The 288,358-nt window shown below is 33.1% G+C and overlaps 1 protein-coding gene and 1 long non-coding RNA gene across 3 annotated transcripts; both read left to right on the forward strand.

Annotated features, from left to right (window-relative positions):
* The first annotated feature begins 39,418 nt into the window (after positions 1-39,418).
* LOC126888808 (uncharacterized) lies at positions 39,419-40,674 on the forward strand. Its single transcript, XR_007699655.1, has 2 exons — positions 39,419-39,813; positions 40,481-40,674. It is a non-coding gene; the product is annotated as an uncharacterized LOC126888808 (long non-coding RNA).
* Positions 40,675-111,744: 71,070 nt separating this feature from the next.
* LOC114348679 (inactive hydroxysteroid dehydrogenase-like protein 1) lies at positions 111,745-239,136 on the forward strand. Of its 2 annotated transcripts, none has more exons than XM_028299196.2 (7): positions 111,745-111,945; positions 140,110-140,284; positions 184,409-184,531; positions 190,637-190,747; positions 213,633-213,853; positions 228,606-228,833; positions 230,492-239,136. In XM_028299196.2, the coding sequence occupies exons 2-7, from the start codon at positions 140,116-140,118 to the stop codon at positions 230,594-230,596; spliced, it is 957 nt and encodes a 318-aa protein (XP_028154997.1). In that variant the 5' UTR covers positions 111,745-111,945; positions 140,110-140,115; the 3' UTR covers positions 230,597-239,136. The 2 variants fall into 2 exon arrangements, with proteins under 2 accessions (XP_028154997.1, XP_050513148.1); XM_050657191.1 differs by lacking the exon at positions 111,745-111,945 and adding an exon at positions 128,930-129,029.
* The last annotated feature ends 49,222 nt before the right edge of the window (positions 239,137-288,358 follow it).

A 288,358-nucleotide genomic window follows, 5' to 3' on the forward strand; every position in this document is an offset into this window, starting at 1 on the left:
TACATAGGTTCACAAACGTACATCTAACTTATTTACATAGTCTATCGACTCTGGAGTCGCCATCAGGAAATCCTCTGACCTGCCATGATATGATTTTGTGGGACACTGTTCTGTGATGTGATAGATGGTTTGTGGTTATCCACAGTCACAGAGTGGGGTTGGTCGTTTATCCCATTTGTGCATCATGTAACCACATCTGCCGTGTTGGGTTCTGATTCGGTTCAGCATAGACCATGTGTTGCGTGGTAAGTCAAAGCCTGGTGGTTTTCCTAACATAAAAAAGACAACACATGCAACGCAAAACTGAAAAAGTAGCAGAGGCAGGGAAGAAGGTCGGACTTAACATAAACGTCAGAAAAATTAAGATAAAGAAGATAAATACACCAAGAGAAATGGGAACATTACTGGGAGGCACGGAATTAGAAACGGTAGAGAAATTTAACTACTTGGGCAGTATTTTGAGCAACAAAGGAGGGACGGAGGAGGACGTAAAACGGAGAAGAGGAATAGCACAAAACGCATTTAATATGCTAAGGAAAATATGGTCTTCACGTCAAATGACAAGTAAAACCAACATAAGATTATTCAACAGCAACGTGAAGACTGTGTTATTATACGGAGCAGAAACTTGGAAAGTGTCAAGAAAATGTATTGGACAGATGCAAGTGTTTATAAATAAATGCCTAAGGAAGATTCTTAACATTTACTGGACAAACCGCATATCAAACTAAGAGTTATGGACAAGAACTAACCAGGAACCTATATCTAAGAAAATATGCAAAAGGAAATGGAGTTGGATGGGGCACACACTAAGGAGACCTGATACAGAAATAGCGAGGCAAGTCCTAGAATACACAACACATGGCAAGAGAAGACCAGGTAGACCCGTAGAAACGTGGAAAAGAAGCGTGGAGAAAGAATCCATTGGGATTTTTTAGGATTTTTATAATGTACTGTTATATTTCTATTTGATATAAAAATTAAAATTTGATAATTATAAACAAAATTCACTTTAATATAAAATATTTTTAATTTTCTCAACCTCGGGCATATAAATTTAGAACAACCTGTATACAACAAATTGTTATATTTAATTTTAAGAAGTGATTAGAATAAGCGTACGAAACTCGGAACAATGTGCTTAGATAAACAAAGTGAATGACGCGTACCATTATCGTTCTTCTCGGAAGGTCGATCATTAGCCTATGCTAAATAAAACTCAGTGAAATAGATGATAGTTCATTATCGTTTTTCGCGGAAGGTTTCGATCATTAGCCTATGCTAAATAAGACTCATTTGAAAGAGAGAATAGGTCATTAAAATTTGTAAATAGTTAGAAAGTATTTTAGAATGGGAATTAAATATTTTCTTTTGAAATCCATTAAGCATATTTAGAAAGATTAAAAATTGGTTTTGAGGAATATTACGAATGAGAGTTGGTGGTGGAAGATTGATTTGTGAATCTGGAAGGGATATTTAGAAAGTAGGGGAATGGATGACAAAGTGAGATCAGAATGTTTTGAGCTGTCGAGAAGTGAAGTCGAGTAGTAGACGGTAGTGTACGGAGAGTGAGAAAGCCGGTAGTTCCGTGAGTGTGGAGTATCTATCGTGGAACGAGAAGTAGGCCAGGTCGAGAGTAAAAGAACCTCCTTGAGCCAAGAGTGTCCCGGTAGCTGATAGCAGTTTCGAAAAAGGTAGAACACAGCATCACGACAAAAGCAGGAACGAGAGCTATTCGAGCTAGTTTTTCAAAGGAGAACATTACTGGAAGCCAGGACGAGGTTTGATCGCAGCCAAGGATAGCAGGAAACGGGTCTTGTGTGAGGACATTTTCAGTTCACCAGGAAAAGGTCAGTCTCATTTGTTTGGACATGAATGTATGGGTTTTTCGTATTAAATTCCACATAAAAAATTGAATAACATAATCAATAATATCAGAAAAGCTTCATCAAAGTTAAATAGAGTTGTTCCTAATAACTCCTAATAGTTAAATGAATAAAAACTTTCAATTGAAAACCAAAAGGAAATAAGATTCCCATTTGTAAATGTTATGTTTAAGAATAATAAGGAATAGCAAATATTAAGCATTGATTGCCTTTTAAATAAAATAAAAAATATTTTGATTATAATTGTAACCCATATGTGTATTTTTTTTACTCTTTTCTTTTCTATCCCGATTAGGAACCATTAAGAAATATTTGAAGCCACGAAAGTAAGTAATTAATTTATAATTCGCCCTGAGATTGAAAACATATTGATATGTGATCTGGTTAATTAATTAGATTAGTATTAATACATTGATTAAATTAAGTGACATATAAGAATATTATCTCATATCAATAATCAAGATCACATCAACTGTCGTCCAACGTGGAAAGCATTGTAAAGTATTTCTGGTGGCAAATTTGAAGGATAGAAAGAGTAAAGCCGGTATTTGAAAATTTATATGCCTGTGGTAAAAAGTGAGATACTTACATTTGATAACATAAAATTTTAGATCTCTTTAGGTACAAATTTTACATAACTGATTTAATATTTTATTTTTACGATATTTACATTTGATATTTATTGACAATTTATAATATTTGGGTGAGAAAAAGTCGTCTTGGTAACATACTAGTAAAATTTCATATTTGGCGGGGACAGTACTTCTTGAAAACAAATGTCTGTGACAAGAAGCCAAAGCAAGGACAACAAAAAACAAAAAGAATATTCAGACCAAGAAGATATTTTAGACACGACAATCATGGCATCAGAACAGCAAGAATTATCAGGAATAGATAAACTATTACAACTGATGCAACTCCAGTCACAAAAAATGGATGAAGCAAAAAGGACAATGGATAAAAATCAAGAAGAAACATCAAAGAAAATGGATAAAGTGGATCAAAAAATGTATGAAACACAACAAAAACTGGATGACAATCAAAGAGAAACAAAACAAGCAATAGATGAAACAAAAAGAATAATGCAAGAAAATCAGAAGGAAACAAAACAAGCAATAGAAGAGAACAACAAGAAAATGGAGGAACGCATAGGAAAGTATGAAAAGGAAATAAAAGGATGTTTGACAACAATGAAAAACGAGATGAAAGAACAAGAAATGAAAATTCAAAATAAAATAAAGGAGATAACGAACTGCCAGAAAAAGGAAATAGAAAATTTGGAAAACAAGTTTGAAAACGCTATTCAAGCAATCAGAGAAGAAATGGAAAGAAAGATTGCGGAAATCAATATTCAACAAAATGGAGGAGAAAGAAGAGAAATGGTTATACATAGCACAGATGACGTGAAGATAAGGTTTGGCGGGGATGTAAGAAGATTACACCCAGTGCCGTTCATAAATAGCCTGAAAAAGAAAATACAGCACATCGGAAATTTCGAAACAGCAAAAGAAACTATCAGAAACCATCTCAAAAATGAAGCAAGCCTATGGTTCGATTGCAAAGAAGAAGAATTTGACAGTTGGCAAGAATTTGAACAAAAATTTTTGAATTATTTCTGGGGAAAAGTCCAACAATTGGAAATTAACAAGGAATTGCAAAATGGGAAATACAATGATAGGATGGGTATATCAGAAAGGACATATGCATTACAAATTTACTATAACGCAAAACATTTACAATATAATTACTCATCGGAACAATTAGTCGAACTGATTGCAAGACATTTCGAAGAAACGCTGGAAGACCATATCACATTGCAAAACTACAAAGACATAGATAGTTTATGCCAATTCCTACAAATAAGAGAATTGCGTTTAAGAGAAAGAAAATCAAGAAGGTCGCGAGAAGATTACAGGCCCCGAGAAACACAGGAGTACAGAGATAGAAATGAAAATAGGAGGGACGATACAAGACGAGATTTTAATCCCAGAAGGGAAAACGAAAATAGAGACAACGGAAGAGGAAATTATGAACAAAGAAATAGGCAATGGAATGAGGACAGAAATCGAGAATACCAGAATAGAAACACCACACGCTCAAATCAAGAAAACAGAAATAATTGTAGACAAAATGAACAGGGATATCGAGAAAACCGAAACAGATCCGACAGACCAAGAGAAAATAGAAGAGAAGTAAATAATACCCAGACAGATGAATATGACGGAGAGAGACATTATGACGAAAATATAAACAACGATGAGCAACCGGCGTTTTTTCACGACGGCGCTCACTAAAAACCAAAAATCAAACAGGAATTTTTTGTAACCCCAAGGAGTTTATTAAATTGGCAAGAAACAACGAAAAGAAAAATGGAGTTAATTTAAAATTTGTGGATGGATTTATCAACGAGAAACCAATTAAAATTATGATAGACACTGGATCTGAAATAACATTGGTCAACAGAAAACTAATAGAAGAAGTTAACTTAACAAATTTAATTTACAAAATACCTAGGGTAAATTTAGTGGGCGCAAACAAACGGACATTGGCAACTATAAATGAAGGCATACGAGTAATGGTACGACTGGGTAAGAAGATGTATGCACTACAATGTGTAATAATGCCAAACATGTCACATGACATGATAGTAGGAGTTGACGAATTGGCAGAAAAACATGTAGTGATAGATTTTAAAAATAATACGATGAATCTAACAGAAGAAAAAGAAGAAGAACAGGACAAGGAACAGGAGAAACAAAATACGGACGAATCAGGTAAAGAACAAACAGTGGAAATGAATTTGGCAACGAAGCAAGGACAAAGAAGAAAAGGGAGAAAAAGTCAGAAAAAGACAAAAGAAAATGAAACCTGTGGCTCCTCAAAAGAAGAGTTGAGCCCAGAAGAAGAAAATTTGAGAGTATCAGAAACAAAGGAAACCTGGGATTCCTCAAAAGAAGAGACGAGCTCAGGACAAGAAGAAATAAAGCAAAAAAATGAAAGCAAAAAAGATATGATCGAAACAGTGGCATTTGAAGGGGAGGCATATGAAAACGAGGATGCAGAATACACGATAAAAGTATGTGAAAAATCTGAGGAAAAAGACAGAAGATTAATATGGGAAAAAGGGAAAGACAACATAATAGCCGACACTCTAACACAGGATGAGGACACTGAAAATAAGGAAACAATTACTCTACAGGTGGGACTAATTAGAGTAATACAAGAAGAAGGGGTATAAGACGTAGATTAAAGTAAGGAAATATACAGGGAGTTGGTTTTGCCTCGAGAAAATTTATTTAAAAATGCAGATAAATTTGATCGAATACAAGGCGGGGATTTGTTATATTTCTATTTGATATAAAAATTAAAATTTGATAATTATAAACAAAATTCACTTTAATATAAAATATTTTTAATTTTCTCAACCTAGGGCATATAAATTTAGAACAACCTGTATACAACAAATTGTTATATTTAATTTTAAGAAGTGATTAGAATAAGCGTACGAAACTCGGAACAATGTGCTTAGATAAACAAAGTGAATGACGCGTACCATTATCGTTCTTCTTGGAAGGTCGATCATTAGCCTATGCTAAATAAAACTCAGTGAAATAGATGATAGTTCATTATCGTTTTTCGCGGAAGGTTTCGATCATTAGCCTATGCTAAATAAGACTCATTTGAAAGAGAGAATAGGTCATTAAAATTTGTAAATAGTTAGAAAGTATTTTAGAATGGGAATTAAATATTTTCTTTTGAAATCCATTAAGCATATTTAGAAAGATTAAAAATTGGTTTTGAGGAATATTACGAATGAGAGTTGGTGGTGGAAGATTGATTTGTGAATCTGGAAGGGATATTTAGAAAGTAGGGGAATGGATGACAAAGTGAGATCAGAATGTTTTGAGCTGTCGAGAAGTGAAGTCGAGTAGTAGACGGTAGTGTACGGAGAGTGAGAAAGCCGGTAGTTCCGTGAGTGTGGAGTATCTATCGTGGAACGAGAAGTAGGCCAGGTCGAGAGTAAAAGAACCTCCTTGAGCCAAGAGTGTCCCGGTAGCTGATAGCAGTTTCGAAAAAGGTAGAACACAGCATCACGACAAAAGCAGGAACGAGAGCTATTCGAGCTAGTTTTTCAAAGGAGAACATTACTGGAAGCCAGGACGAGGTTTGATCGCAGCCAAGGATAGCAGGAAACGGGTCTTGTGTGAGGACATTTTCAGTTCACCAGGAAAAGGTCAGTCTCATTTGTTTGGACATGAATGTATGGGTTTTTCGTATTAAATTCCACATAAAAAATTGAATAACATAATCAATAATATCAGAAAAGCTTCATCAAAGTTAAATAGAGTTGTTCCTAATAACTCCTAATAGTTAAATGAATAAAAACTTTCAATTGAAAACCAAAAGGAAATAAGATTCCCATTTGTAAATGTTATGTTTAAGAATAATAAGAAATAGCAAATATTAAGCATTGATTGCCTTTTAAATAAAATAAAAAATATTTTGATTATAATTGTAACCCATATGTGTATTTTTTTTACTCTTTTCTTTTCTATCCCGATTAGGAACCATTAAGAAATATTTGAAGCCACGAAAGTAAGTAATTAATTTATAATTCGCCCTGAGATTGAAAACATATTGATATGTGATCTGGTTAATTAATTAGATTAGTATTAATACATTGATTAAATTAAGTGACATATAAGAATATTATCTCATATCAATAATCAAGATCACATCAATACCTATTACATAGAAGTTGTTTTACTTCGGCGTTAGTTTTTTAACCATATGGTATACAGCCAACCCAGGGAACTATCCCTTTTTAGTTAAAAATTTCATTTAAACTAAATAAGTTACTTAAACGATATGGCCATAGTCATCACCATAATCCAACCTCGAAAATCCACTGCTAAACATAGGCATCTTCCTTGAATTTACGACCTCATGTGTCTTGCGCCGCTCTCATCCAGTTTTTATTTAGCCTTCTTGACTCGTGAGTCCATCGTGTTGGAGGTCGAAAGATGCTTCACTTGACTTTTCCCTTTGTCCAATCACCTCTTTGTCCATCGCCCATCTGTCATTCTAGCTACGTGTCCTGCCCATCTCCATTTTAGTCTGGCCATCTTTCGATGACGTCAGTCACCTTAGTTCTGCTCCAGATCTATTTAATTTTTATTTTGTTTGAAGGAGAAGGAGGCTCTGATTACATGAGGATTTAATTAAATATCTATCAGAGAAAAATATGTTGGTAACTTTTTGCGCAATTGTTCTAGTATTGTACAGGCAATGAATTTATTTTCTAAAAGTTGAATAATTTCCTTTTAGTTCCTGCAACGACCGTATCCTACACAGATATAGCTTTAAGTCAAATTTCAGCATTCGGTGCAAAGACTTTCAAGGTATTGCAAAATCATTTTAACACTGGCATGTGGACATCGTTCGGACATCTGGTACAGACATGTTTACTTGTGCCACAGCCTCTTTGGTCAGTGGCCTAGATGTTTGTTTTTGATTGATATTCGTCACTGTTGTCACTGTAATGGACACTGTCTAATATTGCATAACTGGTAGGTAATGAAATATATAAATAGATAGTAAATAGCAACATAAGAATCATTGTTGTAACTATTTTACAAAAACCGCGCGTGCCTTTTCAGTGAAGTGACTTATTTTACTCCCTGCTTGGTGTCCTATACCAACATTTAAAGTGCATAACTGTATGGTTCATACCATATTTATATTATTTTGTTAAACTTGGAAATCAGTTTTCCGTATCTTATTTAGAAACTGAAAGTTTATAAATAATCTTGTTCCTAAGGTGCCTTCTCCATTACTGAAGGTTGGCTACACCGAGAGAAAAAAAATTTTTACATAAAAAAACTTTATTTATATTTAAGAAATATCGACTTGGCATATTGCCTAAGAAATATATCTTTGTATGTAAGATATAATTTTCTAAAATATTTTAAATAAATTTTAATACACCCAAAGAAATATGTTTTAAACATGATTAAACTATTACTTTCTTGCAAATTTCTAACCCATTTATCAGAAAAAAATTACACTTGATATTAAGTTAATTTTATTAGTCATAAGAATATATTTTCTTGACATTATAAAACTATTTTTCTTAGCAATAATATTCCTTAGTAAGGAATATTGTTATCTTACTATTATTAATTAATATCTTTAATGTTAAGAAATATATTTCGCAGATATAATCATATATTTAGAAATAAGTTACATTTTTTGAAAATAAAGTGATATTACATACGGCCAAATAAATCGTTGTGTTAAGGTAAAATCGTTCTTTATTAATAAAAACAGGATATAAAACGTTATTATTACATACAAATATTTTCTTCACTCTTAAACAAGTGGCTTCTATACAACAATAACCGGATGGAGAAGCAAATTCAACTTTCTCAATTTTTCCTCCTTTTTGTTAATAGCACTTTATATATCAGCAATTAGCTAAAAAAAACCGTTACGTAGAGGAGTAAACTTAGTTTTATAAAAAAATTTTATAAAGATCTACTTATTTTAACAAATTTAGGAAATACAAAAAAAAACAGATACACGGGCCCACATAAAAACTACTAATTTTTTGATATAAGAACGGTAGGTATCAGTAAAACAGTCTACAATCCAAAAACATTTCTTGGCTTTCAACAAATAATAAATAATCAATCATATTTAGTTCAAACATGGCTTTATTTTTCATCCTACCATCTTTGATAATTTTTTTCTTTTTGTATAATATGAAATATTTTTTATTTATATGTATAATATTTAGTCACACTATAGACATTGTTTAGCTAAAACAAAAGGAAAAATACAACCAATGTAAAACATCGAAGCAGACATATAATATTGTAATTTTAATTATTTTTATAATCTAAAAGATATAGTCATGTCGCCAGTGGCGGTACAACGGCCTCCTTAATTCAGATGGACTTACCCAAGTTTTTTTTATGTATTTTGACCCGTAGAACACGAATTTTTTGGGTAACAGTCGATCCGGATGTCGATAAGATTGTTGTAAACAAAGAACTTGAGGAATCACATACCAGCGATTTTTTGCAAAACAAAACATTTTTTTGTGTTTTTTGGGCCATTCTAAGCAAAAAATGTTTTTACAAGTTTGTTCGTAGGATGCATAGTTTTCGACATAAACGCGGTTGAACTTTCAAAAAATCGAAAAATTGCAATTTTTGAACCCGAATAACTTTTGATTGAAAAATAAAATAGCAATACTGCTTACCGTATTTGAAAGTTCAAGTCAAATTCTATCGGTTTTGATTACTTTCATTGTTAAAAATTAATTTTTTTATTGTTAAACAAAGCTATAAACACAGACTGATTGAATGATATTTTCAATGCATTTCCCATTTGAAATCGAACGAGTAGGCGCGCATACAGACATTTTCTACGTAGATTACGTACATTAAAACGCATGAATTGGGAACGGGAAACACTGTGTGTTTATGGCTTTGTTTAACAAATAAAAACCTAATTTTTAGCAATGCAAATAATTAAAACCGATAGAATTTGACTTGAACTTTCAAATGCAGTAAGCAGAATTGCTATTTTATTTTTTAATCAAAAGTTATTCGGGTTCAAAAATTGCACTTTTTCGATTTTTTGAAAGTTCAACCGCGCTTATCTCGAAAACTATGCATCCTACGAAAAAACTTGTAAGACCATATTTTGCTGAGAATCACCCAAAAAATACAAAAAAATGTTTTGTTTTGCGAAAAATCGCTATTATGTAATTCCTCAAGTTCTTAGTTTATAACAATCTTATCGACATCCGGATCAACTGTTACCCAAAAAATTCGTGTTCTACGGGTCAAATACATAAAAGAAATTTGGGTAAGTCCATCTGAATTAAGGAGGCCGTTGGACCCCCCCCTGGCGACAGGACTAATATAGCAAACCTAATAATTAAGAAATTTTATTACATGAAAGTATTATTAGTTTACATCTTAAGTTATTTTATACCTTAAAGTATTCACAGTTTTCGGCAATAATATTTCTTAACCATTAACATGTTTCTTTTTGACTTACTAATTTCTTTATGACAAATAAATAAACAGAAAACATCCTCAGCATAGCACACGCCATGTTTGATATAACGTTGAATTGTAGTATTGTATATAGAAGACGATACATTCAAGAAACCTATTATAGTTTATACATAAGTATACACATTTTTATAAAGGTACTTACCTGTAAAAAGTTTTACCATTTATGGAAGCCCCCCGTTGGTTAATAGCTCCTTTCAATATTGTTCCGAAGCTTTTATATTATATTATTCTCTCCAAGGTGGAAGTCGACTGTTCCCAGTTAGAATAAGATCCTTTCTTTCAGAGTTTTCCATCATTATAGATACCTAAAATGCATATAAAGATACTATTATGTTTCTTTTAAAACTACATATTCGGATACGCAACAATATTATTGTTACATCTTAAATTACTCAATTTACTTTTATTTAATACCTATGTACGTACCTTCAAACTATCGCTTAGATTTTAAAGAAAACCAACAAATCCAAAATCCACCTATGAAAATGAACTAGTGCCACGCCCTCTTGCCAAACACTGATGATTAAATCACAAATAGTGAATAATGGTTACTGCGCAGTTCTTTTGTGGCAGAAAATCTCTTTGCAAGTAACATTTCGGCATTAATGATAAAGTTTTTATTTAATAACCACAGTTACTACAGAGGGTATTTCTGAAGGATTATTTCTTGTGGTTTAAAATATTTATTTAATTGCAAGAAAATTTCTTGTTCACAAATATAAATATGGATTAACTTAACATATATTTCTTATACTGCAAAATATTTTTAGTTTTCAATTTAAAAAACAAAAACTTTAGGATAAGAAAATTAAATGTAACCATTAATGCATTTCTTAGTAGTATTGAAGAAAAATTATGTAAGAAATTATTGAGCTGTGTTTAAAAACTCATTTCTTTATGTGTGAACCGGTATGTTTAAGTTAATATGATATGTTAACTTTTAATCTTTAACTACACGCGCTGGCGTACTTTGTACGCCAGATATAAGAATTCTACTGGAAATATATTTAAAAATTTAATTTTTGACCTTGCTTATTTTTCTAACCTATCACTGGAATGTGCTTTACAATTTGGTTTTAGTTTCGTTATAATCGGCGTTCTGGAAAGATCGTAATTTACATTTTATTATTTGTTGTTTCCGGTGGTGGACAATATACCCCAGGATTATATTACTATAAGTCGTAATATAAGTACATATTTTAATTGTTTTTTAGTCATTATGGCAAAAAAAATATTTTTCTTTGTAAACAATACTTTTTCTCCTGTAAAAAATCACATTTAAAATATTTTTTATTAGTAATTTTATTTATCATGGAATCCAGTTATTCCATGATTCCAGTTATAAATCCCAATTGGCTTACTGAAAAGGAACTCCAAGTATTCACTGATGCCGAATAAGGTTTATAACAAACAACTAAGTGTATTTTTTCAAAAAAAATTAAACAAATCCGCTGTTTTTAAGTGTATTTTCTAGTGGCGTACAAAGTACGCTACGCGTGTAGTTATGTTATAACTTGATGCGCGGGTAGTTAAAGGTTAAGAAAGATAGCTCAAAGAAATCAGTGCTTTAGGAGAAAAGAAATTGTTCTCTCGGTGTATAACTAAAGCAAATTGCTCTCTATCCTGAGCTGTTCTTAGTATCGAATGTGTGTCCATGCCTGTCCATGCATGTCCATGCCGGTCCATGCATGTCCATGCCTGTCCATGCCTCTTACGTTCTTCAGCCAGGAGCATTTTATTCTTACGGGACCTCTTCTTTCTTCCACTTTGCCTTCCATTATTAGTCCTAATTCTTCTCAGCACCTCATTGTTGGTCACGCGCTCTGTCCAAGAGATCTTCAGTATCCTTCGAAAAACCCACATCTCAAAGGCTTCTATACGCCTCATACTTGTAATTCCCACAGTACATGTTTCCAATCTGAATAGAAATATGGAATAAATTAATGTTTTTACAAATTGGTATCGAATGTCCAACGATAAGCTAGAGTTTATTAGGCATTGTTCAGTCTTTGAAAAGCAGACCTATAGATTACACTATACGAGCACGTATTTAGACCTCGTGGTCAAGATCGTTTGTTATCCAGCAATAAATATACTGGAAGCTTTGTACGTGTTCTATTTTTTTGTTATAGCAGCCATTACTTTTATTTTATTTTTCTTTATATTCATCCCCAAGATATCTCCTTGTCTGGTTATAACGTTCAAATGTCGTTGTAAACCCTCAGCACTGTCTGCAAGAATAACGGTGTCCTCTGCGTATATTAAGCTGTTTACGTATTTTCTGTTGATTTTATTGCTTCTTCAATATTTTCGAGGGCATTTTAAAATATCTTTTCGGAATATTTATCAAATAAGAGTGAAGAAACTACATAGCCCTGCCGAACTCCTTTTCATTGACATTTATGTTGTTATATGATTGTGTATTTTCACAACGATGTTCACAACGTATTTGTAGACTTTAAACAGGCATACAACTCAGTCAAAAGGAACAAACTATACTATATATTGGATGAATTGGTAATACTACACAAGCTAATAAGGTTCATTAAAGCCACAATGGATGAAACTCAGGCATATGTACGAATTCAAAACCACCGGACAGACTTTTTCAAAATTTCGCAGGGACTAAAGCAAGGAGATGGGCTGGCCCCAACATTGTTTAACCTGGCACTGGATTATGCGATTAGGCAAATGCAAACTGGACGAGAAAACCTAATGACCCACCGAACGGTTCAACTGACTGCTTATGGCGATGATATTAATATTATGAGTAGAACATCAACAGGAGCACAGGAAAAATACGCAGAGTTATAAATACAAACAAAAATGCTAGGTCTAGAAATTAACATAGAAAAAAACAAAAATAATGACTAAGACGAGAAGAAATATAGTCACACAAAACATTATACATGAAGATGACATTGAAACGGTTGGAAAGTTTACATACCTGGGAGTAAAAATAATAGGCCGACTGATTAGAAGATGGAGAAATATGGAAGAGAATAACGCAGGCACACAGAGCTTATTTTGTCCTCTCCCATATATTTCGGTCTAAAAGTGTCCACCGAAATACAAAGATGTGAATCTATAAAACTTTAATTCGATCAATAACATGCTATGGTAGTGAACCCTGGGTCCTAAAAGAAACATCCAAAAACAAACTCGACACATTCGAAAGGAAATTACTGAGGAGAATACTAGGACCTATGAGGGAAAACGGAATCTTCAGAAGTCGATACAACAACAAACTTTATCAACTTTATAAGGAAGCACTCCTGTCAGACTTCATTAGAATACAAAGATTGCAATGGGCCGGACATTTGATAAGAATGGGAGAGGATAGGCTACCAAAAAGAGCACCGAATGCTAGAATGCAGGGAAAGAAACCGGTTGGAGAGCCAAAAAAGGGCTGGGAAGACACAGTAAACAGCGACGCAGGACACAAGCCCTTTTAGGAGTCGGTGTATGGAGAAAAGCAGCCACAGACAAGCAAGGGTGGAGGCAAAAAATAAAGGAGGCCAAGGCTCAATTTGGGCTGTAGTGCCGTAGAAGAAGAAGAAGTATTTTCTGTTGATTTTTATTCCTTCTTCAATATTTTCGAGGGCATTTTGAAATATCTTTTCGGAATATTTATTGAGTACAGAAAGTACATAGCCCTGTCGAACTCCTCTTTTTATTGACATTTCTGCTGTTAGACGATTGTGTATTTTTACAATATTTTTTGAATGACGCCAATAAAGGTTTTTAATAAGGGCCACGTTGTTATGGTCTATTCGATGTTGTGTTAGGATTTTTATAAGTTCTCTATGTTTTACTCGATCAAACGTTTTTTCGAAGTCGATAAAACAGAGAAACCCGTCTTTCCGCTGTTTTCGGCATTTTTGAAGTAATATCTGGATACCAAATTTGATAAGTGATAGCTGAATAAACTACGTATTTAAATCATGAATAATTTTGAATAAACTCATATTTTTATAGTACATACTTATTTTTCAACTGGATTATTAAAATTATTGCATGTATTAACATATCCGTCCGATTATTTTATTGGTCCTTTATGGTTCTATATTTTCATTTTCATCACATTACCATATTTTTTTAATTAAGTACAACCCACAACTGTCTTGTCCAACAACACACTTTTCTTACGTGCTTATACAAAACCTATTTTGTTTTTATTTTTATGTGTTATTTTTTACATCAGCCTTATCTCTTATTATATAAACCCCATTTTCTGTTTGTTTTTCCTGTCAACAGAAGCTATTTAATGTTATAAATTAGGACCTGAAATTAGTCTGAGATTCCCGGTCCCCAGGATGATGCCATCATTTTATCTACGCAAAATCGCTACGCAGCAAAATGTCCGAACCTGAAAGATTATTTATAGAACCCTATTTCGAAACAAGATTTTTGTAAACAGCCCGTACCGTCTGTTAATACGGAGACATTAACTTTTTAATTTGTATTTTAAAATGTGTTGTATCTCCCAGTATAATAATAATAATAATATAATAATATATTGGGAGATATAATGGTGATTTTACCAGTCGCGTCGCTATGCGACGGGGATCCAGTCAATGGCCATCTACAGACACTCCACTCAATTTTTTTTTAAATTTCAAGATTACAGGATTAACAAACTTTAAAAAGCTTTATTTTGATTTATATGTAAAGGGTAATTCATTTAGAGGTCTTCTTCTTAACGTGCCCTATCAAGTCCCCTTGACGTTGGCGATTAACATGGCGAAACTGTCTCTGCCTCGAGCTATTCTAAATAGGTGTTCTGCTTTCTTTATTCCTGTCCACTCCCGGATATTCTTCAACCAAGAGGCCTGCTTTCTACCAATTCCTCTGCGTCCTTCAATTTTACCCATCATAATAAGTTAAAGAATATTATACCGGTCTCCCCTTACTACGTGTCCAAAATAGGCCATCTTTCTATATTTGATGTTATCAAGCAGCTCGCGGGTAGCATTTGCTCTCTTAAAGACTCACATTTGTCAGCATAGCCGTCCATGGTATTTTCAGTATACATCTGTGCAGACATTTCAAAGGCGTCCAAACGGTTAATGGTGGATATTTTTCATGTCCATGCTTCGACATCATACAAGAGGACAGACCAATTGTAGCATTTAATCATGCGCATTCGAAGGTGAAGTTGCAAGGTATCATTACAGAAGAATGACCTCATTTTTAAAAATGTCGTGCGGGCTATCTCGATTCTACATTTTATCTCTTTATCTGGATCTAGTTGTTCAGTAATATGGCAACCAAGATATTTAAAACTGGGTACTCTTTGAATTTTATGACCATCAACATATAACCGTGAATCTTGATGGGTCAAACGGCTAAATACCATGTATTTTGTTTTTGAACAATTTATATTTAGGCCAAACTCCCTTTCCACTGTGCCAATGGCATTTAAAAGGTGTTGTAATCTATTCATATCATCACTTAAAATAACTGTATCGTCTGCATCTTTGATTGCATTTATCAGAATTCCATTAAATTTCACACCCCATTCCAAATTGTGCAGCGCTTCCATAAATATTCTATCTGAATATAAATTGAATAACAGTGGGGACAGTATACAACCCTGTATGACACTTTTTTGTATTTTGCATATTTCTGTTGATTTTCCATTTATGCAAGCGGTCGCTGTTTGACGCCAGTATAATTTTTCTATGATTCGTACACCTTGACTATCAACTCTTTTATCCTTTAATATTTTAATTAATTTGTGATGTTGTACTCGATCAAAGACCTTCGCAAAGTTAACAAATACAGCAAAGACGTCTTTCCTTTGATCTCGGCATTTCTGCAATAACACATTTAGTGCAAAGAGTGCGTCCCGGGTTCCCAGTCCATTTCTGAAGCCAAATTGTGTTTCATTCTGGTCTTCTTCACATTTATGTCTGATTCTACTGTGGATGATACGTAGAAAGATTTTCAAAGTGTGGCTCATAAGGCTTATAATTCTATAGTCGCTACAGTTTTTAGGATGTTGTTTTTTTTTGTAGGGTTATGAATTCGGACTTTAACCAATCTTCAGGGATATCACCAGTCGAATAAACATCATTGAAAAGTTTGACTAGTATTCCAATGCTTTCCTCATTTATGAGCTTTAACATTTCTGTAGGTATGTTGTCGGGACCAACGGCTTTCTTGTCTTTTGCCAATTTTATAGCATGAAGTTTTTATCTGATTTTAGTATTTCTGGTCCTTCACCTTCATCTAAAGTCTCCAGTTCTTCGAGTCTATCATCATTATACAGTTCATTTACATAATTATACCAGGTAGTTCGAATTTCGTGTTCGTCTATTATCATTTTTCCCGACGAATCGGTTATAGTATGTGGAGTTTTCTTATGATAAAGACCAGCTACTTCTCTAACTTTTTTAAACATATTGAACGTATCATGTTTTTCATTCAACTTTTTTAATTCCTTGCATTTATCTTCCATCCATTGTTCTTTAGCTACCTTTATTTTTTGTTTAAGTAGTTTCTGTTTTTCTTTGTATTCTGTTTTGTTATCTTTCAGTTTTCTTTTCTGTTCCATCAATTCCAGGATTTCATCAGTCATCCATTGTTGTTTTTTGTGCCTCTGCATCGTTGTTGTATATTTTTCCATTACTTTCTATGTAAGATCTTTAAACTTGTTCCATATTTCTGTATTGTTTTGATTTGTTGAATTCTTTAGCTGATTATTCAGATCATTTTCTATTAGCGTTTTGTTGGATGCTGATATATATGTAATTTTGGTATTTTGGGGCTTTCTTCGACTTTTTTGAGCTTCACTTGGATGTCAGCTATTAGAGGGTTATGGTCTGAACCGATATCTGCACCAGGATATGTCGTTGATCTCTTGACACCATTCTTAAATCTCCTGTTTACTAGAATATAATCTATCTGATTTCTAATTATATGAAGTGAGTTATCTCCTGGTCCCTTCCATGTAAATAATCTTCTTTTGTGTAATTTGAACCACGTAGAGGTACTTTTTTAAAAAGAAAAAACAATGAAAAAAATTAATTTTACTTGAAAATCTTTACCTTTATAAAAAAGAACCATTCTTTACAATCACCAGTAATCACAGAGGACAATCACATAGAAAAAGAGGTCTCAGCAAGAATAGCTGCGGGAAATAGAGCATTATACTCAATATCATCATTATTAAGATCTAAGCTGCTGAAAAGACAATCTAAATTAAGACTGTACATGTCAATTATTCGCCCAGTTGTTACATATGGGAGTGAAACATGGACTCTACATCAGCGAGAAATAAATAAATTGCTGATGTTTGAAAGGAAAGTCCTCAGAATGATATTTGGTCCTCAAAGAGATGAATTGACAGGAGAGTGGAGAAGGCGCCGCAATGCTGAATTGATGACTCTATATGGTACTGAAAACATCGTCAGACATATAAAAGCTAATCGGATAAGATGGGCAGGTCATGTAGTAAGACCAGAGGAAGATAGAGTGCTAAAGACAGTGTTCTTCGAGAGACCGACGGTAGAAGATCAGTGGGCCGTCCCAGAAAAAGATGGAAGGATGATGTTGAAACCGATCTATCTAGGATTGGGGTACAACAATGGCAAATCGAAGCGCCAGATCGCAGACGATGGAGGGTCATAGTGGATGCGGCGAAGACTCACCCCGAGTTGTAAAGCCAGTCAAGAAGAAGATTCTTTACAATTATTTCTTTAAGATAATTTCTTTCAAATGTTGACCATGACTGCAGTTAAGACGGTCCATTATGAAGGTCTAATTCTCGATGACGCGTTCGAGCTTTTCGATTGGTACTTGACCAATGACTCGAGTAATACTGGACTCCAATGCCTCAATCGTAGCCGGTTTATTCATGTAGACTTTGGACTTGAGGTAGGCCCAGAAGAAAACGACTAGACGTGTGATGTCACAGAATATACACCGAGAGAAAAAAATTCTTGACATAAAGAAACTTTATTAATATTTAAGAAAGATCGACTTGGCATATTGCCTAAGAAATATATCTTTGTAGGTAAGATATAATTTTCTAAAATATTTCAAATAAATTCTACTATAGCCAAAGAAATATATCTCAAACATGATTGCACTATCACTTTCTGGCAAACTTCAAACCCATTTATCAGAAAGAAATTACACTTGATCTTAATTAATTTTATTAGTCATAAATATATATTTTCTACACATTAGAAAACTATTCTTTCTGAGCAATAATATTTCTTAGTAAGGAATATTATTATTTTACTATTAATAATTAATTTATTTAATGTTAAGAAATATATTTCGCAGAGATAAACGTATATTTATAGTTACGTTAATATTTCTTGAAAATAAAATGATATTACATACGGCGAAATATCATTGTGTTAAGGTAAAATCATTATTTATTAGTAAAACAAGATATAAAACGTTATTATTACATACAAATATTTCCTCCACTCTTAAACCACTGGCTTCTACACAACAATAAAAGGATGGAGAGGCAAATCCAACTTCCTCAAATTTTCCTTCTTTTGTTAATAGCACTTTGTATATCAGCAATTCACTAAAACAAAATCGTTATGTAGAAAGAGTAAACTTACTTTAATAATTTTTTTTTTATAAAGATATAGATATTTATTTTGACAAATTTAGGAAATACAAAAAAAAAACAAATACACGGCCCCACATAAGAACTATTAATACTAATAATAATCAATCATATTTATGTAGTTCAAACATGGCATTATTTAACCTACACATCTTTGTCTATTTTTTTTTGTTAATGAAATATTAATTATTTATCTGTATAATATTAAGTCACACAATAAACATTGTGTAGCTAAAACAAGAGGAAAAATACAACCAGACGTAATAATATGTAATTTTCTTAATTTTTTTAATCGAAAAGAGACAGCATACCTAATCATTAAGAAATTTTATTATGGGAAAGTATTATTAGTTTACATCTAAATCATTTAATACATATTAACTAATTCACGGTTTTCGGCAATACCATTTCTTAACCATAAACATATATTTCTTTTAGACTAAATGATTTCTTTATCTCAAATAAATTAACAGAAAAAATCCTCAGCATTGCACCCGCCATGTTTGATATAGCGTTGTATTGTATATTTTTATAGAAGACGATACATTCAAGAAACCTATTATAGTTGATACATAAGTATATAATACACATTTTTAAAAAGGTACTTACATGTATGAAGTTCTACCATTTTTGGAAGACCCCGCAGTTGGTTAATAACTCCTTTCTTAATATTGTTCTGAAGCTATGTATTATATCATTCTGTCCCAGCTTTAAATTGTGGCATATTTCCCAGTTAGAATAATAAGTTCCTTTATTTCAGAGTCGTCCATCATTATACCTAAAAAGCATATAAAGATACTATTATGTTTCTTTTTTAACCAATCGGATACGCAACAATATTATTATTACATCTTAAATTACTCAATTTACTTTTATTTAATACCTATATATGTACGTACCTTCAAAATATCCGTTAATTTTTAAAGTACACCAATAAATCCAACATCCATCTATATGAACATGAACATATCACGCCATCTTGAAAAACACTGACGACTAAATCATAAATAGTTAATCTGCGCAATTCTTTTGTGGAAGAAAATATCTTTGTAAGTAACATTTCGGCATTAATGACAAAGTTTTTATTTTATAACCACAGTTACTACAGAGGGTATTTCTGAAGAATTATTTCTTGTTGTTTAAAATATTTATTTGATTGTAAGAAAATTTCTTGTTCACAAATATAAATATGGATTAACTTAACATTATATTTCTTATACTGCAAAATATTTGTAGTTTTCAATTTAAGAAATAAAAACTTTAGGATAAGAAAATTAAATGTAACTATTAATGCGTTTCTTAGTATTGAAGAAATTATCTGTAAGAAATTATTGAGTTCTGTTTAAAAAACTCGTTTCTTTATGTGTGAACCGGTATGTTTAAGTTAATAGGATATGTTTACTTTTAAGAAATATTGCTCAAAGAAATCGGTGTTTTAGGAGAAAAGAAATTGTTCTCTCGGTGTAGGCGGCCAAGTCACTGGTAAAAGCGTGAAATAAATTTCTCACAGAACGGTTTTCTCAGTAAAGCCATGCTTTCACGCGATATATGGCAGTTAGCGCCATATTTTTGGAACCAAATATCACTTAAACTACGAACTTCAATTCCTGGTACCAAATAGTCCGTTATCATGGCGCGATAACGGTCTTCATTCACAATAATATTCTGGCCGGTCCAAGACATGGACCGACGATGACACCGTCCCATAAACCACACCAAACAGTAGTTTTTTTAATATATTGGCAACTCTTGAACCTCTTTGGGTTGCTCATCAACCCAAATACGGGCATTTTGTTAATTTACGTCCTCATTAAGCCAAAAACGGGCCTCATCGGAAAACATTTTTCTTGCTCTAAGCGCACGAAACACATTCCTCATTGAACGCCTATTTTCGCAATACAGTTAAATAATTTCTAGACGTTGTACCGAGTTAAGTCTTTCTAGGATGAAATATCAAACAATACTGAATTAGAAACCAACTTTAGGTGATCCCATTCATGCATGATCTCCCAACAAATCCTCACTAAAAAACGTACCTCCAAATGAAGTATTCTATATCCTGTATATCGGAATATCGACAACTCGAACAGTCTAGAATTTTAATACTGCTTCTTTTTCGCCAAGATATGAAATATTTTTTTCTCTATGGAATAAATCCTAGGGAACTATCCTAATGCCACTTCTGTCTTTATAGTTATTTGCCGCAAATAACTGGTATATTTACTAAGTGCCAAACAAATTACAATCATTTATGTATTTATAATTTATATTAATTACTTAAACTTAAATTTTTTGTTGTAAGCATTTATTAAGGCCATGGGTACATAATTCGCAAATATTTTACGGCTATCCCTACCTTTTCTGTCTTTACATGGCAAATTACGTGTAGTAAAATTCACACTGGTATGGATATGTACATATTACTAGAATGTCATTCTACTTGACAATGTCATAACTAGCTTAAAGAGATGGCTTTTGAATGTTCTTGGATAACTGTTATTTTTTGTATAATTGCAAATTATCAATTCAGTTAATAAATGTGATTATTTTATTCATAGGAGATTCTGACCAATAGGAAGCTACAGAAATCTGAATTAAATCGATAATTTTTTCACTAGCAATGTATTCAGTGATTGTAATAATTTATATGTACCTACAACAAAATCTAATACTCAATCGAAAAAAGAGGAAAAGTGTTAAAGTGATTTTTTAATAAACGGAATAACTTTTAACTTTTAACGGAAACTTTTTTAATAAATGGAATGCTTACAATTTTGAACATCTTTAACAACAAAATACTTGGATCACAGAACATATCATGATGTATTCTCTGCTTCTATCTTCCATAAATAATACACAATAAATAACTTTTTATAAAGTTCACCTTTTAAATCAATTATTTATCAAATACACTAAACATCAATATTATTTAATCAACAATTCAAAATATTCCCGATTAATGTCAAATAATTATTTAGAATTGTCACTGATTGTCAGTGTCTGACTGACAATATTCTATTCGACTAAGTGCGTTGTATGACAAAGATAGATTTGGAAAATTACCACGGAAATTGTGTTCATTTTTTTCGAATCTTGAAAAAACCAATAAATATTTTTGAAAAATATAAACGCAGAATTAAAGACTTAATTATTGCCGAGGGCCGAAAGTCCCTTAGAATAAATAAAAAGTTTATTTTGAATGAGATATTTGAAATTAAAAATAACACTAAATTTTCTCTTAGCTTTTCACCCCTGTAACTTATTAAAATAAACATTATAGAAGTTCTCAGGGACTTTCGGCCCTCGCTAATAATGCAATCTTTCATTCTGCGTTTAAATTTTTTAAAAATACTTATTAGTTTTCTCAGGATTTGAAAAAAAATGAATCCCTATTTGAATAGCATTGCAGCCGAAAAAACGTACCGATCCTCTTAACAATTAGAATTACATATTCTATGAGTTAATTTGATAACAAGTACAATAACATATCAACTATAGTATTGTACACTAATATGGCGTTATGAGGTACATCACCCAGCGGTTTCACCACAGTTTCAGCGAAGATCTATGGGCCATAATCTTCGCAGTTTTCTGTTGTTTAGTGGGCTGCAGTAGTGGTAATCCCCGAGTAACCGATCAGTTGTTCAAAAAGACAAGTGTTTGATCAATGTGTTCTACCGGTAATGACATATGGAGCAGAGACACTGACTCTAACCAAGTCAATAGTGTCGAAAATGAGGGTTGCTCGAAGGCGTATGGAAAGATCAATGCTGGGCGTAACCCTACGGGATAAAATAAGAAATGAAGATCTCAGACAAAGAACTGGTATCGCAGATGTTATATAACGTGTCACCAAGCTCAGATGGAACTGGCCAGGATACGTCGCCAGGCTGAAGAATTCAAGTGGATACGAAAGCTAATGGAATCGAATGAAGAGAAGATAAACCCAGCAGAGGAAGGCCGTCTACACGATGGGCAGATGATATCTGGAGGATTAGTAAACTGGCAACAATCAGCACAAAACCGTGAAGTTTAAAAGCAGTTGGGGGAGACCTATGTCTAACAATGGACGTAAATTTGTTGAATGATGTTGATGATGATGAATTTATATTTATCTAACAAAAACTGCTTTCTCATACGGATAGCGCGAATTCCATCTGAACTTAAAAATAGAAGTCATATGACATATGTTTTAAAGCAGCTTCAAAGACATTAAAAAATAATAATTTCCGTACCTGCCGCTATATATCTAACCCACCGATGATGTAGTGTGGCTCTATGTGTCATTTTAATTGGAAAACTATCCACGGTGAGCTAGGATTTAATTAGAACATAAATAGGACATTTGCCCTTGAGACTAAAATAAATCTGCGCCGCGCGAAAATATCAAATTTAACGATGTTATATTTGTAAAACAAATGCTTGTTTGTATATTGTATATTGTAGTAAACAAAAAAATCTCTATAAAAGTGTTTGCCAATATCTAGATGCAAAATTTGAAATTTTGTAAATCAATTGATATTTTCATCCAGGGCCCCCGTAAGGGTTACTGGCGCCTGTGTGCAAAAAAGATTTTGGCGCCCCTTAAGGCATTTTGGATCGTGTTTTTTATTTTTTTAAGGTAGGTAGGTGCTTGAAACAAACCAAAAAACTGAACTTCAGAAGTCATATTTATATTCCTCAAGGTAAAATATTGTAAAACCTCTGAATTTTAAAGAACCGGTTGGATTGACATAACGTTTGGCATACACATAGCTAACATGTCAAAGAATAAAGTGATATTGTGCCGATGTGTGATTTTGCCCTGAATGTAAGTTTCACCCCTTCTCAGGGGTGAAAAAACATACGTTCAAAAAAGTGCGGAATTGGATAAAATGACTAAACAGCTTTTGTTCTATAAAGTCAATACTTTTGAAGTTATCTGCGAGTAAATATGTTTATTTTCAACAAAAACACGTTTTTAGACGGATTTTCGCAAATAAATCAAAAAGTAAGTATTTTATCAAAAAAAATCTAGCTTATAAAGAAGTGAAAAATTGGTGTAAGTACCTGTATATGAAGACCGCAGACCTAGTAGAAGCAGAGTTGTAGCTAACGAAAAGGATGTTCTTATTCGTCAAATTCCAAATCGAATATTTCAACGTGAAATAACCAAAAAATTAAGCAATTATGAGGGAAAACTCATTATAACTTTTTTTAAAGTGTTTCACGTTCCGTGTGGATGGCATACATGTGAGCCGCATGATGAGTTCTCCACTGGGCACGGCGCGCATGTATGCCATTGATTATACACATTCTTAATATGTGTTTTTTTGTTCGTTTAGAGTATAAGTCTTAGGATCAGACATCCGTAAGCAATGTGTTAAAAGAACCTATATTTCTGTTTTTTTTTTTTAGTTTTTTTAAGATCAAAAATAAGTAAGTTACGGTCAGAATAAGGTTGGTACTCATTTTGGTAACAAAAAAAAATCGTGAATATCACCCCCTAATTAGCATCCCAAATGAAATTAGTCGTTACCGCTTCACCACAAGATACTTTACTTACAACTTGCAATATGTATTATTTATATGATCTGAAGTTTCATCGACTCAAAGTGCTTATTTTTGAAATTGCTGTAGTTAGAAGGGTTTGAACGGGTCACTAATCACGAGTGAATGCAAATTCACATATCTTCACCAATTTTTGTCTTACAGGAAAACGAAAAAATCCAAAATATTGAGACAAACCAAACCTAAATTTTTTTACTTCTTGAGATTTTTGGTATTAATTTCTAAGTTATTTGAAAAAAGGAATTTTTTCAAGATTAAAAAAAATTAGTTTAAAACCAAATTTTTTCAAAAATGAGCACTTTAAACCGCTGAAACTTACAGATCATAATAATATAAACAATACATATAAAGTAAATGGTAAAGCGGAAACGATTAATTTCATTTAGAATGCTAATTAGAGTGTGATTTTTACGATTTTTTTCCAAAAAAAAAGATGCTTGCTGCTTGTTCTTGTTGCTACAAATTTTTTTAAACACTTTAAAGAAGTTTTAATGAGTTTTCCCAGAAAAGTGCTTAATTCTTTGGTTATTTCACGTTGGAATATTCGATTTGGAATTTGACTAATAAGAACCTACTTTTCATTAGCTACAACTCTGCTTCCTCTGGGTTTGCAGACTTCATATATAAATTATTTTTTTCACTTTTTTGTAAGCTATGTTTTTCTAAGAGTATTTTTTCGATAAAATAATAAATTTTTTGAGTTATTTGCGAAAAACCTTCTAAAAACGGGGTTTTTTGTTGAAAAATGAACATATTCACTGGCAAATATTTCAAAAAGTATTGACTAAATCTCTATAGAAAAAAAGCTGCTTAGAATTAGTCAGTTTACCCAATTCCGGACTTATTTTGAACGTATATTTTTTCACCGCCAAGAATACCCCCAGGTATTCTCGAGCGTATTCTCCTGAGAATAACCGTTTTACCTTTTACCAGGGCAAAAGCACACATCGGCACAATATCACTTGTTTTCTTGTTAGCTATGTGTATGACAAATTTCATGTCAATATAAGCGGTTCTTTAAAATTAACAGCAAAAACCGTGAGTAAATGGACTATTATTTGTAGACTAAAATATCAGTATGAAACAAACAGAATAAAATCATAACAAAATAAATTAAAATGCCTGACTTCTGACATGTTCTCGCAAATGGGAATCGACAGTAACTGGATAATTTTGTTTTTTTTTGTTTGTTTTTTTTGAAATTTTCCCGGGTTTTGGCGCCCCTAAAGGATGGCGCCCGTGTGCATTGCACACTTTGCACATATGGTAGTGGGGGCCCTGTTTTCATCAATATTTTCCATGCTCAACTGTCTCTGGATAGCGTAAGCATTATCTATTATAGACCAGGGCATACATATTAGTGTACAAACATGTAAAAATAAGTATATTAGAGGCAGGTTTTGTTACTTTAGTCATATTGAGCCAGATTAGAGGTTTTTTGGGACCGCTGAATATGAATAAGTCATCAAAACCCACCCCTGGAGCAACTGGTGACTAGGGTTACTACTGAGACACGGCATCTGGAAATTCGAGGATTTTCAGCACTAAATTGATGCAAACAGATTACTCGAGGGTTTTTGGGATCGCTGAAAAGGAAGACGTCTCTAGAACTGACCCTCGGAGCATTTGGTCCCTAGTCGTCTTCTGGAGTTTCGAGTATTTTAGGCAACAAATTTATGCAAGCTGATTATTCGAGGGTTTTTGGGATCGCTGAACACGAATACGTCACTAGAACTGACCCTCGGAGCATCTGGTGTCCAGGGTCACTTCTGAGGCACGTCGTCTTCGGAAGTTTCGAGGATTTTTGGCAATAAATTAATGCAAGCAGATTACTCGAGGGTTTTTGGGATTGCTGAACACAAATACGTCACTAGAAGTGACCACCGGAGCATCTGGTGCTAAGGGTCACTGCTGAGGCACGTCATCTTCTGGAGTTTTGTGGGGTTCTAAACTAAATTGATATAAACACAGTACTCGGCTGTTTCTGAGAGCTACTGAACACTAATGTGCTATTAAAACCTACCCTCGCAGCACATAGCGCCAAAGATGACTGCTATGCATGTCATGTTCTGTAATATCGAGGCTTTCTGATATTCCGACTAAATTGATGCAAAGAGAGTACTCGGGGATTTTCGGGGTTACTGAGTACAATTTTGAAGTAGCTGAAGGCCTCTGGAGTATCTGATGTCCAGCGCGGATACAAATAAAAAAGAACATAAGAATTAATACCGTTCGTTCTTAAAAATCAGCTCTTTGGGTTTTTCAACCAAGAATTTGAATATAAAAATTACTGTTATGTTATTTTTTTTATCCAGAAAATATAAACTCAATTTATAACGACAATTCTTTTCCTCTATTTTAAGATCGATTTATTATATTGTAATGTGATTGACGTTAGTATTCGTTATCCTGAGATCAGATACTCTAGAGGCCCTGACCTTAGTCACATCCATGTTTAGCAACGCCATAAACCCCGGAGTACTCTGTTTCTTCTTCTTCTTCTTCTTCAGGTGCCATCTCCGCTACGGAGGTTGGCAATCATCATAGCTATTTTAATTTTTGAGGCAGTAGCTCTAAATAGTTGCATCTCTGTTTGCATTAACTCTGTTTGCATCAACTTAATGTCGAAAAGCCTCAAAATTCCAGAAGATGACGTGTATAGCCGTCAATCTGGGTACCATATTGTCTGGGGGTGCGTTTTGATGACGTATTCATGTTTAGAGACCCCAAAACCCTCGAATAATCAATTTAGTGCCGAAAACCGTCCAAATTTGAGAAAATGACGTATCTTAGAAGTAATCCTGGGCATCAGGTGCTTCCGGGATCAATTCTGATTGCATATTCATATTTAGACCACAAAACCCCCAAGTAACAAAATCTTGCCTTTATTATGCCGAATTTGACATGTTGATAAACTTTTGGATGCATTTTAGGCACTATAAATGCAGTTAAGCATTTCTACCCACTTTTATACTGTAAACTTTTTCCGACATCATCCCGAACACAGTGCAAAAAGTTACAAGTCGATAGATGCGGTATTAAAAAATTGATTCATTCAGGTGATTTATGTTCTAAATGCCTTGCTATAATAAGAATTTAAATACTAAAGTTAATATGGGTTCTAGAAGGAGTCTAACTAAGGTGGAGTGCGGTAAGTTCGGACTGGTTTTCGTTAAGTTTGACTTTATAATTTTTTTGTAAATTATATTTCAAATATTTAATATTTTCTTGGTATCAACGTGAAGTAACATTTATACGCTATAATTTTCATTTCCAAAAACACCAATTTACATTGGAAATTAGAACTTTTGTAAAAAATTATAAAAAAGAGTAACTATTCCGAACTTGCCCCATACATGGGGCAATCGTAAACAGCTATTTAAAGCTCAATGACATTTATCTTTATATGTTATGGGACCAAATCGGAATTACTAATCCGTCATTTACGAAATGCTTTTTTCCAGATTAAAATAAGTTACTTAGTTTAAAAGTTATACATTTAAATATAAAGAATGTTTTTTGCATGGCATCTATGGCCTGTCCGAATTTCTATAAATGTCCCTTTAATTGTTTCTGCTGATTACGCTCTTCGGTTCGTTTTTCTAACATAATATCTAACCATTTTGGATCTAAAAAAGGTTATAAATAAATAAGTTTAGCAAGAAACCATAAAAAGTACAAAAAAACCTTTAAAATTGACTGGAAAAGCATAAGTCCGGTCTTACCCCGCTACATGCTCCGAACTTGCCCCGTGCACTAATATTTACGTAGCAAGACCAGAGTAGTGCTTTTTCCAGTAAATTTAAAATAATCGAAAGGAATTATTTCTTTAACGTAAACTTTAAGCAATGTTCTTATTACTTATCAAAAATAAATGCACAAGACACCAAATTTGCTGTAAAATACCGGCACTTTCTCCAACAGCTCAAGGATAGATAGTTACTACTCATGTACTCACATTTTATAAATGGCAAAATAGTGGCAGAATTACTTCTGAGTGAGAGACATCTACGTCAATCAGTTCATACTAATCTAGTAGAGATTTCTACTTCTTAACTTGTACAATTAAATTTTATCTTGTGATAGATGTAGAGCTAATACGAACTTGCCCCGTTTACGATCTTACCCCACTTCACCTTATACCAGGCTATAAAATAATTTTAAAATGTTTACAAATAACAGCCTAACATATACATTTTTGTTTTTAGTTCACCATGGCTTGAATGTTCAACCTAATCCAGCTACCCCACCGGGATATCGGCATCTAATGACCTGGAGAAGCTTTTATCCCCCGTGCTAGCAAGCCTCTGATCAAGGCAGCCGCTGGACTAGCCTGACATCTACCATGGGCAACTGTTTCACGTTCGTCTTGTGTGTCGAGAAGAACCTGGACGTACACGACACCAATTCTCAGCTCCAAGGCCCAGTGGCGTACTCTTCTCCATTTTGTACAATTTGTATATATGGAAAGTTATAGTAGTTTTTAAGTTCTAGGATTAAGAAAGGAAAACGAAGAGTCCGTCACTGATGATGGTGATATTTTGGGCTTATGTATTGCTTTACTAACACTTATTGTTTTTGTTTTTGAACCCTCTGGTTGTAGATTTTTAAGCGTTGAAGAGCAATATTTAATGATTATAGGAAAGTTAGGTTTAGAGAAGTTATTTTCAATACTAGATATTTACAATTTTGGGTACCTTCCTGTAATTACGGTTACTTGGGGTGCTTATGATATACCAAAAATTACTTTAGTGATCTGAAAGGTATTAAGCATGACTTTGTCTATATTTCTACGAAGTATAAGTGGTTTTTTGTACAAAATAAACACGCTCTTAACAAGATTTTGAACAGAGTTTATTTACTTTTTAATTGGTCATTAAGTTTAAGGCATACAATGTCCACAATAGTAAAAATACATTCCTTGACAAAAGTAAGAACAACTTAAGTAAATTTTTATTCATTTTTAACTATACACTCTGTAAAATAAGTACACTCTATAAAAAAACATAAAGTGTTTGGTTAACGATCTTACTATATAGTTCATGAACGTATTATCTGGATAATTTGGAAACACCTCTACCAAATTTATTATGCACATCTACAGAACATTTATTAGGCCCGATATCGATTACAAGGCATGTCTCTATGCATCACTAAACAAACGCCAAAATCTTTTCATCTTGGCCACTGAAAGAAAAATCCTAAGGAAATTCATGAGAAAACGGTATTAGTAAATCAACTCACACATCTCCCAACTATAGATAGTCCATGTGGTGAGACCGCTGCGGATTCATATTCAAAAATGTCCCCTTTAAACAAATCTGAAGGGTGCCGGGCGGAATTTTTGGACAGAAATTGTTTAAACAATTTTTTTAAACAAATACATAAGATCACCTTTTATTGCTCCAAAAAATATATTTTTATGTTTTTTGGGTCATTGTAAACAAGAAAGGTATCTTGTGATTTTTCTCAAAAATTGACAGTTTTCGAGGTATAGGCGATAATCTAAAAAATGCGAAAATACGCATTTTCGAGGCTGAAAAACTCATATTTAAATTAGTATTTTTAAGGGTGCCAATAACTTGATTTATAGCTTAAACATTCCTTTTCAAGATTACGAAGAGTGATCGGGTCTAACTTCAATTTAGACTGTAGTTTTTTAATTGTTAATTATGCGTGTCCATCCGGTTTATTTGCCGGTTCGGCGCGCACTATTTTCAAAAATCTCATATTTTCCTCCGAAAAATATTTTTTCTAGATTCTTTGGGACATTCTATATAAAATAAGTTTCTTGACATTTTTCTCAAAAGTTAATAGTTTTATAGTTATAAGCGATTTAAAATCCGAAAAATGACAAAAACACATTTTTGCATTTTAAATCGCTGATAACTCTAAAACTAGTAACTAAAATGTCAAGAAACTTATTTTATTTATAATGCCCCAAAGAATCCACAAAAAAATATTTTTCGCAGGAAAATAGGAGATTTTTGAAATAGAGCTCGCCGCACCGGCCAAAAAATCTCTCGATCACTCTTCGGAATCTTGAAAAGGAAAGTTTAAACTTTAATCCAATTTATTGGCACCCTTAAAAATACTTATTTAAATATGAGTTTTTAAGCCTCGAAAATGCGTATTATCGCATTTTTTAGATTTTAAATCGCCTATAACTCGAAAACTGTCAATTTTTGAGAAAAATCACAAGATATCTTTCTTGTTTAGAATGACACAAAAAACCTAAAAATATATTTTTTGGAGCAGTAAAAGGTGATTTTATGTATTTGTTTAAGAAAATTTTTTAAACAATTTCTGTCCAAAAATTCAGTCCGGCAACCTTCAGAATTGTTTAAAGGGGACATTTTTGAATACGAATCCGCAGAGAAACCGAATTAGAAGAGGACATAATTCGTCCTATCAGCAAAGGGTACAGCTTACGCACGATAGACAGTATCAGAGCTAAAAAGGCCCTGAAAAATCCTTGCCATTCTCTAGAGGACATATACGGGCCACGTGTCCCAAGAAAAGAGCTCCAGTCCATCCAGCCAAACTTCTATAGTTGGCCCGTAACGAACTTCCTGATAAGTACGTACTACCACGTACTAGACGAGAGTCCCCTAAGATGTCGCAGATAATATAAGCTGCAAGCCAAAATATTATTAAAATATCATTCCAATGTATGCCTGGTACTGGTAATGTCTGAGGTTTTTTCTTTTTTTTTTTCGTTTGGTTGGCTACTTCTACATCCACTAAAATAACTTCCCCGCCCTACTAGCCGTTATGCCACTCCACGATTAACAAATAACGTTGCTTATCCCCATCCTAGGCTCCTGTAACCAAAAAAAAAGGAGAAGACCTACCTTAAAGAGGCCAAACTCTAAACATGGTTCATAATATTCAGGATTTTTCTGCAAGTTCCATCTTCTATCGAAGATTGGAAGCCATCATATAGCCATGCGGATCCTGTTGACCACCACTATAAATAGTTCTGCAATACTGCATTCAAACCATTTCCTTAACTTATAAAACCAGTATATTCGCCGTCCTACAACATTTCGCTGTCCTCCTTGCATGGCAGTTGTGATATTGAGTATTTTGCCCTATATCACATGTCCAAATTATTCAAGCTTCGTCTTGTGAGAGTTTGTCTTTGTCTTTTGAACTGGCAAGGACCACGCGTTCCAATCGAGCAAGGAACCATGTTGCTCTTGAAGTACTAGGATAAAATCCATTAACATTGACTTAGAGACGCTTTACTTTATACAATTATTATAACATGTAAACCATGTATTTCGATGTCACTACTTTCATTAGCGTGCAGTTTCATGTACGTAACAAAATGCACTGACGATGATCTGAATGAGATCGAAAACGTTTTGCATAATCCATTTGGAAGACATTTTTAAAAAGTTTTAATAAACATTTTTATACCAAGATACAAATTTGAAATTTTTACTTCTGTATTATTAAAATAAAAATATAAGTAATGTCTCTTAATAAAAACGAGTGAGAGATGTCCAAAAAACAAGTAAATAAGTTGTTGTTCTCTGTCTACATGCCTTGAAATAATATACGTAACAAAGGGATGATATTAGTATTAAAGTCCGTCGCTAACCAGGGATCAGTAAGGTACTGCTTGAACTGGTAAAGTCCAGCCAATTATATACAAGGTGCATCAAATAAAAGTTCACAAATTACTTTAGGCATAGCAAAGAATTTATATAGAAGGTTTTGACGTAGGCCTACTTACGTTTATCGAAAAAAAAAATTAAGGACATTAATTGATTTGTTCTTTACAAAATACGTGACCCGTTCAGCCATCTACTCTAAAAGTTACATATCCGCATTTAACAACAAATTCATTTTAGAATATATTGCATGTGTAAATTATGTTACACTATTTATTTTTGTAATAACTATTGGATAATTGAACAATTATGTAGTTATTTTCTCTCTTCAGATAAAAAGATGCAATCTGTCAATAGCGATTAATGCTTCATCCTTCTTCAACCTGTTTGCACCCACTACTTAACAAAGGCTTTCCGTTAGTTTTCCACTTTTCTCTGTTTTGTACTTTTTGGTGCCAGTTTCTTCTCTCTTTTGCTTTGATGCTTCATTACTATTAGAATCTTTTAATAACAATCGTTTGTAAGTAACAGATTTTTACAACTTTCTAAAATTTTGCTGCCAAAAGGGAGAGATTGTCTCGGTTTCTTTTTGGTTGGCTGTCATCTCTTGTCTGCAAATAATTACATTTCAAATGTCAAATTTGTTTTTCATTTTTAGCGTCTCTGGCCATTAAGATATTCTCGTCTTTCACTACTTACAGACATATTTGGGCTTCCAGAGACTTGCACCTTCTTTAATTTTTACACTTTGCATCCCTCGTTTTTTTTTTAATTTCAAATACCTCATTAAAAAATCTTTTGGTTATTCTAAGGGACATTTGGCCCTCAGTAATAATGTAATCTTTCATTCTGCGTTTAAATTTTTCAAAAATACTTATTAGTTTTCTCCGGATTCGAAAAAAATACATCAATTTAAAAGACATTGGCGTGAAATTTTGCGCCTACGCCCTTAATGCAATAACAAACCTAACCTTTGGTAACTTTTTAAATTTTGTTTAAAAATGTAAATAAGTTCTTAAGCTTTTCATGTCTTATATTTTTATAATTTGATATTTACGATATTTTAATTATAATAATTTAGACTTCACGTCTATTCTGTAAAGAATACTCCAATTGATGATCAAATATTTTGGCTAGTGAAATTTAAAGTAGCTATTTAGCTAGAATTTTTTCCCTCTATACAAGGGATCCTTACTATGTTATTCACTAGTTGATAGTGGCCTTGAAAGTTTACCCATGCCTCTATAATATTATATTTACATAATCATAAATTTGCAGTTAAACTAAACAATACAATTATACTTAAGGTACGTTATTGTTTGGAAATAAAGCCCTTTGTACAATGTATTTACTCTATATTATTGGGAATAAAATGGTTTGAGACTATACAGTTGTTTTATTTCTTATCAAAAATGGTTGAATGATGAAACCCTTGACAAAGAAGTAAGTATCAAGGTTGGGGAAAAATACAAATGATAGAGAACTTGATATGTTTTAGTAAAATAAACTGCTCTAAAACGAAAACAACAAATAGACAAGAAAAAGACATCGGGTTCACGAAAAACAACACAACAAAAAAATAGATAACGTAAAACATCATGAAAATAAGACGAAAAATAAAGCAATGCCAATCCAATACAAACGAATCAGTAAAATTATTAGAACAAAGTGCAGAGAAACTAAATAAAACAGGATCTCTACAAAATGTCTGCAAATCCACAGTTAGAACAACTTTAACAAAGATAGAAAGCCTTCAAAATCCATAAAAAAGTGAAAGAAATGACAGGTAGAAACAGAAAGAAACAGGAGGCAATACCGAAAAGTAATAATTACGAAATAATTATAGGTACAGAAGACAAACTGGAGGGATTAGAAAAGAATAAATTTACACTTTTTGACGAAGATAGTTCACAATAGTATGAAGAAGGAAGTTATTCACACAGTAAAAACCCAGAAAAAAGTAAAAGCCACGCGTCCAGATAATATAAAAATATCGAAGTTTAACTGCAGATAACGAAAGTAAAGGCTTAGACTTGATAACAGCACTATTCAATAAGATAGACGATAAAAGTAAAATAGATACCATCAGACTGGCCAAAAATTAACATTTGTAACATACCAAAAAAACTTAATTCCTCACAATGCTATAATTACCGAATATTGAGCTTGATCTCTTAGGTCGTGAAAAGTTTCCTTAGAATCATCCATGCACGAATTTACAAAAAGTGTGAGTTTCAGATCAGTGGTACTCAATTTGGAAATGGATTCGATATACGAAAAGTTCTCTTTTTGCTTTAAACGTATTAACACAACGATGCCGATACATAAATGTAGTTGTAAGTATGATCACCCTTTCTATTACCGCATACAAACTTACTTATTAAAAATAGGTATTCATTTTCCAGACACCTACGACATTTCCTCAATCAAAACCCCTCAAACTTGGACAATTTGCCTTTCCTCTACTGATACCAGCTTATTGCGACTAAACAAATCAGAAACGCCTGCAAGTCAAATCAATCAAGAATATCTTAAAATATTAAGCAAATATGGTATCTAGCTGTTTCAAAGTTTAGGTACACCGATGCCCCCAAAAACGAAGACGGGACTGGCGGCGCAGCAATCTACTCGTCAGATTACACAGCAGCTTAAAAATTACCTTCATATACAACAACGTTCTCCGCTGAACTGTTTGCTATTCTAAAAGCATTAGCTCTGATAATTAGAATAGAATAGAATAGAATAGAATAGAATAGAATAGAATAGAATAGAATAGAATAGAAATATGCTTTATTGTCATGAAAAATTCTACGATTTTATCGACAAAGCTTATAAAAAGTCAAGAAAACAAAACAATAACAATCCAATTTACTAAAGTTACATAAATCGTCAATATATTTACAATAATAACAATAATAATGAAGTTAAACAGAAATAATCAATTGCAAAAATTTAAGTAAATTGCAAATGCATAGTCTACCTAGTAATTAATAAGGTTAAAAGTTAAGCTGCTGCATATGACACCCAAATATAGACGAAAAAATGATAATAAAAATACTACTTGTTCAAAGGGTATTGTAATTTCTTAGCTATTGATTAAGAAAATCTTCTATTGAATAATATGGTCTTTCAGATAGGTAGGCTTTTGTCAGTTTACGGAATTTGGGGAAAGATGCTGCAGATTTAAGTTGTAGAGGGAGATGGTTGTAAAGTTTTTTTGAGGAATATAATATAGATTTCTTTACTAACTCAGAGGACGGGGTCGGCATATAGACTTCAAACGTAGAATTTCTCGTGAAGTAGTCATGATTAGATCTGGGTGGAAAGACATGTAGATGTTTACGAATTAAGCAAACAGTTTCTAAAATATACAAAGATGGAAGGGTTAAAATTCCGTGATTTTTGAAGTAACTTCTGCAATGTGTTGTTCTTCTGAGGCCAAACAGATATCTAATTGTTCTTTTTTGTAATTTGAAAATAACATCGAATTGGGCAGCTGTACCAGAACCCCAAAAAGGAAGACCATAACGAAGATGTGACTCGAACAAAGAAAAATATGTTATTTTGGAAGATGCTAAATTGAGTTCATTCGAAACAGATCTTATAGCATAGCAAGCTGAGGATAGTTTCTTCCTTAACAAATCGATATGGTGGAACCATTTAAGGTTGCTGTCTAAAAAAATACCAAGAAATTTTACAGAATCAACGGTACTGATCTGGTTGTTATTAAGAGGTAAGGGTTGAAGAGCTCCTTTATAAGACAATGCTACTGTTTTATCTACGTTAAACGAGAGTAAATTAGAGTCAGACCGGGTTTTTTGTAAGTAGATCAGAAGTTATAGTAGCATGAAGAGTTGCAATATTTGAGTTGCTGCAAGTGATACTGGTATCATCAGCAAAAAGAAAGATTGTTCCATCGATTTTTAAACTAGTGATGCCATTAATAAAGATAAGGAAAAGTAGAGGACCCAATACTGAACCTTGAGGTACCCCACATACAATGCTTTTGAGACTAGAGTCTGTATCATTTGCTCTAACCAGTTGTTTCCTATCATCCAAGTAAGATTGGAACCAATCTAAAGAAATACCTCGAATTCCGTAGAAATTTAGTTTTGTTATTAATAATTAATTAATTAACAAAAATAAAAAGAGGAGCATAATTATTACAGATTCTCTCAGCTCAATATTGGCATTAAAACAACTCTATTCTGATCATCTTCTACTACTTTTCATTAAAAAGGAACTAAAACATACAGAAAATAGAAATATTAAAGTTAATTTTATTTGGGCACAATGTCATACTGGAATCGAAGGTAACGAGGTTTTAGACAAAATAACAAAAAATGCACCTAATAACCCAAACGCAGAAGAGAACATGAAAACCCTACACACCAACCTGAAAGCATATTTCAAAGAAAATACTTTTAAAATACGGCAGGATACATGGAAAAACTCCCCCAACCAAGCTGTACGAAGTTGACATTAACCACAATACAATTCCACAATTCAAAAACAGAAGAGAACAAGTAATCTTCACTCGTCTCCGGATTGGCCATACTCGATTAACTCATGTACATACTCCAACGTGCCGATCAACCTGTGTGTGATTTGTGTAGAAGTGTCCTTACCGTAAAACATTGTTTATTGCATTGTCCGAAGTATAAAGTGCAACGAAAAAGAGTACCTACAACATACCACCAACATTAAGTAGTGCACTTGGAAAAGACAATGATACAAAAAACATTTTTACATTCCTAAAAGACTGCAACCTCTTACCAAAAATATCGTATTTTACTTTACTTTGTATAGATTTAGGGCATTTTATAATTTCCTATTGTTATGTTTAATATCTTTTTTTAGTTTAAAATTTTGTAACACAATCAGTACACGCTAATACCCTGTGTGGTTGATGCGTAATGCAAGGCAAAAAAATGTAGATGTATAGTATAATATAATATGTATATAAATGTTTTATTGGTTATGAAAAATACTTGACTTCGTTAACCATCAAAAATTAGGAGAACAACTAAATTTGATGAACAAGATTTGTAAATTATGTCAGAGCTATATTGATACCAAAAGGCAACGATTAACACATAGAGCACATATCTACACATCTACATACAATAGAGCACACAACATCCGAAGATATACGAATCCGACGACGAGTACGAAAATGGCATCTAATCAAGGCTTTTATTTTCAATCTGTATTCGAAATCTATATTCAGAGAAGCATTAGAAGATATACAAACTGGAAACAAAATTAACGGAACCATCCCACAGTTGATTGTAACAATTAGGTACAATTTTTACCTAAACGACTTGACGTTTCCACTACGGAAATCGTTTTCAAAAAATATTATTAAAAAAATTCTGTTGAAAGAGTGTACATATAGACGGTAAAACCACCAAGGTATTGAGGAGGTTATGTATTAACAAAATTGAGGTTGAGGGCCATGCTGTGGTAGGCAACAGTCATGCTTTGACTAAAAAGATCTGAGGATGCATGTTTTACACCCTATGAAACATTCGTAGTGTGCTGGTCATAGTGTGTTGCCTATATTATGTACTGTGTATAAATGAAGTGTGCTTCACTTTTTCTCATCTAGACCAGGGCGGATCTGTTTTGAGGTGTATGTGAGAGGTGGCATTCGGATTTTTGGAGATAAAGTTAGATGACAACAAACTAAATTAATAAAAAAATTTAAATATTTAAAAATATCGAAAAACATCGAATTTTGTCTACTTTCTTTGCTTATAGCTTTAAAACGATTCGTTTTAGAACAAAGTCGTAGAAAAATAAAATAAAGATAATTGAATTATGTATGATATACGACTGGTTTAAAATGTCTTAATTATTACCCTCTTTGCAAAATAGAAATACATTCAAAATAAGGGGGCAAAATAAGCCTGTTTTTGTTCAATGTTTTTCAGCCACTTTGGTTGTACTCAGAATCTTAGTAATTCGCTTAAAAAATTTTTATGACATATTTAAAACGTCCACCAAATTTTATTAAAATCGACTTAAGGCCATCGGTATATACTACATAATTCGCAAATATTTTACGGCTATCCCTACTATTTCTGTCTGTACACGGCAAATTACGTGTAGTAAAATTCACACTGGTATGGATATATAAACATTATTAAAATGTCATTCTACTTGAAAATGTCATCATTAACTTAAAGAGGTGGCTTTTGAATGTTCTTGGATAGCTGTTATTTGTATAATTGCAAATTATTAATTCAGTTAATAAATGTTATAATTTTTTACTATGTATTCAGTGATTGTAATAATTTATATGTACAACAAAAACTAGTTCTCAATCGAGACCAGAGGAAAAGTGTTAAAGTGATTTTTTAATAATATATTGTTATCGTTACAATAGAACGCTTACAATTTTGAACATCTTTAACAACAAAATACTTGGATCACAGAACATATTATCCTGATGTATTCTCTGCTTGGATCTTCCACAAATAATACACAATAAATAACTTTTTATTAAGTTCACGTCTTAAATCAATTATTTATCAATATTATTTAATCAATAACTCAAAATATTCCCGATGCCATGTCAAATATTTAAAATTTTCACGGATTGTCACTGTCTGACTGACAATATGCTGACAATATTCTATTCGACTGAGTGTGTTGTAAGACAAAGATAGATTTGGAAAATATTACCACAAACATTGTGTTAATTTCTTTCGAATCCTGAAAAAACCAATAAATATCTTTGAAAAATTTAAACGCAGAATGAAAGACTAAATTATTACCGAGGGCCAAAAGTCCCTTAGAATAAATAAAAAGTTTATTTTGAATGAGATATTTGAAATTAAAAATCACACTAAATTTTCTCTAAGTTTTTCACCCCTGTAACCCCTAAATAAACATTATAGAAGTTCTTAGAGACTTTGGGCCCTCGCTAATAACGTAATCTTTCATTCTGCGTTTAAATTTTTCAAAAATTCTTATTAGTTTTCTCAGGATTCGAAAAAAATGAATCCCCATTTGAATAGCATTGCAGCAGAAAATACGTACCCATACCCTTAAGAGGAAACAGTAGCGATCAAAAGGTAGCAAAAACGCTTACGTATTCGTAATATAATAAAGAATGCCGGTACAGAGCCCAATTTGAAAAATATATTAATATGTGGAAATTACTCTGTAATTAAATACAATAGTAAAAAAGGAGCCTGTACACCGAGAGAACAATTTCTTTTCTCCTAAAACACCGATTTCTTTGAGCAATATTTCTTAAAAGTTAACATATCCTATTGACTTAAACATACCGGTTCACATATAAAGAAACGGGTTTTTTAAACACAACTTAATAATTTCTTACAGATAATTTCTTCAATACTAAGAAATGCATTAATGGTTGCATTTAATTTTCTTATTCTAAAGTTTTTATTTCTTAAATTGAAAACTACAAATATTTTGCAGTATAAGAAATATAATGTTAAGTTAATCCATATTTATATTTGTGAACAAGAAATTTTCTTGTAATCAAATAAATATTTTAAACCACAAGAAATAATTCTTCAGAAATACCCTCTGTAGTAACTGTGGTTATAAAATAAAAACTTTGTCATTAATGCCGAAATTTTACTTGCAAAGAGATTTTCTTCCACAAAAGAATTGCGCAGATTAACTATTTATGATTTAGTCGTCAGTGTTTGTCAAGATGGCGTGATATGTTCATGTTCATATAGATGGATGTTGGATTTATTGGTCTACTTTAAAAATTAACGGATATTTTGAAGGTACGTACATATATAGGTATTAAATAAAAGTAAATTGGGTAATTTAAGATGTAATAATAATATTGTTGCGTATCCGAATGGTTAAAAAAGAAACATAATAGTATCTTTATATGCTTTTTAGGTATAATGATGGACGACTCTGAAATAAAGGAGCTTATTATTCTAACTGGGAAATATGCCACAATTTAAAGCTGGGACAGAATGATATAATATATAGCTTCAGAACAATATTAAGAAAGGAGTTATTAACCAACTGTGGGGCCTTCCAGAAATGGTAGAACTTCATACATGTAGGTAAGTACCTTTTTAAAAATGTGTATACGTATGTATCAAAACTATAATAGGTTTCTTCAATGTATCGTCTTCTATAAAAATATACAATACAACGCTATATCAAACATGGCGGGTGCAACGCTGAGGATTTGTTCTGTTAATTTATTTGAGATAAAGAAGTCAGTTAGTCTAAAAGAAATATATGTTTATGGTTAAGAAATGTTATTGCCGAAAACCGTGAATTAGTTAATATGTATTAAATGACTTAGATGTAACCTAATAATACTTTCCCGTAATAAAATTTCTTAATGATTAGGTATGCTGTCTCTTTCTGATTATAAAAATTAAGAAAATTACATATTATTATGTCTGCTTCGATGTTTTACATTGGTTGTATTTTCCCTCTTCTTTTAGCTAAACAATGTTTATTGTGTGACTTAATATTATACAGATAAATAATTAATATTTCATTAACAAAAAGAAAAAAATAAACAAAGATGTGTAGGTTAAATAATGCCATGTTTAAACTAAATGTGATTGATTATTATTAGTATTAATAGTTCTTATGTGGGGCCGTGTATTTGTTTTTTTTTGTATTTCCTAAATTTGTCAAAATAAATATCTATATCTTTATAAAAAATTTTTATTAACGTAAGTTTACTCTTTCTACATAACGATTTTGTTTCAGTGAATTGCTGATATACAAAGTGCTATTAACAAAAGAAGGAACATTTGAGGAAGTTGGATTTGCCTCTCCATCCTTTTATTGTTGTGTAGAAGATGGTAGAAGCCAGTGGTTTAAGAGTGGAGAAAATATTTGTATGTAATAATAACGTTTTATATCTTGTTTTATTAATAAATAATGATTTTACCTTAACACAATGATTTATTTCGCCGTATGTAATATCACTTAATTTTCAAGAAATATTAACTTAACTCCAAATATACGTTTATCTCTGCGAAATATATTTCTTAACATTAAATAAATTAATTATTAATAGTAAAATAATAATATTCCTTACTAAGAAATATTATTGCTCAGAAAGAATAGTTTTCTAATGTGTAAAAAATATATTTTTATGACTAATAAAATTAATTAACATCAAGTGTAATTTCTTTCTGATAAATAGGTATGAAATTTGCCAGAAAGTGATAGTTCAATCATGTTTAAGATATATTTCTTTGGCTATAGTAGAATTTATTTGAAATATTTTAGAAAATTATATCTTACATACAAAGATATATTTCTTAGGCAATATGCCAAGTCGATCTTTCTTAAATATTAATAAAGTTTCTTTATGTCAAGAATTTTTTTCTCTCGGTGTATCGCCATTAAGAACAACAAAATAATACACTTTCTTCAATAAATAAACTTTTTTATCCGATGCCTAGATTTTGTGTCATTTTGGAACTACTAATGAAATAAAAAATTTTAGTATATCATACTTCTGCCATTCTGCCTCCATCTTGTAAAAATGTAGAACCTTACCAGACACTCAAATTTATTTGTTTTGTCCTTTGGTAAGTGTGTAGTTATATGTTAATTTAAGTTGCCACCAAACTGTTTCATATTAAATGACATTCGAGTATAATACCTTCTTTTTATTGACGAAATGCCCCTGAAGAAGCTCTAGATAGCGAAAGTATACTTGGGCAAGTCTAAACAAATTCAGTGCTCGATATCTGCCTTTGCCTTTGTAAAATTCATATATTCGAGCATTCAACCATTTTCTATTTTAACTAGAATATTGTTTTAATAGTACAAGAAGTACTATTACATGGGATGTTCAGCGATAATCCACGCGATGTTTAGCCCTATTGACCATTATAGGTCACGTGACTTTCGACACCGTTGCTGGAGGGTAAAAATTGTGTTTTTGGTGTTATTTTTGCTATTTTCTCGTTTTATTATAAAAAAATCTGTGGTTTTAACTACAAAAATTTCAAATATTGGATATAGGACACCCTCGTAGGGGATGCAAAAACCCGGTATAATCAGAAAATCAGTTTTCTTGGCCCATATCGTCGTTCTGTTTACAGTGTATTGTGATTATAGTGATTTAAAACATTTCGGTCTTTAAATGCGGCTGGTAATATAAAAAAAACTTACGAGATCTCTTTTACCTTTACTGGAACACTTTCAAACTGAACAAAACGCTGGTATTTTAATAATATTCTTAAATTAAACAATGGTTTTCTACACTTAACCTAGTTTCTTTACAATATTTTGCCCACCAGTCGTTGTCAAATGACGTCACCCTGGAATGGTCTATTCTGCAGCTTAATATTGTACTACGGATGAACAGCCTTTACACACCTTATGTCTATAAAAAACTTCATAGCCCTCCTATGAGTATAATACCCGAATGGTTAAGATGCATAAGATATGTAGACGATGCAATATTGATAGTCCAAGACGAATAAAGTCTGCAACGACTAGTCCACAAATTTAACATACCTAAGACCAAAAAATTAAAAATGATAATCTTAATTCCGAAAACTAAAATAATAATAAGAAGCAAAGAACCAGTTGTAAGTACGAATAAAAAAACTCCCTAATACCAGGTATATAGTACACAATTATATATTAAAAAAATATTATATTCCACTAGCACAACACATTGTTTAACAGTACCCTCCCCTTACATCCAACCCCCTTGTATTAAGCTAATTTCCATTTTTGTTTGTATTGAACATAAATTGTAGCTAAACCGGCTGCAAAACTTTCAAAACATATATCAAATTGCGAGTTAGGCTAATACTTTGAGCAAGTACTTACGAGACAGCAAGCTAAAAGCACTATTACAAAGCCGTTTAGTTAATTAAAAATTAATCATCCATTTCATCCCTAAAATCCACTAATTGTACAGGCAATTCTGCTACTGAAATGTGCAACCCTATCTGGAAGAGTTACATTAAATAAAGTATTCGTTAGCTGAATATTAATTTAGTTAATTATTTAAATAACTAGTTCACCAAAATTTTCATTTTAGCAAATATATAATATCTTCTTTTAATTTATTGCAATATGCCAATCAATTTAGTGGACAATATTTTGACAGTGGTTTATTATTCCAGTAAAATGAAAAATCAAGAACTGACGGTCAAGAAAAAATTGAAAATAACATATATTCAACAAAAATGAAAAATACAAATCTATGAAATATTAAATTTCAAGGACAAATTGAACATTGTAGTATCTCTTATTAGCGTCTCTGGCTCTATACTCATTCTCTTTTTCTTATCAGACACTGTATGTACTCATCATTCTCTTTTCCTTATCCCTATGCGGGGTTGGCTAATCGTCTTCCCCAGGTCTTCTTTGGTCTTCCCTTCCCACTCTTTCCAGGAATCTACACTTCAGCAATTCTTCGTACTGGAAAAACGTCTCGACGCTGAACATGACCAAACCATGTTCACCTATGCTCTCTTATTTTGGCATGACTTGGTGCCACACCTAGACGTCCCCTAATATACTCATTTCTAATTTTATTCTTTTTTGTCACTCCACTCATCCATCTAAGCATTCTCATTTCCGCCACATGCATTCGTTGTTCCTCTTTGTTCCGCACATTTTAGCCGGTTTAAGGCTGTTATAGAATTTTCCCTTCAGCTTTATTGGAATTTTTCTCTCATACAACACACCACTCGCTTCCTTCTACTTCATCAATCCAGCCCTAATTCTACTTCATGCATCTCCATCTAGTGCAGTTACTGAAGGTGGATATGAACTATTTTTGTATTACCTCCGATTTCGTTGAACCTTTATCGATTTGCATGAAAATTGGTGAGTGGTTAGAGGATATCTTAAGGAACAAAGGTGATATGGTGCCAACTTGCCCTTTTTCCCAGGGGCTGAATGTCCAGAATGATCAGCCTTTATGCAGACGACACTGAAATTGCTGCAAAACACATGAACCTAGATATAGCCGTAAGAAATCTACAGACGGCATTGGATACAATAGAAGAATGGAGTATCCAATGGAAAATAGCAATAAATCCAGATAAGACCCAAGCGGTTATCTTCAAAAAGAGAAGAGATAACCCAGAAGAACAGCTAACATTGCAAGACAGACCCATCGAATGGCAAAACGAAGTTAAATATTTAGGAGTCACAATGGACCAAGGTCTTACATTCACATCACATGTCAACGCAACAGTCCAGAAAACAGCAGCGGCCAGATCGGCAATAAGAGGACTCACAGGAAGAAGAAGCAAATTAGCTATGAAAACAAAATTAAGACTGATAAATAGCATTATACTGCCAATAATTACATACGCATCTCTTGCATGGGGTCACATAAGTCAAAGTAACAAAAAGAAGATACAAGCGGCACACAACAACTGCCTCAGAGAAGCTGCAAACGTGCCCAGATACGTCGCTGAACGGTTCTTATTTAGAGACCTAAAACAAATAAGAGTACTGGATATTATGGAAGAAAAAGCCAGAACAAAATTTGCTGAGCTAGAATACCACCCAAACCGAATCTTGCAAGAGATATTAAGGTATGATATGTACCATAGATGGAAACATAGGAGACCCAAGCAACAAATATTAGTAAATATATAATAAAGGCTAGATAATAGTAGCTCTATCAAAAGAAGACAACTTGCTCACCTTTGGCATCTCATTATATTTATTAATGTTGATTTTTATAATTTTCAGACATCCCTCAAAAAAAAATATACAAAAAACTTCAAAACGGCTTCAGCCAATAAACAAATCAATAAAATATTAACAATAGGCGAAAGCCACAAAAAAATATTAGTAACAAAACCCATGAGGGGTAAAAAAACGGGCATGAGGGGCCCACATCCTCGAGCGCCGAGTCGCCGAACTGGACATAGCTCAGAGCGGGGACTAGGCGCCCGAGCAAGCAAAACAGATCGAAGATAAGTCACTAGAGATAGCGGGAATAGAGCGCCTCACGCTGGCCTGCATTGATCGGGGTAGGATTTCATATGGGAGTCCGTGTACCCAAGACTCCCATATGATAAGCACTTTGCTGATTGAGAGCCCCTATAGCGCATCAGAGTGCTATCGGGGGGTAAGTGGATGGTCTGGAGCATTGAAGCGGGGTGGAGTGATTCCTGCTTCCGGGAGTTAATCCTCCTCGCCCCAATGAATTGTATCACCCGAATGTCATTCTCTAGGGGTGAGCAAGTCTCTCAGGCTGGGTTAAATCACTATGCTTGCTTGCTTGCAGGGGCTGAATGCCACCCCTTTTCGGGGGTGAAAATTATTTTAAGAATAGCCCCATAATTCGATAAAGGGACAAATTCTAAGCAAAATTTATTATACCCTGTTCCACGAGCATACGCCTGTTATGGATTACTTCGACAACGAATATTTTACTGTGCAAAATAAGAAGAACGAAAGTAAATTGCAAATTACATTGTTGTTTATTGGAATAATTATTAGCGCCATTTACTTTCGTACTTCTTATGTTGCATACTAAAATATTCGTTGTCTAAGTAATCCAAAACAGGCGTATGTTCGTGGAATGGCCCATATATAAAGTTATGAAAATAAATCACAAACCTTTTGAGTTATTAAATATCAAAATTTTAATTTTTCGTCAGAAAAATGCATGTTTTGAACCGATTTTTCACAAATAACTCAAAAACTATAAGTTTAAAAAAAAGTTAATACTACCAAAATTGAAGCTAATAAAAAATGAAATAAACTCCTTACTAGAAACACCTATTAAAGTTAACCTAAAGTGAGTTATTTACAGGCAATTAAATATATATTTTTTTCGGCGAGTAGGTACCCAAATCTAAGTATTTATTCAAGCTTAAATAAGGGGAAAATGAAGCATTTTATACCATAAACTTTTTTAACATTTGTCAAACTACTTAGAAATATCTATCCGGTAAATACCCGAACGAGTCAATACCATTAAAATTTATGCTCCAAAATTTTTTTTAAATTTACCTTTTAAAAATTTTTTCAAAATATGTTATTGTTTTTTTTAATAGCTCCGTTAATTTTTACGATATTAGGTTCACCTAAAAACCATTTTAAAGATAATTACAAAAGCTACAATTAAAATGAAAAAAAAATAATTTTATTAACGTTTCGACGCCCAAATCGATTTGGGCGTCGAAACGTTAATAAAATTATTATTTTTTTTTCATTTTAATTGTAGCTTATTTCCCATATAAATAATTAATCATAAAAATTCCACAAGGAGATAGCTTCAGAACAACATTACAAAAGCTATTAAACCTCGTTGAACTTAAACTTCTTACTTTTTTTTTTAAATAAAAGGTTAAATGGCCCCCGTTACATTATTCTCGCAGCAAAATTTAAGCTTTAAAAATTTCTATCTCGGTTATTTTTTACCCTACAGAAATAGTAAAACAGGTGAAATATTTTATACAGAAAAAACTAAAATTTGGTTATATATATATTTTTTACGTATATTGAGTATTTTTGGAGTAATTATCAAAAGAATGTAAAAATTACGATAATTTTAAAAATTATGATTTTTTTAAATCATATATTTTTTTAAAAATATGCATTCTAAACCGGTCAAAATTATTGAAATAATTACTTATGCTAATATAAAGAAATTTTTAATTTTTGTGGAAATGGCATGTTTCATTTTTCACTTTTTCATAAAAAATTCGAAAGTGTTTTTTTAATCTCATCATAACTTGCTTAATTTTGATGCTATTAACTTTTCCTGGAGCTCCTTTGATAGGTATTTCGAAGTACTTTGACAAGTGATTTAAAGGTATATTTTATAAAATGCATAATTTTCCCGTTAATTAAGCTTTATTGCTTAGATTTGAGTACTCGTCGATAAAAATAAACATTCAATTATCCATAACTCACTTTGAATTAATATTAGTTTAGTTCTTTAAGTGAGGAGTGTATTTACTTTTTTATTGTCTTCAATTTTGATAATTACAACATTTTTGTAAAAGCTTATAGTTTTTGAGTTATACGTGAAAAACGGCTTTAAAACAAGCATTTTTTAAGAAAAAATTAAATTTTTGAACTTTAATAACTTAAAAAGTATTGATTTATGTTAATAACTTTTTTTAACAAATTTTGCTTAGAATTTATCCCCCTATCGACTTATGGTATTATGTTTAGGAAAATAATTTTCACACCCGAAAAGGCGTGGCATCGTTTGTTCCTTGTGGTATCCTCTAACTACTCACAAATTTTCATGAAAATCGATGAAGGCTCAACGAAATCGGAGGTGAAAACCTTCAGTGACTGCACTAATCATTTGTCCATTACTCTGTAATACCGATCCTAGGTTCTTAAAACTATTGCTTTTCACAATCGTTTCACCATCCAAAGATACCATTTTGTTTTTAGTAACTCAATCTTGACAATTCAGCATTATTTTAGACCAATTAAATAACTTTCAATAGTCATAAAAATACAAATCTTTTTATGTCACGACAGCGACGTGTCGTTAAGGTACAATTAACAGTAAGTGTCTGACATGTCAAATATAAATCTTTATTAAGGTACTATCACAAATTAGAGATAACTTTAATTGCTATAAATGTGCATTAGTCATTAGAAGTTTTAATCATTATCTGTAATTGGTTGGTAAACATGTACGTCTAAATAAAAAGAGATTCGGAATAAATTGGTATTAGAGTAACAAAATGCTAATTAGAAGACTTAACACACGGAACTTTTTTTATTTTCAACGTTGGTTTCACTTATTGATAAGTAGTTCAGTCGTCGAAAATGATCACTAAAAACCATACGAATAAGCTAAATCTGGCTGAAAAGATGGAAAAAATTTGTCACTCCTATCCCAGGCTTCCCTCTAAAACCTTCCCTCGTAAGGGGAGAAAAGGAAAACATCTACTTACAAAGTATCCTTACGCCGTAGAAAAATATGTTTTAAGCAATAAATACCCAAGTAGCACCAAACAGGTTTATTAAGTCTTTTAACGATGCTTTAAAACTGTAGAATAAAACTAACATTAAAACCATTTGGTTTTTGAATAAACCTTAAGGTTGCAATAAAACCGCTTTCAGCATAAAAGGCCCACTCTGAAAGAGGTCAATAAAACCAAAAATAAAAACCTTCTTTAAACTTTGTTTTCTTACGCAATTGGTTTTAAAGCTGCTGTGAAGGTGCTTTTAAAACCATGTTAAAAGACACTTTAAGTGCAGATAGTTTTATAGCAAACTTAAAAGGGTTTCTTAAATGGAGACTTTTAAAGACAATTTACCATATTAAATGATTCTTTAAACCCATATACTCTATATAGACCAACAAATTTTTACATGTGTTGTGATAGGTAGGTACGTATTTATAAACCATAAAATAATAAAAAGTACTTGGTTATTTCGGACTGCCAAGGTACAAAAACACTTGCGCACCCAACTTTGTTGATAATGTTAACAAAAATAGGTCTAAATAACTCACGCGCCATAAAATTTCTGACTTTTGGCGATTAAAAAACTAAAAATAATAAAAAAATTTAAACCCGAAATAGTACATTATATACCGCGGGACTGAAGTAGTACATTTAATCCTGAAGGTAAAGTTTATGGCCCGACCGCAGGGAGGGCCATAATTTACCTGAAGGATTAAATGTACTTCAGTCGCAAGGTATATACGATACTTTTCGTACTTCCGGTATGATTTTATTAATTATTTCAATAATTTCAATCAGTTTTTTCTCTCTTCAACTCATTTAATAAACTTTCTTTAAAATAAGTTACCATAGTAACATTGCGTTGTGACAGTTATAATTTAGAAACATTGTCATTACTAGTGTCATTGTAAAGAAACATTGTTATTGATAATTATTGGTATCATGAGTGAAGAAGGTGTATCTGATATTGATAAAAGAGCAGCCGAAGTAGGTGAAGAATTGTTACCACCGAAATCTAGAAAACTATACGAGCAGCAGTACGATGCTTTTAAAAAGTGGTGCCGCTTAAAAAATGTGAGACAACCTACTGAAAATGCGCTGTTAGTCTACTTCGATGATAAATCAAAAGCGGTTTGTGCCTCAACTCTCTGGGCACATTACTCAATGCTGAAATCGGTTATTAACATTAGAGAAGATATTGATATAAGTAAATTTCCAAAATTATTAGCTTTTTTGAAGAGAAGAAATGAGGGATTTAAGCCAAAGAAGTCAAGAATTCTCACGTCTGAGCAGGTAGATCAGTTCTTACGGGAGGCTCCGGATGATAAATATTTAATGCTTAAGGTAAATTTGGAAATTTGTTTATATTCAGAAATTTTAAGAAATCAATTTTTTTGTAGGTTGCACTTATTTTGGGCGTTGCGGGAGCTTGTCGTGGAAAAGAGTTGGTTGATTTAGAAATCGACGATGTGAGAGATTTGGGCGATTCCTTCCTAATTGCGATTAGAAACACCAAAAATAAAATTGACCGAAATTTTGTGATCAAAAATTCAGAAAACAGTGCCATCAGTTTTGTGGCGATATTTTGGAAATATGTGGCATTGCGAAAGACAGGGACAACTCATTCAAAATTTTTTGTTCAATACATCAACAAAGAATGTACTACGCGAGTAGTAGGAAAAAACATGTTTGGTACAATTCCACGGCAAATAGCAGCTTTCTTGAAATTAGAAAATGCGACGTCTTATACGGGACATTGTTTTAGACGCACATCTGCGTCTTTGTTAGCTGATTCGGGAGCAACAATAGACGTGCTGAAGAGACATGGAGGATGGAAATCCTCCAACGTGGCCGAGGGATATATTGAATCGTCTATTAAAAATAAACAAAAAATTTCAGATAAAATATTTGGTCAAGTCGCCGATTCGTCCACTATAGTTATGCCACAGTCCTCATTCTCGCTTCCTGTTTCCGCAGGATCTTCGAAACAAACACCAGTTCAATATGAAAAGGACCTATCTGTTACTCGTCAGTTACCTGCTGCATTAACCCAGGAAAGACTGGTCAATATGACGAACTGTCACAATATTAATTTGAATATTAACGTTAATTACCATTCTAATTAATTATATTTTTCAATAAAATATCCCTTAAATTCGTTTGTTTGTGATTTAATCGTTCCGGGAGTTTCGTCAATATTTAATCCCGGAGGGATTAAATGTGACACTTTAGTACCTGTCACAAGGGAGTGAAGTTGTCACTTTAGGCCCGGAAGTACGAAAAATATTAATTTTAAACAAAAATAATTTTATCTACAATTTTAATACTTTAACCCGGCACCTGCCACGTGGGGTGCTACCAGCACCCCATAACACATTTTTATCAAATATTTGTGTGTGTGTGTGTTCACAAAGAGGGGATGGCATTAGATAAACTTTTTGCCACAGATATTTGAAAGTTGAAGATTGAAGATGTCATATTAAATTTTTATTTTAGAATCTTTTAGAAATTGTATGATAATATCATTAATAGTTTTGGTATTGAAGCTTAGTAGATGTGAAATATTCAGCGGTAAACTTACATTCCGCTCCTGAAGTCTAGCAATTAGTGCTTTCGTATGGTTTTTATTAAGTTCACAATTAAAGATTATATGATTTAAATCTGCAGTAGAGTAGTTATCACATGAACAGAGAGAGTTGATACGCATTCCTGTTTTAGATAAATGTGCAGGAAAATTGCCATGGTTTAATCTTAAGCGACTTAGGGATGTGGAATAAAACCGAGTAACGTGATAATCAAATATATGTGGGATATTTTGCGGAAGTTGTGGGTATATGTAAGTGTATGGATTCCTCGAAGTTTGTACAAACTTAAGCCAAATAGTTTCCCATTTCTTTCTTAATTTTTTATGCAATTCTGGAATGTAATCGCTGGAGATTGTTAAATCTACTATTTCATTTAAAGTTGCCGAATTCTTTGCCATTTCATCCACTATCTCATTTTCTTTGATTCCAGCATGTCCTTTTACCCAGATAAAGACCAAGTCACTACTATTATTTTTAAATCGAGCGAGTGTCTTTCTAATATGGCATAACAACTCATTGTTGTGTTTTTTGGTTATTGGTTGTGATATTGCCTCAAGAGCAGATAAAGAATCTGATAGTATAACCGTGTCTCCAAAGTTCTGTTCAACCGCGTAAGTTAGGGCTCTTTCAATAGCATAAAGTTCGGCAGTGAAGATAGATGTACATTTAGGCAGTCTAAAAGAATTACCACTTTTTATATTAGAAACATAATAAGCGCTACCTACACTATTACATGTTTTTGAACCATCTGTATAGATGTATTTATAATTAGAAAATTCAGATAAGATTAATTTTATAATTTTATTGTTTTGGCATGGTAAGTTTCTATATGTAGGTTTTATGATCTTTGGAAAGATTGCGATTTCCTCAACAGAAAGGTTATATATGGGTAATATTTGTTTAGTGTTAATGCTAAAGTTGTTAGTTTCTAGATAAGCATCTGTAAGAGGGGGAGAAGTTTTAATTCTCCAATAAGAATTTGTTAAATTATATTCAGTGAGACTGTTAATTTTACTTAATAATTTATGTGAATCTAAAGTCCTGGTCTTTAATAGAAACTTATTAGACAAGAATTCTCTTCTAAGGTTTAGAGGAGGTTCCTGCGCTTCTGCTAGAATTGCAGCACATGGCGTTGACTTAAACGCACTAATACATATACGTATTGCCTTATACTGAATATGATCGATTTTTGATAAATTAGATTTTGACGATGAACCATATAAAAAGCATCCATAATCAATGATTGACCGAATATACGATTTATAGAACATTAATGCTATCTTTGGGTCGGCACCCCATCTAGCTTTACATATGCAACGAAGCATGTTTAAACCTTTCTCGCATTTGTTGATAATGTGATTCACATGGAGTGTCCAGGTTAGTTTTTTGTCCAAAACCACGCCCAGATACTTATGGTGAGAGGATACATTAATATCAACATTACTTAAATTTATACTGGTAGGGGAACTTAACCTATGTCTAGTGAAAAAGGTGATGCTAGATTTTTCAGGGGATAACGTGAAATTAAAAGCCATAGACCATCTTTTTACACATTGCATTATCAGTTCCAAATCGCATAAACACTCACCATATGATTTACGGCTGCTGTATATACAGAAATCGTCTGCATACTGAATAATTTTAATTGTATTATTTGTTTCATTTAACATGTCATGCAATTCTGCAGTATAGATATTAAAAAGTACTGGACTTAGGACTGAACCTTGCGGAATTCCGACTGATAATAATCGAGGGCCGTAAATGTGATTTTCTGAATCTCGAATGAAAACTTCTCTGTCCCTATACAAATCTGTGATTCTTTGTGCGAATTTATAATTTAGACCGTATTTTATGAGCTGAACAGTTAAAATATCAATATCCAGAGTATCATAAGCCCCTTTAATATCTAAAAACAAGCATGCCGTTATAAGATTAACGGAAAGTGCATTCTGAATGTCGGAAACTAATTGAGCTAATGCTTCAGAGGTGCCTTTGCCTCTGCGATATCCAAACTGATTAATAGGTAATAAACAATTACTTTCAAAATGCAATTCCATTCTTAATTTGATAATTCTCTCAAATGTTTTTGTAATGCATGATATTAATGAAATTGGTCTGTAAGAGTTAGGTAGACTTAAATTTTTGTTGGGTTTAGCAAGTAAGCAAATTACAGTTTTTTTTAAACTTTGGTCATATAATCCTTGCAACCACCAACTATTAAAAATATTTAAAAGAATTCCTTTAGCAATTTCAGGCAAGTATTCAATCATTTTATATGTAATGCTATCAAATCCCGGTGCTGTACTTTTAGATTGTTTGATTGCTAATCGTAATTCCTCCAAACTGATAGGCATATAAAATGATTCATTGCATGCTACATTACTATTGAATTTACTGAAGTCGATTTTATTTGATGCAAATTTGGGAATAAAAAACTCAAAAAAATCGTCCACCATATCAGCTGATATACTGCCCGATCCCGTTGAGTCTTTGTTTGATATTTTTTTTATAAATTGCCAAATTTTAGTAGGGTGCGTGTTTTTATTAATATTGCTTATGAAAGATATCCAGCTATCTCGAGCTTTTTTAGAAAATAGTAATTTAGTTTGACTAGCTACATTTTGATATTGACAATAGTTTGTATAGTTTGAGACACGTTTATACTGGTTCAGGGCTTCTTTTCTGCGACGAAACATATCATAGCATTCGGTATCCCACCATATTGGACGTTGAGTTACTTGTTGTCTTGCTCTTTTTAGGGGAATAGTTGCGGATGCTGCATCTGAGACCTTTTCCATAAAAATAGAGAAGCTTAGTAGATTGGAGTTTAGATTTTGGTTTGTATTAATTAACGAATTTTCCAGTATAGTGGAGTATGCAGACCAATCAGCTAATTTATCATTCCATTTAGATGCTGGATTTTTATTTATTATAACTCTATCCCTAATAATTTCAAATTTGATTAAGCAATGATCTGAACCTAACGCATCTGGTACGACATCCCATACACAACAATCACTAGCTAAACCAGCAGAGCAAAATGTAATGTCTACCGCCGAAGGTAGCTCTTCTGGACGAGAAATTCTAGTTGGTTTACCATTATTGAGAACAACATAGTTATTGTCATCTAAGGCTTCTACTAATTGATTACCACAAGCTTTATTAATATGAGATCCCCAAAGTGTATGATGGCTGTTAAAATCGCCACAGAAGATAACAGGAGAATTAAATTGCCGAAAGATATTTGACCAATCTGATTTAGAAACATTTAATTTAGGTGGTTTATACACCGATACTAGTATGATATTTAAGGACGGAAATTTAACTGCGCAAAGTTCTAAATCTTTTTTATATGCAAAAGTAATAGGAAAATTTATAAATTTAATGTCTTGGCGAACTGCAATGGCAACACCGCCAAAGCCATTTGCACGATCCTGTCGGATAATCTTATACCCTTTTAGTTTAAAAGAATGGTTTGGTTTTTTGAAGGTTTCTGATAAAGCTATAATATCTACAGGATTATCGTGTAAAAAATTTAATAAACTTGGATGGTTTTTAGAGAAAGAACGAATATTCCATTGGATAACTTTAATGTTTTTACTATTGGGTGTACTTATCTTATTAGTGGATTGAATCATCAGAACAAGATTCAATATCGATTTCTGGAATTAGATTTGAAGGACTTAATATAGAGGAGATCATATTTCTAATATTTTCTTCTAAATTGTAATTTGTTTCGGATGAATCTGAATTAACTACTTGTTTAACTACGGTTATTATCTGACTTGTTAGTTTTTCCTTATATTGAATAAAGTCATCTCTGTGAGGATTTGGTATGATGGGATTATGTGAAGATTTGGTTTTTTTTGATTGAAAATGGGAAAAAGTAGGCAGAGACGGAGAAATAGGTGGAGACTCCGGAGCAGATGGCTTACGTTTTTTCACTTGTCTTTTGGGTGAAGTATTTCGAACAATGGGTTTACGTAGCAAAAAGCTAGAATTTGGAGTTTGGGACGTACTGGGGAGTGGCAGAGAGGGAAAATTAGTGGAATTATTAAGAACTGAAAATCTATTATTTGTAGAAATCTTGGCATAAGATGGATTATCATGCAATCTTTCAGCTTCTTTAAATGTAATATTTTCCCTGGCCATGAGTTGTTTGATATTTTTTTGTTTCTTATATACTGGACAATCTCTGGATGTAGAGCAGTGTTCATTATTTTGGCAATAAATGCAGAATTTTTCGCAAGAAGAGTCTGACGTATGATTTAGGCTAGAACAGTTTCGACAGTGAGAAGATTTTGTTTTACATTGCTTGGCAGAATGCCCATATCGCAAGCAATTAAAACATTGAACAACGGGGAATATATATGGTTCTACAGAGAAATTGCATAAATTAATTGTTATGTTTTGAGGAAGTTCATTTCCTACAAATTGAACAATAACCATTTGTCTGTTTACATATGAAATATTACCGTCTTTATCTGTTACCTTTCGTTTCATGCGTTGAACTTGAACCACCTCTTTATGAGATATTATGGCATTTTTTAAATATTCCTCAGAAAAGTATGTGTCAATATTCCTCAACACACCCTCCTTGTGTGTAAAAAATTTGGGTATATACGCTACTAAGTTATTATTAGACATAATTTTATTATTAACTAGATAATTAGCTTTTTCATAAGACTTAAAAATAACTTTAACGCGATTAAGACCAATCGATTTGATATCAAGAACATCGGATTTTATATAATTGTCAGTCAACAAAACGTGACCAATCCGGATTGGGAAAATTCTTCCCAAATGCTTATCAGTACTCTCAATATATACAAAATATGGACCTTTATCCTCAGTTCTATATCTATTATTTAAATCTATAAAATTATTTACATACCTATCCTCCTCTGCGTCCTTATTTTCGGGTGGCGAAGTGCCACCCGAGGTCTCATCCATTATATATTTTTTTAATCACTTACCTAACCTACCTATTATAAACAATAAAGAAAATTAACAAAAGGAACACTAATTAACACAATAACACACAATACACCGAGAACTGCTCGTTTGTATCGTTAAAATCAAACTATTAAAATGCGGAGAATAAAAATTCGTGTCCACACTTTGACAAAAATGTATCAAATATTTGGTATTTCAAATTTGTTAACCGTCCTGTGCGTCATAGTAGCTTTCAATAATATTATATAGAATAGATCTGTTTGTGTTTGAAGTGGTTATTTAGTGTCATTCTGAAATTGTAGCTCTAAATTCGAATTGGGGTGTCATCATCTGGCAGTAAAATTTTTTTATGTTTTTGATAAACAGGTCAGATTTACATTTTTTTATTGTAATAACTGATCTAAATTATTAATATATTCTCTATACTCAATAAATTTTAATTTTCTTAGATATTTTACATCACTTCATTTATTATGGGTTGGTACTTGCTAATTTGCTTATAACACATTTTTAATTTTATTTTTTAACTTTTATAATATATTAGTAGCTAATAAGTTAATAAAACATGTTTTTTTTATATTCTTGTGTAACTCAACACATTATTTTGTTTATAAACAAGTAGATCACAGAAAATTTTTAAGGGGTGCTGTGAGCACCCCACGTGGCAGTTGATGCCTTGCAAAGCCACGTGGCAGGTGCCGGGTTAATGTTAAAATAAATCAAATTTATGTCTTAAGTCGCTTGGTTATAATTTTTATGTAAGCCTTATATTGTCATCTATCATGACTTTCAGCATCTCCAAAGGGCAATATGACCTAAATCCAAATAAAACTATTTGGTCTATCGACACAGAATTGTTAAGATCAAATGGTTTTATTTTATACCTTTCCAAGAGCATATATTCTACATAAAAGCAAGGTTGCCTTGGAATTAAAACCGTTTAGTTTTAATGCTGCTGTCAATAATGCCACTCGGTTTTAATGTGAATCTAACCTAAAATCGAGGTGTCGTAGTGCTGTTTGTGTTGTATTTTTCTTTTAATGTGTTTTTAAGTGTTTATATTTTAAGTACTTGCCACTTATTTCTTGTATACTAATTTTGTACTTCCACTTTTTTCGACACACAACACCACCGTTTCGCTCTAAAACAAATAGCCGACTATTTTGTTTCTAACAAGAAGCATAGTTCAGTCTTTACGATAACCAAATTGATTCGGTTAAGAGCGTTTGGTTTTAATATAGCCTACTAATTGCTTTTAAGAAAGCAACTTTAAAGAAAACTAAAACAATAGTTTTAAGGCATATGTTTTACTGACATCATAGTCTTGAGATCAATTAGTTTTAATAATGAGTTTTATTAGTCACATTAGGAGAATCTTTAAAACTGCAATAAAACTAAAAGGTAACAAACAAGAATCTAATAAAACCAAACAGTCCGGAAGTTCTTCATAAAACTGATTAGTTTTAAAGTGAACTGATAATAAACCATTTTTAAACTACAATAAGACAAATTATCTGTTAAGATTAATTAGTCTTATTTGATATCCTTATTAGATACTTTAAAACTAGTGGCAAATGCTTAACAGTTTTAAAGTTCTGGGAGTATATCTACAAGGTAACTTTAAAACCATTATCTTCTTATTTACCACAATAAAACCTTTATAAACCTTAAATAAAACTAAAATGTTTTTATTGTGCTAATTGGGTATGGTCGAGATAATTTTGAACCAAAATGATAGCATTTTTTGTGTAGAATGAGCCATTGTCTCAAAAACAACGCTTGAAGCGACCGGAGATTTTGAATCCGAAGTAGAAATCGAAACGTCAAAGAAACTTAATTTTAAAGTTTTCCGCTCATTCCCATCAAAAATATTAAATTGCGTTAAGTTGTTACGAAAACAAAAACTTCAGAGCAATATAAATTTATTAAATAAAATTTGTGTCAACTCGTCGGTAAACATTTGCAGCTTTCGTAAGTGGCCATTGGTTTGTACACGTCCTAAAAGCGCTTAGTGTTTGTGAAATTATAATTCTTATTTACGCACACACCGCCAATAGGGGGTAAGTTCTCATCAAACAGGTCCTAAAAGGGTAGAGTCCATATAACCAGCTGATACATTGATCTAATCGCAGTTTAGAGTTAGACTCATTGGTGTAACTAGTGTTTTCATTGTTTTCCAAGTAATTTAAAAGTAAATAACAATGAATACAGAAAACAATAGTACTGGAAATGAGGCTGAAGTAGTGCCTAGATAGAATGAATCAAAAAAGAGGAAAAAGCACGGCAGAATGAGAGATGTCATGAAAAAATTAGACCGTAGAATCCGAGCATTGTTGAAAACAATGTTTTCAAAATGTGCCCAATGAAGCAAGAAAAACTATACTCAAAAGTTTCGACAAACTATACATTCGATAGATTTTTGGAGAAATATTGCACACGCATTTTTTAGTTTTTCGATTTGACGTTTATTTCTTGAAATATTCGCTTTTTTCTTGTGAAATCTTGTGACTCACTTATTTCCTTATGCTCCGCTCAAACTGTAAGATTTTTGAAATATACACTGTTTGTTCTGCATGTACTTAATTTAATTATCTTAATCTGACGATTTCGAGTTTTTCTAAGGATAGATTTTTTCAGACCCCCTTAACGAACTCCCCTATATTAAGATCCAATATATGGTAGGAGTACATTTACAGAGTACAAGGTTTCTCCCCATATGATTTTCTCCCCTACCATTCGGTTTGGTAACAACCTTATCTAAAAAATTGAAATGCCTACAAGATTTAAAAGGATTCTCTGGTGATGAATCAAAACAATTTTTGATAACCTGCCCAAAAATTATTTCAACTTTTGTCTACTTGTCATTTTAACTTGATTTTTTTGGACTTGGCCCCTTTAGATCAATAATGTTTGGTGGTTTGACCAATTAAGGCCTATATTGTATGTTGCATAATATCAATATAAGTTTAATTTCTTGTGTGTGTCTCATTAATTACTTAAGTAACTGATCTAATCAACAGAGTTCATGATGTCGATCAAGCAAAATATTTTTTTTTGTATTTCAATGTGTATCAATTTTTGTATTTTGCCGTAAATGAAGTCTGTTTATAAAAAGTTGCTAAATAAACAAACATTGCGTGATTTTTTCCATTTTTTACGATTCTCATGAGATTTTTTTCGGAAGAGAAATTTCTCATTTCCATGGATCGGTCACTATAAATAGAATTTCAATTATTAGAGCGTTGGAGCCTAATCTTCACAACATATCGCGTAAAATGTCGCTTTTAAATTTTAGATCGTATTCTTTTCCATATTACGCTATTATGGTCGCCAGTTTCTGAGGATCTTCAATTGGGCTAAGTTAATTTTTGGCTAAGAAGACAGTGTTATCCTCATATCTAATGTTGTTAATGATAACTCCATTTATCTTTATTTACCGTGTTTTTTTGCTACAATTCAGATGCAGTCCGTGTTGGAGGCATTCTTTTATGATAGGCCCTTTAAGGTGGCTTGTGTCTATTGTAGAAATTCTTGGATATTTTTTAATGTTTTTAAGTGTGAGTATAATACTGGTGATAAGTAGGTTTTGATATAAAGCCACGTCTGCTCCGGGTATGCTTTCATGGCTTTAAGAGCAGTATCTCTATCTATCTCTCTCTCTCTCTCTCTCTCTCTCTCTTACCCTCTCTTTCTCTTAATCCCCCCTTATGAAGTATTGGGTGCTTATTTTCGCCAAAAAGTGTAAGATTGCTGTCTGGCCAGGACAGCGCAATAAGAGCAGTACACATATAATATTATAACTTATCTTATATCATTAGTTTAGGATAGTAGGTAACACATATTTGTAACCCAGTCAATCTATCTAATCAGCCCTAAACATCCATCCTTGGACATAGGACTTCTCTTCCTTCTTCCATGCCCCTCTGTCTGGGGTATTTCGCATCCATTTTGACCTGGCGTGTTTCTTCAGTTCATCTGACCATCGCGTTTGTGGCCTTTCTCATTTACGTTTTTAGTTCCAGGGTCTTCATTGTATCTTAGTCCATATTTCATCATTCTGCCTTAGGATATATCCGGCGAACTTCCATTTACGATTTGCTACTTGGGTTGAGACATATCTCACTTTTGTTTTGTTACGGATCCATTCGTTTCTTTTCCTGTCTGTTAGTTTAACGTTCAGCATTTTTGTTTCCATGGATCTTTCTTTCTTTGGCAGAACTTTGTAACCTAGTATGTTCGGTAAATTAATAATAATTAACAACTATCACACAAGTATTAATCTAATAAAGTCTTTGCATGTAATCAGTTAAAAGGCGTTGAAGTTTTAAACCAATTATTATCTTCCCGAAGATTTCCCCACAAAGTAGGTGAAATAGTGTTAAACGCAAGAGAGATCGACTCTTTACGAGCCGTTGATTCGTGGTGATATAATAGTAAAAAGACGGGGGTAATTACGTCGGCATATCAGAGTGTGCACTTGAACAGAGGGCACATGTGAAAAATCGATGTCTGGTGAATACCCGCCCTTTCTTGATAATCTTCCGGGTAATAAATATCTGTAATGCGCTCGCATAGCCGCTGGCTGTGAATGAGATAGGACTCTGGGGTCCGGGGTCGGTTCCGGAGTTACCCCTCCGGAGCCGACGACGGACGGGATGTTGTTAGTTTTCCGAAAAGACAGATTTGTCGACAGTTTCAACTATTACTTCAAAAAACTTTGAATTATTTGGAAGGGTTGTATATATCGATGGCTTTTTGACAAAACATCGTAACCGACAAAACGCAAATTTTACAGGAGGCGACTTTTTCTTCTACCGACATTTCGGTTAATATAATTAAAATTTTGAAACTGTGATAAATTAGTACATTAATAAAAAAAGATAATAATTAAAGAAAAAAAAACTGTAATATAACATTCTTTAATTAAATTATGTAGCATACGATACTTTGTGAGACCTTGTCTGTGCAAATTTTAGTTGAAGCTTGTCGCTTAAGATAAACATCGATAGTTTTAGGGTATCAATTTATAAATGAATATTCATAAATAACGTAAGTATCTTAAGAGAAAAAAAGAATGTGTGTGTACTTTGTACGCACGTAAGAAGTTATACTTCTATTATATGATTTAAACGAAATTAATATACTTTTTCCGCAAATCGCCAGGAAATTTTGACATTCCTGTCAAAATTTCTTGAAGAAAAAGTCAGGACTTCCTTACTGTAAGGAAATGTCATTTCCTTACTGTAAGGAAATGATATTTCCGTACAGTTGTTAGTGTTCTATTTATAAGCGTCAAGTTTGACAATTCAACCTCAATACGTTTCCATAGTAACCCAAGTAATTTTATTAGGAATTTCAAATCACCATTTATTTGGGAATAAAATTATCGCGTTTTTTTTAAATCAATCAATATCTGTCGAATTTTAAACGATTTGCGGAAAAATAGTATGTTTATCTCGTAGGAAAAGCCACATTCCTGGACTCTGTGTTGCTAAGTCTCGGCTTGCGCCTCGACTTAGCAATCTTCACAGTCGTCCAGGAATGTTAAGCTTTTCCTACCCGGTAAACAATGTACTATTTATTTATATTTTGTTTAAATATTAAACTAATTTATACTTACTACTTCTCAAACATTTTTATTAGAACAGTGCCAAAAATTAAAATAATAAAAGAATAAAACACACACAAACACATTAAACAAGCCACAAATGATGTCTGAACATTAATTGTCGAAAAATTGTTTAACTAAATACGTATTTTCTGAAAAGACAATTAAATAATAAATATACTTACAATCATAAAATGTATTAAAAAAACAAAAAAGAAAGTTTCTATTGGGACTCGAACCAGCGCTGATAAGCGCGGTTGGTATTGGAATACATTCGCCTTCAACGCTTAGCCACGGACACTATGTGTCATTATTTACGAAGATCGACTAACTAAACGGATTAAGCTTGTGATATTTTGATATTTTGAAAATTGATCAAATTATTTTAATTTTGAATTGAAATGATTTAGAATTGAAAAAATACAACAAACATAGAGTAAGAAAACAATATATTAGGTGAATATTGATAGAAATTTTGATGGTAATCAAATTATATAAATAAAAGTATTACCTACATACTATGTATTTTGACAGATCAAATAGGTAGGTTTATACCCATGATACATTAACAATTATTACGTACCTGTTGCTTTTAAAAACTATTTAAAAGTCACTACAATATTATAAACTTTTTTGTTTCTGTCCTCACAACAATAAAACTAATATATTATACATTTGTTTACCTTTACCTTTACCTCCAAACCACAGCTGTCCTACAGCTGCCATATCGGATAATTTTTGACATGTCATTTGAACATCCAATCAGAACAAAGTTATAATGCGCATGCGCCGGGCTGATAGGTTTTAACATATAAAAATTCACCCTCTATCGCCGGTAAAGAAGTATAACTTCAAAAATATTATTCATGACTCATGACAAAAATCGACAAAGAAAAATAAAATTTAATACATATATTAATATGTGACACTCTGATCTTCTTCATCAGTTTCTGCCAATGTGTCAGGAATTTCACTTTTGTAACTTAACTCTTCATATTCTTGCACAAACTCCTGTGGTACGACATGTTTCCGACATAGGTTTATCTGTTTTTTAAAGCTTAAGATGTAATCTTTAAACTGCACTAAATTATTTTGCGTTAGACATGAAATAAACAACATCTTTTTGAGAAAATTAAGAAAGATAAACAAATGTAGGTAATACAATAGCCGAAAAATATCAGTTAAAAAAATGTTTGTACAAAGTCATCAAAACCTTTTTCTGTACCTACAACTTACCTAAATAATAACAAGCTTAAAAATGTATAAATGTAATTGTTTTTGAGCTCTTACACAGTATGTCTGCATAACTTGGAACCTATTGATTACTTTTTATTATTAGTTTAAAAAAAAAACTACTATCAGATATTAAATTTCATTAATTTCATACGAGGTATGTCAAAGAATGTGAATCTTGTTCAAGAGTAAAGTAGCTTTATATTTCACAATATCGAAAATTGTTAATAAAAAAGTTGTTTGGAATTAAAAACTATGTTGCAATGTTCGTTGTATATTGACTCCCCTACATTTGTTTCAGGTTTCAGTGAACTTACTACGTTGATATATTTACTACTAAGTTGATATATTTTTGTTGCAAATATAATATTTATGATATGTGCACAAGAACAACTAAAAACCATAGGTTACGTCATTACCAGATTAGTAAATTAGACTTCAAATTCTATGAAAAAGACAATAAACCATAAAAACAAGTATTAAAAACTTACCGCATCTATTGAATAAAAGGATTTATAAAAACTACCACTATTTTCGTTTTAAATTGTTGGAGCGAAATAAAATTTCCACTGAATTCTAACACATTTAAGATAACACTGAGTAATCCTAACGGTCATTTTGGTCATTGAATCTTATCGTAAGCGGCAAAATATCCAAACGTAAACGACAAGATTGATGGCGTTTACCATCAACTGTCGGTACTACCTTGGCGTTTACGATACCATAGGCACAAAATGAGTTTGAAATGCGGTGGTTACGATAAACATTAAATTAAATTTTAGACAATTCGGATGTTATTAGTAAAAAAATAATTTTTAATTAGCTGTATACTATCGTAAGGAACTATTTAAGATAAAAATCCCATTTTCGGAAAATTGATGCTTACGATGTTTTGTCAAAAACCCGTCGATATTATATAGGGTGTATATCCATTTTATAGGCCAATCAATCTTTTAAGGGTTGAATGAATTGCACGAGTCCATTTCAATTTAGGTAAGAAAAATAAAAGTAAAATAGAAAATCTACAGTTTCGTTTTGATTCAAATTTGTCTCCTGCCATCCTCCGATAGTACTATTTCTAGGTCTACCCGTTGTCAAGGAAGCTCTGCAGAAGACAAATTTACACCAACGCGTCCGTAGTTTCTCGGTATAAAATAAACTATTTATACCGCAGTATGGTTAGAACGCCCTCTAACGGGGAATAAGTGAAATGAATGTCGTCTCGATTCAAGTTCTCTGTTTAACCCAGATATGACAATACCAAAAGGCACAGTATAAAGAGTTTACCATACTGCGGTATAAATAGTTTATCTTATACCGAGAAACTACGGACGTGTTGGTGTGAATTTGTCTTCTGTAGAGCCTCCTTCACAACGGGTAGACTTAGAAATAGTACTATCGGGGGATGGCAGAGGAAAAATTTGAGTCAAAACGAAACCGTAGATTTTCTATTTTACTAATACCATACTCTGTATTAGAGTACAAAAACTCTATTCATACAGGTTCTCTGAACCGTAAGTTGGAATATTTTTCTAACGGTGCCTTTTGGTATTGTCATACCTGGATTAAACAGAGAACTTGAATCGAGTCGACATTAATTTCACTTATTCCCCGTTAGAGGGCGTTCTAACCATACTGCGGTATAACCCTAACAACACAAAACATTCCAGGAATGTACTATCAAAGTTCTATTAATGTTTGAATGTACTGGACATTCAAGGAACATTCGGTGAATATCTGATTAAGTTATTCGTGGAATGTTACCACAAGACATTCTATGAACATACTACCAATGTCCTATATTTTATGAGAGGCCATTTACTATTCAATTTGCATTCATTTTCAAATTTGCTGCGCGTGTAGATGTATTTAGGCAATCCAAACCACGTGACTTCTGGTTCTGGTTGGCATTACAGAGGTTATGTTTGTAATATCATTTAATTTCATCATTTCACTGTTTATCGTCATATTTTGAATTCATTTGGATTTCGTTTGCTGTATTTTGTGAACTTTATAAAGTTTACCACACTGCAAAGTGATTATTTAAGGAAATTATTGTTATGACACTTCCGTAGATTGTTCCTACGTAGAAAGAGTCCCTCGACGTGAAAGAAGAAGTAGTCACGTACGAGAATATTCTGGATGTCATGGAATAACCCAGAAATGTCTGGTGACATCTAGAACGTCAGAAAACTATATAAACATTATGTGTTTGACATTCTATAGTTCAGTTGTATTTCAGTATTTGAAGTTAAAAGTTGTCATTGTGTAAAAGTTACTGTAATCCTGTTTGAGTTGAATAAAGTATTTTAAAGAAGTTGTAACATTGGTGACAGCGGTGGGATTAGAAGACATTAAGTAATTTGTATATGGTCAATACAAGATCTACTAAATTCGAGAAAGAAATGGATACATCCGGACCACCAGAATGGTTTTTAAAAATGGAAGAGTTAAAAGAGAAACGTAGGCAAGAAGAGAAAGAAAATGAAGAGAAACGTAGGCAAGAAGAGGAGGAGAGGCGTAGACAAGTAGAGGTAGAAATAATAAATAGTTTGTCACAAATTCAAGAAAGTTTTACATTAGAGGTAAGTCAAATTAATAGTAGAATAGACACATTAGAAGAAAAACAAAGCTATTTAGATAATAAACTAGAACAGCAACAAAATGATTTAAAGCAACAACAAGATAATTTAAAATCTAGTTTAGAAAGACAAATAGTTATGTTAGAACGAAAAATTAATACCCAAGCTTCTTTATCTCGTATTGTTTCAGTAACGAATGTCGAATCTGAAACAGCCCCTTCATCTTCACATCCCCTAAATCTTCTTGAATCAGGCACAATCAGAAATAGCAAAATTTTGAAACCACCCACCTTCGATGGCCAAAGAGCATGGGAAACGTATCGTTTCCAATTTGAAGCTGCAGCTAAAGCAAATGGCTGGACTGAAAGAGAAATGGCAGCTTCCTTGGTGGTGTCGCTTCGAGGTCAGGCAGCAACCGTCCTTCAATTTCTTCCTCAGGATTCACCTAGTTGTGACTCACTTGTTCAAGCTTTAGAAACAAGATATGGCCAACAACATCTGAAGCAGGTTTTTCAAAGTCAGCTGAAAGTTCGGTATCAAAAACATAACGAGAGCCTACAAGAATTTGAAGCTGATATTAAAAGATTACTACATTTGGCATACCCTCAGGCACCTAAAGATTTTCTTGAACAAATCGGTATACAGGCATTCATAGACGGACTACATGATATCGAAATGCAACAGGCTCTCCGATTACAACACCACAAAACGCTAAATGGAGCACTAGTTTCAGCCCAGGAGTTTGAAGCGGCTAAAAGTATTTCAAGATCTCGCCCAAGATTAAAAGAAATAAGATTTCGAGAAGATGAACAAGTCCCTACCACAGATAATCAACAACCTATTTTGTCCCAGATCTTGAACATACTCCAAAATCTTCAACAAAATCAACAAAAAGCTCAAAATCAAAACAGAAGATGTTTTAACTGCGGAAGAATTGGACATTTGCAGGTCAATTGTAGAAGTGGATCCCAAGCGAGAAAAGAAGAATACAATAATGATGTCAGAAGGTCGCCTAGATCGACATCCAGAAGCCCATCATATAGTCCTACTAGAAATATTAGTAGAGATAGGTATGTAAGAAGTCGATCTCCTACAACTGACCACAGATATTCAAACAATAGCCAGGGAAACGAATAAAAGTCGACACTAAGGGGCGGGCGTCGGCTGAATCTAATAAAAGCCCCCAAATTCGCAGTTATACTTTAAACAAAAATGAACAGAACTTATTACTTAAGGGCTACGTTGACAATCAAAAATGCACTTTTCTTATTGATACCGGTGCAACAAGATCTTTTGTTCGCAAAGAACTTCTGAACAGAAAACTACAGCCATGTAAAACAAACTTAGTTCTTGAAACAGCTTCAGGTCAAACTATTCCAATTCATGGAGAAGTAACGGCGACCATAAAGATTGGCAACACCTTGATAAAACACATATTTCTTGTAGCCGATATTAAAGATGAATGCATTCTTGGAATGGACATTATGCAAAACAAATTTATCATAGATCTTCAAAATAAAATTTTGTTTATTGAAAATGAAGAAATAGTCCTAAATTTTGAAGAGTCTACACCTCAAGTAAGAGTTATAGTTAGTGAAGATACAGAAATTCCTCAAAATTCTGAAAGTATAGTCCTGGCGAGACTGAGTCAAAAACCTGAAGGTTTACATTTCGGCGTTGTTGAAAGCGAGGAACTTGTTAATGACGGAATCTTGATAGCCAGATGCCTCGTGAATGTAGATGAGATAATTCCAGTAAGGGTTGCTAATTTGTCCAAAAAGCCTTTTAAGTTGAAGAAAGAACAACAAATAGCACTCTGTACGCCAATAGAAAAAATAATCAAGTGCGAAAAGTATTTGAAAAAGAATACAGCTTTAAGTTACCAAGTTGACGCTAACCTGGCGAAAGAACTGATCAAAAATGTTGATCACTTAACAACTGAAGAAGTAGAAAAAGCTAATGAATGTATTAATGAAAACTACGACATTTTTGAATCCGAGAAATCTACAGGGCGTACTAGTCTAGTTCAACATAGAATCGATACTGGAGATGCAAGACCAATTCGTCAAGCCCCACGCAGATTACCGTTTGCTAGACAAAAAGAAGTTGAAAACATAATACAAGACATGATAAATTCCGATATCATCGAAGAAGCTTCGGGCCCCTGGTGTTCACCAGTAGTCTTAGTAACTAAGAAAGACAGATCTACTCGTTTTTGTGAAGACTACAGAAGATTAAACCATGTTACACAAAAGGACAGTTATCCATTGCCACGAATAGATGATACACTAAACACTTTATCAGGTGCTAAATGGTTTTCGACTCTAGATTTAAAAAGCGGCTACTGGCAAGTAGAAGTACATCCTGATGATCGAGACAAAACAGCTTTTTCAACTGGCCGTGGTCTCTACAGGTTTCAGTTTCTACCATTTGGTCTTTGTAATGCTCCAGCTACGTTTGAACGCCTGATGGAAATGGTTTTAAGAGGACTTACTTGGAAAACATGTCTAGTATATCTTGATGATATAATTAGTATTCAAAGAACTAGCGGAAAGAAAAATAGATGTATGTGTTCTTACCGAAACCAAGAAAAAGGGAAAAGGAAATGAAGAGATAGGAGAGTATATACATATCTTCAGTGGAGTGAGCAAAGATAACAGAGCTAAGAGAGGAGTCTCTATTGCTATTCGAAAAAATCTTAAAAATAATATTAAATCGTGGACTGAAGTAAATGAACAACTGCTGATGCTGGAAATGACAAAGAATGGGCACAATATCGTAATTGTCGGAGTGTATGCCCCAAATGAAGATGCAGATCCAGAAAGTAAAGACGATTTCTACGACAAGATGAATGAAATAATCTCTCAAGTTAAAGATAACTGTGAAATCTATGTACTAGGAGATTTAAACGGCAGAGTAGGTAGAGAAGAAAATAATAGAGTCGTAGGAAGATATGGGGAACAAATAACCAATGACAACGGAATGCGTCTTAGAGATTTTTGTGAAACAATGTCTCTCAAGATTATGAATGGATTTTTTCAACATAGAGACATCCACAAATTTACATGGATACAACCTACTAGGAATCTGCGCTCGATAATCGACTATGTAATTCAACGTCAAACTTCCCAGCTGAAAACCACTGACGTAAGGGTATACCGTGGATCAGAATGTGGATCCGATCATCGTTTACTTATGGCCAACGTGATAGTTAACTATCGCAAAAACAATAATACTCAGGTACAGAATATAGAAAAGGGACAAGAAGTAAGATCTCATAAATATAACCTAGAAAGCTTGAAAGAAGACTCAACGAAATTTCTATATAAATTACGACTGGCCACAAAATTACAAAATGTGGGACGAGAAAATATAACAGCGGAAGAATTATACCAGCAAATTAAAAAATACATTCATGAGGCTGCAAGTGAAGCTTTGGGGTATAAATACAAACATGAAATAAAAAATACAGAATGGTGGTCGGAGAATATGCAAACGTTAGTAAACAAGAAGAAAACTGCTTATCAGAAATGGATGTCAACAAGAAAGGAGGAAGATCACAAGAGATATGCAGCATTAAATCGAGATGTAAAAAGAGAAGTAGTGAAAAGTAAAAATGAGATGTGGGACCGAAAATGCGCAGAAGTGGATAGGTATATGGGTGGAACAAGAGTTGGGCAAGCGTGGAAGGTAATAAAGTCTCTCCAGAGGGAAGGAAAGGAAAAATCTAACATAAAGTTAATAGATCTTAAACAGTGGAAACACCATTATGAGATTTTACTGACAGAAGATAGATGTAAATTCCAAGAGATCGAAATGGAAGATTTAGTCGAACATACACAAATAGTTGAGATAACAACCGGAGAGTTAAGCGAAGCCCTCAAAAGATCTAAAAACGGTAAAGCAGCAGGACCTGGAGACATCCCAATTGAGTTGGTAAAGTACGGACCAAACATATTACATGAGATGTTGGTTCAATTATTTAATAAATGCTTAAAAGGACAAAATATCCCTGATGATTGGAATGTTGGATACATCAGCTCAGTATTCAAGAAAGGGGATAAACGCATATGCTCTAATTATAGAGGAATAACTGTTACCAGCTCAGTAGGGAGGTTGTACGGTCGAATAATAAAGAAAAGAATAGAATCAGAATACGAAGACATGGAAGAACAAAGTGGATTTCGTGCAGGAAGATCGTGCACTGATAATATATTCGTTCTGCAGCAGGTAATAGAAAAACGGAAGGCAAGGATGCTATCTACCCACCTATTGTTTGTAGATTTGGAGAAGGCATACGATACGGTACCTTTGAAAAAACTGTTTCAAACATTGACGAAGGTAGGTCTCAGTAGAGAGTATGTGGATGCTATCGCAAATATATACAAAAATGCAAGAAGTGTCGTTAAAGAAGGAAACTTTATATCTGACTCATTCCCTATATCAAAGGGACTTAAACAAGGATGTTGTCTGTCTCCGACTTTATTTAAAATATATATTCAATCATCGCTAGAGCAGTGGAGGAAACAAGTATCCGGAATGGGAATAAACATAGGCGGTGGTAAATGTCTAACAACTTTGTTTTTTGCAGATGATCAGGTAGTCGTAGCGAATGATGAGGAAGACATGGACTACATGTTTAGAAAACTAAAGAAAGAATATGAAAAATGGGGCCTCAATATGAATATGTCAAAGACAGAGTATCTTAAAATAGGGGATGATGAAGAAGATCCAGAGTTAGAAATTAGAACCACGAAAAGATGTAATGAATATAAATATCTCGGATCTATAATATCTAAAGAAGGCACTACCAAAAGAGACATCGAAAAGAGAACGCAGCAGGGCAAAAAAGCGGTAAACATTCTGAGCTCTCTACTGTGGTCTAAAGATATAAGGCAAGAAACGAAATTGACAATCTATCGTACCTTGGTAGAGCCTATTATGACTTATGGGGCAGAAGTTTGGCAGATGACAAAAAAAGATAGGAAAAGAATAGAAGTAGTAGAAATGGATTATCTAAGGAGAGCGTGTGGTATATCTAAAAAAGATCACATCAGGAATGAAGATATTAGAAGGAGGACACATACTGTATATTCCAGTGTAGATAAAATTGAAACTAGACAACTAGTGTGGTATGGTCACGTGAAACGAATGAATGAAGATAGATGGCCAAAGAAAGCTTTAAATTACATACCACACCAAAGAAGAAGAAGGGGAAGACCTTCAGTTGCCTGGGAAGAAAATGTACGGCACATCATGAAAGATAGAGCCATCAAAGAAGACGAATGGATGGACAGAAAACGATGGCGGTCGAAATGCGAGAAGCGGCAGAGGCTGTAGGAACCTCGCTGATAGATAGAGAGATAGATATAATGATTATGTCCAAAACCTTTGATGAACATCTGAAAAACTTAAGCGAGGTATTTGAAAGACTGCGAAATGCCAACTTAAAGCTTAATTATAAGAAATGTTCACTATTTCAAAGAGAAGCGTACTATCTAGGACATATCGTTTCAGCAGATGGAATTAAAACTGATCCAGAGAAGATTTCAGTTATTAAAGATTGGCCTAAACCAGGAAATAAAAAAGAAATTAGAAGTTTTCTTGGACTCTGTTCATATTACCGAAAATTCATAAAAGATTTTGGCCGCATCGCTAAGCCTCTTTATCGACTAACCGAAAACAACATTGAATTTGACTGGACACCGGATTGTCAAAATGCCTTCGTAGATTTAAAAAAACTACTTACAACAGCACCTATCCTAGCCTATCCACGAGAAGATGGAAAATTTCTGTTGGATTGTGACGCATCTCAGCATGGTATTGGCGCTGTATTATCACAAGAACAGGAAGGTGAAGAAAAAGTTATTGCATATTTTAGTAAAACCATAGGAAAGGCAGAAAAGAATTATTGCGTTACCAGAAAAGAGCTCCTAGCTATTATAAAAGCCCTAGAACACTTTCATACCTTCCTTTATAACAGAAATTTTACAATCAGAACAGACCATAGCGCTTTGCAGTGGCTAATGAATTTTAAAAAGCCAGAAGGACAAGTGGCTCGATGGATAGAGAGACTCCAACAGTATAACTTCGACATAGTACATCGAAAAGGGCGTCTCCATAACAATGCCGATATTCTTTCTAGGCGACCCTGTTTAGAACGACAATGCCAGTACTGTAAAAGACTTGAAGAAAAAGAGAGCGTAACTGAAGAAGTAAGTCTCTGCATGACCACGGTTGAACAGGAAGAAGATAATGATCAGACTTCCCTGGAAAACATTAAGAAGAGTCAAAAGAAAGATAATGACTTAAGAGTCATACGAGAATGGCTTAGAAATGGAGTAAGACCTCTTTGGCAGGAAATATCTAAATATAGTCGAATTATAAAGGCGTACTGGGCTCAATGGGAATCTTTGCATCTTTCGAATGGTCTATTATATCGGAAGTGGGAAAGTCCCGATGGAGTACGTATAGTTCAACAAGTGGTACTGCCAAAATCACACATTAAAAGTGTGTTGCAAGAACTTCATAGCAGCCTGTCTGGAGGACATTTTGGGGTAAAAAGAACACTGGCCAGGGTTCGAGACAGATTTTATTGGATCAATTGTCGCCGAGATGTAGAAGAATGGTGTAAGAAATGCGACTTAAGTAGAAAGGAAGCCACTTCAGGACACTTTGACCTTTGAACCCTAGCGATACAACATCGCGCGTGGCTGTCGATGCACCGCGTGACTCCGGCGTGGGTGACGTCAGTGGGGTAACTTGTCGGGTGACGTCAGGGGGGTAACTTGTCGGGACTTGTCGGGTGACGTCAGAGGGTGACTTGACGGGACTTGTCGGGTGACGTCATGGGGCCACAGCCCGATTAATGATTTTAATTATTTTTAATCATATTTTAAGTCATTATAATAGTCCAAGTATGTCAATAACCATTAATATTAAACAAAAAATTTTTCCTTAGCAGGGAATTGAACCAAGTACTAACACGACAGTAACTAGATACACATTCCGCTAACCCACGCAAACGCTTGCTAGACACGGGTAATATAAAGGCGGAGATACATATGCGCTCTGCTCGGTGTGCGAGCCGCTCGCGCGCAGCGTATTCGTCAGATTAGTACGTGTTTTCAAGTGACGCACAAACGGCACGCACACGGCGCACGACGATCTAAATTCTGTCGGTTTTTCAACAAACGCTTTGATGGTTCGCAATACGTATTTGGACGGGTTTGCGAGTGGTTTGTTGGTTTTGGCGCGCATGAGTTGAATATTTGTTAGTAATGGAATGGTCGGAACTGTCGGAAGGAAATTGATGTTTACCGTGGAAAATCATTATTGTGGGATCCTCAATAAAGAACCATTTAATTTAAAGAAACAACTTAAATCCGGTCTGAACGGAAATAGAAGCTGAAATAAAAAAAAATGTACTTACATGCGGACCTTTTTAAAAAATGTTAGTTCATTGTTGTACTAAAAATAACATGTATTAAAAATAAGATTTACTATTTTATTTGGGCATAAGCCACAATTCGAGTTTGAAATCAAGTTTACTTGACCTTTCGACTTTCACTTCGGAAATAGTTATCAATATCAAAAAAACATTCATAAGCAGATATATATTATGTGTCACCGGAAAGCGAAATAGGTAACGCACGACTTAGAGAACCTACAGTTTTCTAACTTCGTGTCTGGTGAAGCAATGTAGTTGAAACAAGCGGATATATTATAATTGTGTCACCGGAAAGCGAAAAAGGTAAGGCACAACTTGGAAGATCCACTAGTTTTCTAACTTCGCTTCTGGTGAAGCAACAGAGTTGGAACAAGCAGATATATTATAATTGGGTCACCGGAAAGCCAAAAAGGTAACGCACAACTTGGAAGACCCAATAGTTTTCTAACTTCGCTTCTGGCGAAGCAACGGAGTTGGAACAAGCAGATATATTATAATTGGGTCACCGGAAAACGAAAAAGGTAAAGCACAACTTGGAAGAGCCTATAGTTTCCTAACTTCGCTTCTGGTGAAGCAACGGAGTTGGAACAAGCAGATATATTATAATTGGGTCACCGGAAAGCCAAAAAGGTAACGCACAACTTGGAAGAGCCTATAGTTTTCTAACTTTGCTTCTGGTGAAGCAACGGAGTTGAAATAAGCAGATATATTATAATTGAGTCACCGGAAAGCCAAAAAGGTAACGCACAACTTGGAAGAGCCAATAGTTCTCTAACTTCGCTTCTGGTGAAGCAACGGAGTTGAAACAAGCAGATACATTACAATTGTGTCACCGGAAAACGAAAAAGGTAACGCACAACGTGGAAGACCCAATAGTTTTCTAACTTCGCTTCTGGTGAAGCAACGGAGTTGTAACAAGCAGATATATTATAATTGGGTCACCGGAAAGCCAAAAAGGTAACGCACAACTTGGAAGACCCAGTAGTTTTCTAACTTCGCTTCTGGTGAAGCAACGGAGTTGGAACATGCAGATATATTATAATTGGGTCACCGGAAAACGAAAAAGGTAATGCACAACTTGGAAGAGCCTATAGTTTCCTAACTTCGCTTCTGGTGATGCAACGGAGTTGGAACAAGCAGATATATTATAATTGGGTCACCGGAAAACGAAAAAGGTAAAGCACAACTTGGAAGAACCTATAGTGTCCTAACTTCGCTTCTGGTGAAGCAACGGAGTTGGAACAAGCAGATATATTATAATTGGGTCACCGGAAAGCCAAAAAGGTAACGCACAACTTGGAAGAGCCTATAGTTTTCTAACTTTGCTTCTGGTGAAGCAACGGAGTTGAAATAAGCAGATATATTATAATTGAGTCACCGGAAAGCCAAAAAGGTAACGCACAACTTGAAAGAGCCAATAGTTCTCTAACTTCGCTTCTGGTGAAGCAACGGAGTTGAAACAAGCAGATACATTACAATTGTGTCACCGGAAAACGAAAAAGGTAACGCACAACGTGGAAGAACCTATAGTTCTCTAATTTTGTTTCTGGTTGTAGGAACAAGCAGATATATTATGGTAGGGGAGCAAAGTATGCTAAATGTGCAGTCACTCGAGCGCTTTGGGGACCTATTGGGCTGTGATTATTAGGTCCTAAAACCAAAAAAAGTTAAGTAAAATTATCCATTTTAGTGGGGACTTCCCATTTTTTAATTTAATTTTCCATTTCCTACAATCTTTTTTCCGATTACAGCGCCATCTATCCATAATTAGAAAAATTGTTTCGAATAAAAGTTGTTTATTTTTATACAAACGATCCAAATCTGCAATAAGGGCTACCACTTAAGATTTTAAAGTAAGCCCCCCACCTCACCTCTGTGGGGGGTCGTGTTTGGAACCATTCGATCGATTTTTTAAAAATATTGATAAAGTGTATTTTACAGTTTTTCGATATGATGTTTATTTTGCGAAAGATCGCGGAATTTGTATTTAAAATTTTAAATTTACCCCCCCCCTCTCCGTGGGGGTAATGTTTGGTATTTTTCGATAGATTTTTGAAAAACATTGAACACGTACTTTTTAGTTTTTCAATCTGATGTTCATTTCGCAAAATATTCGCTTTTTTTTGTGAAACTTTTTGACTCACCCATTTCCGTACACCCCGCTCAAATCGTCATATTTTTGAAATATAGACTCTTTTGCATGTACTTAACTTACCTAATCTTAATCTGACAATTTCGAGTATTTTTAAGGATAGATTTTTTTTTCGGGCCCCCCTGAACGAACCCCCCTGTGTTAAGAGCCAATATATGGTGGAGGTACATCTGCAGGGTACAACGTTTCTCCCCATATGATAATCTGACGCGCTCCAGTAACTGCAAAAATCCCCGCTTGGGCTCCCCTACCATTATATTTGTGTCGCCGGGAAGCGAAAAGGTAGTTCCCGAAATGTTCGCAAACTGTGGCTTATTCCACATAAAATAGTAAATTGCATAAGATGACACAAGAAAATATTTTCAGAATATGTAATAACAAAATAAGATGTAGTAGAAGTACAGGACAGAGACATGATTATCTACAATTACTAAACGTTCGTATGTTTCCTCTGGGTCGTCAAAATGAAAAATGTTAACGAACAATAACCGCGCCTCAAACGCGCGGCGCTCACACGGCGCGGAGTTCGCGGCGCGGATATGTATTTCCGCCTTAAGGTATAAATAAAAAACAAATAGATAGGTAAAAATTGTAAAGAAAATTACTACATACTTAAATGTATTATAAAATTAATATATTCCTAAGTTTTAGAAGAAACATTCGTAAATAGGTACATTTATACAAAACACAAAAGCATGTAGGTACCTACACATAAGTATTACTGTATATGAAGAAGCTTCTATAACAGGACAAAGGGATATTAATCTTCTAAGCAGCTCAATGTACATGCAAGATATCGCTTGAAAACCTATTGCGAATAGATGAAAAATCAAACACATCATACCACAGGTCATCCTCACATTATGACCAAACCACCGAACGTGTCTAAGTATAGGTACCTACACGGCTCTCGTCTCTCACACAGATACACACAGATGACCTACAATATTCCTATATAATTATGGGTATTAACCAGCGAATTCTTACAGTATGACCAAACCAACAAACATCCTTTATAATCTTAAAAGTCAATATACAATATTCTTTTTTGTGATTTAATCAATGAGCATGATCCAGTCTTACAGTATAGCCAAACAATAAAAACCTATCTTACTCGATAAAGATATCAGCTGAACGATCACTGCTCAACATGGACCTTATATGAACGATCACTACTATACATAGGTCTCCATTGAACGCGCACAGCTATTATTCTGTATATGCCTATCATATGTATGAAACTTACTAAATCGAGAGGGTATTGTTAGCTGCATACTTTATTTTATCTACGACAATTCAGGTAATACTCTCCAATGAACGTACATTACTATACGCCGCTATTATTCTGTATATGCCTATCATTTTAGTGAATATTACTGAAGTATTGTGATTTGCGTACTATATTTTATCTACGGCAAGTGTGTAATATTATGTTTTTACAGGTTGATATTGAACATCTTCGATAAGAAAGATATGTTGGTCATAGACGGTTCTTCGATAGCCATCAGGCAACAATTTCCCCTGATCATGTTTATAAAACATACGGAATGCACTGTATATACTAACCCAAGCTGACAACATACTTTGCAGATATGGATCACGATCAGCTTATAGGTTTATGTACGATTCCCTTCGTAAAGGTACATAGGCGTGCATCCGCGTGGGATAAAAGTCGACCGTCCTTTTTATACTCCGAATAAGAGGACCATAAAATATTCAAAGTTAAAATGTGTCATGGCGAGAAAATAAAATTATATACAGTTTATGTGCGTAAAATATAAACGGTAATACAGGGTAATAACGAAAAAAATATGTTAATGTACAAAAACGATATCCAACAGTATTGTCGTAAAGAAAAGGAATGTCGTAAAGGTCTTAACGTTAAATCATCTAAATAGCTTAATTTAGCGAGACAAATGATACATCGATGTTAGCATATACATGACAGTCGACTGTCATGTAAATGACACGTACTGTGCTACACGACAATTTTAAAACATTGATTTGACAGACCAATACTTGACGGCTGCGGCAAAGAAGTTGACATGACAAACAAAAAGAAAAAGAATTTACAGCAACATGACAAACGAAAAGGAGAAGAAGAAGTGACAAACGAAAAGAAGAAGTGACAAATCGAAAAGAAGATGAAGAAGAATTGAGAAACCGTAAAAAAGAAGAAGAATTGGCAGTTAATATTGAACGTTGACAGACCGCAAAGAAGAAGAAGTAAACGTGACAAACGAAAAAAAGAAGAAATGACAATGGCTCAGCACAATGAAGAAGTGACAAATCGAAAAAAGAAGAAGAAGAATTGACAGAAACATGACAAACGAAAAGAAGAAGAAGGATTGACAAACGAAAAGAAGAAGAAGGCTCAACACAATGAAGAATAATTTAAAAATCGAAAAGAAGAAGAATTGACAACATGATAAACGAAAAGAAGAAAAAGAATTGACGGCAACATGACAAACGTAAAGAAGAAGAAGTGACAATAGCTCAGCACAATGAAGAATAATTGACAAATCGAAAAGAAGAAGGAGAATTGATAAAAACATAACAAACGAAAAGAAGAAGAAGAAGAAGAACTGACAGACCGAAAAGAAGAAGAAGTGACAATGGCTCGACACAAAAAAAGAAGAGGAAATTAAATACGATTTAATTAATTATAAAAAGTTACATTTCACATCTAATACTAGTATTAAATAGAATTTCATTAGTCACACAAAACGAATGTGTCAGCGGTCGTAAGGCACATTCCTCATCTCATATTACACCTGTAACATTATATTGCAATAGTAAGAATGTAGGGCAATGACCGCAAAAAAGCAACGATTATATTTTTTGCAACATCGCCAGAAACACCTTGCAAATTTCAATAGCGGAAATTAAAACTGCAAATTCTAGAAATAATATTCACATGTCGTTTAATTTATGTCGCATTTAATCTGATGGTGCAAAATTAGCAAGAATGTATAATATGACAATGATGCATTAAAACCGCAAGTTCGAACAAAAAAGCATCGATTATATTTTTTAGTATACGATTTTCATCATTATGACATAACATTGTAGACGAACGAAACGAACAGGGAAATCAGTGTAGAGTGAGCACATCTTAAATAAGGTAAATGATTCTTATTTCTGCAATTCTTTTTTAGTAAATATGTAGTGATAAATATAATTTTATTTCTTTTAACATTTCCATTTAACATTTATTAAGATAATAGCATTTGATTTTTACGGTCTATTTCTAAATTCGGCGTTGCAACTATCCGCATATTGTTGATTGATTTTACGTTTTATTTAAAAAATAATAGCTTTAATGACACATTTCTAAAGTACTCCTTCTTTTATCGTTTCCTTGTTATGCAAATAAATGAGAGAGGTTGTTGCTATCCACAAAAGGATAATAATATTTTATTTTATGGTTTATTTTTTGTTTCTAATTTAATCTAAATGTATTTTTATGTGTTGTTTTTTTTTATAAATTGTATGTTTCATTTGTCCTTATATTTTTGATCGATTTTACGTTTTATTTAAAAAATTATAGCTTTTTATCCGTAATACTTCTTCTGTTTAGCAATATACTATCAATCACAGCTAATATTTATTTTTTAATAGCGTGATAATAATAATGTTGCATTTGTACACGTCCCAGCGTATTTTTTTACTTTATAAAAATATATTGACAATCCTACTAATGCATTGGGTTAGTAAATAACACTATGCGTTTTTTATTATTTTTATTTAAATTATTTCATACGAGTACATTGTTAAAGTTAGTAATAATTAAAAAACTAGCCAATTTATTTTAACATTTTCATCCACGGATCTAACGGAATAACGGTTAAATGAAGGTGTCTCGTATTCTATGTCTGTGCGCTATTTAAATTGTTGGCAGATTATTCATTACTATTACGACGTTTTTTCTAATTTTTCTATGCATTTTCAAAACGACTTCGACGACGTGTTTGCTCATTTTTAAACAAAGGTTTGATGGTTTTATTACATTTATCCCGGAATGCTTGATATGTCAAATATCCTGGAGAAACTCTATGAATACCTGTGACCTCTTATATTTTTTATAGTTGAGGCTGTCCTTTGTCGTAAAGTCTTGAGGATTCTTATAAAATAGTAAATTGTTTAGCCCACAAGTAGTTTTGTGCTTGTTATCGTTAATCAGTACATTTTTAGGAGCAAATTTGATGTTTTTTGCCCATTATCCTTTTATCAGTTTTCCAAACACACTGTGGACCTTAAGCTCTATCAATATCTGGGAATAATACCAATATTTTAGAAGGTGTACATCTTCTTCTTCATCTGTGCTCTCATCACCCTTCCATTTTTATATCTTCACCGCTTTTACGCATAAACATTCCTTTTTTCATCGTAAATTTTATTTAATGAGATAGAAGTTCTTTTTCATCAGCTTGCATTTTCCGAGAACTTTGTACTTTTCTCTCACTATTGCCGCACGTTTGTTTACCTGAACCGCTCTACTGAAGACATGTTAACAAATGAATTCTCACATGAATGACTTTGAATCTTTGTATATTTATACTTCTGTGCCCTTCTGTTAGTGTGTCTCTGATGACGTCTGAACGTCTCAGGTAATCTTTGTGGTCGTCTGTGCCTTTTGTTAGCGTGTCTCTGATGACGTCTGTACGTCTCTGGTACACTTCTATGGTCGTCTGTGCCTTCTGTTAGCGTGTCTCTGATCACGTCATATTTAACGCCAAATGTCATGTCCTGTGTCAAACGAAACGTCCTGCGTCGAATGTAACGTCATTCACGTCACGTCTTTCACGACAAATGTCAAGTCATTAACGTAATGTCATTCACGTCACATCATTCACGTCACATCATTCACGTCACGTCACACACGTCACGTCATTCATGTCACGTCATTCGCGTCACATCATTCACGTCACGTCACTCATGTCACGTCATACACGTCACGTCACTCACGTAACGTCATTCACGTCACGTTATTCACGTCACATCATTCACGTCACATCATTCACGTCACGCCAAATGTCAAGTCCTGCGTCAAACGAAACGCCCTGCGTCGAACGTAACGTCATTCACGTCACGTCTTTCACGTCATATTTCACGACAAATGTCACGTCATTCACGTAACGTCATTCACGTCACATCATTCACGTCACATTATTCACGTCACGTCACAAACGTCACATCATTCACGTCACTCACGTCACGTCATTCGCGTCACGTCATTCACGTCATGTCATACACGTCACGTCATAAACGTCACGTCATTCACGTAACGTCATTCACGTCACGTCCTTCACGTCACATCATTCACGTCACGCCAAATGTTAACGTCCTGCGTCAAACGAAGCGTCCTGCGTCGAATGTAACGTCATTTACGTCAAGTCGACTTGACGTGAATGACGATACATTCGACGCAGGACGTTTCGTTTGACACAGGACATGACATTTGGCGTTAAATATGACGTGATCGGAGACACGCTAACAGAAGGCACAGACGACCATAGAAGTGTACCAGAGACGTACAGACGTCATCAGAGACACGCTAACAAAAGGCACAGACGACCACAAAGATTACCTGAGACGTTCAGACGTCATCAGAGACACACTAACAGAAGGGCACAGAAGTATAAATATACAAAGATTCAAAGTCATTCATGTGAGAATTCATTTGTTAACATGTCTTCAGTAGAGCGGTTCAGGTAAACAAACGTGCGGCAATAGTGAGAGAAAAGTACAAAGTTCTCGGAAAATGCAAGCTGATGAAAAAGAACTTCTATCTCATTAAATAAAATTTACGATGAAAAAAGGAATGTTTATGCGTAAAAGCGGTGAAGATATAAAAATGGAAGGGTGATGAGAGCACAGATGAAGAAGAAGATGTACACCTTCTAAAATATTGGTATTATTCCCAGATATTGATAGAGCTTAAGGTCCACAGTGTGTTTGGAAAACTGATAAAAGGATAATGGGCAAAAAACATCAAATTTGCTCCTAAAAATGTACTGATTAACGATAACAAGCACAAAACTACTTGTGGGCTAAACAATTTACTATTTTATAAGAATCCTCAAGACTTTACGACAAAGGACAGCCTCAACTATAAAAAATATAAGAGGTCACAGGTATTCATAGAGTTTCTCCAGGATATTTGACATATCAAGCATTCCGGGATAAATGTAATAAAACCATCAAACCTTTGTTTAAAAATGAGCAAACACGTCGTCGAAGTCGTTTTGAAAATGCATAGAAAAATTAGAAAAAACGTCGTAATAGTAATGAATAATCTGCCAACAATTTAAATAGCGCACAGACATAGAATACGAGACACCTTCATTTAACCGTTATTCCGTTAGATCCGTGGATGAAAATGTTAAAATAAATTGGCTAGTTTTTTAATTATTACTAACTTTAACAATGTACTCGTATGAAATAATTTAAATAAAAATAATAAAAAACGCATAGTGTTATTTACTAACCCAATGCATTAGTAGGATTGTCAATATATTTTTATAAAGTAAAAAAATACGCTGGGACGTGTACAAATGCAACATTATTATTATCACGCTATTAAAAAATAAATATTAGCTGTGATTGATAGTATATTGCTAAACAGAAGAAGTATTACGGATAAAAAGCTATAATTTTTTAAATAAAACGTAAAATCGATCAAAAATATAAGGACAAATGAAACATACAATTTATAAAAAAAAACAACACATAAAAATACATTTAGATTAAATTAGAAACAAAAAATAAACCATAAAATAAAATATTATTATCCTTTTGTGGATAGCAACAACCTCTCTCATTTATTTGCATAACAAGGAAACGATAAAAGAAGGAGTACTTTAGAAATGTGTCATTAAAGCTATTATTTTTTAAATAAAACGTAAAATCAATCAACAGTATGCGGATAGTTGCAACGCCGAATTTAGAAATAGACCGTAAAAATCAAATGCTATTATCTTAATAAATGTTAAATGGAAATGTTAAAAGAAATAAAATTATATTTATCACTACATATTTACTAAAAAAGAATTGCAGAAATAAGAATCATTTACCTTATTTAAGATGTGCTCACTCTACACTGATTTCCCTGTTCGTTTCGTTCGTCTACAATGTTATGTCATAATGATGAAAATCGTATACTAAAAAATATAATCGATGCTTTTTTGTTCGAACTTGCGGTTTTAATGCATCATTGTCATATTATACATTCTTGCTAATTTTGCACCATCAGATTAAATGCGACATAAATTAAACGACATGTGAATATTATTTCTAGAATTTGCAGTTTTAATTTCCGCTATTGAAATTTGCAAGGTGTTTCTGGCGATGTTGCAAAAAATATAATCGTTGCTTTTTTGCGGTCATTGCCCTACATTCTTACTATTGCAATATAATGTTACAGGTGTAATATGAGATGAGGAATGTGCCTTACGACCGCTGACACATTCGTTTTGTGTGACTAATGAAATTCTATTTAATACTAGTATTAGATGTGAAATGTAACTTTTTATAATTAATTAAATCGTATTTAATTTCCTCTTCTTTTTTTGTGTCGAGCCATTGTCACTTCTTCTTCTTTTCGGTCTGTCAGTTCTTCTTCTTCTTCTTCTTTTCGTTTGTTATGTTTTTATCAATTCTTCTTCTTCTTTTCGATTTGTCAATTATTCTTCATTGTGCTGAGCTATTGTCACTTCTTCTTCTTTACGTTTGTCATGTTGCCGTCAATTCTTTTTCTTCTTTTCGTTTATCATGTTGTCAATTCTTCTTCTTTTCGATTTTTAAATTATTCTTCATTGTGTTGAGCCTTCTTCTTCTTTTCGTTTGTCAATCCTTCTTCTTCTTTTCGTTTGTCATGTTTCTGTCAATTCTTCTTCTTCTTTTTTCGATTTGTCACTTCTTCATTGTGCTGAGCCATTGTCATTTCTTCTTTTTTTCGTTTGTCACGTTTACTTCTTCTTCTTTGCGGTCTGTCAACGTTCAATATTAACTGCCAATTCTTCTTCTTTTTTACGGTTTCTCAATTCTTCTTCATCTTCTTTTCGATTTGTCACTTCTTCTTTTCGTTTGTCACTTCTTCTTATCCTTTTCGTTTGTCATGTTGCTGTAAATTCTTTTTCTTTTTGTTTGTCATGTCAACTTCTTTGCCGCAGCCGTCAAGTATCGGTCTGTCAAATCAATGTTTTAAAATTGTCGTGTAGCACAGTACGTGTCATTTACATGACAGTCGACTGTCATGTATATGCTAACATCGATGTATCATTTGTCTCGCTAAATTATGCTATTTAGATGATTTAACGTTAAGACCTTTACGACATCCCTTTTCTTTACGACAATACTGTTGGATATCGTTTTTGTACATTAACATATTTTTTTTCGTTATTACCCTGTATTACCGTTTATATTTTACGCACATAAACTGTATATAATTTTATTTTCTCGCCATGACACATTTTAACTTTGAATATTTTATGGTCCTCTTATTCGGAGTATAAAAAGGACGGTCGACTTTTATCCCACGCGGATGCACGCCTATGTACCTTTACGAAGGGAATCGTACATAAACCTATAAGCTGATTGTGATCCATATCTGCAAAGTATGTTGTCAGCTTGGGTTAGTATATACAGTGAATTCCGTATGTTTTATAAACATGATCAGGGGAAATTGTTGCCTGATGGCTATCGAAGAACCGTCTATGACCAACATATCTTTCTTATCGAAGATGTTCAATATCAACCTGTAAAAACATAATATTACACACTTGCCGTAGATAAAATATAGTACGCAAATCACAATACTTCAGTAATATTCACTAAAATGATAGGCATATACAGAATAATAGCGGCGTATAGTAATGTACGTTCATTGGAGAGTTGTTACTCTTCGCCGATGTTACCGGTTTTTATTGAAGGTATGCGAAGGTAAATAACTAGTTTTATTTTCTACCAAACAAAAAAATAATAATAAGAAATCAAAAAAATCGGAGAATTCACAAACTATTTATTCTTATTAACCAAAACTAAAATAATTCATATTAATCTTAATTGAAAATATAAAAAAAACCCAAAAGGAAAAGGTAAAAAGCTCAACTAAAGTTTATATTTGCCTCTAAGAATATTCTTTTCAGCGTACACCCATATTATAATTCTTAAAACTATGTAATATTATATTTAGGTACTATTTACAAGAAAAAAATACAAAACCAAGATATTTGTCAGACTGCTGTATGGTGTGGTGGCTTAGACAGGCAAAACAACGTTCTTTTAAGAGAAGTATTGGTTTAATCCTACCTTATGTTTTCTTTTGTCGATGTTATACACGTGGACGATGTCGTACGGCATTTGCATACTTGGATACTTCACAGTTATACAGGTTATATAATATATCGACCCTGGACAAGGGTGTTTCAAAAAAAAACTCACAACATCAAAATGAATTGGAGAGAAAGAAAAATTGCTGGCCTGAAATGAATAGATACATCAGCATGCAAGCAGAGCAAAAGGTATAAATTAAAATTACTAAAGGTTTCCCTTTAGACAACGAATCAGGTGTTAAAAAAACAAAGCTTACCTTAAAGATAGCGTATGGCCAAAAAGAAAGGTCTTGGGGACCTAAATATCCAAATATTTTAAATCCTTGCTGAGCAAGACAATCGTCAACTTCATCAAATTGAATATTTCTTAATTAGTTATCTGGATTACTTCTGATTAAATATCCTCAAGGAGTTTCATAGGACAATACTAACTTGTGTTCATGAAGTGTAAATCAAAAGTGAGCAAGATATGACACTAGACAGGTAAAGACAAAGAGATGACCCTTACTAGACAGGTAGCAATGTATACCTAAAGCCTTACTTCATGCCTGATTTTCTATATGATTTCGGACTTAAAAATGGCTTGATAGCAGCTAATGTTCAAGACAATATAGAAGCCTGATTTTTATAATTGTTTAGGCCAGTACTTGTGACAATAAAGCAAAAATTATGACAATCTTATTTATAAGAATCGTTTCTAGTTGCTTAGCGACTTTTAACCCGTAACAACCCCACCCTTACTTGCAAAAAGTTTCAAAGAAACTTTTAAGTCCTAACGGTACAAAACAAAATAAAAATAAAACAAAAATAAAAAAACAAAATAAAAAAAAAATAAAACAAAAACTTGTAAAGATAACAAAATCTTACAATAAAATTTTCAACACATTGTAACTCTATACTTCCACATCAGGAGGTTTAGACTTAATGTCCTTAACCTCACTGTCCTGAGTAACCGGTTTCAAATCTTTTGCATTCCAGGTTCCTGCATGAGAGCCATTTTCATCAACAAGTTCATAACTCCATGGGGAGACCACTTTATTAATACTAAATGGTCCTACAAACTTTTGGGCCAATTTTGCGCTGAAATATCTTGTAGCATCAGACTGAACGAAATTTCTTCTCCAAACCATGTCCCCCACTTTATATGTTTCTGTTCTTCTTCGCAGATTATATGGAACTTTACTTTTTTCATACGCTGACTTAAGTTTCTTCCGAACATCAGAAAACAGTTTATCCAGAGATTCCTTCCTTGTTCCGATATTATACTGACCTTGTTCAGACTCATGTCTATTTTTATTGCCATTCACATTGATTTCCTTACCGAAATTAATAAGGTTCGGTGACACTCCAGTGACTTCATGAACCGAACATCGCAAGGCACATGTAATCTTCGGCAAAAGAAGATCCCAGTGTCTTTGATTTTGAGAGACATAGGCCGTCAACATAGTTTTTATTACTCTATGAACTCTTTCCACAGGATTAGCTTGTGGATGGTATAGTGCTGTAAACTTTAATTCAATACCATAGTTTGAGACAAGTTGTTGGAATATATGGCCACGAAATTGTGCTCCATTATCCAATAAAATTCTCTCTGGTATACCATAGACTAGAAACACCTCATGTTCTAGCAACTTAACTATGTTGGCTGATGTCGCTGCTCTAATCGGGAAAGCTAAAATAAATTTGGAAAAGCAATCTAACACGGTGAAAATATACGAAAATCCTGAAGTGGTCCTAGGTAAAGGTCCAACTAAGTCTATACTGATGAGAGTCCATGGATGACTGGCAGTCGGCTGCTGAGATAACAATTGACCTCTAGGACGTTGCTGTTCTGGTTTTATCCGTTGACATGTTGTACAGTTCTTTATATAGCGTCCTATATCTGATCGCATCTTTGGCCAATAATATTTTTGACTAAGTCTTCCAAATGTTTTTGAAACGCCAAGGTGTCCATAAGTTGGAGGATCATGATGATCTCTTATAAAGTTTAGTCTTTGTTCCCTTGGAACAACCGTTACCCACTCTGATGAAGCTAGTTCAGGGTATCGCGGTTTTATATTCTTCAAAAGTTTTCCTCCCTCTATCCTCCAAAGTGGATAGTTTCTAGGAAATTTGTTGACCTTGGAAATCATACCCAAGTACCATCGGTCTAGACTGACCTGTGTAGAAGTAGAACAGTCTACATCCAAAGCATTTATGCAAGGAACTGCACGAGATAGTGCGTCAGGCACTAGATGATCTTTTCCTTTCCGGTGTATGACTTCAAAGTCATATGCCTGCAAACGCAGAGCCCAACGAGCAATTCTGCCTATGGGGTCTTTAATGGAAAACAACCACTTTAAACTAAAATGGTCTGTAATAACTACAAATTTAGTAGCTTCTAAGTATGGCCTTAGTTTCTCTACAGCAAATAGAACGGCGAGACATTCTTTTTCTGTAGTAGAATACTTCCTCTCGGTTTTTGTCAGTGATCGACTCAAGTAAGCTATGACGTGTTCTTCATCTCCATGTTTTTGAGAAAGAACAGCCCCCAATCCATAGTCACTTGCATCTGTCTCTACTATAAATGGTAAAGAAAAATCTGGACACGCCAAAATGGGTGCCGAAACTAAATATTCTTTAACCTTATTCAGGGCGTCCTCGCATGTCTTATTCCAAACGAATTGTACATTTTTTCGAGTAAGTTGAGTAAGCGGTGAGACAACAATACTAAATGATGGAATAAATCTCCTATACCATGATGCCATACCTACAATCCGACGAACATCCTGAACAGTTCTCGGTGTCGGTATTCCCAGTATTGCTTCTACCTTTTCTGGATCGACAAGTAATCCAGATTTATTTACTACGTAGCCTAAATACTTCAATTCTGAACGACATATTAAACACTTCTCCCTATTAAGAGTAACACCAGCGTCGGTTAAACGCTGAAATACTGTCTCTAAAACTTTTAAATGCTGCGCAAACGTTGATGTACAAATAATTATATCATCAAGATATACAAAAACATAACTGTCTAATTCGGGACCTAAAATATTGTCAATTGCACGCTGCCATGTAGCAGGAGCTGAATGTAGCCCAAAAGGCATACGACGAAACTGAAATAAACCTCTATTAGGCACTGTGAAAGCAGTTAAAGGTCTAGATTCCATAGCTACATTTATTTGCCAATATGCTGATTTGACATCCAAGGTAGTTAAATATCGTGCATCTCGAAGTTTATCTAGAATAGATGACACATAAGGAATTGGATATGCATCCGGAACGCTTACCGCATTTAACTTTCTATAGTTAACACAAAATCTCCATTTGTCATTGTTTTGTACCATGACTATGGGCGACGACCACGGTGAGGTTGAAGGTTCTACTATGCCTTTTTCTAACATTTGGTCCAGTTCGGTATTAACTACCTTTTGTAGAGCTGGTGACAATGGGTAGTACCTTTGTTTAATGGGTGGTGAATTGGTATGTATCACATGCTCCACGCCCTTTATACATCCTGTCTCTTGAGATGTCATTCCTAAAAACGCTTTGTCTACAATCTTTTGTAATGGATCACATTGTTCTTTATTTAATGAATCAAAGTCCTGGATTCCCGAAATTAATACACTATTTAACTCTTCTTCACGGTTAAAAAACCATTCTCCCTTAAAAAGGTCTGGGACTATCCCCATAGCTGACCAAAAGTCAATACCTAAAATAAGCGAAGAAACAAGGGATGGGATAACTAGAATATTCAAAACACGAACCCGATCTCTTAACCGTACTGGTACAGTAATAGATCCTATACTTTCACATGAATCACCTGAAGCAACTATACATGATTTCTTGTTATCTTCATTTAATGGGCAAATGTCTTTAAACACATCCCAACCAGATTTTCCAAGAATGGTTCGTGATGCTCCACTATCCAATAAACCAAGTATATCCTTTCCAAGAATTGAGACACTCAAGTATGGTCGTTGATCACCTTCAGCATGGGCTAAAATGTATTCAAGGACCGCTGTATTATCAGTTGTCGGAGTTGATTTACATTCCACTCCACTCGTCCGACTTACCGAGGGAGAGAAGCTGCGTTTTTTGAACATCTGGGACAGTTTTTCGTTGTCACATTGTTGCATCCACATTTATAACAGAAGAACTTCTTAGGCTGGTTACAATTTTTAAACTTGTGTCCCTCAGATCCACAATTAAAACATGTACCCTTATTCAAATGTTCAGATTTATCGCTATTTGCAACTTCTTCTGTAAACACAGGTGTTGTAACCGGACTCGTAAAAATAGGAGTTGACGGCTTTCTATAAGCTAATTCAGGTTCTACCAAAAGTCTGGTGCTTGAAGGAGGAGGGCAAAATTGTCGAATCCTTGTTTCCATTGCTTCCATAGCCTTGGCTAATGAACAAAGATCACTGATGTTGCTAATTTTTGTTAAAGCCAAGCCCTGCTGAATATAAGGAAGCATATTCCTACGAATGATATTCAGTCTTTCTTCTTCGTTAGGGGGGATCAATAGTTTCTTGAATAGATTTTCCATGACTGAAATATAGTTTATAACTCGTTCCTGTGAGCCCTGTGTTCTTCTTCGGATTTCCTCCCATAAGGAATTCTCATAGTCATGGGGCTGGAAAGCAGACCTAAGTTCCTGGACCAGATTATCCCACGATGTAAAATTTCCCATTCTGTACCAGAGTAAGGCGTCTTTGGTAAAAAGTTCTGGAGCCGAACGAAGTAGTCTCTCTTTAGATACTCCTCTTGAAACTCTGAGTTCCTCCCCTCTTTCTAGAAAACTAGTAACGCTCGAGATTCCATCATATTGTAATCTCCATCTACTTATATCAACGTTCTGAACATCATGCTTTAAGAAATCTAGCGAATCCATTATTTTACTGTTGAAGTTAGATGAAGGTGTTTCCAGATTAAAATGTCGAGCTAAAGTATTATCAATCTCCCTTGTAGGTACTGTTGCACTACTTCCATTATTAAAATTGTGCCTTGATAATCTTGTATCAGTTTGTGGTTCCGTATGCCTATTGTGATTTTCAGAAGAATTCATTTCTCTACTTGAATTAAGTGGTCTATTTATAACACTGGACATATACTCTTGATTCCCATCTGACATTCTGCTTAAAACCATCTGAGAACTAGAACGTCTTTGAGAATGTACTTGTGGTTGTATCGTGCTATCATGTTGATTTTCTTCAAAAACCTGCCTTAAGAATGAAACTCTATTGCCTGCAGTTGGTGAACTATTAGTAGCTCCAAACAGTGCAGCTTCAATAGGATGCTCTTCAGCTAAGGATTCTGAATTTACCAAACCACATTCATGAGACCCGGAATGAACAATTTCAGGCAACAATGGTACTGAAGTATCCAAAAGTGAGATGTGCTCTACTTGATTATCTTTCCCAAAGCTCTCATAAATCCTGTTGACTTCTAATAGTAACCGTTTGTGCCAATCTAATAGTTGATTCCTTTGAGCTTCCTGTTTTTCGTTGCATTGAAGTCTGTTAAGTCTAAGTTTAACATGTGTTAGACGAGAACTAATTCTTTTAAATTCATTAGTTCTGTTCTGTTCATTATTATGTTCTATACCTTCTTCCAGATCGCTAAGTTTCCCTGAGCACAACGAAAACTCAAAAGATGGGTCTATATTAACCACCTTAGGAGAATCTCTTTGTCCCTCTCTTTCTGCTTTAAGAGCTTCTCTCAACGTAGCCCTTTTCGTGTGTACATTTGCATCAATTGGTAAACTTCTTATTGATAACTCATAACTGAGTTCATCACCCAAAAGTCTATTAACCTCCATATTAAGTAAACCGAAAAAGAATAAAATAAAACCCTATCTCGGTTAGAGATAAAAAAATATGATAAAATAAGAGATGAAGTATAAAGTAAAGACAAAAAAAAATCTCAACAATATATTATAGTATCCTATTCTTAAATATTTTTGCGTGAAATGGCAACACGCAACCCTTACCCAATGTTACAAAAAACAAAAAAAAATAACTTCAACTACTACTTTAAGTTACGCGAGCTTACAAAAAACAAAAAAAAATAACTTCAACTACTACTTTAAGTTATGCGAGCTAGTAGTAAGTCAATACACAACTATTGGGTTAAATCCGAACACTAAAACCGATAAAATACTATGCAATATATATTTTATGAGGTGCAATAATCTTGAGCCACCCTGTATATTGGAAATAAAGGAATAAAATTAACTATTTATTTGCAAGAAATCAAGAAAGTGTCCACAAAGCACAAAAATCAAAAATATTGTGCCTAATAATATTTATGTACAGCAGTATATATCAAAATATCTGTGTAATATGTAATAATAATTAATATTAAGCCACTATGCCATATCAAAAATAAAAAATTTTATGCCTAATAATATTTATGTACAGCAGTGTGTATCAAAATATCTGTGAAATATGTACCTAACAATAATTACTATTATGCCACTATGCCATATCAAAAATCAGAAATTTTATGCCTAATAATAGTTATGTACAGCAGTGTATATCTTTATATCTGTTAAATAATAATATGTAAGAATACTCAATGCTTTATAAAATAAATAATAACAAAAAATTTTACGTTGGAGCGCCAAATGTTACTCTTCGCCGATGTTACCGGTTTTTATTGAAGGTATGCGAAGGTAAATAACTAGTTTTATTTTCTACCAAACAAAAAAAATAATAATAAGAAATCAAAAAAATCGGAGAATTCACAAACTATTTATTCTTATTAACCAAAACTAAAATAATTCATATTAATCTTAATTGAAAATATAAAAAAAACCCAAAAGGAAAAGGTAAAAAGCTCAACTAAAGTTTATATTTGCCTCTAAGAATATTCTTTTCAGCGTACACCCATATTATAATTCTTAAAACTATGTAATATTATATTTAGGTACTATTTACAAGAAAAAAAATACAAAACCAAGATATTTGTCAGACTGCTGTATGGTGTGGTGGCTTAGACAGGCAAAACAACGTTCTTTTAAGAGAAGTATTGGTTTAATCCTACCTTATGTTTTCTTTTGTCGATGTTATACACGTGGACGATGTCGTACGGCATTTACATACTTGGATACTTCACAGTTATACAGGTTATATAATATATCGACCCTGGACAAGGGTGTTTCAAAAAAAAAACTCACAACATCAAAATGAATTGGAGAGAAAGAAAAATTGCTGGCCTGAAATGAATAGATACATCAGCATGCAAGCAGAGCAAAAGGTATAAATTAAAATTACTAAAGGTTTCCCTTTAGACAACGAATCAGGTGTTAAAAAAACAAAGCTTACCTTAAAGATAGCGTATGGCCAAAAAGAAAGGTCTTGGGGACCTAAATATCCAAATATTTTAAATCCTTGCTGAGCAAGACAATCGTCAACTTCATCAAATTGAATATTTCTTAATTAGTTATCTGGATTACTTCTGATTAAATATCCTCAAGGAGTTTCATAGGACAATACTAACTTGTGTTCATGAAGTGTAAATCAAAAGTGAGCAAGATATGACACTAGACAGGTAAAGACAAAGAGATGACCCTTACTAGACAGGTAGCAATGTATACCTAAAGCCTTACTTCATGCCTGATTTTCTATATGATTTCGGACTTAAAAATGGCTTGATAGCAGCTAATGTTCAAGACAATATAGAAGCCTGATTTTTATAATTGTTTAGGCCAGTACTTGTGACAATAAAGCAAAAATTATGACAATCTTATTTATAAGAATCGTTTCTAGTTGCTTAGCGACTTTTAACCCGTAACAGAGTATTACCTGAATTGTCGTAGATAAAATAAAGTATGCAGCTCACAATACCCTCTCGATTTAGTAAGTTTCATACATATGATAGGCATATACAGAATAATAGCTGTGCGCGTTCAATGGAGACCTATGTATAGTAGTGATCGTTCATATAAGGTCCATGTTGAGCAGTGATCGTTCAGCTGATATCTTTATCGAGTAAGATAGGTTTTTATTGTTTGGCTATACTGTAAGACTGGATCATGCTCATTGATTAAATCACAAAAAAGAATATTGTATATTGACTTTTAAGATTATAAAGGATGTTTGTTGGTTTAGTCATACTGTAAGAATTCGCTGGTTAATACCCATAATTATATAGGAATATTGTAGGTCATCTGTGTGTATCTGTGTGAGAGACGAGAGCCGTGTAGGTACCTATACTTAGACACGTTCGGTGGTTTGGTCATAATGTGAGGATGACCTGTGGTATGATGTGTTTGATTTTTCATCTATTCGCAATAGGTTTTCAAGCGATATCTTGCATGTACATTGAGCTGCTTAGAAGATTAATATCCCTTTGTCCTCTTATAGAAGCTTCTTCATATACAGTAATACTTATGTGTAGGTACCTACATGCTTTTGTGTTTTGTATAAATGTACCTATTTACGAATGTTTCTTCTAAAATTTAGGAATATATTAATTTTATAATACATTTAAGTATGCAGTAATTTTCTTTACAATTTTTACCTATTTGTTTTTTATTTATACCTTATATTACCCGTGTCTAGCAAGCGTTTGCGTGGGTTAGCGGAATGTGTATCTAGTTACTGTCGTGTTAGTACTTGGTTCAATTCCCTGCTAAGGAAAAATTTTTTGTTTAATATTAATGGTTATTGACATACTTAGACTATTATAATGACTTAAAATATGATTAAAAATAATTAAAATAATTAATCGGGCTGTGGCCCCATGACGTCACCCGACAAGTCCCGTCAAGTCACCCCCTGACGTCACCCGACAAGTCCCGACAAGTTACCCCCCTGACGTCACCCGACAAGTTACCCCACTGACGTCACCCACGCCGGAGTCACGCGGTGCATCGACAGCCACGCGCGATGTTGTATCGCTAGGGTTCAAAGGTCAAAGTGTCCTGAAGTGGCTTCCTTTCTACTGACTTATGTAACGGTAGAAAAGGCCCTAGAACAAGAAGTCGTGGTAAAATGGCACAATATCTTTCCGGAGAGCCTTTTGAACGACTTGCAGTTGATATTCTCGGTCCACTTCCAACGACAGAGAGAGGTAACAAGTACTTAATGGTTGCAATGGATTATTTTTCAAAATGGCCTGAAATTGCACCTCTTCCTAATCAAGAAGCGACGACTGTAGCAGAAGCATTCATAACACACGTCGTATCAAGACATGGAGTTCCTTTAGAGTTGCATTCTGATCAGGGACGAAATTTTGAATCCGAATTATGGCAAGAATTAATGAAAATCTTGGGTATTAAGAAAACTCGAACTACGCCTCTCCACCCACAATCAGACGGAATGATCGAAAGACATAATAGAACTATTTGTCAATACCTCTCAATGTTTGTTGCTGATAATCAAAAAGATTGGGATACCCTAATACCTCTATTCCTGTTAGCCTACAGAAGTTCTGAACATGAAGCAACCGGTTATTCTCCATCAATGATGATCACCGGAAGAGAAATGAAGCTTCCTCAAGATCTTATTTTCGGAGAATTGCCTACCTGTGAAGAAGAACCTTGATCCCTGACGTACCTAGAAAGCTTAAGAGAAAAACTGGAAAAAGTCCACGAATTTGCTCGTAAAAGTTTGAAGCTTCAAAGTGATAAAGCCAAGTCCAGGTTCGATGTGCAAGCTACAGGGACAACTTTCGAAAGAGGTGATCCAGTATGGCTATACAATCCCACACGCAAGAAAGGACTTTGTCCGAAACTTCAACGAAACTGGGAAGGCCCGTACACCGTCTTAAAGAAAATAAATGGTCTGGTCTACCGCATCCAGTTTTCAGCGAGAAGTAAACCCAAGGTAGTTCACATTGAGAGATTAGCCCCATATCATGGAACTGATCCACCCTGTTGGCTTCAACCAGACCCTGATAGACCAGTTATTCGAGGCGAATAACTATAAAGGAGGGAGCAGTGTTATGACACTTCCGTAGATTGTTCCTACATAGAAAGAGTCCCTCGACGTGAAAGAAGAAGTAATCACGTACGAGAATATTCTGGATGTCATGGAATAACCCAGAAATGTCTGGTGACATCTAGAACGTCAGAAAACTATATAAACATTATGTGTTTGACATTCTATAGTTCAGTTGTATTTCAGTATTTGAAGTTAAAAGTTGTCATTGTGTAAAAGTTACTGTAATCCTGTTTGAGTTGAATAAAGTATTTTAAAGAAGTTGTAACATTATTATTGGAGACACCAGATGTTTGGATAAAGGTAGGGCAAACAATTTTTATCAATGTTCATTTTTCTCTGATATTTATCAATATTGATGAATTTTGCAAGCAATAACATTATTTCTTTTATTGTTTTAGATATTTATTGAAGCTGAAAATAATTGGGGATTTAGATCCATATACAATTCAGTCAGAATTGGATTTTACCATAAAGTGCATTCCACCAAATTACTATTATAGATGAAAGCATACAAAAGCCTTCAGGCACATAAATATTTTACAGCTGGATTTGTTTTTAAAGTTGGAAGTCACAAGCAACAACTTCGTAAGTACCTACAAGAATATTGAGGAAATCCAGCTCCTGAATACTACTGGGCAAACTAGAAGATTGAAGAGGACAAAGCCTTTTGAACTAGTTTGAGTGATAGTGAAAAGCAGAGCATAATGCTTGTGTGCATGTGTATGTTAGAATAGTGCGGTTAGAAAAGCAGAGCATAGTGCTTGTGTGCCTGTTAGATTACATAAGAGACGCTATGGGTAAGCTCTTCATTTTAAGGAACAGTAGTAATTTAGGTTAAATTAAAATTGCTCATTGGTCAGAGTTATGACCAGATTGTAATTCTAATGAACAATTCAATACAATGAATGGTCACCGTATTGATGATTATGGAAAAAAATTTAAGACAGGATTTTGTGCAATAAAAATGTTTATATTTATCAAGGATGTATTATTTGGTATGGCTACATTTACAGTCGGAAAAATGAAAGAATACCCATGAATGAACATATAAAACACGCTGTATTTTCCTGTCACCGTGTCACAAAGAAAATTGTCCAGTGCAAGTAACAATAATTATTACATGTACTTGTGCTGACCAGTTTTTTGTGTGACACGGTGAAAGGAAAATACAGCGTGTTTTATATGTTCGTTCATGGGTATCCTTTCATTTTTCCTACTGTACTTCTGGTATATCGTCGGTGATGTGACAATACCTCCTATCTGCTTTTTCATGAATTTTGTAGGAGATGAAAAACTTGTTTGGGCCACCTCGTGTTTTCATATATTTTTTGATTTGTTTTGTAGTAAATGCAACTATCTATTTACTACAAAACAAGTCAAAACTTACGTATGAAAACAGGAGGTGACCGTAAAAAATGTTTTTCGTCTCCTGCAAAACTCATGAAAAAACATATAGGAGGTATTGTCACATCACTGACGATATATTTCAGAGAATGTCTAAAAAATATACTTTGAATGTCCTAAGAACATTCATGGAATGTTTCAACAAGACATTCAGTCTAAACAATATACTGTGAATGTTCAAAGAACATTCGTAGACATTCATGGAATGTTCCAACAAGACATTCAAGGAATGTTTAAAATGCTGACACAGCACTTTCCTGGGACTTTCCAGGGACGTTCGTGTGCTTTTGGGGACATTCCAGGAATGTTTTCAATGTCCTGTGTGTACCTTCTAGGAACATTCCTGGAATGTTTTGTGTTATTAGGGAAATAGTTTATTTTATACCGAGAAACTACGGATGTGTTGGTGTGAATTTGTCTTCTGCAGAGCCTCCTTGACAAAGGGTAGGCCTAGAAATAGTACTATCGGGGATGGCAGGAGACAAATTTGAATCAAAACGAAACCGTAGATATTCTATTTTACTAATGCCATACTCTGTATTAGAGTACAAAGACTCGATTCATACAGGTTCTCTGAACCGTAAATTGGAATATTTTCCTAACGGTGCCTTTTGGTATTGTCATACCTGGATTAAACAGAGAACTTGAATCGAGTCGACATTCATTTCAAATAAAAGTAGATTTACTCATAATTAGTTTAAGATTACTTAGACTGGCTTCGCATGCTACAATTTAGACGTGGAGGAAATGAAAAAACTCCTCTTTGGTATCAGATCTGTGTCGAGAGCAACGACAAAGGCAAGCATCGTGAAGACAAGAACCTTGATGTGGGAAATCACACCCAACACAGCGGAGGAGGAGATCCAAAAGGCCACAGAAGAAGCAGCAGGTAAAGAGTTGGCATGCGACATAGTAAAAATCTGGACAGAGACACGAGGCAAAGTGAGAGAGTTGATGAGTGTCGTGGTACATTTAGACGAAGACGTGGCCGAAAAGATCCTAAGAGTGAGGAGAATAAAGGTAGATAGATACCCCCTGCAAGTTACAGAAGCAAGGGTAGAAATACCGAGATGCCTGAGATTTGAACACAAGCAATGGCGCTGTAAAGGGCAGAACAGAAGATGATGTTGCTTCCTATATGGCAAAGAGGGTCACATAGCGTCGTAATATAAGAGAGAAACAATAAATTGTCTCAGCTGCGATATGACGAGACATGTGGCGAACTCAAGAATATGTCAAAAGTTCAAGCAGCCGGTTAAAAGTAGGGACCACTAAGGACTAGTCCCAGCAAGAGCGCCCGAGCGTAAACGGTACGAAAGAGAGCGTGAGAGAAGTCCGAGGCTATGGTGAACACAGGAAACAAGATCCGAGATCTGAGGGTGCTTCAAACTAACGTAGGAACCAGAGGCGTAACAGAGGTCCCCACAGCATTAAACTTGCAGGGGGGCCCCAATATATCAGGGGCCCCATCTTGTCGTCTAATATATATAAAGATGTGTTATTGTTATATTTTTTTACGCATACATACGCTACGTTTTGAAGACAAACTGAAACGCTTGAAACAAAGATGAAAAATATAAGTTGTCATAAACAGTGCATGAATACACTAATAGCCCAGTAAATGACCCTTTTGGAATATACTTATCAACGTCACGATGGATTTGATTGACAATTTGGATTTAGGTTCTACAGTTGGACTTGTTCCGTTGGGTGCTTTTTCTTGGGTAGTGAAAGTCACCCATTCTCGAGGTAAAAACATACGTTTAAAATAAGTCCGGAAATGAATAAATTGACTAAGTATAACGTTTTGTTCTATAGAGTTTCTTTATCTAAGTCAATACTTTTCGAGTTATTTGCGAATGAAAATGTTTATTTTTCAACAACAAAAAAACACGATTTTAAGAGGTTTTTCGCAAATAAATCAAAGAATAAGCATTTTGTCGAATTAAATATTATCGAAAATATATTTTTAGTAAAAATGTAGCTTATAAAAAAACAATAAAAAAATGAGTAAGTATTCATGAAGTCTATCGACACAGTAAAAGCAAAGTTGTAGCTCATGAAAAACTGTTCTTATTCTGCCAATTCCAAATCAAAAATTTCAACGTGAAATAACCAAACAATGAAGCACTTTTTGTGGAAAACTCATTAAAGCTTTTTTTAAATGTTTAAAGATAGCTTTATTTTTATTTTTTTATAAAAGTTTCTAGCATCAAAACTAAACGAGTTACGCTCAAAATAAAGTTGGCCCCTTTTTTGGTAAAAAATCGTGAAGAATCTTCCCCTATTTAGCAACCCTAATAAAATTAATAGTTAATTCTTTACCATTTACTTTCTACATGTATCGTTTAGGTTTAGATGATCTGTAAGTTTGACCGGTTCGAAGTTCTTATTTTTTAAAAAATTGGTTTTATAGTAAAAATTTAGATAGGCACAGTGTCTTTTAAAACAAAAATCGTAGTTATTCTTATGTATCATAATTATTGTGGTTATTAAAGCGACCGTAAATTTTTAATTAATAATTCAATTGTTGCTAAACTGTTCATTCAATTTCCATCGGCTTCTGAATTTTTTTATAAGCTACATTTTTGCTAAGAATATTTTTTTCTAAATATCTGTTTGAGTTATTTACGAAAAATCGCCTGAAAGCATCGTTCTTTTATTGGACAATAAATATTTTCACTCACAAATATCCCGAAAATGATTGGCTTGACCACTTCGGTGGTGACACTAAAAATTACACAGTATCGCCGTATTTCACGTTCATTTACTAGGCTTATAACATATAAAAGTTTTTGTTACACAAGTCGCATTTATTGATTTTTGAAAGGGGCCCATGTCCAATTCTGCAGGGCGGGCCCGACGGAGTTTGTTACCACTGGTAGGAACGTCAAGATTAGCACATGGACCACATACGAGTTTGGACCACATATGAGAAAAGAACATCGATGTGCTGTGAATGGAGGAACCAAACCAAACAGCGGCTAGGAAAAGGATGATTCGTTATTCTGTGGGTGTGTTTCTCCAAACGTAACAGAGGGCAAGCACGAGAGGAAGATGAACGAGACCATGCAGGAAGTGGGGAACACAGGAGTAGAATGCATGGTGCTGGAATACTTTAATTCAACAGAAGCGGAATGGGGATGTCCTATCTATCACCAACACTCGCGGCACGATACCGACCGACTAGATGGGTACTCTGGACCTGGTAGAACACAGGTCAATTTCTTGATAATTTTCCGGGTAATCAATATCTGTAGTGGGCTTGTAGATAATGAGCTAGGACTGGCTGAATGAAGCTGGCCGTGGATGAGATAGGACTCGTGAGTCCAGGGTTGGTTTCGGAGTTACCCCTCCGGATCCCCACGACGGACGGGATGTTGTTAGTTTTCCGAAAAGATAGATTTGTCGACAGTTTCAATTATTACTTCAAGAAAATTTTAATTATTTGGAAGGGTTGTACATACTAGTATATAGGGTGTATATGTATTTTATGGACCAATAAATCTTTTAAGTCTTCAATTATTTTGTGTTTGGTTCTGTTCTGTATATCTCCACGTAAAGGTACGTATAGATATGCGCGCCGCGTACTTCGCGCCGTATGTGCGATACTCGTTCATGGTGCGTTCGTTAGATTAGTACGCGGTAGTACGTGTTTTCAAGTGGCGCACAAACGGTGCGAACACGATCCAACTTCTGTCGGTGCCACAAACGCATGGCGCACACACGACTCTAAGTGCGCGGCGCGTATATCTATACATACCTTTACATTTACTAAAATCACTTCACGAATTCACTTCATTTTTAGTATTTTATGTCTGGCTTGGGTAGGTACTATTACTAATCCTATAGTTAAACTAATTGTATAGATATAAACATTTTCTCTAAACTGAAAAGCAGCATTTAAGGTTTCGTCAGAACATTAACCAATTCAAATTATCTTTCGAAGATCCGGTTACTCCATCAACTTTAACAATAAAAGTAATTATTAATCAAGCTAATAACGATGTTCAATAAGTATATTGCTAGTTATATGAAAATATCTCGCGTGCGCATCGGAGAAATATAATAAGAATAATAACATAATAAGAATTTTAATTATATTTAAATTAATTGCTTGATACCAAATTGAATAATGGTTAAAACATTTGGGTTTTGTTGCAAAACATAGCATGCCTAACATATTTAACAATAACATAAAATATTTCTAATAACTAAATTAATATTGTGTTCATGTTAAAAGGTTCGAAATTAATCTATAATTTTAGAAAATAGTTAAGAAATTGTGGAATTTTATTGGTTTTTTTAATATGACTTTTTGAATAACTTTTAAATTTTATTCTTCTGAGTAGAATTATTGTTATTATTTAAACATTTACATCCTTAAAAATACCAAGTTTCTTGTTAAAGGTATATATTAAAATACCCTAAATAAGGGTCACAATACAAAACGTTTTCGGATTAAGGAATCCATCATCAGTGTTTAAAAGCCCTAAAATTAAGTATAACCTAATTAAATGAGATAAAAGTTAAAATTGACAGAGGTTTTCAAGAACAAGAGGTCATACTTACAAAATTTGCATGCCTGAGCCACCAAAATGTATAGGGTAAAAACCCTTTAAATGTAAATAATAAAGATATTTTACATATTTATATAAAATTCATCGGATGTTATAGATAAACCTGGATGTTACCCAGGGCAACACAGGACTCTCCCCACGTGGTTGGAACTTTTTTTGGAGAAAACCTCACATATTGGATTTCAATGGCCAACTGACAAGTGAATTCAAGAGCAACCCAAAATGACATCAAGAACTGTCAATGTAACCTAGTTGTAATATTACTTCAGCCACAACGTTAAAGATTAATTTAAATGTTTTAAGATAAAAAACAGTATCAAATTTACAAATAGTAAAAATAAAAGATGTTCACAAAATATGAAAGATTTTTTCCCTAGAAATAATGCATTAATTAAGTATTCAAAATAGGGAAATGAAATGTTTACGTTACAGGAAGTTATGCAGTCAACAATACCAATAGGTGTTGTATTAGTGGTATGAAATTGTCAATACGATTAGACAAATAATGGTAAAGGCCTTATACTAGGAACACAAAATAGTATGTAATGTGTACATATGTGTACGATTTTAAGAGTATTGATGAAATGATAATTGTTTAATGACTGATAACTTTCTTGGTAGTCGACCCAACATAAATTGTATAATGATAGAAAAAGTGATATGATAATTGTAAAAATACTATTTTGTTTTTATCTGATATTTATCTAAAAATGAGACTAAAGTAACTTGATGAAACTGAGTCCTCCAGAGACCTGACATCAAATTGGTTAAAAATGAAATGGTTGTAAAATATGGGGGGGAGTAGGACAGTATGACAGGAAGTTTATTTTCCTCGTGGATTTTTTAATTTACATCCTTCTCTTCGGTATATATACTTATTTCTAACATTAAACATAATTTGAGGGGGCTGTGAATTATTTCCACATGACATGGTCCATGATATGGTCGTGTTTATTCTATCATTCCAGTTCTTGTGATGTTAATATTCAGCTGCCATACCACCTATTCGGGGGTTATACTAATGTTGTTTTTGAATTGAATTTATGTGTTTTTCGTTTCCTCGTTTCGCTATTATTTCTTTCTTTCCATTTTGTCAAAGTTATTTCTTCATTTGTGGCATGGTGCTCTCGTTCATCTCACCACATCCTGGACTCCAGTTTCTGTTAACCCATTCGCTGACTATCTAAGAAGATGGAACTTGGCTAAGAGCCATTTTGATGAACTGTATCTTACTGAAGTAACCATATCACTCGCTGGCGCGTGATCGGGACAGTGAATGGGTTAATGTATCCTAATTTATTATTTTAAATCTGAGAGAAATTATCTTATAGTTCTTAATACTTTCATTTCTGTATTTCTTATCAATCGTTTAGTAAGCGTCGATTCAACTCTTGTTTTCGCTGCGTATGTTAGTACTGGTCTTAAACGTAATTTATGTATCCGGATTTCACTCACTACGGACATATTATATGAAGGGTGTCGGAAGAAAATCCTGGATGTCATCAAGAACTGATTTTGAGAAAAACTAATTTTAAAGTTATAAGATTATTTACGACAACAAAAATGTGTTGGGAGGTATTAAAAATAAACGGAATAATAGAAAAAATTATTATAAGTCAAATTAAAATTAAAATAAGTCAAAGAATAAAAGTCAAATTGTTTTTAAAAAAATTGAAAATTAGTGGCGCAATGTCCACTTTTTAACGAAGAAAACAATGGATGTCACCAAGTATAAGCATTTAGTCCCAATATTATTTCTGCTTTGTTTTTGTTTTTTTTTGTTCTCTGCTTTCATTTCAAAAAGAATAAAACCTTCTTGGTTAAAAATCTGGTCTTAGCAATAAAAGAGAGAATCAGCTTTTACTTGATTTTCTGCTTCTTTTTGTTGTGTTTTATCTTCTTACAGACTTCAGTACTGAATGGCCTAGTGTTGGTTGGTCCCAATTATGTTCTTCTGAAAATTAATATCTTTTTGATATCGTAAAACATATTTTATAAAAGGGTATTTGCCCTCTTTCGCTTCAAGGCCGTAGACTTGATTTTCACGGTTGGATGATGTGTTGCCTTATTTTAGTCAGTTACTTTTGGTTTACATAGCTTCTTTTTATGAGGAATTGAAACATACATCTCTTTTGCATCTCGAAACTCGCAGAACTTATATAAAAGTACTACATCTTCATATTTTTCATCAGTTATAGGAATAAAGTTAAAATACGACTGGTTAGGCAAATGAAACTCCGATTCTTTTAGACTTTCAGATTTTTTTGACTGAGCGGAAGAACGAATTGGATCTTCAAGCCTTTGGCCTATACCCATGATATGCATCTCGATGCAACATAGTGAGGGGGTTAGAACTAATAGACAATATTTCCCATATCTTATGTATTGCGAAAGGGAATATTTCTTCAGATATCTATTGGTTAAAAATTTGGTCCAAACACTGACAATCATTGTTTTCACCCAATTGCGCGTGGACAAATATCGTTTTCTCCCGACATGGTCAATTAAAAAGGCTTAAAATCTCTTAACATTCATCGTTTTCTACTGATCTGAAGGAATGATGAGATAGTATTTTTTAAAATCTACAAGACGGCGTATTTAACTGTTTAATTACTGTATTACTGTAATTAACTGTATTTTATAATTATTTATATAATTTTACCCATTTAATGACATCCACGGTTTTCTCCCAACCCCCTTCATATGCCTCCATAGTTCCTCTCTATGATACCCCCCAAGTAAAATATATGGAAAAAAATAGAGGATTGCAACGTGGAGTACCACATGAATATGGAAGCTGATATTTTGAAGATTGGTTTGAAAACTCACTAATCCCAAACCTAGGAACTAAACAGTGTATGGTGCTTGACAATGCTTCCTGTCATTACCGACAGCCCACTAAGATAAAAAAAATCTTCAAAGAAAGTTAAAAGCTGAAAGCGGCAAAGTTTTTTAATAGAAAATTATTTGTATTTTGAAGATTATACAAAAACAATTTATTGAAATTCTACATACGAAGCTCTATTTTGTGTTTTCAATCCCATAGATTTAATTTGGGGACAATTACAACCATGTATAGGAGTGCAAGTACATTTAATAAAATTGATAAGAAGCTATTTGAAATAATTAAAAAAGAAATATCTAATATTACCAAAGAATACTGGCAGAAAAGATTCGGCATAGTGATCAAACTTGAAGAATACTATACTAAGATTTGGAACTTCCAAATTAATGGTAGAAATAAATTTGTTATTGAATTGGGCGATGATCACGCAGAAAATACGAAAGAAGCAGACAGTGAATTAAGTAGTGTACCTTTTTTTGGCTTTAAGGTAAAACCCACACAGCCAGATAAAAATTTTGTAAAAGAGAGTGCAAGGATTTGACACAAGGATTACACTCTTCTCGCCCAGGGGCCGATCAGGGCATTTTATAAACGATCAAAGGTAGGCATCGGATATATCCGGTATATATACATTAAAGAAGACATAAGGTAGCAGCAAAAGGTATTATTAAATTTGTATTTTTGTTATTTTGACGAAATATAGCAAACAATCGTAAATTCCTTTTCTGTTTAAAGCAAGAAAGTACATTATGTTATATGGGCTTTCAATGTTCAATTGTAGAAGTTTTCTGAACAGCTCATTAGATTGAGCCCTATATTTTTGGCAATCAAAATAGATGTGGTCCAGGTCACCGATTTTATTACAAACTTCACAAAGATCACTCTCAAGTATTTTGATTTTATGTAAGTGTGCTGGATAACATGCATGACCAAACTTCATTCTACTAATAGTGGTTATGCTTTTGCGATTGTAATCGAACTTATTGTACCAAGGTTTTTTCCTCAATTTGGTTTCTAGTCTGGTGTAACCTGTTGGATTTGTAAAGGTTTATTCTTGCCACAAGCAGGACCATCCTCTCATCATTTTATGTTTTGATATATTTATTTGTTCATCCGTAGTTAATTGGCAATTTATCTGTTCCCCTATTTCTATGCTTTCTTTGGCAATTGTATCTGCAATTTCATTGTTTGTTATTCCTACGTGTGCTTTAACCCAGAAAAATTTTATAAATTTATTTTAATCTTGTAATTTTTTAATAATTGTACCTATCATTATTTTAAATGATTCCTTGTTAATTGTTGTGCTGTGCAATTAATAGTCCGGCTAATTACAAAAGTGTAATAATGAAAAGACTCTCGTTTTAAAAAATAGTTTTGTATTTTTGAAATAAATAACTAAACAGCGGGGACCTCTCTGCATTTTTAGCTGAATTTTAAAATGTTTTAATTGTATGCTTCTGTTAATTTAACTATTTTAATTACATATTTTTATAAAGTTCCTTTAGTATAAATGAATCGCTTATTTATGAAAGGATATAAGTCACTATTCTAGGTAAATTGAGATTGTGACAAAAATCGGTTTTTAATACTTATATCTAACGTTTATTCATAAAAGAACATAATTCTTCAGTACTGTTGATAGGTAGGCAGTGAACAAAATGTTCCGTTTATTTATGAAAAGATATAGGTCATTGACTTATATCGTTTCATAAATTTGTCAAACGCAAACTCAATCGCATGGATAGGCTGTTTACACCAATGGAAGTTTTTGAAGCAATCTGTAGTTTTCCAAAGAGGCAGAAATTTACTCTACAAATGGTAAGAAAGAACTAATGGAATTTTGAATTTTAAAAATTGGTGGTTCAAATATTACAAAAACGTGTCATTCTGTTGAAACTTCCGCTACATCTAGGTATTCAACGTTCACAAAAGGAGTCATTCGCCGTTTCCAGCTTTACGGAGTTCCCATAAAATCACAACACAAAAAAGGACTTGTTGAAGCATTAAAGTTTATCGATGGAGCACTTACCAGTTCCTTTGTTCTAAAAAGTCAACAATGAAAATATTTAACTTATAAAGGAACGAGCTTATCCTATGAAAAAAAAATCCAATTAACATAACAATCATTGATATTTAAAAGATTACTACGTAACTTCCTGAAACTTATTAAGAATTTTATGAGGAAATAATTGGTTGGCCAGCAACTGAAGTTGAAATTACTGAACGTATGAGTATCTTATAAAAAACTGCTTTAAATTTTTATTTTTTTAGTTTAAATAAAATATTTCGTGTGTAACTAATTGGTAATAAAAAAATATGAAAAAAAAAATTTAAGAAACGCTTTTCTTTAGTTACGAGTGACTAAAATTAAAAATATTATAAAAAAATCAACTAAAATGCAAAAAATAAAAGAAGAATTGAAAAAATCTAACACATTCGTCAAAGAAAAGCGTGGCGCGTCTTCATCGAATAAACGGTTTTCGGCCCACGCGTTTTTTTAACGAATGTGTTAAGATTTTTTCAATTTTTCTTTTATTTTTTGCTTTTTAGTTGATTGTTTTATAATCTTTTTAATTTTAGTGACTCGTAACTAAAGAAAAGCGTTTCTTAAAATTTTTTTTTTCATATTTTTTTATTTTTTACTTTTTAGTCTTACACTTTTCAAACATTAAAATATATCGTCATGTTTCTTAAAATATGTATAAAACATTATGATGTACAAACATGAAAAGTAGTCGGAATCGGCAAAAAATTTGAAACTTTATTGTTTATTTATGAAGCATAACGTAAACAATTAACGTAAAAAGTGAAATTATGTATAGTTCATATCATTAGCTACAATCCGTAGAAGTTTCAACTTTTTACATTGTAAAGAACAAGAGAATTTAAGCATTTTCCATTAAAATCTTTTTTTTTATTTAAACAATTAATAAACATAAAAAAATTATTGATTATTCGTGTATTGTTCCCGCGAATGCATATGTCTGCAAATTTTCATTCATTTGCATTGGAGAAAAGGCACTCAAATTAACGTCTAAAGATTTGACGCAAACTATTGAACTAAATAAAAGCGTTTAATAAAGTTGGCCAATAAACGTTTTTTTTTTTGTTAATTTGGACAAATACGACCAAAAATGATAGTTTAAATATTTTTTTTTAATTAATTCGTGAAAAGATATAAGTCAGACAAATAAAATATTGAATAAAATATCTATTAATGAAAAAAATCAATATACATACAACATTGTTATCAAACTTATAATAAAATAATTCATATTCGAGGAAAAATCACAAATTTTTTATTTGTTTCAAATATAAACACTTTTTTTAAATTTTCTCAAAACTTCATTAATGTAACTTATATCATTTCATAAATAAGCGATTCAAATAAGGCTGACAATAACAATAGTAATAATTACTACATGTAATTATTACAAACGATGTTCTATATCAGTTATCAATGCAAACATTCCATAAGAGTCCCTGTAAGATTAAATGTAAACAAAAAAAGGCCAAAATTAATTTTAGTACATACGATATGTCCTGCTTTTACGGTGTATACCTAGAAAAAAATACATAATATTTAACTACCAAAAAAACCAGCCGCCGCACTATATCTTAAAGCAGAACTATCAAAACCTAAAAATTTGACCGATGTACTACAGTAAAACCTGTCAGTAACGGCCACTAAAAATGAACGAACTATTGGCCGATATAGAAAGGTGGCCGGTATTGCCAGTTTGTGTAGTCCACAAATACATAAAAGATAATTGGAACTTTGTTTATTTTATTCTTCTTCTTCTTCTTCAAGTGCCGTCTCCTAATCGGAGGTTGGATATCATCATCACTATCTTTACTCTATCCACGGCTGCTCTAAAGAGTTCTATAGAACTGCATCTAAACCAGTCCCTTAAATTCTTTAACCATGACACTCTCCTTCTTCCTATACTCCTTCCGCCTCTTATCTTTCCCTGTATTATCAGTCTTAGCATTTCATATCGCGGTCCCCTCATTACGTGTCCCAGATATTGTAACTTTCTTATGTGTCCATGCTATTCTAAGCATTCTTCTGTAACACCACATTTCAAATGACTGAAGCTTATTTATGTGTTCTTGCTTTAATGTCCAGCTTTCAAGTCCATATTGTAGTATCGAGAACACGTAGCATCTCAAAGCTCTTGCTCTCAGTTCTAAACTAAGGTCTTTGTTGCAGAGAACTGTTTTCATCTTTACAAACGCATTTCTTGCTATTTCTATCCTGGTCCTTATTTCTGTTGTTTGATCATTTTTCTCTGAAATCCAGGTTCCTAGGTATTTGTATTTATCAACCCTTTCTATCGGCACATTTCCCAAATGTATGCTTGTTTGTATGTTTGTTTTCTTAGTTATTATCATGTATTTGGTCTTTTTTATATTCATTTTTAGTCCATATTCTTTACAGAAATTGTTTGTTTTGTTCAGTAGTAGTTGGAGTTGTTCAGCAGAGCTTGCTATAATCACGGTGTCATCTGCATATCTTATGTTGTTAATAGATCTTCCGTTAAATATTATTCCTTCACTTTGAGATAGCAATTTTATTATTAAAAGCAAATATAATTCTATATATGAAAGGACTACAAATACTACGAAAAAAGGGGATGTTAAGCTTTGTTGAAGAATTTTTCAATTCACTGTTATTTTTTTATAATGTCCTTTGATAATTTGAGTTTTTACAACACCATATTTTTAGGTCAACTTTTGTAATCTTAAACCGTACTTATAAATAGTGACAGACTTCCTCTTTTATGACATTTTATGACCACCACACCGACCCTAATTATTTAATCCCTTTTTAGGTAGGTACAATAGGTATTAAATATAGTACTGGGAATTTCTATCAACAAATTGACAAAAATATTTGGCCGACATTAACAGGTAAATTTCTATAAAATGTGCTTTAAAAATATGTGACTATTTGGCCGCGTCCGTATTATAAAGGTGGCCGCAAATACCAGATAATAAATAAGGAAATCTACATATAATTTGTTTGGTGAATTTTGAAATTGGCCGTTAGTACAGGTGGCCGATTTTGACAGGTGGCTGGTAACACAGGTTTTACTGTATTAATAAATATGATAGGGCCAAGAATAGAGAAGAAAGATCAAACATGAGATCATAGTTCCAGAAGTATGCCAAGTTCCACAACTCTGGACGTAAATGTACTTGTAATCTTAAACCGTACTTATAAATAGTGACAAACTTCCTCTTTTATGACATTTTATGACCACCACACCGACCCTAATTATTTAATCCCTCTTTAGGTAGGTACAATAGGTATTAAATATAGTACTGGGAATTTCTATCAACAAGTTAACAAAAATATTTGGCCAACATTAACAGGTAAATTTCTATAAAATGTGCTTTAAAAATATGTGATTATTTGGCCGCGTCCGTATTATAAAGGTGGCCGTAAATACCAGATAATAAATAAGGGAATCTACATATAATTTGTTTGGTGAATTTTGAAATTGGCCGTTAGTACAGGTGGCCGATTTTGACAGGTGGCTGGTAAAACAGGTTTTACTGTATATTTCTTACTTATAATTAGTGAGCGGATTTTATGCTAAATGCATATTGAATGCATATTTCGCATATTTGGCAACTTTACTAAATTTTGCATATTTTTAAAGAAACATGCATATTTTGTGCCTATTTAAAAACATTTAAGTCCAAAAAAAATTTTTATTTTTTTAATTCGACACAAAATATTTCCCCGCACAGGCTGCCCTATCTATTAATTCGAGAACTACCCGAAGAGAGACGGCTCATTCACTGCCTTTTCATTTTTTCTTAGAAAATACCCGATCTTTACACAAAGTACTTATAGCGCTTATAGTACGCCGTTATAACATGATTGTAGGATGTTAAAATGATGAAGGATGGTTTACCCGGAAATCCGAATTTTATTTACTTTTATTATATTTAGTGCAATTTGTATCCCAATTTAATAGCTATAATTCTGGTGATTCTTTTAAATCCCCTATTGTTAAGAGAATTTACACCTTTAACCATAGTTTTACGATTTTCTAACGGAAATTGAAATATTTATGCTTTAGATCAGATCCCGTTTTAAACGGCTTTAAAACTTTGGAGGACATAACTCGCGAAATATTTAATGGAAATTTTGAAATTGATTTTGGTGCAGAATTTTTAACAACTTATTTTAAATACGCCCCAATTACTTCTGCTGATGTTGAAAGCAGTGGTGTCATGGCAAAATTAGCAGTGCCGGAAGGCACTTTTACTAACTTTTTGACAAGTAAAATATTACTTGATGTTTTTTTAATACAAGTTACGTCTGCATATTTTAAAATCTATATGCATTTGCTTTAATTCAAAAAAATTTAGATTCTGGAATTGTTGCCTTAACCAGTGCCGGAACGACGTTCCGGTGCGTTCCGGCACCATGACACCACTGGTTGAAAGGAGTTTTTCTAGTTATAAAGATATCTTATCTGATCAAAGAAAATTTTTCCTCTTAAAAAATTTGGAAAAACACATTGTAGTGAATTATAATCGAAGATATAATTGTGATATTGTTGTTTTATTTTAAATGGGTAACTATTGGTATCAGTTTTTGTAAAAAATGTGAATAAATTGCATATATAAAAAATAATGATTTTATTTGAAGGATAATAAATAAGATTGCCCCCCCCCCCTTAAAAGAACCCCCTAGAATAGAATAGAACAGAAAATTTGTGGTTTCTCGATATGCGCATTTTTTGAATTTTTGTGCATATCTTGCGCATAATTCGTAATTTTTTACTGCATATATATGCGCATATTTCATCAAAGTTGATCGCATATAAATCCGCTCCCTACTTATAATATACAATATATAAAGCAAAAATACCAACAATAATGCTCTTTAGAGCAGCCCTCTCGAAAGATGCTAAACACATTACTATTAGCAATATTTTCTTTGTCTATATAGCATAATATCTGCGATTTTCAGATTAAATATTTTTTATAATGGTAAAGTTTTCAATCCTATTAGCAACACTAATAATATTGAAAAATATTAAAAATACTACTAAAAGATTTTTAAATTGAAAACATATTGGTCCATTTCCCTGGTATCACCTCCAAGGCTTCTAAAATTTGCAAGCCAGATGGATGCTGCAGTGAGGACAAAGGGAAGGAATTCTAAAAAGTTGCAATTCACAACCCTTGTCTGCAGCTTGGTAAAGTTCCAACTGAAAATAGACCTATTTACTGTATAGGAGTAATACTAATATAAACTAAAATAAAAATGTATACCATTTTTATTCAGTTGCAATGCGAATGCAAAATATTCATTATTTTCCACTTAGAACAGGGAGCGTAGTCCAGCACTCTCAATCGACGATTTTCGACTCTTATTGGAGTCATCATCGGAGATGCGTAGGCCTGCTGCTCTCTGCAGTGCCGGTTTAACCTAACTTCGGGCCCTGGGCGCTGGAGGTTTAGGCGCCCCATTCATTGCTATTTGTTGTCAGTTTTTTAACAAGAAAACGCATGCATTAACTATAAAGGTTTATTGTAAAATCCATAAAATATTTTTTTTAAACAAGAAAGAAGAATAGCCAACGTAAAAACAATCCCGGGCCGGCGTAGCTCAGGCGGTAGTATGCTTGACACGCTGTGACACCCAGTGCTGGTAGGCCGGGGTTCAAATCTCAGCGTTGGCAGGAGCAACTAGACATTTTTAAAATGTCTATAAGCCTCAGGTCGACTCAGTCTGAATAAAATGAGTACCTTGGGTAACTTGGGTAAAATCAGGGGTAATAATAAGCGGTTGAAGCGTAGCACTGGCCATGTTACCCTCCTTGTATACCGTAGGCCCTAGATATAACAGACTACCCTGCTATAATCCCAAAGGCGCGTCAGCGGTATAAAACTGGAGACTATTATTATAAAAAATATTCCAGAAAATACATTTGAAAACATAAATTAAAAACAGAAAGTTTCACAAAACAACACATAAAATACATACGTAAAATAAATACTAAAAAATACATAAAGACAAAAATTAGATCACTTTTTTTCTTGACATGGCGTTCACAAACTGCTACAATATGCCACAATATTATCGCAATTCAGTTTCTCCAGTTCTTTATTTTCTATATACAATAGTGATAATGCGTCTAGGTTTTCTTCACCCAAATTTGACCTTAAAAATATTTTTATTCTTTTTAAAAGCCGAAAAAGACCGCTCGCCTGACGCATTAGAAATAAGTATCGTCAAATAAATTTTGCAGTTAAAATATTGGGAAAAGTTGCCTTTACATCCTGGCTTCTAAAATTTGCAACCCAGATGGATGCTGCAGTGAAGACAAAGGGAAGGAATTCTAAAAAGTTGCAATTCACAACCCCCGTCTGCAGCTTGGTAAAGTTCCAACGGAAAATGAACCTAGTTACTCTATAGGAGTAATACTAATATAAACTAAAATAAAAATGTATACCATTTTTATTCAGTTGCAATGCGAAGGCAAAACAATCATTATTTTTCACTTAGAACAGGGAGCTCAGTCCAGCCCTCTGAATCGACGATTTTCGACTCTTATTGGAGTCATCATCGGAGAGGCGTAGGCCTGCTGTTCTCTGCTCGAAGTGATCAAACCTTGAAAGTTTATCCCCACATTGCAACTTTAGAATTCCTTCCCTTTGTCTTCACTGCAGCATCCATCTGGCTTGCAAATTTTAGAAGCCTTGGATGTGGTACCAGGGAAATGGACCAATATGTTTTCAATTTAAAAATCTTTTATTAATATTTTTAATATTTTTCAATATTATTAATGTTGCTATTAGGATTGAAAACTTTACATTTCAATTGCCAGATGACGCTAGTCACCTAATCCATACACGTCAGTTGCAATGTGGGGATAAGCTTTCAAGGTTTGATCATTTCGAGCAGAGAGCAGCAGGCCTACGCATCTCCGATGATGACTCCAATAAGAGTCGAAAATCGTCGAATCAGAATGCTGGACTGCGCTCCCTGTTCTAAGTGAAAAAGAATGATTGTTTTGCCTTCGCATTGCAACTAAATAAAAATGGTATACATTTTTATTTTAATTTTTTATAATCTTTCGATATTTATGTTAACACAACAAACCTCATTTTAACATCTACTTGTTGAAAATCTGAACTACTTTCACCTGAAAATATTAATAAGATCAAGGTCACAAAAAATGATACGTCCGGACGACTTATAAGCATATCTTCTTGTGTAGTTCTCTTCAGATGTTGAAGAATTTATGTACATCGGGCATAGAATATTAAGTGCTTTTGATGTTTCTATTTATGTCTTGTTATCTTGTAGTTTATATCTGGAGAAAATAATTCAATAATTTATCTCTATGAAATAAACGTAATTCGTTGATTCGGCTATATATATTGTGGTAGGAGGTCATTCATTGTTTACCGGGGTCAAACATCATCAGAATTGTAAAGTAAGCAGTGGCTTTAGTTTTGTTGTGATTTAGACCTCGTCGAGTTTATCGAGGGATTTTGTTGTGCTGTGATTAGCCGAGTGTGTCCAGTGTTTGCTTGATTGTGGAATTAATTGCTTGAGGAAGATACACCGCGTTTTAACGCAATTCAAGTGAGTAAGCAGTCTTATTGACCTTTAATAATAAATTTCTTCGTTTTAATTAAAATACACACATATTATATTTTAAAGTAACGGAATTAACGCAATAATTAAAAGAAAATAATTAAATAGTTGCAATATTTGGATATAAATATAACTATATAAAAAATAGCCAAATATGATACAAATTGTAGGTGATATTAAATTACAACTAAAGTAGACGTTTTTGAAGTACTCTTAGTCCATCCATAAAATTTTACGAATTTTTCTAAAAAACACATCTTGAATACTTGAATTGTACTTGAGTACTTGCCTAATTTTATTGAGTACTTGAAAAGTACTATTATATTTGATATTTTGTCCATCCATGAAATTTTAAGAATTTTGTTTAAAGTACAAATCTTGGATACTTCCAGCCTCTTGATTGTTACCTCAGCCAAAGTACAAGACTCTGGTCCATAACATAACAAAATAGTTAGGGTACATAGGGCATCGTATTATTGATTTAAATTTTAAACTTAAATTATTTATTTTAAATAACTTAGGACATTTGGATGCTACTATGAAAACTATTATGTCTTTTTTCAATTATTTATTTCATTTCCTGGAAATGGTCCCACTTAACTATCCAGGCCCAGCTAATATTCCCAAACATGTGTATGTTTACATTTAGTCCATGTGGTGAGACCGCTCCCGTCAGAAAAAAATTTCTGATTTGGTTTCTTTGTGGATTCCTATTCAAAAATGTCCCCTTTAAACAAATTTGAAGGGTACCGGGCGGAATTCTTGGGCCGAAATTGTTTAAACAATTTTTTTAAACAAATACAAAACATCATGTTTTTTGCTCTGGAACATATATTTTTAGATTTTTTGGGTCAATCTAAACAAGAAAGGTATCTTATAATTTTTCTCAGAAATTGATAGTTTTGGAGTTATAGGCGATTTAAAATCTGAAAAATGCGAAAATACGCATTTTCGAGGCTTAAAAAGTCATATTTAAATTAGTATTTTTGAGGTTGCCAGATACTTAGATTAAAGACTGAACTGACTGAACATTCAGCTTCAAGATTCTGAAGAGTGATCGCGTCTAACTTTAATTTACACCGTTCTTTTTTTAATTGTTAAATATGCGTGTTTATCCGATTTTTTGCCGGTGCGGCGCGCTCCATTTCAAAAATCTCCTATTTTCATTGGAAAAATATTTTTTCTAGATTATTTGGGACATTCTAAATAAAATAAGTTTCCTGACATTTTTCTCAAAAGTTAATAGTTTTTAAGTTATAAGCGATTGAAAATCCGAAAAATGACAAAAAACGCATTTTCGAATTATAAATCGCTTATAACTTTAAAACTATTAGCTTTTGAGAAAAATGTCAAGAAACTTATTTTATTTATAATGTCACAAAGAATTTATAAAAAATATTTTTCGAAGGAAAATAGGAGATTTTTGAAACGGAGCGCGCCGCACCGACAAAAAAATCGGATAAACACGCATATTTAACAAATAAAAAACAACGGTATAAATTAAAGTTAGACGCGATCACTCTTCAGAATCTGGAAGCTGAATATTTAGTCTTCAATTTAAGTATCTGGCATCTTCAAAAATAGTAATTTGAATATGAGTTTTTAAGTCTCGATAATGCGTATTTTCGCATATTTTAGATTTTAAATCGCCTATAACTCGAAAACTATCAATTTTTGAGAAAATTTACAAGATACCTTTCTTGTTCAGAATCACCGACAAAACTTAAAAATATATAAAAAACTCTAACAAGAAGTAAAACCACTTCTATGTAAATTGGTATATTTATTAAAACTTATAAAGTCACTTTATAGTCAAAGTTGGCCTAAGATGGTTGATTGAGGTTTTGGTAGGGTTTCACCATGTTCCCATAGGCGATATCCGTTAACATCGGCGTTTAGCCTGTTTAATATTATTTTTAAATAATGTAAATTGAATTTTAAATTCAACCATTGTTTGGTTCTGGGGCTATTTAGCAAGTATGCACATTCACTGATGATGGACCTATAGGTCTGAAAACGTTCTGAATTGGACATATTTTATTCAATCCATTCGGATTTTTTAAGTTTTAATAAATATACCAATTTACATAGAAGTGGTTTTACTTCTTGTTAGAGTTTTTAACTATATGGTATACAGCCAACCTAGGGAACTTCCCTTTTAGTTTAAAAATATATGTTCCTGAGCAAAAAAACGTGACCTTTTGTATTTGTTAAAAAAATTGTTTAAACAATTTCTGCCCAAGAATTCCGCCTGGCACCCTTCAGATTTGTTTAACCCGGCACCTGCCACGTGGCTTTGCAAAGCATCAACTGACACGTGGGCTGCTCACAGCACCCCTTAAAAATTTTCTGTGATCTACTTATTTATAAACAAAATAATGTGTTGAGTTACACAAGAATATAAAAAAAACATGTTTTATTAACTTATTAGCTACTAATATATTATATAAGTTAAAAAATAAAATTAAAAAGGTGTTATAAGCAAATTAGCAAGTACCAACCCATAATAAATGAAGTGATGTAAAATATCTAAGAAAATTAAAATTTATTGAGTATAGAGGATATACTAATAATTTAGATCAGTTATTACAATAAAAAAATGTAAATCTGACCTGTTTTTCAAAAACATAAAAAAATTTTACTGCCAGATGATAACACCCCAATTCGAATTTAGAGCTACAATTTCAGAATGACACTAAATAACCACTTCAAACACAAACAGATCTATGCTATATAATATTATTGAAAGCTACTATGACGCACAGGACGGTTAACAAATTTGAAATACCAAATATTTGATGAAAATGTGTTATGGGGTGCTGGTAGCACCCCACGTGGCAGGTGCCGGGTTAAAGGGGACAGTTTTGAATAGGAATCAACAAAGAAACCGAATCTGAAATTTTTCCAGACGGGAGCGGTCTCACCACACATGGACTAACTCATCCTGTCGTTTTCGGTTTTCTGATTGATGGTACACTGCACTTCTCGCATTCTTGCTTTGTATCGTGAGTTTTTTATTTTTGGTCACATTTCTTACTAATTTTAGCTACTTTGTTCAGTAAGAGCTATAATGCTTAATCATTATCGCCAAAAATTACGGTGTCATCAACATATCTGAAATTGTTTGCTTGTATTCCTGCTTCCGTGTATTGTGAGATTTCTTGGAATATTACTTCTAACCACATGTCTATATTAAAGGAGATATACATCATTATGGAATACCTCGCAGAATTTTCATTTGCTCTGCTATTGTTCGTCCGCTATAACTTTCCCCATGCGTCACGATTCATTTTCAAACAAATTAAGTCAAAACATAAAGTGAAACGAACGTCGATATGTATACAGGGTGGTTCATCTTATTCGCCTCGGTCTCTGTACGGAAAACCACTTGATATTTTAAAAAAATTCCTTCACAGAAATATACACGGCCTTTAATACTACAATCTAAAAATTATGTGAATTATACAGGGTGCTCCAAGAAAGAGTGGTATATCAAAGTTATATTTTTTCTTATGGAATGCCCTATATCTGATGACATTACTGAATTAACCTTAAAAAATAAGCTATACTTTCATAAGAGTTTCCTATACCTAAATACAGGGTGTTTTGATTTATTTAGATTTTTATAAAAATGTAAGGTTTTAGAAAAAAATAAATATTTACGAATCTAAGAAGCAGTAACAAATTATTTCTTGGATATTAATAACAGACTATTTAGCATACTTAAACAGATGCTTATTGCAACAAAATTTCTTACAGGGTGGTCAAAATATGAGATGGTTCTATTAACAAATTCAAGCTGTAATAACTTACTTATTTTAAATGGAATAACCTGTATCTTACTAGTCTATCGCGTAGAAAATTTACTTAGCTTTCAATTTGTATTAGGGTTTCCTATACCTATTTTTTACAGGGTGGTCAAAATATTAGATTGTTCTATTAACAAATTCAAGCTGTAATAACTTACTTATTTTAAATGGAACACCCTGTATCTTACTAGTCTATTGAGTATAAAATTTACTTAGATTTCAATTCTTATTAGGGTTTCCTGTACCTATCTCCCTTCATTTTTTAAATATTTAAAGATTTCCTAATTTGTAAGCTTTAAAAATCAGAATTAAATACCTATGTCGTGGTTATGTACAACACATTATCAACACCGCCAATATACTTAAATATCTTAGTCAAGATAGTTTCATTAATAAAATTCACATTATTATCATTTAATCACACAGAGTGTTCTTATTTTAAATGACATACTCGATATTCTATTCTTTATAATGGAACATATTTAAAATCTCTACAATTCCATGTAAATATTCTCAATGCACATGTTATTCTGTAAATATAAATTCCATGTTATTCTGTAAATACCCATTTTTACATATTTTTGTACAATAGGCTCGTTTTCGTCAAAGTAGCCATTGCATTTTATTGTTTGTAATTGCGATTCAAAGATTCAAACAAAAAGTGGTGTTCTTAAATTTACTTAATAACCGTTGGGTTAAGATATGGAAAATATTTATACGGAATGAAATATAATTTAAATATCTTCCAGAATACGGCATCTAATATAGGGTATGCAGTTTAATATAAACATATTATTTAATGTCACATGTAGGCCAAACTCAACTAAAATAATACAGCACTCTGTGTGATTACATGATAACAATGAAAATTTTATTAATGATAGTATCTTTTCTAAGTATATTGTCGGTGTTAGTGATGTGTTGTACATAAACACGACATAGGTGTACTTAATTCTAATTTTTAAAGCTTACAAATTAGGAAATCTTTAAATATTTAAAAAATGAAGGGAGATAGGTATAGGAAACCCTAATAAGAATTGAAAGCTAAGTAAATTTTCTACGCGATAGACTAGTAAGATACAGTGTGTTCCATTTAAAATAAGTAAGTTATTACAGCTTGAATTTGTTAATAGAACAATCTAATATTTTGACCACCCTGTAAAAAGATAGGTATAGGAAACCCTAATACAAATTGAAAGCTAATTAAATTTTCTACGCGATAGACGAGTAAGATAGAGGGTGTTCTATTTAAAATAAGTAAGTTATTACAGCTTGAATTTGTTAATAGAACAATCTCATATTTTGACCACCCTGTAAAAAAATTTGTTGCAATAAGCATCTGTTTAAGTATGCTAAATAGTATGTTATTAAGATCCAAGAAAGAATTTGTTACTGCTGTTTAGATTCGTAGATATTTATTTTTTTCTAAAACCTTACATTTTTATAAAAATCGAAATAAATCAAAACACCCTGTATTTAGGTATAGGGAACCCTTATGAAAGTTAAGTTAATTTTTAAGGTCAATTTAATAATGTCATCAGATATAGGGCATTCCATAAGAAAAAATAAAACTTTGATATACCACTCTTTTTTGGAACACCCTGTATAATTCACAGTATTTTTAGGTTGTAGTATTAAAGGCCCTGTATATTTCTGTGAAGAAATTTTTTTAAAATATTAAGTCGTTTTCCATACAGAGACCGAGGCGAATAAGATGAAGCACCCTGTATACATTTTGTATACTGTATACTATATACTACACACGTCGATATGTATATACATTTTGTATACTGTATACTATATACTATATACTACACACATCGGCGTACGTTTCACTTTATGTTTTGACTTAATTTGTTTGAAAATGAATCGTGACGCATGGGAAAAGCTATAGCGGACGAACTATATCTCGTTTACTTTAACAAAAGCTAATTGATTCCAATAACCCTTTCTGATTATACGTTGCAGGACTTGCATCATTTTATCGTACTGAATTTTGTCGAATACCTAGACAGGCATGTATTAGGATACAGTATATATTTCTACATATTTGGATTCGCACTTGTAAGCTGAATAGGACATCTCTTGTTCCCAGAACTTTCATAAAACCAAATTGTGGAACTTGTCATCCGGACAAGTTTATAATTGTGAAAACTAACAGGTGGTTTTTAAGTTTATTCCATAGCAAACTGTATTACAATGAAAAATGTTTGTCGGTAGACCATTTCAAATGACAGGGATTATAGTGGTGGTAAATAGCAGTCTGATTTTTGCACGAGAGTTTAACTCTCGTAAAGCGGTGCTTAGATTCTTACGTAAACAACGGTGCGGGGTGAATTTGCACCCCATCTGTATATCCATTTTTTATATGTGAACGTCGGGGAAATTAATTTTAAACATACTTAGGACTTATTTATTATTATATGAAACATAATTTTACAAAAAAAGTACTCATTTCTTCTTAAAAAAATTATTATCGTTGCAAGACAAACACATGAAATTTTTCACAGAATGAGCCACACATAGTTTTTACCCACAATACAGTTATGCCGGGACTTTCGGTCTCTTTTTCTCTGTCATAAGTAACACCTACCTTGTCCCATAGCTCTGTTAGCTCCAGGTGGAATATAAGAAACGTATAATTCACAATATGAAATTTTCATCATTTGCACCCTATAGACATTTTTTTTAAAAGCACGTAAACGAAAAGAATTTTAATTGCTGTAATTGATGGAATAAGTTTAGAATTGAATTTAATACGAATAAAAATATAGACAAAAATAAAAAAAAAATTATCAAAAAAGATAGGTAAGAAAAACGATGTCTGGGGTGCACCTGCACCCCGTACCGCCTTACGAGGGTTAATGAAAGGCTAACAAATCAATTGAATGTTCTGTCCGACAAAATACATGGGACGTTTTCGTAGTCTAACGTTCAAAACTTGTAACCTGTTCCACAATTAAAACTTCACCTGTTCCAGTGTTCTCGTACATCAAAGTTTGTCCGGCTAGACACCGTTAAGCTATTAACAAATTTTCAGCTTGCTGTTAACAAACTTTTTTTTGGTACGCGAGATCCAGGCCTATAAGGAATATGATTGCTGCTTCCACTTCCTCGACGAAGATGTTCGGACCTGTTATGCTGTTTACTATTTGTTGTTCTGCTCTTATATCTGAGAAAAATATTTTTGATATTTTTCTGTTATTGCAATTTGTTCGCTACCTACAAATAATATTTCCATTTGGTCATACAGTGGAACGCTGATAAGTCGGCCTCCGATGACCTGGAAGTCCGGCTAATCCGGACCGATTTTCATCAGACAAAACAAACATTGTTTTCTCTTAAATAGGCAGGATTGTTGATTGTTTCAGAGTTATGACTGCATAGCTTCACTAAGGACGCATAGGTGTTGAAATAGCTATATGGAGATGGTGGTCCAACTCTGAATCAAATTAAAACAAAACCTACCTTTATCTATTTTTTCACTTTGAGTTTTTTACCAAGAAATAAACAATACTGAATGTATACAACTGTACGTGATTTAGATGTACTGTGCATATGTATTTCATATTTTTGCAATTATAATGTGTATTGGTTTATATGTATTTTATTAACTTTTACATTATTCTCCGGATTTTCTAACCCGGATTTTCGATAACCCGGATCGGCAGCGGTCTCAATTAATCCGACTTATCGAGGTTCCACTGTGTTTGATTTTTCCTATTGATTTCGAATTTTCATATTGACTATTATTTATTTATTTACGGTATTTACTTATTGTTGTCCATATTCGATTCTATTTCATGAAAATCGTTGTCATGTTTGTCATATTTTAAATAAAATATTTTTTTATTTAGCTTAAATGCCTTATGCATACAAGTAAGGCCGTTAACATGGTACAATCAGGTTATAATATAATGTGTAGTGTGTGTGTTGAGTAAATGTTTTGTTACTTAGTAAAGTCGACTTCATGGTCTATACAGCTAATAGTTCTGTATTATTAGATACCATAAATCGCATTTTAAACCTATTGAAAATCAAATATATTTTATTATGCATACCACTTCAAGAAAATTATTTCATATTTACTCATATTTGCACTATTGCTTCAACTGTAAATTATTATTAAATGTGGTTGGGAAAGTATATCAAATAAATATTTATAAATGTCGCCTGTCTATCTAGATTCTAGAAAATATTTGTTTTATTATGACACCTTTAATAAATGGACTGTATTTAAATGAAAATCGATTTGATTCGATATATAGATATTAAATATTAAATATTTCGATATTATTGAGAAATTAAAAATATATTTCATAAGTATTTCAAAATATTTTAATATTTCATTTCAACATGTTTCAAATGGTTTACCTAAAATGTAGTACACTTTCTATCACATATCTAGTAGGATACTTAAGAATATCAAAGTTTGATGTCAAGCTTTTTTTTATTTATGCCTTAAATTCAAATGGTCATTGACATAGTACAATTTAAAGTTTTACATTTTATCTAGTAGGTACATTTATGGAATATAATTAGTATGGTATAACTAGACCCAAACCCAGACCCAGACATCCAAAGTGAAAGTTATTCTCCAACACCAAATTGTTCTATATGGTCCACATAATGTTCAGAAAAGTCACACCATTTTGAGCGTCGGATTTGGGGGGGGGGAGAGGGGGAAGGAATCGGTAAATTCGTAGTTTTTTACGTTGTTCGTAAATATTTTTAAAACTATACGATTTAGCATAAAAAACCTTCTATATAAAAATGTTCTACATTAAATTTGAAATAAAAAAGGCTCTATGCATAATCCTTCTAAAATGAACGGTTTCAAAGTTACTGAGGTAGTATAGTATAATTGGTCAAAAAAAAGGCCTAACCTAAAAATCCAAAGTAAAAGTTTTCCTCTAACACCAAATTGTTCTATATGGCGGAACATCAACAAATAATATTTGATTGTATAATCTCTTTTGATTATGAATCCCACTTAACTGTTGTCTTATTTCATAACTAATATTTTAAGAGAACCTTGACCAATATGTCTAGATATAAAAGATACGATTTGATTGAAAAAAATATTAAGCGGTGTAATTAAGTTCGATGGCTTATTTGAGTGTTTCAAGGTAATTTTGAAATAGTTTGTAATAAATAAGAAAACATACAGTAGGTATTATGTGTGATGATCAGTCTCATAATATTTAAATGATATGGTCTTAAAAATATTCTATGGTCAACATTCCTAAAGATATTTAAAAGTATAATATTTTAACAGAAATATGTATATCTCCTTCTTTCACTCGTTCATCTTCATAAGAAATTCTGCTTGTTCATTAGCGGATTAATAACGCTATGGAAGGTTGTCACTTCATCTTTGGGCGGTCGGCCAATATTTCTACAGATTGGTGACTTATCTTATTGGGAAAATGGATTGGGAACAAATCAACAAAATTCTGCGAAGAACTTATCAATGGACAATAATTGTAATAAATAAACTTAAATAAGAAATAAAAAATTATATCGAAAATAAAAATTGTATCTAAATAGATTTTTATTATCAACTGCGACATTTCTTGAATTATTGATGGCCACATTTATATCACAAATTATATGGACTGGAATATGGTTCGGCTGTATTTTCGTTTTGCAACGAAATTGAAAATGGTTATTCATTTTTAAAAAAATAATAATTCATCTCTTTTAAGTTTGTTCATTTCAAAACCGTTTAGAAGAACACAATTATTATTATATCATATCAATCATAATTATGATTGTTTACTCTATATTTATATTTCCGAATTAACTCTAGACCAGGGCGGATCTGTTTTGAGGTGCCTGTGCGAGGTGGCATTCGGATTTTTGCAGATAAAGTTACGTAACAACTTCAATAACTATAATTGACTTACGCTCCTTCTCAAATGTGCCCGGGACATTAATAAAAAATTAAAATTGATTAATAAAAAAATTAAACTATCTAAAAATTTCGAAAAACATCGAATGTTTTCTACTTTCTGTGCTTATAACTTTAAAACGATTCATTTTGAAACAAAGTCGTAAGAAAATAAAATATAAATATTTAAATTTTCTATAATATCTCACTGGTTAAAAATGTCTTAAATTATTAACCCTTCTCCAAAATAGCAATAAATACAAAATAAGGGAGCAAAATAATTCTGATTTTGTTCAATGTTTTTCAACCACTTTGGTTGCACCTAGAATCTTCGTAATTCGCATAAAAAAATCTTATAACCTAGGTTAACTGTCCACAAAATTTCGTTAAAATCGACAGAATCGATTTTGCATAATTATTTTGCAATATATTTTTTTTCAGTTTAAATTTTTTAAAAACTTTCTGAACAAAAAATATACAGGCGCTCTACCTATCTAGTACACCTTACAGAATTAAAATAGGATTATTTAAGAAACCTCAGCAGTGTTGTAAAATTATAAACAAATTAGTGCTGTCGCCAGGAAGGAGGGGGTCCAACGGCCTCCTTTATTTAGATGGACTTACCCAAGTTTTACTTGTTTTGACCCGTAAAACACGAATTTTTTGGGTAACAGTTGATCCGGATGTCGATTTTCTTGGGTAATTCTAAGCAAGAAATGTTCACAAGTTTTTTCGTAGGATGCATAGTTTTCGAGATAAACGCGGTTGAACTTTCAAAAAATCGAAAAATTGCAATTCTTGAATCTGAACAACTTTTGAATAAAAAATAAAATAGCAATTGTGCTTACACCATTTGAAAGTTTAAGTCAAATTATACCGGTTTTGAATATCTGCATTGTTAAGAATTAATTTTTTTATTGGTAAACAAGGCTATTTGTTTATAAGCCAAATAATTTATAATTTTAAAACATTGCTGGGGCCGCTTAAATAATCCGCTTTTAATTCGTTAATGTGTATTGATAGGTAGAGCGCCCCTTTATATGTAAAAAATAAGACAACTTATAAATGGTCTACTTTTTGTTCAGAAAGTTTTTAAAAATTTGAACTTTTTTAAAAAAATTTAGATTGCATAGTTATTATGCAAAATCCATTAGGTGGCTTTTAATGGAATTTGGTAGACGGTATAAGTATGTTATAAGAATTTTTTAAGCGAATTTCTAAGGTTCCAAGTGCCACCAAAGTGGTTAGAAACCATGGCATAACAACACGCTTATTTTGCCCTCTTATTTTGTATTTACTGCTACATATATTGCAGAAAGGGTAATACATTAAGACATTTCTAACCAGTCGTATGTCATACAAAATTCAATTATCTTTATTTTATTTTTTTACGACTTAGTTACAAAACAAATCGTTTTAAATTTATAAGCAAAGAAAGTAAAAAAAAATCGAAGTTTTTCGAAATTTTTAAATATTCAATATTTTTATTAATCTTCCGGGCATATTTGAGAAGGAGCATATGTCTATTATTATTAGAGAGTTATTGCCAACGTCTTTTAAGTCGACCTGTAATAAAAGATCCTTTATTTTGACATATAAGCATGCGCAGTATTGCGTCTTTTATTTTTGTCTTTTAATAAAATACAGGCCGCCTGTATTTAAGGAAAATTAGAGGACACCTTTATTTTAATAAAAGTTCCTTTATTTTGACATAACGTGTCAAAAATGTGAAGAAAGGTCTAACTTCACTTGTATTTTGAATTTATCTTGTCGCTTCTTTGGATTGATAATTTATGTATTGTGGGATTGATATTTGATTAAACTTCCATCATTAAAGTTGTATGTTGGGTTTTATTTATTAAAAACAACTCTAAGTAATATTCTGAGATATAGATTATTGATGTTTTGACCCAAACGAATATAGAAAAGAACATTTTATTGAAGCTTGAGTTATTACAAGAAGTTGTAAAAAGGAATATTATGTAAATAATTTTAAATTGTTACTAATTACAATGATCAGACTTAAAATATCAGTAACTCATTTATTAAACTCAATATATTTTACATTTTTCTATAGAAATAAATATTTGTTGAAGATATAAGAGATTGAAGATATAAGATCAATAAATTTTAATGAAAGTTAGGATTTGTTAAAATTCTAGATTCAAAATAGAGTTCTATTCAACAGATATATAACAACAGGTTAACAAAATAAAACAAAGGTTCAAGTATTTATTTTTGAAAATTTAATCTTTTATAGATTAGAATCTATAAAGTTTTTAATCAAAAGTATTAATACACTTTCATTTTCATGCCATCTTCTTCTTTTGGTTCTTATCCGTTTCGAATGTTGGAAATCATATAGCAATCGTAACCTTGCTAGCTGCGATTCGAAACAGTTCCATTGATATTCTCCCTCTACCAGGTCTTCGCTTACCTTTGACTGTACCTTGCAATATGTACTGCAGCAGGGAGTAACAGTGCTGATTTATCATATGTGTCCCAGATACTGCAGTTTTATGCGTTTAATGGTAAACACAATCTCCAATTCCTTCTTCATTCCTCCTTGTTCGTAATCCATTTCATGCCATCAGTATTTGTTTATTTAAACATTGCCAAAAAAATTAATAAAAACCAGCATAAAGCTTAATTCTTCTATTATCTTTTTGTATATCGGGAAGTTTATCTGACAGATTAGAGGTCTTTTCATTTTCAGATAACTAATTATTGGGAAGTTTATATAACAGTATCCTTAGTATCTGTCTTTTCAGCTCCGGATAACTAGTTAACGGGAAGTTTTTCTCTGTCAGATATCTATTAGTATCTAATCTGTCAGATAAACTTCCTGATAACTAGTTATCCAGAGGTGAAAAGAAAGAAAGAGAGGGCCATAATGGATAAAAGATCAAACGCCAGTAGCATGTATGTATATATTTATAAATTTATTATTTAAAACCTGCTAATGATCATAGAATACTTAAAATCAGTCACCAATATAATATTTATATTTATTTATAAATTTATTAACAAACTGCAGTCCAATAAAAATAAAATTAGTTTAAGCGCTAGCTTTAAATGTCGAACAATAATTTTAAACAAACACACACACAATTTAGTCGCATTAGATTAGCTCCTGGTTGAAAATGTACTGCCACAGCTTCCATATCAATATCAACAGCACACTCATTTGCCAGTATTTCAATGTCTTCTCTATTATGTACTACTGCAATATGTAAAACTGAACAAGCTGATATTATTCTTTGAATAAAAGGTAACTTGCATCTCATTACATATGGTAAAATGGGAAATCTCTTCACAATACCAAATGTTCTTTCAATAACAATTCTTGAAGGGATTTGTGATGGATTATAAAAACACAACTTCTGTCTGAAAATTCTGGAATGGTGTCATTCGGTAGTTGTAGTTGAGAAATGGATATCCACTATGCCCTAATAATATATTCTCCAGAAATTCCCCATTACATATACCCATAATGCAAAAGTATTTAAAAACTCCTAAAATAGTATTTACAATTTATTGCACTTCCATATTATTGAACGATAAGTATTATGGGATATATTATGTTGTTCTCTAAACATCTTTAAATGACAAAATAATTAAATTTAACGTTTTACTCTTCAATTATCTTATTTTAATTTATATCGACAAATGGAATTTTATAGGTTATTTTTATATTTACAAAAATATTTCATGTCATTTGTCAAAATAAAAGATTCTTTAACTGCGTTTGCAATACCACTCTTTTAGACCCGTCCTGTATTTGTCCTTTATTAAAGTATCCTGTAATAAAGGATCCTTTATTTGCCGGTGGCAATAACTCTCTATTATTTAAATTGTTATCTAACTTTATCTGCAAAAATCCGAATGCCACCTCTCACATCCAAAAATAAACGTTTTTTAACAGATCAACCCTGGTCTACCTGTATATGTACAGCCTTCGTAACACTGAATGACTGAATTTAATAGTTGTTACTGAAACTACTACTAAAGGACAGTTTAAAAATTCATATAAATAAAGAAATAATAAGCCTTATATTGCAATGCAGCGCACAATCTAGTAGATGTCGTAAACCTTTTATTTAAGTCATTAAAATCCAAATTAGTGTTGGCAATTTTAAAGTAAACATTCAAATATAATAACACCTTTAGTGAAAGTTTACGAGCGTTACATGGAGCATTATCTCAACAATAAAACGCTTAATTACTTAAATTTCAAGTTTAAGAAATAGATAGGTATGCGCCTGTTTTTAATAATATTGCATAATATATTAAAAGCTGTATTTATTAACAGAGAACGTTAGTTCTCGCCAGTGGCGCGCACACACACTCCCCTACACGCGACACTATATATACACGAAATTTTAGATTTTCTAAATCTGACTGAATTATAAATTGGGCCAACTCCCATCTTAAAGTTCGGAAAAAGACTCACCCATTCATATGTCAACGATCCATTTTGTTCCAAGGGTGTGGATTTTACGGCCCTTCCTATTTAGGGTCTGTTTTTCGTTCTCGTCCCCAAAACTCCCAAAAACTTCAAAAATTTAAGTCCGACCTTCTATAGTACTGATCATTACCTTTCCAACGCATGTCTAATTTTAAAAATCGGTTTTACCATTCAAAAGTTACCGAGATCAGATATATGACTCAATTTCTATTTAAAAAAGGGAAAATGTTTGTGGATATGTATGTATGTGGAAAAGTTAAACCGATCTGAATTTTTTAAGAGGGAGTCAGGACTGATTCAGAACCGGTGTAGTTTGTGACTTTTGACCACCCATAAGCCAGCTATAAGACTTGGTAAATACAAAACGGCATATTTTTTGGGGGTATATATCTTCGGTTCAAGAAGAAACAAGAGAACAACAAATACACCAAATCAATAGTGTAGAATCAAGCTTTCAAATGGTGTTCAAGCCGTCAGGATCAGACATACACACGGCTCAATATAGCCGAAAAACTGAAAAACTAAACTTTGAAAATTTTGGTTTTTCGACAATTACTCAAAATTTCAACTTACGAATTGCGCCAATAACTGAGCATTTGTAGAAGAACTCTAGACGAATCTAACAGTGTATACCTCATATCCGCGAAAATTCGAATTTTTAAGTTATAGCCTTCATAAATATGACCAAATCTATTTTCTATCGGAAAAACGGTTTTTCAAGCTCAATAATTCGTGTAATACCTTCAGTTATCATACTTGACCTTAGATGCATCAGATACTTATTGTCAATACGTTTCAAACTCATGTTTAGTGATCAAAATCGGTTAAGCTGCTTAGAAGTTATTAGGCTACAAAAGTATAATCCAATTAACGATTATCTCCTAAATGGTTTATGTAGTTTTAGTGGATATTACGTGGCGCGAAAATGTATTTTCATTTTTATGCAAAACAATATTCTAGTTTTATTTTAAAAAAATTTTCCATAATATTTGCTAAGTTTGAAGTAAACGCGCCACAAAAGAGTTTCAAAATTTAAACTGTATCAAATTTACTCTTTTGTGGCGCGTTTTACTTCGAATTTAGCAAATATTATGGAAAAATCTTTTAAAATAAAACTAGAATTTTGTTTTGCATCAAAATGAAAATACATTTTCGCGCCACGTAATATTTATATCAGATCTTTTGTAGCTGGAATATTGTATGCGCTACTTTAAACCGCATTTAGCGGTTTTTTATTCTTGTAAAAATTTTACTCGGGGTTTGACCTTATATTTTAAGTTTTTTTTGCACCACTTTTTTCTACATCATTCAATCTTCGCTTGTCCACTGCTGGATATAAATCTCCCTAAGAATTTTACTAGTTTTTTGTTCTTTTGTGCGTTGAATCACAAAAATATTTGCAGTTAACTGGTAATACTGTTCGACAAATTTTTGAGTGTACCCCAGTTGCCGGACGCACCAAAGTTTAGAAGCTTCTACATTTACGAAACGCCCCTTCCCGAACATTTTCCGAAATAAAAAAGTTGTCCGATTCGACATCTTCTTCTTCACGTGCCATCTCAGCGACGGAGGTTGGCAATCATCATGACTATTCTGATCTTAGATTCTGCTGCTCTGAATAGTTCGGTTGATGTGCATCCGTACCATTCCCTCAAGTTACGCAACCACGCGATTCGTCTCCTTCCTACACTTCTCTTGCCCTGGATTTACCCCTGTATAATCAACTGAAGTTGTATCTCTCATAATAATAATAATAATAATATTTATTTAGGAATAACAATAAAGATTTACAAAAAATAAAAAGCATAATGAGTACTACCTAAATAAACATAAATAACTCACTGAAGTTGAGCTACCTTGTATATATATTATTAATATACATACAAAAGTAGCACCCCTTGTGCGTGAGACTTAAAAATATAATATATTAACTTACAATATGAACAAAAACAAAAAATATTTAACAATTGTATAAATGTATACAGTTATATGGGAATTTATAAAAATACTAAAAACTCTAACATTAAATAAGAAAAAAATAAAAATATGCTAATTTTACTATATGTAATTTGTGATATAAATGTGTCCATCAATTCAAGGAATGTTGCAGTTGATAATAAAAATCTCTATAGATGTAAACTTTATTTTCGATATTTATTTCATACTTTATTTATTTGAATTGTCCATTAATAAGTTCTTCGCAAAATTTTGTTGATTTGCTCCCAATCCATTGTTTAATTTCATATTTATACCTATGTTTTTTATAATTTTTAAATTGTTTTAAATTATCCGGTAGTAAATTGTACAATTTGGGCTCTATGTAACCAACATATCTTTGGAGGATGGATTTATTACATTTTGGTAGAATTGCATTATGTTTTATATATCTAGTTTGATGGGCATGACTGTTAAAATTTAATATTATCTTTTTTTCATGTATATGTATAAGGGCTTTATAGCAGAATAATTTACGTACAGTTAAAAATTTACTTTCGTTATATAACAGCTCACTAGAATATCTTAAATTTTCCCGTATATAATTCTAATTATCCATTTCTGAATAATATTTATAGAATGTAAGTAATTATTGCGTATTCCACCCCATCCTAAAAGACCATATGTGAGTTGAGATTGTATAAGTGCATAATAAATAATTCGTAAATGAGTTATTCCTAAAAATTTTTTTAAAAATTTAAATCTTGATAAGAGTCCTCTTAATTTATTTACTATATTATTTGCTTGGGTGTTCCATCGTAAATGCTTATCAATTATTATACCTAGATATTTAATTTCGTATGTATGTGGAATTTCATTTTTTGCATCAGTTTTTAACGGGCCAAGATTTGGAAGGTTATTAACATATGATGTAAATGGCATATATTTTGTTTTTTCTACATTTAAGGTAAGTTTATTAAACTGAAACCACTTTTGAATTGTAGCAAAATCTGTTTCAGCTTTTTGTTTTAAGTTATTTCGTGTATTTGCATCATAGAAAATAGCTGTGTCATCTGCAAAACTTATTATCTTACCTGTGATATTCAGTCTAAATAGATCATTGATATAAATATTAAAGATAATTGGCCCCAAGAGTGTTCCCTGTGGTACTCCGTAAGATATAATTCTTCCTTTACCGATTTCTCCATCTATAGAAACATGTTGTTGTCTATTTAGCAGATAACTTTCTAGGATGTTATATGCAAGTCCTCTTATACCATATTTTTGAAGTTTATTCAGCAGTATTTTATGTGAAACCGATGCCTTTGCTAAATCGACAAATATACAAAGAGATGGTTTTGCATTATCAAGAGCTTTGTAGATGTTAGCTGTTAGAGTACAGATTGCATCTTCCGTTGATTTTCCCTCTTGAAACCCATATTGACATTCAGATAGTATATTAAATTTTTTTAAAAAATTTGTAAGTCTTATTTTAATTATTTTTTCAAATATTTTGCCTATATTTGAGATCAGTGTTATAGGCCTATAAGTTTGACAATATATTTCTTCGCCAGATTTGAATAGTGGTTTAATAGTTCCAATTTTTAATATATCTGGAAAATGCCTAAATTAAGACATGAATTTATTATGTATGTTAAGGGATTTGAAATCTGTTTTGTTATTTCTTTTAAAGTTTCTCATTACGCATAACATGCCCCAGGTACTGCAGCTTTCGTGTCTTGATTGTTTCCAATACCTTCAGTCTTTTGTTGATTCTTCTCATTGTTTGTTATATGCTCGGTCCATGATATCTTCAGGATTCTTGTATACATCCACAGTTCAAATTAATGCTTCCAACTTTTTAGTAGTCGATGCGTTAAGTGTCTATGCTTCTATCCCGTAAAGCAGAGTCGAGAAAATTTAACACTTTGCCAGCCTCACTCTCAAGTCTAATTTCAGTTCTCTTGCACAAAGTACCTTTCTCATTTTATTGAAGTTTCGATTCGACATGAATAACTGAATAAATGAAGTTCATGAAGGAGGTAATAATTTTTTTAATGGTGGCCCAAGGAACATTCATCCTTCCTTGAAATAAGTTGAAAGGAATTGATGTTTGTGAGGGGAACACGCGTGGAACTAGGTTAAAATAGAAGACACGTATAAAGGCAGGTTAAATAGGTACATAATTATTGTTTTAATTCTTGTATAAAATTTGAATGAGAATGATATATGAATTCTGTTTTAACCTATTGCTTGTTAATTATAAAAAATGTTCTGACGGTAACCTACATAAGACGCGAGTGCCCCAGTTTTTTCCTTTCTCCTATAAATTTCGTATTTAAAGATTTATCTAATGACTGGTTAAATGTCTAAGTGCCCAAGCCAAAAAAACTTTGTATTCTACTACTTGCAGAATAAAGGTAATCCGTGCCAATGGCCTTAGTTGTCGAGTCATTTTAGCTAAATAAATAAAAAAATAATAAAATAGTAAATTAAACATAATAAAATTGTACCTGTGTCAGTGACCTACATGGTCGAGACAGGTAGATTACAATAAAAAAATAATAGTACATATTTGCATTTTATGATGTAACGTCAGCATACAAAATTAGCTAAACAACAAATTCTTTCAGTTACCGGATTACCTAATGGATCAGTAAATTTAAAGGTCACGTTTTTTAATTTTAAAATAATAAATAGAATTTTAAAGCGGTTTGTAAAACCATAAGGTTATATTACTGCTTTTTACGTTTTGCATCTCTTTACACATAAATAGGTACATCGTTACCTTGCTGTTACATCTGATATATGGAAACACTTTCTCCATTCTTCAGTTACCGATTGTTGAGAGTGATGTAATAGTTTAGGATTATAATCAGATTCAACACGATTACCGCATGTTACCATGTAGGTAAGTGTTTTTTATTGTCGTAGTGGCTCATGACTTTGCAACTGTTCATTTGTTCATTGTGTAGAGTTAGCTAACAATATATTCATTGTTTTTTAAGAATGAATCAATTTCTCATAATGCACAGATTATTACTAATAGTTAATACTACTTTATTTATTTTAAATTAATGTATCTCGTGTACTGTGACGTCGGGTTTCGAGGCTTTATATCGGTTTTTTGAGCCGTCTCTTCTTTTACAATGGGTGGGATGTTAACTTGGTCCATTAACCCTCCTCTTTTATCCTGGCTTGGGACCGGTTGTGAGCATGAACGTGGTATCTGAGCTACGTAATCCACCCAGTCTTCGCACTCATAACCCTCAGGCTGAGTTATGACATCTAAAATACCCACTATGATGTAATATCGAAATTGATGGGAAAATAATAAAGCAGGAAGCAAGGTTTATCAGAAAAATATCAGGGAAAGTCTGCTGGATAAGGAGAGAAGCGAAAACATAAGAAGAGCATGTAATGTAGAAGACAAAAATGGATATGTGACAAAACGGAAACAGGAGTGAAACGAACACATTAGTAGAATGGCAGATCATAATATAGTACGAATACCACGAGATAAGTCACCAAATTAACGAAGAAGTATTGACGGACCAAAAAAAAAGGTGATACGATAATTTAAATAATTTAGGAGGCTAATATTAAAGAAGACACAAACTTTAACGCCTACATACAAAGAAAAAAGAAGAAAAAGATGTGCACTGTGTCCATTGACACAAGAACTTTAAGAAAAAGTTACTTAAAATAAATAAAGTGCCACTAAGTAATAAACAACTTCACAATGGACTATCAATACATATACTGATAATGATAATCCTCCTATTACTAAGAGACACAAATTGAAAATGTTTATTAATATATACCACTTCGTCAGACGGTGACAATATCTTCCGAATATTGGCCATCAGCATGGCTATTAAGACTTTGCTTGCACCTATTCGGAATAGTTGTAGACATATTGTTCCGCTGCCTCAGGATTTGGAGCCAAGTTTATTCTTCTTTTCTCTAGTCCTCTGCTTCCAAATGCATACCTTGCTCAAAGGATGAGTTACCGCAAACCATATCTCTGATCATTTCTCATAATAATAGCAAGATATTCTCATTTGCGCTCTTTGTTTTTATTAAAAATCTCACAATCTTTGTCCATTTTAAGGATCCGTCTGTAACACCACATCTCAAAAGTCTAGAGCATTTCTAAAGAGGTTTCAAAAAATGTCCAAGACTCTACGTACCCCGTATAATAATGACAATAATAAAATCGGATGATATAGGATTTGGTAACCAAGTGGTGAATGGTGACTTCTAAAAAAAGACTTCATCTATACAAACGCAGATCTTGCTTTCCCTAGTTGTTATTTTATTTCAGTTGAGTGATCTCATTGGCTGTTTATGTTGGTACCGAGACATGTGTAGCTGTTTACCTTATCAATTGGTTGTTGGTTTACTAAAAGCCGTAAATATAATATTTCGCGTTTGGCAAGTATTTTACTTGAACCTTGTTTATTTTTTTTTTCGTATTGAGATCCACTCCATATTTTCTACTTATACCTGATAGGCACGACTTATTGCTTATAAACTATCCAAGCTATCCGCAAAAATTACTGCATCGTTGGCATGTCTAATGCTGGTTAAACTCCGTTGACTAATATACCTTCGTGTAGCTCTCCCAGTACCTCCTCAGAGATATGTTCAGAATACAAATAACATGGGGGACAAAACGCAACCTTGTTTCACTCATTTCTTCCCTCTTTAACTAGTCATTCATTTTAATGTTGGCAGTTTCATTTCAAAAGATCCGTTAAGATGTAAGTTAGTGGCAGTGGCGTAGCTAGCCCCATGGGGGCCCCATATCAAAGTTTGTCGCGGGGCCCTTTTCCCCCGCGACAAAAGAAGCAAAAACGCTTGTATAGAATCGAATAGAAATATGCTTTATTGTTACTGAAAATTTTACAGTTTTATGGACAAAGCTTACAAAAAGTCGGGAAAAAAATAAAAACAAATATAGTTTACCGAAATTACATAAATCGTCAATATTAGTACAAAATAAAAGATAATGAAATAAAACAAAACACACAAAACACCCAAATATAGATAATAATAATAAACCTAATAAATTTTAATTAACCAAAGTCGAAAAATAGATTTGAATTGTCGAGACTCATTGTTTGAAAACAGATTCAGCTTTTTCAATCCAAGGATGAATGGGCATTGCAAATGAGCTTAAACAAAGAAGCTCTGTTGTTATGGTATAATGGCAAGCGACAGGCAAATACACTTCTCCAAGAAATTAACGTACCTATGTACCACCTAAAAATTGGTCATTCTTGATGTCTCGAATTTCCTGAACCCGTTGTATGATTTAAGTGATTTTTTAATGTGTTATAGCCTTATTCTTTAACAATGTCATTGTAATAATATTGTTGCTAGACAGATAAATTGTCATTATATACCGGGTGTACCAATCAAACTGTGATTTTTTCTCGTAAAGTTCGCGTTACCCTGTGGAATATTTTAGCATTTGTAAAATGCTGAAATTAAAACCCGACTACATAATTATAGTCTAGTCTAGTAAAATAAAATTACACTACATGTAAATCAAAATAATGTAAATTCGTACAGGTTGGAACAAATTTTTTATCAAGGTTTAGGTGAGTACAAAAGCTATTTCCAAGAAAGTATCCAAATCATATAAGGGGATCATTGTTTAAATAATTAAAAAAGGGTCATTTTTGCACCATATTTACTTTTAACTGCTGAGGTAATTCACGTTTTAATGAAGGTGTTTAGAATATTTTCTGCAAAGCTGAAGGGTAAGTCTTTCACCTAAGACTTACTAAATTCAATTTGACTCCCTATTTATTTAAAGAATTGTATATAAAACTTTAAAAACAAATTTGCAAAAAAAAAGTATTTGCGATTTAAATAATAAGCACTATAAAATATTTTGTTTTATAGGAGAAGTTGCGCTATTTAAATATAAAAGATCTCATTATTTTTATTTTTATGTATATATTAATTAAACTCCCCCCTTAAATTAGCATTTAAAAATTGTTCTAATTTGTTTATTACTTCTTTTTTAAATAACGTCGCTGGGGTTAAAAAATTCATTATCTCATAAATTGTTAAATATTTTTCGACCAATTTTTTTGCTTTATACTGGTAACATGAGCTTCTTGTATAAAACAAAATATTTTATGGTGCATATTTTATTTGTGTTTTAAATTTTTAATATAGTTATTTAAATAAATTGGGGTCAAATTTAATTTAGTAAATCTTAAGTGAAAGCTTTATTCTTCAACTTTGTAGAAAAAAATGGTATAGACCTTCATAAAAGCGTGAATTACTGCAGAGAAGTGAAAATAGTAAATATTGTGCAAAAATGACCCCTTTTTAATTATTTAAACAGTGATCTCCTTGAAAATATCTTTTGTATTCACCTAAACTTTGATAAAAGACTGTCCACAATATGTCTGCAACGAATTCTGCAATTCTTTGGTCACGTGGATCGCAGAGGTGACGACAGTTTGATAGAAATTAATTTGTTTCTGGAAACGTTCCGGGAGAAGATCAAGAGGAAGATCACCAACAAGATGATCCGACCAAATAGAATTCAGCTGGAAACTCATTCTGCGAAGTTATTAGAGCGGTTGAAGATAGAGACCAATGGAGAAACATTGTTAGGGATATTGGGGGAAATCACGATCCCTCAGTAATGGGGAAACGACAAGAGAGAGAGAAACTTTGATAAAAATTTAGTTCCAACCTGTATTTAGTACGGAATTACATTTTGATTTTTTTATTTTATTAGGCTATTATAGCCAACATTCTGTTTTTTATTCATTCGCTTTCGGTTCATTCATTCTTATTTTGGATAATAAAAAAGTTAGGTACTTTAACAACCAGCCGTATTTTTCGTCAATACAGAGTGTTTTTAAATAAGTATGGCAAACTCTAAGGGGTAATTCTGCATGAAAAAATAATGACAGTCTGCGTTTTCTTTATAAACCTGCTAGTGTGCAAATGCTTCGTCTCCGAGATAGGGTTATTAAAATTTTTCTTACAATCTGACGATTTATTTATTGTCCTAAAACTGGTTAAAATATGCAAGTAAAATTTGGTGTGTTTTAAGAGGTAGTTATTGTGCGTTTTTGATATACAATTAGGCATTTAATACCTATTCATCATTGGCGCGCATACGGTTAATATGACCCATGTGTGCACCAATGGTAAACATGAAATTCTGTTAAAACCCACCAAATTTCATTTGCATATATCAACCGGTTTTAGAGTAATAAATAAATCGTCAGTTTGTAAGAAAAATATCAACACCCCCTATCTCGGACATACGTTTATAAAGCAAACTGTCATTATTTTTTCATGCAGAATTAGCCCTTAAAGTTTGCCATACTTATTTAAAAACACCCTGTATTGATGAAAAATAAGGCTAGTTGTTAAAGTACTACCTAACTTTTTTTACTATCCAACATAAGCGAATGAATCGAAAAACAGAATGTTAAGAACACATGAGGCTATAGGCTCTGAGCTTCGCTGGTGGCGCTCCTAGCGGATTACTGGAATTATCTTTCACCGGTAATTTTTAAATTTATTATTTAATTGTTATCGCTTAACTTTTACAACGCAAAAAATTAATTAAATTGTAATCAATTTTTTTAAGATTTTGCTAATCATTTTGACGTTCTATTGATAAAATATGAATTTCTTACTTCGGATACTTTCACAATTATCGTATAGATGGCGCTAAGATTTTTAGATTAAATTATAATTACATATTACGGAACATTAAAAAAACTTAAATTCAGTATTTAAAACGTAAGTATATTTAAGGTAAAAATATATACCACAGCTTTGACCAACTAATATTTTTTATAATTAATGTTTTTAATTTTAATTTTACATTAATCACTTTGACATTTATGTCAAATTTCCGGTAAACGTTTACAGACTTGCCACTACTGGCGCTCAAGAATTTGTAAATATCCCCTCTACGTACGAGCTCACAGCGGATAGTTGGGTTTTAATTTCAGTACTTTATAAATGCAAGAATATTCCACAGGGTGTGGTGAACTTTGAGAAAAAATTACTGTTTGACTGGTACACCCGGTATACAATGACAATTTACCTGTCTAGCAACAATATTATTACAACGATATTATTCAAAAATACGACTATAACATTTAAAAAATCACTTAAATCGGAAAAGAGGTTTAGGAAATATGAGACATAAAAAATGACCAATTTTTAAGGTGGTACGTTAATTTCTTGGAGAAATGTAGATATACATAAATACAATTATAGATAAAGAACAGATTATACAAACATACATAATATACCCGAACAATACATACTGTTTCAAATATGTATTCAAAGATAAAGCGATTACAAAAATTGCAATTCAGCATTCTTCAATATACATTATACAATAACTCACACACAGCCAACGGAATTGACAATGAGAGGTACCTTGAAAACAATAAAGCTCTGTTCTTATGGAGCAGAGAATAGGTAATAGATAGATATGATTTATAGGTACCGGGTGGTGAATTGGAAAGCGGGCCATAGGAAACTCAATGTAAAATTCTAAGCTGTTAAATTCCTGCTTCCCTAATTATTTTACATCAAAAGTCATCAGAAACTATTTGTAGAGAATTGAATTCTCTATTGAAAACAACTGTTAATATTGTTCTATGAACAATAATTATTCAAAATTTTGTAAAAATATAATACAATTTTCAGAGTAATACGCCAAAGCTAGGCCACACACAATACAATAATGTGTATAAGATTGCATTTGTTGACAATGAATTTATTATATTAACAATTAGAACTGTCAATTTTTTTAATTATTTTATCATTTTTTGTTTAAAACACAATAAAGTTGATAAGATACCCTTAGTTAAGGAGAAAATATTAATAATAAAGATATTTTCTTCAGTCAATAATGTGCTCACTGTCAGTTAAATAGTAACGTGTGGCCTAACATACCCACACATACCTACTGCGGTAAATACATTATATTTTTCAAAATTGTGGAATGTGTTTAAATCGTAGAAGAATAATTGTAACTTCTGTTTTTAATACAGATTTCAATCCTCTACAAATAACTTCTCATGACTTTTGATGTAACATAATTAGGGAAGCAGGAATTCAACAGTTTAGAATTTTACATTGAGTTTCCTATGGCCCGTTTTCCGATTCACCACCCGGTATAGGTATACATAAAGAATCCACTACACCAAAATGTTGATATCCAAACAACATACACTGTTTCAAAGCGTCTTAATAGTGAAATAATTGTAGAATATTTAGTTCAATCTTTGTAAATGGAATTTTTTTCGACATGCCGCGATGGGGCCCTTGAATGTCGGGGGCCCCGTATAATTGATACGGCTGATACGGCGGTAGCTACGCCCCTGGTTAGTGGTTGAGGACAACCCCATAGAACAGGTGATGCAATTCAGATATCTGGGCATAGATATATCAAGCACTCACGACCCAGTAAAGGACCTGAGGAGTCAGAGCATCAAAGCATTATCAAGATGTCTGCGGGAGATAGTCTGGTCAAATCCGTATCTTGCGTCTACAAGACTTGCATACGACCCAGGACCCGTGCCCCGGGGCCCCCGGCCAAGAGGGCCCCCATTTAGTTGGCCGTGCATAGATTGTAACGAGGTCAAATAAACTTTTTTAAGTACTTTCAGTCAAGTTCTACTTCGAGTTGTTCGATTGTAATAAATACACGGCATCTAACAACTTCAAAGATCGATTTTAACCTGTTTCACCTGCACCATTATAAAAAATTATGTCTCAAAATCTCTTCATAAAGTCACCTTATTTTCTTTGCTTTCAAACCACAAAGCAGCTCCGTCTTTTAGATGGCTTCTTATAATTTCTTTGCAGTCTTTGAAGTTCAGCATATGTTGGAATTTGTTTTAAAAGGTATCGGATATCGTTTTCTACATTAAATCTTCGCCAAATTGAATTCTGCTCTCATTAGAGCTGTATACAATTACATACTTTCTGACGGTCTACTCCTTTTTGACATTATCCTATCTCCTTCAATTTTTCTTCCACTTTTTCCATATCGAGTTTTAACGCATTCTAGAATTTTCTTCCACCTTTTCAATTTTCTGTATCTTCTCAGCAATCTGGTTTACCTCTTACTGCATTTTCTCTAAATAAACCTTCATATCTTCATATTTTTCCAACTCTCAACGAACAGTATCGTTCGTTGGGAGGCACTGAAGTCCTCATACCAATCTGGAAGATGTTCCTCGAAAGTGACTCTAACACCTCTCAATTCAACATGCTGGGCTGAAGATTTTATGCAATCAATACATTGAAATACAGATTTGAAAATACTTTCAAGTCTAGTTCTGACAAGTGACAAAAGAAATGAAAGAGACGAAGCAGCACAACTGAAAAATAGAAAATTTGTTCAAATTTGTTTTGTTGTTAGTTGTGCAAAATAAAATCCTTAAAATCCTCAACATAGTCTCGAAAACGCTGCAATCAAAATCTTTGGACCTTTTAACAGCTTAGAGTTTACTTAAAGAGAGCCTCTTAAAACTAACTGAAATGAGAGGACAATTTGAAACCTTCTTTGAAATGGCTTCAAATATGTGTCAACGTTGGGGAATACCATTAGGGTTCCCTCCAAAAAGAATGCAGAAGACGAAAAAATATTTCGATGAACTGTGCGATGATAAAAGACTTCAAGATCCCAAGTCATGTTTTAGAGTAACCGTGTTTTACTCAATGATCGACACATTATGATGCCATCACCTAGACACTCGCGTTCAAGAAATGAAAGCAGTGTAGCATACGTACCGAATTGTTCAACCTGATTTTATTTTAAAATGCCAACGAACAAGACCTTCAAAACAAAGCAATCAACTTCGTAAAACGTTTTCCAGATGATTCCAGATGAGAGATGAGGGTTTACCCCCATCCCCTTCCCCTGAAAGGTAAACCCCTAAAACCCCCGATAGGGGGCCCCCAGATCACGTTTGCCCCGGGGCCACAACATCGTAGTTACAGCCCTGATACGACCGATCATGACATATGCCATAGAAGTGCGCGAAGACACCAACAAAACGAAACAGATGCTAAGAGTTGCCGAAATAAAAACCCTAAGAACAATTGTGGGGAAAACAAGAAGAGATGAGTAAGAAATAAAGACATTAGAGAGCAACGCAAAATCCAAGATATTGTTAGATGGGGAAGGCAGCGCAAGAGGATGCGGTACAACCATGTAAGACGAACGGATGAGAACAGACTCCCAAAAATTGTCCTAGAAAACAACCCGCCCGGTTCAAGGCCCCCGGAAGACCACCTAAAATATGGAGGGATAGTTGGCAATCTACCTCCCAGTAAATTAACCAGAGGCAGCTTCAGAATTAAACATATTCTCAAATGTCTATCGTCTAAGCCCACTTTATTTAAGATGGTTTTGGGCTCTACGTTGATGGATATTTTTTATTCCATCAAATGACTTTTTGAGGTCAATAAAACGAATATATATCACAATAATTGACCTCCCTTTACCTCTGCGTAAGCATTTGTACGTCGAAATGCATTGAGCTTAATGGTTGCATAAAGCATCGCGGAATCCAAATTGTATCCATGACACTTGTTCTTCGTTTTTTTAACTTTTAAAAATATTTTAACTAAGTGATTCATTAGATGAATTTTGCTGTATTCTTCGCATATTTTTTTTTCATTTTTTTTTGCTATAATTATGGAGGTTGACTTTAACCAGTTTGAGAGATTTTTCCGGTTAAAATATAATATATTTATTTGTTACAAAACTTAGTTGTTATCCATTTTATTCCTTGTGTTCTTTTATAAGTTTCAAGAATTCTGCTCTTCGGTTACAAAATACGAAATGAAAGAAATACGAAATACTTAGCTTGTCAGATTCTCAGGCTATACCATTTTTAGTTTTTCTAATATAAAATTTAGGCTTTATTTTTGCAAACTAAATAAATTAAACTTTAATTTGCTAAAGTATTTTTAGTATCTTCTTACGGTGTCTATTACTTTAACAACTCTTTCGTTTGTTTCAGGTGAAAATGTGGGATTTCTACACCCTGCCATTGGCTGCAATTGGATTAATAGTGCTCATCTCTTTTATGCTAGACTCCATATGGAATATTTTACAAACTTGTCGGGCTTTGTTAGCACCATTGTTTATATCAACTGAAGAAACATCACTTGCAAAAAAGTTTGGACCATGGGCATGTATGTACCTACTTATAAACTTATCGTAACTTCCTTATCTCAAATAACTATTTTTATAATGTAAGTTATCAATCGAAATAGCACAGAAAACGACAATAAATATCGTCTCCATACCACCAGATTGACAACAGGTGGAATACTTTCTTTGGTTACACCTCCTGAGATTTTCAAAATATATAAATCAAACAGGATGCCGAGGAAATTAACCCGTTTTCTGCTAGCGTAACCGTATGGTCCATTAAATGACCCCTTTTAAATATACAATATTTAACACATACAGCGATATATGCAACTAGCTATATGACCACGCTGACTAGTGATATCTATTTAACGAATGACATACCCGGTACCTGATCTATTCGCTGGCAAAGCCATGTTATAGTTATTATTTGATGGTGTTACAACTAGAAAGCATCAAAATAGACGTTCGCTTTGAGTAAGTAATATTTTTTAATGTTATTTTTAAAGAAACCAAAAATATTTTTGAACAAATAGGATCTAGAGACATGTGTTTAAGACATATTTATATAATTTATCACACAAGTATTGTATGAAATGCGGTAGAGCTTGTAATATTTGTTTGTGACCATAACGTCACATAGGGATAATATGTGATAATTGATAAGTTTTCTGTTTTTTCTTTTTAGATGTGGTTTTACATTAGAAGAAGCATTGACCATGACGATGAAAATATAGAAAATGATGAAACATCGGTGTTTCTTTGTCCTCCAGATGTTCATGAGGATAAGGATGAAGATTCCGGCGACGAAGACGGTGGTGGTTTCGTTGACACTTTGTCTCATACAGTTATTAGCGTCAGTTGAAGTTCGAACAAATCGTAATGAAAATATGGAACAAGGAGAGGAAGACTCTGTGGATGAAAGAAAGACAACAGAACCTGATGAACAAGTGAGTCAAATAAATAAGGGAAAAATAAAAAATGTAGAATTTCTAAAAAAACTGAGATCAAGCAATGGATGGAGGGAGATTTGATACATAATAAAAAATTTAAAAACGAGAATAGATCTGAAAGTTATGAATTTTATGACATGAGTTCATTACAACTATTCGAACTATTTTTGACAACGATATGTTTGAACATATTTTACAAGAATTAAAAAAATATGCTGCGTTCAAGAATTTTCCAGATCCAAATCTCTCCACGGACGAGTTAAAATGTTTTTTCGGAATTTTAATTTTATCCGGCTACCATCCCTTACCAGGCAGAACATATTTTTGGACAACGTATTGCCCTTTGCCGGACAACAAAGTAATGGCTACTAAAACTAGAGGTTCTGTTGATTATGTTATATCTAAAAATGACGGAATTATCTTGGTCTATGTCTTGGAAATAATTGGATAATGCTGTAGTTATGGCTGCATCAACTTGCTATGGTATCAATCCTCAAAGTTACGTTAAGAGATACTCTAAACAACAGAAGAAAATTATTCAAGTACAAAGGCCTTTGATTATTGCAAAATATAATACATTCATGGGTGGCACGGATAGAATGGATGAAGATGTGGCACTATACAGAATTGGCATCAGAAGTAAAAAATCGTATTGGCCTCTTTTTACTTGGCTTGTAGACGTATGCCTACATAACGCGTGGGTGCTTTATAAGAAGTCCTCAAAGGAAAGAAAAAAAAACACCTAATATAGTTTTCCGCCGAGAAATTGCACAGATGTAAAATATGCGGAAATATGAAGTTCCGCCTAGTCGTCCTGGTAAGCCCTCAGTCAGCAGGAATATTCTGTCCATGAATAGAGTGTCCGACAATCTACGATATAACAGAATTGCCCATCTTGTTGTTAAAGTCTCTAACGGCAAAAGACGTAGGTGTGCTGGAGAAGGATGTTCTTGTGTGATACGTACAGTGTAAAAAATGTAATTTAGGACTTTGCATTGAATGTTTTGACATTTTTCATACACAGTAGTAAATAAATAATGTATATATAGGTAATCTCCCTGTGCGACCATATGGTCACAGCGTTTTGTTCTTATGTTTATAAAAAAAATTAATAAAAACATATTTTTACGTTTATTTAGTTTCATTCCATTGTCATCTGCAGCTATATTTATGAAAAAATATATTTATTGATATTCTGGTAGAAAATGGGTTAAGATGAGTGAATTTTAAATAATTCACAACTCATCTGCTCTGCGTGGTAAAAGCTCCAACAAGAAAGATTCCTTAATACTCAAACAAAAGAGTAAATGAATTAAAAATGTATAATCATTCTCAATTTCTTTGCAACACGAAAATGCAGCAGCTGTTTAATACTATGGTCAAATCTGAGATTGCAGAAAGAGTCTATACCGGTTTCGGGGGTTGTTTTCCCTCATCAGTAGTCCCACATTATTTTCTCTCAGATTCTTCCACGTACCATACTTTGGGCCTTTCCGAATTGCAAAGAAAGAAATGTCACGGATGAATTAGGGCCATTTACCGAAAAACAAAGTAAGTTTTCAATTGAAGTAGCACAGAAAACGACAATAAATATCGTCTCCATACCACCAGATTGACAACAGGTGGAATACTTACTTTGCTTACACCTCTTGAGATTTTCAAAATTTATAAATCATACAGGATGCCGAGGAAATTAAGATGAGAGAATTTTAAATAATTCACAACTCATCTGCTCAGCGTGGTAAAAGCTCCAACAAGAAAGATTCCTTAATACTCAAACAAAAGAGTAAATGAATTAAAAATGTATAAACATTCTCGGAGACAGAGAACAGGAGTGACGGATGCCATAGAAAGAATTATGACCCTAAAGTGGAACTGGGCCGGACACATAGCTAGAATGTCGGATAACAGATGGACACAGCGAATAATAGACTGGAGACCAAGACAAGAAGCATATCGAAGTAGAGGTCGTCCGCCAACCAGATGGTCTGATGACATCAAACGGATCGACAGAAACTGGATGCAGACAGTACAGTACAGAAATGCATGGAGAAGACTGAGGGAGACCTATATCCAGCAGTGGATAGATCCGGGTTGAATGATGATGAAACTTTCTCCATTTCGTTGCAACACGAAAATGTAGCAGCTGCATAATACTATGGTTAAATCTGAGATTGCAGGAAGAGTCTACACCGGTTTCGGGGGTTGTTTCCCCCTCATCAGTAGTCCCATATCCTCTTCTCTCAGATTCTTCCACGCACCATACTTTGGGCCTTTCCCAGGGGAAAACAACCCCCGTAACCGGTATAGACTCTTCCTGCACTCTCAGATTTGACCATAGTATTATGCAGCTGTTGCACTTTCGTGTTGCAAAGAAATTGAGAATGTTTATATACTTTTAATTCATTTAATCTTTTGTTTGAGTATTAAGGAATCTTTCTTGTTGGAGTTTTTACCTCGCTAAGCAGATGAGTTGTGAATTATTTAAAATTCTCTCATCTTAATTTCCTCGGCATCCTGTATGATTTATAAATTTTGAAAATCTCAAGAGGTGTAACCAAAGAAAGTATTCCACCTGTTGTCAGTCTGGTGGTATGGAGACGATATTTATTGTCGTTTTCTGTGCTACTTCGATTGATAACTTACTTTGTTTTTTCGGTAGATGGCGCTAGTTCATCCGTGACATTTCTTTGTTTGCAATTCGGAAAGGTCCAAAATATGGTACGTGGAAGAATTTGCGAGAAGAGGATATGGGACTACTGATGAGGGGGAAACAACCCCCGAAACCGGTATAGACTCTTCCTGCACTCTCAGATTTGACCATAGTATTATGCAGCTGCTGCATTTTCGTGTTGTAAAGAAATTGAGAATGTTTATAAAACTATTTTTATGTTGTGTTCATAATCTCTTATTCTTTACTGATTCAAGCACTGAAAACTATTTTAGCTATATATATTTATTTTAACGAAAAATCAATAGTTTGTACTCTAGAATTGTTATTAGTGATAATTAACATGTATACCTTTAATTTTTATTATTACATCAAATATACCAAAATTAGTAATAATAAAAAAATGTACCCAAACATTTTATTCACTTTCACTGCATCCGCTGTGACATATTTGATATACCTACTATAATTATATGGTATGTTCACCACAAATAATAGGCTTTGAAAAATGTGCACACCTGGAAGTAGTTTTCTATTTTTATTACGCGGATAGTTAACTGTTTCTATAATTTCGGTTTTTTTTCATCCGGAATACCTGCTTGGCATCTTATGTGAATCGTAATAATGCTGGCAATGTTTTAATTATTGATGCATGATTCATGAATTGCGGTCTAATAAAATCTCTACTTAATTAGCTCAGATAATGACGACGTTTTAATTTATTACTATTATTACTATAGTAAGTAACTTGACTATTTTTCTTGTAATATTCATCACTGAAAAACTCTGTTAGCGACCCTTGTTAAAACATTTACTACTTTATTTGACATTCGTGGAAGAATATAACCTTGGGCTTAAAATGTTCACCAAATTGTCATTAATTGTTCCATCATCATGAAAAGTAGGTATAGTGAATTCTCTCATAATCCGGTCAACTTAGACATCAAAATGCTTGGCAAATAACAAAAATTGCCGGAGAGCCAAATTTTGGTGGAGAGCTAGGGTATACCATAACAAATAAAGTTTAAAAAGTCCCCATCGATCCCATGTGTGCGTCAAAAGTTATTCGGGGTCAAAGGTCAAAATTTGAGATTTTTTGGATTTTTTTCGAAAACAGTAAGTTTTATCAAAAAAAACCTTAAACCAAAGTTGTAGATCTTAAAATTCTCTACAAAAATAGTCCTTACTATTTTTTCCTAAGAGTTGCCATTCCTGAGATATCGCGATTCAAAGAGTCACATTATACATGATATGCACACGTTTCCACACCACCTGTGAGGTAGTGTACTCGGCGCGTTTTTTTTACCGTGGTTTCCCCTGTAGGCCTACTCCACTAACTGTTTTGACAATTTTAGGATAATTTAAGGAAACAATACCGGTCAAGTTCTAGATATTACCTTATTATTGATATTGATTATTGATATTGCTATTGATTATTAGGTTAACTATTGTTTTGATTTCTTTATATATTTTAATCAGATTTACTTATATTCTTGAAAGTCTACTTCAACAGTCAAGTCTTCTTCGATTTCATCTTCTTCCTCTTCCTCTTGCTGGATGTTCAAAAATTGTTCAAATGTGACTGAGTCATTGGTCTCTTCATTAAAATCACAGGAGTCTTCCTCTGTTGTACTAAACTGGACATTTGAGCAAGACTGACCAATGGCAGTTGGTACACACTAGAGAACACAGCAACCCGACTTTTTTACATCCACATTTGGCACTACAACCTTTTTTGCAATTGCAAAAAATAGTGTTAAGGAGTTTTTCTGGAGCAGGTGGGAGTAAGGTTTTAATCGGTTCCAGAGTATTATCTATTAATTTCCAACCCCAGTCTTCTGGATTCAGTTCATTGCCTAGCCATGTTTGAACTTGATAATATACTCGATACAAATGTTGAAAAGCAGATGCTGATGTTGGAGGAAGACATGATAGTTGTACTTGTTTCATGTTTCGCGTATTTTCTACAAAAGTTAAGTATCGGTATTTATCAAGACAAATAATTTTTTTTTGGAGCTCCATAAACCGCAAGAAGAAAGCGAATTCCTTCCGTAATTATTGTTTGCGGTGTAGAATCAAGTTCTGTAAAAACTTTACAGCAGTCAGTCAAAATTTTTTTTTTTTTCGAATAATTTAAGTACTGACGTTTTGCCCCTTCTGTACATTGCGGACGTAGTGTCGCAGCCGGTTATCGCATGTAAAAATAAAATGTACTTTTGGCATTTGGGATAAGCCGATAAACTATTCGAAGAATATATCTCTGTTCGCTGTTGAGCCCTTCCAGGTTTCAGAAAATAAATAACTTTATCTACTGGAGTCCTTGCAGTAATCAGTTCCAAAAAATCAACACCTTCACCAACTACAATTGTTGTGTTTGTTGTCTTAAATTTTTCAATTGCTGTCTCAATTATAAGGACATCTGCATCATTTTTAGCTTGTTTCACTTCAATATTCGCAGCTGTTAATTTGTCAGTTAACATTTCAGCTTTCTTTCAGCTTTCTTCTTGCGGTTTATGGAGCTCCAAAAAAAATTATTTGTCTTGATAAATACCGATACTTAACTTTTGTAAAAAATACGCGAAATAAGTACAACTATCATGTCTTCCTCCAACATCAGCATCTGCTTTTCAACATTTGTATCGAGTATATTATCAAGTTCAAACATGGCTAGGCAATGAACTGAATCCAGAAGACTGGGGTTGGAAATTAATAGATAATACTCTGGAACCGATTAAAACCTTACTCCCACCTGCTCCAGAAAAACTCCTTAACACTATTTTTTGCAATTGCAAAAAAGGTTGTAGTGCCAAATGTGGATGTAAAAAAGTCGGGTTGCTGTGTTCTCTAGTGTGTACCAACTGCCAAGGTCAGTCTTGCTCAAATGTCCAGTTTAGTACAACAGAGGAAGACTCCTGTGATTTTAATGAAGAGACCAATGACTCAGTCACATTTGAACAATTTTTGAACATCCAGCAAGAGGAAGAGGAAGAAGATGAAATCGAAGAAGACTTGACTGTTGAAGTAAACTTTCAAGAATATGAATCCGATTAAAATATCTAAAGAAATCAAAACAATAGTTAACCTAATAATCAATAGCAATATCAATAATCAATATCAATAATAAGGTAATATCTAGAACTTGACCGGTATTGTTTCCTTAAATTATCCTAAAATTGTCAAAACAGTTAGTGGAGTAGGCCTACAGGGAAAACCACGGTAAAAAAACGCGCCGAGTACACTACCTCACAGGTGGTGTGGAAACGTGTGCATATCATGTATAATGTGACTCTTTGAATCGCGATATCTCAGGAATGGCAACTCTTAGGAAAAAAATAGTAAGGACTATTTTTGTAGAGAATTTTAAGATCTACAACTTCGGTTTAAGGTTTTTTTTTGATAAAACTTACCGTTTTCGAAAAAAATCCAAAAAATCTCAAATTTTGACCTTTGACCCCGAATAACTTTTGACGCACACATGGGATCGATGGGGACTTTTTAAACTTTATTTGTTATGGTATACCCTAGCTCTCCACCAAAATTTGGCTCTCCGGCAATTTTTGTTATTTGAAATGTCTATATAGACCGGGTTATCAGCCGAGATTAATTTTGACACATTTCGAATAGGAAACATACCACACAAAAACTCCTACCTCACCCTATTAACTGCTCAAATCAACTTAATCTTCCATTAAAAAAAGAAGAATTATTGGAAATAGTGAAATAGTGGAAGTTTATAGTAAATTCACAAAATTCTGTGGAATTTATTTCTACAAAATATTTAAAAAAAAAAACGAGGAAGACGAAAAAACTCTGATAATAGAAAGTTTACTATATTAAAACAAATAAAAATAATTCAAATAAAATAATAAACAATATTTTAAATCTAAGACTTTTCGTCAATAAAAACTGCTTTCTGGTTGCATCCTAAAGGACCCCGCACAAACCTTATGGAAAATAGGTCCCAGTGGATTTCGTTCATACTTTGGGAAAATATTCTTTGCAGCATCCTGATAAAAAGTTCTCATGGGCACAACTCAATCGTATGAAGGATTTTCAAGATATAGAGGCCCAAACTCGGAAAATTATAAGATTTACGGAGTATTCCAATTCCATGAGTTACTGGTTATTTGGCAACATGTAGAAGTTTGGATCAAGGAAAAGTACTAGTAGTCTATGATTTTTTCCTGGCTATCCAATGGCGACCTTTACTTTGACCTTGACCTTCAACGGACGTCATCTTCTAGAGTTTTGAGGGTTTTAGGCATTAAATTGATATAAACAGATTACGCATGGGTTTTTGGGATAGAAAAACACGAATATGCCATCAGAATTGCCCTCCGCATGACGTGGTGGCCAGGGCCTCTGCAAGGGACGTCATCTTCTAGAGTTTCGATGGTTTTCGGCATTTAATTGATGCAAATGAATTACTAGACGGTTTTTTGATGTCGCTATTTATACACGAATATGCCACCAGAACCGACTCCCGGAACACCTGATTTCCAAGGTCAATGAAAGGGGCTCCTGGAGTTTGGAGGGTCTTTGGCACTACATTAATGCAAACAAATTAGTTACAGGTTTTTGGGGTTGCTGAACACGAATACGTGATCAGCACAGACACAGGAGCACCTGGTGCCTAAGACAGGTTATCTTCTGGAGTTTCGGAGGAATCAAATGGATTACTCTTAGGTTTTTGGGGTTATTGAACATGCGTACACTATCAGATCCGACCAACTAATCACATTGTGCCTACGGAACAATATGTTCACGTATTCGTGTTCAGCAACCCCAAAAACATATAATTAATCCGTTTGCATCAATGTAGTAGCGAAGACCCTCGAAACTCCAGGAGTCCCTTTCATTGACCTTGGAAACCAGGTGCTCTAGGAGTCAGTTTTGGTGGCATATTCGTGTTTAGCGACCTCAAAAACCCTCCAGTAGTTCATTTGCATCAATTAAATGCCGAAAACCATCGAAACTCTAGAATATGACGTAACTTTCAGTGACCCTAGCCACCACGTCATCCGGAGGGCAATTCTAATGGCATATTCGTGTTTTGCGATCCAAAAACCCCTGAATAATCTGTTTATATCAATTTAATGCCTAAAACCTTCGAAACTCTAGAAGATGACGTCCGTTGAAGGTCAAGGTCAAAGTAAATCAAGATCATATTGGATAGCCAGGAAAAAATCCTAGACTACTAGTACGTTTCCTTGACCCAAACTTCTACATATTGCCAAATAACCAGTAACTCACGGAATTGGAATACCCCGTAAATCGTATAATTTTCCGAGTTTGGACCTCTATATCTTGAAAATCCTTCATACGATTGAGTTGTGTCCATGAGAACTTTTTATCAGGATGCTTCAAAGAGTATTTTCCCAAAGTATGAACGAAATCCACTAGGACCTATTTTCCATAAGGTTTGTGCGGGGTCCTTTCCGGTTTAAAAATTTATAAGCAAGGAGACGATGAATATATTTTGTACAATAAATAATTTTTTCATTTGTTATCAAAACGTTATAATGGTGTTAACAAATTATTAATTGGCGTAAGGTTTATATTATTTATGTATGTTTCCTCCTAATGATATTGGCTATGAGATGGTATGTTTGGTTGTGTAGTAACTTCCAGTCACGTCCAGCAACCTAACTTCCAGAAAAAAAAATTACCAATGTCACTAGACAGTTGTGTCTCAGATTAGCGAATCAACTTAAACATCAAAACATTTTTGCTTCTCTCATGGATTCATGATACTAAAAGACAGTCTTTGCCATATCGAAAATGCTGTTTTTAAGTTATCTTGTTTTTAAAGCTAAAAAAATAAAAATAATTTCTGGTGTATTTTAGTTAAAGGTTCTTGCGAATATCCTCCTCTAAATTATAAAGCAAGTCAGTAACCCGTAGATTGTAACAAAATTAGTTATCGCAAGTAATATTAGGCAAGTCCAGTATTAGCAATGAGTTGTGTTATACAGGTTATAGGTATTACTTAGTATTATTTATAAGTAGTATTATTTTTAACCGGGCTAACTCCTCGGTACTTATAAAACATGTACAATGTTAAAAAGTCTAACCAAAGCCTCGGAACAAAAGATTGGAAACACAGTAGACGAAAACTGCAAAGAAAACGGTTAATAATTAATTTTTGTACATGTAATGTGCAAGGTATCTCTCGAAAAACACCAGAAGTCATGTCAGAACTCAAAAATGCAGAAATAGATATCGCGGTACTTACGGAAACTAAAAAGAAGGGTAGCGGTTCCGAAAAGTAGGGTCACTATGACCTGTTCTATAGTGGAATAACTAAAGACCAAAGAGCACAAAAATGAGTTGCTATTGTTATTCGGAAAACTTTAAGAAGATATATTACCTCTTGGGAAGCAATTAATCAGAGGTTTATAAAAATGAACATCACGATAAAAGGAAGCAGAATAGCCATACTAAGAGTATATGGAATTAATCAGGACGCATTGATCAACAATAAAGATGAATTCTTCGAACAACTGAACGATGAAATTATAAAAGTAGGAACATCTAGGGAGATCATACTTCTAAGAGATTTCAATATCAGAGTTGGACGGGAATTGAACAACAAAGTGGTAGGAGCACACGGTGAAAATACCAGAAAGGATAATGGAACCAGATTAATAACAACATGCACACAAAATAATTTAAAAATATTAAATGGATTTTATCCACACCGTGATATACATAAGTACACCTGGATACAACAGACCAGAAATCTGAAATCTCTAATAGATTAAGACAGAGAAATGCAATTAAAATATAAGATGTGCGAGCAGCCAGAGAGCCATCATGTGGCACCGATCATCATCTGCTAAAAGTTAAAGCGGTACTCCCAAACAGGTATGAAAAAGAAAAAGAGCACATCGAATCAAATCAGTTAATAAAACAAGTACGGTACAATATATACAGTCTAAACCATAAGAGTGTAAAGCTTCTGCATAAATAACGTTTAGACGAAAAATTAGAAAGGGGTAATTTTGAAAATACCGAAGAACACTACGAACACATCAAAAAGTCCATTAATTCGGCAGCAGAAGAAGCACTGGGGAAATGTGACGAAAACCATAAAGGAATAAAACCGTACTGGTGGTATGAAGAAGTAGAAAGGGAAATTACAGATAAACGTCGGAAATACCAAACGTTCCTATCAACAAAAAGAGAAAACGATAAAATAATTTACAAAGAAGCCCAAGCCAAAGTAAGAAAGAAGATAACTCAAAAAAAGAACGAATCATGGGAAAAGAACTGTCAAAAATCAACACTTATATAGGAGGTAGAAGAAGCAGAGAGAGTTGGAGATTAATTAAAAATATGAGAACTAATAGGAAGAAAGACGTTATATCACCAATAACAACGGAAAAATGGGAAGAATATTTCAAAAAATTACTAGCAGAACAAAGACCAGGATTTGTTAACATAGAAGACAACACTATACTATAGGTATACATATAAATTCATCACCATTACAAATAAGTATATTAGAGATGGAAGAAATAACCAAATCCCTGAAAAATGGAAAGTCCCCTGGTCCTGGTGACATCCCTGCAGAATTAGTGAAAGCCGGTACAGACAAACTCCAAGAAGAGCTAATAAAACTCTTCCAAGACTGCTTAAATGGTGCCGAATTACCAAAAGAATGGAAAATATCTATCATGTCAACCATTCACAAAAAGGGCAGCAAGGATCAATGTGAAAATTACAGAGGCATTGGGGTAAACAGCACAATAAGTAGGATGTATGAGAAACTTATTAAGAACAACATAGAAAATGACTATAGAGATTACGAAGCAGAGGAGCAAGCTGGCTTTAGAGCTGGGAGGTCCACAGTAGACCACCTGTACTCGATTACGCAAGTTATTGAAAAAAAAACAGCCGTCAATAAAGAAGTTTACCTGGTATATGTAGACTTACAAAAAGCATATGACAGTGTGCCCCTCAGCAAACTATGGTCAACCCTACATCAAACCAACATTAAACATGGTCTTATCAAAGCAGTCCAAAGTCTGTATAATGGAACGACTGCAAAAATTAAAACTGGAACAAGCACTCAAGCTGTGGAAAAGAAAATGTGGTGGCATGGGAATCCCTCTCAATTATGACACAATACTATACACCTTATAATTCGCTGATGACAAAATTCTGATTGCTCAGGATCATGACGACCTGAGTTATATGACCCGGAAGATAATAGAAGAATATAACAAATGGGGTCTCGAAGTCAACATTAAGAAAACAGAAGCCATATGTATTGGAGGAACAAAGCAGTCCATTACATTAGACGATGGGGTAGAAATTAAACACTGCGATGAATACAAGTACCTGGGTATGCAGATAACTCAAGATGGAACACTCGATGCTGCTATAAAAGACAGAAACATACAGGGTAGAAAAGCCATATCCATGATGAACGGCATTCTGCGGGACCAGACAATATCTAAAGCGAACAAACAGCTCATATACAATAGCATACTTAAAAGTATAATCACCTATGGCAGTGAAGTTTGGCCACTGAAACAAAAAACGGGGAAAATGCTACTAGTAACAGAAATGGACTTCTGAAGAAGAGCAGCAGGCAAATCAAGAAGAGATCGGATACCAAATGAGAGAATATGAGAAATGATGGGAGTCACACTTACAATAATTGATGACATAAAAACAAAACAACTAATATGGTAAGGCCATATACAGAGAATGCCAGATGAGAGGATCCCTAAGCAGATTTTGGCATGGACACCACAAGGGAGAAGAAAAAGAGGAAGGCCGAAAAGAAGCTGGAGGGAGGGAATTGAAAAAGAACTATGTGACGTTCCGCCCCTTATAGAATCCATTATTGATGGGAAGATATTATTTCATTATTTTTAGAATTATTTTCTTTCAATGGTTATTAAAATATAACATAACACCATCACAGAATTTTAAATGCTTGTGACGTCACATTTTAAGTGTGGCAACATTGGTTTGCTTGCGTTTGACAGAAAATCGATGGGAGAGGGGAATTGAATTGCCCACGGAGATCGTCAGCCAGCTAACGAGAGGGCATTGGCTTTCTAGAAGTGTGTCGGAGTGGCAGGTCGGTAGCTTGATATTTTACCCACAATTTCAAGATCCAAATTATAATTAAAGATTGAATCCATCCAGCATTAGGGAATATAAAGTTATTAGTGAATACGAAGTTGAAGAATTTGAATGCAGATTTAAAATGAGTTCCGGCCTGGTAAATAAAAAAATTTTATTAATTTATTTTCCGCCATATTGAAATTTTCTTGACTAACTTGCTAATTAAGTTTCATGTCGTCTATGTTCATGGTTTCTATGGTTTATTTTCATGGATCAAAATCATCGAGAGATAATTGAATATTCTTTGCTAATTTGTGCTTTCTGTTGGAAAATAGAGCTAATTTAAACTCAATTTTTTTTATATTCCTTTCAAGTCTACAGATCTCCTATCTTTTGAACCATGATCAAACAAGTATCCATTGCCTAATCATACTATATTTCATCCTTGTATAATATATCTATATACCTGTGTATATATTATAATGAAATATTTTTTCACAGTAATTATATCTTGTAGCCAAATTGAAAATCACATGTGTTATTTGAACAAGGTCATCTGATAACAACTTAATAAAGAGTCGAGCTGTCTAGTCATTCAAGTTTTTGGACTTAATGACCTATTTCTTCTTATTCCCATAGGAATAAAAACACCTCCTCGTTTCTCTTGCTTCTTTTTGACACATTGGTGGATTGGTAGTAATACCATATGTGTTTTTTTTAGCCACCACTATGAAATCATAAAAAAAAAAGAAAACCTAAGACCACCAAGGTAGACCACTTCTAGAGAGACGGTCACTAGGAGACCAGCCTGGAAGATCTCCATATCTATCTTTTTCGCCTGTACCTTCAACTGGTTTTTTTTCCACCTGTTTTCTTGTACCTCCAGCAGGACAGTTGCAAGAGGGAGTTAGCACCCCCTTGTGCTCATTGCATCCCGGTCAATTTGGGGAATACACAGCAAGGAACGCACCGCAAGGAACATTGGAAGATTGTGAAAAGGGGTTTGTGTTGATGAACATTCGGTTTGCTCTAAGTAAAAATTTAGACTGTTTTTTGTGATTTTCAGGATACTTAGTTTATTCATATAGGTACTTTATAAATTTATTGCACATAACCTTTCCCTTTTCAAGATTTTTATAGTATTACAGAACAGTATAATAATTGATAGCGTTCCCCAAAGCTGCGTAACCTCCATGGTGAGAATCTCTGAGCTCAGATACTTTCCCATACAATAGTGTTGGTACTCTTATATTTTTTTTATTATTCTTTGGCTTGTTTCCCTTTTATATAACTATTTAAACTCCTTTAATTATTTTAGTATATTTTAAATTAAATTTTTCAAATTAACTTCAAATATCATTAAAAATTTCTATTATTCAAATTATTTAACTTTAACTATTAATTTTTATATTAAATTCGAATAAATCCCTAGTACCCATCCCCTCAGGAAGGTACTAGTTTTACTTGCCATTATTATTAAGAACCACGAGTCGGTAAAAGGATCTTTGGTATCCAGAACTCCGTTGGTTCACTTAGGGACTTGGTACCCGTCAACTCATTGAGTTGTACATACATATATTAAATATCTTGTTCATATTATCAGGTAGTATTGAATTAAGTGTACGTATGATATTCGTACCATTGTTATTGGGTGAGGGTAGTTACTGCTAACCAAGTGTAAGTTGTACTTCCTGTATTAGAGGTACCCTTATTCAGATTTTCTAACCTTATTAAGATTATTCTTAGATTATATTTGTAAGGTAATTCTGTAAATGACTTTCACTAGTATTTTTTTTGTCATGTTAGAGTTACATACTAGTTACTTGTCTTAACTCGGAGATTGTGAAAATCTGGTAGTTACATTCAATAAATATACATTTATTGTGATTTTTTTTTCTTATTACTCCTTTATCTTGATAATATATTTTATAACTTAATAATCTTTAATAACATTTAACCTACTTGTACTACAAATTTAATATACTCTATAGCAGCGTAGAATACCTGGAAGAGGGTTAACCCAGTTATCCTTCTTCTGGCGCCCAAAAATTTATTCTATTTTCATTATATTATTATATTTACCTTATCTACTTTGTGAACAGTGTCTTAATATCTTCTTTTCTAGCCATCATTGTCATTTCCTTTAATTTATTGTCCAGCCAGAAATAGCCGTGCAAATTGGCCGAATCCTTCCTTGAGTGTCAAGTGGCCATTCTCTTGCATATTGAGCTAGCTATTCAAGTTACATCTATCTATTCATAATTTTCCATCTCCAGTCCTATATCAAGTCTATACTCTTTGTCTTTACATCTTCCCATACAAGTACTACTGCGAAGTAGTATTTTAGTTACTTCAGCTTCTTCCAACGTAGAAGCCACACATTTTTGTTCCTTTGGCTACATTAAGTAGATCTTCTTTTTCCTACTTCTGTTGGAGTTTATCACTCTCTGTGCATTCACTCCAACAGAAAATCTTCTTCTAACAGGTTACATTGGCGCCCAACGTGGGGCCTTATTTTTGGTCTGAGACAGTATTTATTTAGGTCAATTCTTCTCTTTTTATCTCAAGTTTCTTTGTTATTTCCGTTTGGTATCTCTATACACATCTTGTTACTTATTTATTTTATTTTTAATTTCTGATACATATCAGGTATTCTTATACGCTGTTTTGATTTTTGTTTATATTTTGGGACCTCATTATAGTATAGGTTTGTGCAACTTACATTCTGGGTTAAATTTGAATTTTTTATTGGGAACTTATATTTAATATTGCTATTAATAATATAATTCATATAAGGTAATTTTTATTCCTTCAGCCAATAGTGGTATAGTTGGAGGTACAACTAAGCATTGATTATTATTATATATATTTTTTCCAAAGTGGTGGTAAGTTACATATAAATAAAAACTTACTTCCAGTATTTAGGTAGTAGGTTTACTTGAGTATACATTATTTATTGGATTATTTATCCATTTATTTGATCTTATATATTTATTTGATCTTATTTATTTGATTATATACTTCATTATATATATATATATATATATTTTTTGCTGGCCATTTTGATTTTGTTGGTGTGTTGCGAATATTTCCTCGGTATATATATTTTGCGTGCAAACTTAGGTATCTTTCATACTTCTGTTCTTTGGACTACTTGTCAATAATTTTGCTCTCATCATGTGTGCTTTTAAAGCTGAACATCTTCTGGTGGATGAACTGGATTATGAATTAAAGATTAGGGACATAATGCCAGAGGAGTCGACAACTGTCGATAAAAAACGCAATCTTCTGAGAGGTGCTTTGAAACAAGAAGCTGGCAATAGGAGTTTTCTCCAAATATCAGCTGTATCCATCCCTTTTGAGGAACAACAGAAAGGAATCTCTGAAACATTGGACAGCTTGTCTAAAAAAATCGAAAAATTTAGGGGAACTGTAAAGGATACAGAGTATGCGCGATTAACATCTCGTCTAGGCCATATTTCTGCCCGTGTACACTTGTTACACTGTCCTACCGAAGAACAGGAACCTTTCAAGAAATCTGTTTCTCTTAGAATATTAACACTAGAGGGTGAACTTGATTCTAGAGTTAACCCCATAGCTACCTCTACTCCTAATGCTCCAGTCAATGTATCTAGTTTCACTTACTCCAAACCTGTGCAAGTACACAAATGGGGTATTTCATTTTCAGGTGAAAAACAGCACACTGATGTGATGTCATTTTTGGAAAGGGTTGAATGTCTTCGAGTATCTAGAGGTGTTTCTGAAGAGGATTTGTTTGCTGCATCTGCTGAACTGTTCACCGGGACAGCTTTTACCTGGTTTAGGAATAATAGGGGTAATTTTTCTTGTTGGTCTGATCTGATTAAAAAGTTGAAGTCAGATTTTCTTCCGTACTCGTTCCAGGACGACCTACTAGATCAAATTAAGAATCATAAGCAGAAACCTGGGGAATCTGTTACTATGTTTATTAATACTATATTAGGTATGTGTAGTCGTTTAGACACTCCTTTGTCAGATTTAGCTAAAATTAAAATCATCCTTAAATGTCTATTACCCTTTTATCATCAACAATTAGCTCTTATGGACATTCAGAACATTGATGACCTTACTATAAAGTGCAAACGTTTGGAGGAAACTTTATCCTGGTCTTCGCAACCTCCATCCACATCTCGATCCTATTCTAACTCTTCTTCTCAGCCAACTTCCTTTAGGCAACGTTCTTGGCCAAATAAGGGCCATGATCATAATGTTTCGGTTGTTAGTTCTCTTGTCTGTTGGAATTGTGATCAGCCAGGTCATCCGTTTTACAATTGTGCAATTCCTCAAAGTCGTATTTTCTGCCATGGTTGTGGCCGAGAGAACACCCTTAAAAGGAATTGTTCTAAGTGTTCGGGAAACGAGACGTCGGAGGTCCGTCCCCTGAACGTTTCTCCGTCCAACACCCAATCAGGGAATCCAACCCCATCGTCAAACGAAACTGCTGGACCAAGCACATCCAGCAACCCAAACCCATCTTCACGAAAAGGGAAAGGGGTGTCGTTCAAGAAAACAGCACACACCACAAAACAAAATTAAACCAGAAATTAATTTCTATAGATGATACGTTAGATTCGCTTGATTCAAATGATCACAGATGTTCATTTACAAATTCTTCTTTGATTGGTAGTGTTCAACGTAACAATAATAATTGTGATAGTGATGTAGTTCCATTATCTATATTAGATTCTAGTTTTGTTAATGATGATGATACGTCTAGGTTAGTTCCCTATAACGGTTCTAGACAACCAAATACTTTATATCTAGATATTAATTCTTTATTAGTTAGGAAACAAAATGATAATAGGCCATATCTCCCTATTCAAATTCTAGGACAATCGTGTTTAGCTTTGTTAGATAGTGGCTCTAATATTTCCTTGATAGGGGCACATTCATTAAATTTATTGAAAAATTCTAGTATTCCCATTATGCCCATTTCATCTTTGCAAGTATCTACTGCAGATGGTACAGTTCAGTCCATTACAGGCAAACTCCAAATTGAAATCACAGTGGCCGATTTATGTAGAGAAATTACATTCTATGTTATTCCTTCCGTGCAGAATTCTATAATTCTAGGTATGGACTTTTTCAATGCTTTCAATAGCACCTTAAGTTGTTCTGATTTTTCTTTTTCCATATCTGAATTTAATTTATCTACCCTTAGTGCTATTCATGATTTTGCTAGTTTATCAAGCTCCGAACAAAGGCAATTAGAGAGTATGATCTCTAAATTCACTACTCTTTCTTCAAAAGACAAACTAGGTCGTACGTCGTTAATATCTCACACTATCGAAGTGGGAAATCCCACTCCTTTTAGGTTGTATCAGTATCCCATACCTCAAGCCTGGCAGGCAGATTTAGAAAAAGAAGTAGATTCGATGCTTGCTTTAAATATCATAGAACATTCAACGTCGTCCTATTGTTCCCCACTCTGGTTAACGAAGAAGAAGGATGGATCCTTCAGGATCTGCTTTGACGGTCGAAAACTAAACAGTATCACAACGAACAGGGATGCTTATCCTATCCCCAGAATAGATGTGATTTTGAGCAAACTTCAGAATGCCAAATACATCTCTTCTATTGATTTGTCTAAGGCCTTCTTACAGATCCCACTGAGTGAAGAGAGCAAGAAGTATACTGCTTTTGCTGTCAGTGGTAAAGGATTATTCCAGTTTGTCACCATGCCTTTCGGTCTTGTTTCTGCTCCTCAGACAATGTGTCGTCTGATGGATTTAGTCATTGGTCCACAGTTAGAGCCCTATGTTTTCTATTATTTGGACGATATTTTGGTTGTCACTCCCGATTTTTCCCTTCATATGGAAATTTTAGATAAGTTATTTTTACGTCTTAAGGAAGCTAATCTGACGATCAATTTGGATAAATGTCAGTTTTGTCGTCCTAGTCTTAAGTTCTTGGGTTATGTTGTTGATAACCAGGGGCTAAGGACTGATCCTGAGAAAATAGTAGCTATTAAAAATTTTCCCATACCTAAGACCACCACCCAAGTCCGTAGGATATTGGGAATGTGTGGCTATTATCGTCGGTTTGTACCGTCATACTCTACCTTGTTGTCTCCTCTTACTGATCTTTTGAAGAACAGGAAAAAGGGACAGACCATTACTTGGACTCCTGAGGCCGATGAAGCTTTTCGGCGCGTTAAAGATGCTTTAACGAGCGCTCCGGTCATGATGTCACCTAATTTTGATGAGCATTTTTATCTAATGACAGATTGCTCTAATACTGCTTCTGGTGGCGTATTATTTCAGTTGAAGGATGGCTCTGAACACCCAATAGCTTACACTAGTAAGAAGTTGAATAAGGCCCAGAAAAACTATTCAACCACAGAGAAAGAACTCTTAGCTATCATCCATGGGTTAGAAGCGTTTCGTTATTATTTGGAAGGTCGTAATTTCACTATAATTACGGACCATAGTTCCTTGGTATGGCTTCATAGTATGAAAAACCCTTCTCAGAGACTTTCTCGATGGATATGTAAACTGGCTGCCTATTCATATAAGATTGTCCATAGAAAGGCAAACGGGGTCGTGGTTGCAGATGCTCTTTCACGTGTCCACGATATTAATGTCCTAGATCTGTCTTCTTTAACCCCTGATGTGTGGTATCAGAATATGATTGATAGGGTTACTCAAGACCCACAAAAATATCCTGATTTTAAGGTAGAGAATAATGTTCTGTACAAACACACCTTTAGTCCGATAGAGTCCTTATCCAACATGTCGGAGTGGAAAATAGTTGTGCCTACGCCAAATAGGGAAAATATTCTGCATATGTTTCATGATGAAGTTACAGCTGGTCATTTTGGGTTTTATAAGACATATCACCGCATTGCTGAATTATATTATTGGCCTGGCATGCGGAAGTCTATTAAAAGGTACATTTCTAAATGCATGGTTTGTGCTACTTGCAAACCAAGTAACCTACCACAAGCTGGACTTATGGGTTCCTTCAGAAACATCAATTTTCCTTGGCAGATGATCTCAATGGATCTCATTGGACCGTATCCTCGGAGCTACAAGGGTAATACCTATTGCCTGGTAGTTGTGGATTATTTCACTAAATTTCCTTTAGTTTGTCCTCTTCGTCAGGCCACAACTCCAGCAATTTTGAAATATTTGGAGGAACAAGTCTTTTTGGTGTACGGTGTTCCCCAAATTGTGTCATGTGACAATGGTCCTCAGTTTGTATCAAAGGCCTTTAAAGATCTTTTAGCTAAATATAAGGTTCAAAAGACCTTTTACAATGCTGCCTACCATCCACAAGCAAATCATACTGAGAGAGTAAATCGCAGTATTGTCACAGCTCTAAGGTCCTATACCTACCCGGATCACCGAGCTTGGGATCAATATATCCATTCCATAGCTCAGGCCATAAGGACTTCTGTCCATGAAGTGACCCAGTGCTCCCCAGCATATCTGAATTTTGGTAGAAATGTTGCGTTATCAGGTGATTATTTTGGATTAATTTCAGACAATTCCGAAAATCTTCCTCAAATATCTGAGAAACTTCATCGCTTAGATGATCTCCAGACGTTACCTCATATTTTCGCAGACATTAGGAAGAAGTTAAAAACTTCTTACCTAAGGAACCAGCAGCACTATAATTTGAGGAAACGAGATCTGCGATTCTTTGTTGGTGATCGAGTATTAAAGCGCAATTTTGTCAAATCCAGTAAGGGTGATGCCATTTCTGCAAAGTTTTGCCAGAAGTATGTCCCATGTACTGTCTTAAGGGTAATATCTCCTTTGATTTATGAATTAAAGGACAATTTGACTAATAAGCGAATTGGTCAATTTCATGTAAAGGATTTACTGCCTGACAATACCATGGACGATGTTGATTCTTCAACTTCATCGGAAGAAGATTAACTTAGGGTTGTTTAAGCTAATATCTTCCTGTGTTTGCCTTTAGCTCGTTTTATTATGGTATAGTATTTTAGTCTAAATTTTTAATCACCAGAGAGTGCAGGACCATAGCATAATTTTTAACCTTCGGCATGGTTTGATGACTTCTCACTTATTAGTTACTTATTAGGTACCGAATTCTTGTGTAATACCGCTTGTATGAGTTTATCATTTTTTCTGTATTATGAATTGCCTTTTTAATTCATGGACAAATATTCTCAAGTACTAATCCAGCCAATAGTATTACCAAGTTGATAATCCCCACTTGTACTTTTAGTTTGTGTACTCAACCTCTTATAATAAAAGGGCTGTTGATTATTAGATATTTGGATATGTCGGCTCATACAAGTATTCTTGCTGAATAGAAATGGAACTATGTTACACTACCATATCTTAGATTATGTGTTATATTTTGGATATTTGATTACCTACTTATTATTATTTTTTTATATTATTTTTATATCATGTAAGTATTGGATTTGCCATATTGGAAAGATGGGGTTTTTAATTTGTTATTGGGTTACGCTATTGACATTTGTCACGGACATGTTAGATACTTTACAATAATTCAGATCCTTATTTTCTCCACAGTATAATTTTGGAATGAGTTTGGAATTTTGGTTTATAGATGAATGCTTGAGTCTTTCATATTTCTTCTTATGAACTAGTCTGTTAATGCTCAAAGTTGGTGAATACGTGGGTTCGAAATTCAGCAACTGATCACTGCTATCCGATTTCGTAATCCATGTCTTTCATGATTGAGTTTGCGGATGTTTATGCATGATAATATTTCCGGTCGGGAAATGGTGCGCAACATTTCCTAGCCGTTCTTGTGTAATTAGTCCAAATATTCCAGACACATTTTCACACGATAATAGGGAAGTTTAGTTTGCTTATTTTATGTCTCTTATTTCATAGTATATTGATGCTTTGATTATCCATATACGTAGAGTCGTAATGTTAGTGATCAACCCGTCGGGACAAATTATTGATTTTCTTTTTAGTAGATTCCCTCTTCTATCCTCAGGCATTAGTTGTTGCTTAGATTCAGGAATATCTCCTGGATAATCCTATGTATGTTCAAATGAATATACAGTCTTACAAAAAAAATTGGGAGCTCGTTCCCGTCATATTTTGTATTTACCATAGAGTCATAGTACTTATAAGTTACCCTTCATTTTTATTATTTAGTTTAGATAGGCTCATATTACCGAATGAGGGAAGATGTAGAGCTAATTTAGTTATTTATTTAGTATTAGTGGGAATTGGTCCATAAATTTTCCTGATCGTTCTTCTTTGGATATGCTCTTATAAATCTGGTGTCCATTGATAGTCCGATTTTGGATTGAGTGTCCAATTCCACATTTAGTTTGGTTAATGTGTTTGGATTCGTTTGGTATGTTTACTATTTGTATTATTCGGTATTGGTGAGAATTGTTCCATAAATCTTCCTGATTGTTCTTCTCTGGATATGCCATTACAAATCTGGTGTCCATTGTTATTCCAATTTTGGATTGAGTGTTCGATTATTCTTCACTAATTTTAGTTATTGATTTATTTGGTGACTTTAGTATATTTACTTGCGTTAGGGTATGAATTGGCTCACACCTTTGCCTGGTTGTTCGTCCTTGGATATACCCTTTATAAATCTGATGTCCAGGGATAGTACAACTTTGGATTTGCTGCCAATTCGACACTTATTTGTCATTATAAATTAAATCTCATCTGTAGGTTGTTTGGCTTTAAAAAAAAAAAAAAAAAAAAAAAAAAACCAGTCACGTTTACTAGGACTTCGGGTCATCTTTTGCAATTCCTGTTAGTTGCTGCAGTGACCATCCTGCTTTCCCTTGATTATTAGTTGTGATTATTTGTAATCTTGCGAATCAACGGGGAATGATACACTAAGTACTACTACTTTAGTTTAATATGTGAAAAAAAAAAAAAAAAAATTTTTAATTAAAATTTTTTTTTCTCGTGGTAAAAAGGGAATGTGACGTTCCGCCCCTTATAGAATCCATTATTGATGGGAAGATATTATTTCATTATTTTTAGAATTATTTTCTTTCAATGGTTATTAAAATATAACATAACACCATCACAGAATTTTAAATGCTTGTGACGTCACATTTTAAGTGTGGCAACATTGGTTTGCTTGCGTTTGACAGCGTATCGATGGGAGAGGGGAATTGAATTGCCCACGGAGATCGTCAGCCAGCTAACGAGAGGGCATTGGCTTTCTAGAAGTGTGTCGGAGTGGCAGGTCGGTAGCTTGATATTTTACCCACAATTTCAAGATCCAAATTATAATTAAAGATTGAATCCATCCAGCATTAGGGAATATAAAGTTATTAGTGAATACGAAGTTGAAGAATTTGAATGCAGATTTAAAATGAGTTCCGGCCTGGTAAATAAAAAAATTTTATTAATTTATTTTCCGCCATATTGAAATTTTCTTGACTAACTTGCTAATTAAGTTTCATGTCGTCTATGTTCATGGTTTCTATGGTTTATTTTCATGGATCAAAATCATCGAGAGATAATTGAATATTCTTTGCTAATTTGTGCTTTCTGTTGGAAAATAGAGCTAATTTAAACTCAATTTTTTTTATATTCCTTTCAAGTCTACAGATCTCCTATCTTTTGAACCATGATCAAACAAGTATCCATTGCCTAATCATACTATATTTCATCCTTGTATAATATATCTATATACCTGTGTATATATTATAATGAAATATTTTTTCACAGTAATTATATCTTGTAGCCAAATTGAAAATCACATGTGTTATTTGAACAAGGTCATCTGATAACAACTTAATAAAGAGTCGAGCTGTCTAGTCATTCAAGTTTTTGGACTTAATGACCTATTTCTTCTTATTCCCATAGGAATAAAAACACCTCCTCGTTTCTCTTGCTTCTTTTTGACACATTGGTGGATTGGTAGTAATACCATATGTGTTTTTTTAGCCACCACTATGAAATCATAAAAAAAAGAAAACCTAAGACCACCAAGGTAGACCACTTCTAGAGAGACGGTCACTAGGAGACCAGCCTGGAAGATCTCCATATCTATCTTTTTCGCCTGTACCTTCAACTGGTTTTTTTTCCACCTGTTTTCTTGTACCTCCAGCAGGACAGTTGCAAGAGGGAGTTAGCACCCCCTTGTGCTCATTGCATCCCGGTCAATTTGGGGAATACACAGCAAGGAACGCACCGCAAGGAACATTGGAAGATTGTGAAAAGGGGTTTGTGTTGATGAACATTCGGTTTGCTCTAAGTAAAAATTTAGACTGTTTTTTGTGATTTTCAGGATACTTAGTTTATTCATATAGGTACTTTATAAATTTATTGCACATAACCTTTCCCTTTTCAAGATTTTTATAGTATTACAGAACAGTATAATAATTGATAGCGTTCCCCAAAGCTGCGTAACCTCCATGGTGAGAATCTCTGAGCTCAGATACTTTCCCATACAATAGTGTTGGTACTCTTATATTTTTTTTATTATTCTTTGGCTTGTTTCCCTTTTATATAACTATTTAAACTCCTTTAATTATTTTAGTATATTTTAAATTAAATTTTTCAAATTAACTTCAAATATCATTAAAAATTTCTATTATTCAAATTATTTAACTTTAACTATTAATTTTTATATTAAATTCGAATAAATCCCTAGTACCCATCCCCTCAGGAAGGTACTAGTTTTACTTGCCATTATTATTAAGAACCACGAGTCGGTAAAAGGATCTTTGGTATCCAGAACTCCGTTGGTTCACTTAGGGACTTGGTACCCGTCAACTCATTGAGTTGTACATACATATATTAAATATCTTGTTCATATTATCAGGTAGTATTGAATTAAGTGTACGTATGATATTCGTACCATTGTTATTGGGTGAGGGTAGTTACTGCTAACCAAGTGTAAGTTGTACTTCCTGTATTAGAGGTACCCTTATTCAGATTTTCTAACCTTATTAAGATTATTCTTAGATTATATTTGTAAGGTAATTCTGTAAATGACTTTCACTAGTATTTTTTTTTGTCATGTTAGAGTTACATACTAGTTACTTGTCTTAACTCGGAGATTGTGAAAATGTGGTAGTTACATTCAATAAATATACATTTATTGTGATTTTTTTTTCTTATTACTCCTTTATCTTGATAATATATTTTATAACTTAATAATCTTTAATAACATTTAACCTACTTGTACTACAAATTTAATATACTCTATAGCAGCGTAGAATACCTGGAAGAGGGTTAACCCAGTTATCCTTCTTCTGGCGCCCAAAAATTTATTCTATTTTCATTATATTATTATATTTACCTTATCTACTTTGTGAACAGTGTCTTAATATCTTCTTTTCTAGCCATCATTGTCATTTCCTTTAATTTATTGTCCAGCCAGAAATAGCCGTGCAAATTGGCCGAATCCTTCCTTGAGTGTCAAGTGGCCATTCTCTTGCATATTGAGCTAGCTATTCAAGTTACATCTATCTATTCATAATTTTCCATCTCCAGTCCTATATCAAGTCTATACTCTTTGTCTTTACATCTTCCCATACAAGTACTACTGCGAAGTAGTATTTTAGTTACTTCAGCTTCTTCCAACGTAGAAGCCACACATTTTTGTTCCTTTGGCTACATTAAGTAGATCTTCTTTTTCCTACTTCTGTTGGAGTTTATCACTCTCTGTGCATTCACTCCAACAGAAAATCTTCTTCTAGCAGGTTACAGGAAAGAGGAAAGAGAATCCCTCCAGGTCTATGGTTAAACAGAGAAGAATGGCGGTTAGGAGTCGGAAGGCGTCGGAGAACGCTGTAAACCGAGAGTAGTAGTAGTATTATTTTTATAAGTAGTATTATAATTAGTATTATTTATACTATAGCGGCTTTTGTGGCTGTTTTCCAGAAAATTTTTCTAAGTTCGCTGTATAAAATGTTAGCTTATCAAAAAGTGCGAACATTTTAATGCCATATTTTGTCGGCTTAAACCTTCAAGTATCTTGTCAATGTTGCGGTATTTTCTAAATTTTCCAAGCCTAACTTTTCCCACGGACTTCTCGAATACTTTTCTTATGGCCGTAAGTTTATCTATATTTCTGTAGTATTAAGATTTCTATAGAGATGTCATCTGATTCCAAGATTTTATAATTTTTATACCTTTTAGGGGCTTTTTTGATTTCCCCTCTGGTATTTCCTCGTAGTTCTATTGTCTCCATTTTTTCCTAATCTACAATCAGATGGATAGGAAAGAAACGTGTACCAAGGTTTTTGTAAAATTCATATCAGTGAGGAATATTAAGTTGTTCCAAGGTAATTATTTTACTTGAAATTTTAATAATTATTTCTCTGATTCTCTACTCTTTCATATTTAATAAATTGCTGAATGATCCATGATAATTGAACATAAGTATAATTGTTTGTGGTTTTCTATTTATACATTTGGACACTGGTTCATTATGTAAGAAGTTTATAAATAACAGATCTACAAAAATTACGAAACATCAAAATCAATAATCAAAAGTTAATAAAAAATATATGTATTTATCTTATAAATATAAACAACAACCAAGTTAGATAAAATTTTAGTCGTGCTTATTTATCATAGACCATCCAGCAATTTTATAATAAAATAAAAATTACGGAGCAATATAAATAAAAATACAAGAATGAAATCAATTAGCAAGATTAACATTCTTTAATAATTAAATTTAGGTATACAAACTTGATACTGGCGTTTTACTTTTCCTTCTCTAATTTTAATTTCGAAGATTTTAAAGTTATTATAATCTTGTAATCAATAAAAGATGTTAGGCAACGATATACACTCCGATAGTCTTTTTTTTGCCACATCTGAATATTCCGCAATTGGTTGATATTATAACGATTTACTGGCGTATAATCACAATTTCCTTCCTCTCAACTTTTTAAAATGAACTTTGCAAACATAAATGCAGTCGTTGCATTTGTTCTCACGACCATGGCATACTTTCACAGTTACTTGGGTTCATAATAATATAATGGTACTTCCGAAAATCACTACTAGTGCGGCAGATTCGTGCAAATATTATAAGAATTGCACATGTAATAATACAAGCATATAAATTGGTCCACATATACTGTACATATAAAGGTTCAAATTTAGATATAAGGCCATCTCAGATTTTGCCTTTTACAAAAATGGAGGTCATTAAAAATGGGCGACTATACATATGTGACTAATAGCACGATATCTTTTGAATGAAAAGTCCGATTTTAACCAAATTTGGTATATAGGTCCTATTTGTGATTTAGAAGAACTATGTTGTCAATTGGAAGATTCGGGTTACCAGAAGTTTTGTTTTTCCTAGTTTTTTATGTAAAATTATTTTATATTATGAAAATAATTTATTTTCAATTTTTTCACCCTGTATATATTAATTTTACAAAATGGTTTTACCACTATTGAAGAGTGCGTAAGAATTTTAATAAATTTTTTTAAGTTTTAGAAAATATTTTGAACTTTTTCGTTATGTTAATTACCATTTAATTAATGCATAACGTTTCTTCATATGTACCAATGTGTGGCAGATTCGTGCAAATATTATAAGAATTATTGTACATTTAACGGTAGAAGCATATAGCACATACAAAAGTTCAAATTTAGATATGAGGCCATCTTAGATTTTGTTTTTTACAAAAGTGACGATCATTCAAAATGGCGGCTATACATATGTGAGTAATAGCACGATAACTTTTGAACGAAAAGTCCAATTTCAGCCTAATTTGGCATCAAGGTTCTTTTTTTGATGGGTAAGATCGAGGTCTTGAACCAGAAGAATCGGTTTACCAGAAATTGTGTTTTTACTGTTTTTTATGTAAAAATCTGTTGATTTTTTTTCAATTCTTTCACCCTGTATGTATTCATTTTTCAAAAAGGTAATACCACCATTGAAAAGAGTGTAAAAATATTTTTTAGAGAAGATTTTGAACTTTTTCGTTATGTTAATTACCATTTAATAAATGCATAACGTATCTTCACATGTACCTGTGTGCGTCAGATTCATTTTGAATGCCCGTCATTTTTGTAAAAGAATTAATCTGAGATGGCCCCATATCCAAATTTGAATCTTTGTATGTGTAGTGTGTGTGGTCCAAATTATATGCTTTTACCATTAAATGCACAACAATTCTGATATTATTTGCACGAATCTGCCGCACATTGGTTCAAAGGTACATGTGAAGATACGTTATGCATTTATTAATTGGTAATTAACATAACTGAAGCGTTTAAAATATTTCCTAAAAAATATTTTTACGCTCTGTCAAACGCCGGTATTAACTTTTTGAAAAATTAATAAATCCATGGTGAAATAATTGGTAAGAAAACAACATACTTTTACATAAAAATCAGAAAAAACACAACTTCTGGTAAACTGATTCATCCAATTGACGACATAGGTCTTGTAAAGTCTTGTAAATCACAAAAATAATCTATACACCAAATTTGGTTAAAATCGGACTTTTCATTCAAAAGATATCGTGCTATAAGTCACATATGTATAGTCGCCATTTTGAATGCCCGGCATTTTTAAAAAAGGTAAAATCTGAGATGGCCTTATATACAAATTTGAACCTTGATGTGTGTAGTATATGTTGGCCAAATTATATGCTTATACGATTAAATGCACAATAATTCTTATAATATTTGCACGAATCTGCCACACATAGGTACATGTGAAAGATACGTTATGCATTTATTAATTGGTAATTCACATAAATAAAATGTTCAAAATATTTTCTACAAAATATTTTTACGCTCTTTTTAATTGTGGCATTACCTTTTTGAAAAATTAATATATACATAAGGGAAAAAAATGAAAAATAAAACATATTTTTACATAATCAACCAGTAAAAACACAACTTCTGGTAAACCGATTCTTCTGGTTCACCACATCCATCTTGTAAATCAAAAAAAGAACCTATGCATCAAATTTGGTTGAAATCGGACTCTTCGTTCAAAACTTATGGTACTATTAAACACACATGTATAGCCGCCATTTTGAATGCCCTCCATTTTTGTAAAAGACAAGATCTGAGATGGCCTCATATCGAAATTTGAACCTTTATATGTGTAGTATATGTGGTCCAAATTATATGCTTGTATCATTAAATGTGCAATTGTTTCACATATCTGCCGCACTATACGGAACGTAAACTATTTCACAACTATAGTGTAAAGAATTCGCTTCGAGTTTTAGTTTAAACTTAAAAATTATGACAAAAATTAGTTCATGTTTAAAAAAAAAAACGAAAAAACGTTTGCCACATCAAAATTAATTTTTAAGAAAAACCTTAATAGTTTTTTTATGAATCAAGGGCATTAAATATATGTTTATACCCTAAGGATGACAGGCTTATAAACTCGAGGGCCCCTGGCCCAAAAACTTTATGTGATGCATACAAACCTGGTGCATAAAGGTATTTAGTATGATTGCTAGGAAAAGTGTGTTGGTTTGCAAATTAGCTATTAACGTAAACAGTTTTTACTTTATCGTTCTATATACAGTCCGTCTAATTTACTTACCGTTGCACGCCATTATCTAAGTTGACATAGTTGCCAAAGTATAAAAAAATCCTGAATCCATTTTAAATCAAATAGATCACATAATTATTGTAAACGTGGATTATACAACAAAACAAATTAATATTCAATGTAAATAAATAAAGACTTAAGAAATAGAGAACAAGAATTAAGTTATAATTTTGCACTGCATTGTTGATAATTATTAAAAAACGGCTCCGAACTCTTGGAAGAAGCCGATAGGTTTCTTTGTATATGTCTACAGTAACAACTAAAAAAGTCAGATACCTCGACTATTCCAAGTCGTGATAAAATTAGGTGAAATTTATATTTATAGTAGAGGATCTTTTTATAGTAAAATAAATAATAAAAACAGTAAATATGTATAATAGAACAGATACTTATAGTAAAGAATATAAACAAATATGAAGTGTCGTCATCGCAACTGTCAAATAAATGTTACCAATTTATTCTAAAATGTCACCTTCGTTCGATTACAGTTACAGTGTGTTCCAAACAAATGTGCTTCATAAAAATGCTTTATAATCCATTTATACAAATTAAATAAAACATATTATTGTGTATTTCTTTAGGTTAACATTAATAGAAATCTTCAAATATTATTTCTACGCGTATATAATAAAATATGTCTAGTGGCTGTAATTCCAGTGTACTCGGCAAAATGATTCTAAAAAGAGCACACCTACCGCCAAATATTTCGTGTTGGTATCATGCGACGTCACAGGCTATGACACGGATGACGTGCAACGGTTAGTAAATTAGACGAAGTATACGTAGTATAGTATAATAGATAAAGTTATAGGATCGTGCAAAAAAAAATTTTTCAGATTTCACTTTTTTTCGACGTTTTGAGTCCCCCTGAGTCTAAAAAGCAAATAAAAAAAAACATGTCGGAAGTATGTACGTACGTATGTCGCCACCGCCCAGCAAAAACTACTGGACCGATTTTGATGAAATTCGGTATGAGTAAGTTTAAGAGAATTTTGTCGAGAAACTAAGCTTTAAAAAAAACCTCTCAAAGGGGCGCCGAAATAGGGGGGTTATTTAGGTCCCATTTTTGCAAATTTTGACCGAAATGAATGAAATTCAACTCAAAGTAAGCTCATCAATAGGTAAATAGAAATACGGAATTTGACATTTCCAAATTCAAAATGGCGGCCAACATGGCCGAACGCCCACCTTACACATTTCCCTATCTATCTAAAAACTTGTTTAAGATAAGTTTAATTTGAAAAATCGGTATATAGCCTAAAGATGGGGCTATAAGAAGGATGCTATCGTTTTTCAGAAAAAGTTAAGGTTTGCCTATATTTAAGGGGTCAAATTTTGACATAAATTTGAACTAGATTTTCTCAAAAATGGCTCCAAGGAATTTTTTTATTTTTTGATATATTTTTGATATCCTATCAGTAAAGTGAAAGACATTAGTCATATACCTTAACTCCCCATAGGAGGGGAGTTATGCATTTTTTATAAAAAAATATTCGAGTGCCCGTAACTTCCTTCTTAATAGAAACTAAAATTTTAAATTTTGCAGACATATATGGTACTTTATTATCTATTATCGAAATAAATTTTACCAAAAATATGGCTTCCGGTTGAACCTAAAATGAATAAAAAATCTTAATTTTTTTTTGATACGCCCTGTATATTTTAACATATTTTGAAATAATGCAAAATTACCTTTCCAATGACATAAAATTTATTGCTGTAGCTTAAAAACTCGAAAAGTTACGGTAAATAGAAATTTTGCTATAATCTTATGTGTGTCCTCTCTCACGCGTTCATAGCAGAGCATTATTGTAGGGCAGTCAATGAGGGTATTTGGCTCCGAATTCCGTCCTACTATATTGATGTACTTGATATTTTCACAGTAAGTAGGGAATAGCTCAAGAAACAAAATCTACCCTATATACTATGGCGCTTTTATCTTGGGGCGGTTCCCACTTCTTCAAGGGGGTGGAAAATTTGTTGGTCAAAATAAGCACGGAAGTGGCTAAATAACCTATTTCTAAGCAAAAACTGGTCTATACTTTTTTTTTGAGAACTCAATACTTTTTGAGTTTTGCGTAGTTGAAAATTGGCCATTTTCATTGAAAAATGACACCTTTTCGGAAGGATTTTTTGTGAATACTTTAAAAACTATGCATCGAACTAAAAACACTATATAAAACATTTTTTAGGTTATAAATAATAAAGAGATTCGTTCCTTCGTAAATGTTCTATTTATAATACAAAAAGAGATATGGTAGGTGAAAATAGTTTGTTTTTTGGTGCATGCTCAAATTGGTGTATTCAACTTGAAATAACAGAGGAACGGTAGGTTTTAGGTGTATAATGCTACCAACACCTTTTGTAGTTTTTGAAAAGGCCTTTAAAACGAGCACCGTTAAATGTCGATTACTTACAAACTAAGCGAGATATGGTGCAAAAAATATATGACTAATGTACTTTAAGGAAAAATGAAAAATATATACATTTAACTCCCCATCCACCATAATTTAAATGCATTGTTTTCCTTCTACAATACCTTTTAATATATATAGTGTTATTTCTACTTTCAAAAAGTTGAACGGGTTTAAAATGAATGGTTTTTGTAAAAAATGTGATCAAATTATAGAATGAATTTTTAAATTTTCTTAAAAATCTTCTTTTTTCTCCATGTAATTCGAAAATAAAAATATTTCACCCCTGAGAAGTGGTGGGAACTTCCCCCATGATAAAAGCGCCATAGTATATAGGATAGACTTTGAATTAGGAGATTGGGCTACTCCCAAAATTTCATTAAAATCCATGCAGTAGGATAGAATTTGGAGATAATATCTTGTTCTTAGTCGGTCTTGACGGTCCAGTTAGCTGGGGCTCAGTCGATCGACAAGTTTAGTGGATTTGCGATTTGCGGTCGCTGGTTCGAGCCTCAGCTAGGTCATGAAATTTATAAAAGGCCAACGCCGTAGTATAAAACTCAATAGAGTCTACGGCTTGGTCTGGAATAAACTGGCGTCTGATCGACCTATGGAGGAGCGGTACGGGAAGGGATAAGGGCTTCCGGCTTGGTGATACTCCTCCATAGATCCCTACCGAAGGGCGTTGACGCCTAAGAACGGTGTATACATACATCTTGTTCTTAATCTCGCGCATTGACTGGCGTAATCGAAATAGAATGAAATGCAAATATTGTAAACTATTAATTTCTCAGAAAAATGAACTAATTTGAAATGAAAGTATGACTAATATTCTATTGATTTATGCAATAATCTACACATCTATAGTGTGTCCCCGAAATATGGCATCGAACATTTTCTCAAATGCAGGAATTAATGATGCGTAGAACCATAAAATACTTTTAAGTACAGTAGATGTTTCTAAAATATCAAAATAACGAATAACTTTGTTATTTTTATAGAATGGCAGTACATATCTAGTACCATAACGATAATAGATCGGTACGATAAAGTTCTCGGGCGGCCCTTCCGTCTAGCGTTTTTTATGTGACATTGTCAAAAAAGCCATTATGCAAGAGAAATTCGATATTTCTGCAGAAATAGGTAAAAAAGCCAAAAAAGCGACTGAGAATTTGTTACCGAAAAAATCCAAAGAAACGTACGACAAGGAATACGCTAAATTTCAACAATGGGAGGCAGAAAACAATTCTGAATGCGTAAATGTTTGATTTTTGTTGTTTCATATTGCAATAATTTCTTTGTGACCGTGCCGGCATAAATTATAACATTATGCCCACGTGGGCATAAAGTATACCATGTGGTTCGTAACTAAGCAGTATATTCACAATAGACTGGTATGACATAAAGAATATTTTTATTACTATAATTCTCTTGTAATGTAGTTCTTTTGCAGTTCTCTTCTTTTCCTTTTTATTCTTCTTCTAACTTTATGAGAGTCATCGATCGTTGGATATTATGTTAAGGAATTCCTTAAAAACCGTTTTAGTCATTGTTTGATTGAACCTAATTGTAAAATTAATAGTAGGGAAGGAAAGTATACTTAAATTTGCAGTTACTCGAGCCTATCGAGTATCTCGATACTCGTTATGGGTACCTATTAGGTGGTGAAAATTAGGTCCTAAAACTAAAAAAAAAAAAATTAAATAAAGTTATCAATTTAAGTGGGGACTTCCGATTTTTTAATTTAATTTTGTATAGCCATCTCTCCATTATCCTCGCCCACCTCCGTGGGGGCTCGTGTTTGGTGTCATTCGATAGATTTTTCAAAAATATTGAGTACGTGCATTTTGCAGTTTTTCGATCTGTTGTTTATTACACGAAATATCGCGTAGTTTCTATTTATAATTTTAAATTTACATCCAACCACTCTCCGTGGGGGGGGGGGGGGATGTTTGATATCAATCAATAGATTTTAAAAAAATATTTAACACGTATTTTTTTGTTTTTCGATCTAATTTTTATTTCTCAAAATATCCGCTTTTTTATTGTGAAACTTGGTGACTCACCCATTTCCTCACGGCCCGCTTAAACTATCAGATTTTTTAAATATACACTGTTCTGTATGTACTTAACTTACCTTATCTTAATCTGACGATTTCGAGTTTTTCTAAGGATAGAATTTTTTTCAGACCCCCCTTAACGAATACCCCTATATTAAGATCCAATATATAGTAGGGGTACATTTACAGGGTACAAGGTTCCTCCCCATGTCATAATCTGATGCGCCCGAGTAACTGCACAAATCCCCGCTTGGGCTCCCCTACCATAAGTGGCGTGAAAGGTTGGAAATTTTAGCTCCATACGATTAATTTTTCTGGGGCCATATCAAATACAAATTTATTTTGCCCAAAAATTAACGGATTGATATTGAAGCTTTAAAAATGCAAAATAATGAAGAGTGGGCGAAGAGTGAGTAAACTTCTATTGAAATCCGTCTATGAAAGAAATTTTTATTAACTATGAAATAAGTATCGGAATTAGAAATTTACCTTCGATTTTTCATTTAATGCATTTAAGACTAAAGGTACAAATATTTGACGGAGCGAATCGACTATCCCTACTTTTTCTTTCTTTATAATAAAGTCGAAAAAAGAGAGAAAGTTGTAAAGATATTTTAAGAGTGTAGGCGCAAATAGTTTACGGCTATCCCTACTTTTTCTGTCTTTGCATGGCAAATTACGTGTATTAGTAAAATTCTGTTATGGATATGCAAACATTACTTGACAAAATTTTTAAATGATGGCTTTTGAATGTTTTTTGATAACTGTTACTTGTATAAATACATAAATGATTAATTCCATTAATCAATATAATATTTATTTTACTAACTATGTATTCAGTGATTGTAATAATTTATATACTGTACAACAAAAACTAATATTCAATTGAGAAAAGAGAAAAAGCGACAAAGTGATTTTTTTAATAATAGATTGTTACTATGGAACGCTTACAATTTTGAACATCTTTAACAAAATACTTGGATCACAAAATATACTCTGGTGTATTATTCTCTGCTTGGATCTTCCATAAATAATAAACAATAAATAACTTTTTATTAAGTTCACATCTTAAATCAATTACCAAATACACTATCAATATTATTTAATCTTCAACTCCAAATATTCCCGATGCCATGTCAAAACTTTTAAAATATTATTTAAAATTGTCACTGTCTTGTCATCAAATTCTATTCGACTTAGTGCGTTGTGTGCCAAAGATAGCGAATGTTCAATTTGGAAAATATCACCACGGACATGGTGTTCATTTTTTTCGAATACCTACTGAAAAAACTAATAAATATTTTAATAAAAATTTAAACGGAGAATGAAAGACTAAATTATTATCGAGGGCCGAAAGCCCCTTAGAACAAATAAAAAGTTTCTTTTGAATGAGATATTTGAAATTAAAAATCACAGTAAATTTTCTCTTAGATTTTCACACCTGTAACTTATTAAAATAAACATTATAGAGGTTTTCAGGGACTTTCGGCCCTCGGTAATATCGTAATCTTTCAGTCTGCGTTTAAATTTTTTTAAAAACACTAATTAGTTTTCTCAGGATTTGAAAAAAATTAATCCCATTTAAATAGCATTGGAGCCGAAACTTTGTACCCATCCCCTTAATAGACAATTTTTAAAAATGTATGTGGTAGAAATTTATGCTGATGACCTTGGTATATTAACATACCTACCGGTATAGATATTTATGAATACTTAATTTGCCTTTTTAGTACTTAATATCACTTAAAATTGCTCGGATAAGCACTTCTAATAATATTTTCACAATGAACGTCTTCAAGAGATCACCTTTAAATGAAAAATTCTAGGATATATAAACAAAGAAAATATAGAAAGCTTCGATCTTCGATTATAATAATTAATCATGTTTATACAGGGTGTCCCGAAAAGATTGGTCATAAATTATACCACACATTCTGGGGTCAAAAATAGTTCGTTTGAACGTAACTTACCTTAGTACAAATGTGCTCATAAAAAAAAGTTACAGCCCTTTGAAATTACAAAATGAAAATTGATTTTTTCCAATATATCGAAAACTATTAGAGGTGTTTTATTGAAAATGGACATGGGGCATTTTTATGGCAGGAGGGCAGGAGTATCTTAAAACAAAATTATAGTGAAATTTGTCCACCCCATAAAAATTTTATGGGGGTTTTGTTCCCTTAAACCCCCCCAAACTTTTGTGTACGACGTGTACGTTCCAATTAATTCATTGTTGTGGTACCATTAGTTTAACACAACGTTTCTAAAACTTTTTTGCCTTTTGGTGTTTTTTAGATAAGCCAGGTTTTATCGTGATGCGGCTTCTTTTTTAATATGTTTACATAAATGTTTTACGGGGGTTTGGTCCCTTTAAACCCCCCAAATGTTTGTGTACGTTCAAATTAAAAATTATTGTGGTACCATTAGGTAAACACGGTGTTTTTAAAAATTTTATGCCTCTTAGTCTTTTTTTGATGTCACCTTTTATCGAGATGTTTCTTCTTCTTCAAAATATATACCTAATAATGTAAATTATAAATAAATTTTCAGATTATTAACAGCTCTCTATAATCGTACTTAACCATATACAAATATGTGGTGGATTCGACAAATATTCAAAATATCTCGATAAACACTGGCTTATAAAAAAGTACTAAGAGGCAAAAAAGTTTTTAAAATATTGTGTTTACCTAATATTGCAACCATAATAATTTAAAAACTTACTAATGAAGTAAAAACCTCAAGTGTAGGTAGACGGTCAAAGGTCAGTTTGAAGCCAAGATGAAGACCACTCTGTAATACCGCTGCATTTTAATTTCTTGTGACATCGACTTATTGTCGACATTTTTGTAGCCGAAATGGCATAATTATTATAATATTAAGGTCTTTTGACCTAAATATGTAGCTAGTTCCAACTACTTTGGATCTAAAGTTTCTACCACCTGATGATGGACTGATTGGTCCGAAAACGTTTGTGTGATTTTATCCATTTTGGATCATTTTAGAAAAATTTTTTAATAAATTATATACCATCTACCTACACTTGAGGTTTTTACTTCATTAGTAAGTTTTTATTATGGTATACAGCCAATGAGAGGAATCTTTTCCTTTTTATTTGTTTAATTTTTATTTTAATAATAATTTAATTGGAACGTACACAAAAGTTTGGGGGGGGGGGGCGGTTTAAGGGAACAAAACCCCCATAAATTTTTTATGAGGTGCAAAAATTTCACTTTAATTCTTTTTTAAGATGTTGCTGCCATAAAAATTCTACATTTCCATTTTTAATAAAAAATCTCTAAGAGTTTTGGATATATGAAAAAAAATCGATTTTCAGTTTGTAACTTCAAAGGGCTGTAACTTTTTTTGTATATAGGTAAGTGAGGTTCAATCAACCTATTTTGACCCCAGAATCTGTGGTAGAATTTATGACCAATCTTTTCGGGACACCCTGTATAATATGTGAAAAAAATTTTGTGAAACTCTTCTACAAATTTCGTAAACAATTTGATATATTTTCAGTATGTTTTAAAAGGTGCATCATATCATATTATCAGTGATATTATATGTAATTAAAGACAATTAAATTATAGATATAAATTGTTATTATTTGGAGGCTTTACTAATAAAATAAGAGTAAAAAATTGTAATATTTTTTTGGAACTGGAAATAGAGATATTTATAATAGGTTTGTTCTAGCAAACAGTCAAACTAGTCAGAAACCGTCAGTAAACAGTTGGTCAGTGAGAGAACATAATACAGTCACCAGTGCTATCCCCTCTACTCTCGCTGGTCCGCAATTCTCTGATGGTTTCAAACCGTTTGAAACTGATGCTATACCCTATTCCACGACCATACGCCTGTTTTGGATTTCTTCGACAACGAATATTTTACTGTGCAAAATAAGAAGAACGAAAATAAATTGCAAATTACATTGTTGTTTATTGGAATAATTATTAGCTCCATTTACTTTCGTACTTCTTAGGTTTCACAGTAAAATATTCTTTGTCGAAGTAATCCAAAACAGGCGTATGTTCGTGGAATGGCCCATAGAACAAACCTAATATTTACATTAATTTACATTATTAGGTATATATTTTGAAGAAGAAGAAACATCTCGATAAAAGGTGACATCAAAAAAAGACTAAGAGGCATAAAATTTTTAAAAACACCGTGTTTACCTAATGGTACCACAATAATTTTTAATTTGAACGTACACAAACATTTGGGGGGTTTAAAGGGACCAAACCCCCGTAAAACATTTATGTAAACATATTAAAAAAGATTTTGATCCCAGAATGTGTGGTATAATTTATGACCAATCTTTTCGGGACACCCTGTATAAACATGATTAATTATTATAATCGAAGATCGAAGCTTTCTATATTTTCTTTGTTTATATATCCTAGAATTTTTCATTTAAAGGTGATCTCTTGAAGACGTTCATTGTGCAAATATTATTAGAAGTGCTTATCCGAGCAATTTTAAGTGATATTAAGTACTAAAAAGGCAAATTAAGTATTCATAAATATCTATACCGGTAGGTATGTTAATATACCAAGGTCATCAGCATAAATTTCTACCACATACATTTTTAAAAATTGTCTATTAAGGGGATGGGTACAAAGTTTCGGCTCAAATGCTATTTAAATGGGATTAATTTTTTTCAAATCCTGAGAAAACTAATTAGTGTTTTTAAAAAAATTTAAACGCAGACTGAAAGATTACGATATTACCGAGGGCCGAAAGTCCCTGAAAACCTCTATAATGTTTATTTTGATAAGTTACAGGTGTGAAAATCTAAGAGAAAAGTCAAACTCCTTGAGTGTATTGACAATAAAAATATAAAAGGAACTACAGAAAGGTGAAGACCAATTTTGAATTAGGAAGGTAGTTAGGGGGTTGTTTTCACTGATTTTTTCGTAGAGAAAAGCAGGTACCGACATTTTTTTGATTATAAGTCTCTTAATTTTCATGCTAGAATTTTTTTATTATTTATTTTTTTTTTGAAAGGTTTAATTGTATACATGAAAAAATATTATTTAAGTTTTCCTCGAAAAATGCAAATTTTTCCCATTATTTGGCTTTGAATATTTCAAATTATGCATTTGACGAAAAAAGCTAAACTTTAACATGCCGTATCTGGGTTTATATTGGTCTTAAAGATATTATATGAAAAGAATTTGGTTTGTGTTATTAAAAGATAAAATTTCGATATCTACAGTTTTTTTTATTAAATGCATAAATTTCGAGGTATTCTCCAAAAACCCTCTAAAAAAGTCGATTTTTTCGTCTAAAAACTGTTATTTTCAAGCGCGAATAACTCGAAAAATTTTTTTCTTAGAATCACTGTTTCCATCGAATTACATGGTTAAAATGTAATAAAAAAATTCCCACCCCCGAGATGGGGTGGATACCACCCCAAGGTTTTAGCGTATGATAGCAGCATGATATATAAAATGATCCTTGAACTATTCCCTACCTTCTGTGAAAATTTCAAGTAAATCCATGCTGGACGAAAAAATTGCGAGCCAAAATGCTTCATTTCCTCAATCGACTATTGGGGCCGACCGACCGGCTCTGTCCCGTCATATAGCTGACCGACTATAATAACTTTTATTTATATTTAATTTAGAATGTGTGTACTGATTTTCAGCCTTAGTAAATGGAAATAATTACCTTCGTAGGAAAGCAACTTTGATACCCTCTCAGTAACCCCTGTTCTACGTTTCGCTTGACCGACCGCAGTATGTTTCTCTACACACGCACAGTAATCAACTGTGAAACATCTAGCTTTAGTAAATTCAAAGAGATTTTTCAGCGCTGCCTCTTGGTCTATGTGTACTGGTATTGTTAGATTTTAATGTATATTTCTTTCAAAAAAATCTTGAAAGCTTAATTTTGTACACAAGTCAAATGCAATGAATTTTCAACCTAGTATTATTAATGGTTCATTTAGTGTATTTAATTTTGCATATAATTATCGTTTATTTATTTAACGTGTTACGGCTTATTTAATTTTGTATTAATTAACATTTGTTATAATAGCATTCATACACCTGAATTAAAACAAAGTAACTCTTACCATTATTTGTATGCGGGCTTGTTATAAATTTTAAGCCTTTATTATGTAACCATTTCAAATAGGTAGATTGTGATAACACAGGCGAATATTCTATTATATCTGAATTTAATTGGAACATTATTCCAAACTTGCAAGAGGTTAAATAGAACCGGTGAAATGTGGCTCGGTCATTTGAATATCGGTTACAAAATTGCATAGACGTTGAAAGTGGTCATTTTCAACATTCACTTTAGACTTATATCCTTAACATCACATTAATTGGTACATTCATTAAATTTTGTTATGGTTTATTATTTTTTGTTAGTTATTCATTGAATGAAAATATTTGTTATATTATTACATAATACTTATTTGTTAAGTTATTTATATTTATAAGAATTGAATGTATTCCCGGCAAATGAAGAAAACTAAAAATATCTCAGAAACTAATAAGTTTAGGTATAGGAGATGCTATATAAAAATGAAAGAGTATCATAAATACAATATTTAAAAAAAAAATAGAATATAGGGTGATCTATTAAAAAAAAATGAGAAAACGTAATTTTGTTTTGTAGTTTAAAAGTGCTTATAAAATGAATGTTCTACTAAAAAATTCTTGGCTTAGAATGCTGTTGATATACCAATCTAAAAACTGTTACATCAGTTGTATATTGTTTTGATTTATGTTTCATGTAAGTTATTTATTGAATAAAAATAGTCTTGTTATATTATTATATACAATACAAACTTTTTTTTGTAGGAATTTTACGATTTTTGTATATTAGGGAAATATGATAATTTCTTAATATACCCTATTCCACGAACATACGCCTGTTTTGAATTATTTCGACAACAAATATTTTACTGTCCAAAATAAGAAGAACGAAAGTAAATTGCAAATTACATTGTTGTTTATTGGAATAATTATTAGCGCCATTTACTTTCGTACTTCTTATGGTAGGGGAGCCCAAGCGGGGATTTTTGCAGTTACTCGAGCGCGTCAGATTAGCATATGGGAGAAACCTGGTACCCTGCAGATGTACCTCTACCATATATTGGCTCTTAACACAGGGGAGTTCGTTAAGGGGGGCCCGAAAAAAAAAATCTATCCTTAAAAAAACTCGAAATTGTCAGATTAAGATAAGGTAAGTTAAGTACATGCAAAAGAGTGTATATTTCAAAAATCTGACGATTTGAGCCTGGCGTAAGGAAATGGGTGAGTCCCAAAGTTTCACAAGAAAAAAGCGAATATTTCGCGAAATGAATGACAGATCGAAAAACTAAAAAATATATGCCCAATATTTTTTAAAAATCTATCGAATGATACCAAACACTACTTCCCACGGAGAGGCGTGGGGTGTAAATTTAATATTTTAAATACGAATCCCGCGATATTTCGCGAAATGAACATCAGATCGAAAAACTTTAAAAGACACTTATTCAATATTTTTGAAAAATATATCGAATGGTACCAAACACGACCCCACATGGATGTGGGGTGGGGGGTTACTTTAAAATCTTAAATAGGAGCCCTCATTTTTTATTGCAGATTTGGATTCCTTACGTAAAAATAAGTAACTTTTATTCGAAACATTTTTTCGAATTATGGATAGATGGCGTTATAATCGGAAAAAGCGATTGTTGGAAATGGAAAATTAAATTTAAAAATGGCAAGCGCCCACTAAAATGGAAAACTTTACTTAACTTTTTTTGGTTTTAGGACCTACTCTTCACAACCCAATAGGTCACCAAAGCGCTCGAGTGACTGCACATTTAGCATACTTTGCTCCCCTACCCAGTAAAATATTCGTTGTCGAAGTAATCCAAAACAGGCGTATGTTCGTGGAATGGCCCATATCACATTTATTGGTATATTCACTGCATATTGCTATGGTTTATATTTTGTGTTAGTTATTTATCTAATAAAAATAATTTTATTTAATTATCACTCAATACTAATTTATTTCTACTAGAAAAATTGAATGTTTTCCCGAAATTTGAAGAAAACTAAAAATATCTCGGAAAGTAATCAGTTTAGATATAGGGAATGCTATATAAAAATGAAAGAGTATATTAAATACAATAATGTTGAAAAATAAAATATAGGGTGATCCATTTAAAAAAATAGAGAAAATCGTAATTTGGTTTTGTAGTTCACCCTGTATACAAATGTTCGTCAATGATGTGAATTGGACTTAATTTAAAAGTTACAGTATATTGTTTATCTTACTACATAAAACAAATTATTGTCTACGAATTACTTCTTTATATACAGGGTGTTAATCTCATAGTGATTTCGAAATAAAAATGGCCATAACTTGTTAAATACTCTGTATAGTAAAGCAAAACCGTGTATTATATAAACAAGAATTGTGAGGGAAATATAAATATGAAAAAATATATAGGGTGTCCCATTTAAAAAATTATATGTTTGATATACCACGCAGTTACTGATCACCCCGTAGAAATGGACATATTTTCCAAGCATGGAGAATATCATTGCCTATATTTTTTTTTAAATAACTTTTCTCGATATTTTGTACCATAATGGAGTTATCGACCGATCCCGCACTAAAAACTCACCCTGTATGTATGTTTAAAAATAGGTACATTTTATATAAAAAATTGTTAAAAACAACATAATTGCAATTCTGCACAAAACCTGCAAATCACAAAAAAACGTTAAAGATCTATTATACCCTGGTAAAATTTATACAAACATCACTTTCTGTATAATATCCTTCTTCCACATTATCGTCAGTAATGTCACTGTTCGCCTCATTATACCATTTTGTGCATACTTCTTCGAAATCATCGTCTAATACTCTTCAGCTTTACGAGAACTATCCATATTAAAATAACACTAATGGTGACCTTGCGTCTAGTAGACTCCGCGACGTAAATATTTCGAAAACGGGACGAGCGAGGTACCTCTCATTAACACATTCGAATATACTCTAAAAAGCTAGGAAGGTACACCGAATTACAGGTTGCTAGGTATTTGTGGCGAGAAACGCAGACGCGTTAATAAACGTGCGGAGTCTGTGAGACGCATGGTCACCAGTTAAGGGTTAACTGAAGCATCACTGAAGAGACTCGAAGCATTTGAGATGTAGTGCTATAGACGCATGTTGAGGATTTATTGGATAGACAGAGTTACCAACGAAGAAGTTCTACATAGAATGGATAAAGAGCGCGAACTAGTTGCAACCATAAAACTTCGCAAACTGGAATACCTGGGCCATATAATGTGCAATGAACAACGATATGAGCTACTTCGGACTATACTTCAAGGTAAAGTGCATGGGAAAAGAGGTCCAGGACGAAGAAGAATATCCTGGCTGCACAACCTGCGAAAATGGTTTAACTTAACCACTACCGGACTTTTCAGGGCAGCATTCAACAAAGTCACAATAGCCATATTAGTGTCCAACATCCGTAACGGATAGGCACCATAAGAAGAAGGTTGCCATATTACTGAACAACTAGATCCAGATAAAGAGATACAAGAATGTAGAATCGAGATAGCCCGCACAACATTTTTAAAAATGAGGTCATCCTTCTGTAATGATAACTTGCAACTTCAACTTCGGAATCGTATGATTAAATAATGTTACATTTGGTCAGTCCTCTTATACGGTGTCGAAGCATGGACATTAAAAATATCCACCATTAATGGTTTGGAGACCTTTAAAATGTGGCTGCACAGACGTACATTAAAAATACCATGGACGGCTATGCTGACAAATGTGGCAGTCCATAAAAGAGCAAATGCTACTCGTGAGCTGCTTGATAATATCAAAAATGTAGAAAGATGGCTTATTTTGGACACGTAGTAAGGGGAGACCGATATAATATTCTTCAACTTATTATAATTGGTAAAACCGAAGGACGCAGAGGAATTGGTAAAAAACAGGCCTCTTGATTGAAGAACAGCAGGGAGTGGACAGGCATGAAGAAAGCAGAGCAACTATTTAGAATAGCTCGAGACAGAGACAGTTTCGCGATGTTAATCGCCAACATCAAGGGGACTTGATAGGGCACGTTAAGAAGAATATCTAATGATACAGCCCAAATGGTATTAGGACGTCCTTTCATGTTCCAACTTATTGTTACTACTATTTTCGACCTAAATATACCTCCTTTCTCATCTTTTGCATCCACTATTTGATTTTTTTGACATCTCAGACATTTTCGTTTAGTTTTGCGTTTTAGTTCTATTTGTCCACCACAAGCTACTCACTAGCCATTTCTTTGCAGTCATTAGATTTATAGATTTACGTATATTTTCTTACCTTATCTTTAATCAGTTGATCGAATTTGTAATAGTTTTAATAAATATAAGTATATATAGAATATTTTGAAGATCATTTATTTTTTCAGTGATTACTGGATCTACTGATGGCATTGGTAAAGCTTATGCATTTGAATTGGCAAAAAGGGGTATTAATATCGTATTGGTCAGCAGAAATGAAGAAAAACTGAAGAAAACTGCAGAGGATATTGGTAAGAAGATTATGTTTTTGTATAATAAAACGATTATTATTTATTTCATGTTTGATGTCCGCAGATTTAATAGTACCAGAGGAAGTATAATACGATACACACGTAGATGATTGTCATCTCGAGATCTAGGTAAAATACAGTACGAATATAACTTTCCAGGTACATGAACATTCTTAGTGGATTTGCAATTTAATGAGCGTAATAGATGAATGTATATATTGCCGGTCCGGAATAAGAATGACGTAACTGCAAAAAGCCAAATTTTTCAGGAGAGTAAAAAAAACGATTTTTAAATATTTAAAATAGGGATTAACTGAGGAGTAATCGTTCAGCCAGGAGCATCGGTATGGCGTTTATTCTTACAATGATGGCTTTTATTTTTATCCTTAATGGGTCGAATTTCATTATCTCAATTTAATCCCCCCATTTCAACCCTTTTTACAGTTGCGTCATTCTTCATCTAAAATTTTTTAAATAAGTGTTTAAAATAGTGACTAAATAAAGAGTAACCGTCTGGAGCATCGGTATAGCGTTTATTCTTACAATGATGGCTTTTAGTTTCATCTCCATTGGTTCCAATTTCATTATCTCAATTTAATCACCCCATTTTTCAACCCGTTTTTATACAAAAAAACTATTTTTAAATATTTCAATTTCAAATTTCGAATTTCATTATCTAATTTAGTCCCCCCCCCCCCTTGCGTCATTCTTCTTCTGAAACAAGGTCTAAAATAGTGAATATTTCAATAACGGAGCATCTACCCTGTGGTGGCTCAGTACATAGTTAGAGTTCTGTCGCTTTTCTGGATCTAAGGTCAAGTATGGTGACTGAAGCTATTACAGGAATTATTGAGCTTGAGAAACCGTTTTTCCCGTAGGAAATAGATTTGATCATACTTATGAAGCATATAACTTAAAAATTCGAATTTTCCCGGATATTACGTATACTCATCTAGAGTCCTTCTACAAACGCTCAGTTATTGGCGCAATTCGTAGGTTGAAATTTTGAGTAATTGTCGAAAAACCAAAATTTTCAAAGTATAGTTTTTCAGTTTTTCAGTTATACTGAGCCGTGTGTATATCTGATCCTGACGGCTTAAACACCATTTGAAAGCTTAACTCAACACTATTGATTTGTTGTATTTGCGGTTCTCCTGTCTCTTCTTGATCCAACGATATATACCTCCAAAAAATATGCAGTTTTGTACCTACCAAGTCCTCTAGATGGCTTATGGGTGGTCAAAAGTCACAAACTACACCGGTTCTGAATTGGCCCAGACCCCTTCTTTAAACGCAGAAAAAAAATTAAATTCGGTTTAACTTTCAAACACACATACATACATTCATATCCACAAACATTTTCCCTTTTTTAAATAAAAATTGAGTCATACGTCTGAGCTCGGTAACTTTTGAATGGTATAACCGATTTTCCAAATTAAACATGCATTGGAAAGGTAATGATCAGTACTATTAGAAGCCGTAAAGGCCGGACTTAAATTTTTGAATTTTTTGGGAGTTTTGGGGACGAGAACGAAAAACAGACCCTAAAAAGAAAGGTCCGTAAAATCCACACCCTTGGACCAAAATGGATGGTTGACATATGAATGGGTGAGCATTTTCCTAAACTTTAAGATGGGACTTGGCCCATCTTTCAAATCAGTCAGATTTAGAAAATCGAAAATTTCATGTATACCTATATAGTGTCGCTTGTAGGGGGTGTTGGTGTGCGCCACTGGCGAGAACTGCCGTTCTCTGGTAATTTTAGAAGTTAATTAGGCAATAAACAGGACTTGACAAAATTTGGAGTTACGTCATTCTTATTCAGGACCGGCGATATGACCTTATTTTTTGTCTGGGTTCAATTTTTGTCAGTGATTTTATATCTCTAATTGGTCATAGTTCGGTAACTTATTTCCGTAACTATATTGGCAAGAATAGTAATTTAGTGTAATTATGATTGAGTAACATATCACACAGATTATTAAACATTATACCAAGGTCTTTATCTAAAAAATGTTTTAGTGTGTTAATAAACAAGTAAAAACGGGTGTTTTTACCCATTTAGTAAAACCTTAAGAATTCATCATTATCATCATCATCATCATCATCATTGGCTCTACAACCCATGGTGGGTCCTGACCTCTTCTAGAATCGGCTTGAATTGGTTCTTGGTTCCTTCGCCTTTGTTTTTCAATTTTCTACACCTAATACTAAAACTGTAAGAATTACAAGTGTAAAACACAAACGTATCATATGCAAAATTTAATTTTGGTTCATGTGCATTTAATAAAAAAATAAACAAAATAGTTATTTATGATATAAGTGTTAAAAGTACACGTTTAAGGCACGCATGTGAAAGTTTGCAGAATGAGCGAAGCGAGTTCTGCAATTCACATGACTGCCTTAAAAATGTACTTTTTAACACGCATATTATACAATATTTTTTTCTACAAACGTAATTACAGGACAATATCTACAAAAATTTTTACTTGAACTTGACTGACATTCCATATTTATATTTTTTTGACATTACATCAGAATTGCCTATACGGTCAATATAGGTCTGGATCCCGCGTATGAAAAAAAAGTTGATTCATAGCAAGCTGAAAATTTGTTAATAGCTTAAGGGTGTCTAGTAGGACAAACTTTGATATATGGGAACACTGGAACAGGGGAAGTTTTAATTGTGGAACAGGTTAAAAATTTGGAACGGTCAGACCACAAAAACGGCGCATGTATTTTGTCCGACAGAACAGACTTATACTCTCCAAACAGAGATTAAACTCTCGTGCAAAATGCAGACTGCTATTTATCACCAAACGGGCGTTTTAATGAATGGAACATGTAGAATATGTCAAATGACAGGAATTATGACAGGTGATATATAGCAGTCTGATTTTTGCATGAGAGTTTAATCTCTGTTCGGAGAGTTTAAGTCTATTCTGTCGGACAAAATAAATGTGCCGTTTTCGTGGTCTGACCGTTCCAAATTTTTAACCTGTTCCACAATTAAAACTACCCCTGTTCCAGTGTTCGCATATATCAAAGTTTATCCTACTAGACACCCTTAAGCTATTAACAAATTTTTAGCTTGCTATTAATCAACATTTTTTTCATACGCGGGATCCAGACCTAATACGAACTGCAGTGCCATAAAAATTTTAAAGCACTAGTGCTTTAAAGTACTATTTTTGACGCTCGTATGGAGTGCTAAAAATTGCATTTTTAACACGGTTGTAGAAAAAGTAGATTAAAGTGAATGATATTATGATATGAACATAACGAGCTTGAAAAAAATCTCTTTGAAAATTTTCTACCATAGTTTACTTCATTCTTGAGAGGGTAGATAGCTTTTCGTTGTATTTTATGTACAATAAATATACCAATATGACAGCTCAGAAATTTAGTGAATGATATCAAGATACGTACGACGCGACAGTAGGAAGTATATTTTACGTACAATAAATATGCCAATAGGAAAGCTCACAAATTTAGTGAATGATATATAGTAGGGAGTATGTTTTGGAGTTAATGGACCTAATGAAGTTCCAGTATTGCGACATAAGTTCACCTAACTTCCATGTTAGGTAAGAAGCAAATAGCAGCTGAATCTGAAATCACTTGACCTAGCGTCCAAGCCATTTTGAACAGGAACAAATTGTATCCGTATAAAATACTCTTCGTGCAAGAACTTAATGGGAATGATTATGACCACCTCGCTGTTTACATTTTACACACATTCACAATTTATATTTAATTTTTTTTCTCTGACGAATGCACTTAAATAAATGGTCTGTAAATCGTCACAATTGTCTTTATTGCTCTGATTTCCTTGGCCCAGAATTTTCGACGAGATGCATACACAACTGCAAAATTAAATGTATGGCCTGGTATTTTTGGTGATCGATTGTTGGGACCATTTTTTACCTGGAAAGTCGACTGATGGAATGTATTCACAATTATTGAAAGGCGTGATTACTTGCGCCATCACTAATATTATTGAAAATGATCAAGGTCATATATCTGATATGAATTTTCAACAGGTTGGTTTTCTTCCGCATTAAGTTTTTCAGAGACAGAAATGCTACGAATCACCAATGCCTCATTTTGAATCACACGTGCTGCGTGTAAAGTGGAATGGCTAGTGGAACGGATAACACTATAACGAAAAAAACTTGCCATTCCCTGTCTTAAAATTTTATATTACGTAACTGATTATCATTTATATCAAAACTTATCATTATTACTAAACATATTCGAGTATCTTATTAAAAAACAAATTTTGCAATAAAAATTTGTTGAATTTCCTGAGGAATTAATGCTTTGTGAGCACGATGCTATGTAATATTTTTATAATAATATACAATTGTTACCTAAAAACCGTGTCAACAGACAGTTAAAAATTCTAAACAAGAGAAAAGTTACGGAATAATAATTAAGAAATATTTAAACAGATTCCTTAAATTTTCTTGTCGCATTTCCGGTTTTTTTATAATACCTACCTATATCTTTTTTTTTTTGATAAAACACTTTTCTAACTAATTTTTATTTTGCACAATTTTATTTTGGAATTTGAGTTGCTCATTATTTTTCCAATGAAGCAAGTTTTCTTGCTGTTACAATATTAACTTCAACCTCTGCTTCAAATGTTGCAAAGCTTTTATTCAAATTTTTAGTATATAGTCCTGTTGCCAGGCCTCTGCAACGGCTTTTTTAATTCAGATGGACTTACTCAAGTTTTTCTTTATGTATTTTGACCCGTAGAACACGAATTTTTTGGGTAACAGTTGATCCGGATGTCGATAAGATTGTTATAAACAAAGAACTTGAGGAATTACATGACAGCGATTTTTCGCAAAACAAAACATTTTTTGTATTTTTTGGGTGATTCTCAGCAAAAAATGCTGTTACAAGTTTTTTCGTAGGATGCATAGTTTTCGAGATAAACGCGGTTGAACTTTCAAAAAATCGAAAAAGTGCAATTTTTGAAACCGAATAACTTTTGATTAAAAAATAAAATAGCAATTCGGCTTACTGCATTGGAAAGTTCATTGTTTCATAAAAGTTTCATAAAAATTAAGTTTTTATTTGTTAAACAAAGCCATAAACACGTAGTGTTTCCCGTGCCCAATGCATGCGTTTGAATGTACGTAATCTACGTGGAAATTGTCTGTATGCTCTCCTACTCGTTCGATTTCAAATGAGAAATGCATTGAAAATATCATTTAATCACTATGTGTTTATAGCTTTGTATAACAATAAAAAAATTAATTTTTAGCAATGAAAGTAATCAAAACCGATAGAATTTGACTTTAACTTTCAAATGCGGTAAGCAGAATTGCTATTTTATTTTTCAATCAAAAGTTATTCAGGTTCAAAAATTGCAATTTTTCGATTTTTTGAAAGTTCAACCGCGTTTATGTCGAAAACTATGCATCCTACGAAAAAACTTGTAAAATCATTTTTTGCTTAGAATGACCCAAAAAATACAAAAATGTTTTGTAAAAACAAACAAACACTGTTTTGCAAAAAATCGCTGTTATGTGATTTCTCAAGTTCTTCGTTTATAACAATATTATCGACATCGGATCGACTGTTATCCAAAAAAATCGTGTTCTACGGGTCAAAATACATATATAAAACAACTTGGGTAAGTCCATCTGAATTAAGAAGGCCGTTGTACCCCCACTGGCGACAGGACTAATATTAGTATCGGCTGTATCAATAATATAATATTTTTTTTGTTTTTTTCTGGTTTTTCTTAAACTGTATTCACATTTATTTTTATATTTTATTTAAGACCCTTCCAATCAGGTCATCGTCTTGTCTTTTCGTTTGGTAATATTTACCTTCATTTTTTTTTATTTATTTGTCGAGTCTTTGAATTTTCCTATAAATTTCTTTTCTTTCACATTTGCATTAAATGTTTTAACTTGAAGACTTGAAATTCAGTTTTTGACTTTTTTGTTTCCTTGCTTTTCTCTGTGGGGGGGGGGGGGGCATTTACCATTATTGTTCAGATGACAAGAGCTGCAATGTTAGAAATTTTTGTAACGTGGTATTGTTTTCAAGACGTACCTATTTATAAAATGTTCTCTTTTTCAGAAGCAAAATATTTTGTGAAAACGAAAATAATAGCAGCTGATTTTTCTCAAGGAAAGAAAGCAGTTGATATTGTGAAGGAAAAAGTTGGAATATTGCCAATTAATATTTTAGGTAAGTTCTATTTGTTTAAATTATGTGAAATAATACAAACTTTAAATAAAACGTAACCAAACTTGTACATAATTTTAATAAATTAAAGTAGTGGAAAATAATAATTAAACATAATATTAAAAAAATAAATAATTAAAAAAGTTAAATAAAAAATTATTTCAATAAAAATATTAAGCAATATTTAAAGAGATACAACAAAATGGTACAGTAGTGGTAATGTACACCGGCGCGAAGTTTCTTAATATTATAATTTCGGAATTTTTAAAATTAAAAAAAAAATGGTTTTAAAATGGAATAGAGTAATTTTATTATTTATCTGTTATTTTTTATTATTATGGATTAAGATTCTTTTACAATCATTCATTTACAAAGTTATTTATGTAGTTTAACAATTTTGTGTACATTCGAAGTAAAAATTAAGAAGCTTAAAAAATTGTATAACTAACTCCCCTCGTCGCGTAAAGTAAATGGATGCTTAAAACGATTTCGTGAGGCTACTTTCGTGACGAGCCCCTCAGCCCTTTATTATAGAGAAAAATAAATACTACACCAGTGTAAAATCTTTGCCTCAAACATAACAAAAAAGTAAATATCGGACAAAATATAATCTCAACAAAAACGAGAAATATTGCATTTTAAACATTTATTTAATAAATCAGAAAAACTGTGAACGAACTAACCGAGATACTGTGTACAAATGAGAAACTGTGTAACATGATTTGCCAGAAGAATTTGTCAATATTAGCCCAATAAATGAACGGGAAATACTGCGATACCGTGTAATTTTCAGGGGCAACTCCAAATTGCATCAAAATATGGATTTAGGTTCTTACCCTTCACTTCAAAGTTGAATTTGTGCCGTTGGTTGCTTTTACTTGGTGGGTGACAGTCACCCCTTCTGGGGGGTGAAATGACATGCGTTCAAGATAAGCCCGGAAATGGATAAATTGACTGGTTATAAGCAACTTCCGTTCTATAGAGTTTTATACGTAAGTCATTACTTTTTGAATTATTTTCGATTGAAAATACGTTTATTTTTCGACAAAAAAACTGCAGTTTCAGTTGTAAACATGTACATGTTTACATGTTTCAGTTGCGTACATTTCGTTATTAAAAATAAACATTTTTAATAGCAAATAACTCGAAAAGTATTAACTTATATAAAAACTTTATAAAACAAAAGTTGCTTATATTCAGTCAATTTATCCATTTCCGGGCTTATCTTGAACGTATGTTTTTTAACCCCTGAGAAGGGGTGACTGTCACCCCTAAGTGAAAGCAACCAACGGTACAAATTCCACTTTGAAGTGGTGGGTAAGTAGAACCTAAATCCAAATTTTCATGCAATTCGGATTACACTCCAAAACGATCATTTATTGGACTATATTAGGTTTGTTCTAGCATCAGTTTCAAACGGTTTGAAACCATCAGCGAATGGGGATAGCACTGGTGACTGTATTATGTTCTCTCACTGACCAACTGTTTGCTGACGGTTTTTGACTAGTTTGACTGTTTGCTAGAACAAACCTATTATATGGTATAGATTTTGTTTATTCTCATTCCAATTTTTATTGTACAAATTCATTAGGAAGTTTATTCTTTTTTTTAAGAAGTCGGTTTTGATTGTTAATATTGTCTCTTTAAGTTGTATTAAGAAAGAAATTTTGATATAAATTTGTGTTCTATAAATTCAGTTGATAAAATTTAAAATGTGATTGGGTAATTTCTAGGCAGTTTTAATGTCTAGGAATAATTGGACCGCGTTATGTAATAGCGGATTAAGCGCCAAAATGTAGTTTTGAGATAAATCGGTTTAAAGATTTTAAATTTGTTTTTGGTACTATTTCTAAAATATAGTACTGACATGTTTCATATTTAATATATTAATGCAAATGTAAATAGACTTTTACATGTGTTTAAAATTTTTTAAAAATAATTTATATTTTAAAAGTTATTCGATCAAATGCCGCTTAATTCGTTAATGATTTTTAAAGATATGCATGAGTTAAGATCCGAATACCGGATTAAGAGACATATTTGGCGCGTAATCTGATGTTACCTGACAAAGGATGTCTTTTAATTCGATATCTTAAACGTTAGTAAATATGTTAGGTTTTGTAATAAAGAATTAACCGACTATTCGTGGCGCTTGATTCGTTATTACACTTACAAAGATGCAGATTTTTGTTTATAACAATAGATTATGTACCATTATTGGCGCTTAGTTCGATATTACAAATCCTAGTGTGAGATTTTTTTTAATAAATTAAAAAATGTCGCTTAATACAGGCATTTAAAAACAGCTTTTTTAAATTTTTTTACAAAAAACATATTTTTATACATAGAGTTGCACCCTAGCTGCAAGATGGCACTATTATTTTGTTTTTTGACTTTTGGCGGTTAATCCGTTATTACATAACGCGGTCCAATTCATTGCCTAAAATATTTAAAGATTTCAAATTAATATTATTTTGGAAGGTCGACCATAATAGATCTATTAGTAAGATGGTTTTGTTTTTTATAATTCATAATCAAAATCCTTTATGGTTTCTCTTGTCTGTGTTTGCCTTTTTATGATTTTTTTATGGACTTAATGTACATAGTGTGAAGATATATCACGTTACAAAATTAGGAAATTAAGAGCCAAAAACGGGTTTTTAAAAAATATATAAATAAGTTTCGTCATCCATTGGATAAACCCTGGCAAGAAATTTGCCACTTCTACTCCCGGGCTTTCCCCTAACACGACCCTCATTCATAGGAAGGGGGTCATAGACTTACCAAGAAGACTTACGAGGTAGAAAAAAATATTTCAAACAAGAAATTTAGCTATGGTAATTTTGAACAAAAATGTTTATCGGTACTTTTTGTATAGAATGAACCATTCAGAAACAACGCTTGGAGCGACCCGCAATTTTAAATGCCAGTTCAAATTTGTAAACCAAATTTGTATCAATTTGACGGTAAAAATTCCATATCTTTTAATCAAAGCAACCTATCGACAAAAATTAAAATGCATTTTAAAAGCGGATAGTGGTAATTTAATGCAACTTTCTATTTTTTGCTGCAAATGAAGTCAGCTTATATAATGATGTTAAATAAAAATAAACGTTGCGCACTTTTTGCAATTTTTTTTCGATTCTTACGGGATAAATAATAGCTATTTGTATCACAAGGGAGAAAAGTGCTACTTTTCCTCCCGAGAATGGGAGGGCAGTAATCGTTCAAGGGAGGAAAAGGCACTTTATTCCCTTATTATATATATGACTTTTCCACCTTTCTCAAATAACAAGGCATTTTTTCATTTTTAAATAATTTATTTATGTAACTAACGAACAAAATTAATTAGAAAAAATAAACTAACAAGTAGGTACAGTAGAACTGTCAACTATCAAATATACGTCAAAGTATTAATGTTAAAATTGTTAAACCACAATAATAATTTACTGTTTTTTACCTTCTGCAAAATACAGGGTGTTCTACAAATAAACGTTAAAATGTATAGATCCTTAGGTAATAGATAATATAATGTTGTATAGGGCGTCAATAAGTTATTTTATTAATGACATACCATGACGTCACTTTTACTCAGGAAAAGTACTTAAGTTTACTTAAGGAAAAGTACTTTTACTCCCTAGGGAGAAAAAGTACGATTTTGCTCCTTATAATCAGGTCAGCAAAAGTACACTTTTGGCAGAGGTAGGTGAAAAAGATTATTACTAAAAAAGTGCTTATAAACAATTTAAATTAAAAATTATCTCAGCTACATTTTTTTAATAATTTTTTTCTACATCATACAGATTCTGGTAGATCGATGTTCTCCGTTTTCTACCACTAAGAGGTGAGTTTTAGGGAAACCTCGGGGGTAGGAGGGGCAAACAACTGTTTTACATACTTTTTGGGGTACGAAAACTGATATTATTCTAAAAATTCACCTTGTTCCTATGATATTTAGAATTTCAGTACATGTTTGACTCTGAAATATCCTTTTAGTTAAGTAGCGTTAAGAGATATAACAGGTTATAATAATTATTACATCAAATGACAATTTTTTTACGTCTAAAATAGGAGTAACTAATGATGGTTTATTATCCATGTGCGTTTAATTGTTTTTACTTGTATCCATTTTTTAATGTGAGTACCTATGTACATTTATAGCATAAAAAACACTAAACTTTTAATTGCTTACTAGTTACATATTCGTTCATTCAAGTTCAAGGTATTTGGTTTGGACTAACCATGTAGCAATTTAGTAAATCAGACAAGGTCCATTTTATTTACAAGTGAAAGTTTTGTGGTACATAAAAATTAAAATATGTAAAGATTGTACGAAATCATCACCAGCGTAACTGTTTATTAGCTGCAATATATTCAATGACCTAAAAATAAAATATTTATATGTTTAGACATTCAAAAAACTAACAAAAATCTGTGGAATCTTAACCTTTCATATACCGAATCTAAATATTTATTAGATATTCATTTCTATTGATCTATTTTGCAAAATATCTATAGTCCGTCCCATCTTGACTTTACATATAAGTAGGGTTACCATACGTTAGGATTTCGTCCGGACAGTCCGGATTTGAAAGACATGTCCGGATTGGCGTCCGGATAATAATATGAGAAATGTCCGGATTTTTTTCTTTAGTAAAAAAAATGGATAAAAGTGTAGATATTAAACATAACGTCATTATACAGTGATGAGCGTGCTAATAACTGGCAAAATAGCGCAAAACATGGAAAACATAATACATTAAGTAACATAAACATAATATAAATGTATCTATAAATTAACATTACATTACATAGTATCCCACCTTTAGACTTATCAGAGGAGTATGACAACTGTCACTGTGACAGTAGAATTTTATAAATTACTCCTGTCACAGACGTCTTATGGTGAGAAACTATGTAATGTAAATTTATACGTTTATAACGATCAATTCCACCTCCAATAGTTTCATCTCTTTTTATTTCGCAATGTATTATATTTTCCATCTTTTGCGCTATCTTGCCGGTTATTAGCGCGCTCATCACTGTATATTTGCAATTTACTATTTTAACTACCTTTTCTATTTTAAAAATAGTTTTTATATCGTCCTGTAATATTATTTTCTAGGTCTATTTTACACTAGCAGAGGTTTTCGATGTTAGTTGCATATTGCAGCGAAACAGTTGTACTTTTAGTTGTGCGATATTATGGTGATACAGTTGCGATCAACAGGTAGCAACAAAGGCGGTTCAAGATTGCGAAAGGTCTGCGAACTTTCAAAGGTGAGGCAACAATGCGTCGGTAATTCGACACTGACAGTGACGTTTATACAAAGATATTATACACATAGATTTGGCCAACTCGGAAAAATAGCGTAACGCGGAGCAGTTCGGATCGGTGGTCTATCTATCTCTCTCTACCGGCGCTTAACTTTCTCTCTCTCTAGCGATGGCTGCCGCCTCTGTGTAACTGTCGTTCCATTACTTCCACCTCTTGGTAGATACGCTCACACTCGCACGACAGACAAAGATAGCTAGACCACCGTACTTGATATCGGCGTTACACCCCGATGCATTGAGTGGCATATCCCTAGCCAGATCTATTCTCTTTACATATCTCTGCGTTTATACTATCAAAAACAATAATTTTTATACACATAGGCGTGAAATGTTGCCAAGTCAGTGACGTTCGATTTCTTGTTATAAAACATCGATTTTCAGTAGTTCCAATGTGACGCAAAATCTAGGCACGGGATAAAAAAGTTTATTTGAAGAAACTCTATTTTTTGTCTTTCTTAATGGCGGTACAGGCTCCTTTTTGCAATATTTTATTTAGTTATAGAGTAATTTCCACATACTAACATATTTCTGAAATTGGGCTCTGTACCGCCATTCTTTATTATATTACGAATAAGTGTGCCAAATATCTCGACAAAATATTCAAAATTATAGCCGCAATCTTGGAACGCGTTTGTTGCTACCTGTTGATCGCTACTGTTTCCTCTTATGCATTTCGCATGTATGTACAACATAGAGGTAGCAACACAGTCAGAATATCTTGACAAAATATTCAAAATTACAGCCGCAATCTTGGAACGCGTTTGTTGCTACCTGTTGATCGCTACTGTTTCCTCCTATGCATTTCGCATGTATGTACAACGTAGAGGTAGCAACACAGTCAGATTCACATTTTACATTTTCTACAACCCCTTGGGCTACCCCTGTCCGGATTTGGCCTTAATAAATTATGGTAACCCTACATATAGGGAGCATAGGCAATGCAGACTCTATGAGACCTTTTTGCGCGGTGATAACTATTTTATCAAAAAGAATTTGTAGTCGAACATTAGAGAGTTTAAATTAAAACTATTTTTGAAAGGCAATCTACAATTTTAGGATTCATATGCGTAATAACTACAGTATATCAAATAAACTTAAACGCATACGAATCCTAAAATTGTAGATTGTGTTTCGAAACAGTTTTAATTTAATCTCTCTAACATTCGATTACAAATTATTTTTGATAAAATCGGCATCACCGTCCCTAAAACTCTCATAAGGGGACTGCATTGCCTATAGAGGTCGCCTAGAGAAATCAGGGTGGGACGGACTATAGGATATGATGCGCCTTAAAGGCAGGTTTACATTACTAGTGAATAACGAACGTGGTTCACACTAAAAAACAAGCGTTATTTACGCTTCTGTGCAATACATTTCGTTAGAAACGTTATTGTGTTTACACTGGGCACGAGAGTGTTATGTGTTAGTAGTGGATATGGCATCATCATTTGTATTAGAGCAGGGATGGGCAAATACTTTTAAGCACGGCCAAAATGAAATTTTTAAAATGTCTCCCGGGCCGGAAGACTATACCCAGTATGGGGTGTATTCTGTAACACTTCCGTTAAATTTTAGAGGCCTCTAAAATTTTAGCGCCCGCTAAAAATATTTTGGTATTCTGTAAATCATACATCCGTTAAAATCATAACCTAAACCGTTAAAACTCCCTCTAAATAAAAATATTTTAGAGGATGTCAAAACGTACCCGCTAAATTTTTAGCAGTCCGTTAAATGTGGTTTGATTATTTTTGTTGGGTTATGTTTGTATGAATAGTAGTTTGTTATTCTTGTATTATACTGGAGATAAATATTTAAAAAGGGCAAATGGCTCTTTTAATGTATTTGGTGAAGAAGTACTTAATAAATAATAATGAAAGGTAAGTCTCATTTTACTTTACAATCGACATACTACACCTCTAAATAACAAAATTCAAATTTTTGTTCCTTTTTGTAGAGCTGATTTCAGATTACAACAAAAACAAAATGTAATTGACCTGAAAGTAACTACAATTACCATTTTAAAGGAAGTAGGTACCTACCAACTTAGAAATGTGATTGAAAAAGTGTTGGAAGTCAAAGATGTTTGTCAAAGCAAGTAAATCCTAATAATGCAGGTAAAATTATTTAAAGTTATTGTGGAACATTACAAAACGTCCCAAATGTTTAAAAGGTGAAGTTTCAGAAGGTTTATAACCAGATGCAGATTAATAAGATGACCAATGTTATTGAAAATAGACCATTTGACCCAAATTAGTGTCGAAGGGCAAGAAATAAGATATGCAATTTTTCAGCAATATTTTAATGTATAACTTTATAAATAAAAATGTTTAATTGGAAAATATGAGTTTTACTAAAAAATAATTAAATACAATAAATACTATTTTATAGGAAACTGTCAATTTCTTCTCCTTCTTAAGGTTTTTGGCCTCTGACAGTCAGTTTTCAGCCAATTTTTAGGTTAAAAGTAGTTAAAAAACGATCAACGACACCTTTTAGAGGATTCCTCTAAAAAATATTATTTTAGCGGTCCTCTATAATATGTGTTTACAGAATGTCAATGTAACCTAAAAGTTTTAGAGGACCGTTAAAAGTTAAATTTTAGATGCCTCTTAAATTTAACGGAAATGTTACAGAATACACCCCTATGTACTCTAATATTTTTGGTGGAGGTTTTTCTCTGCCCAAGAAATTTTTTTGATAAAATTACTATAGGTATCATTTTACAGCATTTGGAGAAAGACATTTTACTGTTAATAATAATAAATTGTCTTTCTCGTGCGTACATGCGAACAATTTGTTCCCAGTAAAATTACGAAATTTTTAATATGGTCCATTATATTAAGCCATAACAAGGATCCAGATAAAAAATGAACTTCGGAAATTCGATCAAGAATAGAGTAATCAAGAGCAGTTTTTTTTGAAGATGAGGAAATTTTTGAGTAACCAAAGATTCAATCTGCAAAACTGATATCGGATGGTAAAATGTTATGTCAAGTCAACCATCATAGACGAAATTCAAAGGAGGCAACTGATCTGGTATGGTCATGCACGACGTCAATGGAAAAGAAAGAAGAAGGGAACGACAAAACAATCCTGGCTAGGCGCTATTCAGAAGGCAATGTCGGAAAAGAACCTTCACTCTGACGAATGCAATGACGGACGAAGCTGGAAACTGGCAACCGGAAGGCGGAGAACGCTACAAATAACAGGGATAATAATAAAAATGGTATGTTCATTCGATTCTTCTTTATTGGCTGGTTAATGCTGGCTTAATAAAAAAGCTGCAAGCTTTTGAGATGTGGCTATTTAGGGGAATTGTGAAAATACCATGGACCAATCATATTACGAACGAAATAGTGTTGCACAGAATGGAATAGGAACAGAGAACTTTTGACCATCATTAAAGGGAGAAAGACAGCAAGGAGAAAGGGAACATACTTGGAAATGATACCGTAAGTTCTCTTTTTTTCACCTCTGTGATAAACAATATAGAAGTTTTCAGGGACTTTCGGCCCTCAGTAATAATGTAACGTTTCATTCTGCGTTTAAATTTTTCAAAAATACTTATTAGTTTTCTCAGGAATCAAAAAATATGAATGCATTTAATAAACATTGCGCCTACGCTCTTAAAAAAATTGCTTGCAGAATTTGTCAATGGGCCGGATAAAGTAAGCAAAAGGGCCAGATCCGGCCCGCGGGTCAGCCCTTGCCCACCCCTGTATTAGAGGCTACTAGTACAACCTGCCAAATAATAACTATTATTTCGCTAGTACATGTTTTGCTATAAAATTTTCAATTTCAAGCTGAGCAACAATTATTTCTACTGCTGCGATTTGTACGTCATTATTTTTATACCTTGCGTCAGAATCAATCCAGACTACAGGATCAATTTCGTACAACTCTACAAATCTAACATATAATGGTCTCCCGTTTATTCAGATTCTCATTTTTGAGGTTAAAAGTACGTGCTTAATCAAATACCAACTCTTTACGACTATCTTTAGAGCGTGAAATATTTAACATTATATGTTTAATGTCTATCGTGGCGTGGCGTAGACCATTCGTGAGACAATCGTGCTGCATGAACATCTGATTACATTAGGCGTGTAGCACGGGGCAACTACGGAAGCGTGAGCCACGTTCGTTATTCACTAGTAATATCAACCCGCCTTAATACTTAGATTATTGAAATTTCAGTTAATGATCGGAGCTAGTCTGAATTAATTTTTTTCTAAAATATAGTCCAAGTAATGAAGCTTGATATAGGACAAAACCTCGTAATTTTTACAGAATGGATCGATTTGCTTGAAAATTTGAGAATAAGTAGTGAATAGTCCAAGGATCAAAATCTCAAAATCTATATGATGCCGAAAGGCGCTTTTACCATGGCGGTGGTTGCCACCCCATCTCGGGGGTGGAAATTTTATATTATATTTTGACTGCAAAATTTGATAAAAACATTCATTCTAAGCAAAAAAAATGTTCTATACATTTTTCACTCAATTTTTGCGGTAGAAAAAAAAATTTTTCAAACCAGCTTCTTGGAAATTAAATAACCTACAATTTCATATTTAAACATTTTTTCGTATCTCTGATGCTAATCTTTCTATTATGAAGAAAATGTGATTTTTTACCAAACTACAAATATTCGATATTCGCTTTTAACTCCAGTTTTATAAAAACTAATCATTCTAAGCCAGTCAAACTTCTAGAATATATTAACAATATATAAACAAAGAAGAATAAATAAGGTCAATGACCAAAAGCATCGCTAACTGACATTATTATGCTTCCAACTGGATTTCTCCTTTTTTTTTCAAAAAAATGTATTCATTTTTTAACCGTAACGTTTTTATTTTTTAAAATAAATAAAAATAAATTTCGACCACGAGTCAGGATCCTGTTAACCGAGATACGATAGTACCAAGCGGCGCCGCTAGGAGGAGCACTCCATCAATGCGTCTCAGAATACTTTAACGAAACGTGGTCATTTTGTACTCTAACCCGAGTAAGGTATGAAAAAGAAAAGAAAATAATCGTTTTCGTTTTGATTCAATTCGAGTCTCTTGCCATCCTCTGACACCGTGTTTCGGGGTCTCTACCCCTTATCAAAGAGGCTAAGCAAGCAGGGTAGAGACCCCGAAACACGGTGTCAGAGGATGGCAAGAGACTCGAATTGAATCAAAACGAAAACGATTATTTTCTTTTCTTTTTATTTTTTATCTTAGAAAGTTTTGTAAAAAATAATTTTGTAGGTTTTTGCATGATCTTTAAGCCTATTGATATTAAATCTTCTTAAAAAGCTTAGTCGCAAAAAGAGGTGACTTTGAGAGTGTTGGTAAAGGTGGTTTTTGCATGTTGTTACAAGTTGTAATTTTCAATAGCTCACTCAATCTTTGCCGTCTCACCGTTTTGCTCTCTTGCCGTTTGCTCACTCAACATTTTTGCAAATTGTTTTCTTGGGAATTAAATAAGCTACAATTTCATATTTAATCATTTTTTTGTATCTCTGATTCTAATTTTTCTATTCTGAAGAAAAACCATTTTTTTTCCAAACTACAAAAATTCGTTATTCGCTTTTAACTCCATTTTTTTTAAAACTTATCATTGTAAACCGGTGAAACTTCTAGAGCCTATTCATAATACATAAATAAAGAAGACCAAATAAGGTCAATGACGAATTATAATTAGGGTGGTGATTAGGGAGTTGCTTCCTATCACTTTTTCGCTGAAAAAAATAGGGACTGACATTCTTTTCATTATGTCACTTAATTTTTGAGCTAGACACCTTTGTTTTATTTCTAGATATAGAGATTTTTAAATACTTTAAATTAGTTTGAACAAGTTGTCCTCGAAAAATACATAGTTTTCCCGTCTTTTGACTTTGAATCTACAATATTTAGCATTTGACGAAGAAGAGCTAAATAATAAACTGTAGCTCTATTACTATTGGTCATAAAGAAAATTAAGAAAAACGGTTTTATTTATTTTTTCAAAAGGTACATTTTTATTAAGTAAAGTTGTTTTGATAAAACGAAAACTTTTGGAGTTGTTAGCAGAAAAATAATTAAAAACATTGATTTTTTCGATATAAAACTAACACTTTCGATAGCGAATAAATCGAAAACTATTAATTTTGTCAAAAAAATGTATAGAACGTTTTTTGCTTAGAATGAATGTTTTTACCAACTTTTGTGATCAAAATATAATAAAAAATTTCCACCCCCGAAATGGGGTGGCAACCACCCCCATGGTAAAAGCGCCCTTCAGCATCATATAGATTTTGATCCTTGGACTATCCACTACTTATTCTCAAACAAATCGATCCATTCTGTAAAAATTACGAGGTGAAAAGCTTCGGTTCCTGGACTTATATAGGTATTTGTAATAATAATTAAAGTATTATTAATTGCCGATAATAACATTAGTAATGCATTAAAGAATTTTTAGTAACAAAACACGAACTAACGATTAGAGAAATAATATCGAAACATTATGTTAAGATTGTAAATCTTAATAATTAAATTTACCATTTAATTAAGTGCATAAAAATCTTTTAATCGAGACATAATCTTCTTGTGGTACAGTCGATTAAACACTTCTTTCTGTGTTACAATAATATTAACCTTGTGTTACAATCAAATCATATCTCGTGTCTCGTTCCTTCACCACTTTTTAAAAGCAATGCATTGCAATCTCAACCGCGATACTAGTCTAGGTCAATAAGCACTAAATGTTACATAAAAGTGGGCATTTACGGACACTGACTTTAAATGTTATTATACGGATGAGTAAATTATTACTACCGCTTTTTTACAACATTTTCACGTGTCAATGGTTTTTTGATTTGTGTAATTGTGGGAAGAATATTTATGACAGAATGGTTAACAGATTAACTATTAGTTATTTCTATTCTATTAGATATTTGCAGATAAAAATTTTATACGCCCACTTGCAAAACTCGTTATGTCCATTTTTTTAAATTTTCACAAACATCAAAAAAGTGTAGAATAAAAAGTAATATATATTGAAAGCTCCTTTTACATAATTTCCAAATTTTTGTAGGGTGCGTGTTTTTATTAATACTGCTTATGAAAGATATCCAGCTATCTCGAGCTTTTTTAGAAAATAGTAATTTAGTTTGACTAGCTACATTTTGATACTGACAATAGTTTGTATAGTTTGAGACACGTTTATACTGGCTCAGGGCTTCTTTTCTGCGATGAAACATATCATAGCATTCGGTGTCCCACCATATTGGACGTTGAGTTACTTGTTGTCTACCTCTTTTTAGGGGAATAGTTGCGGATGCTGCCTCTGAGACCTTTTCCATGAAAATAGAGAAGCTTAGTAAATTGGAGTTTAGATTTTGGTTTGTACTAGTTAAAGAATTTTCCAGTATAGCGGAGTATGCATACCAATCAGCTAATTTATCATTCCATTTAGATGCCGGATTTTTATTTATTATAACTCTATCCCTTATAATTTCAAATTTGATTAAACAATGATCTGAACCTAATGCATCTGGTACAAAATCCCATACACCACAATCATTAGTTAAACTGGCAGAGCAAAATATAATGTCTACCGCCGAAGGTAGCTCTTCGGGACGAGAAATTCTAGTTGGTTTACCATTATTAAGAAGAACATAGTTATTATCATCTAAGGCTTCTACCAATTGATTACCACAAGCTTTATTAATATGAGACCTCCAAAGTGTATGATGGATGTTAAAATCGCCACAGAAAATAACAGGAGAATTAAATTGCCGAAAGATATTTGACCAATCTGATTTAGAAATATTTAATTTAGGTGGTTTATACACCGATACTAGTATGATACTTAAGGATGGAAATTTAACTGCGCAAAGTTCTAAATCTTCTTTATAGGCAAAAGTAATAAGAACATTTATAAATTTAATGACTTGGTGAACTGCAATGGCAACTCCGCCAAAGCCATTTGCACGATCCTCTCGGATAATCTTACACCCTTTAAGGTTAAAATAATGGTTTGGTTTTTTAAAGGTTTCTGATAAAACTATAATATCTACAGGATTATTGTGTAAAAAACGTAGCAAACTTGGATGGTTTTTAGAGAAATAACGAATATTCCATTGGATATTTTATTATCATATTTTATTTCTTAATAACCTATTTACTGAAAAATATCACAAGGAAAAAATTCCAAAAAATATCACAAGGAAAAATTCCTGTAAAAAATAAAAGCACACTTGTTAGCTGTCATTAGTCTATTTTGGATTTCTTCTTCTATATATTTGGTTTGCATATTATAATTACTCCCAGATAGTCGAACCTCTCAACTTTCTCACATCCATGTCGACGACGCGCGACGGTTGATAGGTAAAAGTTTGTAATCCACAAATCAACTTTTTTCGGGAAGAGCTGGAGATAAGACGCAGTACATCGGCGCACATAGACTTGGAGTCAGAAACGACAGAGCAGACCTCCTAGAAAAATTCACAGAAGACTCAGAACTCGTTGTCACTAACACATTTTTCCAATTACCACCTCGAAAGCTGTACACATAGAAATCCCCTCAAGGCAAACCCGGGAGAGTTATTAGAAATCAAATAGATTACATTTTGTAAACAAAAAATTCCGAAACAGCTTTACATCTGTCAAGACCTATGCTGGAGCAGACTTAGAGACGGACCACATTCCACTGGTGAGAGTATTTCGCGTCAAACTCAAAAATAGTGCAGAAAAAGAAATCGCAATCATACGACCTACGTATGCTAAAATACCCTGACACGAAAATGAAGGACCAAGCCACGGTAAAAGAGCAAGTGACTACAATTAGAGACGAATCGAACAAAGAACAAATAGTTCAAAATGTAAAGGATAAACCTTAAAGGCAGATAAATTAACCAAGAAGAAATCATGGATGACAGACGAGATCCTGAAACTTAAGGTGCGAAAGAAGAAATGCCAAAAATGATCCCGACACATCAAAATAATCAATATATCAATCTTCTTCTTGTAGTGCCTATCCGTTTCGGACGTTGGCGACCATCATGACAATCTGCACTTTGCACACTGCTGCTCTGAAAAGATTTGTAGTGGTTGTGTTGAACCACGTTCGTAGATTTCTCAGCCAGGAAATCCTTCGCCTTCCTGGTCCTCGCTTTCCCTCTACTTTTCCCTGCAAGACCAGTTGCAACAGTCCATATCTCTCACTGTTCCTCATGATGTGACCGAGGTATTCGATTTTGGCTGTTTTTATTTTGATTAACAGCTTTTCTTTTTTTTTCTTCTTCTTTTTTCATTCTCAGCAAAACAATATATCAATAAGAAGGAAAATTAGAGAAGCAAAAGAAAAAGAAGCAATGGAGATATGCCAAGAAATGGAGACTTTACAGTCAAAGTACGATAGTCACAATGTACATAGGAAAGTTAAAGAACTCACAGGTGGACTAAGACGGAGACAGAAAGGACATCTAACTGATTCTGCTGGAGACATCATCTTAGACAAACAGAGTAAAATTAAAACGTGGAAAGAATATCTAGAAAAACTATTTGAAGACCAAAGAGATAACACCTTTGAGTTAGAAGAAGAGGTCAATGATGGACCAAGAATATTACAGCAGAAAGTTTATTCTCCCATAACACAGCTAAAGGATGACAAAGCAGCAGGTCCCGATAATATACAAGCAGAACTACTTAAACCGATGAACAACGAGTCAATAGAAATAATCACAAAGATATTCAACAACATATACAAAACTGGAGAAATACCAACAGAATGGCTGAAATGCGAAGAATACCGTACGATAAGCCTGATATCATCTCCTAAAATTGTTCCTAAAGGTAATCTATACAAGAATTTACAAGCTATGTGAACGTCAAATTTCGCCCAACCAGTTCGGGTTCATAAATGCTGTTGGTACGAGAGAGGCTTTGTTTTCAATACAAGTCTTTTTCCAGAGATGCAGAGACGTCAATTGCGACGGATACGCATGTCTGGTTGATAACGAGAAGGCGTTTGATCGAGTACAATACGCCAACATAAAATAATTAGAAACCTTTACTAGAATCAGAGTGCAAACCTCAGAGTTGATCGTGAATACACCGAATATGTGAAAATCGTGCGTGGAGTGAGGCAGGGCTGCATTTTGTCCCCCTTAATTTTCAATATTTACTCTGAAAGAATATTTATCGAAGTTTTGCACGAAACTGAAAAAGGTATTCTACTAAACGGGTACCAGCTAAATAACATCAGGTATGCAAATGACACCATAGTATTTGCGGGCAAGATAGAAGACCTACAAGTCCTAATGAACAAAATCACGTATTACTGTCAACAATATGGACTCAATATAAACGTAAAAAAACAAATCTTATGATCGTCACCAAGAAAAAGACAACAGAAGATCAACTCTATATCAACCAAACCCTTGTACAAAGAGTGAGGCAATACAACTACCTCGGCACCAGAATAAATGAAGAATGGATCAACAACCAAGAGATAAGAGCGCGCATCGGAAAAGCTAGATCAATCTTCAACCGTATGGGTGCGTTTTTCAATAGCCACAACCTTTCTCTTGGTATAAAAGTAAGAATGTTGAGATGTTACATCTTCTCTGTCCTTTTTTATGGCGTTGAATCATGGACCTTGAACGAGGATATGTGCCGAAAGTTGGAAGCATTTGAGATTGTGGCTATATCGGAGAATTCTTAAAATCCCATGGACTGATCGGGTCACAAATGAGGAGGTCCTTAGAAGAATGGGGAAGAACCGAGAGGTACTGACCACCATCAAATCTCAAAAGTTGGAATACTTTGGACACATTATGCGAAATGAATCCAAATATGCCCTCCTATATCCTGCAAGGAAAAATATTTGGAAAGAGAGGTCCGGGAAGAAGAAGAAGAACATTCTGGTTAAAGAACCTCAGAACCTGGTTCAACACAACATCTGTGCAGCTTTTCCGCGTTGCTGCAGATAAGGTGAAGATTGCCATGATGATCGCCAACATTCGTCACGGATAGGCACATCAAGAAGAAGAAGAAGAAACGTTCCATTTAAGTAATTTTATGAGGAATTAACCTAATAATAATTGTTTTCATTAATGTAGGTTTTCTTTAAAGACGATCGTAATAAAAGTCCGTTTGATGTTTAATAGTTTTAATTAATAAAATAGATGACTAAATTATTGATACCATTAAATTAGCGAAATGTAAAAGTGCTTGTGTAATTTGCGACCAAAAATCTTACGTGTTCTTATTCTTACAAAAGGGAAATGTATTTATAGATAATTTGCGTCTAATCAATATAATACCCGTCTAAGTATTATCCCTAACCTAAGAACAGGTCCGTCGCGTTTATGGTTTATCATCGACCGACTATACAACCTAAACAGCCTCTTGTCTTCCCCTCTTTATGCTTAAAATACGAAACTATTAAAATTCTACTGCAATAAAGTTCGATCCATATTAGTAATAAAATTTGGTTCACAGCGGCGAATGTTATTCTTACTTATAAAGTTAAAAGTAGTCCGCTACCGTCGTAATCCCAATTAGTTCCACCCATCTGTGCCAACGTAGGTCCATATGTGTGAGACTCTTATCCCGTTCTCGTACTAATAATTAAGAAAAATGATATACAGGGAAATTTAAAATATAAGGCAAACTATTTACAATCCTACATTAATTTATAGATCAATAATTATCATATTACATACCTACTTTAGCTCTTTTGTTAAATCTGCGCAGACTATCTTCATCTTGGGCTGTCAATATTGCGTAGTCTGCGTAACAGAGTATTTTTTCTTCTTTGTTTCCCATTCTGTATCCTGTTCCTTTATTGATGCATTTGATGATTTCGTCCATTGTTAAAATGAATAGGATAGAAGTCAATGAATATCTCTGTCTTATTCCGCTGCCTATATCTATAATAGGTTTTGTAAGTCGTCCATCTACCCTGACTTCCATTTTGTCGTTTTGTTAGATGTGTCATAAATCGTGGGTTGAGAACCATAGGATTCCAAGCGACTTTTGTACAAAGACGGTTTTTGTAGAAAATTCTATTTAATGAAGAATTCTACATCGAATGATATTTGAAATACGTTGAATTGTTTCTAGATGGCGGTGTAATCAATAATGAAATATGGGCCCTGATTCTAATTCATTTCGACAGTCGCAATTTCATTTCGACACCGCCATGACAGCCGCAGAGTATAGCGATTCTTATTCATTTCGATATTAGTTACAACTGGGGATATTAATCTTATCATGTTGGCACTGCTCAGAATTTGGGTTGGCGCTCCTGTTTATTGGAATTTTTTGATAGTCTGGGAAAATTATCGAAAAAATGCCATTTTTGGGAAAAATTATTTACCAGCTATTTTATTGCTAAAATCGAATCTTAAGATTGCATATTTTAGTAATAATATGGGGTATGACAAGTCCGCAGAAAGTGTGTTATTTTATTTATAAACAAATTAGCACTCCTAAATCTTCTTTTTTTTTTCAATTAGTGCATGCTCTGTAACTCCTAAGATTTTTCCTTTGTGCCAAAAACACTTAAATGAAAATTCACCGTAATGTAGTTCTGCACAAAGTTATTTTTTTTCGGATTTCCTTCAACAAAAATTTTACTCAGAAAATCCGAGATTTCCCAAAAAATCTGCAATTTTCAATTAAAATTTTAGGAAAGTACCTAATTATTTATCAATAATTAAATAATTGATGACATGAAAGGTTTATTATAGTAAATTATACAGAGGGGCTAAATTATGGAATAAATTCACTTCTTTAAAACGGACGATTTTGGAGCAAAATCCCGATAGAGGTCGATTTTAATTTTTAAATTAAAATTTTTTTTGGCATATATTTCATACTAGTGACGTCATCCATCTGTGATGACGTAATCGATAATTTTGTTAATGGGAATTGGGGTCGTGTGGTAGGTCATTTGAAAAGGCGTTCAATTCTCTATTCAGTAATATAAACATTAATATCATTAGGTATTTATACAGGGTTGCCAAAAAATAATTTTTGAATTAAATTAATTGGCCCAAAAAGAAGAATGTATGTAATTTATTTAACTCAAAATACATTGTGCTGCTGTCAGAAAATAGAAAAAAAGTTTATTTCACAAATGAACATTTCTTTTCGTTTAAATTAAATCACAAACAGCCTTCCTCCTACCTATTGGCAGTTTGAACATTTAATTTAAGCTAAAAGCAATGTTTATTTTCAAAATAAACATTTTTTTCTATTTTCTGACAGCAATAGAATGTATTTTGAGTTAAATAAATTACATGCATTGTTCTTCTTGCGACAATTAATTTAATTCAAAAATTTTTTTGGCCTCCCTGTATAAATAATGATATTAATGTTTATAATACTGAATAGAGAATTGAACGCCTTTGTAAATGAGCTACAACACGAACCCCTATTCCTATTTAAAAAATAATCGATTACGTCATCACGCTCGGATGGATGACGTCACTAGTTTGAAATATATGCCAAAAAAATTTAATTTAAAAATAAAAATCGACCTGTTTCGGGATTTTTCTCTAAAATCGTCCATTTTAGAGAAAATGAATGTATTCCATAATTTAGCCCCTCTCTGTATATCAGGAGACCGGCGACAATCTAACCAATAGTTTAGCAATAATTAAAATGTTGATTAAAAAATTTCGGTCGAAATAATAACCAGAAAGATTATGATACACCAGAATAACTATGATTTTCGTATAAAAAAGCACTATACCTATTCAACGTACCTTACAGGATTGAAATTGGACCATTTGAGCGGTCTCAGGAAGATTATAAAGAAACATTTTTTTGGCTTATAAACAAATAGAACCCCTCAGAAAATATTAGGTTAAATTAAATTAAGTTAACGCTGTTGAAAAGGGCACGGCTTCTGTGCCCTTTTCGAAGAAAAAAAAATTGAATTGCGAGGAGTGATTCCAGGTATAACCGGTCAAATTTAACCGGCATTTGCGACAGAGTTATAAACAACAGGATTTTAATCTTTGAACCATTAGATACCTTTTAATTCCGGTCCTCTTTGTACATACAAATTTTCATATCTTCAAGACACTCATAACAAAAAAGATTTTTTCTACGAGCGTGCCAAAATGTCTACTGTCGCGCACGCGTTTTAGTTTAGAAAGTTTTACTTTTCCGCACGCGTGTTACTTTTCCGCACGCGTTTTACTTTTCCGCACGCGTTTTACTTTTCCGCATGCGTGTTAATTTAGATACGTTAATATGGCCTTAAAGTAATTATAACACATGCAATAAACTAATATTTAGATATTATTTACTAATTTATTTCAAATATATCTTATTGTGTTTATGTTTTAATGAAATTAACGCGAGAATTCGATGAAATAAAATAATTTTGACATAATATTCGAAAGTCAAATCAGTAGACAATAACAGTGGTTTTGAATCGTCGTCATGGAAACCAAGATCGTCGTCATGCTAACCAATTATGCTAAAACTTTGGTTTTGACAACCTTGTCAAGGAATTAATTTGTGTAAGTATTTTCGTATTAATTAAATTAATTGATTAAGATTTGGTCATTTTTTAAAGACTCGTAGAAAAAATATTGTTCCTAACGCTTGCAGAAAGTCTCTTTTCCGCACTCGACTGCTTGCCGAACTCCCGCTTCGCGTCGTTCGGCAAACTGCAGTCGCGTGCGGAAAAGTATGACTTTCTGCACTTGTTAGGAAATAGTATATTGTGCAACAAGTGCAGAAAGGTACTAATTTCTCACGAGTTTGAAAAGTTGCGGTACGAGCGCAAGCGAGTGCCGCAATTCAAACGAGTGAGAAATTACCTTTCTGCACGTGTTTCACACTATACTTTTTCTACAAGCACAGTTTTTCCTAAAAATAAAAATCACAATTTCCAAACGACCATTAATTATAATAGGTACCTATGTGATAAATTTTAAACTGTATTTAATTAATACCTACTAATCAATTTAAATTCCTTATACCTAAATAAATTGCACAGAAATCAGTTAAAAAATTAATGCACTGCCTTAATTTGTTTAAATTTAAACAATTATTACACATTATTAACATTATATTTATGCAGTCACGGATTTACACAAAACCTACTTCATTCGACGTCTCTTGCACAGGTTGCTAAATCCTTATTGGTTATTTGATAATTATAAAATGTTTAATAAGAATAAAATTGTAAAATAAAACAGTTGTGACATCCATAATTTAGTTTCTATGCTATAGTTAAATATCATAATTGTCTTATAGGTTATATATTTGTCTAAAGTTTAACCACGGATGTAAACAGAATATAACGTTACTCAGAATGCGGTAGTCCACGGATGTAAACAGAATATAACGTTACTCAGAATGAGGTAGTCAACTGTGCAGAAAAGAACTTTGCGGCACAGAAACGTCACTTTGCGGCACAGAAACGTCACTTTTCTGCACACTAATGTCAAATATCTTATACTGTGAGAAAATATCAAGTTTGCTAACATAAAACCGTGCAGAAAAGTGCACTTTGAATAGTGGTTGTAGAAAAATAGCTATATGTCACTGTCACCAAATTATTTAATTATTAATAAATAATTACTTCTCTCAAATTTTAGTTGAAAATTAAAGATTTTGTTTGGAAAACCCGAATTTTCCGAGGAAAATTTCCGTCGAAGGAAATTTTAATAAATTATCAATGTGCAGAATTAAATTACTGTCAATTTTTATGCGAGTGTTTTGGTTTAAAGTTAAAATTTTCGGAGTTATAGAGCAATAATTAAAAAAAAGATTTCGGAGCGCTAATTTGTTTATAAACAAAATAGCACACTTTCTGTGGACTTTGCACAGCTATATTACTAATATAGGAAATATTAAGATTTGATTTCAGCATGTCCAGCAATAAAATAGCTGGTAATTAATTTTTCCACCTAGCTCTACCGAAAGTATACTTTTCCGGACCTGATTGTAGGGAGCAAAGTTGTACTTTTCCTCCCTAGGGAGGAAAAGTAAAAGTGACGTCATGGTATTTCATTCATGAAATATAACTTATGGACGCTCTGTACAATATCTATTTTCTATTACGTAAGTATCTATACATTTTAACGTTTATTTATAAAACACCCTATATTTTGCAGAATGGTAAAAAACAGTAAATTGTTATTTTGATTTAACAATGTTTACATTAATAATTTGACTTATATTTGACAGTTGACAGTTATATTGTACCTACTTGTTAGTTTTAGTTCTAACAATTTTTGTTGGTTAGTTACATAAATAAATTAAGTAAAAATGAAAAAAATACTTGTTATTTGAGGAAGGTGGAAAAACCATATGTATAACATGGGAGTAAAGTGCCTTTTCCTCCCTTGAATGATTACTGCCCTCCGCTATGCGTCGGGCAAATTCTCGGGAGGAAAAGTAGCACTTTCCTCCCTTGTTATACAAATAGCTATTTCTTGTTTTTTACTAATTCTCCCAGATTATTACCTTACATCTTTCATTGAGTTGATGATTCATGTTGTGGACATTCTCAATTATTATATTTCTACTTTAATACTATTCTATCTAATTCCTCAAAACAAGCAAATTTCAATTAAACCCAGCCATATTAATACCTTTTGCTTTAGTTTTCCTTGCAAGAAATAAACAAAACACATCTAAACTAAACCTAACCTCGCTTTTGGCCATTCATTCATCTCCGTGTCAAATAATTTCGACATCGAAATTATAATATCAACACCCTTTTTAAAGTCGCTATTAATTTCGATAGTCGCTATTTCGTGACGTCATTTCGTTAGTTCAACTAAAATCCACAAGGCTCGCACAGTCGCATTTCGACGTCGCCATATTGAAAGCGACTTGTTTAGTGTCGAAATTTGATTTAGAATCAGGGCCATGGTTTCATGTACGTGAAATATTTTCAGGTTCGGTCCATAGGGTTCCAAGAGACATTTTACGTCAGAAATAAAGTAAAATTTGTTGGTTCGTGATGTATTCAATAAAAAAAAAAAAGATAAATTGAATTAGGTACATTTTTCCATAATGTATAAACATTTTTTATTTTCATTTCAAGTTCTCTCTTTTTAAGCCTATTTTAGAAAAAATATTTTTTTCTTGTTTTTTTTTTTTTGTTATGACTTTCAATTTAGGAATAAATATTCGCTTTATTTTGAAATTTATTGCCTTACTTCACCAATTGCGCTTGCAATATTTTGGAAAATTTAAAATTTTCTGTGAACTGTTTATCTTATAATTCCTTAAGGTTCCAAGTAGAAGGCTTATAGTGCATTAAGGTTCCAAGTACACGGCGGACGTCGTAAAAATGTTACAAAATCACGCATTCGAATCTTACTTATGACATTATCTAACTTGAGGTTTTGTCACAATTTGCCACACTGTAGTACCTATAAAATAACTTTAACATTTACAGTCCTTCAAATAACGACGTTATAACAGTTTAAAATTAGAAATTTGTTTCCCGAAAAATTTGTGAAATGGCGCTTGGAACCTTATTGTTCTCAGCATTCGAAATACATTTTGATAATTTACTTACCTGTTATTTTTAGTCAATAACGTTGGAAAACAGTATGACTACCCCATGTACCTCTCAGAAGTACCAGAAAAAGATTTATTTGATATGATCAACATCAATGTGGGAGCAGTAACTTTACTATGCCGAGCCTTCATCGAAGACATGAAACAAAGAGGACGAGGTGCGATAGTAAACGTCTCTTCAGGGTCGGAGTTGCAGCCGTGGCCTCTGATGGCTGTGTATGCAGCCACGAAGGTTGGTATTTAAACTTAAATTATAAGTAATATTTGCAGAAATGTCATCTTTCATTTATTCTAGCAAACTTAAGTGGTCATGATTTCATCACAATAAATGAATATTAATAATTATTTATGAAGTCGGCACAAATTTTATAACCTGTTTTATACAAATAATCAAATTTTATTACCAATAACAAATAATATTAAACATAAAAATAATAACTGTGTAAAATTAAAATGATATTTTTTGGTAGATTGCTTATAATTAACTATAAAATAATTGCTTACAGATTTGTTTTACTGTTGTGATTAAAGCCAATAATGTTACTGATATTATTATTATACATCAATAATTATATTAGTAGGGGAGCAAAGTATGCTAAATGTGCAGTCACTCGAGCGTTATGGGGACCTATTGGGTTGTGAAGAGTAGGTCCTAAAACCAAAAAAAGTTAAGTAAAGTTTTCCATTTTAGTGGGGACTTTCCATTTTTAATTTAACTTTCCATTTCCAATAATGGTTTTTTCCGATTATAACGCCATCTATCCATAATTCGAAAAAATGTTTCGAATAAAAGTTACTTATTTTTACGTAAGGAATCCAAGTCTGTAATTAAAAATGGGGGCTCCTATTTAAGATTTTAAAGTTAACCCCCACCCCACCTCCGTAGGGGGTCGTGTTTGGTACCATTCGACAGATTTTTCAAAAGTATTGAATAAGTGTATTTTACAGTTTTTCGATCTGATGTTCATTTCGCGAAATATCGCGGGACTCGTATTTAAAATATTAAATTTACCCCCCACCCCTCTCCGTGGGAAGTCGTGTTTAGTATCATTCGATAGATTTTTAAAAAATATTGAGCACATGTTTTTTAGTTTTTCGATCTGTCATTCATTTCGCGAAATATTCGCTTTTTTCTTGTGAAATTTTGGGACACACCCATTTCCTTACGCCCGGCTCAAATCGTCAGATTTTTGAAATATACACTTTTTTGCATGTACTTAATTTACCTTATTTTAATCTGACAATTTCGAGTTTTTTTAAGGATAGATTTTTTTTCGGGCCCCTCTTAACGAACGCCCCTGTGTTAAGAGCCAATATATGGTAGAGGTACATCTGCAGTGTACCAGGTTTCTCCCCATATGCTAATCTGATGCGCTCGAGTAACTGCAAAAATCCCCGCTTGGGCTACCCTACCATAACAAGAATAGATCAAGAAGCTTCTCTTATAGGCCAGGAATTAAACGTAAAATTCGTCGATACCGTGTAATTTTCCATGTGATGAATTGCATAAAAATTTGGATATTTGGATTGAGGTTCCTCTTACCTTCTTCTTTATTACTGGACTTGGGCCCAAGGTTAATTTGACTTGCGGTGTGAAAGCCACTCTTCTTGGGGGTAAAAAACGTATGTTCGAAATAAGTCTGGAAATTGATAAGTCGGCTAATTCTAAGCAACTTTTGTGTTTATTCACTATGTCAACACATTTAGAGTTGTTTGCAAGTGATAATGTTCATTTTTAGACAGAAGAATCACGTTTTCAGACGGTTTATCGCAAATAATTCAAAAGTAAGTACTTTATCAAACAAAAATATAGCTTACAAAAAAACAAAAAGAAAATGGTGTGTCTATGGGCTCTGTACACCCAATAGAGGCAAAGTTTTAGCTCATGAAAAGTAGGTTCTATGGCACATTATGTATATCTAATAACGTTCCAGTATAAGCCTTATAATATTATTCTTCCACTCTAACTTTTCCCATGCGTCACGATTCATTTTCAAACAAGTTAACTCAAAAATAAAGTGAAACGTACGTCGATGGGCAATATTGATACGTACTGTCATAGTGTCGGTGGTAATATTAGGATATGGCTATTATCCCATGAACGTATTATATAAAGTTAGTTTATTGAAGTGTCTAATATTTTTTCACTATTGAGGAGATTGATGGAGTCAACATTAAATAGCTTGAACACCATACAGACTATTACGAATATAAAGATAAATATAAAACAGTAATAAATAAATAAAAAACCAGCCACAACAACAGAGTTACTATTGTTAAGAATATTTAATATTATTACCTATGGTTCAGAAATACAAAACTATCGAGTGAATTACATAAAAAACCTATCAAAAATATATCAAACTTTTAGGTGATAATAACAAATTTTTCAAAAATTGAATTATCAACATATTAATAACACTCGTCTTTGTATGGGGACCCAAAAGTGAGAATTGCAACTTTTCCTTTATTTAACTGAAATATTATATTTACTTTTAATAAGTATGAAACCAAGTAAACTTTATTGATAAATAAACAAAATTTTATGAATTTATAAAACCAAATAAACAATAAATGCAAATAAACCAAACACGACAAACTCCACAAAACGTATCTTGATCATTCAGAATTATATCTGTATTTTTTTAATTTATTAATTTCGACACAAGCTAATAAAGACAGTTTAAGGGGGGGTATAGTTTGAAATCAACATATCAAGCACATTTCTGTGAATTTCTTTCGAAGCTATGGTACAATTATTTTATTCTTAAATTAAACAAACCTATTAAGTACAATTCTAAGAATATTTAGAAAAAAAAATCGATCCAAAATATTGAAAAGTAAGCCATTGGTAACAAATTTTGACAGGCAGCTCACAAAAAAATTGGATTTTGCGGTGGACATCAGAACTCGTCACTAGATCATACGAAACACAAAATTCAAAAAGATTTAATTAGCTTATAGCCCAGTAAATAAACGGGAAATTCGACGATCCCGTGTAATTTTCAGGGGCAACTCCGAATTGCATGAAAATTTGGATTTAGGTTCTACATACCCTCCACTTTAAAGTTGAATTTGTGCCGTTGGTTGCTTCTTCTCGGTGGGTGACAGTCACTCCTTCTCGGTGGTGAAAAAACATACGTTCAAAATAAGACCGGAAATGGATAAATTGACTGATTTTAAGCAACTTTTGTTCTATAGAGTTTTTACGTAAGTCAATACTTTTGGAGTTATTTGCTATTGAAAATGTTGATTTTTCGACAAAAAAAACTACGTTTTTAGACGGTTTTTCGCAAATAACTCAAAAAGTAAATATTTTATTGAAAAAAATATCCTTAGCAAAAGTGTAGCTTATAAAAAACCCAAAAAAATGGTGTATCGGTTAAGTCTATCAATCAAATAAAAACAAAGTTGTAGCTTACGAAAAATACGTTCTTATTCGTCTAATTCCAAATCGAATATTTCAAGGTGAAATCACCGAAAAAATTAAGCACTTTTCGGGAAAAACTCATTTAAATTTTTTAAAGTGTTTATAAAAAGATTTATTTTAATTGTTAGCAAAAGTTTTAGCATTAAAAATAAGCAAGTTACGCTCAAAATAAAGGTGGTTCTTTTTTTTTTGTAAAAAATCATGAAAATCTCGCCGTGTTTAACTCCCCAAATGAAATTAAACGCTACCGCTTTACAAATAATTTACTTACCTATCTATTTTTTATATGATCTGTCAGTCTCACCGGTTTAAAGTGATTATTTTTAAAGGGGTTATAAATGAGAAAGCTTGAATGGGTCATTAATCACGAGTGTATGCAAATTTTGAACAGCCATATCTTAACCAATTTTTGTCTTACGCAGAAACAAAATGAAACTAGCATATTTATAATAGCAAAACCTACATTTTTTACTGTTTAAGATTTTTCTTATCACTAATACTTTTTAAGTTATTTTGAAAAAATTAAATTTTTCAAAAATTTTTAGAATTTTTTTTTTAATATAAAACCAAATGTTTTTATAAATAAGCACTTCAAACCAATAAAACTTACAGATCATATAAACAATACACATACAGTTAAAACAGATGGTAAAGCCAAACGATTAATTTCATTTAGGGTGCTAAATAGAGGGAGGTTTTCACGGTTTTTTTTTTACAAAAAAAAAGTGGCCAACTATTTTTTTCAGTGTAACTCGTTTATTTTTGTTGCTGTAAACTTTCGTAAAAAAGAAATAATAAGATTTTTTTCGATACTTTAAAAATGTTAATAAGGTTTTCCCGAAAAACGCTTCTTTCTTCGGTGATTTCGCGTTAAATTATTCGATTTGGAATTAGACGAATAAGAACGTATTTTTCATGAGCTACAACTTTGCTTCTACTCAATCTATAGACTTTACTCGTACACCATTTTTTTCGTTTTTTTATAGGCTACACTTTTGTTAAAAATATGTTCTTCGATAAAATATTTACTTTTTGAGTTATTTGAGAAAAACTGTCTGAAAACGTAGTTTTTTTGTCGAAAAATCAACATTTTAAATCGCGAATAACTCAAAAAGTATTGACTTACGTAAAAAACTTTATTGAACAAAAGGTGCTTAAAATAAGTCAATTTATCCATTTCCGGCCTTATTTTAAACACGCGTTTTTCACCCCCCGAGAAGGGGTAAATATCACCCCCCCAAGTAAAAGCAACCAACTGGACAAATTCAACTTTGAAGTGGAGGGTAAGTAGAACCTAAATCCAAATTTTCATACAATTCGGAGTTGCCCCTGGAAATTACATTCCAAAGCAGTCATTTATTGGGCTATTATGAGTTTCACGAGGTCACTACGCGAATTTTTTATTTTTTATGATTTTTAAAATTTTTGATATTGAATGATTTATGAGTAATATCACTCATAAATCACAAAAAAATGAAATTTTTGGTAACAATTTTGTAAAAATCAACAAATTTATTATTGTTGAACAAAAAATAAGCAAAAAAAGAAAAATTCCTCATTGTTGTTACCTCATAAAATGTCTCAAGAAAATCTGTGCAAATTATCAGGTAGATTGACTTAGTAGTTTTTCAGTTACAATGTCCACCGTATTTGAAAAAGCAGTTTCGAGAGAAATGCGTTTAAAAGTTTTGACAACTGCATCTTAATCTTCTTATTTTTCTACCAAATCGTAAAGTAATTCACATTGAAATATGTTTTGTGAATCGAGGAGTAATCAACAAAAGAGAAGGCAAACAGTTGTTTAACGTTTCTCACTACGCTCAAGCGTGCTGGCGCGAAGTCGCGGCAAAGCGAATCGAAGGTAAGAGATATTCAACACGCTGTATCTCTGGTAATTTTACTCCGAATATTGTGAAATTTTCAGAGAGTATTCTTGAAAGTATGCACTTTTATTTGGAATAATAAAAAAATTAAATATTTTAACCATATCCCCCCCCTTAAAGCCTGTATTGTGAATATGGTGACTTTAAAAAAACTGGACTTTATAATAACGATTATGATCCAGAAGGTGAAGTGCGTACCTACGTAGAATATGTTTTTCTAGCATGCAAAGCCCATTTGTGTTCACCTATTCGTTGGTAAAGGTTCTATCAGTTTGACCGGTGTATGTTTTTGGGCAATTACCACATGTAAGTTTGTGTAACTTCTGTGTAAGAGGATTTTGTTTTGGCTTTTGTTGTTGTACATTTACTTATGTTGTTGCTTGTTCTGAAAACTGGTTTATTACTGTCTTTTTTATATGTGTGGTTATTTTAGTTGATATCTTGCCTGTATATACAGGGTGTCCCCGAAAATAGTGCGTTCCTTAAAGGTATGGGTAGAAGGCACCATGTAGAGCAAAAAAGTCTTATAACATTTTTTTCTAAATTCATCCGTATGACCAAAAAACGAAAATACATTTTGATATACAAAATTGAAGTCTGGCGACAACGCGCAACTCAAAAATCGAGAATAAAAAAGTAGGTTTGTAGGTCAGTTGCATCTGGTAGGTAAAATAATGTAAATATCAGCCAAACCAATATTTATTATTTTCCAGGTACCTAACCTATGATGTCAACAACCTGAAAAACCACACCTAGTAGTAAATAAACAAGTGCTTATTAGGTTAAATTACCACAGTCACAGCAAGTTCTTCTAGGCTACGTTGCCATGTCATTCAAATTTATGAAAATAAAAATTCACTTATATGGAGAACAATGTAATTTTTTTTTTGGAAACGGTTAACTTTAGAAAAAAATGTTATAGGACTTTTTGTTCTAAATTGTGTATTATATCCATACCTTAAAGCAGTGGTTCTCAACCGGTGTTCCGCGGAACACTAGTGTTCCGCGAATTCCTTCCAAGTGTTCCGCGAAATACTCGCAATCCTACATACCATTTTGCTCAATTGCTCTTTTCAAATAAATATGTTCAAATTTTAAAATAGCTTCTTACGTCCATTTTAATTTAATAAAATTCTTCAGCGTAAATGTTCATTTGCCCAACGTGACAACACCGCGTCGGCACAGTGCACACGTTGGATTTTATAAGCGCCGAGCGCCGAGTGAGCTCCGCACTGGCCACAGTCAATCTGAATCACCCACGTCGGTATGCCTCGTATGCCTATTGAACATTGAACGATGCGCGATGGTTTTGGCTCTAAAGACGCGCGCAACCCAATAAGCATACCGTGTATTTGTGTATCGTGGAATCACCTAACAGTCTGCAACTGAATGTTGAATTTGTTACATCGCACAAACGTAATACGTGAAAATCGCTGTGTGAGTTTTTGTTATGGTAACGTGTACGTACGGCTTATCTATCAAAGGTAAGTAATTGCATATTTTATACAAAATGTGAAGCATTCATCCGCATTATTTTGTTTAGAGACGAATAAATTAAAATGGATAAGTTCCTCAAACTTAAAAGAAAAATTACTGTGGAACAACTCATAATTAATGATGATGAAGTGAGCACCAGCGGAGATACTGGAACTTTACGAAGTGGGGTTGATGACAAATCGAAGCGCAGCAAAAAAATGTTGAACCGGCAATATTTGGATGAATATTTGGATTATGGCTTCATTTGGACTGGGGAAGAAGACTGTCCAATTCCCAAGTGTATTGTTTGTGGGCAGACACTCGCTAATAGCGCAATGGCTCCGGCTAAATTAAAACGCCATTTTACTACCAAACACGCTAGTGTAGCTTCAAAAAATAAAGATTATTTCAAGCGACTTTTGGAGACACAAGCTAAACAAGCGAAACAATTTGAAAGGTCGCTAACAATTTCCGACAAAGCACAAATAGCTTCATATAAGGTCGCCGAATTAATTGCTTTGAAACAGAAACCACACACTGTTGAAGAATCTCTTATATTACCAGCATGTTGTGAGTGTGAGATGGTCAAAATTATGTTTGGCAACGATGCACAAAACGAAATACGGAAAATTCCTATGTCGGATGATACAATAAGAAGGAGAATTGTTGATTTATCTGCAGATATTGAGGAAAAAGTTACAAATAAACTTTACAAAAAAAACTTCGCGTTGCAGGTGGACGAATCCACTGATATTAGTGGCAAAGCTCATTTATTAGGATTTATTCGATTTGTCGACGAAGGTGAAATAGTCAATCAGTTTTTATGCTGCAGAGAACTTACAGCACGTACAACAGGTCAGGATGTATTTGATTCCATAACGTCATATTTAGAGAAAAAAAAAATATATCATGGGACTTTTGCGTAGGAATTTGTACGGATGGTGCCCCTTCCATGGTAGACTCCACAAAAGGTTTTTGTACCCTTGCAAAAAAGCGAAATGAAAATATCATATCTACGCACTGTTTCTTGTATAGAGAATCTCTAATTTCAAAAACGCTACCAGCTCCTTTGAAATCTGTATTAGACCAAGTGGTTAATGTCGTGAATTACATCAAATCAAGACCACTAAAAACCCGTCTTTTTAAACAACTCTGCATCTCAATGGAATCAAAGTATTGTTACAACTTCTTGAAAGTAACTTTATTCAAACTCAAATACAATATAAACTTTAACAAACTGACAACTGTCGACTACTAAATCTGAATTACAACTGAACTATAGAATGTCAAACACATAATGTTTATATAGTTTTCTGACGTTCTAGATGTCACCAGACATTTCTGGGTTATTCCATGACATCCAGAATATTCTCGTACGTGACTACTTCTTCTTTCACGTCGAGGGACTCTTTCTATGTAGGAACAATCTACGGAACTGTCATAACACTGCTCCCTCCTTTATAGTTATTCGCCTCGAATAACTGGTCTATCAGGGTCTGGTTGAAGCCAACAGGGTGGATCAGTTCCATGATATGGGGCTAATCTCTCAATGTGAACTACCTTGGGTTTACTTCTCGCTGAAAACTGGATGCGGTAAACCAGATCATTTATTTTCTTTAAGACGGTGTACGGGCCTTCCCAGTTTCGTTGAAGTTTCGGACAAAGTCCTTTCTTGCGTGTGGGATTGTATAGCCATACTGGATCACCTCTTTCGAAAGTTGTCCCTGTAGCTTGCACATCGAACCTGGACTTGGCTTTATCACTTTGAAGCTTCAAACTTTTACGAGCAAATTCGTGGACTTTTTCCAGTTTTTCTCTTAAGCTTTCTAGGTACGTCAGGGATGAAGGTTCTTCTTCACAGGTAGGCAATTTTCCGAAAATAAGATCTTGAGGAAGCTTCATTTCTCTTCCGGTGATCATCATTGATGGAGAATAACCGGTTGCTTCATGTTCAGAACTTCTGTAGGCTAACAGGAATAGAGGTATTAGGGTATCCCAATCTTTTTGATTATCAGCAACAAACATTGAGAGGTATTGACAAATAGTTCTATTATGTCTTTCGATCATTCCGTCTGATTGTGGGTGGAGAGGCGTAGTTCGAGTTTTCTTAATACCCAAGATTTTCATTAATTCTTGCCATAATTCGGATTCAAAATTTCGTCCCTGATCAGAATGCAACTCTAAAGGAACTCCATGTCTTGATACGACGTGTGTTATGAATGCTTCTGCTACAGTCGTCGCTTCTTGATTAGGAAGAGGTGCAATTTCAGGCCATTTTGAAAAATAATCCATTGCAACCATTAAGTACTTGTTACCTCTCTCTGTCGTTGGAAGTGGACCGAGAATATCAACTGCAAGTCGTTCAAAAGGCTCTCCGGAAAGATATTGTGCCATTTTACCACGACTTCTTGTTCTAGGGCCTTTCCTACCGTTACATAAGTCGCATTTCTTACACCATTCTTCTACATCTCGGCGACAATTGATCCAATAAAATCTGTCTCGAACCCTGGCCAGTGTTCTTTTTACCCCAAAATGTCCTCCAGACAGGCTGCTATGAAGTTCTTGCAACACACTTTTAATGTGTGATTTTGGCAGTACCACTTGTTGAACTATACGTACTCCATCGGGACTTTCCCACTTCCGATATAATAGACCATTCGAAAGATGCAAAGATTCCCATTGAGCCCAGTACGCCTTTATAATTCGACTATATTTAGATATTTCCTGCCAAAGAGGTCTTACTCCATTTCTAAGCCATTCTCGTATGACTCTTAAGTCATTATCTTTCTTTTGACTCTTCTTAATGTTTTCCAGGGAAGTCTGATCATTATCTTCTTCCTGTTCAACCGTGGTCATGCGGAGACTTACTTCTTCAGTTACGCTCTCTTTTTCTTCAAGTCTTTTACAGTACTGGCATTGTCGTTCTAAACAGGGTCGCCTAGAAACAATATCGGCATTGTTATGGAGACGCCCTTTTCGATGTACTATGTCGAAGTTATACTGTTGGAGTCTCTCTATCCATCGAGCCACTTGTCCTTCTGGCTTTTTAAAATTCATTAGCCACTGCAAAGCGCTATGGTCTGTTCTGATTGTAAAATTTCTGTTATAAAGGAAGGTATGAAAGGGCTTTTATAATAGCTAGGAGCTCTTTTCTGGTAACGCAATAATTCTTTTCTGCCTTTCCTATGGTTTTACTAAAATATGCAATAACTTTTTCTTCACCTTCCTGTTCTTGTGATAAAACAGCGCCAATACCATGCTGAGATGCGTCACAATCCAACAGAAATTTTCCATCTTCTCGTGGATAGGCTAGGATAGGTGCTGTTGTAAGTAGTTTTTTTAAATCTACGAAGGCATTTTGACAATCCGGTGTCCAGTCAAATTCAATGTTGTTTTCGGTTAGTCGATAAAGAGGCTTAGCGATGCGGCCAAAATCTTTTATGAATTTTCGGTAATATGAACAGAGTCCAAGAAAACTTCTAATTTCTTTTTTATTTCCTGGTTTAGGCCAATCTTTAATAACTGAAATCTTCTCTGGATCAGTTTTAATTCCATCTGCTGAAACGATATGTCCTAGATAGTACGCTTCTCTTTGAAATAGTGAACATTTCTTATAATTAAGCTTTAAGTTGGCATTTCGCAGTCTTTCAAATACCTCGCTTAAGTTTTTCAGATGTTCATCAAAGGTTTTGGACATAATCATTATATCATCAAGATATACTAGACATGTTTTCCAAGTAAGTCCTCTTAAAACCATTTCCATCAGGCGTTCAAACGTAGCTGGATCATTACAAAGACCAAATGGTAGAACCTGAAACCTGTAGAGACCACGGCCAGTTGAAAAAGCTGTTTTGTCTCGATCATCAGGATGTACTTCTACTTGCCAGTAGCCACTTTTTAAATCTAGAGTCGACATTTAGCACCTGATAAAGTGTTTAGTGTATCATCTATTCGTGGCAATGGATAACTGTCCTTTTGTGTAACATGGTTTAATCTTCTGTAGTCTACACAAAAACGAGTAGATCCGTCTTTCTTAGTTACTAAGACTACTGGTGAACACCAGGGGCCCGAAGCTTCTTCGATGATATCGGAATTTATCATGTCTTGTATTATGTTTTCAACTTCTTTTTGTCTAGCAAACGGTAATCTGCGTGGGGCTTGACGAATTGGTCTTGCATCTCCAGTATCGATTCTATGTTGAACTAGACTAGTACGCCCTGTAGATTTCTTGGATTCAAAAATGTCGTAGTTTTCATTAATAAATTCATTAGCTTTTTCTACTTCTTCAGTTGTTAAGTGATCAACATTTTTGATCAGTTCTTTCGCCAGGTTAGCGTCAACTTGGTAACTTAAAGCTGTATTATTTTTCAAATACTTTTCGCACTTGATTATTTTTTCTATTGGCGTACAGAGTGCTATTTGTTGTTCTTTCTTCAACTTAAAAGGCTTTTTGGACAAATTAGCAACCCTTACTGGAATTATCTCATCTACATTCACGAGGCATCTGGCTATCAAGATTCCGTCATTAACAAGTTCCTCGCTTTCAACAACGCCGAAATGTAAACCTTCAGGTTTTTGACTCAGTCTCGCCAGGACTATACTTTCAGAATTTTGAGGAATTTCTGTATCTTCACTAACTATAACTCTTACTTGAGGTGTAGACTCTTCAAAATTTAGGACTATTTCTTCATTTTCAATAAACAAAATTTTATTTTGAAGATCTATGATAAATTTGTTTTGCATAATGTCCATTCCAAGAATGCATTCATCTTTAATATCGGCTACAAAAAATATGTGTTTTATCAAGGTGTTGCCAATCTTTATGGTCGCCGTTACTTCTCCATGAATTGGAATAGTTTGACCTGAAGCTGTTTCAAGAACTAAGTTTGTTTTACATGGCTGTAGTTTTCTGTTCAGAAGTTCTTTGCGGACAAAAGATCTTGTTGCACCGGTATCAATAAGAAAAGTGCATTTTTGATTGTCAACGTAGCCCTTAAGTAATAAGTTCTGTTCATTTTTGTTGAAAGTATAACTGCGAATTTGGGGGCTTTTATTAGATTCAGCCGACGCCCGCCCCTTAGTGTCGACTTTTATTCGTTTCCCTGGCTATTGTTTGAATATCTGTCGTCAGTTGTAGGAGATCGACTTCTTACATACCTATCTCTACTAATATTTCTAGTAGGACTATATGATGGGCTTCTGGATGTCGATCTAGGCGACCTTCTGACATCATTATTGTATTCTTCTTTTCTCGCTTGGGACCCACTTCTACAATTGACCTGCAAATGTCCAATTCTTCCGCAGTTAAAACATCTTTTGTTTTGATTTTGAGCTTTTTGTTGATTTTGTTGAAGATTTTGGAGTATGTTCAACATCTGGGACAAAATAGGTTGTTGATTATCTGTGGTAGGGACTTGTTCATCTTCTCGAAATCTTATTTCTTTTAATCTTGGGCGAGATCTTGAAATACTTTTAGCCGCTTCAAACTCCTGGGCTGAAACTAGTGCTCCATTTAGCGTTTTTTAGTGTTGTAATCGGAGAGCCTGTTGCATTTCGATATCATGTAGTCCGTCTATGAATGCCTGTATACCGATTTGTTCAAGAAAATCTTTAGGTGCCTGAGGGTATGCCAAATGTAGTAATCTTTTAATATCAGCTTCAAATTCTTGTAGGCTCTCGTTATGTTTTTGATACCGAACTTTAAGCTGACTTTGAAAAACCTGCTTCAGATGTTGTTGGCCATATCTTGTTTCTAAAGCTTGAACAAGTGAGTCATAACTAGGTGAATCCTGAGGAAGAAATTGAAGGACGGTTGCTGCCTGACCTCGAAGCGACACCACCAGGGAAGCTGCCATTTCTCTTTCAGTCCAGCCATTTGCTTTAGCTGCAGCTTCAAATTGGAAACGATAAGTTTCCCACGCTGTTTGGCCATCAAACGTGGGTGGTTTTAAAATTTTGCTACTTCTAATTATGCCTGGATCAACGATGGAAGAGGAAAGGGCTGTTTGTTCGGATTCGATATTAGTAACTGAAACAATATGAGATAAAGAAGCTTGGGTATTAATTTTGTTTGCTAACTCTACTATTTGTTTTTCTAAACTATATTTCAAATCGTTTTGTTGCTGCTTTAAATCGTTTTGTTGCTGTTCTATTTTATTTTCTAAATGATTTTGTTGTTGGTCTATTTTGTTTTCTAAATAATTTTGTTGTTGTTCTATTTTATTATCTAAACAGTTTTGTTTTTCTTCTAATATATCTATTTTATTAGTAATTCGACTTACCTCTAACTGAAAATGCTCGTGAATTTGGGACAAACTATTCATAATTTCTACCTCTGCTTGTCTACGCCTCTCCTCCTCTTCTTTTCTAAGTTTTTTATCTTCCTCTTTCTCTTCTTGCCTACGTTTCTCTTCATTTTCTTTCTCTTCTTGCCTACGCTTCTCTTCATTTTCTTTCTCTTCTTGCCTACGTTTCTCTTCATTTTCTTTCTCTTCTTGCCTACGCTTCTCTTCATTTTCTTTCTCTTCTTGCCTACGTTTCTCTTCATTTTCTTTCTCTTCTTGCCTACGTTTCTCTTCATTTTCTTTCATTTTTAAAAACCATGCTGGTGGTCCGGATGTATCCATTTCCTTCTCAACTTTAGATGATCTGGTATTTACCATAAACAATTCTCAGTATCTTCTTCAATATCTCTTAAATCCCACCGCTGTCACCAATGTTACAACTTCTTGAAAGTAACTTTATTCAAACTCAAATACAATATAAACTTTAACAAACTGACAACTGTCGACTACTAAATCTGAATTACAACTGAACTATAGAATGTCAAACACATAATGTTTATATAGTTTTCTGACGTTCTAGATGTCACCAGACATTTCTGGGTTATTCCATGACATCCAGAATATTCTCGTACGTGACTACTTCTTCTTTCACGTCGAGGGACTCTTTCTATGTAGGAACAATCTACGGAACTGTCATAACAGTATGAATGTTTGTTGCTGCACACCGAAGTTAGATGGTTGTCAAGGGGCAAAGTATTATGTCGAATTTATGAACTTAGAACGGAGCTGTTAACTTTTTTCCAAGAAGAAGGTAATGACACATTTACCACATATTTTGAAAATGATGCATGGTGCACTAAAGTGGCATATTTGGCCGATATTTTTAATTATTTAAATGGCGTTAACTCAAGTATGCAAGGCAAAAATGAAAATATTTTAACATCCACGGACAAGCTGTCAGCTTTCCAGAAAAAATTGTCATTTTGGAAGAAGCGCATTTTAGAGACAAATACAATGGATATGTTTCCATTGCTTCAGAATGAAGGTGATGAAGATAAAGAACAAGAAATCACGCATATAGTTACAGAACACTTATCACTATTAGAGGAGACAATTGCCAGGTATTTTCCATTTCTGAACGTAGAAAAATATGACTGGATAAGAAGTCCTTTTAGCACAGGTAATACAGCCAATTTCCAGTTTTCTCTGAACCAAGAAGAAGAATTTATTTCGTTGTCATCTGATCGTACTCTGAAAATTAAGTTTTCAGAAGTGAATATTCAGGAATTTTGGATCTAGGTCCAAGAGGAATATCCACTTCTTGCCAAAAAAGCGATTAGTATTTTAATACAGTTTTCAACGTCCTATTTATGTTAATTTGGGTTCTCATCTTTAACAAACATTAAAAATAAGAAACGGGAAAGGCTGCTAAACTTAGAACAAGAAAAAATGAGAGTAGCTCTTTCCCACATCAGGCCTGATATTGAGCAAATTTGCAAACGACACCAGGCACAAGTGTCTCACTAATTTGAAGTATTTACTCATATGATGTATTTTGAGAATTACGCGTTTGTTAATTTTAAAAATGTTTTTTGTTTTCATATTTTAAGTAAAATTTTACAAATTTGAGTACGTATAACGAAGTTTATTACAGAATTTATGTGCTAATCCTAATCTGTTTATCAATATATGCATGTTATTGCTTTGGTGTTCCGCAATTTTTTTCGGTAATTAAAAGTGTTCCGTCGCCACAAAAAGGTTGAGAACCACTGCCTTAAAGGAACGCATTATTTTAGGGGACACCCTGTATAATCAAGCAGAAGGTACAACTGCAAAATATTCTTTTGTGAAAATTACCCATTTTTTTCTGCTTTTTGTTGATCAACTTTTAAACAATGTGTTATTTTACAGGCTTACATCAGAAGTTTTACAATGGCTCTTAGATATGAATACAGAGATTCCGGAATTACGATTCAACATTTGGCTCCGTTTTTCGTCAACACCAAAATGAACGCATTCAGCAATTCGCTACAGAAAAATTCCTTCTTAATTCCAGATGCTGAAGGATACGCCCGATATGCTGTTATGACCTTAGGGAAAGTTGACGAATCTTCTGGATACTGGACGCATGGTATTCAGGTGTGTACTATTTCTTAAGTCTAAATATTTTATTTAAAGTATTTTACGTATATGAGTATAAACGACCAATAATATTGCTATATAACGCAAAAGGTGGCAAAAGGTGGCATGTGATGGCATCAACTCCCAACAATAGAGCCAGAAACATCGGTCACCAATTCACTGTTAATAACTCTACCTTTGAAGTGGGGACAAATTCACATACTTAGGCTCCCTGATCACCAAGGAGAACGTCATGACGGAAGAAATCAAGAGAAGGATAATCCTAGCGAATAAATGCTATTTTGGACTGAGTAGACATATGAGAAGCAGAAACTTAAGCCAAAAAACAAAAATAACCATATAAAAAACCCTTATACAACCAGTGTTGACATATGGATCGGAGACATGGACCATCTCCAAGGCAGATGAAAACCTTCTGCTTATATTTGAACGAAGGATCCTGAGAGGAATTTTCGGTGTATACCACAGATATAAACATATATTTGGTGGTAAAGACGTATTATCTCTTATAAGAATAGGAAGGAACGTGAAGTTTCAGGCGTAATAAGAGTAACGCTTGTAGTGAGACATATATGTTTATTATATTAATACTTATTAAGAATAAGTGGGGTTGACCGAGTGACAAATGAAGCAATATTACGGCGAATGGTCAAAAGGCCTGAAGTAATACCTAACACAAAAAAGAGAAAATTTAATTACTTGATCCCTCTAATGCGAGAATAAAAATACTCATTCCTATTAAAAAGTATGTAGTATAATGCAGGGAAAGATTTAAGAGCGAATGATATCATATTATAATGCATATTCAGAAATTTTCAATTCCAACATGAAATGAGTAGAAATCTATATTGTCCACATGCATTTTTAAGCTTTTCAGTTTTCGAACACAAATGGCGGTTAATAATATTGATGCAATGTACGAGGTGCTGTTTTTATTTTGTTATAATATTGAAATGTTCGTATTTTAGGAATATAATGTTGTACTGTACTGTAATTATACAGCACTATAAGAACTGAACCATCTTGTTTAATTGGTTAAGTAGTAATTAACCTTTAACTACCCGCGCATCAAGTTATCACATAACTACACGCGTGGCGTACTTTATACGCCACAAGAAAATACACTTAAAAACAGCGGATTTGTATATTGTTTTTTGAAAAATTACCGTTAGTTGTTTGTTATAAACCTTATTCGGTATCAGCGAATACTTGGGGTTCCATATCAGTAAGCCAATTGGGATTTATAATTGGAATCTGATTCCATGAAAGATAAAAGTACTAATAAATTTTTTTTTGAAATGTGATGTTTTATATAAAAAAAGTATTGTTTATGAAGAAAAATATATTTTGTGCCATAATAACTTAAAAACAATTGAAATATGTACTTATAATACTAATATTACTATAATTGTCGCTTATATTGTCCACCACCGGAAACAACATATACTAAAATGAAAATTACGATCTTCTTAGAACGCCGATTTTAACGAAACTAAAGCCAATTGTAAAGCACATTCCAGTGATAGGTTAGGTAGATAAACAAGCTCGAAAATTAAATTTTTAAATATTTGCAGTGGAATTCTTATATCTGGCGTACAAAATACGCCACCGCGTGTAGTTAAAGGTTAATATGCTAATATTTTTTGTGATTTCAGACGTTTTTTACAAAAGTGGCTCCCACGTGGCTGAGGATGTACGTTGCTGCCCACATCAATCGTAATTTTAGGGAAGATTACTTCCTTCAGCAAAAAGCAGCATAGTTGCAAAACGCAAGAAGATCTTGGAGAGAGTGATATTGTGAAATAGGAACAACGATGTTAGATTAAGCTTCAGTTTAATTTATATTTTATACTTATATAGTTATTACATTAAAACAACAAACATTTTGCGACAATAACCGTCAAATTATAAGTTCAGAAAACTTATCATAATCCTTGCAACTTGGTAATTTTTTCATTGTCATTCCAAAAATTTTCAAAGTTTAATTTTTCAGTTTTTCAACTATAGGGCTGACTGAGCCGTGTGTATCTCCTATCTAAACCACTTAGGTACCATTTAAAAGCTAAATTAAATCGATTTGATGTATTTACGGTTTTCCTATCTTCCTTTGAACCTGAGACACATTCACCCAAAAAATTTGTCCTGTTTTACCTACTCAGTGCTCTAGCTGTCTTTTGTGTGGTCAAACGTCACAAACTACACCGGTTCTGAATCAGCCCTGACCCCCTCTTGAAACTTGAAAAAATTCAAATCGGTGTACCTTTCCACATAATATATACCTACATACCCACATAGGTACACACCCACAAACATTTTCCCTTTTTAAATAGAAATTAAGTCAAACTTCTGAGCTCGATAACTTTTGAATGGTATAACCGATTTTCAAAATTAGACATGCGATGGAAAGGTAATGATCAGTACTATCAGATGCCGATCAATTCAGAAATCTGAAAAAAAGACTAAGTTTTCACTCTAATGGCATATAAAACAACACAATGCTATTCTACACCCCACCAGAATGAAAACAATGGGAACCTTCTCTGGTTACACCTCCGAGGCTTCTACAATTTGCAAGCCATACGGATGCTGAGACTAAGGAAGATGAGGGAATTCTACAATTTACAATTCACGTCCCATCTGCTCAGCGCGGTAAAGTTCCAACGAGAATGGCTCCCTTCATACTCCACACAGAGTAAATGTAAATCAAAAATGAATAACCATTTTCAATTTCGTTGCAAAACGAAAACACAGCCGAACCATATTCTAGTCCAATCAGAGAGTGCTGCAAGCACCCCTACCGGTTTCGAAACTTATTAGTCTCTCATCAGGCAGGGAGAGCAGCATATGTGCCCATTGGGGGTTCCCATTGTTTTCATTCTGGTGGGGTGTAGTTACGTGGCATTATGTTGTTTTATATGCCATTAGAGTGAAAACTTAGTCTTTTTGCTAGCAGTTGCCGCTAGGGCATCTATGCCATTTCGTTCGTTGCAATCCGGGAATGCACGCTGGGGTTTGTTTTGGTTGGATCAGGGAGATCAGCCTCCTGATGAGAGACTAATAAGTTTCGAAACCGGTAGGGGTGCTTGCAGCACTCTCTGATTGGACTAGAATATGGTTCGGCTGTATTTTCGTTTTGCAACGAAATTGAAAATGGTTATTCATTTTTTCAGAAATCTGAATTTTATTTTCAAAATTTTTGGGAGTTTTGGGGACGAGAACGAAAAACAGACCCCAAATGGGGATGACCGTAAAACCCACACCCTTGGACCAAAATGGATGTTTGATATTTGGATTGACAAAACTTTAAGATGGCATTTGGCCCATTTTTCAGTTCGTTCAGGTTACGTGTATCCATATTATAGTGTCGCGTGTATGGGGGTGTGTGCCACTGACGTGAACTACCGTTCTCTGGGGCTCTAAGATAGTCTTCTTTTAGCCAGTAGGCAGACCGATTTTAGAAAACGATTCATATAAATACCTGCTATTGCCAACACCTTCAAGCAATATACACCCTAATTGAACTTTTGCAGTTTTCTTAGGGCTATATTGTAGGTTGTGTCTGTAGCTTTTTTCGACCAACTTTTGAATTTTAGTCACATATTATCACATGCTATTATTCATGTACCTCCAAAAAACGTAACATTTGTTTCATTCGTATGCAGTAGATAAAATGTGTCAGCTTGGGTTGAAGCTTTTTTTATAAATAGCACTGCTTTTGGTTACTTCAATATGTAGAAGATGATAATATCTTTAACATCAACATATTTTATGAAGGACTGTATGATTTGATTGACGGTGTTCTGTCTTCTTCTTCTTGTGGCACTCCTATCGGAGATTGGAAATCATTAAGGCTACCCTGACTTTGTTTACAGCTGACCTAAAAAGTTCATTAGTGGTGCAGCCAAACCACTCTCTTAAATTCCGCATCCACGACATTCTTCTACGGCCTGGATTCCGTTTTCCTTCTATTTTTCCTTGCATTATATTTTGAAGTAATGCGTATTTATGACCTCTCATCAAGTGACCCAAATACTCGAGTTTTCTTCGTTTTATCGTTAACAACATTTCTGGGTCTCTGTAATGGTATGCATTGTTTTCAGAATTAAAGGTCATGTTTTAGAATTATTTCTTTCTAGCGAATCGTCTGCTACTTACAGAGAAATTTCAGTCGTATAATAAACGTCAGTAAGAAAAATTCTCGATCATGACAGCAACATACATTATTCGAAGCAATAAAGCACTGAATCTCCGAAAAAAAAACGACAAGACGGATCTTAATAATTCTTTTTGCATTCGATTCGTGAATGCGCCAGGAAACTTTGTGACCCCGATCCATAATATAAGATTGAAAAACTGCATACAAAAAATGCATTCTTAAAGTGTATCTCAAACAGATAATAAAAAAAATTCAGAACTCGTCAATTATCAGCGGAAATGAGTTCAATTTCGTTACTCTAGGGTTTTTGGGGTCACTGAAAACGAATATGACGTCCTAAGTGATCTCCGGAGTACGTGGTGCCAAGTGTACCTACTTTTTACCTCGTCATTAAAATTCATTAAAAAATTAGTCAAAATCATTACTCGTGGGGATTTTAGGGTCACTAACGACGAATATGACATCGAAAGTGATGTACGGGTACCTACTGTTTACCTCGTCTTGTGGATTTTTCGGCAAAAAATTTATTAAAAAACCAGTCAAAAATCATTACTCGGGTAGATTTTGGAGTCGCTAACGACGAATATGACATCGGAAGTAATCTCAGAAATACATGGTCCAGAGTACCTGCTGTTTACCTCGTCTTCGGGAGTTTCCTTCAAATTCATTAAAAAATTAGTCAAAAATTATTACTCAGGGGGTTTTTGGCGTCGCCGACGACGAATATGACATCGGAAGTAATCTCCGAAGTACCTGGTGCCCAGGGTACCCACTGTTTATCTCGTGACTAATGATTTTTGACTAATGTTTTAATGAATTTGCCGAAAACTTTGGAAGACGAGGTAAACAGTAGATACCCTGGGCATCAGGTAATCCGGAGATAACTTCGGATGTCATATTCGTCGTCAGAGACCCCAAAAACTCCCGAGTAATGAATTTTCACTTATTTTTTAATGGTTTTTTTCCGAAAATTCCAGAAGATGAGTTACCCTGGACACTAGATATTCCGGAGATCACATCCGACGTCATATTCGTCGTTAGTGACCCAAAAAACCCCCCAGGTAATGATTTTTGACTAAATTTTTAATAAATTTTTTGCCGAAAACTCCACAAGATGGGGTAAACAGTAGGTACCCTGGGCACCAGGTACTCCGTAGATCACTTTCGATGTCATATTCGTCGTTAGTGACCCTAAAAACCCTCCCAGTAATGATTTTTGACTAATTTTTTAATGAATTTTAATGACGAGGTAAACAGGAGGTACCCTGGACACCAGGTACTCTGGAGATCACTTACTACGTCATATTCGTTTTCAGAGACCCCAAAAACCCCAGAATAACAAAATTGAACTCATTTCCGCCGAAATTGACGAGTTCTGAATTTTTTTTATTGTCTGTTTGGGATGCACTTTAAGAATACATTTTTTGTATGCAGTTTTTCAATATTATATCATGGCTTAGGGTCACAAAGTTTCCTGGCGCATTCAAGAATCGAATGCAAAAAGAATTATTAAGATCCGTCTTGTCGTTTTTTTAGGAGGTAAGGCCGATTTTAGTGCTTTATTGCTTCGCGTAACATGTTCGATTTTCCAATTAGTTTGAGGGATACTATACCTAACTTTAATAGAAAGTAAACTGGGCACAAATTTTTAACTTATAGTTATAGCAGCACTTGGTCTTCTCAAATACTTGCGAAATATGTATAAATATGTATACTTTCTTGACCATAGATCATTTCTTATTTAATATGATTACGGTAATAAAATAAATTAATAAAAATAATATAATGTAACCTATATTACGAAATTTTTTGGGGATTTACTGTATCACAAAATTTCCCTATTACGATATTTTACACATGAAAATATGAATAATGGATCTAAGAACAGAGGCGCAAAATTTCGGGCCAATGCTTTTTGTGCATTCATTTTTTTCGAATTTTGAGAAAACTATTAAGTGTTTTTTAAATAAATTTAAACGCAGAATGAAAAATTATAATATTTACCGAGGGCGGAAAGCCTCCTTAGAATAAACAAAAAGTTTATATTCACTGCTGCAGCAGTGAAATCAGCAAAGAAAGAGCCGGCCGAACGTCAAGAACATCACACCAAAGAAGCAGGAGAAGTCGGCCGAACAACCGTCGACTAGAGTCCACAACAACGGGAACTCCTGGGAAAGTTCAGTTAAGTTCATAGTTTCTTCCTTGGTTTAAACATCGATCCCTGATTCGCTGATTGTAATTTACAAGTTTTTAATTATTAGAAGAAGGCATCATTTTTATTTTCAATTCAGAGACCATTACCCCCTTTCTATGGCCATTTCGAACCCCTTAGTTCTCATCAGGAAAGTTATCGTAATGATGCTCGTAATGAGAGCATCATTACGATAACTTTCCTGATGAGAACTAAAGGGTTCGAAATGGCCATAGAAAGGGGGTAATGGTCTCTGAATTGAAAATAAAAATGATGCCTTCTTCTACCTACGTTCTTACTCACGTTTTGAGTATTAGGAGACAGTTTCGTTGATCTTTGCCTCGATGAATTGACGTGTAGTGGAGTGCAACTATTTAGACCCCCACGTCTCTGCATTCATCACCCTTTATTCCTTGTAAATTGTAGAAGGATGGGGCATAGGTATAAGAGAGAATCTGTTTCCGAACTAAGAAATCCAAAGATTTTATTAAGTTTTTAAACATTTATTTGTTTAAAGATGGAGTCTTTTGGTTTCGACAATTTTTTTTAATTATTAATTTTAGTATGGTATGACTAGACCCAAACCCAGACATCCAAAATGAAAGTTGTCCTCCAACACCAAATTATTCTATATGGTCCACATAATGTTCAGAAAAACGTGACACCATTTTGAGCGTCGACTTTGGGGGGGGGGGGGGGGGAGAGGGGGGAGAAATAGGTAAATTCGTAGTTTTTTACGATTTCGTGAATATTTTTAAAACTATACGATTTAGCATAAACAATCTTTTATACAAAAATGTTCTACATTAAATTTGAAATAAAAAAGGTCCTATCTATAATCCTTCTAAAATGAACGGTTTCAAAGTTACTGAGGTAGTATAGTGTAATTGGTCCAAAAAAAGGCCTAACCTAAAAATCCAAAGTAAAAGTTTTCCTCTAACACCAAATTGATCTATATGGTCCACATATTGTTCAGTAAAAAGTTACACCATTTTGAGCGTCCGGTTTGGGGGGAGATGGGGGAGAAATCGGTAAATTAGTAGTTTGTTTATGTTTTTCGTCAATATTTCTAAAACTGTGCTTTAGCGTAAACAATGTTCTATACAAAAATGTTCTACATAAAATTTAAAACAAAAAAGGTCTTACACATAATTGTTATAAAATCAACAGTTTCAGAGTTACGGAGGGTGAAAATGGAGGTTTTCGATACTTTTTATATTTTTTAGGAAATTCCCTACTGATTTTCTTTAACAGGATGGTGTTTTATAAATCAAATTTGCCATTTCAGTGACCGATGGTATGTTAGTGATAAGTTCTTGAAGAAACGCCGACCTCACCACCCAAAATTATCATCAATATCGTCCTAAAAATATAAAAAGTAACGAAAACCTCCACTTTTCACCCTCCGTTCAAAATGGTGTAAATTTTTACTGAACCAGATGTGGACCATATAGAACAATTTGGTGTAGGAGGAAAACTTTTATTTTGAATGTCTGGGTTAGGCCTTTTTTTGGAACAATTATACTATACTACCTCCGTAACTTTGAAACCATTCATTTTAGAAGGATTATACATACGGCCTTTTTTATTTAAAATTTAATGTAGAACATTTTTGTGTAGAATGTTATTCATGCTAAACCGCACAGTTTCAGAAGTATTGACGAAAAACATAAAAAACTACGAATTTGCCGATTTCTCCCCCCTCTCCCTCCCCCCAAACCCGACGCTCAAAATGATGTGACTTTTTTCTGAACATTATGTGAACCATATAGAACAATTTGGTGAAGGAGGATAACTTTCACTTTCGATGTCTGGGTTATGCCATCTTTTGAATCAATTCTATCATACTAATTTGGTTACATGATAAATACATATAAGCAATAAGATCTAATTAAATATATAATAGTTGAATAAAGAATATGTGTGAAAACTTTTTGTTCCGTCAATAATTCCTAATTTCTTCATATTAGTTTATGCCGAACAACACCCCTGAGGAGTTTCAACTTGAAGAAGAATGAGCTAGCCGCTTCACAATCAAAAATCATATTTAATTTTCTGTTCCTTTTTACCCCTGTAACTTATTAAAACAAATATTACAGAAGTTTTTATGGACGTTTTGTCCTCGGTAATAATGTACCCAGCAAACAGACCGACGTGTTAATTACGTGAATTTTGAGTACATTTGTCACAAATATACGTAAATTACTTACGTGAATTTCACGTGAAAATTTGGTTGGAATGTCACATTGAAAATACGTCTTTAAATTACGTGAATAACTCGTCTTCAATAGACGTGATATTTACCTTAAATAGCAATAAAATGTTTCGGGAAATTCACGTTGCAAATACGTGTTGATTAACGTATCTTTTAGGGAATGTATATATTAGTATTCACGTGAAAGATACGTCCTCGGTTCACGTAAATAATTCGACCTTAATTAAATTATGAATCACGTAATTATTATATCCTCATAATATGATATAAATAAAACAAGCATATAAAGTATACAATGTATTTATTTAGTAAATTTAGAGACTTTAAAACGTTTGTCCTGTATAATTATTATACAAGGTAATGAACCAAAAATGGTACCGACCTAAAGACACATTAAAAAATTTGCCAACATAAAACACAACACATGTCACTTTTTATATCGAGGACACTTCGACACTTTCTTGTTTTTTCTAATTGCATCATGGCACTTCAACCCTCGAGCAGTGAGGTAAACGTTAATACGAAAGACATTATTATAAATAAACCCGCCTAAAATAAAACTAGGAAAATAAAGCTCTTCATGATTCACTTTTTGTTGTGAGAAATGTGAGAAGCCAAGCCAGAGTAGCTGATAGAAGATATGATCATCGATTATAAAAATCGATTATTTTTAAATTACAGTTAAGCTATTCTACTTACTTTAAATTAGTATTACGAATTTTCCTTTTGTTTTTAAATTTCTTCTACTATTAACTAATTGGTCTTACTAAAAATCTATTTCAATACCAGAATAATATAAAAAAATAGTCCTATCGAAACGTATCTATTATTCGATAAATCGATTAATTTAGTTTTCGAACCAACTATGTTAGTCACGTGATGGTATTTAAAGGAGGAGAAAGGCTTGGTAGTACTTCATCACCGCGCGCGATTTGAAAATAAGACAACATCATTTTAACTCCTGTGATATTTTTAAAGAAAAAAATAGCTTCAAATCAAGTTGGATTGAAATAGCTATGCTAAATGATCTTAAAAGCGAAATCATAAACTTTTTGTTTAAATATTGGTATTATTTACATTACTTTTACGTGAAATACATCTAATTTTTCGACGTCCATAAAATACAGTGACTAAAATTCAAGCGATACGTATTTAACCAACACCGTTGTAAAATTTTTTTTCCAAAATATTTCTCAAAATTTAACCAAAGGAAGTTATTTCTGTTTCGTGATTATTACGTAAAATAAACGTACCTTTGCGATGTAACCGAAATTCACAAATATTATAAAAAACATGTAGGTACTATATTCGTTATTATGATTTTATATTATTCTAATGTCAAACATGTATAAAGAAAGCACTAATAATATATAGGTGAATGATTTGGCACTGAAATACGTTTTTTTCCCGTCATAAATCACCGAGTTACGTATTCGTTGAAATTTGCCGTAAATTTAACGTAATTATCACGTAATTGGGCTGAAGTCTGTTTGCTGGGTAATCTCTCATTCTGCGTTTTCAGACGTTTTTCAAAAATACTTTCAAAAATAGTTTTCTCAGGATTCGAAAAAATGAATGTATTTAAAAAGCATTGGCCCGAAATTTTGCGCCTACGCTCTTAAATACATATTTTAAAAGGCATGGTTTCTTACAATTGATATTTTTATCTAGTCATTTTTCAATTATGTAAAACAATAATTATTCTACTTCTTTATAAAAATAAACTGTGTTTAAAATGTTTTCGTTGTTTTTGTGTTTTATTATTCCCAACATTTATTTTATTAAGGTACAAAATGTATTTAGTACATAATTTATGTAGGTATTAAAGTTTACACAAGAAATTGATTTGTTCTAGAGTAGCTACAGTGGCCTCTATCCTAGAAATACTGCACTAAAGAACAGTATAGAGTGGGTAACTGCACATTCGTGCCCAATGAATTTATGTCCTGCTCAAAAGATATCGTATGTTACATTGGAAAATACGAAAAAATTTCAAGCAATTTAATTATTAAAACAAAAATGTAATATGTATATGGCCATACCTACTCTATCCAAATGTATGTAAGTGTTGAAAGTATACCAAAATCTAAGTATTTACCGTAGCCATTATCTGAAAAAACTGAAGCCATAAAAAATAGACACCCATTTGCGGAAGTGGCGCCTAGATTATAAGCATAGGGTGTATTTTGCAAAACTTCCACTAAATTTTAGAGACTTCTAAAATTTTAATGTCCACTTACATAATTTTTGTATTTTGGTATATTGTGCCTTCGTTAATCTAAAAAGCTAAATCGCTGGCTATAAATAGAATGTTTTGGAGGACGTCAAAAATTTTCCTTATATTCTTAGCAGCCGGTTGAATTTGGTTTGATTATTTTTGTTTAGTTATGTTTATATGGTTGGTAGTTTCCTATTTATATTAAAGCCTTCTTTTTCCATTTCTGTAGACACGATTCTGTTTTTAAGTGTTTCTCTAGTAAGTTGTCGTTCCATCGTCGTTGTTTCCGTGCTATTCCCATCCCAAACAACCCAAGTGATGTCATATAACGTTGAGGAAACGTCAGTTTTTGGTTGAATATAACACGTGTTTGAACATTACGTCATATAGACGTCTTTTGTAGGTGATTTTAAATACGTAAGATTAATGACGTTAAAATTACGTTTAAAAAAGGTTTTAATTTCAGACAGCGTAAGTCTGACGTCACAAAATTGGGAGGAGCTTGCTTGTTTGTATTGACTCAAAACAATTTCGTTTAGGTATGTTCCAACAATTTCGCTAAATGTTCATAACTCCTAAGAAATTTCTCATTTATTGTTTATGCGGTTTGTGTCTTGTGTGATAAAATAAGACTTTTCATTTAGATATTTAGTTGAAGAAACGTGTTAATTAAGAAATGTTCATGCGTTTTTGCTCAGTGAGTTAGTTTAATGCAGTAATTCTTCTTGACAACTATTTGAGGTTATGTTTATTTGTTTTTAATTAAGCGTTAAATGAAGATATTAAGAGAGCGGTAAATTAAGATATTAAGTATGCTGGATAATTTGTTAATCAATTATTTATTAGTTTTATATAGGTATATGTTGTTTCAGTTTTGACACAGTAAGTAGGTATATATAACTAGTGAAAATTCTATAATGTGAGAGCTGGTACAATCATGCAGAATCAATGTTGCTACTAGCGCACAAGCGATCTTAAACAAGTGGTAGTATATCTTCGACTCTCCCTTACCTATTTTTTATACTATTTTGAAACATCTGAAAGAGGTCACTTTTTGAAAGTATTAAAGACGTGATTTTACCGACGTATAAAGGTCGTCATCTTTTTGACGTTGGAAAATCGTCACGATCTCGACGTGAAAAAAACGTAGATTCGATTACGTTTTAAAATCGTCACCATTATGACGTCAAATCGATGAGACAAATACACGTGATTTTCAACGTCAGTACTACATCATAGAAACACATCAATTGGTCATTTTTATGACGTGTTATCTACGTTATAAAAACGTCGTTTGGTTGCTTGGGATTGATCGTCTTCATCATGAATCATCATCATCACGTAGCGCTACAACCCTGGGTGGGTCCTGGCTGACTGTACAACTTTCTTGGAATTTGTTCGGTCTTCCATCAACCTAGGGTCAAATGGAATGTTCATTTTTCGGAGGATCTGCTTGGACGTTATCTCTCCATCGCATTCTGGGACGTCCGAGTGGTCTTTTGCCTGTAGGAATCTCCTCCCATACCAGTCTTACAAGTCTCTCGTTATAAAGTCTGTGCACGTTGCCTGCCCATCTTAGTCGCTGTGATTTAATTTCTTGGACAATATCGGTGTCATTGTAGAGTGCTTTTAATTCGAAGTTGGTTCTGATCCTATACTGGTTTGTGTTAATGTCGTGGTGAGGTCCAAAAATTTTTCTAAGTATTTTTCGTTCAAAACGTCTGAGCTTTTCTTCGTTTGATTTGGTCATGGTCCACGTTTCGCAACCATATGTTAGTACAGGTCTGACGATGGATTTATAGATTCTGAACTTGGAACTTTTTGTAAGATTTTTTGATTTTATAAGCTTATCCAGTGCGAATAGACAGCGATTTGCTGATCTGTCTTTTATTTCTTCAGTAACATCGTTGTCAGCTGTGATTACGGCCCCCAGATACTTAAAACGTTGTACTCTTTCGAAATTGAAGGTGTTGACCGTCACATTTTGTCCTATCCTGTCTCTTCGTGTCGTTCTATTTATACACATATATTTCGTCTTCTCTTATTAATCCTCAGTCCTACTTCGCTTGTTGCTCCTTCCACCTTGTTGAAAATGGCTGTTGTGGATAGGATAGAGTCTCCAACGAGATCAATGTTATCTGCGTATAGGACCGTTCAAGTATTACGTAACGCAGGTTGGGGCGGGGGGGTCAAAAATCTTCAAAATTGCGTTACGCAATAGTTAAGAGTCCATAAGAGTGCGTTACGTGGGGGGGGGGGTTAAAAATCTTCAAAAATCGCGTTAAGTAATACTTGATGCTACTATGCTAGTAATAACTTGGGACCTTGAACTGATAACAGTTCTGTTTTTATTTCGGCCTACCTCATGGCTTTCTCTAATACAAGGTTAAAAAGTAGTGGAGATAACTCATCATCCTGTTTGAGTTCACTGTTGATTTCGAAGCTGTCAGACAGTTTATTATTTACACGTACTTTTGATATTCCACCCTCCATACAGACTTTAGTATTCCGAATGAGTTTCTTTGGTATTGAGAACTCTCGCTGTCTTAACACTCTATTTGTTATCAATAGGCTTATGTTGTCATTCCATTCTACCTTTTCGTTTCTTATGCAGTCCTCTATGTTCTATAACTTGCATCTCCATCGTGTGTATCTGTACTTCAAGCTATATCCTATAGTGTCTGACCATCGGTTGTATGAAACGGTTTTCATCTTTGCTATTTCTGCATTCTCTTTGTCCTGTGTTTGTCAAGTCATGTCGTACATGATGAATTTTTCAATTAATTTCTTTATGTAATGTATGTATGTATAATTAATATTATATATTTATATAATAAAGCCTGCCTATTTATTGGGCCGATAGAAATCAGGTTTATTTGTTGGTCTCTTCGTTATGACTTTCATAAAAAGTTTGTACATGCGTGTCAAGACGCTGCTTGGTCTATAATTTTTTAATTTAGTAATAGGTATCACCTTCTTCGTGTCACAAGTCTAATCAGTGCATTGTTTGCAAGTCGCTTGCGAATCGTACCCTTCTGTATCTGTAGAGTAGGGAGGGCGACTCAAGTCACAGCATTTAGGCCACAATTGACCCATTGTGCATCCTTCCAGAGGTTTGTCGTCCTTAGTTCATTATCCATCCTCCCATTTGCAGGAAGGCGGACAAATCACCAGGGGACATCTCCCCTATGTCGGCAGGTGTAGGCCAAGGCTCACCGAACGCATACTCTCGTCTTGACGATAACTCCAAACATTCACATAGGACTTCTTCTTCTTCAGTGCCTTATCCGGTCTGGATGTTGGCGATCATCAAGGCTATCATTGTTTTGTTGACTGTTCTGCGAAACAGCTCCGCGGAGCTTATCCGAAACCATTGTCGGAGGTTTTTCAACCACGAGATACGACGGCGCCCCGGTCCTCTCTTGCCAAATACTTTGCCTTGCATGACAAGTTGAAGAACTCGATATTTTTCTTCGTTTCGCATCACGTGGCCAAAGGACATAGGACTTGCCCGACAATTTCGTCATCTCGTTCACAATTCCTGCAAAGAGGTGTCTACTAGCCCCAGTGTGTGGAGGTGTTTTCTTAGTTGACAATGGCCAGTTTAAAAAGCAAGTGTCAAGCGTAGGTTTTTCCTGTTCATTCTTAAGTTGGTACTTTTCTGATGCTGGCTTCCCAAGGTTCCTTAGTGTTACCTTGGCAAGCTTACATCCTGGCTCTTCTTCCCATCTTTTCACGGTTTGCGTGTGGGAGTGACATTTGGCAATTTCCGCGATTGTTGCAGTTCACCGGCCAAAACGATCACCAGGTAGTAAGAATCTTTTTCTGTTCGCCTGTTGCCGTCCTAGCTAGCTGGTGAGCAATGCGGTTGCCTTTATTTTCATTGTGTTCTTTAACCCATCTCAGGATGACGTTGTTACCATCCGAAGCTTGAGCTAGTGACTTATGACACTCCATTAATAGTCCTGATATGACACGTGGTCTGCTCAGGCTCAGGGTTAGTAGCGCTTGTCTGCTGTCTGTGCAGGTTATTATGGTTTTACCCGCTATAAGTTTTGAGGGTGAATCGTACCCTTATGTAAGTACTAAAATTTTCGCTTACAGATTTTAGTAGATTGCCTCAATAGCGAGTCCATCATTATCAATTTATCAGGCAATCGATTGTTTCCTTTAGAGCTGCTCTTTCTTCTGAGACTGTAAGTTTGTAAAAATATTTCGCATCTAGTTATTTTTTTAGTTTGTGTGAGTGCTCTTTTCATTTTCTTTAAATTTCTGTTCTCTTCTACTATTTGGGTCGTTACATTAGTATTACACATTACACCTTCTTAGATATTTTGCAATTTCTTTGTCTTTGTTACTCTTTTGTATTTTTTTTATTTTGGTATCATTTTTTTTAAATTGATCTCTGCATTTTTAACTGAATGCAATTAGTAATTTCTTACTTGGGGTTTATTGAGGTTTGAGATTATTCCTCTATAACGTTTCTGCTATATATTTTATGTATTATTCTGGTTGCTTTGGTGGATTCTAAACTATACCTTTGCTACTAACTGTCAATGACCTTTTCTCTTTCTTTTTGTAGGGTTACTCTGTCTCTTACTGCTGTGTGATCGCGATCATTTTCAAATTGTATCTCTTATTCAGTTTTAGATTAATAGACCTGGATCCCGCGTACCAAAAAAAAGTTGATTAATAGCAAGCTGAAAATTTGTTAATAGCTTAATGGTGTCTAGTCGGACAAACTTCGATGTATGGGAACACTGGAACAGGAAAAGTTTTAATTGTGGAGCAGTTTAAAAATTTGAAACGTCAGATTACGAAAACATTTCATGTATTTTGTCGGACAGAACTTCCAATTGATTTGTTACGATTTCATTAATCTCTCATCCAAAAATCAGACTGGTGTTTATCACCAACTGGGCATTTTAATAAGTGGAACACGAAGAATATGTCAAATGACATGAATCATGTTGGTTAGTAATAGCGGTCTGATTTTTGCATGAGAGTTTAATGAAAGGGTAACAATTCAATTGGATGTTTTGTCCGATAAAATACATGGGACGTTGTCGTAACCTAACGTTTCAAATTTTTAAACTGTTCCACAATTAAAACTTTCCCTGTTCCAGTGTTCTCGTACATCAAAGTTTATCCGACTATACACCGTTAAGATATTAACAAATTTTCAGCTTGCAATAATCAATGCAAATACTGTTTTTTTTTGGTACGCGGGACCCAGGTCTAGTAGGTTTAGATCTATAACCGCCCATCAAATAACCATAACCGTAAGTGTTACTACTTGTAGCTATTGTTGTTCTTACTGTTCCTATTGAGGAAAAAAACTAAGGACGTAAGAAGAAAAGGAAGTAAGGCAAAGAAAAAACTACATCCGATCAATCGATGATGATATAAGTACTTTATTTATTGACAAAATTGACCATCAATGATGTTTGACATTATAACATTTTTATATATTTTATATCTTATTCTACATACACAGATCTTTAAATTGTTTAATATGAGCATTATATTTTTTTAGAATTCTTTAAAATAGTTATGTTACAAACAAAAACATTTGACACTAAAACCTTTAAGAAAAAAAAATAATTTGATAGGGGATTGTTTCAATTTACAATATGAAGGAGATGTTGGATAATTAACTTCACTTCTTTTTACTTCACTTTACGGAGATGTTGAAGAAGAAGTACGACAACAAAGCTTAAAAGCAAGTAAAGCGGCGGGATCTCTTAATGACACAATCTGGAAGAACAAACACTTAAGACAAGACACAAAAGCAAGAATCTATAAAGCAGCAATTAGACCTATATTAACATACACGGCGGAGACAAGGCCTGACACATCTAAAACGAGACGACTACTAGAAACAACAGAGATGAAAATACTCCGACGAATATCAGGGAAAAGTCTGTTGGATAGGGAGAGGAGTGAAAACATAAGAAGATCATGCAATATAGAAGACATAAATGGATGGGTGACAAAACGGAAACAGGAGTGGAACGAACACATTAGTAGAATGGCAGAGGATAGGATAGTACGAATAGCACGAGATAAGTCACCAAATGGACGAAAAAGTATTGGCAGACCAAGAAAAAGGTGGTGCGATAACCTAAACAATTTAGGAGGATAATATTGAAGAAGAAACAGGCTTTAAAGCCTACATACAAGAAGGAAGAAGAAGACTTTTTTTTAGAGTACTCTAAATATTTTTCTAGTGCTCTCCTTAGTTTTTGAGATTGTTTTAACTATTGTTGATTCTGTGTCTTTGATTGTGTGTTTTAGATTTATTTTTAACACGTTGACGGACAGTGCGTCAAATGTATAAGAAAGTGTTGTAACACTGTATGTATTTTGAAAAGTAGAATAGGGAAAATGCAACGTCTATAGACGTCGTGTCACATTACACTAATAGAGATTAGACGTCTATAGACGTTCTTTCCATCAACGTGTTAATACACGTAACTAGTGATGTAAAATTTCCGGGAAGATTCGAACGCCGGAAAGTTTCCGGAAACTTTCCGGGAATATTGGAAACTTTCGGAAACTTATGGAAATATTGCATTTTTGTTAAATTTTTATAATAAATTATACAAATCAGTAGTTAGCTTTATTTGTTTCTTTCATTTCTTTTCATTTAATCTTTCATTTTCTGATGGATTTAGAGCTTTGCCTTGGTTCCAACAGATGAGTTATAGAAGGACTCTCATCACATACTGTTTTCCCATGTTTTTATGTTTTTTGAGATATAGTCTGCTCTATCTACACTCAGTATATTTCTCTTTTTATTATTTATGAAAGGGTATGTGCTAAAACTATGCCATGTTTCAGCGGAGGAAGCTGGTAACCCCAGTATTGTAATTTCCAAATCTTTTAAAGAAGTTTTGGTGCAAATTCCTTGCCACCAGCTTATATAATTTACTGATCGTGCTGAAAGCCAAATAAAATCCATTGACCAAGGGTCTGGTTTTGCATAGAACTTTGTTAATTCTGTAAAAATATTTTCTTTGTCAATAAACTTGGGAAGATTGGTTAATATCTTGTTTATAGACTACATAGCTAATATTATTATATGCTCTTCAGCAGTGAGACTCCAAAATATTTCATCATCCAGACAGTTTTGTTTAATACACCGTGAAAATTTTAAATTTTTTCCCTCTATGACCATAAGCATCTCTGTAAAGCACTTTTAGAAGCAATAAGACTAAAATTTACCTAATTGCCTTGCCATTCTCGTAGCATTATTTGTTAACTGGGATTAGGAAAAATGCACTTATAAATTTTTTATTTTTTTTATTATTTCACTTTTGAAATATTCCCATGCATTATCTGGCTTTAGGCATTTGTATTATAAAAATAATGATTATTACACTTAATATTTAATTCAATTCAATTCAGATATTCAATTTTCAATTAAATTTAAATTAAAATCAACAAATGCCCATTCAACTACCAAGAACAAACCAAAAACAAATAAATAAAACAATAAACCGTAACCTCAATGTTCCTTCTGTACTTGGCAGTGGTGTAGGTTTGGCGGTTCACGTGTGAATTAAATAGCGCTACTTACACATAAATTGAAATTACGTTACTGACTCTTATGTCTAAAAGGCTCGTGGAAATATTCTCAAAAGTTCTCGGAAATGTTATGGAAAGTTCTCGGAAACATTCTCGAAAGTTCTCACGCGAGAATATTCTCGAGAATTTTCCATTGAAAGTTTCCGGGAATATTCGCGGCCAGGAGAATTTTTCCATTTTTTATAGGCGAATATTCTCGGAAACTTTCCAATGTTCGCGAATATTCTCTTGGAAATATTCTCGACTCACATCACTACACGTAACAATACTGATCTTATTTGGGTTTTAACATATTTTTGTCATATCTTTATAGTTTTTATGTATTTTGATGTTATCATTTTTAAGTAATTCAATTTTATATGCCTCATACTGATCTGTGTCCTAAAAGATTATGAGTAAAATATAAAATTATATTTTTCATATTCACCGTTTTTTTTTGGATTCAAGGTACTTAGACATACATTATTGCTAGTTTAGATTGATCACTGGTGAACAATTAAAAAAAACTCTATTTAGTATGAGTTTTGAACTGTTTTGTCATGAATGCTGATTTCAAAACTGTAATTAGTATTTCTCCAACACGTCAAGTTTATTCTCTACTCAGAATCTAGCATGGATCATAGGAAGCACCTGTGCTACCCTATTGACTGACCCTTGACCTTCTCTAATAGATATGATTTGATTTGATCGGCAAGAGTTGAATATTGAATAATCTAAGCATTAGCATCATTACTGAATGAGAAAAACTTGTCTAAAAAAGGAAATAACATAGCCCATTTTTGACTAAAGGAAAATAATTTGGAAGTCATCGTGGATTTTCAATAATGTATAATATGGTTGAATAGAAATTTTGGGAAATTCAGGCTATAACGCAACTGAATAGCGACTGTTTATCGATAGCTTAAAGCGGAGTTTGAAGTGTATTTTGCTCCAAAATGGAAATTTATTTGGTCCCCATGTGCCATCTAGTTCGGTTGAGCATTGTAGGTTGAGTAGGTATAGTCGGTTCGCTAAACTCAGACACAACTGTCTAATGATTTTAGTAAGTAATTTTGCCAATTTTGTAAAATTGTAAAAATTGGAAAAAAAATAATTACTAAATAGTTAATAATTACTAAATAGTTAGTAACTTTGCCAATTTTGGCAAAATTGACCAAAAACAAAAAAATTACCGACTAAAATCACTAGCCAGTTGTGTCTGAGTTTAGCGAACCGACTATATTTATTATATATCGTGGGTGAATGGATCAGCAATTCAAAGCCAATAAAAAAAGAAAAATATGAAGATATAAAGCGTTCAGCTGTTCCAATATCACATTCACCAATACTCGTATATGAATTGTGTCGAGGTTAAAATGATCTACATCCTCCTTGAACAGTAAAAGAACATTATATTTGCATATAAAATTAGGTGTCAACTCTGCATAGATATAAAAGTAGGTGTCAACCAACAATATATTCAAACTTTGTTAATTGAAGAAGACAGTTTTAACTATGACATTTCGGCTTTTCCTAGCCTATCATTTAAAAAAAATAAAGTCTGGTATCGTTAATAGGAGACAGATTCGGCAGCTTCTTAAAGACGAATATTTCACTTAAACAATGCAAGAGCTTCAGAAGAATCATTGGTTAGCTTTCAAAAATATTTTAAAAACTTCCTTGTAAATATACTAGCACACAATTATGCAAACACGAATTACAAACTCATTTTCTTCAGCCTTTTTCATCCACTCTTATACAAAGGCCTCCCCATGATTTCTCCATTGTTCTCTATTTTGTGCTATTTAGTGCCAGTTTCTCCCTGTTTTTGGTTTCCAATTGATGACATCAGCAATGAACAAGTAATGGAAATGAAACACCTTGGAATTAGATTGTTCAGCTATAGAGACTGGTGCCTTTGTTTCGCGCACCAGTTATAGGTCGCTGGTTTTTCACCTTGGGAAACTGAATTTTCTTTCCTTATGGAAATGGTTTCACTTTTTCTATACTTATGCGAATGACCACCCAAAGCTTTGGGACAAATGAAATATGCGAAAAGAACGTTTTCACTAAGTCTATTTACTAAAACAATTACAATAATGAAATTTTGGACGCCGATAACTTGCATACGATAGCTCAATAAACGCACTATGAGCAAGAAAAATAAAAAGAATTGGCACTAGTTACTCAACACATATTAAAGAGACCGGTTTGCGCGGAACCGAGAGCGTTGAGCTCCAACTCGTCGACTGTCTCGTCTGGCCCTTCCAACTGTACTGCCTTCCGAACACAGGAACACCCCCCAACCCCCTTTCATCGCAACTGTCTTCCTTGGCCTTCAGATTTTCCTTTTTTGATTAAAGTTTACGTCAGCCGTCTTTCTCGTGAATTGGGCTGTTTGGGAATTTTGGATAACAAAAACCGAGAGATAAGAATTTCTAAATAAATATGTACTGTCATTGTTATAATTCTTAAGAACGCAATAGAATTATATTTAGAAAGTTAGTTTGCAAGCAGGTATCCCTACAGATAATTGAATTTTAGGAAAAAATTTTATAAGTCTATATCTTAAAAGTAATATACCGCATGAGCGAGATTAAACTAATATTAAACATTGTTGTTTAGCGACAGAGACCTAGACAAAAAAATATGAGATCAAGTTCAAAAAGCAAATAGACTGGCAGGATGTCTTATTTAATAACACTATACGGCAAAACCGACATATTAACACTAAATGAAGTCAAGAATTTATAAAACGAGTATAAAACCAATAATGACATATGAATCAGAAACACGGCCCGACGTAGACACAGCCACAACACAAAAACTACTGAAAAAGGGAGAGATAAAAGTACTGAGAAAAATTACATGCTCTGGGAAATCCAACGAGTAATGCAGACTGCAGACATTAGAAGAAAACGTAACGTACAGTGTATAAACGGATGGACACTTACCTAATAGAAAAAATAATGGAATAACCACATAATGAGTCTGCGGGAGACCAGTGTGGTCAAAATAGCAAGAAATAAATCACCAATTGACAAAAAATTATCGAATAACCGGGCAAAAGGTGGAATTATAACCTTACAAGCAGCACGATGAAAAAAGGACGAACAAAACGTGGCCAGGTGGTCTATTAGATCACTGCAACTAAACAAAATGTCTTGGAATATTGCCACGTGGTCTTGTAAAATTACTAATTAAAGTTTGCTTAATTTTTTCTTATCTAAATTTCTATCATAATTTACATAATTTTCGTTGTATTTTTTTATTTTATTTTTCATAACTGCCTGTCATGTGTATTGTTTGTACTCTTTCTTAGGTATATATTTTTAAGTACTATTTTCGAAACATTTTTATTTAAATCAATTTATAGAGTTTTTTCATTTCATAAAATTTACATTTTCTCATTTCTCTAAGACTATTTTTTAAACAAAATATTGCAAATATACAGGGTGTAACAAAAATACAGGTCATAAATTAAACCACATATTCTGGGACCAAAAATAGTTCGAATGAACCTAACTTACCTTAGTACAAATATGCACACAAAAGAAGTTACAGCCCTTTGAAGTTACAAAATGAAAATCGATTTTTTTTAATATATCGAAAACTATTAGAGGTTTTTTGTTGAAAATGGACATGTAGCATTCTTATGGAAAGAAAATCTTAAAGAAAAATTATAGTGAAATTTGTGAACCCCATAAAAATTTTATGGGGGATTCGTTCCCTTAAACCCCCCAAACTTTTGTGTTCGTTCCAAATAAATTATTATTGTGGTGCCATTAGTTAAATTCAATATTTTTAAAACTTTTTTGCCTCTTAGTATTTTTTCGATAAGGTAGTTTTTATCGAGTTGCGGCTTCTTTTTTAATATGTTTACATAAAAATTTTATGAGGGTTTTGTTCCTTTAAACCCCCCAAATGTTTGTGTACGTTCCAATTAAACTATTACTGCGGTACCATTAGTTAAACACAGTGTTTTTAAATCTTTTTTGCCTCTTTGTATTTTTTTGATAAAGCATCTTTTATCGAGATGTGGCTTCTTTTTTAATATGGTTCAAAATATACTTAAAAATGTAAATCATAAATAAATTTTCATGTTATTACCAAGTCTCCATAACCGTACTTTACCATATACAAATATGTGGTGGATTTGATAAATATTCAAATATCTCGATAAAAACTTACTTTTGAAAAAAGTACTAAGAGACAAAAAAGTTTTTTAAAACTTGTGTTTAACTAATGGCTTTACAATAATAATTAAATTGGAACGTACACAAAAGTTTGGGGGGGTTTAAAGGAACCAAGCCCCGATAAAATTTTTATGGGGTGTCCAAATTTCATTATAATTTTTTCTTAAAATACTACTGCTATAAGAATGCCACATGTCCATTTTCAATAAAAAATATCTAATAGTTTTCGATATATTGGAAAAAATCGATTTTCATTTTGTAAATTCAAAGGGCTGTAACTTTTTTTTTCGTGCACATTTGTACTAAGGTAAGTTAGGTTCAATCGAACTATTTTTGGTCCCAGAATATGTGATTAAATTTATGACCTGTATTTTTGTTACACCCTGTATAGTACCTACCTACTAATTTTCAGTTTTTTCCATGTAGTAAGTATATTTGTCTATTTTATTATGTTTTTGATAAACAATAAGATTGTTACATTATTTGCAATATTTTTAAGTTTGATACTGTTTACCGGTTGAACAATTTTTTGTAGTACCTACTATTTTATAGAATTCTAAAAAAGTCGCAAATTTTCGGTACAGCTTGACAAGGAAATGAGTAACTAGATGTTTGACATACCCTTATAAAATATGAAGTTGGTTTAAATAATTTCAATATGTTTGCCATTTTGGCACAGGCAAATTAATATAATATGTACGTGCAATGTTTGCAAAATAAAATAAGTACCTATACGTTTCTGATTTTGATCTACTGAATTTAGTATACATTTTATTTCGTTTTAATAACAACACTAAATGCAAATATAATTTGAAAAAATCCAATAAAGGAAAATGTATATAGATATCTTTTTGAGGACCCATTTCCATTTATTACCATATATTTCAAATGAATTCAGAGCATCGTTTGCGATTCTGCAATTTTCAGCACAAAAAAATCGCATATCTAAATTATGTAGGTACACTATAGATTACTTAAATTTATTTATGCATTCAATTTATGTTTATACAGAATTTACACAGCTATTTGAAGAAATATAGCTGCAAAAGTATGTAATACGTATATAACAAAATATCTCTCCCAAAATCTCGCTTTTGGTGAAACCTACGTAATAGTTCTTTCAGTGAGGTATAATCTCCACAAAAAGTTTGACAATATTATTAAATTTTATATCATCGGAGATGATCCAACGTGAAATACCTACTTCAAAACAAAATGATCACTGTCTGTGAATTTATTGCTCAGAAATTGGGGTACATTTGCAGTAATAGTTATTTATGTACCAACTCAGTAAAGTTACTCTTTATCGAACGAGTCTGATATTATGAGCCGAGCGAGCGTAGCGAGCAAGGCGAATAACAGACTCGTTCGATAAAGAGTATTTACTGACTTGGTGCATACAAAATTTTATCGCCAACAATTTGATATTCGTTTTAACACTTACTTACAATTTACAATTTAAAAACCTTTTAAATTTTAGACGTCACAATAATTTCATGACAGCGATGACAGATAAATTTTGCAAGATGGCCGCTTCCGATTTTTAATCGATAGTTATCAATACTGAATAATTAATCGGTAAAGTTTTAATTCATTTTATATGAATATAATTACAAAATACTACAGAATTTTCCTTTTTGACATCAATTTAATTGATAATATCGCCAATTGTGTACAATATTTTTAATAATTTAAGTAAATAAATTTTAAGTTCACTCAAATACTCGCCATTCGATTACTGCCATCGACCACTTACATTCAATCTAGGTTAATTTGATTAATCGTAGCAGGTAAAGTAAAATTCTTCTTTCAGTACCATAAAGTGTTACTTTACTGCCGCAAATGAGGGCAAATGAGTACAATAATGAATGACTTTAGGGACGGTTGGCGATAAAATATATTGTAGAATCGTGTCTTGGTTTGTTTATTTCTAGTGCATCTTATTGTGATTGTAGTACAAATCTGGTCGTGCTACTATATTTCTTACTTCAACTGTAACACAAAAGTGTAGCGCGGAACTGTACTAGTTGGGAACCATTTTCATAGGCAATTACTCAAATAGGTACTAAAGGAGAGAAAATATCAACTAACGGTGTACCTTCGAAGGGATATTATAGCGATAAATAGGTGTTACTAGACTGAGAAAGATAATCAAAAGGAGAAGAAAAAACAAAATTGTGGCTAACGACTCTATGTATGTGTACTCATTTATAAGAAATACAAATCAATACTGCTCTAGGTTTATCATAAAACTATCACTGCTCAGTGATCATTGTATGACCAAAGGCTTTTTTTTAGGAGACGCTACATTTTTTTATGTATGTATGTATTATTATTGATGTTAAGTTAGCAATAAAGAATAAAGCAAACAATTACAGATTGCAATGAAGTGGCCACTTGGTTTACGATCAAACCAAACGCACACACATATACATCTTTTTCTTCTTATTTTGCCGTCTCCTTTTGAAGGTTGGCGATCCAAATGGCAATTGCTCCTTTGGAAACTGCTACACGAAAAATTTATGCTGATGATCGGTCAAACCATTTCCTCAGGTCTTTCAGCCACGTGTTTTGGCGTCTTCTTACTGATATTTTGCCCTGTACTTTACCTTCCAATATGATCTGGATAAACTCATATTTTTTACTTCTCAACCATGACCCAAGTATTGTGTTTTAGTTCCTTTGATTATTTTAATACACAACTACCGAGGGTAAACATCATTTGATAGTCAGCTTTGTTAGTATGGCAAACCGGATGAACACCTAAAATACTCTACAATAGAAAAAAATATTTTTTGAGTGATTTAGTAGCAGAATTTAATGCTCCCGACCTACTGAAATAGATTTTTTCCAAGATGTTGGGATATGGGAGTAGATTTACCAGATTAGTTGAAAAAAAAATAAACACAAATAATAATTTAGCTCCTTTATTATGTAGGTAAATATCAGGAATGTTAGGAAATGTTATTGTTTCGTGATTAAGTATTATTCAAAAGTACATACTCTGAAGAGATTCAAAAAGAGGACAAGTACAATGTATAATACGGTTACCATTTAAAAAAACCAAATTTGAATCATTTTAAAAATACATATTTCGGTATTTGTAATAAATTGTTCTATTAGGAACTAATATATAAATGTGTAATAATTATTAACAATAATGGTTTTTAAATTTAAAATAATGAAGCTGCAAATAACCTTCAAAATTTTTTATAAGGCTATGTCTTCACTGGTTTTAGGCATTACAGAGCGTAGAGCAGACACATTATTACATTTATTTTTTGTACCGATTTTAAGTGTCTCTTAATCCTGGCGAGGTTTAGAATGCTGCGAAGAGAAAGGAAACAAAAAAGGAGTTCCGTAGTAGTTTATATATATTTAGATACTGTCGTCGCTACGTCGCCTGCGGCCTGGTCCTCCTGCGAAGTTCGCTGCTGCTAATCCCATCAGATGTTTAGCAGCTTGTGAACCAGAAAAGCCGCGGCCAAGGCCGAGATCCAAACCACGTTTTGAGCTGAAAACATATGAGGATATTAGCTATGGTACTTAAGAAATTATGGGTAAACAAATTACAATTTTTCTTATGGAGTCTTTTCCTTGTCCTATTCCACAATAGAGTCATGCCAACGCGGAACCGTGTATCAATGCGAATAATATTTTGAAGGACTTTCTCCATAAATTAGATATCAAATAACCTGACGTTAGAACCATTCCACAGATATCATATAAAAGAGCATGAGCTATATTTTCAATTTGGTTTAAAAAAAGTGAATAAAAAATGCATTTGGGTCATTCCATTTCAAATCACTCAATTTTGGAGCAAAAAAAATTTGGACATCCGATTTGTCTGAAAATTGGTATATAGCTTCTGCGGGACGTAAAAATAAGATATTTAAGGTCAAAAAATCTTCTTGTTTTTTCTCAAAATGTTATTTTATGCGATTTTACAGTGATTTGGTGTTTATTTAAACACATTTGCATTTTCTGTCGTAAAGTATCAATGGAAAACATAATAATTTAAAAGAAGGGACTTAAAAATGTCATTATATGGCATTATAACAAGTTACTTTGATTCAAAACAAGCTTTTGATCAAATTTTATAGTGTAGAAAACGTTAAAATACCGATTTTTACATTTTTCTCCATTCCCAAAATACATCATAATCGATTTTGCTGAAAATTTGCCCACATATAGACAAATCATAGGACTTTAAGTGGTGGGAAGGATTTGAATTATATTACAATACCAAAAAAGTTACATGCAATATTATAGTCAAAAATATAGGCGTCTACTGTAAGTAAAATTAACTCGAAAATATCGACCTCACGAAAAAATTGTTAAAAAGAAATTGTAATAATTGTAAATACAATTTATTTGGAATAGTTTCAGTTCCTACCATTTTTGTCGAAAAGTTAAAAATGGCGGAGATATTGAGCAAAACAGGTTCTCCATTAAAATAAAGATGGCGGTTAACGTAACGAACGAATTCATTCGTGATTTTAAATTTAGGCTACTATTGACTCCCCTAAAGATCAGAAAAATAAAATTTTGGGCAGCTCGGCATTCAAGGTCAAATTCTATCCCGACTGGACTAATATATACTTTTGAGTATGATATTACTGCATGTAACTTTTTTGGTATTGTAATATAATTCAAATCCTTCTAACCACTTAAAGCCCTATCTTTTGGCTATCTGTGGGCAAATTTTCAGCCAAATCGATGATGATGTATTTTGGGAATGGAGGAAAATGTAAAAAACGTATTTTAACGTTTTTTACACTATAAAATTTGATCAAAAACTTGTTTTGATTCAAAATAACTTGTTATAATGCCATATAATGACATTTTTGAGTCCTTTCTATTAAAATATTATGTTTTTCATTGATACTTTACGACAGAAAATGCAAATTTGTTTAAATAATTACCAAATCACTGTAAAATCGCATAAAATAACATTTTGAGAAAAAAAGAAGAAGAAGATTTTTTAACCTTAAATGTCTTATTTTTACGTCCAACAGAAGCTATATACCAATTTTCAGACAAATCGGAGATCCAAAATTTTTTGCCTGAGTGATTTGACATGGTAATACCATTTATTAGTAATAAATAGATAATTATGCAGAAGTATCGTAAATATTTCCTTATAAACTTTTTATTTTGTTATATAAGAAATTATACATATTTATTACAATTTTTTATCAATTATGATATAGATAACATTACTTGGTAGTTGTGCACTTAAAACAGGGTAAAAAAGTTAGTTTTTTTGGAAAAAGTTATTCAAAAAGTTTATAAAGAAAAATTGACGATACTTTTGCATAATTATTAATTACTAATAAATGCATTTTTTATTCACTTTTCTAAACCATGTTGAAAATGTAGCTCATGCACTTTCATTTGACAGCTGTGGAATGGTTCTAAGGTCATTTTTTTCTGACTTATGTTATTGCAAAAAAAATGCTCTCTGGGATAAACAATTTGAATAAAATTTAAACAATTGAATGAATCGCTTTGAAATTTTTATCACTTATTAAGCACCAAAGAACCCTCATTTACCAAAAATTTCAAAGCTGTATACTAATTTTTACAACAGTTATTGAGAAAATATTTTTTTTTTGCAATTCCGACCTTTTTTCGCAATTATATTAACAATAAATGAGTACATTATCAAACTTTGTAATACGTAATTTTAAAGCTTTTTCCATAATCTCAAAGATATTTGTACTAAAAAATCATAAGTTCCACTGTTTTCTGTTGATTTGAAAAAAAAAAGGGAAAATGCCATTTTTTGACAGTTAATTGTTTATAAATAAAAATGGCCGCCAGATCCTACGCAGGAAATAGTTATAATTTGTTCCTATAGGTATTACCTGTCGAAAAAACGCTTCAGTACCCTGGCTCTTGAAGTGTCACGAGCAGGGTATATTTTTGTCTTATTACCCTGGCCTATTACTAATAGCTTTCTTAATCAACAGACGTATTAAACAAAGATTTACCTGCATCATATTAATGAACTTCATTTTAATTATTTTGAGAGATCGGTAATACTATAATCTTGGGAAATGGCTCTACATTAATTTATGTGCCACGATTCTGTGTTATTAATATAGTTGACACTCTAATACCTTCATAATTTACCGTTGTCATCACTTTTATATGAGCTTCATAAGGTGTGAGGATATTGATTCATATATCTATAGGAGCAATAAATTCCGTGCTGTCTATCTAATTATATCAATAACTAATCTAAGTAATAATTAAGACTAAGACTAAAATTAAGATTTTCATTGTTTGTCGTTAAGTTATACAGATACAAATAATAAATGGGTAAACACAGTGCACAGGTTCTAAACGTGCCGGTGGGGGATGTTGTCTATGCGCCGTACTATAATCCGTCATCATCATCATCATACAGCCTTCTGCATCCAAAGTTGAACATAGGCTTCCCCTAATTTCTTCCAGTTTTGTCGATCTTTGGCTTTCTGCAACCAATTCAGAGCAATCCTTTTGACGTCGTCTGTCCATCGTGTAGGTGGTCTACTTCTACTTCTTCTGTATTCTCTTGGTCTCCACACTGTAATTTTTTGGGTCCACCTCCCGTCCTTCATTCTGGCTACACGGCCCGACCAATTCCACTTCAGCCATGCTACTCGCTCTATGACATCTGTGACGCCTGTCCTTCTTCTGATTTCTTCGTTTCTGACCCTGTCTCTGAGGGCCAGTCCAAGTAGTGACCGTTCCATTCTTCTTTGGGCCACTCCAAGTTTCGTTGCTGTGGCCTGGTTTAACGATAATGTTTCGGCGCCGTAAGTCATGACTGGACCCACATTACTTGAACGTCTTCCTTTACAAGTAATTTGGCAAGTTGCTCTTGAAGAGGTCTGATAGAGCTCCATATGCTGCCCATGCTAAGGTGATCCTTCTTTGTAATTCGGCAGTTTGACTGTCCTGGGAAATTTGGATTTTATGCCCTAAGTATTTATATTTATTGACCAATGCTATTTCGTTGAAGTCGACTTTTGGATTTTCGCTTGGTAAAAGATTTGTCATGTATTGCATCTTTCCAAAATTTATGTTTAAACCAACCTCCTTACAGGCGGCATCTAACTCAGTAAGCATAGTTCTAATATCTTTTAAGTTGTCTGTTATCAGAACTATGTCGTCTGCGAATCGTAGGTGGGAGAGCCTTTCACCGTCGACATTTATTTATTTGGCGTCCCTCTCCAATTGTTTGAAAGCATGTTCAAGTACTGCCGTCAAAGTTTGGGAGATAACGTATCTCCCTGTATAATTCCTGTTTTGATTTTTATAGATTTGATATCTCTGTGTAATTGGACGGTCATGGTTGCATTATTGTATATGTTCGCTATCAGTTTGGAATACCGATAATCTATACGACTTTTCTCCAATGCTCTCATTATGCTGTTAAATTCTATCATATCAAATGCTTTGCGAAAGTCTACAAAAGCCAGAAGCAATGGTCGGTTTCATTTGATAGATTTTTCTATAATTCTTTTTATGCAGTGTAGGTGGTCGTTAGTGCCAAAGTTTTTCCTAAAACCCCCCTGTTCTCTATGTTGGTAAAAATCCAATTTTGTTTCCAGTCTATTTGTTATTATTCTTGTGAATAACTTGTCGAGGTGGTCTAATAGGCTTATGGGCCGGTAACTATCGAGGTCTGTTGGATCGCTCTTTTTGTGTAATATAATGGTAAGTGCACTGTGCCATCTTGTAGGTGTTTCACTTTGGTGCAGACATAAGTTAACAATTCCTTTATGTTGTTTAAAAGTCTGTCTCCTCCAATCTTTACGGCTTCTATAACGATATTGTCTTCTCCCGGAGCTTTACTTTTTTCCTTTTTCTCAATGCGTTCCTGATTTCGTCTGTTGATATATCAGGCATCAATTCCGATCCTTGGTTGACTAACCTTTTTCCTGAATCTTCTAGTGGCTCATCATGATTTTGTTGGCTGTTGTATAGCTCTGTATAGAAGTCTTCTAGTACCCTTAATAATTCATCTCTGTTGTTGATGATATTTCCGTCTCTATCCTTTAATTTCGTTATTTCTTTTTTGCCAAGGGTTAATTGTCTTCTTAGAAATATGATCGGTGTATGAGAGAAAAAGGATTCGAAATAATGAAATTACATATTTTATTTTATTTGTTTTTTAATTATTTCGAACACTTTCTCTCATACATCGACTATAATAGTAGGGAGCAAAGAATGCTAAATGTGCAGTCACTTGAGCGCTATGGGGACCTATTGGGTTGTGAAGAGTAGGTCCTAAAACCAAAAAAAGTTAAGTAAAGTTTTTCATTTTAGTGGGCGCTTGCGATTTTTTAATTTAATTTTCCATTTCCAATAATCGTTTTTTCCGATTATAACGCCATGAATCCATAATTCCAAAAAATTTTTCGAATAAAAGTTACTTATTTTTACGTAAGAAATCCAAATCTGCAATAAAAAATGGGGCTCCTATTTAAGATTTTAAAGTAATCCCCCACCCCACCTCCGTGGGGGATCGTGTTTGGTGCCATTCGATAAAGTTTTCAAAAGTATTGAATAAGTATATTTTACAGTTTTTCGATCTGATCATTTCGCGTTCATTTCGCGAAATATCACAGGACTCGTATTTAAATTATTAAATTTACCCCCCTCCCCTCTCCGTGGGAAGTCGTGTTTGGTATCATTCGATAGATTTTTAAAAAATATTGAGCATATATTTTTTAGTTTTTCGATCTGTCATTCATTTCGCGAAATATACGCTTTTTTCTTGTGAAACTTTGGGAATCACCCATTTCCTTACGCCCGGCTCAAATCGTCAGATTTTTAAATGTACGCTCTTTGGCGTGTACTTAACTTACCTTATCTTAATCTGACAATTTCGAGTATTTTTAAGGATAGGTTTTTTTTTCGGGCCCCCCTTAACGAACTCCCCTGTGTTAAGAGCCAATATATGGTAGAGGTACATCTGCAGGGTACCAGATTTTCCCCATATGCTAATCTGACGCGCCCGAGTAACTGCAAAAATCCCCGCTTGGGCTCCCCTACCATCATTAGGGATGGCGGTTTTTGACAAAACACCGGTTTTCGGTTATACCGGTTTTTTTGCTTACGGTTTAACCTGGCGGTTATAACCGGCCAAAAAAAAACGGGTTTTGGAAAAACCGGTTTTCGGTTTTTTTAATCCAATATGTTACAAAGTTACATTTACAATACACTTTAGTTTGCGATACTCCATTCGACTCGATATCAATATGATCAAAATTAGTACTATCGAAAGAACATGTCGATTTTTCCTTGTTCAGCATACTTCTTAATGACTCTAATTACTGTAGATTGATTACAGTTTACTGCGGATGCTATTTCGTGACTAGATTTGTCGTTTTTAATGGTGAAAAATAATTTCAAAACGCTTTTCGTTCGATAATTTAGTTTGTTTGGTCTGGGATGACATTTTGACCTTTTAATCAAAAATCAAAGAGCGAATAAATGTGTTGGGGCAACTAAAGTGTTTATAGAGTCAAAATATGTGGCAAATTTGTCATTAAGATTTAATTTAATAGTACTTTAACGACTTAATAATCACGTCATAATTTTCTCGGATTATGGGAAATCCCTTCAATCAGATTATTTTAATCTTTTCTGTAGAATTTTGAGCTAGTAATTAAAAAAACATTAGCAAGTATACCGATAATGCTAATACAAGCACAAACTTAAAATGAATTAGCGAAAATATACAAAAAACTTGTGTTAAACCTCAAAAACTCTAAGGCGCTTATATTAGGTGATGCAGGACTTTTTAACACCACTGTAAGGACAAGAAATGAAAAATAAAAAATATTCGACAGCAAAATTGGATTAAAAGAAGATTGTGTCCAGAGTCTACTAATCTTTAACGTAGTACTAGATGACGTAATAAAGAAACTGCAAACACACGTAGAAAATATAATGTAGGATACTGGAAGTTGAGAATGATACAAATAACAGAAGTATGCTACGCAGACGACCTGGTGTTGATTGGGGAGTCAGAAAAACAATTATAAGAAAATATAAACATACTGTATGAAGAGCTAAAAATCAGAAACATGAAAATAAACAGAGAAAAATCAAAAACAATAATTGGAAGACAAAAAGGAAAACATAAAATAGAAGTAGGTAGATGGCAAGCAACTTGAACTGGTAGACAGAACTATTTGGGGGTAATAATAAGCCGGGATGGAAAATTAGAAGATGAGATAAATAAAAGAATTACAAATGCTGGTTAGCTGTACAATAATATCAAGAGTAACTTTTTAAATAAGAAAGAAATACCTGAGAATATAAAAACGGGAATAGTAAAAAGAAATGTGAAACTCACTCTAACCCTAACCTATGCCTGTGAATTTTGGGCATTAACGAAAATACAAAAAATATACCAATAAACACATATATGAGATTTTTGAGAACAGTAGAGGGAAAAACAAGAGAAAATAAAATTCAAAATCAAACCTTTAGAGAAAATCTGAAAATACACCCAGTATTACAACAACAATCGAATAAGGACAACTTGGATGGCTCGGAGATGTATGAGAAGAGGAGAAGAAAAAATAGTAAGACGGATATATGAAGCGAAAGATATGGAAAGAAAAAAGAGAGGAAGACCAAGAAAGACGTGGACAGAAGAAATGAGGGAAGCGGCCGACAAAAGAGGAATAAAATGGGAGGAAATAAAAGCATTGGTCATGGAGAAAAGGAAATGGAAGAAAATGTGGAAGAAAACGAGGGAGAACCCAACTCTGCAATAACTCACACCGAAAGGTAGAATATTTATGGATTAAATAAATAAGTAAAAGATTAACTGTAAAATTGTTATTCATATTTTTCTAAAAAAAATCTCACCCATTTGTAATTCATAAAGAAAGTAGCCATCAAATTAAATAATGTTCCAAATTGCGATAAATTTAAAATTTTAATTTCAAGTCTTCAAAGCTCGTTTAATATCAAGAATGCATGATTTTTAGAAGCAAAGGAAAAGTATTAAACTTTTTACGAATCTTTTTCCTCTTTCACTTAAAGGCGTTGAAAATTATTTGCCATAATTCCAAATGGAAATATTAGTATGGGAGGCTTGGATGCTAAATTTGCAGTTACTAAAGCGTTATGGTGACTTAAAACCAAAAAAAAAAAATAAGTTAGGTTTTCCATTTTAGTGGGTATTTTCAATTTTTTTAAATTCACTTTTCCGTTTCCAAAAATCGTGTTTTTTTTCGATTATAGCGCCATCTATCCACAATTAAAATAAATGCCTCGAATAAAATTTGTTTATTTTTACGTAAGGAAACGAAATCTTCAATGAAAAAAATGGGAAATCCTATTTTAGATCTTAAAGTAACCCCCACTTCTCCTTCGTGGAGGGAGGGTCGTGTTTAGTGTCATTCGATAAATTTTTGAAAAATATTACACACGTAGGCCTGGATCCCGCATACCAAAAAAGTTAATTAGTAGCAAGCTTAAAATTTGTTAACAGCTTAACGTTGCTTGTCTAGTCGGACAAACCTTGATGTACGGGAACACTGGAACAGGCGAAGTTTAAATTGTGGAACAGGTTACAGGTTTCGAACGTCAGACTGCGAAAACGTCCCATGTATTTTGTCGGACATAACTTCCAATTGATTTGTTACCATTTCATTAACTGTCATCAGACTGCTATTTACCACCAACATATTCCTGTTATTTGACATGTGCTACGTGTCGGACTTATTAAAATACTCAATATATCTGCCGGACAAACATTTTCTCATATATTATAAAAAGTTTTCTATTGAATAAACTTAAAAACAGCCAGCTAGTTTTCACAATCATAAATTTGTCAGGATGACACGTTCCACAATTAAAACTTCCCTGTTCCAGTGTTTCCATACATCAAAGTTTGTCCGACTAGACACCGTTAAGCCAAGTATTTTCAATTTTTTGACCTGATGTTCATTTCGTGAAATATCGTGGGGATTCCTACTTAAAATTTTAAAGTCACTCCCCATCCCTCCGTGGGGGATCGTGTTTGCTATCAATCAATGGATTTTTGAAAAGTATTGAATACGTATTTTTCAGTTTTTCGATCTGATGTTCATTTCGCGAAATGTTCTCTTTCTTTGTGAAATTTTGTGTCTTGTCTCCTTACGCCCCACTCAAATCGTCAGATTTTTGAAATATACACTGTTCTTCATGTATTTAACTTACCTTGTCTTAGTCTGACGTTTTCGCGTTTTTTTAAGAATAGATTTTTTTACGGACTGCCTTCAATGCACGCCCCTGTCAACCAGTGTTGACATATGGATTGGAGACACATACCATCTCCGAGGCAGATGAAAAGAAAACGGTCTGCTTATATTTAAAATGAAGAATCCTGAGAGGAATATTCGGTGGCATCTGTGAAAATGGTGTTTGGAAGAGGACTTGCCACTACGAGGTATACCACAGATATAAATATACAGGGTGCGCCAAACCTCTGGTTTTCTTTGATTACGGCTCAACCCTGCGATATACAAAAAAATGTTTATAAAAAAACTAATGTGTATCAAAGACGTCTATAATCTAAAATTATTTTCTATTATACAGGGTGAGTCAGAACGACGGTATGAACCAAAGTTGTATTTTTTTAAATGTAACACCCTATATATTAAATCATATTTGAATATACTATTTAAAAATATGAAAAATTTGTATACGGTCTTATAGGCCTACACTTAATAATTTTCGAAATATTTACATTTTTATTGAGAAAATGGTAATAGTTATAGGGTTGTGGATTATGTTTTCAAGGTAATAAAAATTTAAGTTATAGGTCAAAGTTTTTATAATATAATGTTATTTTTAAATAATTTATTATGTTTTACTTTTAGCCATAAAATATACAGTGTGATCACTAGGGAGCGGGTTTTATGCTAAATGCATATTGCATGCATATTTCGCATATTTGAGAACTTTACTAAATTTTGCATATTTTTAAAGAAACATGCATATTTTGTGCCTATTTAAAAACATTAAGTCAAAAAAAAAATTAAATTTTTTAATTCGACACAAAATATTTTCCCGCATAGGCTGTTCTATCAATTCGAGAACTACCTGAAGAGAGACGGCTCGTTCACTGCCTTTTCATTTTTTCTTAGAAAATACCCGATCTTTACACAAACTACTTATAGTGCATATAGTACGTCGGCGCCGTTATAAAATGATTGTAGGATGTTTAGGATTGTAGGTTTACCGGGAAATCCGAATTTTATTTACTTTTTTTATATTTAGTACAATTTGTATCCCAATTTAGTAGGTACCAATAATTCTGGTGATTCTTTTAAATCCCCTATTGTTAAGAGAATTTACACCTTTAACCATAGTTTTACGATTTCGTCTTTAAACGGCTTTAAAACTTTGGAGGACATATGCCAAAATTTTATTGGAAATTTTGAAATTGATTTTGGTGCAGAATTTTCGGATTTTATAAGTTATTTTAAATACGCCCCAATTCCTTCTGTTGATGTTGAAAGGAGTTTTTCAAGTTATAAAAATATTTTATCTGATCAAAGAAAATGTTTCCTCGTCAAAAATTTGGAAAAACACATTTTAGTGAGTTATAATCGAAGATATATAATGATATTATTTTAATTTAATGATTTTATTTTAAATAGGTAACTATTGGTATCAGTTTTTGTAAAAAATGTGAATAAATTGCATATATAAAAAATAATGATTTTATTTAAAAGATAATAAATAATATTGCCGCCCCCCTATAAAAGAACCCCCTCCCCCTAGAATAGAATGAAAGAGAAAATTTGTGGTTTCTCGAAATGCGCATTTTTTGAATTTTTGTGCATATCTTGCGCATATTTCGTAATTTTTTACTGCATATATATGCGCATATTTCATCAAAATTGATCGCATATAATCCGCTCCCTAGTGATCACTATTTCCAAATACAAAATTTTCTCATTTTTTTCAAATAGGAATTTTAGGTATATTAGTTTTGCATTTTGTAGTAAATATTACAACCTTTCTTTTAGCATAGGGTTAAATGTAGGTAGCTAGCATGTTTCTTTTTGTAGATATTAAGAAAAAACTATAGATTTTACGTTTTTGCGGATTTTTTATTATAAAATTTTTTGCAAAAAAAAATAATTATAATCTGGTTTTAGAAACATACAGTAAAATATCAAATATGAAAATAAAAACGTAATTAAAGATTTAAATTAATCGTATGGTAGAACAATTCAATTGAATTTAATAACTTTAAATTATTTTACAAAAAATATTTTACTAAATTATTAATTGTTAGTTATATTGTATTTACGAGTAAAATCAGTTAATAACTTTTTAATTTACCTACATCTTATGAACGTATAAAGTATGCTTAGAAACAAATGAACGTTATAGAAGTATATTAAGAAGTAAATAGTATCTATGTACCTACTCGTGTCACAAAGCTGTTAATAATTTCTAATGGTTGCACCCAACACAAATGTCATATCCACCAATTGTTCGGTTGAAAAATTAAAATTTAAAACATAAAAAAATTTCAACTACAAAAGTATTACCAGCTTGTGTGACACCAGTAAATACTATTTATATTAATAAATAATTAGGTTGATACATTTAACATTCATTTGTTTCAAAGCATACTTTATAATTATTATGATGTTCTCAAGATGTAAGAAATTTAAAAGGTAAATTAAAAGTTTAACAGATCTTACTCGTAAATACAATATATAGTATTTTTACTACAAAAGCGATATTACGTAGGTCAAAATTTTGACGTAAGAGAACTGTCAAAACATTAGAATGTGACTTTTCATTATTGCCATGTTTATTATAAACATGGCAATAATGAAAAGTCACATTCTAATGTTTTGACAGTTCTCTTAGGTCAAAAATTTTGGCCTACGTAATATCGCTTTTGTAGTAAAAATACATAACTAACAATTACAATAACTTAGAATTTGGTACAGGAAAGTTGCTGTGGTAGAAAAATTACTAAGGTAAATTTATAATTTGATAGTTTATTGAATATAGTAACTAATTTATGCATTCATCAGTATGGTAAAATATTTTTTGTAAAATAATTTAAAGTCATTAAATTCAATTGAGTTGTACTAGCATACGATTTATTTTAATCTTAATTACGTTTTTATTTTCATATTTGATATTTTAGTGTATGTTTCTAAAACCAGATTATAATTATTTTTTTTGCAAAAAATTTTTTGATAAAAAACCCGAAGAAACGTAAAATCTATGGTTTATTAAAAATATCTACAAAACGAAACATGCTAGGTACATACAACCTCATAGCAAAAGAAAGGTTGTAATATTTACTAGGAAATGCAAAACTAATATACAGGGTGTCCCATTTAAAAAAAAATGAGAAAATTTTGTATTTACAAATAGTGATCACACTGTATATCTTATGGCTAAAAGTAAAATATATTAAATTATTTAAAAATAACACTATATGATAAAAACTTTGACCTATCACTTAAATTTTTATTACCTTGAAAACATAATCCACAACCCAATAAATATTACCCCTTTTCTCAATAAAAATGTAAATATTTCGAAAATTATTAACTTTATGCCTATAAGACCTTATACAAATTTTTCTAATTTTTAAATAATATATTCAAAAATGATTTAATATATAGGGTGTTCTATTTAAAAAATAAAACTTTGGTTCATACCGTCGTTCTAACTTACCCTGTATAATCAAAAAATAATTTTGAATTATAGACGTCTTTGGTACATATTAGTTTTGTTATAAACATTTTTTTGTAATATCTCATAGTTCAGCCGTAATCAAAGAAAACCAGAGGTTTGGCGCACCTTGTATATTTGGTGGTAAAGACGTATTATCTCTTATAAGAATAGGAAGACTAAGATGGACAGGACATCTAGCAAGCTCACAGCAGAACAACTTTCCTAGAAGAATCCTTATGTCAAAACCTGTGGGAAGTAGAAATAGGGGTAGGCCAAAACTCAGATGGAAGGATGGTGTGGATGAGTATGGGAGAAAAATAGGCGCAGCAAACTGGCATTTGGTAAACAGCAACAACAACAGCTGGCAATGGATAGTACTGACTGGCGTAATAGATTTGAGAAGGTCAAGGCTTTTTCATAGGGCTGTATTATGCATAGTCTGGCCTGTCTATAGGGCTGTCTTTCAGATTTATATTCCTCACGTACAAATAAGTAACTTTTATTCGATACATTTTTTTGAATTATGGATAGATGGCGCAATAATCGGAAAAACCGATTGTTGGAAATGGAAAATAAATTAAATGGAAAGTCCCCTACTTAATGGAAAAGGTATTTTAACTTTTTTTGGTTTTAGGACACACTCTTCGAATCCAATAGGTCTCCATATAGCTGGAGAAACTACAATTTTAGCATATTTTTCTCCCCTACTATTTACTCAAATTTTAAACAATAAATAAAGACAGTGTAAAATAATAATAGGACATTTTTATTATAAATTAGAGTGTGTCATGTTTCATGCCGATAGGTGTAGTTTATGAGAACGAGCCTTTTTACTTTATATTCAAAATTTATTTGCATTTTTGTACCACATTAGCATAACAAATAAAAATCCATATATCATCAGGTTTTAGTAAAACCAATATTTTGAGGCTTTGCTAATGGAAAATGCATATAAATTTTAATATCATATAATAGATATACGACTATACCAATGCGTTATTTATTTTTACGATAATATATTGCACTTACAAATACACTACCTCATTTGCTATTTTATAAATATTTTATTTCTTCTGTGCATAATATTCAAATTCATAATATTCAAATTTAAATACACATAATAAATAATAAATATTTTCTGGGTACACTCAAAGGTACAGGACCTCAATTTTTGACCGTTCGCTTCGTTATCGATCGTTCGCAATCTGTACACTAAACAGATACGAAGCGAACAGGGCCTCGATTTTTGACCCTTCGCTTCGTTATAGAACGTATTCGCTTCCTATCTGTTTAGTATACGTAGCGCATACGTTCGATAACGAAGCGAAGGGTCAAAAATCGAGGCCCGGGTTCGATATCGAAGCGAAGGGTCAAAATGCGAGGTCCTGGTAGCTGGCTACTTTTTTCGTTATTGTAGACCTATAGGAAGAAAACCTACCTGTTTTCTGCCTAGAGTTCGCATCCGTTTTCTAATTATTAATAATTTAGTTCAAAAATCGCGATTTTCTGATTTTGTGCACTTCATTTAAAAGCTAAATAGTTGAACAGTGTTGCCAATCGGCGGATAATTATCCGATTTGCGTACCTTTTTGAGAGTTGTCGTATCTTCTTCGTATCTTTAAATAAATCGGATATATGCGGATAATAAAACAGTTAATAATTTAATAAATAATAAATAATTTAATTTCTATTCGATAATTAAGACTAATATCACCTGTCTTACAGGTTATATATTTTTCTACACTTTAACCACAGATGTACACAGAATATACAGAGGGAGTCTGTAATTTGGAATAAATTCAATATCTCGAATACTACTTGTTTTTTTGAAAAATGCTCAAACCCGTCGATTAGTATTTCAAATTGTCCTTTTTGACATAAAATAATAATGTATACAGGGTGTCCCAATTTATAGATATGACGTCATCGTTGATTTTCTTAAATGGCAACACTGTCATTTTGATAGCTATTTTAATAGAATGTGCAAAGTTACACACAACTGCAAAATTTCAAATTTTTATTCCCTACCATTTAGAAGATAATAAAAAGTAACAAAGTTATGAAAAACAAGTAATCAACTAATAATTGAATTTAATTATTTCAATAAATTAAGCAAATACCCATAATGTTGCCCTCAATTATTGTCAAATTGTCAATGGGCAACGTTATGAGCATTTGCTTAATTGAAATAATTAAATTCAATTATTATTTGATTACTTCTTGTTCTTCATAACTTTGTTATTTTTTATTATCTTGTAAATGGTTAGGAATAAAAATTTGAAATTTTGCAGATGTGTATAACTTTACACACGCTATCAAAATAGCTATCAAAATGACAGTGTTGCCATTTAAGAAAATCAACGATGACATCATATCTCTAAATTGGGACGCCCTATATACATTATTATTATATGTCAAAAATGACAATTTGAAATACTAATCGACAGGTCTGAGCATTTTTCAAAAAAACAGTTAGTATTTTAATTATTGAATTTATTCCAAATTACAGATATAACTTTGTTATTTTCTATTATCTTGTAAATGGTAGAGAATAAAAATTTGATATTTTGCAGTTGTGTATAACTTTACAAACCCTATCAAAATAGCTATCAAAATGACGGTGTTGCCATTTAAGAAAATCAACTATGACGTCATATCTCTAAATTAGGACACCCTGTATACATTACTATTGTATGTCAAAAAGGACAATTTGAAATACTAATCGACTGGTCTGAAAATTAAAAAAAAAAACAATTAGTATTTGAGATATTGAATTTATTCCAAATTACAGACTCTCTCTGTATAACGTTACTCAGAATAAGGTAGTCATTTGTAGAATACCAAATGTAAATTTCAAAAATAATATGTTAAAATAGCGAATTTTCCAGATCTCTCGGACATGAGATGTAGTTAAATCGGTTCTTTTTTTGTAAAGTTCTGTCAAATCTAATATCTTAAACAAAACCATTTCATCAAAACATGTTATATGGGCCATTCCACGAACATACGCCTGTTTTGGATTACTTCGACAACGAATATTTTACTGTGCAACATAAGAAGTACGAAAGTAAATAGCGCTAATAATTATTCCACTAAACAACAATGTAATTTGCAATTTACTTTCGTTCTTCTTATTTTTCACAGTAAAATATTCGCTGTCGAAGTAATCCAAAACAGGCGTATGTTCGTGGAATAGGGTATACCTAATTATATTTATGATATTTTTGAGAAATGTAATGGTACTATGCAGAAAAGAACTTTCCGGCACAGAAACGTCACATTTCTGCACACTACTGTCAGTTATTCTGTGAGAAAATATTAAGTTTGTTAACCTAAAATTGTGCAGAAAAATGCAGTTGGAATAGTGGTTGTAGGAAAATCTACTTATTTGAAACTAGTAATATCTACATATCTACTAACTAACTCAAAAATTCTTTAAATTTTCTGCCTATAAATAGTATATTAAGTATGGAGAACGGTAAGGGTTTTATACCGATCGAAGACAATTGTCTGAGATCGGTTACCCTTAACGTTCGACATGCTTATAACGTTTTTTGCACGATTGATACCATTATAAATTATAAAATTAAACATTTTCGTCATATTGACTAGTTTCATTCATTTTATCAGGATAGATACTTTGGTTGTTAGGTAGTAAATAGGGTGCATAACAACAATGGAGAATTGAGTTTTTATTTAGTTGTCAATAAGTTTAAGTACAATTTTGATTATTATAAATTAAAATATGAGCGAAAGTGAATTTGAAGAAATTGAACGGGCTTGGGAAGAAGGGTGTTCCGCAATTATTCCCAAAAAATCCAAAATCCGTTATCAAAATACCTACCAAAGTTTTAAAAAATGGTGCGAAGGCAAGAATTTAAGAATCGAAGAAAAGACTCTATTGGCATATTTCGTTCAAAGACATATGCAGTTGAAAGCTCCTGGAAGCCTCTGGGCAGAATATTCAATGATTAAATCCACCGTTTTTCTTTATGAAGGCATTGATATTTCCAAGTTTTCAACTTTGATCGCGTATTTGAAGAGAAAAATTAACAAATTGTACCATAAGTTTCAATATTAATAAATAATTCGTTAGTTTTCTTTATTCTTTCAAAAAATAAATTAAAATTAAGAGATTTTTTAACTCGACGGTAAGTGAATTACTTACCGTCGAGTTGGAGTACTTACCGTCGAGTTGGATTACTTACCGTCGAGTTGCTAGTAAATGTCACCTACTGACGTAAAATATGTCACGGTAAACAGTCAAAAATGGTCAATCGTGCAAAAAATTATTTAGTCGGACATTAAACGTTGAACGCACCACGGGTATTATGGATCATAACTTTGATATCTTAGTAACTACAAGACTGTCAAATACGTTTCTATTGTTTTAGTTGTAGTAAATCTTTAGTTGTTAAAAGAGCGTAGGCGCAAAATTTCGGACCAATAATCTTTAAACGTATTCATTTTTTTCGAATCCTTAAAAAATTAATAAATATTTTTGAAAAATTTGAACGCAGAAGGTTATAATGTAATATTTCATTCTGCGTTTAAATTTTTAAATAATACTTATTAGCTTTCTCAGGACTCGAAAAAATAATGCATTTTAAAAGCATCGACCAGAAATTTTGCGCCTATGCTATTAATGTAGCTGTAGTTTTTTTTGTATTGATTTATTTATTATTTATTTTTCTAGTACATACCTAGTTTTAGGTAGTTATTACGTTTTAATAAAATAATATTTAAAAGTGTTTTTTTACTTAAATAATTATAATAAATATCACGATCCAAATAATGAAATATTTAGATTAATTTATTTATTTAAAATTTACCACTTACGATAATACAAAATACGGATAATATAATAATAGTAAGTAAATAGTATTTACATACATGGATTAGGTAATAATCAGCTAGGATACGAGATTTTCATCTATAAACGAAAATTTTTAAACTGTGAAACAGAGAATCCAGTAGATTAAAGGGCCGGTTGTTAGAACGCTAATCAGAAATGGAATCAACTGATCATTATCAAATATTTAATTACTGTCAATATCAACTTTGATTGGGTTGCTGAAAACATACCTAATTGATTACAATTAAGAGATTAATTGATTAATTAATCAATTATGTTAATAATTGTTAGGTTAATTGATAATTAATAATTAATTAATCAATTAATTATGTTAATTATTATAATGATAATTGATTACAATCAACTGATTGGCGTAAGAACAACGGATTTTTTTATTTGATGGTTGTTAAGAGGACTAAAAGAATAACATTGGCAACATTGATTTTAATAACAGAATAATTTTTGACTTAGCGTACCTTTTCGTGGCAAATCGGATATTTTTCGAGCGATCATCGGAAAATCTAGAGAAATGCGATTGGCAACACTGAGTTGACATAAAATTACAAAATTCGGTTTTTTAGAACATTGAAAAACCTTCAGAAAGCCGATTTTTGAAAGTTAAAAAGTTAATTTGTTGCTACGTAAACTGCAAAATAAGTTAAAATCGTTATTTGTTAATAACTTTTACTAAAACTACCTTAGAACTTTAGTGTTTCACCCAAAGTTGGGTATTGGCGTACTTAACAAACCTTCAAAGTCTGAGAGAGGCCGATCCATTAATCAGTTTAAGAGTTATACCATTTGTTTATCCCAGAGACCTTTATTTTGCAATAAGATAATACAGAAAATAATGAAGATAGGGTAATTCTGACTATGCCAAATGGAAGTAAAAGAGTGATAGTATCAAAATGTATTAAAAGAGATAAAAAATAATTAATATAGTCAAAAGTCCTAATGCCAAATTTTTGAAATTTTGTAATTTATAAACATTTAGAATAACTTTAAAAATGTTGTCTGTAGAAACAATATTTTTATATATTCGAAAAGAGAGTATTTTGACACGAATTTTCAAATAAAAAAATTTAGCCTGGGTTCATTTGGGGCAAAGCTAGCCATATGTTTTTTGTTAATTCACAGCTAATTTGTTTATAATAATTAAGGAATGTCATTAATGTCATTTTAAAGAATGGGATTCGTCTTTTTTCTTAAAAAATTTGCACAAGCATTGTATCTTTACAGTCCCCACTACGATTTTTCAAAAATGTAGTTCAAACGATTGCTAGGGGGACCTACAAATCCATCAGTTAGGTGTTGTTAAAATAATAAAAAGGCAATTTCAAACGAATATAATTTACTGTACCTATCTCCGGATCAACTCAATGGATTTTAATATAATTTCTACGTACATTACAAATATGCAATTTGTTTATAAATTTATTAATTAATTTTTTTTTGTTCTACGGGGGTCCTACAGCCTCTGCCGCATCCCGCATTTCGATCTCCACCTTTTTCGGTCGGTCCATTCTTCCTCATTTATGGCTCTATCTCTCATTATTTCTCTGATTCCTTCTCTCCATTCCAGTGCTGGTCTTCCTCTTCTTCTTATATTCCATGGGACATAGTTTAAAGCCTGTTTTGGCCATATCGAACTCATCATCCATTCGCATTACATGCCCGTACCATAAAAGTTGTTTGGATTCTATTGTATCTACGGTATTGTAGATTCTTCTTGTACTTCTTCTTATTTCTTCATTTGGGATGTGATCATGTGGGAAGTGTAGATACCCGACACGCTCTTCTCAGATAGTCCATTTCTACTACTTCCAGTTTTTTCTTTTCATTCATTGTCATTTGCAAACATTCAGATCCGTACGTCAAAATTGGTTTTACAACCGACTTGTAGATTGTCATTTTGGTTTATAAACTAATTTTAGGAGACCAAAGTAACGAGTTTAGTGAAATTTATTAATTAATAAACAGTCTAATTTAGACCGATCCAAATATATTCAGTAGATCCCGAGATATAGAAAATGATAGTAGAGTTTTAAGTTGCATTTGTCTGCTCCCAGCTCCCCCTTCACTTACAAAGACTAGTCACCAACTGAACTACATTTTTAAAATTCCTGTAAAATACCAGCTTTTCTAATATGTAAAATGATTTTTTATACGGACAATATTTTTAAAGTTATTCTGAATGTTTATAAATTACAAAATTTTACAAATTTGACATTAGGATTTTTGACTATATTAGATAATTTTTTTATCTTTTTTTAGTACATTTTGATAACATTAGTTTTCTACTTTCATCTGGCATACGCAGAATTACCATCTTCATTATTTTCTGTCTTATGTTATTGTAAAATAAAGGTCTCTGGGATAAACAATTTGAATAACTCTTAAACTAATTAATGAATCGGTCTCAAATTTTGAGGGTTTGTTAAGTAACCCAATACCCAACTTAGGATAAAACACTAAAGTTATAAGGTAGTTTTAGTAAAAGTTATTAACAAATAAAAATTTTCATTTATTTTTCAGTTTAAATAGCAACAAATTAACTTTTTAACTTTCAAAAATCGGCATTTTGAAGGTTTTTTAATGTTCTAAAAAATTTAATTTTGTAATTTTATGTCAACTATTTGAGTTTTGAATGGAGTGCAAAAAATCGAAAAAATCGCGATTTTTTGCACTAAGTTGTTAATAATAAAAAACGGACGCGAACTCTAGGCAGGAAACACATAGGTTTTCTTCCTGTAGGTCTTGTACTTACACCGTTCTTAGGCGTCAACGCCCTTCGGTGGGGATCTATGGGGGAGTTCACCGAGCCGCAAGCCCTTATCCTATGCCGTACTGCTCCCTCATAGGTCGATCAGATGCCCGCATATTCCAGTCTAAGCGCCAGATTCATATTCAGAATTTTATACTGACGCGTTAGCCTTTTTGTTTTTCCGATGGCCTGGCTTGGGCTTGAACTCTCGTACCTCACGGCGAAGTGAAGTACGGTTCAGCCGCTAGTCGCACTGAGCTATCCGATCGACTCCTGTAGGTCTGCAATAACTAAAAAAGTAGTCAGCTACCTGGATCTTTGAGTGTCCCAAACATGGTCTATTTCTAGCTTTAATTACCCTGGAGTATAATTGAAACTGCGCGACTTTACCGATATGTACCATTATATTGTTAATTATAGCATCGTAGTCTATTTACTGGAAAAATAAAAGGAAAGAAACGAGATTCCTTCCAATTGGCAAGGTCATATACTCACCAGGGTTCCCGAAAACACAGTTCCATTCCCTCCAGACAATCTTCTAGAATTTGTCAGAAACTAACTTCCTTATGAATATTACGAAATTCTAGAGCAAATTTTCCTAATATACCGCAGATAACATAAGCTGCGTCCCTACACGCTGAATCCAAGAGCCATTCCCGATTACTGGCAGCTTGGCGTCCTCGCTGGTTTGGGCAAGTTCATGGCAATAGTTCTTCTCATATAACCTCTATAGCTTCTGTGCTAAACAACAACACCACCTTCTAAAGCCCCCGCTTCACTAGCAGTTTTGGGTTTCCACTTACATTATTCTAATGTCCACACTTCTGACCTTCTTAACATCGTCCTTACATTCCCGAAAGGGAGTTTCCAGTACCCTGAAGAGGCTTAAGCCTAAACGGAGATTAAATAACGTGTTTCGTTCATTAGATACACAAAAATAGAAAAGATCCACTTAAATAAGGAACTTAGAATAATAAGAATCAGGATAGAACTGCCTATTCCTTTTAAAACTTAAAACGAATAACGGGCTACGTCAGGGAGACCGTCTCTCCTATAATACTACACTGTTAAATGAGACGCTCAGAGCAACAGTGGCCTAACCCCAAAAACGAAGTTTTGAGATAAATGCAATCTTTGCATTCGTATTTACATTGTGCTTATGGGATGGCGCTACAAATTATGTAGCTCCATTTAGCCAAATATAGTGGTATGTTGTGTAGACCCTTGTTAATCTAAAGATTTAATATTGCTGCATTTATTGATATATTAATCTAAAAATGCTCAATTTGTGGCTTAGGCCACTGTTGCTCTGAGCGCCTCAAATATAACTCTGTAGACATCTATGAGTTGCGTCTTAACCCATTAACGCCCAAGTTTTTTTTTTATTTAAAAATCTTTACTTTTAGGGTTAATTTGATGAAAATGTTAATAATTTAATCCAAAAAACAAGTTTTTCGGTTTCCTGTCTTTTTTTAAAAAAATTATATGGTGTTACCATATGGTAACGCTGGGCGCTTAAGGAATTTTTAGGATCGTTGAAACCAAATTTTTTAATTTTGTTTAAATATTTATTTGAGAATATTTTCATCGTCTGGTGCAGTATCCTATAAATCAATTAACACACAAACCAACGTTGCATTTTTTACACATTGTTCATCCAGATGTTGTACATCTGTCTCCAGCACATCACCTTCTACTGCTTGATGTAAAAAATGGTCGAAGTGGTCAAAATGAAGATCTGGCAAGTTCTGTCTATGTAGACTAGGTCTTCCTGTATATAAGGGACGACTTCCATATCTTGCGAGTAGAACTTGGGCCAATTCTCTCCTAAACGATAGCAAGGATATATTTTTTTATTTTTTTTTTTTTTTATATAAATGCAATGAATTATGGACTGCAACATCCAACCACCATGTTACAATTTGCCAGTACCATTTTTTACTGTAAATTGCTACCTGGTAGGTTGAATCACCTTGATCCATCCAGTCGGTACCCACCATATTTTGTTGTATTCAGCAATATAGTGAGGCCGACTTACTTTAATGTGGCCTTTTTCTTCGTGAGAAAATCTTTTTACCGTGCCCAATGCTGAACCACCACAACTCGTAGATGCTATTGTAACAACAGAGTTATCTTTCCATCGCACCAGTAACACTATCGCTTCTGCTAACAAAAATCCACGACTGAAAAAAAAAATAAGATTATGACCCCGTAAGCGCCCACCGCAACCATATGGTAACGGCGTACTTTGACTATTCCTACCGAATTCGGTACATTTAATTGTTAATAAAATACAACAATTTATAAAAAGTTGGGGTATAATAAACTTAGTTTTTTTTTAAATATGCAAATATAGTTACTAGAAGACTATCAAAAATTGCTTACGCAAAACGGACGTCCATCTTTTTCTATAAATTTAAACCACACTGTCATATGATTATCTCTCGACGGTTGAGAAAAGGCTAAAATACGAATCCGTTACGTTTTATGGGTGCCTGAAGTATTCCTAGAAACGATAGTTCTCAAATTATGTGGCTGACTAATTACATGGGCATACCGCAGAATTTTTAAAAATCATGTGTTTTACGTTACCATATGGTAACGCTGGGCGCTAATGGGTTAAATCACAACCGCCGCGCCGGTTCAGTATACACTCTGGGCCAAAATTAACCGGCCACCTTAAAAATGGGTCATTTTTAATGTCTCATATCTCCTAAACCTGTTGTCCGATTTAAATGATTTTTTAGTATGTTATAGCCTTATTCCTTGACAATATCGTTATAGTAATATTGTTGCTAACAAATATTGTACTTTTTGTGTAAAAAAAAACTTTACATACTTGGGATCCCTAGTCACATCTGATAATAACGTAGCAGAGGAAGTGAAGAGACGAATATTTATTGCCAATAAAAATTACCATGGCTTAATTCGGCAACTAAGATCAGACAACGTCGCAAGGAAAACAAAATGCCAAATATACAAAACCTTAATAAGACCGGTACTCACATACGGCTCAGAAACCTGGACAATCACTAAAAGAGAGGAAACATTGCTAGCCATCTTTGAAAGAAAAATCTTGCGACACATATATAAGGACACAAAAGAAAATGGAATTTGGCGAAGAAGGTACAACTTTGAACTATACGAAATATACCAGGATCCGGATATCATAACATTCATTAAAATAGGACGGCTGCGTTGGATGGGACATGTAGAAAGAATGGAATAAGGCGAAATACCAAACAAAATATTCAAACAGATGCCAGTAGGAAAAAGAACAAGAGGAAGACCGAAGCTGAGATATTTAGAACAAATAGAAAATGATATAAAAACCTTAAAAATAAAAAAACTGGAGAAAAAAAGCACGAAACAGATCAGAGTGGAGAAGAATCCTGGAACAGGCCAAGACCCAGAAAGGGCTGTCGAGCCAATGATAATGATGAATATTGTTGCTAAACAGGCAAATTTTCATTGTTTACCGGGTGTACGAATCAAACTGTGTTTTTTATTCAAGTTTGCATCACCCCGTAGAATATTCTAGCATTTGTAGAATACTGAAATTAAAACCTAACTATAGCATTATGCTTTTTCAACATTTTGTTTTTTTATTCATTCGCTTATGTTGAATAATAAAAAGGTTAGGTGCTTTAACAACTAGACATGTTTATTATCAATACACGGTGTTTTTAAAAAATGTTGGCAAAGTTTAATGGCAGTTTGCCATTGCAGTAAATGCTTCGTAGCATTGATAGGGGGTGTTGAAATTTTTCTGACAAACTGACGATTTATTTATTACTTTAAAACCGGTTGGGCCATGCACATGAAATTTGGTGGGTTTTAGGACGTAGTCATTGCACATTTTTTAGCATACAATTAAGCATTTAATATTCACCATTGGCGCGCATACGGGTAATATGATGGCTCATATGGCTTTTATGGTATGTGATAGTATAATAATTCTTTTTCTTTCCAATAATTCTAAGGTTCCCTGATGTACAATTAGGTTTAAGTTTTTTTTAGGTTTAATGCAGTATACATAATTTTTTTGCTGTATATATCCAGCGTTTTTTATTTAATTTTATAAAAATAGTTAAGAAGTTACAGTAATTAAAAAAGAATAAACAAAACATATTTTTTATGTTATTTTAAAATAAATTTTATATATCTACAATTATTACACTAGATGATATGCTTAAAATTTAAAATAATAGAGGTTTTAATTAATAATTTATAGCAGATAAATAATAACATAATAATTTATTAAAGTGAGTAGCACTTTCCTAAACTCAACATTAAATCTGCATATCGGTGTAAATTATCATAACAAAGAGCAGATATAGTGTAACTAAATAAATAAAACATTATGAAAATAATATCAAAATAATAGTAGAATATTCAGGTGAGCAAATACCCTCGAGTTGTAGATATAAAATTACTGGGTATAGAAGGTTCACTAATGTACTGCTTTCATTATCCATAGGGATCGACTTATATCCTTATTATACAGAGTGTCCCGAAAAGATGGGTCATAAAATTATACCACAGATTCTGGGGTCAAAAATAGGTTGATTGAACCTCACTTACCTATATACAATAATGCACACAAAAAAAGTTACAGCACTTTGAAGTTACAAACTGAAAATCGATTTTTTTTTCATATATCGAAAACTCTCAGAGATTTTTTATTGAAAATGGACATGTGGCATTTTTATGGCAGCAACATCTTAAAAAAAATTAAAGTATAATTGAATTATTATTATGGCACCATTAGTTAAACACATTGTTTCTAAAACTTTTTTGCCTCCTAGTACTTTTTCGATAAGTCAGTGTTTATCGAGATATTTTGAATATTTGTCGAATCCACCACATATTTGTATATGGTTAAGTACGGTTATAGACACCTGTTAATAATCTGAAAATTTATTTATAATTTACATTTTTAGGTATATTTTGAAAAAGAAGCTACGTCTCGATAAAAGGTGACTTATAAAAAAAGACTAAGGGGTAAAAGTCTTAAAAACACTGTGTCTAACTAATGGTACCACAATAATAGTTTAATTGGAACGTACACAAACATTTGGGGGGTTTAAAGGAACAAAACCCCCATAAAATTTTTACGTAAATATATTGAAAAAGAAGCCGTATCTCGATAAAAACTGGCTTATCGAAAAAATATTAGGAAGCAAAAAGTTTTAAAAATGTTGTGTTTAACTAATGGTACCACAATAATGAATTAATTGGAACGTACACAAAAGTTTGGGGGGGGGTTTAAGGGAGCAAAATCCCCATAAATTTTTTATGGGGTGGACAAATTTCACCATAATTTTGTTTTAAGATGTTCCTGCCATAAGAATGATACATGTCCATTTTCAATAAAAAGTCTCTAATAGTTTTCGATATATTGAAAACAATCGATTTTCATTTTGTAACTTCAAAGGACTGTAACTTTTTTTATGAGCACATTTGTACTAAGGTAAGTTAGGTTCAATCGAACAATTTTTTGACCCCAGAATGTGTGGTATAATTTATGACCATTCTTTTCGGGACACCCTGTATAATATAGTACGTTCTTTAACGGTAAAATATTGCAAAACCTCTAAATTTTAAAGAACCGCTTGGATTTACATGAAATTTGGCATACACATAGCTAACAAGTCAAAGAAAAAAAGTGATATTGTGCCGATGTGTGCTTTTGCCCTAGGGGTGAGTTTCACCCCCTCTTGGTGGCGAAAAAATATTCGTCCAAAGTAAGTCCGGAAATGGATAAACTGACTAATTTTAAGTAACTTTTGTTCTATAGATTTTTTTCACTAAGTCAATACTTTTCGAGTTATTTGCCAGTGAATATTTTCATTTTTTCGTATATAATATCATAAGAGAGAAAATTTTGCCGGCAATATTTTCGACTGGTATGAAAGTTTGTTGCCTGGCAATTTTCGCGAATTAAATTTTGACTTAAATCACGAGACGTCAGTCGAGTGATTTTGTCAAAATTTCATAAGCGAAAATTACCAAAAGGCAACGAACTTGAATGAAACCAGGAGAATATTTTGCTGGAAATAATTTTCTCTCGAATGATATTCGACAAAACTATTTCACGAGACAATTAATGCACCATATCAACGAAATATAATCTTTATTTATTTATTTATGTATTTATCTTTACTTATTATCTGTCATAATTTTGTCGCTGAGATTTCACGTCGTTAAGGAGTTTTGTCAGTAGGAAACGAAGCGTTGCTATGCCGTTTTATCAGTTAAAAACAGTCTAGTGAAATAGTCAACAAAATAACCACGCTTTTAGACGGTTTTTCGCAAATAACTCAAATAATAATTATTTTGTCGAAAAATCATTTGTAGCAAAAATATAGCCTGTAAAAATTTTTAAAAAATGGTGTAAATATCACGTCTCTGTACCTAGCAGAACCAGATTTATATCTAATTAAAAATTGGTTCATATTCGTCAAATTCCAAATGGAATACTTTAACGTGAAGTAACCAAAAATGAAACACATTTCGGGGAAAACTCATTACAACTTAATTAAAGTGTTTAAAAAAGCTTCATTCTTGTTTTATTAAAAAAAATTCTAGCATCAAAAGTAAACAAGTTAGGCTCAAAATAAAGTCAGTTCCTTTTTTTTGTTAAAAAAATCGGGAAAATCGCCCCCTAATTAGTATCTCAAATGAACTTAATCGTTACGACTTCACAAGTTTCTTGACTCGTGTATGTATTGTTTATAGGATCTGTAAGTTTCATCGGTTCAAAGTCCTTATTTTTGAAAGGGCTGTAGTTAAAAGGGGTTGAACGAGTCACTGATCACGAATGTATGCAAATTTAGAAACACCAAATCTTAATCCATTTTTGTCTAACAGAACAATTTTTAAGTTATTTTGAAAAAAAGCATATTTTTCAAAATTAAAATTTTTGAAAATTTTACTTTAAAACCGAATTTTTCTAAAAATAAGCACTTTGAATCAATGAAACTTACAGATCATATAAACACAACATAAGTAAAATAATTTTTGGAGCGGTAACGATTAATTTAATTTAAGTTGCTAATTACGGAGTGGTCTTTCCGATTTTTTTTTGCCAAAACAAAAGGAACCAACTTTATTTTGAGCGTAACTTGCTTAAATTTAATGCTAGAAACTTTTTATAAAAATAGAAATAAAACACTTACATAATAAAAAAGTTATAATAAGTTTTCCCAAAAATTGCTTAATTTCTTGGATATTTCACTTCGAAATACTCTATTTGAAATTTGGTGAATATGAATCTATTTTTCATTGGCTATAACTCTGGTTCTTCAAGATCCAGAGATCTAACCCGTACACCATATTTTTCACTTTTTTACATGCTTTATTTTTGATAAGAACGTTTTTTTTATAACATACTTATTTTTTGAGTTATTTGCGAAAAACCGTCTAAAAATGTAGTTATTTTGTTGAAAAATGAACATATTCACCCGCAAATAACTCGAAAAGTGTTGACTTCGCGAAAAAGCTCTATAGAACAAAAGTTACTTACAATTAGTCAGTTTATCCATTTCCGGACTTATTTTGGACATATATTTTTTCACCCCCAATTGGGGGTGAAAGTCACCCCCAGGGGAAAAGCACACATCGGCACAATATCACTTTTTTTCTTTGACATATAAGCTATGCGTATGCCAAATTTCATGTCAATCCAAGCGGTTCTTTAAAATTTAGAGCAAAAACCGTGAAAGAATGGACTAATACCTGATTATTTCCTTCATAGGAGATTCTGACCAATAGGAAGCTACAGAAATCTAAATTAAATTGATAATTTTTGATACTTTCCCCTTGTCAAGTATACCTATTACGTCAGATGCCCTTCATTGCTATGAAAAAATACATTCAGTGACATTAACGACAATTAATATTTTAAAAATTATAAAAGTGATGACTTTCAACCGTAAAATATTTATAACAACTGTGTGTTTAATTGTACTAATTTGTACTTACATAAATAAATTACAATAAAATTTTGGTTTTGAACGGTTTTATTCATGAAATAATCGCAACCAATTGCACTCGATCTCTAAAATTAATATATAATTTTTGCCCTCGTGACACTTTGGAGATAATTAAAACTGTCAAAGTGTCACTCGGGAAAAATTCAATGATTTTAGAGCTCTTGTGCAATTACTACTGAAAATTTTAAGGTTTTTAAATACTAAATATTTGAGCTTGGTAATCTACTTCAAATTTATAATTTTCACTACCTTATTCCTAGGGTTAATTTTGGGGTTTTTAGAGAATCAGTGTTTACAGATTAATCTGCAAGTTTACCTGTTGTATATTGTAAAATACAATGCAATGTACATGACAAACAACCAGTGAGTGATACTGATATTATTAGCAAAATATTGTTATAATGTGGCGTCCGTGGAATTGTGATAACGATAACACAGAAGGTTTGATCCAATCCGTACATTACGGTTTTGAATGGTTACGAGAATGCGCAGTAACACATTTTTCATTTATGCGCATACTCGTAACCGTTCAAGAACGGTATTTGTGACAGGTTGGAACAAACCTAGAAGAAGCCCCTTTTGAAACCGCAGTCCAAAATTGTCATTTAGCTGTTCCCATTAAAGGGCAAGAATGAGAAAGGCGTGAAAGAACCCAGCTGTCGTTTAATGATGTATTAATAAATTCATATGTGTAAAACGGCAGCTCTAGAATAAACTGATGCACTGCAGCGTAACTCCCTGCTGCAGTCCATATTGCAAGGTAAAATCAAAGGTAAGAGTGGACCCGGTAGAAAAAAATATCATGGCTGCGGAATTTGAGAACATAGTCTAAGAAATCCTCAACGGAACTCTTTCGAGCCGCAGCGAGCAAAGTTATGATTGCCAATATGATTTCCAACAAACCAAACGGATAGGAACCAGAAGAAGAAGAAGATACTCTGACTCGGAAACCAATTTTAATCATTCGAAATATTTCCAAAAACTAAAAGAAGTTAGAGTAATGTTTCTAGAAAGTTTAATAGTGCGGATGAAGACATCATTTGCCTTAAAGTGTACGCTATATATAACGAACAATTAGTGCTGACAATATAAAATCTTACACATAAGAAATGTTCTGTATAAAATAATGTTGTGGTAATCCTAGTTTCTTACTTGATAATTATCATCAGATTCTGGAGGTTGCCTAATTCTTGTTAATCTCTCCATAAACATGTGTGGACTCTTATATGCATATAGATAAACGATAGGTAGATTGTTTCTAAACAATTCAGATTGCACCAGTCTGTGAATGACTTTTTGGCTGCATCGCGGCCTCAGATATACGAAAGGAAAGTTCTGTCTTCGTCTTCCCTATAAAGTCGTACTGATGACGCAGAAATGCAGAAACCGGTCTACGAATGGTAGGAGAGACGAAGGTATGAATATTACTTTTCGTATATTATTTACACATTATTTTCATACTTTTTAAAGTAGAAAGTAGCAATTATTGCCTCTGGCTTTGGCGTTCTAGGTATTTTGTATTAAGTACCTGGTGCCATCTAGTGCCCTCAAAGTGGAGGGCCAGACAGGTCTCTTTACCAAAACAAGTAGGTAGATTGTTTCTAAACAATTCAGATTGCACCAGTCTGTGAATGACTTTTTGGCTGCATCGCGGCCTCAGATATACGAAAGGAATGTTCTGTCTTCGTCTTTCCTATAAAGTCGTACTGATGACGCAGAAATGCAGAAACCGGTCTACGAATGGTAGTAGAGACGAAGGTGTGAATATTACTTTTCGTATATTATTTACATATAAAATTGGAAAGAAATCCTTTGTAAAAGGTATAAAATTTTTTTTATTAAAAATCCCTTAAAAGGGCTACATCACAACAAAACGTTTTCGATTTTTTAAAAAATCATCATCAGTGTTCGATAAACTGGATGCTAGCTGAGCCACAAAAGAAAAATATTTGGGTAAAAACCCTTTACATAAAATATAGATGCCTTAAAAGTGCATACTTCAGTAAAAAGGCCTGTGATGGTCACATGGCAAACAGGATAATGCCCTAAGGTAAGGTATACAGGTTTCCCAACACGTGGGATCCAAATTGAGTTGATCACATTTCAATGACTTAATGGCAACTCAGACCATCACAGGCCTTTTTACTGAAGTATGCACTTTTAAGGCATCTATATTTTGTGTAAAGGGTTTTTACCCAAATATTTTTCTTTTGTGGCTCAGCTAGCATCCAGTTTATCGAACACTGATGATGATTTTTTAAAAAAATCGAAAACGTTTTGTTGTGATGTAGTCCTTTTAAGGGATTTTTAATAAAAAAATTTTTATACCTTTTACAAAGGATTTCTTTCCAATTTTGTGATTGATGGTATACAGCCAACTACAGGAAAACCTTTTTCTTTTCCTTGTGGATTTATTTACATATAGATATACATATATAGATATCCTATATATACATATAGATACATATACTTTTAGAAATATGTTTTTATATTATGAAAAAAAATTATTTAGTAACCTTATTGGTTCTTATTATGTTTGTTCCAACTCGATACAAAACCGTTCTTGAACGGTTACGAGTATGCGCAGTAACGAAAAATGTATAATTATTCGTTATTGCGTATGTGCGTAACGATTCAAGAACGGTTTTGTATCAAATTAGAACAAACCTAATATGATTTATTATATGAGTCTTACGTTTCGTTATTAATGACAATTACGTAAGTTGGTATTTAATTTATTCAAGACATACGTAGCTCTACATAGTAGGAACATACTACCAAGAAAGAGTAAGGGTATGTGTACCTACTAAGTTACATAAAAATATGTACCACGGTATCGAATAAACATCGTCTCCATGGACATCAATTTAAGCTCAAAAAGCAAATTGCTCAAAAAGCTGATTTTTAATAAAATTCAGACAACATCATGTCTGCACTCGTCTGATCTTCATATGGAATTGGCTTTCCAACCAAGGTTATAGATACTTTATTTAAACATTTATTCAAGAAGAAGCTGTATGATCACTTGTCTCATAACTGAACAATAATTTCATTCATATGCATTAGTTTGTCATACTTTTGTTAGGTTTTTCGTACACTAAGGATTAGGGGTTTGCGACCCTGGTTAAAAATTTTTATATAACAATAAATGTGAAGAGTAATAAATCAAGTCAATGAATAGTTAAATACGTGCAAAATGTATTATTTTAAAGTCATCCAATCCTTAAGGAAACACAATTTTTAACAAAAAATAACTTAATGGTGTCAGTGAATCAGGTACAACTAGTGCATATCTGTAGTTACTTGTATGTAAATACAAAATAATAAGTAGCTAATATGCGTTCTTTGTTCAGTGAAAACACTTCAACAGAGTATTTCATAAGCAACATGAACCCATTAAAATCTTGATATATTTATATTTAAAATATTTTCATGAAAACAAAGGTAAGCTTACACAGGCCAGCATCGCACGTAGCAGATTTTAGTTTGCCTTATACAACAGCGTCCATTAATCCGCACTGTACCAACCGCTCATCAGCAATGCCAACATAGACACAGATGCTTCGAGAAGCAACTTTTGCGATGCGTGCCGATGACGTCACATGCAATACGTACTGGGAACATCGGAATGTTCTTCATCGCTTACTTCCATTCTCACAAACACTTTTCGCCGGTACTATCACTACAAAAATCCGAATGAAATAGCATCAGCAATCCAATTGCTGAAACTCGCGTCAATAAAATTGATCACTACTGATACAGTGGACTCACTATGAAAATTAACTATGAAGGATCCGGCAAATACAAAGAGTTTTAGACTTGTCTCTCTTTTGTGCCAACTTTTTAAAGCCTTTGAAAGAATGATACTGAACCGGATCGCTGAATATGTGGAGACTAAAATTATTCCAGATCAAGCAGGATTCAGACCCGGAAAGTGCTGCTGCTGTCAAATTCTTAATCTCACCCAACATATTGAAGATGGTTTTGAACGGAAAGAAATAACAGGAGTAGCGTTCATAGACCTAACTGCCGCCTATGACAGAGTTAACCATCAACGGCTACTCTCAACACTTTACGAAACTACAAAGGATTTCCGACTAACAAGGTTAGTGAAATGTCTCCTCCAGAATAGACGCTTCTACGTAATGCTCCAGTCCAAGAACAGTCGGTGGAGGGACCAAAAAAATGGGCACCACAGGGAAGTGTCCTCGCGCCGATTTTATACAACATATACACCAATGACCAACCCATACGCCAACAAACAAGGCAATTTATTTACGCTGATAATACAGCTGTGGCAGCTCAGGGAACAACCTTCAATGAAGTCGAAGTAAAACTGACAGATGCCCTGGAAGACTTAGCTCTATATTACGATAAAAACCATCTGAAACTCAATACCACAAAAACCCAGGTATGTGCTTTTCACCTTAGAAACAAGCATGCCGGAAGGCCGCTGGAGGTGGAATGGCGTGGTCAGATGCTGGAACACAACGAGACACCAAAATACCTTGGCGTCCATCTGGATAGAACTCTGTCTTACCGATACCACTGTCAAGATCTCAAGAAGAAAGTAAGTGCCAGAAATAATATTATCCACAAGCTAAGTAATACAAAATGGGGGGCACAACCACAAACTCTCCGCACTTCTGCCTTAGCATGATGTTTTTCGGCCACGGAGTTTGGAGCACCAGTATGGGCAAACTCTGCTCACGCAAAGAACGTCGACGTGGCTCTAAATGAAACGGTTCATATAATAACAGGTTGCCTGAAACCGACACCTATCGAAGAGGTATACCCCATAGCTGGGATTGCTCCAATACCTATCAGGAGGAAGGTCACGTCAGAGGTAGAACGAATAAAGCAAGAGACGGACCGAAGACCATATGACCACCAAACTCAGCTAAACAGACTAATATCTCGGAAAAGCATCCTAAAAATATCAAGATCCATCCCCGAAGCTCCAGAGACGAGCCGAATACACCTATGGAAAGCGTCAGCTACCGCGACCTATTTTCCTCCCTCAGAGGAAATGGCGGTTGGACACAATTTACCGTATCCGACTTGGAAAGCGCTAAACAGACTAAGAACCGGCGTTTCACGTTGTGCTAGTAACCTGAAAAAATTTGGATACCAGGAGGACGATACCTGCGACTGTGGCGCGGTTCAGACCAGCCGGCATCTACTATCAACCATTGGAAATACAGAATTTAAAGTTTTTGGTGTTCCGGACACGGAAAATAAGTAAGTACTATGAAAAATTAATCCATTTGATGCGATCCGTCCCATGTGTGCGATACGGGCCTGTGGAAACTTCCCTGGTTGGCCAGCATTCTGCTTCGATAAAGAGATACAGCATCCCATAATATATTAAGTTTGTATCCATCATCATTATTTGGTATCACATATAAAAGTGCCTACCTTTACCGTCGGTTTTGTGGTTTCATATTAATATATTTCTTCAAATGAACAATGTTACAGAAGCTTGAAATGTGTTTTCATTAAACAAATCATCTACGGAATTATTAATCTATGTTATATTGTACTGAAGCATTAGGAAAGGAGCTACGTAAGCTTCTAAGGGACAATTCTACATTTCAAAATATTACCGCTTTTGATGAGTACTGTCTTATTAAATATTTCT

The sequence above is a fragment of the Diabrotica virgifera genome, chromosome 7 (genome assembly GCF_917563875.1).
Source record: "Diabrotica virgifera virgifera chromosome 7, PGI_DIABVI_V3a".
NCBI classification, from domain to species: domain Eukaryota; kingdom Metazoa; phylum Arthropoda; class Insecta; order Coleoptera; family Chrysomelidae; genus Diabrotica; species Diabrotica virgifera.

What these genes read in the sequence shown, in the direction of transcription:
- LOC114348679 (XM_028299196.2), top strand. Translation starts at nt 140,116, where the DNA reads ATGTGGGATTTCTACACCCTGCCATTGGCTGCAATTGGATTAATAGTG. An exon ending in GAAAACTGCAGAGGATATTG is followed by an intron (nt 184,532 to 190,636) that starts GTAAGAAGATTA and finishes TCTCTTTTTCAG; the next exon opens with AAGCAAAATATTTTGTGAAA. An exon ending in ACTGGACGCATGGTATTCAG is followed by an intron (nt 228,834 to 230,491) that starts GTGTGTACTATT and finishes TTGTGATTTCAG; the next exon opens with ACGTTTTTTACAAAAGTGGC.